Source organism: Athalia rosae, chromosome 4 (assembly GCF_917208135.1).
Source record: "Athalia rosae chromosome 4, iyAthRosa1.1, whole genome shotgun sequence".
Classification (NCBI taxonomy): domain Eukaryota; kingdom Metazoa; phylum Arthropoda; class Insecta; order Hymenoptera; family Athaliidae; genus Athalia; species Athalia rosae.
The window spans coordinates 10,413,699-10,684,554 of NC_064029.1; the positions used below are offsets into that span (position 1 = coordinate 10,413,699).

Below are 270,856 nucleotides of genomic sequence, written 5' to 3' on the forward strand. Positions count from 1 at the left end.
TGTGCATACATATACGTCTGGCTAGCTTTTTGGTAAATACATAATACGTACGTCATATATGTATAAACGCAATCCCATTATTACCTACTGAACTAATGATCGCATCGTTTCTTTGACTCATAAATCACTGTAACCGGCTCCTGTACCCAGTTCGGTGGTGATATCCAGAGCATCGGAATTTTCCAAAACGCAACGACATTCGTTGATACAAACCTACGAATATGTATATTCGTAACGCATAAATCACTTGAAAACGTAAAATTATGACATCGATAAAAATGAGAAAACTTGTTCAAATAAATGAACGATTTAATGTACCGAGCTATCGAAAAGGGTAGGTATATGATGATAACAAACGTTGAACAAAAAGAGAACCCTGAAAATATATTACCCGCGAAAGGTTGCTTCGACGACGATAATGAAAAAAAGGTAGGCGAAAAAAAGAAGGACAAAAATAACGAAGAAGATGAAGTGCCTACTTTGCGTCTATGCGCACAAAGGTGTGACAAGTACAGCCAATGTTAACACGACTAATTATGTACGGTGTGTACGTGTGCGTGGTACAAGGGTTTCGTCACTTTCGTTTCCATAGTCGCTTCCGCAAACCCCAACATCCGCCACCCCGCGAAGGGTACGAAACGATTTAACAAGGGAAAAGTACACCCTCATTTTGCCGTTTATTTTTCCGTCGGAAACAAAGAAAAGCAAAGCCTAAAAGCCGGTTTAACAAAAGTTGTACAATTAAAATCCGCCCATACTAGATCCACTTTAAAGCCAAATCCCCCGACATTACAGAAGAGTCGGTGAAAGTCAGACGTATGTATGTGTACAGCTGTATATTTTTTTAGAAATGAATTCGCCGATAAATATTCACGTATCGATCATATATTCCTATTCTCTTCTATTTTCATACGCGATGCCAATAAAAAGAGTTGGTTTACTCCAAATTTAGACAACGATGCGGTAATAATTATAATTTTCAATAGCTTCGGCGATTTTGAAATTTAAAAGCGGACAAGAGCGAATGCGTTCCATCTATAACATCCGGCCGGAACAAATATCGGAGAGAATCGATTCCTCCGTTCCGTAAAAGTTCCTCTACATATACGTATAAATCCAAGTGATTGAAATATCGGATGCAAATTCGAGACGAATTTTTCGATTCGCAACTTATTCCGAGAAGAAAAGGAAACGATTCCTCGCCAGGCCCGGCGGGGTCGACGAATATAATCCTGTGCAGGAACAGCAGTTTCTTTTATTTTATTACAGCAATTTGTATGGGCTTTCGGCTTTCACCCAAACCACGCCTTTCCATTCCCTTCTACCCCCGGAGCACCCTAAGCGAAGAACAAGGCGGAGCTGCAAACTGCATAGCTTTTGGGGTTCCGCGTCGATTCAACCCTCGGTGTCTGTAGCGTTACACAAATACTGTACTAGGGTATATCTGTACATAATACATGGATACGCGTACATCTCAACGCGGGGTATATTGGTCGATAGATCTCCCATGGCGATAACAGCTTCGTAAGGTTAAGTGTCGAGATTAGTAGGCTTTACGTCTTGATTGATAAATCGTTTATTTACTGTCCCTGCAGACGCTTGTATAAGCTATGTAAATATATCGTATGTATGCATAGGTATGCATGCGTGTATCATTACACACATGTATATATATGTATAATATATATATATACATGTATATGTATGCGCGAATGGGTGGTCCAACGACTTCCCATTTCTCACGAAGCAGCACGGAATGTCGCCATGGGGTTCCGTCAAAACATATTGCGCGCAGACAGGCTAGATAGATAGGTAGGTAGCTAACTACGGCTGCTGAAAGTAATTAAAAAGAAGAAGAAGGAGAAGAGGGAAAAGAAGAGTAAGGAAAAGGTCTTCGGGATTGTTTCTGCAGGAACAGTTATAAAGAACGGAAAACGAGGACTCGGAAGAGGAGTTTTCACCGTGGAGTCAGGAAAGGCGTATAACGCATCTGTTATTCCCCGTTCTCCCCTTACGTATATTTCCATCTTCATTCTCTCTTTTTTCTTTTAATCGTTCTCTCTTTTCATTTCAAGCTGTACAGGTCAAGTTACGGCCCTCCAATATGACTTATTTTCTACTAAAAGATAATGAATTGTTATTATAGTTAAAGTTAATTCAATATCGTGGAAAAAGACCACGGATATTACGTATACAAATAATTCCTTTTTCTCGCTCGAAGTGGTATGAAAAATAGTAAAAGAGTAACGAACAAAGGGGAAAGTTTGAAACTCAAGGAAACATAAAACAGAACGCGAAAAACTGTGCTTTAGCTCCGGTATACAGAATGCGTACAACTTAAGGATAGTTAATTCTTTATACTCCAAGTATAGAGGGCGCCGATACAAATTTTTTTTTCTTTCTGTCTTACAACATCTCTACTCCTAATCATTACCGCGATAAACCGTGATGGAATGCGATGTGACAAAAAACTTTACGAGGTGGTCCGACGAAAATATCCTAATTAACAAAAAATACCTCATTACGACACTTTCGGATGCTCAAATTGGGAAAAAAGAAGGAAAAAAAGAATCAACACAGAGAGGTAGTAACAGAGAATACATAACACAAAATAGACGCCCGTATACATTCGGTGTGAACATCAAAACAGTGGGCAGCCCACTGGCGGTATATGAGCCACGTATGGTGTGACCAAACGATAAATCTTCGTCTCTGGGATAATCCGTGGAAAAAGCGTGCGGATGAAAAAAAAAAAAACAAGCAGAGAAAAAAGAACAAAGAAAAGTAAAAAGGAGTGTATCATCCCCTTGTCTCACCGGTCGGTCCCTTAAAAACTAATGAAATCATAAGAATAATGAGCTATCCGTCGAGTCTGGAGACACTTATTTTGTGTCGAGCTTTTTTGCCACCACCCTCTATAACTCGCGAGACAGATGTAAAAGGAAAAAAAAGAAAGAATAACCTGTAAAGAGGAATGGAAGGAATGTCCATATGTATGTACATCGATTCCATAACTCTGATTCAATCGGCAATTTTTTCCCCCGTGATTAATTCATCTACAGCTATCTCTCAACTACTTTTTTCAAACCGTTTGGGAGCTGCGAATATTTTTTGAATTCGTTGCCGGATCACTTCAAAAAAAAGTTCAACGATCCTGGAATTGTTAAAAAGAGATTTAACCCTCACACCACCCGCAACAACCCCCGTGTATTTTGAAAAACGGGATCATGATCATTTTGAACCAATGTTCGTCTTGGCTTTTTCATTGAAAAATTGCAATTCAAGGTCGCTGTAGGATATGCTGTAGTTGAATTACCATTAGCCCATGGAACACCATTCCCACACGGATAATACCTTATCTTACGCATGTTTCGTAGAGGAATTGTTATAAATTCATATAATAATATTTGGTGTAAAAGTTTAGTCGGATTCTGAATCTCTTTCGGGGTAGGAACATCGGCCATATCTATATGCGGGTGAGCCGTTTCCTGCCTACATTATCGTAATTTAATACACACTAAATAGTGCCTATATCAGCGAGTGTTGTGAATTATAATTTCCTACCCCTCGCGTGCCATGCATTCACTGTATAACTCCTCCTCTCCCGCAGCATAAGCGGACAGCTTCAAAGGAATTCTTTTCCCTGCCCCTCGACCCCTTTTTCACTCCGTCGCAGCAGAGTTGGGAAATGTTTGAAAACTAATAGGATAAAATTCTACAGCTTTTGAAGCGAAAGAATATCAAACGCTTTTCGAGGGATTCGGAATATGGAAAGACCATTCCGTAATCACCGATTGTTAGATGTAAAGATAATTTTCGTAACCAGGTGAAAATACGTTCGATTATTAGGCCGAGCCGGAGTGCAATTCGTATGACAGCCGAGAAGCTACGAATATCAACCGAAGGTATACGTCGACGGGTGTCATAAAACCGACAACGAGACATTCGCAGGTCACCTGCAACCCTCGTGAAAAGAAAGCACATGTAAGTTTGATGGGTACGTCGTCGCCTCACATTTCGAAGGATCCGCGGAAACCATCCACATCCATTTACCAATAGGGATGAACGGTCTGCACATTCCTACAATCCGAGACATCACCGAAGCATTTTTATAAATGTAGTAGGAAAAACTAGGCGATCCGGAGCTTCCGTCAGAGAAAAGTGCTCGACAAAATTCGCACGTTTTACATCGCCCGAATTGTTTTCGGCAGATGTCGCGGAAAAAATTTATATTCATTACACTCCGTACGTGAATTACATGAAATTGAATAAACGCATTCCCGATCAACGTGGAATAATCATTTTCCCCCATCGCATGGTACCGCGACGCGGTAAGCGAAACTTTTCTCAACGTATAGACAAATTATTCCCTCGATGACAATAATAATGACAATGTAATTATTATCAACCGGAAACGCGGGTGAACGAGCTCTACGGCGGTGAGCGTACGGTGTAAGATAGTTAATAATTTCCTAGCATGGCGGAGAAAAGTTTAAATGAACGACGGAATAGGACAACGAACCGATATAGGTATACAGTACATAATAGTACGATGCGACGTATGCGTATCACGAGAAGTGATAGATAACGCTCGTGACGATTGTTGAAGAGAATTTGCAAAACGCAATTGAAATTTCGACAGACTGACGTCGCACATACGGTCCCATGTCTACCGACATGTCTCACGTATTAATTCCGTTATAGGTATGCCATATACACACATATACGGGTATAAGTATACTTATACGGTACATGTCGATATGTGTAACAGTTATAAACGACGCAAGTTATAACAGCGGTCATGCCTTTATGATCAAAGACACCTCGTCATCAAGGAGCGTTTGATGTATCCTTTGCTCGACTAACACGCGGTCCGTGATGTTCTCTGTAATACAGTTTAGCTCGACGATATAACTGAACGTTATAGTTGGCACCCCACTTTGCCACTCAACTTCGCTGTCATCGACCTATGCATAAATTTTTTCGACAAAAAATAATCCAAATCAATTGTACAACTTTTCGTTGGCGGATCAGCCGCACGAAAAAATTGTCCAAATACATGGCGCCTGGCGGTACCGGCAAAATGAAAAATTATAACGAATTTGAAAAATTTTGCTGAAAAATAAATTCTCTCAAACTATTTTTCAAGTTCACCGAAGACCATCCGTGTTTAAGATTAGTTAGGAGCCTGAACGTCGTTTACTCGTTTCCATGAATACATTCGACTCGTACGCCACCATCGAATTTTGCATATTGTGATGGTAAACAAACATTGAAACACCGGAGCCCTCCGTGACGACACGCGGAATGACCACGGGACTCTCGCGATACGTCAGAGGCGAGGATAGCGCTGGTAGCGCCTACATCTCTGCAGTTCACCCGTTAGCGAGAAATCGAGTTTACGTTATACCGCATCTACGTCGTACCTGTACGAATAGAGCTGACAATGAGCGGCGGAAAAGTGTCCGGAGACGACGACGACAACCTTTAAAATATTCAAATATTTGATCGTGAAACGGGCTCAAGCGTGGATAACTGTTACGGGATCTCATCTCTCCGAACGTCGATTTCATTGAAATCAGGCTCAAATAAAAGCTTCGCTCCGATTCATGTAACGAAAGTGCGTCCGAATTTGCCGAAATGCCGATGATTTAGGAGGTACTCAATAATACTGTTGGCTCTACAAGGCTTTCCCTGTCTCTCGGCTCTACAGATACTCGGTGTCGTCCCGTTCTTTTTAATGCACTTGGCGCGAGACTTCATACTGAGTCTCTTGATACAGATTCGAATGAACAGCCAAAACCAAAAGCACACTCTACTCGGTTTTCCGACATAACCACTTGTCCGTACGTCTCGTTAATTCGAACTCACGATTCCTTCATTCCAAATAGGTGGAAGAAAGAAAGGTAAAGCTCTGAAGCCTTCTCACGAAATTGTTGGATGTGCAGTTTGAAGTTTTAATGATTTCTCTTTTCATTCATCTTACTGATCCTTTAGACTTTCCAATTTTTTCCCTCATCAAATGCACAAAAAAGTATTATCTCACAACGAAGTAGGCGGATAATTAGTTCTTCGAAAATTTACAAAAAGATATTATTCTGAAATGTCAGCTCTCAATATCAACATTAAGAGGTCTATCATAGCAATTCTTCATTTTTTCTACTGAGTGGGTCAAGCATGTTCTATAAAAAAGCTTTGTTCGTAAGTTATTTCATTAAGTTCACTCCTTTAAAAGTTATTCGATGCTGCTAACTCCAATAGTAAAAACTTCAACGGCGAATAACTTCTGAAGGAGTGAATTTAATGAAAAATGTTAAGAGACATTTCTTGTTGCGCATCAAATTTCATTTAGGAGTATGTATTTCATTTGTTTAAATATCGTTATTAGCGTCAGTTACGAAAATCTAAAGTCAAAAAACAAAATTGGCAAAATACTTCAATGTCCGAATTACGATTGCATAGGAACGGCTGGTTCGACGATAACTTACAAGCAGAGCTTTTTTGTAGAACGTTCCCGACCCGCTCTGTAAGAAAAATTCAAAAATTGCGACGATAGATCTCTTGATGTTGATATCAAGCGCTGAAATTTTCAGAATAATGTTCTTTCGTCACGCCAACTAATATTTTCAAAGTACCGTTGGAAAAAAAAAGGTCAATTTTTTTCGCCCAGTCTAATACCATAGATATATTGAACCGCGAGTTTACGTCGCAGCAACTCCGGATGCCCGCCAGCAAGGCGATCTCGTCGAGCTGACGGATTCGGCGACGGAGGTAAGGCAGAGAGTACGCCATCGCCAACCGAATCCGTTAGAACGTTCGAATCAACCAACGTTGACGGTCGTCTTGAAGATTCGAGGTTGCATTAGGTCAATGGTTAATGCGACACTCGCACCGGATGGATAATTCGACCATGAATACTTGCGGAACAGTGGAAGGTTTGACCTTCGGTTATCTACGATATTCTGGTTAGGTTAGGTTGGTGGAAAGTAATTAATAGCAGACTCTCAATTAATAAACAGTCGGAAGTAGTGGACGGAGACACATAATCGCCAGGTAGGTGACGAGTATTGTTTCATGTTTAAAGTAGCTTTCATCATCTTTTATGTTAATTCAGTACGAAGTAACATCGAATCACGTAATCAGCAGGTAAGTGACGAGCGTTCTTCATTCACTCATAGGATTTCGTACAATGAGCCATTAAAATTGAATCAACAATACTTGCGGCCTACCTGCCGATTACGTTTCACGGTTTTTTATTAATTAATTGTAAGTCTGCTATCGATTACTTTCCATCAACGTCAGTTAACCAAAATGTCGTGAATAACCGAATTTCAAACCTTCCACAGTTCCGCAAATATTCATGGTCGAATTATCCATTCGGTGCGAGTGTGTCATATTAACCATTGGCCTGATGCAACCCGTTTCACCAGAATTGCACGCTATGGCGAAAGCTAATTTCGCACGTGTAGTCGTGATTTTTTTTTTTCTTTTATTTTCTGAAAGCTCCAGTAATAAAAAAGGAATAACTCCAGAGCGATTTCGTGTAGTTGTGAAGTAAAAGATAGCGTGTCGTTCACCATGAAACGTAAGATACACGTGAAAAACGAGATGAAAAAAGCTCTAACAACAAACTCTAGTTTTCTCGACAGTGTAGTCGTACCGATGTGCGGGAGCATCTTCTTCCGTCAGCCTCTTCTCGAATCATTACCAAACACAGTTAAAGTAGATAACTTACTCTTTCACAATTCCCTTAGAATTCCAAACGAAAACTCTTGGCGAAACATGCCAAACAGGTAACGGCAGTGGTAACAACGTGCGCTACGGTTGCTACGTACGTACGTACGTACGTATGTATTAGAAAATAGGTACATAACAATACAAGCTCATCAAAACTCTGATAATCCACCTTGGGATACCGGCGAACGAATGGAAACCTGCGCCTGAACATTTTCCTCGCTACTATACGCGTAGGACGTCTGCAGTTCCCTCGACTGTGATGCCCCTCAGTTTTCGATAGAACAACCACTCCGTAACTTAACCCGTATGAAATTATTGTTTCTATGAATAATCCCAGATTGCATATACATAGAGTCGACCCTACGTACGTACCGCGACCACCACCGCCACCCTCGTTGAAATTTCAAACCGTGGCAAACTTCGGCGAGTTTTGTTCCGTACGAAACAGCTTCAGAAGGTTCTCCCAAGATCTCCTCGCGTTATCTTCAGATGCGTTGGGATTTTCTTCGGAGGTACAGAGAATCGTACGTGGCATCTGCACGTATTCGAGGTCGTCCTTCGGCCATTCTGGTTATGCTCATTGCTCGTGCTTCAACGGCGACTCTGCTCCTATCTGCGGATAGTTACGCGCTCAAATTTCGACCTTTCCAAGTACAACGTACGACCATACGACCGAATCCCACACCCTTTTCAAAAATCACCTCGGGATTCCCCGATTGTAATTTTGACGAAAGACTATACATGGCTGATAAGAGAACCTGCACCGTGTCGTTCAAAATTGTGTGGCGTTCACGACTTCCTATCGGCTCGTCGATACGGCGTAGAACTAGCGGATGTCCTAGTTCAAAATGTTCCATAACGTAAATGGAACACTAACGCGGTGGTAGGTGGTGGGTAGTCGATGCGAAACCAATGTGTGAATTGAATAATTGAAAAAAAATTCAACGAGTGTAACGTGACGGTAGAGGAATTTACATCGCTCGAATATCGCGAACCTTCGAAGAAAAAGGGAACAAGGAATTGATCAAAAAGTAGGCCTTTCACGGAGATTGAAATTGGGGTAAAAATATCGCTGCGGACGGGTGTTTTACCTTTATTCGAGGTACGCGACGGTCTTCACATCCGTAAAGATTGTGGATAAAATGTCGCGTGTAGTTCAGAGGACGTTGATATCTCAGCACCTGTTGCCAAAAAATAATAAACCGTGCTCCGATACACGAGGCCGTACACGTATAGATTAGGGTGTGCAGCGTACTTTCGGCTAAAAGTATCAATGTCAAAACTTGTATCCTCTTGATGGCCGTATATTATGTATGAAAAATGTTCAAGAGACGCGGTTCAACCGCGAAACAACAAGGTAGTTATACGTTACACGAGGTGCGTGGGTACGTAATGGCTAAACACACACCCCACACCCATCAATCCCCGACCTCAACAAAACCAATATTCCGAGCACCGAAAAATTCCGCGTGACTTCGTACACCGTATCCCGCAGTCTCCGGACGCGAAATGCATGCATATAATATTCATAGCCAAAATAGTCCTTGAGACGCCCCCGAGGTACACGCGTCACGTCGTCGTCGCTTCGTTCTGGCTTCTGCGAATGCACCGACTGCAGCAGCAACAGCGGCAATATCAGCGAGGCACCGAGGCGCTGAGGACATCACCTGCGCGACTAACAATAAATGAAGCGTGTACCTCGTACAGGTATACGCGGGCTTCGCTCGTGACCTTGTCAAGTCGCGTTGCCTCCTTGTATCCCGAGTACGTATACATAGGTGTACGAATATGTGGTACATATAGATACGCGCACGGTGTATGCGCGTATCCGCGATTGTGTTCTACTCCGGGTAAGTCCCGGTCGTTGCCCCTGCACGGGATAAACTCAAAGACGCTTTTTTTGGCGACGGCGAAAAGGGGGCATTGCGGAGCTCTTGAAGTCTCAAGGGAGCGAAGGCGGCGAAAATCCGTCGACAAGATACGGGGGATTGCTCGCGCGACTCGAAAAATAAAAGGCAGAATAAACTTTGGAAATTGCTAATTAAACGTGACCCTTACTCCAAACGATATCATGATTCAAATTTCGTATCTTGGTCGTGATTCGAATGCACAGAGCAGCAGACCCCGACATTTTGTCCTTGATAATGGTTACACCCACGTCGGTGTTTACGAAGAATCGAGCAGCAGCTGCCGCTACCGCTACCGCCGGTGATCCAGACGCGGTGTATCGCCGGTCTCTCGGCAGATTCCAGTTTATACGATCCTTGGTCAATGTCATACGTTTCATTAACCGGATATACCGAAGATATTGCAGACGCGTCTGCGTGGATATCCATACGTACCGTACGTACAGGTAAGTAAAACGCACTCGTGAAATCTCGACGCGCAACAAATATGACAAAAAAATCATGGAGTGGAAACAAAAGAGCGAAGGTACGTACGTACAATGTAATCGACATAACGTCAAAAATAACAATAATAACTGAACAAAAACGGGAGATAGCGTGTGAAATGTTTGTTACGTGCAAAGATTAATCTCGATGGCGATAATTGCGACGTACGATCCGTGCAGAGATCGTAATAACCTAAGCCAATCTTTGATAGGCGGGTAAATTTTTTCTCAAGTAGATGCGCGAAACCGCCTGTAATAAGGGGGAAAGTGTCGGGAAAGCTCGCCAATTTATCCCGGAAGTGGAACACTCGGACTTGAAGGAACAAAAGATATGGAGCTTAATTTATTACAACCTCTGGAGTGGTATTTTCGCTGTTTTAAAGAGTGCGGTAGAACGGTGAGGAGTCGCATGCACGACGACGCTACACCTACCGTACATTACGGTGTTGGGTCGATACTTTCAGGGGTGAAACAAACGCGAAAATCGTACGTGAACGTGCGAATAGAAATATAAGACGGATTCCCAGTTGTAGACGTATAGTCCGGCGAAAGACCTTCGATCGTTCCGAAACGATCGTTGCGTTCGTTGCGAAAAGTTTCTTCGATCCAACTACCGCGAAACCAACAAAAGTCACGAAGCCAAGCGCAGCGCGAGGCAGGGAGATAGGAACGGGGGAAGCAGCGAAACGTGGATGGGCATAATACGCCGTCGTGTGGATGCCGCGCTGTTTAACGTTCTATGTTCTCATCTGTGTATAGACGCAACGGCCGAGCCGTTCAGACGGCATGGCTAACTGACCATTTCCGGAGCTATGCTCATAGAGAGTAGCACTCCGTACACCGATCGCGACGAACGAAGGTGCCGTACTAATTTGTTAAGCGAATCGACTAATTGATTAACTAACACCTCTTTCAGCAGCTGCTTTCGTACGTACGTACCAATCAAATTACACGTATTGAATTACACCGCACAGGAAATTTCAAACAATTAAGCGTACCTGTCCACGGAGGCAATTTAGAGTTTTAAAAACATCTTGAACAACAAAAGTGTGTTCAAAAAGAAAAATCTTACGAGTCAAGGGTCCTTGCTTAACGAGGGTACGGTGAATTAATATCTCGTTAGAAGAGTCAGAGTTTGAATCGTAAAGGAGAACTTCATTTTTCTCCACATCCTTCTTCTCCTTCTATTTTTATCATTCTCCTTTTTCATACCCCCTCATTTCTGGTCTTTGACGATCCGACCGATGTCTTATAATATACTCGTGCATCGGGCGTCTTATAAACATCTTATCCTTTTTCTTACGGATTTTTGACGTCTGCAATTTTGATCGCAGGTGTTTCCGAGGCAGATCTCAACACGTACGAAAAAACTGCGAAAGACGATCGGTGTATATAAAACCGATCGCTTCAATCGCGAAATTTCATGCGCTTCGAAGTATTCCTTTGAAAACTAGCGCCAATATTGAACGTAAGCACACACACGGCGTACACGTATCTGCAGTACTTCCGTTCCGTCCAATTTCGCTGCATTATAACTGTCCTATTTATATTAGTATTTACCTGTATTATACGCCGACGAGCGACGGCCTCGTCTCTACATTGTTACGTAGATGCATGCATGTGTAGTACCTCGTGCGCTGTACGTACGCCGAACTGCATCCGTTACGTAAAACGAATCGGCAACTGGGAATTCGAATGAAGTCAAAGAAAACAAAACGTACGAAGAAAAAAAAAAAAGAACAAAAAATGTTCCATGCAACGAATAGAAATAAATGCAACACTAGGAATGTAAAAACCTACTTTCGAGGTGGAAACAAGATTGCACGCAACGTTTAAACGTTAAAACCCAAGTTCGTAACAGTACTCGACTAAACAGTCCTCGTTTTCTACTGCAATCTCGTTAAAACAATAGATTTGTTTTTTTCTTTCCTCCTTACGGTTTTTTTCTTCTCGACTCCTATTACGTCTATAACCGAGAGTAAAAACGAGGTGCTCTCCGCAGTTGGAAATGCTATGCTATGAAAGTATGTACGGTGCAACGAAGGTGTGCGTTACGGGTACATGCGTGAAATATGTATATCCGCGGTGAATTCCGAGTCTTTAGTGAGTCGAGATTCGGTAAACGAACGAGAAACGCGCCGGTTAAATATCGATGCATACACGTCGTACAAACCCTGTACCGTGGCAGCGACGGTGACGATGCAAGGGAAAATGAGGAGACCGACGAAAATCGATGACTACAAGATACGTGCAAACCTGCGGTTTATATCAAGGTACCGCACGCGCGACCTCCAGATATTCACCTCACGGTCATCAATTAGTGTATTTGCGTTCAAAACCATTGATGGAACAAAAAAAGTTCCCAAATTCTTCCCGTCTGCGTCAGGGCATTCTATGGTCAGGGTCTCTATGCCCGGTACAGAGCGAAGTTATAAATCTCGCCTCCCAATGCCATGCGTATTATGGAGATATGAGAGAGATGAGCTCGATATACGTATAATTGTACGGAGCATTACGTGGCAACTTTGTACCAGATTTCAACCGGCAGCCATTTTTTCCTTCCTGGATAAGAAGAGGAGAAGAACAAAAAAAAAAAAAAAAAAAAAAAAAAAAAAAAAAAAAAACCAACAACAACAACAGCCAAACTCGAAATGGCCGCGAGTGTTCGAAAACACATTTGAACGGAGATGTCGGGAGTGAAGAAGCGAGCAATCATCGACGTGGATTTGTAACGAGGTTAAAAATCACCTATAAATTTGGTACTATGACTAGCTACTTTTGCAGAGCGCAGACATGTTGAGATGATAAGATAGGGCGGGGGCGTACGAGGAAGTTTGAATGTGAATTTTCTGAATAATTCAAACGTGAAATCTCGAGGCTGGCTTCAGAGGGTTTATAGTCGAGTAAGCGAGAGAAGTACGGGGATGAAACTGGGCAACAAAAGTTGAAAAATATATATATGTATATATACTCGCGTACGAGCGGAGGGTGGGTAAAAAGGAGGCGGGATATAGTGGGGTAAGAAATTCCCAACGGAGTAAAGGAAATCAACGAAACAACACGCGGCGAACTAGACGTCCTCCGATCGATCACATCAAATGGGAAATATAAGCCGCCGCCGTCGCTGACTAAAACTTCCCGCCCCCTCGATCAATAAGTTCCCTTTATTGATATTTATAAATACCTTAAATATAGATTTCATAATTTGGTTAGCGGTGGGCATATCTATAAGCTAGGTCGCGCACGCGACGTCGTTTTATGGTGTTGTAAGCCTGTGCATCAGCAAACCGATATTAAATCAACGAAATGTGTGATAATGTTACGCAAAATTCGTTAATTCGCAAAAACAACCATCTCAAGAAAGTTTCAAAATTAATTCCGAGCGATCGTTAACATCGCCCGTACAGAGTATAACCTCTACGAAACATTTTTTGTTTTTGCGCTCTATATTTTTTATACACGTACAACAATTTTCACGTAACTTTTGAACCATTATATACCTGCAACATGCCTGTATAATACCAACGTAGATTTCGCTCTCGCGTTTCAACAACGGTAACAATAACATAACCAACGAACTAGCCGAGCAGCCACGGTAAATGCGGTCAGGTATTTAACATTTACCGTGAAAGACGGCGCGCCCATACCGAACCCGACCGCGTTGGAATATATTCTTATATACCTGGATATATACGTATCGCACAGTGCCAGTAATGCAATGAGCGAATAGATCAAACAAACGAACGAAGCTCTACCTACATAAGTATTCACCGAACAGTCGCCGAGTCGTGACCCTGATAACGCGCCTGATGCACACGCGACGATATCTTTGCTCCGCAGCTTCAATCCTCGTCTCACTCACAACAATATACGCGACCTGCTCATTTTCACCCTCCGTGCCACCGTAACGCACGTTCGCAGTTGAAGCCCGTCATTCCCCCCCCTTTTTTCTCTTCCGTTCTTTAGCGCGACGCTGTTTTTGATCGGGACTTACCACCGGCGCCTTATCCTTCACTCTATATTCATAATCTAACCCCATCCCCTCCTCCCTCCTCCCGCCGCCCCGTGACGTTTTTGCAAAGAGGTATTACACTTTGTAAATAGTTACACGTAGGTGCGGATGAAGAAATTCTCCCCTTTCTTCATTTCTTTTTTTTATGCACCATTTTTCGTCATTTTTCTTTTACTTATCGTGTCCAACCGTGTCGATATCCGGAATTTGTCTCCTTTTCGATCTTTCATTTAAGTTGAATACCGGCAACGACTCCAAAAAGATCACTCCACTTCGCGACAGCGGAAACACGTTTGCATCATTTTACTTCTATAGAAGATATCGTACACCTACTCCTACACACACGCAGAGGGAATTGAACTAGAACGGATAATCAACTGCAGTCGTGATTTTCGGCTGTGTGCAAAAATATTTGAAACGATGAGAATAGCGTAAAAGCGTTGAATGTATACATCTGTCATCGAACGTGTTTGGTAAAAGTTTGACTTTATACTCACCGGTAGGTTGTCCCCGTAAAAATGTTTCGTCGATGAGACGATTCAGTTGAACGACAGTCAAAAATCTCGATGATTAAACTACACACGATCACACTATGTATACGTTATATATACCTTTACAATTAACTCTGATTTATTGTCAATTTACTCGCGTTTGAATACCGTTTGAAGAATAAACACGAATCATTAAGAACAAGTGTCTTATTCGACGTTCGTTTACCTATTCAGTTGTTTGTTTATTCATCTATTCCGTCATTTTAGCGTGGACTATGCAGCGCGATATAACATAGCGACACCGATGACAACGGTGACCACAAATAATGAGACTATAATAAAAACACACCGTCAATTATTTAGGCGATAATCGTAGCAACGGTGGTAGGGTATATGTACTACGAGTTGCCGTTTGACGAACTGCCGAAATATTCAATTAATTGATCGGGAGGGAAGCGGGAGGAGGGGCTGAAAGGGTGAAAAGTCATGCGAAGAGAGGGTTGTTATTGTTTCCTTTACCGGGACGATCAATTCATAGCATCGTCGAAGCGAAGTGCAATCGTTCAAGATCACGTACGTTCCGAATGAAACTCAAATTTTTTCGCGACAGATTACGAATGCAAAGGCGCCACGCACGTAGGAAACGCGTTAAGCTAACCGTTCACCTGGTACTCAGTGTACCGCGGCTGCTGGAAGAGTACTGAGTGGTGATCGCGTGTCTCTTTGATAGCGACAAAACAACCGACCGGTAGGTACACGGCGCTGCGGCGAAACGCGAGACCGACGCGAGGACGAAGATACGAAAGCGCAAGTGCGAGGAGCTTCTGGAGATATATAAGACCGTGATAGCTACAGTCGACCACGATCCACCAAACTCAACTGTCCGTATCGGATGAAACGGGAAGCAAAAGAGCTTTTTCTGGTTCTTCGACAAGCATGCTCTGCGGGAAAAAAGAACCGAATTGATCGATCGAAGAAAAATTAAAGAAAAACAAAACAAAACAAAACAAAAAAACAACTATTTTGAGTCGTTTTGATTAGCAGTTTTTTTTGCTCGATAATAGAATGGAATGATTTCGTCGGGTCATATTTAAACGAATGAGTTTGAGTGAAATTTGAAAAATATCATATGGTTGACATCGATAAATTTCCAGTGAAAATCCCGACATAAATTCATTCAAAGTTTTCCCACGTCAGGCTCTTGTTTTCTAATTTTTTTTTTTTTCTTTCATTTGTTTAGTTTGTCATTTATCGTTCGCGGTTGTCGATTAGGAAGCGATTCAAAACCGACCCTTTATTTTCGCCGTACTGAAAATACCACCCAATTACTATGAGGTCTATGCCGATGGGGTTTGGTTAGGGTAAACATAGCTACTGATTGGAGCATTTGTTCTGACATGAAACACCGCGAGGATTTAACATCGGGACTTGGGATTAGCCGATATATGAAGCTAACGAGGAATCGCGACGTACCAACGAGAGCCACGATTTAAAGAAAAAAAACGATTCGGTTCGATTCGTTTCTCCGATCATTCGATTTTTTGCATCCAATAATTGCGGTAATAATTGACAAAGCTTACAAAAAAGTTTGAAAACAAATTTTATATTCTTCGTTACAGCTATGCGTTTCGACAAGCTACAACTCTGATCGGTTGGGAACGATTGTTTTGATTTTTGAAAGTTCATCCACCGCATGAAACGATAATTGATGTGGAACTAATAAAAGCGCTCCACGGTGTTATTTTGTCCCAGATCCAACACCCAGACATCAGACGCGACTGAAAAACAATTAAAATTACATCAAGCCCGGTTTTCACCTATGCACAAATTATATAACCTAAGAGTGGCATCTCTGTATTGGGTGATATCAGATTTTTAAATTTAACTGCACGAGCCGATGTATATGAAAATATATAATATCCAGATTTTTTCATTTCATTCGCACAACGTGGGTGGAAACAATAGTCACATTGATCGTCTTCTCTACAATCTACAAAGTGAGAGCAGAAGGGGGAGAAAAAAAAAGGTGCAGTTCGTCGTTGAGAGGATTGTATAGGAATCGTAAATATGCAAAAGGTTATCCAGTATCTGATGTCTGGATGGTGTGAGTTAAATACCGCGGGAAACAGTGATGTAGATTATAAACCTACAACTGCTTTACATTTCTTGGAAGTTTTAATTGAAATCTCAATAATTATGAGATACGAACATCAATTATGCAAAGAGATCAACGGTTGAACGAGCAACAATAGATCTTGAGAAATTTAAAGATGTTAACTGGATTTCCTACAACTCTCGTACTTTTACCGCTGAATGGATTCCACTTCAATATATTTCTCGTTATTTGAGTTGATTAATTAGCGCAGTTCAAGACGTTGCTGCATGCAGAAATTAAGAAGTATATCGTCAAACACCTGCAGTAAACTTCACATCAACAGAGTCTCGCGCCAAATATAACTTCGAACAGAACGGGTCGACGCCAAGTATCTTTACAATTAACGATAAGGCCAACTGTTCTATTGAGTATCTCTCAAATGATTAGCATTGAGTGACACTGAAATGAAGGTCTTCACAAAATTTCAGCTTAATCGGAGGTGGGGGGTTTTTGGAACTTTTTCGGAATTCTTTTTCTCAAATTCAAACAAAATTTGTCTTTGGCGGGCTGAGGAATTATCACATGAATGGCATCTGATATTTTTTTCTAAAAAGCCCACAGAGTCCCACTACCTCCAACTTTTATCATTTACTTCTTTTTCAGTTTTTTTCATCCAAAATTTCCATATTTATTCTGATTTTTCATTTTTCCAATAAGACTAGGTGTCATGCGTTTCATGTACTGGGTGCGATGATTGATTTGGATCCTTTATACTCCTGAGAATTTTATTTTCAGTTATTCTTGACGAACGCTGGTGATTTGGTGGCGATTGATTTGAAACAATTAATGTAATTAGCAATGTTTTTTTCACTTGACGTGCTTCTTTGGGTTAGTTACGCCCAATGCGATGTATTATTCGTATGTGTTACACAGGAGTCATGTAGTTTCTCATGTGCGTTGATTGGTCAATAATTTATCGTTAGGTGCTTACTGCCATTTGTTCGTGTTTTTGAGTATCGATTAATCCGTCACTGCGATTACTAACCGCAAACGGATAGTAAAAATTGCATTTTACACGGGCAGATTGAATTCAACAAAACGGAATGAGCAACTTGATTTTTATTTTTTAACTATTTCTGTATACATCGATTTCGTACGTGCATACTTAATGATCGTAACAAAGCGATCGTTAGCGATTTCCTTGTATGCATGGTCTTTTGAAAAACACTTGAATAGCAATTTTTTTCATGCGATGACGTAAAAATTTGTAGTTATTGTACTCGCCTTCCGAACGATTGTTCATCTTGTTTATCAAATCCGTTAGAATGAAGGTTACAATTTTGTCATAATTTCTCTATATAATCGAACAATCAAAATATCAGGATGTTATTTTCATCAACTCCTGATTAGCGAACTTAATGTATTAATTTTTGCCTTTTTTTTTTTAATCCCATGTCTAATCTTAGATGGTGAAAGAATTCAACCAAGTTCTTTGGCAAAGTTTCAATCATTTTTCACAAGTCAATATATTATATTTGCGCCAATTTTATCTTACCCCTACAGGGACAGAGATTTCCAAAATTATGTGTATAGCTGGGTACCTCTTAAATTTGCGCGACATTCGTAAAATTACGCAATAGGTATATCGTACATATACGGGGTGGGACATTTAAAGTAACCAGAGCAGTTTTCCCCGAAACGATATGGAAAAATGTTTCGGACAATAGTTCCACGGTTTCAAGGGGGACACAAGACGGTGTTTTTCCTATAGCTTCAACGTCAAAGTATCAAGGTACTTTGGAGGTCAACTTTGTTTTTTTAAACGGTATGGTGTATTTCTGCTCGCATAAATCGAAAGGGCACTCAATTCTGGGTTAGAAAGTACTGAGACGTCAACATGAAAGAAGTCAACGGGTGACGGGATATTTCGTGAAATCGGTTATCTACATTTTCCGGAATCGTTAGAAATTCCGCTAGAATATGGTTTGGATGATACTAATTCTAAGCTTGTTATGCTGCGTGATGTAAACACGATTGGACCGTGATTAATCTAGATTAAAATCATATCAATCCTCTCGTCATTCGTGAATCGATCCATTCTTACTTTCGATCCAATGGTAAACACAAAAATCACATTTGGCGACCGCCGAATCGACGAGCCTAACCGTAAAGAAGTCCTCGTTTGGTTTAGAATAAATAAAGCTCATTCTCATTCTGATTTATGAAATATCTCGTCACCTGTTGATTTTTTCATACTGACGTGCGAGTAATTTTTAACTCTTGCACAGTACAATTTTTAACTCAGCACCCTTGCGATTTATACCGAAAAGAAATACCATGCCGTTTGGAAAAAAAAAACGTTGACCCCCCGATGACCTTGATATTTTAAATTTGGAGAGAAATGAAAAACACTATCTCGCGCCCTCCTTGAAACCATCAAACTATTGGCTGATTGTGAAACCTATTTCCATATCTCGCATCGTTTCAGAGAAAATTGCCCCGATCACTTTCAATGCCCCACCCTCTATATAATGTATACATATGTAATATGCGTTTCACTTCGTACCGCTGTTCGTGCAATGGCTTTTGGAATATGAGATCTGTGAGTTATTTATGAAAATTGCCACAATCGCTCAACCAACAAGGGCCGCTGTTATGTCCGACCTTCGTTTTTCCAACCGCAACTATGCCATAAGTGCGAAACCTCCACGGTCAGAATCACTTTGAACCACAGCCCCGTTGATTCGGTTTATTTTTCCTATTTTTCTTTTCATCCGATATAAAATAAGATTTTAAATGCTCGACAGTTTCGAGGGACTGCGCACGTGGTGGACATTGGTGATTTCATATCTGTTAGAGACATTACAAAATATGTATAATAAACGAGTTTACCGTTAACCGCGTTGAGAACCGAGTGAAAAAAAATTCTTTCTACAATAACATTGTAAATACATGTAAATACTACCCAATCACTTGATCCCCGGAACAATCGAAAAATGAATAATAAACAAAATTTTGTTGGACAAGATAACTGCTCTTGAACTTGAAAACCTATAATGGCAATCTGTTATACTATGCATTGCAATAGTATCGGAAGAGAGATAACGGGCAACTTTCCCTCATTTATTTCCACGCTGTGTACTGACAATTAGAATTTCAAATGTCTTACACATGTTATATACGAAATGGAAAGTTGACGGCGAAATTGAAAATTGTAAGAAAGATTTTTTGGTCGATGATTGCATATATATCAATGGTAATTCTTTGACGCAATGATATGTTACTTCACCCATATTTGACGTGCCGAAACATACCATAAAAAACGACGTGATCGATTGAGCACTTAAATTTCCATTGGTAGGAATAAAAGTCTCCTGGAGTTCTATTTGAAACGTACCTATTTTAAAATCAACTCTCTTTTCAACATCAGTAAAACCAATACGCCAGTGTGTGTGCATACCAATACAAAAGTACAATACGCAGGAGTGAGTCAAGTCCGAGGCCTAAAAAAGGCCTGAGGCCGTGTTAACAAATGTTCCAATGTCAATATCGAACTATAGTCGGAGTGAAATTGCGTAATTGAGTTTCGAATGCCATTCACCCGTGTAACAGCGCATAACTATAATGTATGTATGTATATCCATATAGCACGCATGCACGGATAGATATAAATATAAAAAAAAAATATATGTAATAATGATATCGACTTCTCTGGGACCGACACACGTCGGTATTATTAGTATCTATGGTATTAATACTAAATTTCCACCCTGTTCTCTATACATTTGTATATGCACTTCGTTTCGTTACGCATGATGGTCGCGTACAACATGCAGTCACACGTCCATCACCAAGTTAACATACGAGTAGCGATGAAGCCGTACTGATTATCCATCATGCTGGCCTTGTGCATACACACGAGGTGCAGAGTACAAATCCCTGCATATCCGAACAGTTTTTTTTACTCATTTTTTTCCATCTTTCACGTATGTATGTGACCGATTTGCTTCGGCGATCGGAACGCGAACACCGATCGACCCGACTTTTAACCGCATGACCATCGATCGATCCAACGGCCGGTCGCGGATACGAGAATATCGGTCGCGTTTTCCCATCGGAAGTGATTTCGTTCATCAATTTAGGAATGAGATAAAATTAAAATTAGACGAGACAGCGATCGGCCGGTCATCGCACTTGCGTTTCATGCCAATGCGTGCGGCACGGCCATTTCTTTTGTCTGAACGATTACGTCCCATGAGCGTCATAGGTATTGCCGATTTTAATTTAACAATAAGAATTATCTTCTAAATATCACTTGAATGATTAACTAAACAGATAAGGTTTTTCTAATAAGAAAACTAATAATATTTCAATGCGAAGGAAGACCAAGGAATTCACGACAGGTATTAATTTCTCTTCAAACTTTTTTGTTCTGATTTTCAAAGTGCCAAAGCACCAAAAACAAAAAAAAACTGAACAAACATTTGTGACTGAATTTATTTGTTCGTATCAGTACTAATAGAGAATTAAAAATAAATATATGAAACTTACCATCTTGTAAATAACTGAAAAACTTACACGATGTTATTATGGTGGTTGAACTTGTAAAATAAATTTGACATATTACGAACTACATCACGTATTGGAAATTATACACGTCACGGTATAGCTCCTACGTAACAGTCGTACGTAAAGTGCTCCACGAGTTAATGTGAGATGTAGAATAGATAGGAAAAAATCAAAAAATTATCACGCTCTAATAAATGTAAGTGCATATAACTTTACATTTCAATAAATAAAAAGTAATCGTTCATTTGTCGTGGTGCGAAGCACATAAGTATGCCTATACTCGTACTCTCCTGTTACGATATTATGTGCATATGACGTTATACGATATAAACAAACATCTCGATGAACCTGTTAAGGCGACGTTGTTTTTTATCATCCGATAATAATGTAACCCGACATAGTTTTCAACCGTTCAATTTATTTTATTTATTTGTCAACGATGTGAAATACGTTGATTTCAAGGTTTTACCAACCGTATCTAACTCTCTATGAATATACAGAAAATTAGTAACTAATGAAAAAAAAAGATAACTAATTATAGTAGTTATTGCGTACAAAATCAACTGCGGGATACTACACTAAGCACAAAAATTAGCGGGCCACCCTGTTTTTGCTCCGAAAAACGTCCAATTTCGGAAACTCATAACCGCTCGAAAAATTGAGGTAGAGAGTTGTAAAAAAAAGTATTTTGAAGCGTGAAGCTTCACCTTTCAGATGCTAAACCCTCTCTGGTACGTGTATGTGCGATTTGCTCGTGGCTGTGTCTGTGTTTGTTTTTGTGTGTGTTTATGTCAGTGTATGACTAAAATCGCGTGTTACCGCCTCTTTGCCTCATTATTTCGCGGCATCTCTCGTGCATGTTGATGCAGAGGGTTTGGAGCCAAAAAATACCGTAGAATTAACGAACTATGGGGTCCTGATCTCTGGTACGCACAAAATGCATGCACACTTACACACGAGGTAAGGTACGAGGTGTAAATCCTACCGAGCAACCTCTACATAGTACACCTTGGGTAATGCTAATTCCGGAGGTAATGGTTAAATCTTCTGTTTGCGTTCGGAGTTGAATAACGCGATGGAAAAAAAAGGATAAAAAAAACGCAAGTGCGCATTTTATAGAGGACAGTTCAAGCTTGAACTTGGTATCACGGGCCACCTATCCCGCCATTTTTACGCGACCTACAAAGGGTCAAACTTCAAGCTTTCACACGGAGATGCACAGGGGTGCATACGGAAGGTAACAGAGCTTCGAAAATTCAGATAAGGAAATACTGCAATAGAGTTTCCTTCGAATTTTGGTGTCCTTCGAAATTCTTGATCTCTACTGACCCCCAACAACGAATCCTGAAGGATAGGCCCGAATTCAAAATATTTCGGGAGATATCGAATTTTCAAAATTTTCACAAAACTGCTCCGAGGCGCGCGGAGCCATCTTAATACGCATGGATCATCGGTTCCTTTAGGTCGAAAATAATTTTTCTATAGTGATTCTTGATCGTCAGAGAGTCACCTTCCAAACTATAGTGCCAAAAAAAAAATTCAAAAATTTTCGAATCCGCCATTTTGGATCCAGGCCATTTTTAAGTTTTCGACCAAAAGGGCATAACATTTTTCGATCGGAAAAATCTTAAAATTTAGGGTCTGGCATACCGAAGAATCCCTGCAAGTTTCAGGAGGGTGTTCGCCTTTGTTTTTTTTTTATTAATTCTTTTGGTCGTAAAAACATCGATTTTACGTGAAAATTCACTCATGCGGTCGAAATTACTGTTTTTCAACCAGAAGGGCATCATATTTTTGGATGAAAAAATCATGAAAAATCAGAATTGAGCATACCCAAGAACCCCTACAATTTTCATGTGGGTGTCTAACTTTGTTTTTTCTTTTTTAACATTTTTGGTCAATTTACGACAACCAATTTCGTATGAACTCGATTCAACTCAATACTCGTATGAACTCAAAAGACATAAGACACCAGATCAACAAGGCGATACAACATGAAAGAAAAACAATCAGCCCTTTTAAGGGCTACCACTCGACATGCAAACGATATGAAACGGAGCTACTCAAATAGCTTTCAAACAATTCAAAACTAAAAATTTGGTACACATACTGTTGATAATTTTACAATATTCTCTCTAGGTAAAAGCGTATTATTTATTTAATTTTAATCGAGTTCATACGAAATTGGTTGTCGTAAATTGACCAAAAATGTTATAAAAGAAAAAACAAAGTTAGACACCCACATGAAAATTGTGGGGTTTCTTGGGTATGCTCAATTCTGATTTTTCATGATTTTTTCATCCAAAAATATGATGCCCTTCTGGTTGAAAAGCAGTAATTTCGACCGCATGAGTGAATTTTCACGTAAAATCGATGTTTTTACGAACAAAAAAATTAATAAAAACAAAACAAAGCCGAACACCCTCCTGAAACTTGCAGGGATTCTTCGGTATGCCAGACCCTAAATTTTAAGATTTTTCCGATCGAAAAATTTTATGCCCTTTTGGTCGAGGACTTAAAAATGGCCTGGATCCAAAATGGCGGATTCGAAAATTTTTGAATTTTTTTTTTGGCACTACAGTTTGGAAGGTGACTCTCTGACGATCAAGAATCACTATAGAAAAATTATTTTCGACCTAAAGGAACCGATGATCCATGTGTATTAAGATGGCTCCACGCGCCTCGAAGCAGTTTTGTGAAAATTTTGAAAATTCGATATCTCCCGAAATATTTTGAATTCGGGCCTATCCTTCAGGATTCTTTGTTGGGGGTCAGTAGAGATTAAGAATTTTGAAGGACACCAAAATCGGTGACCTACGCGCAGAAAGGTGGCCCGCTTGACAGAGAATCCCCCATACACATACACACCTATGTTATACCATATTGAACTATAGTACGCAACCACGCACATAATACGCCGAGTGCAGGTAGATGTGCTCACAATTTGTACACGTATGTATGTACACCGACCGTGTTCATAAGTGAAATATGTAAACACGACGCTATCTGATTTAGGTTCTCGCAGAATATCCCTAGTCGAATTTACAGCAGCGCCACAGCAGCGATCGGGGGATCCGGCGCCGCTCGACTCGCATCGACCGGCCGCGATCTGTTATGATCTACGGCGTGCTAACCTCACAAGACTGACACAGCCATTCAACGATGATTTAACGATCAACGAGACGCGTTAGCAGTCTGAAGGAGTTAGCAGTTAGAAGTTAGCATGCAATTATCCTTAATGCGTCTCGTTCATTGTCCTTTTCTTACAACACTCATTTCGAATGCATCAATGGCAAGTGTTTACTCTGTCATCGACGGGGATCATCCTATCCTATTTAATTCACCATATCATTCTTCTGACCAAAATAACAACATCGGTCGTGGTTTCTTCAATATTATCGACAGATAATCCTAATATTTTCGGTAAACACGCCGTAGATCATAACAGATCGTGGCCGGTCGATGACATCCCCCCACCTCTGCTGTGGCGCTGCTGTAATTTCGACTAGGGATATTTTGCGAGAACCTAAATCAGATAGCGTCGTGTTTACATATTTCACTTATGATCACGGTCGGTGTACCCTGCAGTAGAGAAATACCTATGTCACGCGTGTATCTTTTGCCAGCGGTATCAACGTTTGGTAATGAATCCCCTGTCCCCCTTATCTCTTCCCCGTTTAGCTATGGAAGTCATACACATTAACATAATTTGAGGTCGCGTCTATCGTGTGAAACATTCACCGCGCGCAAAGCGTCGTGGTAGGTAAGACGTATGCGTATGATACGATTATATTCGTGTCATTTACGTACATACGTACGTACGTACGTACGCAAACACCAGTGGATTCATAAGTGGAATAAATTGGTTGGTCTACGGTAAAATGGAAAACAGTAACAAAACACGAAATATTTTATCAGGATTTGTAGCTCTGAGGTGTATTTTTTGATACGTCGATGATGAACAGATGATCTAATAAATTGCAAAATTTTGTCAAAATTGACAATAAGAAGATGAAGAAAATGTAGAGGGAAAAATATTTCAATCGGCTATCATACGGTCACATTGAATAAAAAAGTTAACTGCATTATTTGATGGATTTTCGTGGATATCTGAAAAGATGGTGGTTTCAACACTTTCTTAACTGTAACTGAAAAAATAAACCATTGTGAGAGTGTAGTCAAGTGTGTGGATATACTCACCAATATTAAAAGTATTGATACGTAAGGTAAAGTATCGATAATATGAAGTAGATAACCTTGTCCTTTAGAAGTAAGCCAGAGTCCTTGGCGGTGATCGTTATTCGCACTTTGATCGGCTTCATATACACTCCCATTTAATTTATCCACTCGGCCTTATACGAGGTGAATGTAAATCGTGATTGTTATGTTACGATGGAAATTACAAAGAAGGTAGTGGAGACGAGAATCTTTGTTATCCTAATCTAATCACCCGTATAATAATACACATAGGTCTTCTCATTTTGCTGGTGATTGGAAAGGGAGATTGTCACACCCAGGGGATACATATCTGTGTATTACCGATTCGGCGTTCAGAAATAGGATCATTGCAGTTTCGCTGCACCCACTTACAGTCTACCTACATAAGTTCGCATGCACGAGATCCGCACGGCTCTCATTGTCAGTATACGAAAACCAACGGAGGACGATAGCATGCAGAATTGCAGTCGACTCTTTACGCTGAATTTCTTGTTCTATCACCATCTCCATATCTGTCTGAATAAACATTTTCTTAGTTTTGATTGTAAAATTGACAGATTATAAAGTTGTAACGATAATTGGTTTACCGTGATGATAAGATTGAATTGTAAATTACCACTTTAAAATTTCGTTGGTTAGGATGCAAATATGTTTGCAATCCAAATTTGCTGTAATTTAGAACATACTGCAGTAATGTACACGAAGAAGAGCTTTGTCGACGAGGTTCTACGTTCTACATTTTGTTCGGTCTGTCCACTGTAAGATAAGGTCTTTCATGATAAATTCATGTATGACAAACAAATCTTTTCTCATCATTTCGCTTAGTTTTAACTATTTAGCAAAGCGTAGTACGACATGAAAATAATAAATTTTCATGTTATACAACTCTCCTCAATTTGAATAAATCAAATTCTTCTCAGACGTAGTATACAAATTTCTTGCATTACATATATGTATGTATTTCTATACGAAACGCGGGATTTCTATTTTTTGGATCCATGATGACAACCTTTCGAATTTCCGACTATACGTCGAATGCGTATATCTTATCAAAGTACCAAAGTGATCATGATACCGTTATCATAATATTGGGGTGCATAGATCCTTTATTTAATAAAACAATTAATTGATAAACCTATTTTACACATGCGCACCTACTTCCAAAACACCCTTGGTCGACCTACTCCTCATTTATTTGCTACGCATCCACCATAGTAGCGTTGAGTAACTATACTGTATAGTAACTCAATGGCAATAGTGATAAGGTAGTGACCAGTGGTAGTGAAGCGAAGTTTGAATCACACAACGCCATCTGTCAAAATTGGATCAGAGTTCTGGGGTTACGGGGTTCCCGTGGTGAGTTTATATTACAGTATTGCCATCTGCGTAATTGTTAGATAAGTTCAAAGGCGATTCGGAGGGTAAAAGGCCGGTCTAAATAGGACGTTTATTCAACTCATGCGCGCTATTCATGTTTTATCGCGCCTAAAAACCGAACCCTAAATAGCCGTTTACCGACTGGTGACAATCACTTGTCATAACTCAATGGAAATTTCTACAAGCTCGGCAACTGTGGAGTAATGAAAATAAACGTAACTATTTTCTGAGTTGTAACGAAACAGAGAGCTGTTGTTACCCATTGATGCTAAAATTGAGATGCCGAATGTTTTTGACATGGAGTTTATTTGTTTATTCAACTCATGCGCGCTATTCAGGTTTTATCGCGTTCGTTTTTTAGGCTTCGTTTTTTAGGCAAGAATGAAAAATGAATAACGCGCAATTGTTGAATAAAATTGTGGGCGCAACATGTAGGCTAAGTCATGACTTAGACTACTAGTTACGCCAATAACTATTACGTTCCCGTTCCCGCTTGCACACGTTCCCGTGTACGTAAGAAATGAGACATGGTCTACATAAACGCATACGACTTGACGTTTGACCAATGAAATCACAGTGAGTCAAATGGCGCGAGTTTGAGATCTAGTGTTTGAGAGCGCGTGCATTGAACCAACCAGACCAACAATAAAAACATTGAGTAACTATACTTCGTACTTAGTATAGTTAGTACGAAGTATAGTTACTCAATGATAAAAATGAATAAGGAAGAACTCGACCGGAATTTAATAATCTTGGTGGAGAGGAATCGACACCTCTATAATAAAGAAGTAGCAGGGCATAAGGACAAAATTCTGTATAACAATACTTGGGCCTCAATTGGGGCCAAATTAAAAATAACCTGTATGTATAAATATAAAATACCTTATTGTATGGTTTGTATTATGGAATATAATGGTGAATATTTTTAAGTGAGTCGAAACAAACTATATTCTAACTATATTTTATTGTACAGCCGACGATGCTATCCGGAGATGGAAAGCACTGCGTGATCGTTTCAGCAGATTGAAACGTTCAAAATCGGAGATACCATCAGGATCAAGCTCTGCACAATCTGAAGAGTATTCTTGGCCACTATATGATGCGCCTCAATTCCTATTGCCTCATGTCAAAAGTAGGAAGTGAGTAGTGTGGGTTTTGTAACTTGTGGTGACGTAATGCAAGCTAAATACAGCGTAACATGGAATTAAAAATTACAGTGCACTATACGTATAATAATATTTGAAACCTCATATCGTGACTGGAAGTTGCCTAAGTTTCAAGCAATAGAGTGAACACATTAATGAAAGAATGCAATGGTGTACAACCACATAATTTTTACAGATCGATTGGGAATTTTGCATCAACTTCATCACAGAGGCAGAAATTTGAAGACAGTCCAGATGAGGATGATACCAAATGTGAGGATGACTTGGAGTATGATTCGGATGGCATGGATGTGGAATGCATCGATGATTTGGCCGTGAAAGAGTTTCTCTTATCTGAACATCAAAAGAAAATGTTGGAAAGGAAACTTGAAGAAGCAACTTCTCAATCAAGAAGGCCACATCCAGTACAGCCCAGTTCCTCAAAGGGTACAATAGGCAAAAAAAAAATGCAATAAAAACAAGGCAACAGATGTTGAGGAGCATCTGATCCAAATATTGGATAGTGTGCAATATTCTCTGAAAAGAAGAAGTGACGACCGACAAAATGATGTGGAATGGAACTTTTGTGTTTCATTATATGCATCACTCAAAGAAATGAAAAAATCCAAGCGGAAATACTTCAGATTCAAAGTTGCTGAACTGCTGCATGAACTGGAATCTGATGACTCCGACTAAGGTATGCTTCGTCGCAATATGCTTTGTTGAGTTTTATAGAAGTTTCGACTTACAATATAAGGTTTATATTATGGATGAATTAATAATTGGAATTTTCATTTCAATGCTAACATAATAACCACTATCACCAAAGAAGCGTTGAATTACTTGACGAACTGTGGAGCTGTGTACTATTTGTGATAAAATGTTTTTCTTTCAAATACGATAGTTCATCAAAATAAGTATTTAAGTATTTTTATATGCCAGGTTAATTTTTATAACAAATTTTATTGAAAAATAAATATAATGTTGAGTGTATATACTGTTCTTATTTGACAATTTCATGGTTCTAATAATTAAAATTTACCTCTGTTCACGTGAGAGTACTGCCATTCCACTTCACCCTCTGTTGATACAAGATAATCTGCCAGAGTATTTCGTAAATTTACAACGGAGCTTGCAGAGCGATTTGAACCAGTGCGTCCCAGGTCATGCATCTGTGACTCGTAATTTTTTCGCCATTCGCCGGAAATTACATTGCCGTCTCGATCATATGTACCGACATAATTTTCAGGACAATAACTAGGTTGTGCGATTGAATCTTCATTTTTCAAAAAATTGTGCAAACATAGTGTTGCACAAACTATTCTCTCAATTGTACCGACTTCAGCTATTATGTTTGTACGAAAAATTCTCCACCGACTCACTAAAATACCAAATGTATTTTCTACAACTCGTCGTGCTCGGGATAGTCGATAGTTGAAGATCTGTTGCTTTTGTGTTAACTTAATTCCTGGATATGGTCGCATGATGTATCGCTTCAGTGGAAATGCCTCATCAGCTGCTACAAAATATGGAAAACTTGTATCAGTTCCAGGCAACGATTTATCACACGGGATTCTCAATTCATTGTTATCCATTGCTTGACCAAAAGCAGACTCTTTAAAAACCCCCCCATCGCTCTGAGATCCAAACGGCCCAACATCTGCGAGAGTGAATGAGTAATTTGCATCGCAAATTGCCATTAAAATAATACTAAACGTTTTTTTGTAATTGAAGTATTGAGAACCAGATTTCTTAGGACATTGTATCATTATGTGTTTGCCGTCCATTGCGCCTATACAATTAGGTAAATTCCAACGCTGGTTGAATTCCATTGCTTTATTTTCCCAAATTTCTGTGGTTGGTGGCTGCAAGTATATTTTTGACAAAACATCCCAAATGACCTGGCAGGTCTCTCGAATGATGACGCTCACAGTTGATTTCGAAACATAGAAGCTCCAAGCTGTCAGCTGCATGCTTCCTCCATGAGCAAGATAACTGAAATATAGGAAGGATTACAGAGTGTGACGGATCAAAACCATAGAATCGTAATTTGAAAATAATAACTCAGTACACGTGAAGAATAAACTTACAAGATTGTGACGACTAGGCGATGTTCCAAACTGAGTGGCCTTCGATTACTTGACTTAGTTAGCCTTGCTCTCACAAGGTTATGGAGCTTTTCAAATTGATGGACAGTCATGCGTGTGTATTTAAAGAATTGCTCATTGTCGTGTGTCATTATAAATTTGAAAAGATTGTGGAAGTGGCCGTATATCTACTACGGTCCAGCAACATTGGTCGAACCCACCAATGACGTTTTTTGGCACGTTTTTTTTTTACACGTCGCATAATCGTGATGATTGAATAGGTAATGAGACCATATAGCACCAAATTTCTATGATCATCATCCATTGTTGATGATACGATTTTTTAGAATTTGATTTGTAATTACAACTTCTGAAAATGACGTTGATTACAAATAACGCGATCTTCAAGATCGTGAGATCGTCTGCTATCACAAGCTCGTGCGCACGCACCTTCAATACGATTGGCTGAACGTATGAAAATATAAAATATTTCAATTCCTACGGTTGCGGGAACGGGTACGTAAGTGGGTGCGTTCCAATGTAGACCTAACCACGCTAATGCACACATTGAATTTCTAACGGATACGGCAACGGGAACGTAAACGTCCTATGTAGACTGGCCTTAATGGTAATGACGAAGGGTAGCGAGGTTCGCCCATATAAATTTACATTCCCCACATAGCAGCGTAGGCAACTTCATAGGTCAAACCGGCCAAACCTCATAGTTCAGACACTGATGCCAATAGAAAAAAAAGTATACTCACAGAAGAATGAAACTAATTACGTAATGACTGAATCGTTTTTCACATAAGCCAACAATAAAAAGTTTAATAAATTGTACGAATATTACACCACATCAGTACTCATTCAGCCCTTAAACTTTTCTGCTGACTCGCTATTGAGTTTATCAGGAAATATTTTAGTGCTGAGGTTTCCATATTGCCACTTTGAGAAATCAAAACACAATAGAAAATATAAGCAGTGCAAAGTGAAACGTAATTCATAAATATTTTTGACGTGGAAATAGGACGAGAGAAATGAAGTATTTTTTTGGTTTCCGAAATGGTGAGTAGCTATGTTTCTCGAAAATCGGTAGTGTAAAAAAATCATTGTGAAATATAGGTGGACAAACAGAAGTCAGAATGAGAAAATGGCGATTACAATCTGCAATCGTGCGATCTAGAAAACTGCATCAAAGGATAATTGCAAAAATTCCGAGCGAACTAAAAAAAAAATAAACAAAATAAAATGGAACTCCTCTAATTGGTTGAACATTTGCAGGATGTGAATCATCTTCGTTAGATTTCCTAATCACGCGATTCTTTCCAGGTCTAAGCAGAAAACGGAGTTAAAACTGTGGCTACCAATTATAAGATTCAACGAAAGTTAGTAAAAGTTGATATTCTCGTCTTTAACATACCAATTATCTTACGGAAGTTTAAAATTTTTCTTTCATAACTTCGTTTGATATGGCAACTTGAAATAAACTAATAAAGAGAAAAACAATTTGGGTTATAACTATCCCAGAGCAAGAAGAACCGGGCTGATGATCATATGTTAGCCCTAAATTTAGTCTCAGTAAACTAAGTATTGTTAGAATAAGGCTGTTTACCCTAACAAATTTTGAGACTCAAAAGATAAAGTGACATAAGAATCGATACAGGATGTGATCACCGCATGTGCGATAACGTAAGAAAAAGTTGCAAGTCTATACTTGTTGTTGTTTTTCTGAGCAACGAACCTGGCAGTATGTCTCAAGAGCACAAGTGGAGACCATGGATGCCATCAGGAGCCGAAGAAGCAGCTGGTGGCGAAGAATCCATTGAAATTTATATTGAAACATTGATGGGCCTTGCCTTCGAAATGACTGTTTCGCCCAATGATACTATAGGGTTCATAAAACAGAAGATTCAACGTGCCGAAGGTGAGTACAGTTGGAAACGTATGTAACACATGTCAAGAATTGCCATAGATTTTTTTCCATTCAGCCCAACAATTTTGATTGAAATTCATAATTCTGCTTATAATATCATCTCTACCAGCCTCATGTTGACAAATTTATCTGAAAACTTGGAATCATACCTAAGTCCTCCTTCATTATGGTCCCTTTTTGAATATTTCAAGGTTTTTGGAAGAAGTTTATAGCATATTATGAAAAATAAGCTAGTGCATCATTTTCCTTCCTAATGTTCTCTTTACGCCATCACAAAATGCCCAATTTGTGTTGAAAAAATGTTTACTAGCGTTGAACATCTTGCTACAATTTTCTATTTGAATAGCAAATATGATTCAATCTATCAAATATGCTGTTATTTATTTTATTTTTGTAGGTATTCCTGTATCCCAACAGAACATAGTGTACAACTTATGTGAACTATCCGATTCGAGTACGCTTCTGGAGCATAACATACGGGAAGGTGCTACCTTGAAGTTAGTTTTATCAATGAGAGGTGGACCCATCAGCACGCGTCGTCTTCCTCAAGTCGATGACTATTCTATCAGAGAACTTCGTGAATTTGTGGAAAACAATAAGTTAGTAATTTTGTCATGTCTTGCATGCGTGATGAATTTGAAGTGCCATTCACAGCAAGCTTACACATTTGCATGGCCTAGAATTGAAAATCTCCTGATATTACAGAGAAAACATGATGGAACAACTGCCACCCGGTTGTCGGGTTACCGTACTCGTATTCAGAGAAGGCGATTCTGTTAGTTTGTTCAAAGTGATCGAAAATGATGATGGGACTTACTCCCCTATTGCCGAATCATGGAGTGGATCCTCAATCAGGTAGATTTCACTCACAATAATATTTTCATCTCTATATTTGAACGACATTAATATTACAATTCAATATTGAAAAAGCCATTCAACAAATGCTGCTATGACTGCTCATTTTCTATTGAAAATACCGTTAATTTTATTTCTCCACTTGTTTGCATCTACAGAAACATTTTCTCTGATTCTGATTGCGAAGAAGTGGCTGAAAGATTGCAAGAAAATTCCACAACCATGGGAAAAATGCACGCTCTCCGACAACAAATGGAGAAGCTATCATTTCAAAAGGTACTTGTTTCAAATCGATACATACGCTTATTTTCATGTGAAGGATTTCTGAAACGGGTTGAGGACTGTGAGCTGTAACTGATTTTTGTGTTTTAGTCAAAGAAATCTAAGAAAAAAGATGAAGACGAAAAAGGGATTGTCAATTCTTTGTCAGGCACAGACAAGCTCGATATAGTACGCAGAGAAGACGAACATTTTAGAAATACTTCCCTCCTTCCACCAATTACAAGTCCGAAACTGCCTGACTCAATTTCTAATAGTTTTAATTTGAGCAGTATGCCGAAAAAATATCGAAACCGTAAGCCAAGAGAGCTCAAACCGTTACCACAAGAATACTACAACGCATTGCGAATGCCATCGAACAAGGAATATGACGATATTGTTTCTCATAAGCTTGTGCCTAATAAGTTAGAACCTATAAATCACGAGTTAGCATTGGATCACAAAAGTTTTGGCTTAAAAGGCAGTGAAATGATTTCTCAAACGAAAAATTTCGGGCATATCGGAAGCGAAATGATGGCTCGAAAGAAACGCCAACAAGAACTGGCCAATAATAAATCAAAACTTTACCCATTGGACTCGTGTAATAATATGTATCTGAACGCAAATTTCGAAAGATACGACCCAACGAATTGGCAGAGAAAAGAAAATATAGATAAGGATCTAATTTTGCCAGACCTACGAAGAAAGAGCTTTGACAGTTTTCATGATATCAATGCATACAGATCACACCGACATTCTCCTACGTTATCAAACCATGAGAATATGCCAATGGAATGTTCTGCGCCAAGTATAGCCATCGTTGAGGAAGAAAATCAGCTAGATTCAAACTTCTCACAAAATCCGATCACAGTCACATCAACAGAATCGACGACTGTTGCCATATCGCAATTACCTTCAGAAAGGCTTTCAAAATCTAAGGGCATACCTAAAAATCGATTTCGATTACGGAGGTATGGGTTAGTATTCACTGATCACGAACGTCCAAAGACGTGCCCGGATTTAAAAGTTTGTCAAAAATCGTATTGCGATTTGGTGTCCGAAAAAATGACCAGTTGTGAAGAATCGGATGCTGATTCAAAATGCGAGTACGGAGATATATTTTCTAAGCACAAAAGTTGTGAAATTACTCAGGACAATATCAGTGGCAAGCACATTATTGAAAATCCGAAGTTTGAAAATGGATTTGTCGACCACAGTATCTGTATGGAAAATGTCAATGATTTTCTGGCTCAACGTATGTCTGAGACCGCTGCGTATGATTATGAAACAGAGAAAGAGTTCTCTAACTTCAACGTATCGGATAAAACTAGGTTATTCCATCAATCCCTTTATAACAGAATAACGACAGGGCGCAACTATATCGCTCACAAGTTAGGTGAGTCGAGCTTTGAAAGTGGAGAGACTAGCTTCCCCAAATACGATAACGCTGAAGGTAGACTACATAATCCGGGGAACGACTCTAATGTACACTTCTTAGGCAGAGTAAAGAGTCCAGTACTCAACACTAAGGACATTTTTGAATCGAGTCAAGAGAATAAGGATAGTCTTTTTGGGTTAGGAAATGATAGTGGAAGAATAGCGGAAGCATCTAGTTACGACAGCAGCGAATCAAGTTACCTTCAGCTCGACACAGCTGAATTCCAGACAGTTACTGGTGCAGAACCACAATTACAGGTTCTTGGACGAGTTCGAAGTCCTATTCTTAGTACGAAGGACATTTTCCACGTAGATAATCAGGAGTCCAACGCATTTAAGCCTTCAACTTCGAGTAGATTAGAGGAACTTGGTATTGAACAAAAAATCAAGATTCTCGGAAGAGTTAAAAGCCCTGTGTTGGCCACGGATAACTACAATTTTGAAAATGACCACGCTTTGTACGACCCAAATCCCTCTGATGCTGCCTTTTTTGAAAAGCAAATCAAAATATTAGGCAGAGTCACAAGTCCAGTTCTTTCATCGGATGAGTATAGCTACGACAAAGAAGATATTTTGTACCGTCCAAATTTTCCAGTCAATGATAGCCGTTTGGATAAACATATTCAAATTTTGGGTAAAGTACCAAAAAGTCCACCCAAAGATAAAAAAAATGTACAGGCTATCATCTCTAATCCTCCTAAAAAGTCGACGGTTAAGACACGTTGTTTCCACTGCCACAAGCGCCTCAATATCACCAATATCTACAATTGTCGATGTGGCAACTTATTTTGCTCAGCCCATAGGTATTCCGAAGTCCACGGGTGCAACTATGACTACAAAACCGCAGGCAGAAAATTTCTTGAACAGAATAATCCCTTGGTTACAGCCCCAAAACTACCCAAAATATAGACTCGATATAAATCTGCCCAGTAATTATAAAATTGATCTGTATCTTCGGAACCCCAGCTGCTATTGGTATGTTGCATTGCATCTACGCATACCCATATTACGCAAAAGTTGTTGTGTTTGGTGAGACATTGTGTAGTAAGGGTGATACATGTTGGTATATTGTAACTATTAAAAGAAGAAAAAATAACGAAAAGCATTGAAAAAATATAACTAGTGTCAGGCTTTGTATTCGTCCTAATGTGCAGAATAGTTACTAAAACATTCTTTTAGTGTCATCTATATATTAGTTGATAATTTTGACAAAAAAATTCGCCGAATTGACTAGAAAATTAATTCTCCGGCTAGCATAATTTGAAAAAAAGTTTCGTTTAAAAACTAAACCTTAGGATTATTTTCTATATAAAATGCCTTGTGTAATGTAATAACACGGATCACTATCAAACAACAATCAATACATTATAGATTATAAATATTATTGAGAAATGCGACAATTTTAATGTCTAGACTATCGACGTTTGTTTTAATTCGTTTTACGAATATGACTACATGCCTCACCCAATCCATTTGTACACTGCAACATTTCTAGACCTTCACTCTGCTATCGCCAATGGCCTTTGTGTTGACTCCCGAAATTGTAAAAACGAGAAAAGAATAAAATAAAATAGATTCAAAACAAATGAATGAATAAAATTCTTATTTCAGGGTGGTTACGATGCAAAAACGCACCTTTCCAAGTAGCACGCTCATTAATGCTATATAGGTATAAATGTATAAATAATATACAAGTACACACATATATATACTTATATGTATATATTTTTATTAATTCAAGTAGTAAAATATTCAACTAACTTATATCCTTCGTACTATAACGGTTACACGATGTATGCAAGATCAAATTTTCATCTGTTATTGTTACGAAAATTTGATAACATAATACAAACGACTACGATCCCCCGGTAATTCTGACGCATTTCGTTATAATTGTCCTAAACTATCAATAGATAAATTTCATAACGACAATTGATCAGATATTTGTCTATGGCTTTGATTTTTGGTTTTATATTTAACGAATTTTATTTGATGCGAATAATACACATTACAAGTATCTAATATCTACTTGATTTATTTTTTAGATACAATCGTAAACGAAATACATAGTTATGTACTTCATTTGTATGTTTCAGTTAAATAAATGTTAAACTTGATAACATCATTCAAATAAATAAAGGTATGGATTCCCACCGAATTGCATTTTCGCATCCACATTCTCATCTCAGATATTGGAATAACAGAGTAGACAAAATATAGCCTATTACAGCATCTGGAGACAAAAAGACTTCCATTCAGACATTCTACAACATTGGATGTTATTAATTAGATGACTTGAAAAGATTTCGATAATCAAACAAAAGCCAAACATGTACATTGAAGATTCGTAAGTAGCTGGAATGAGATCTCACTGGAATCACAAATAGCAATCATTCGCAAGATTACGTATGTATGTACAACTAAATATTGAGTATCCATCATTTATTACTAACTACACAACATAGCCAGATTGTCGATTTTTCAAAAGTTGTAAAGCGAGCTCTTCATCTTCAAGTAGGGTAAGCCCGTTGTGAGAGGAAAATTTAGATCTTTTGCCGTCTTTCTTTCTATGACATTCATCAACATCTAATAACTTTCTTTTGGGTGTTCTGAAATAATTATATATATAAAAGAACATGGGGAAACCATATCTACAGGTAGATATATATATATTATATTTAAATATACATATTATACATACGTACATATGTATATGGGCCATTCCACGTGAACCGGATCAGTCACCGCTCAGATATTTTTTTAATTCGGCATGTCGATTGTCCATGGGGAGTTAGATTTTTGTGCCAAAGGATTTTTAAATTAGTGCAAATTTCGATTTATTATGAACAATCGAAAAATTGAGAGGCGGTTTCTTTAAAAAATCATAACTTCGTCAAAAATGATGTTGGATTTAATTTTTTTTTTAAATTTACGCGGATGAGGCTATAGATTTATGAAAAAAATAAATGGTGCCGAAAAAGTTTATTTATCATTTGTTTATTTGACAATGAATTTTTAAATGATTTTTCAAACACTGATGGATAGCACCGAAAAATTTTAAAAAAATGCTGACATATACTTTGAACTATACTACAGCCTGTGAATTAATTTCAGAGATGCTTTCGGCTTTGTTTTCGAGTAAAAAATCATCGAAGTTGGCGGCGCGCATGAATTCGAGCTCGTCGACGCCTATGCGCGTGAAGACGCGCGTCAAGCGACAGAGACCCTATCTACTCTCTACGGACGCTACTTGGTGTACGCTCGACCGCGGTATTCACGAGTCATTTTCGCGATGATAGACACCGTTAAAAAATCTGGAAAAAATTCCATAGCTTCCCCATAACACGGCAAAGCCATAGAGTAAGTTTCAGAGATGTGTTTTTTCTCGTTTTCGAGATATAGGGACGCATTGGGACTTTCCATGCTCGCTACTTGGTAGACACTCGGCGGCGGAATTCACGAGTCATTTTTGCGATGATCGACACCGTTTAAAAATCTGAAAAAAATTCCATAGCTTCCCCATAACACGGCAAAGCGATAGAGTAAATTCCAGAGTTGTGTTATTTCTCGTTTTTGAGATATTATTGTGGCTTAATATGTCCAAGTAGCGAGCGCGGAGTCCCAATGCGTCCCTATATCTCGAAAACGAGAAAAAACACATCTCTGAAACTTACTCTATGGCTTTGCCGTGTTATGGGGAAGCTATGGAATTTTTTCCAGATTTTTTAACGGTGTCTATCATCGCGAAAATGACTCGTGAATACCGCGGTCGAGCGTACACCAAGTAGCGTCCGTAGAGAGTAGATAGGGTCTCTGTCGCTTGACGCGCGTCTTCACGCGCATAGGCGTCGACGAGCTCGAATTCATGCGCGCCGCCAACTTCGATGATTTTTTACTCGAAAACAAAGCCGAACGCATCTCTGAAATTAATTCACAGGCTGTAGTATAGTTCAAAGTATATGTCAGCATTTTTTTTAAATTTTTCGGTGCTATCCATCAGTGTTTTAAAAATCATTTAAAAATTCATTGTCAAATAAACGAATGATAAATAAACTTTTTCGGCACCATTTATTTTTTTCATAAATCTATAGCCTCATCCGCGTAAATTCTAAAAAAAAAATTGAATCTAACATCATTTTTGACGAAGTTATGATTTTTCGAAGAAACCGCCTCTCAATTTTTCGATTGTTCATAATAAATCGAAATTTGCACTAATTCAAAAATCCTTTGGCACAAAAATCTAACTCCCCATGGACAATCGACATGCTAAATTAAAAAAATATCTGAGAGGTGACTGATCCGGTTCACGTGGAATGGCCCATATTACGGTGGTCCTTATTTTGGGTATGTTTAAATTTTTTTTGACAATAGTCCTAAATCGGTTCAGAATATATCAAAAAAATACCTGCCAAATTGCAGCCCGTGATTTTAATATTAACCCGTGCCCCACGGCAGTCAACGTTTTAAACGTAAATAACATTTGAAAATGTCATCTCGTTCTTTGCAATTTTGTAAGTCGTTAACATATACATATGTATATTTAATATTCTGAACTGAATGGTTTCTTATAAGAAATTTAACACTTTACAAACAAGGTCCGTTATGATTTTTCGCTGACTAATAGACAAAAAACAAATCATAAGAGACCTTTTTTGTAAAGTGTTAAATTTCCTATAAGAAACCATTCAGTTCAGAATATTAAATATACATATGTATATGTTAACGACTTACAAAATTGCAAAGAACGAGATGACATTTTCAAATGTTATTTACGTTTAAAACGTTGACTGCCGTGGGGCACGGGTTAATATTAAAATCACGGGCTGCAATTTGGCAGGTATTTTTTTGATATATTCTGAACCGATTTAGGACTATTGTCAAAAAAAATTTAAACATACCCAAAATAAGGACTACCCTAATACCATAGAATAAATCAATTCATGTTGAAATGAAACTCCTAAATCGAATTACCTGTCAACCTCTTCATCTGCCTGACTACTGGCATCAGATTCCGTAGCGCTACCATCGTCGAGCTTGCCATAGATTTTATCTGGATCAGGCAGCCATGACAAATCTGGCTCATCTTCGTTGCTACTTTCATCGCCACTTTCCTCGCTGCCAACTTCATCACCCATATCTTGTTCTGATTCTTCATCAATATTTTGTTTACTAGCTTTGATTTTTTGTTTCTGCTCCCTGTGTTTTGCTTTTATTTTGTCTTTAAAGCGCTGTTTATCGAAACGATCCTCCTCTCGCAAAATTGCTTTGGCCTTTTCAATATCGATTCCAGAACGCTCTTCATTTTCATATTCACGTGCTACCTCAGACATTTTAGATTTGGTAGGGTTTACAATCTCCTGGAAAAAATTCATTTGTTTTTACTCTGAGGAATTTTAACTTTATATTGTTTTACATTTCGGTTTCGGGTAGGAACTCTTATTCAGCTTGAAAGATGGGATTCTAACTTGTATATGAAACCTGCATTGAAAGCACCGGGATGTTTACAAATGCACGTCAATTATTAATATGAAGGATTGAGTGTACTGTGCATAATAGAGCATTACGATTTATTCGTACCTGGCCCTCCTCGTCAAAAGTAGTTTTTCTGTTCGGAACAATCTTTTTCTTCAGAATTTTTTTAGCAATTGCAGCCTTTGTAACAATTTTTTTCTTTGCTGTAGTGGAATTATCTGTAGTCTGAGTGACAGCTTCTGCAATGTTGTCACTTCCAAAATTATCGTCATCCTCAATTTGAATATCTCGTCGTTTTACTTTCAGAATATCCTCATCACTATCACTATCATCTGCAAGTAAAATATCAGACAGAACGTTTAATTCATGTTAAGTTTCATTAGAATCTTATTTACAACGTCTAGAAATGACCAAAAATAACGCTTGAAAGCATATGTATACAAGCATATGTATATTTACCATTGCCGAAGAACATATCGTTTTGATCTTTATGGCTAAAATTTTTAGCAGGATGCTCTTGAATGTCGTTGCTACCAGATATTTCCGCGTCAGTGTTGTTGTCAGGAACGTTCTTATCATCACTGTCTGATTCTCTCATGAACTTGTTGAGTCGTTGCGATGTTTTAGTGGCACTAATTTCTTGTTCATCATCGACAGACGCAATACCAATTTCCTTCATCGTTGACACACTTTTGGTACGTTTACTTTCAATGGCTTTGTTAATTTTTTGAAGAAATCGTATTCTAGGTGGTATCGCCAACCCTAGTGATCTGTGAAGAAAAGTATTTATAAATTCTAAACAAAGCATGTGTAAGTGCAATAATTGGCTTGTGTACAAAACTTGAAAGAACAAGAAAAAAACTTACTTGGCATAAGCATCGGTATTCAATCGATGCACATCAAATATACTTTTATCTTTCATAAGAAAAACTGATTTTATGTAAGCGACAAAAGCTCTCTGAGCTGTGTCTTTCAGAGCTACATCCCTGGCAAGCAGTGCTTCCATTTTTCGATGTGGCGACTGGAGTTTGTTCGGGTTAATTCTACATAAACCAAACAGATTGCATCATTGACACACTCTACCAAGAAGGGTAGAAGTTAATTATTTGTGAACAATATTTCGGTTACTTGATAAGGTTGATGGGAACTTTGTGTTGTTGAAGTTGATCTATCATATTGATTTCACTTGGTAATAAAACTAATAATGATTCTCCACCTCGTTGGAATCTGGCTGTTCTACCTGCCCGATGTATGTAAGCATTGGCATCTTCTGGGCAGTCCATTTGAACGACCCAATTCACAGCAGGAAAATCTATGATTGTGAAAGAAATGTCAATTATTAAGTTAAAATATACAGTGAATATTCAATTTTCTGATCAAAAAAAAAGTGACGTACCTGCAGGTAATAAGACCTAGCTAAACGATATTTGTAATGAAATTAAAAATATCGAATTTAATCAATAAGTTTTCATGTCAATCGTTATTTAAGGGCATTTTCTATAAAATATAAATAAAAAATGGTAAATTTTACCATAAACAAAACCAAACCCTTACATGTAGGCCTTATTTTACTATAGAAGGGTAACAAGGCCGTTTTCAACATTATCAAATAATTAAACTATAATTTAAATATACTTAGAATTCAAGATCAATAATCACAATATTATAGCTGCATTCACATGATTTTTGATCTAATTTTCTCTTTGTTGACGGTAAGAACGGCTATTTATTGTTTATATTTCATAGAAAATGCCCTTAAATGTGATCAACATTGAAACTTGTTGACATTTTTCATTTTATTACATATATCTCTCGACTGGGCCTTATTACCCGACGGGCCTCATTACCCGTAGGTACCTTATATGCAAAGCACCTGGTACACCATAACAATTTTAGCGATGATGCAAAATCTCATTGAAAAATTACCTAATCCTCTAGCAGCAATATCAGTTGCAAAAAGTACAGCGTGTTGCTTTTTACAGAACGCTTCATAAATTGCCATTCGTTTTAGTTGATGGAGTGTACCATACAGTGCCAATAGGCTTACCCCTGGTTTCAAACGACAAAACATTTCATTGGCATATTTCACCTGAAATTGTATAAACTGTATACATCTAACCAACAATTATAGAACAAATTGGGTAATTCGAAGATTAGTACCTGTTTGCAGCTTGAGAAAAATACAAGAATTTTCTGCCGAAGATGATTCCGAATAAAGGACCATAACATTGACATTTTGTCCTCTAAAGTACAAACAACATAACTTTGCTGTAAGCCTTCAGGTGTCTTATGCACTGCATGCTCATGGACAGATACATACATCGGATCCTGCAAGCTTAATCGAGCTAAATCCTTAACTGACCTAAGGTAGGAGAAGCAGCATTAGTGAGTGTCGATAAGTCATCATTATATGCATATCAAGTTATCATGAGTGTACGTACTTTGTTTGCGTCGCAGAGAAAAGCAAAGTTTGCCGCTTGGAAGGTAAGTTCTCAATAATACTATTCATTGTCTGTTCGAACCCCATATCTAAGCAACGATCAGCTTCATCAAGAACCAATAGCTGTAAAAATAGCGTGATATATTGAATTTAAAAAACCCAATTTCCAGAGTAACGTAGTTTTTTAACAGAGCTCAAACCCTAAAGAATCATTTTATTCATACACGCACCTGCATATTCACACAGTCAAACAACGGATTTTCATCCATATGTTGCAATAATCTTCCAGGTGTACAGATGACAATATTGCACTGATGCATCCGTTTTTTCTCAAAATGCAAGTCTTTACCACCAATGATGAGTCCTGCTGACAGGTCATGATATCGACCAACTTTTCGCAAAGTTTCATATATCTGATAAGCCAATTCCCGTGTTGGCGTAATAACAAGAGCTCCAACAGAATCTAATCTAGTCCATTGTTTACAATATAGAATTTCCAAGATCTGAAAACAACAAATCGAATGATTTCTTTGCGAGGTTCGAAATGTACTCTATGTCAATTATGGATGAAAGGGTTACCGGTATGAGGAAAGCTAGTGTTTTTCCACTTCCAGTTTTAGCAGCTCCTAGTATATCGAGCCCTCGCAGCGCTAGGGTAATGCTTTGTCGCTGGATATCAGTAGGCTCTAGGAATTCATTTTCCTTGAGACCTTTTTGTGTTTTTTGGGACAGTGGTAAATCAGAGAACTTCTTCACTTTCGATACATCAATCTGTTTTAATGTCGGTAGAAGCAAGGTAGAATATCAATATAAGTTCGATATTTTGTGAAACATAGGTTACAAATATTTATGTAAGAATCTACGCGTAAACCTACATTGTTGTAAGCAGCTTGAAGGTTTTTTATTATTTTCAATTCTGGATCATGTTTTTTCTGCGTATTGTATATCTTAAATTTTGTCTTCGTTTCTTTATTAGACATTTTAATGAATTGTTTAACAAATACTTTTTTCTCAAGCCAAACGCATGGAACCACATGGCCAAAGGTGGCACATGGCTGCTAAATTTAAATCGTTGTCTTTTACTGGTGAGTGCTGCCCTCTCTACTTTATTCGTGACGTTGAAGTCATAGTTGAAGTCGGTCAAAGTACAGATCAGACGGACGTTCACTGAACATTGGTAACGACAGTCAGTCCTGGGTAATAGTTCGAGGCCACAAAGCGGGTTTGGCGTCATATCAGACTCCTGACTTACCAGCCGAATCTGCCAGGATTCGGCAAGGCGTAGGCGAGATTCGTTGACTGACTTACAATATATCTATGCTAGTAGAATAATCCATAAACTGAAATTCAAAATTCTTACTCTAATTTTATTAATCTCTTACGATTAATTTAATCCTGTTGACTATATCGCGTTAAATAAACTACTGACTTATTAGTAAACTAATGTATAAACTGAAATTCAAGATTTAAACTCTAAATTTAACAATCGCTTACGAATAATTTAATGCTATTTACTGGCCAAGATTAAATATTAATTATAAACGTACGTACGTATGTACGTACATACATACGTACCCACAAAAGATATTCTCTGAAGTTGCTCAAAATTCACAAAATTCAGTAACAAAAATCCCGCAGCTTTTATGCATGGCTGGTCAGGAAAATAGCGATTCGGGAATTCGAACGGTTCGGGAAAATGACGGTTTGGGAAATGGCGCATTTCCGCAAAAGCATTGACCAGAGATGGGAGTGGAGCCACCTCTTTATTACACCGTGGTTTTAATGTTACTTCGGAAGATATGGTGATCGAAAAGCCCTGTAGAACATGTACGGATTTTAAGACGTGGGCCAAGATACAAAAAGAAACCTTCGATTCAGAGAAAGTAAGTTATCCTTTATTTTAATGATTATAGTACATCATAAATTTCAAACATTACATCACATTATCAGCAGTCTTCATTTGTAGCTGAGTTTGAAGTCATGGCTTTCATACCAATGTTCAGTCAACGGTTTGAATGTTCAAAATTATTATTCCTCTTATTTTCGGATGGAAAAATCATTCCATAATTATAAAATGAGTTTATCTGTTAATATTGATCCAACCCATTGTCCTATGTTCAAAATATTAACAAATATAGCTTCTCATGAAGTATTGATCGACCTAACCTATTGCACAAGTTAACAAAAAAAAGTTTTTTTAAATTGCTAATGACAAACTTTGATTCTATGTATTGAATGATGAATATTATTCTATACATAATACTAACTTTGTTTATTCATTCATTTACATTTATAATTTGTAGTTTATTATTAATTATGATTTCTCAAGTGGAGTGATTGAAATACAAAACCGAAGTTTGTTTGTTCAATATATCAATGGTTTAACCGTTAATGTTAGAGAAAACAGGTAAATTTGTCTCAAACTCTGAATCAAACATGAATTTTGATTTCTACAAAAGCAAAGTTTCATGGAATAAAACTATTTTTTCTTTCATTAGTTCGCATATTCTCATTATTTAAAATTTAATTTTTTTACTTCACAGAAAACAGATCACAAGGTGAAAGTTGACCAAGGCTCTAATTCACAAGCAGAATCTAATGCAATCGTAAATGCACGCAAAAACTGTCCTCTTGATAAAGATGAATTGGGCTCAAAAACGTGGGCCTTCCTTCATACTATGGCTGCTTATTACCCTGAACAACCCACTATTGAACAGAAGACGGATATGAAGAAGTTTTTTAATTTTCTATCCAAGTTTTACCCATGCAACACATGTGCGGAAGATTTGCAACTGCAATTAGAAAAGACACCACCGCAAACTGATTCTCAACACCAATTGACCCAATGGCTTTGTAACATACATAACGAGGTTAATTTAAAATTAGGCAAACCTTTATTTGATTGTAGCTTAGTTAATCAGAGGTGGCGAGACGGTTGGTTAGATGGTTCGTGCGATTGACCAATCGATTCTTCCTCAGGTCAGTCTGAGGTTGCGACGTGTACATTTTGCTTTATTGTAAATGCGGTTTGAAGTCTATTCGTGCTCATGCAAAACGCATAGAAACATACAGCTCACTAATTTTTAACTTAATCATTGACGATAAACATTATAAACTCTATTGATGCATCACATTTGATGTTATCAGATGTATCTAATGTAAATTAGCGCAAACTTGAATGACTAGTAATATTGTTGGATTTGTGCCACTTCAAAATTCAGTATTGGAAATTGTATTTCCAACAAAAGCCGTATGTTATTATGTATTATTGAATATTAGATTGTCCTTAAAATCAACTATTGGAAAAATTGTTATCAGCAAACTATGTTCTGCAACGTCATTGCAACAGTACAAGGAGAGAACCCTTATACTGTGTCATTGCTATATTGTACATAACATAAATATATAGATATGTTAATATTTGTATATTGCTCTCATCAAATGGTGTATAAATAATGTAAAATGGGAGCATTTTTCGTTTATGGTATGAAATAAAACCGCTCTGAATATTTGTACAATTATCCAAAAGCGTAAATTTTTCAAAATCCGTTAAATATCCAGAAAAATTCAACCCTCGCCGCAGTCGATTCAATCTTGGAATTTTTTGTCGAGAAAAAAAAATGTTATGTAAATTTTTTGTTCGAATTTCAACCTTTGATTTCACGTACATACATACGTACTGTCATAATTATCATTGAGTAACTATACTTCGTACTAAAGTATAGTTACTCAATGTAATTATGAATCTACCATGACACGCTATGGTAACACGTACTTTGGAAAACTATTTTCGCACGACTCGTCTTGTGATATTGAATTAATTTTTTCCATATTTTGTTTTACATAATATACCTATGTATACGTATGTATGTATATGAATTCGTTGATGTATATCATTCGTTGTATATCATTCGTTGCTAAAGATTAGTACAGACGGTGCAGTTAAGTCAACGCTGCAATATTCTTCGTTAACATTTAGCGGTGGAAATTCAAATCTACCGGAAGTTTGTCTGGTTTGAATAGGGCAGAACCAATCATATGCCTCAGAAGTAACACTTCAAAACCTACTGCGTTTTGCTGTGGAAGCGTGCTAGCCACTGACTGCGAGCAGAATGTTATTGGTTACGTTTTAACGCGTGTTAGAATTTTCAGTCTTTCGAAAGTAAACTTAGAAACAGAAACGCAATAATGACAGTCAATAAACAAAAAAACAACGGTTTTAAAGGTATTCTTAATATACTATACATCTTAGACGATCATCCTAACGTTTCAGGTGACTGCTATAATGTTCTGTATCTTATCAATTTACAGTAATTTGGATACGATATGAGGACCAGGGCTTAGATCGGCATCAGATATTTGTTAAGGAACACTCTCTGCGGAGACAACAAGCTGAGTATCCTAAAGGACGTACGCTGTTCATATTGAATATCCCACCTTATGTCGTAGCTGAAAGTCTCCAAAGGGCTTTTTCAACATCTTGTGGCAAAGTTCAATCAGTTAGTTTTGCGCTGCGATCTGATCAATCTCTGAATGGATTTAAAGTTTGTTATGTTGTCTTTGACCAAGAGGCTGGATTGGATAAGGCGTTGTTATTGCGTGAAAATTATGTCTTGACCTTACATTCTCCTGAAACTTCTATTAATGGTATTTCAAGTAAGTAACAATTATTCTCTTCATACTAAGACTCAAGGAGTGCAAATTGAATTTTTTTCATCCCAATGTTCAGAATGGTCCAAAGAATACAACAACTCTGTCTGCAATGAAAAAGAGACTCAGAACGAAATAGAAGAATACATGCACAAATATGATCAGGGCATAACTGACCGACTGATGCAAGAGAATACCAAAGGAGAAAATGAGGGAGATGGATGGGTGACGGTGTCTGGGCAGAAAAAAAGAGGACAGCGAGCGATTATACGAACTGAATCAGCGATTGGCAAAATCCGACAAAAACAGGCTGCCAGTAACAAAAAAAAGGAACTACTTCATTTTTACACCTTTCAGATCCGAGAGTCGAAGAAACAAAGTAAGTTCGGCCTCTAACTACCAGGAATTGTTATCTGGATAAAAATCCTGTATGCAGACAATAGACGCATCCCATATCATTGTTACAGATTTGGCAGAGCTGCGTAAAAAATTTGAGCAAGACAAGGATAAGTTACAGCTACTTAAGACTAAGCGAACATTCAAACCATTTTAACTATTAATCGAACAATCAGCAAAAATGTAAATTATCTAGAAATATATTTTATATGAATTTCATCAATACTGCTGTTTGAATTACACCCACTGTATCATGAATCTCGGTTTAAATCAAATGCTGCACAACGTAAGAAAATATTTGCTTGTATCGTACAGAACGTTTCGTTTACAAACTGTACAACAATATGATAGTATTAATTCATATTCAATCTCTGCTTGACGATTATGTTGCCTTAGCTGTATTTGTTTGCAAAGTCCATTCGATGAGAAAGTGTTGGTACGATAACGGTTGTAGTAATGCCAGTAACTCTTCTGAAATTAAAAATGCTCATGGGTAAAGCATACTCTCAGTTGATTTGTCTGGAAATTCACTCCAGTTCGAACACAGTGATGAGTAAATACAGATTAGCTCCGTACGTTTGTTTCCATAGATACAATTAGCAGACATTGCAGCACTCACAGCTTGTGCCAGTCTCTCTAGAGCTAGATCGCGTGAGGGAGTCTGTAGCTGTATCTGTGGGAAGTTTGATAGTACCCTAGTAGTAGCAGCCAAGTGTTGCGCAGAAATCGCATGCTTGTTGCTACCACTATTTTTGAGTCTCAGCACAGAGTCCATGAGTAGCTGTTGGATCTTTGAGTAAAACTTTTGTTGGCTTTCCTCTTCATCGGTACACATGGACTCATTCCGTAATGGGCTTAGCACACACCACCTAACATCACACAAACAGATTACGACATTTATAATTGTTAACAGAATTTAATGATATTGGAAAAAAAATGGTCTTACCTAAAAAGACCGGCGATAGGGGTGATTGGAGTCATTGGAATTCCCCCGGTAGGCAACGCAGGGTTATCCACGAGAGAAGTGAGTAACAGACTAGGATTTTCATTTATCCAATCACCGATTAGTTTTAACAACTCCGTTGGTGGATTCCTATCTTTGTAAACTTCTCCAACAGCGGTAAGAAGGTTTGCTGTGAAGTGAGCTGCTAGCACAGGTAATTGCTTCAATTTATCAATACTACTGGGTGTCAGGACAAAGTAATCCTGTAAAATGTGACGAGCCAATCCAACGCTCTGTGTAGAAGTAGAACCTAGCTGCTGCATCCATATACCAGTTGCGTTCAAGACTGGCTTATTTTGGGTTGCGATTGCCAATGATACCAAATATCCCAATATTGTATGTCTGGAACTCTCAGCAGGGAATAATGATAAAAATACAGCATTACGAACTGGAGGGCTACCACCAGAACTTTGGAAAAAATCGCTTAAGACTTCGACAAGTTGTAACTCCTGTATTGCTGCTGGTATCATACGTTTCTTACGCCTTTCAATTTCCCCAAAGACAAATTCTGAAATCATGTCCATTTGGAGATCCATTTGTTTACCAGGCTTTGCACACAGCATCTCTGAAGAGAAAGTAAATTGACCATCAGGATTGAATGATTCTACTTTAGCCCTGATTGATCCATTAGCCATGATTTGATTGATTCATTTTGAACTCTGAACCCCTTGAAATACCAACCGATTCTGCATAGAGCTTCTCGTGCGCAGAATGGAAAATCTAGCTTTCTTAAAGCCTGGATCAATTCAATACCAGACATTTACAATATTTATCACAAACTCTTTCGTAAAAAGCGATTGACACAAATGTTGTGTTGTTGAGGTCTTATCAATTTTACCGAAGTATACAGAACAGTGACCGTAGTAGTGGACGAAGTCGGAGCTAACTCCGAATCGAGCTTCTAACGAATAGTATTTCTAACGAATTTTCGTCGTGTATATGTGTGTATATTTGACAGAGTAGGAAAGTCAACAAATAAAAGGAAAGCACTGAAAGATTTCATCCCTTGAATGGATACAGGTTCTGCAGGCTTCTTAGTCTGTCTGTCAAATCTATCTATTCTTAACGGTTAAGTGACGTAATGCACTAGTGAGACGCCGAGAGAACAATTTAGACACTAAGGTTTACCAACTGATGATAATGGTACTGAATCTTGTATACATTGTATACATACATATAAATTTATATCAATGTATACCAAGATAAACCGTAAAATTGATTGATACAGTTTGGATGTAGGTCTGAATTCGTTGGTTTGGATATGAGTTATCGGCATAGATATATTGCTAGCAGATATAAGCCGGAGATGTGAAACTAACTTCGGCTAATGTAAATATTAACGGAGTTATTCTCAAGGATGAAAAACACATGAAATAGTTTTTAACACTTCCCGCTCATTGGCTCTGAGCCCTAAGCTCTCGAATTTGCCAGATGCGTCAAGAGCTCCTGGAATCTTCGGAGTTCGAACGTGCCACCGGTCGCTGGACGTTTCCAGAATGGGTTTCCTTTCCAAATGGCTACATCCGCATACGACACGCACCTCTAAGTACGTACGTCATACGTCGGCGTTGAGTGCGAACGCGATGATCTGTAACCAAATGCACATCGATATGCAATCTAAGCGCATTCGCAATCAGATAAAACGCTTGGCCAGTGATATACATAGTATGTATGTATAATACGTTTGGCGCTTTGGGCGATGAATCGCTTCGGGCATGCGCACTGCCGGCCGATGCAACGACGCCGGGCGTCGAATTTACCAGATGCGCCCGGAGCACCCGAAAACCCGAGAATCGTCTTTGATCGTGCGTGCGTAAACCTTCGATTATATTGCGCACCGGGTGAAAAGCGGTCTACCTATTCGCAATCGACGCCATAATGTAATTACGGGTGCATGTAGCCATCTGAAAACGAAACCCGTTCCGCAAACGTCGGGCGGCAGGTAGAAGGTTCGAGCAGGTTCGAGCTCCGAAGCACCCCGAAGATTCCGGGCGCTCCGGACGCATCTGGTAAAATCGACGCTCGACGTCGTCGCATCGGCCGGCAGTGCGCCTGCTCCGAGCGGAGCCATTGCTGGAAAGTTCGCGCGGCGTCGAGAGATCCGAGCGGGAATATAAATAGGTGCGAGCGCGCGGATCACGTCAGTATTCAAACGAAAGCCAAGCGAAACACAAGTACGAGAAGCAAAATTGAACGAGATTCGAGAGACGATCTCTAACATTGCAAAGCGAACAAACGAGTTGGAAAGTTCAAGGACAGACGTAAATCAGCGTAGAACGAGTGAAATAATAAGATCACATTGTGAAATAAGCAGCGACAGAATAATAGAAATGCCCGCAATTGGAATCGATTTGGGAACAACCTACTCCTGCGTCGGGGTCTGGCAGCAGGGAAAGGTCGAAATCATAGCCAACGACCAAGGGAACAGAACGACCCCCAGCTACGTCGCGTTCACGGACACCGAGCGACTGATCGGAGATGCTGCCAAGAACCAGGTGGCGATGAACCCCTCGAACACGGTGTTCGACGCCAAGCGACTCATCGGGCGGCGATTCGACGACCCCAAAGTCCAGGCCGACGCCAAGCACTGGCCTTTCCGGGTCGTCGACGAAGCCGGCAAACCGAAGATCCAAGTGGAATTCCGCGGCGAGACGAAACGTTTCAACCCGGAGGAGATCAGCTCCATGGTGCTGACGAAGATGAAGGAGACGGCGGAGGCCTACCTGGGACAAAAGGTCAGAGACGCGGTGGTCACGGTACCCGCCTATTTCAACGACTCGCAGAGGCAGGCGACGAAGGACGCCGGCGCCATCGCCGGGCTCAACGTCCTCAGGATCATCAACGAACCGACCGCCGCCGCCCTCGCCTACGGCCTCGACAAAAATCTCAAAGGCGAGCGCAACGTCCTGATCTTCGATCTCGGCGGCGGCACCTTCGACGTGTCGATTCTGTCGATCGACGAGGGTTCGCTCTTCGAGGTCAGGGCGACCGCCGGCGACACCCACCTCGGTGGCGAAGACTTCGACTCACGGCTCGTCGACCACTTCGCCGCGGAGTTTGAGCGCAAGTACAGGAAGAATCTCAGAAAGAATCCGCGCGCCGTTCGCCGGCTGCGCACCGCCGCGGAAAGAGCCAAGCGAACGCTTTCCTCCAGTACCGAGGCGAGCGTAGAGATCGACGCCCTCTTCGAGGGAATCGACTTTTACACAAAAGTGTCGAGAGCCCGATTCGAGGAACTTTGCGCCGACCTCTTCCGAGGAACACTCGCTCCGGTCGAGAAGGCGTTAGCCGACGCGAAGATGGACAAGGGGGCGATCCACGACATCGTCCTCGTCGGGGGTTCGACGCGTATCCCCAAGATCCAGAGCCTGCTGCAGAACTTCTTCTGCGGCAAGCAGCTCAATCTATCCATAAACCCCGACGAGGCGGTGGCCTACGGAGCCGCGGTGCAAGCGGCCATCCTGAGCGGCGAGGGCGACACCTGCTCGAAACTACAGGACGTACTGCTCGTCGACGTCGCGCCGCTCTCCCTCGGCATCGAGACCGCCGGCGGGGTAATGACCAACATAATCGAGCGCAACGCCCGCATCCCCTGCAAACAGACGCAAACGTTCACCACCTACGCCGACAATCAACCCGGCGTCTCCGTCCAGGTCTTCGAGGGCGAACGAGCGATGACCAAGGACAACAACCTCCTGGGACGATTCGAACTGAGCGGCATCGCCCCCGCGCCACGCGGCCTCCCTAAGATCGAGGTCACCTTCGACCTGGACGCCAACGGGATTCTCCACGTGACCGCCAAGGACACGGCCAGCGGACGCAGCAGCGACGTGCGCATCACCAACGACAAGGGTCGCCTCTCCCGCGAAGAGATCGACCGCATGCTGGCGGAGGCCGACCGGTACAGAGAGCAGGACCGGGAGCAACGGGAACGGGTCGCCGCGAGGAACGAACTCGAGGGCTACGTCTTCACCGTGAAACAGGCGTTGCAAGAGCACGCCGAGCGACTCCCGCAGGAGGACAGGGAGGCGGTCGCCACCATCTGCGAGGAGACCGTCCGTTGGCTGGACAACAACTCTCTCGCCGAAAAGGACGAGTACCGAGACAAATTGGAGGCGCTCCAGAAGCGGTGCTCCGCGGTGATGGCCAAACTTCACCAAGGAGCTGGCAACGCCGCACCCGGGGCTCAGGACTGCGGAGCCCAGTTCAGGCAGGCGGGAGGAAACCACTCCGGACCCACCGTCGAAGAGGTCGACTAAAGTCGAGCCGCGCTATACCCGTACCCGAAGTATTGATGATTTGTTCCTACCGATGACATCGCCGTCACCGGTGATTGTACATAAATAAATGTAAAAATAGTGCAGCGCATTTATTGTAAACAGCTTAGACCTAAGATTAATTTATTAACTGACGGATGACTGATGCCGAATGTATGCGTGTGAGACGTTTCCATGGTACGTGAATAAACGAACAAAATGTATACTTTTTATAATCGCGCGTTTTTATTCCATCAAGTCAACCTTTTTTCTCCCCCTTATTATCAGTTTGCCACGCTCAATGCGTCGTTCATTCTCTTGATGTCGTGCATCGCGCGAATGTCATCGTGGCTTTGTTCAAATACTCCCGCGAACAGAGTTGTTGTGAAATAAAATTTCATCGTCGAGATACTACCTAATCGTGCAGTCGATGACCCGGTCATAGACTCAAGTCCGTTCCATCGTCAAAAATTCAGCTCGCGACCCATTTCAAATTTACAATCCTGCGCGGAAATTCGAACACGAGAGCAGCGATACCTGGCGTTGACTGAAGATTAGTTACCAATCATCATTCAACGCTCGTGTTGTTCAGCTCTATCGTTGCTTACACCCCCATTGCCTACCCATAGTTTTTGAGTAATTTCCAAAAACTGATGTACCTGTTTTTTGGAAATTTGATTGTTTATAACTTGTAATTTTTTATGTGTGTCTCACAGTTTTGCACGTTTTTCTAGATGTCATTAAAAATCCAATGAGCTCTTGCATATATTTTAATCTGCAGTAGCAAGAATTTTCACGTCATTGGATTTGCAAACTAGACATAGCAGCGCGTGCAAGGATCTCATTTTTCGGCCATCTACATTACATCTACAGTCCCACACAGGTTGAGCTCACCCACACTGCGGAAGCTACTCGTGTGTGTGGGATCCGCGTATCCAAGCCTTCAAGATACCTAGTAGCGCGCCTTGGTGGCTGGATACGAAACCGTTTTTTCCCTGCCGTCTCAGGTTGGTCAAGCCCCTCGCCCTAGCTTCACTTCTATACCCATATCTACACTCAACGCACCTATTGCAACGAATTCGTAGCAATGAATTTCGTTGATTCGTAGATAGTGAATTCGTAGCCTATTGTTAACGTAACCTATCTACTTTATCAGTGTTTGTCGTTCTCCAGTAGTTGAAACCCGTAGGAATAAAAGCTGGTGAAGTGCCGACTCTGATGAACCACCGAATTACATCTGTATAAATATGCAGGACCCTAAATTAATTCCTATGTTGATTAGTAATTAAAGATTACTATAGCGCGTATGTGGATGATCCCTACAATAGTTTAAGTAGTAGAATTCACGTAGCTTGAGTTCAATTGGGTCAGCATGGAGCCGAGGTTAAGCGGTAAGTTTATTATGTTTGTTATTTACCAAAAGAAATCGCGCCCTAGATAAAGGATATAGTTAAATCCATAAGCAATGTTTAGTTGTCTTTTCAACGATCAACTTGTAAAATCCACTAACTTGTCATACCTAATAAGAACGCATCTGTCCGATTCAAAACTTTGTATCAAAATGATTTATATTTTATAGACTCAAGCGACAGTGAAAATGACCCTCCCCGTGTTGGCTTTGGGGGGCAATCCAAGATCAATGTTATCATTGAACCAGAGGAAAGTCTAGATGGTGATGGACAAAAATCATCTAGCTCAGATACAGAGCCAAAAACAACGATGAATGATCTCAGTCACCAATTGATAAATGAAACACATTCTAAGTTAGGACGAAAGCGGGGCCATAAAAGTACAGATTCAGAAGAAAGTTCTGCACTTCCTATCAAAAGAAGTCGTAATGAAGATGTGGCACACAGCAGCAGTACAGCTGATGTCAAAGTCCATAGAATGATGGCTAATATGGGTTATAAGTCAGGAACTGGGTTAGGTAAAAAAAGCCAAGGTCGTTTAGAACCAGTAGAAATGTCAACCCAGCGCGGTCGCAGGGGTCTGGGCCTGCATATACCAGGTTTAGATGCTGCGAGTCAGCAATGGGATCCAACTCTAGAAGAAATAAAAGTCCAAGAGGATATGGACTGGTTAAGAAATACGCACTCTTCAGCACCAACTATAGACGAATTACAGAACTGGCTGGAATTTGGGCCCAAAAAGTCTGTAATTGATGATGAGCTTTCATTCTGTAATGAAGATATTCTGCGAGGTGTTTTGAGTGCAAAGTCTGTATTCGATAGACTTGATGGACATGAGTTACGACGTGCTCGTACACGTTCAAATCCATTTGAGACAATTCGAGGAGCATTTTTCCTAAATCGAGCAGCTGTTAAGATGGCTAACATAGATAAAGCTTGTGATTTCAAGTTCACCGAACCGCAGAATTTACATCCAAATGAGTTATTATATTTTGCAGACGTTTGTGCAGGACCTGGAGGATTCAGCGAGTATGTTTTATCGAAAAAACAGTGGCATGCTAAAGGATTTGGTTTCACACTGAAGGGGGAGAATGATTTCAAATTAGATGAATTCTATGCAGGGCCGTGTGAAACTTTTCATCCATACTATGGACCAAAACAAAATGGAGATGTCTATGATCTTGAAAATCAGACAGGGTTTCGCAATTTGATAATGAAAGAAACTGGAGAAAAAGGGGTACATTTTATGATGGCTGATGGTGGTTTTTCAGTTGAAGGTCAAGAAAACATCCAAGAGATATTGTCCAAACAATTATATTTATGCCAGTGTCTAGTAGCTCTTATGATTGTGAGGGAGGGCGGCCACTTTGTAGTGAAACTATTTGATCTCTTCACCCATTTCAGTGTTGGTCTTGTTTATTTAATGTATCGCTGCTTTGATCGGATTTGTATATTCAAACCCAATTCTTCTCGCCCTGCAAATTCTGAGAGATACCTAATATGCCTGCATAAGAAACCGAATGTGTCACATGTAACAGAATATTTAGCAAAGATAAATAAGAAACTTCTTCACCCAGGGCAAAACAATGTCGATGTAGTTCAAATCGTATCTCCAAGCGAATTAGAGAGTGATAAAAATTTCAAGACTTACATAAACGAGTCGAATGACATATTGGGTAGAAAGCAAATTATAGGGCTCATTAAAATAGCTGCCTTTTGTAACAATCCTACTCTCACGGAACCAACTCAAGCAGACATGAGGAGGGCGTGCCTGGCTCATTGGGGTTTGCCGATCAAAAGTCGAACGGCGCCCAACGTTGGTAACCCTCAAGCACGCTTGCAGAGCCTATTTACAAGTTCTTCTCTGAGCTTCCTCTCGGCGTCCCACAATGAACTTTCAGAAAAAAATGTCGCCACTTTAGTTGCTTCTCCATTGGACTGGTTTTGCATGCCTAGTGCATCAGGCAGAGAATCTGATAAACAACTGGCTATGCTTTACCTGGGTCTTGGAAGATCTAATGTGTTTCGATTGGAGAAAGGCACCTGGATACGTGAAACGAACCTTACATTAGAACTTCCCGCAAATACCCTTGTGTTTGCGGAAAAAGTCAGTGAGCTGCGGGGGGAATGGCGCTCACAGCTCAAAACTTTTGCTCTTCATATTTTTGACGCTCATTTCCTTGGTGGTGTCAATGTCAGTCACATGCATTTGACCGAGAGGTAAAATAATTGGCAACACAATCCTTAAACCCCAATTTGGTGTGAACTTAATCTCTATTTCGTTACAGAATGGCAAATATAACAAAATTCTGTAATGCTCTGAGGAAACCACAAGATCCGACACATCAGCAACAGTACGCACGAGTGCGTGCTAAAAATCTGTATAGACTACAAGCAGGCTTGGAAAACGATTTATATCCACGCCTGAAAACTCGATCCATGAAGAGAGGTGGTTCTCCAGCTATGACCTATGAACCAAAACCGGACTCTAACTTAAACGATAGAAGTAGCGATGAGCCCTATTATTTCGTGATGAACAGTATCCTCTTTTTAAAAGCAACAAAATACCCGTGGTCCAGAAATCTGAGTCGTTCAACAAATCACCACTATTACTTTAATTGTAAAACGAACGAAAAAAAATATGAAGTAGACAGGCCAGCTAATGCTGTTGCTAAATTTGATGACAGTTTTACAAAACGAATCGTTTGGTTTTGGCCACCTTCTCGTGACCTGACTCGAGATGATCTTGCAAATAGGGTTAGAGCCAAGCCCTAATTCTTCTGAAATGTTGACAAAAAAACCTGCATATCAAAGGTTATTGCAAATTATTGTGATGAAGACTATCAATTAATTGACCATACCAACGTTTGATTCATAATAGTAAACTTACTTATTTTGAAGAATGAGTAGGGCCGATACTCAATGCTGATAATTAGTGCAGATAAGTACCAAAGCTCCTCATTTACCATGAAAGTATATCGTCAATTTCTGTATCTTACCAATTTCTGTCTTCTATTGTGCCATTCTTAAAAAGAATCTCATCTTCAATTTTCGTCAAATAAAGCTGCCTTGATTGAAAGACAGTTCTGTTCAAGATGTTTCCAAAGGACTTGCTACATAAATTTGAAAGATGAAAATTATCAGTACCATTATCATTTTCAATATCGTTATTATTGTTATCCAAATGTTGATCATTTTCTCTAAAATGAAAGAAAAATATTTATTTTTGTCAAAGATGTAAATTACAAAACTTTTCCGTAATCATGCCTCGTGTACTTATACAATTTCATTTAGCGTTCATAATCTGAAGAAATTGACCTATAGATTTTTAACTCAGATTTTATAAAGTAAAAATTTTTATGTACAATCTTTCTCTCTTCAAAGAAACAGTATCCACGTAACAACGTTCAATGATGATACGGCGATTAAGAAATGATCAAGTCTTTTATTGTAACATTGTAGTACCATCTTCGACTTGGCCAGAATTCAGCTGCAATTGGTATAATTTATTTTTGGTGAGTAAATAAAAATGACTATTTGATGCGACTGCTCCTAAAACAAGATTAGCTTGTGCTTCGCAGCCCAAGTCAATAATACGCTGGTGACCAATTCGAGAATTTCCAATTGGTTTTTCGTATAAGAAAATGTGCCTTGCATGTTCCACTATTGCCACGTACAAACCATCTGCAACAAGAGTAGTCTTATTCAAATATGTACATCTTTTCTATCCTCAGTCCGAATCATCATAAACAAACTGGTTATAGCAAATTTTTTCATTACTGAGCTCGCACTTACTGGGAGAAGATATGCAAAACTTTTTGTTCGTCTTGCTTGCCTCGACGTATCCAAAACCAGGAAATGTGGAGATGTGCTTCAAATTCCATTCATCACCATCATTTTCACTAGCAATCCAAAGACAACCGTCGTGATCGTGTCTCAAGCACAGAATCTGTCCAGATTTTACTTTTCGAGTAAACATTAAATGGTTGTTTGCACCTAGAATTGCAAGATGAGTGGTCTTGTGTGAACTTAGATGGATTCTTTGTAGGTGATTTTCTCTCTCTTGGATATCACATTCCTCAAGCTGCTCCGAGTTGAATCCTAAAATTGGATGGCCAGTCTCAATATCTGGCTGAGATGTACATAGATGTGCTAATCTGAAATTGAGAATAAAGATGAATTGTGGGAATATGAGAGAAATTCATTAGAATAATGTAGAAAAAACAGTATACCTGCTATGCACTTCAGATGCTAATGCCTCATTTGGCAAGCATTCGCCACCGGTATCACCCTTGATTAATTCATGCCACATTAACCCAGCATCGCTTTTAAATAGTTCAATTTTCAGTGTATCTTTTTCATGTGACCATGTTGTTAAATCCGGATCCAACCTGTGTCCGCTTTCGCCAGTTATTAATAGGAGATCTTGACATCTGATATGGATATTATTAGGCTTAACACAGACTTTAATTTGATTCTTATCGACTCCGTCAAGAATTTTCACCCAAACAGTTAGAGTGTCTTCATCCTGAGACCAGCAGTATTTTGGTATATTAATTTCTTGACTGTTATCTACTGGTAAATCATTACATATTGGATTTGAAGAATCAAAGACAAATGTGGCAGAGTCTTGGCTCATTAAGTGTAAATACATCCCATTCGACTCTAAATTAGCATATTCAACAGCTCCCTTTACTCTCAGAACTCTTTTGCTAGCAAGTTTTACATCTGATAATAGTTGATCTGAGTCTGTGGAAGAATATGAATACAAAACGATTTCCGAGTACTTTTTACCATTATCCTCAATTATGAAGCACATTGCGACATTAATTAAAGATTGATTTTTCACGCAGACCGAATTCAAAATAATACCAGGTTCAATATCGTTGAATATGGATGATCGTAATATTTGTGAACCTTGTTTTAATATTATTTCCAAATTGCAATGGCCATTTGAAGCAACAATTATGTTCTGAGAGGCAAAACTCAGAGAAGGGTTATATACTGGGCTAACAGACTCCAGTGATGCTTTTGTAAGGGCATATATAAATTCTAGAGTACCGCTCCCATCTAGGTACCATAATTCGTAATCCTTGTTAATGAAGTAACATTTTTTGTCAAATGGATTTTTAAACAAATGATTGTGGTATGCAAAAGACCTTGTTTCAAGCCAAGAATCTTGAGAAGCAGAAGGTTCGACTCGAAGCACCTCTGAAAAACCAGACAGCGTGATTCATTCTCTACTAATTACAGATAGCATGTGCTATTTATCAGCAACTACTTTTCAGATTCATATTATGTTGAATATGTAAGATTGCAATGATAATTAAGAATCATCTTGTAAGTGAAATTGGTGCATAAATGCTCAAACTGCATAGCTTATGCTGTACATTATTTGTTTACCTTTCTCCAACCTTTTCTCTAAAATAAGAACTGGGTCGTCGACGAATTGGTATTTCTCGAAATCGGGGTCCAACAGACCCTTATCAGGACGCAGTTCGATGATATGAGGCATTAAACTCATTATTTTACTGTAGAATATTCACGATGTTCGTCAATCACAGTTTGGATGACATCTCAACATCGGTTGACACCGGAGAGATGTTCAACCATGATTCAACTGTTGTTGTACGCATGACGCCTGTACTATAGAGATCCTAACCTGGAGCCAAACCTCCCACATGTTTGACGGTTTGTTATAGGTTTGTAGTTTGTAGAATCTCCATGGCACGTGCGGACAGTTGTTAAATTTTCAATCTAGGTAAATATAGCTCATGCAGAAATATCATACAGGATTACAAATATATTCATTCAGCGTGAAGTCCAAATAGATTAATATTACGGGACGAGATACATATTCAGTAAATAAAGAAGTAGAGAAGTTTGTCTAAGGTTAGGCGTATTTATAAGAATGCTCATGCTCAACCTCTCCCGGAATCTCGTCTCAATTGTGCACTGGGGTATTTCAGGTCCTTGCAGAATAGTTCTGAATTTTTGTGAAGACCGTTTTTCAGTGGACAGCCTTACACTGTGTATGCTAAATACTTTTTGATATTTAGAACAGAAAAATCATGGACAAGGTTGATGAACCGATGGCTGAAGATGAAATACGGGAGGAAGATGAAGATGATGAAGATGACGAAGAAGACATGGAAGATGAGGAAAGTGATGAAAAAGAGGAACAGGGTAAAATTTACTTACCAGGTCAACCGCTAGAGAAAGGAGAAGAATTGGTCGCAGATCGTTCAGCTTATAGACTGTTGCACCAAGCACAAACAGGAGCTCCATGTCTGAGCTTTGATATCATCAGAGATGATGCTGGAAATTCACGTGAAGCATATCCCATGTCAATGTATATTCTCGCTGGTACGCAAGCTGCAAGAACCCATATGAATAACTTACTTGTGATGAAAATGTCCAACTTACATGCCACAACTCGAAGCAGTGAAGACTCCGATGCTGAAGACTCTGATTCTGACGACGAGGATGATGAAGCTCGAGCACCTGTTATGACAGTGGCTTCAATAAAACATCAAGGCTGTGTGAATAGAGTTAGGTAAAAAGTTTTGTGGAGCAGAAAACAAATCAAATAGGGTCACAGATAAAGAACAAAATGTATCTAGGGTCAAATCATCTTATGAAAATCTGATATTATTCTGATTGTTGACAGAATCATTTCTGTATTATTGTTTCAATAGGTGTACGCATGTTGGGAACAAGGTTTTGGCTGCAAGTTGGAGCGAATTGGGACGAGTTTCTCTTTGGGATTTAAATGAACAATTAAGAGCCATCGATGACCCACTGTTACTGAGTAATTATCGCAAACGAACCGAACAAGGGGATAATGGAGCAAAGCCAATATTCACCTTCAAGGGTCATCTCCAGGAGGGATATGGTTTGGATTGGTGCCCTACCGAAGAAGGATCTCTTGCTTCAGGAGATTTTAAAGGCAATATTCACATTTGGCACTTAAGCGGTAGCAGTGGAGGACAAGACTGGTATGTGGATCAAAGGCCTTATAACTCTCATGCACCGCACAGTGTTGAAGACTTGCAATGGTCCCCAAATGAAAGACATGTCTTGGCATCCTGCTCCGTCGATAAAAGGTTTGATACACAATTTGCTGGAAATTAATTCAGTGTTCTATCTGATTTTTATCAATACAAATTTTAACATAGCACTTCTTTTAGTATTAAGATTTGGGATACTAGAGCAAGTCCTCAAGCGGCATGCATGTTAACAGCAACAGAAGCACATGGGGCTGACGTAAATGTTATCTCTTGGAATCGAAAAGAATCACGTTTTCTTGTTTCTGGTGGTGATGATGGAATTTTACATATCTGGGATCTGCGGCAATTCCGTCCTACTGGTACCAAACCAGTTGCAACGTTTAAACAGCATACATCACCAATAACCAGTGTTGAATGGAACCCTGACGAAGCGACTGTTTTTGCATCTGCTGGTGCTGATGATCAAATCGCACAGTGGGATCTTTCAGTGGAAGCTGATAACATGGAGGAAACAGACATTCAGTTGGCAGGATTACCACCTCAGTTACTGTTCATCCATCAAGGGCAGACAGATGTAAAAGAATTACATTGGCATCCGCAATGCCCAGGAATTCTTATATCTACTGCTCATTCTGGATTCAATGTATTTCGTACAATCAGCGTATGAAATGCATTTTATTGAAATAAATTACCATAAAAAACTAAATGTCTATAAACTTTATGATGTACTGGAAGGAGAAAAGAATACAGTTGCACAGAGAACCGTATTTGGTACACATTACATAGATACAGAGTATTTTGACCCATCTGAAAAGTACTCGAATTTATGGGGAACTTGAGTTATTGGGTTCAAGAATCATTTGTAAAATATCATCAAATACTAACGATCTATGATTTATTGGTCTATGCAAGTGGCAGAGTTATTCAACCCATGTGAGTCATATCTACTTTCAAAGAACAACTGCTGGTTGGTCTCTACAAATCTGAACGGATTTTGAAACCAGGTCCAGGTGGTGGGCTAGTTAAAGATGAAAGATCACCCGCTGGCTCAGCAGCGAAACGGTCTGATACCTGAGGGCCTGGTGGTGGTTTTTCTTGACCATTCTTTAGCGCATTTATTATTTTCTCTGTAGTTTCCGCAGTGAGATCTTCCTGTTGATGAATAAATTACAGAACATCTAAGTATATCCATAAAAAATGCAATTGAGATTCATGAAATTATGCAACTGATACAATTGATTGAAACTAATTTTTTTTCTTTCATATAACAGATTGCTCAACTTCGTAAGTTCAAGGGGCAAAATCACTTTAATAATAATTTTGGTAGATCTGTGAAAAAATATCGAATAACGCATTTCCATCACTGCTCTTGAGAATGTTATTAATCAAACCACATTTTTCTTTCATACATACGTAATAGTCGTCATTTATTTGAAGCATAGGGGCATTGGCACAGGCGCCTAAACATTCAACTTCGATGACAGTGAAAAGTTTATCAGCGGAAGTATGGCCAGCTTTGCAATTTGTTACTTTTTCAACAGCTTGGAGCACCTCGTCAGATCCTCGCAGCCAACAAGGTGTGCATGTACAGACCTGGACATGGTATTTTCCTATTGGTTGACGATTGAACATGGTATAGAATGTGGCAACTTCATAGACACGCATATTTGGGAGTTTGAGAATCTCTGCAACTTTATGCATTGCTGAGATGGGCAGCCAACCGTGCTGGCGTTGAGCCAAATCCAACAATGGCATCATAGCTCCACGTTTGTGACCCTCGGGATATATCGCCAGGATTGCTTCAACTCGTTTTTTATTTGCCTCATCAAACTCAAATGGAGTATTAGGATTATTTTCATTAGAGTCTCTGTGCTGTGAACGTAATAATAACCCTCCTTACAGGATTTGGTAGGAAATATCACCAGCCAGTCAAATTGCTGATTAGTAATGCTCGAAACTTACAACAAACAAGTGATCCGATAAGCGGCTTGCGGAGGATTGCACTCCTCTGACATTTTTCAAAGCCTTCAGAAAAAAAAAAAATGTCAGGAAATTCTTCGTGTATGCACAGAATTCGAGGTTATATATGAGAGTTACATAAGAAATGTTCAATAAATTAGATCACACAATGGAAGTAATAGCCTCACCATAAGGCTGCGAGCCTTCTGTAGCGTCGCCAGCATGGTTTCTAATTACGTACTACTTTTGACGTTTACGTGCTGTATAATAAAGTTTAGGACCTATCAAAATACTTGTCGAGCGAGTATGCCCACCGTGGACATTGAAACCGTACAACAGCCCAAACCTCTAGAGACGACTGATGTGACTCATGTACGGTGAGAGGTCTCACCACTCACACATACGCTCAGAAATATGTCCAGCATTTTACAAGTGAACTACCTTCTTGTTTCCACTTGCTCTCTGATTTAAGTAAGCGTCAGCTGCTCCAATCCAATTTTATTCAGTGATAAAACCGTTGAGTGAAGACTGGTATCAGTCTTCACTCAACGGGTATAACGTATGTTCAAAAGAAAAATCATCACTGCACGAGTTTCCATTTGTTAGTGAGAGTTTGTTGCTCGTCATAAGAGTCATTGTGTGTTCCTATGTCACGTTCCTGCTCAGTGTTTTTACCTCTCGCCGTTCGAAAACAGATATCATACTTTGGTGAACGCTAGTAGTATTGAAAATGGCAACCGCGAAGCGCCAGTTCGATAATAGATCGTCTAATTGTTTACGAAAATATAAGATATTTTTTGTCTTTGGCATCACTATATTATGCGTCCAAGTTTACCTAGCTTACACGTTTTTTGCATTCGAGAACGAAAGCCGTGGGGTCATGAAATCATCATCAAACGAAGTAGGTATTCCAAGAGTGTTAATTTTTCTCAATTTACCTGAATCGATTAATTTTCATTCTCACTCGAACCAAGGCTTATAATCTTAATCGTGTATTCCTTCGAAGGCTATATTGTCTGTTCCTGACAAATTGGACACCAACACAATGAAAGGAAGCCGACGCAATCGGACTACCAGAGTGAAGTTAGATGTAAAATTACTGAATTTTACACCCACTTGTGAAATAAGTGGCAGAGAAGCTGTGAGCGCAATCACACGAGCTCAAACTCAGTCATGCAAGCAGCACATTGCCAATGTAACTTGTCTCAGTCAACAGGGTACTCTGTATCCCAAGAGTTTGAAATCGTCCTGTCAACACTCGCCGGGTTTTGTTCACAAACCCAAGAATTTAGGCTGCTTTAAAGATGACAAAACCCTCAAGGTTTTGACAGGTTATTACGCCATTTACAAAAGTGAAAATTCACCCGAATACTGTGCTAGTATGTGCCTACAATCAGGCTATGTTTATTCTGGCGTAGAATACTCGTTAGTATCCAGTTTAAATTTTGATCTGCTATCATCCTCTTTATTTAGTACATTTTACTTATCAACACAATTATTGTAGACTGAACCAGAATTTTTGTATTACAGAATCGAGTGCTTTTGTGGTATGGAGGAACCACCTCAAGTGCGGCGTTTACCCGACTCAAGTTGTAACATGAAGTGTCCTGGAAATCCGAAGTCGTCTTGTGGGGGCTATTTGACCATTAATGTCTTCTGGAACGGGATACAAAGTACCGTTGGTTCTCAGTATTTCAATCGATGTCTTTTTTAGTTGCTCTATCAATTTTTAGTCTACATGGTACTCTATTGATATACGCAATTCGAATAATATTATACCTACTATGAGGTAGTCCATTTTTTGCCAATTTTTCATCAAATTTACAGAGTGCTATGAAATCATATGACATTTAATATTTTTGTATCTAATGGGCTATTTAACTGATGTGCTGTCGAGCCTCTACTTTACGATGCAACCCACGATTATTTTGGAAACTTATCCACAGTTTATGAGGCACTTTTTTCAAGATTTTGTTCTTGCCCTATAGAGCACCTAATTTCAAGAGGTTTCTATCGTTAATATGGTTTATTGGCAAACTTGATCCCAATTATTTTATAGAATTTAGGGCACAAGAAGCAAAGAATACCAGTTCGAAGGCATCTAAAGAAAAGCCTGCTCGGGTAGCATATTTATTGACTGTTAATGGGAGAGCTAGTCGTCAAGTGAAGCGTCTGATCAGTGTACTCTATCATCCATCACACTTCTTCTACATTCACGTCGATGCGGTAACTAAGAATATAATTGAGTGCTGGATACCGATGTAAACAATCGTGGGATACTTCATACCTTCCAGGCCACTTGGGCTATCTGGATCGCCGTGAGGCCAGGTCAGCATTTCAATCAAACTGTGCATCGAGAGCTTTAGATTAGTCTAGTCTAAACTATCAATTCTGCTCAAACAGTGACGTCCCTGAGCATTCCTAACAAATATTCTCAGAGTCCATAGCATAAGCCGAGAATCATGCCATGGTTTTTCACCTTTGGTATCCAGCACTTTTCTTGTACTATAAAAAACATTTCGATCCAAAAAAGTACCTAAAAAATTCAGCTAATCTTACTTTCTTTCGATTCTTTGAATTTGTTAAAAATATAAAATTGCTCAATAGTGCTTTTGGATTACATCTTATATTTACATCAATGAAATTTGTAATTATATGTGTTTTATTACAGAGACAAGATTACATATTCCGAGAAATGCTGGAAGTCGAGCGAAAATGTAAAAACAAGAACATAAGAGTAGCTAGGGGCGAGGGCCTGCGTCACGCGAGTATTTGGGGTGGCGCAAGCCTTTTAACAACCCTTTTAACTTCCGCCAACGAGATGTTGTCTCAAGATCACAACTGGGATTTTCTCGTCAATTTATCAGAGTCGGATTTCCCTGTCAAAAGCGATACGAGACTTACCGAATTTCTCTCGCTGAATAAAGGCATGAATTTCGTCAAGTCTCATGGTAGAGAAGTACAACGTTTTGTCACAAAACAAGGATTGGACAAGAGTTTCGTCGAGTGTGAAGCACGAATGTGGCGCATAGGAGACCGCAAGCTACCAACAGGTATCCTATATGATACTCACTGATATTATTATTGTTACCACCTGAATCTATATCCTTACTAATCAATCAACCAACGTATAGCGCTTGTCGGTGGGGTATTGCTGCATGGGTTCTGTACCAATAACTTTTAACAATGCTAACAGGTCAAAAGATCCCAAAGCTAAGCAGACATATATTCCTCACGACCGATCTAGCCCGTTACTGACAGAGTACGCTATATTTCTACTATTCAAAGACTAGTCTTTATTTTTCATATCACAGGTATTCAAATTGACGGAGGAAGCGATTGGGTGGCCCTGAGTCGAGATTTTGTTGAATATGCCGCTGATCCGAAACCAGATCCCCTGATTTCAGGATTGCTGAGAGTGTTCCAACATACACTCTTACCTGCAGAATCGTTTTTCCATACAGCTTTGAGAAATTCACGATTTTGTGATACTTATATCGACAACAATCTTCATGTCACAAACTGGAAACGAAAGTTGGGATGTAAATGTCAATATAGAGCTGTCGTCGATTGGTGCGGTTGTAGCCCTAATGATTTCAAATCAGAAGATTTTGGAAGAATACGTAATACCGCCGATCGTAATTTGTTCTTTGCTAGAAAATTTGAACCGACTATTGACCAGAGAATTATAGATCGTACCGAAGAATGGATATATCCCTCAAAAGTGAACGCCAGTCAGAAATTGAAGGGCTATGACACATACTGGCAGAGCTTATATCATTATGCGGATGTGAGCCCACTGGCTGATGACACACTGTTGACAATATCGAATTCCTTAGCTCGCCTTACCTATAAAAATTTAAACATTGACCCTGATATCTTTAATCATATAAAGTTGCTGGAAACTACCGCATATTTTCGATCGAATAGTTTTTTAGGGATATTGATTCGATGCAATGCAAATACCAAAGATTTAGAAAATTTAGAATCCTCAACATTTCAGAATGAATTTCCAGAGCAAGTGGAATCTCTAATATCCCTGAAACGTAATATCACAATTACCAAATCCTGGCAAAATCGAATACGTAGCCTTATCGTCAATACAGAGTATGATCAAAAGGAACAGACATTCAGAAATTTGCTTGGAGGAATCAGTCCGATATCATCACCTATCCTAGCATATGAACTAACAGTAGGTTCTATTATCATGCGAAATCTATCAGTCTTATGGGTTGATCCCCATGGGCAATTGGCAGATGTTAATCAATTACAAGTGGATGAAGTTGTCTTGGTATGTGACCTACAATTTTTGGTCTTTCTCTTATGGAACAAACTGTGGGATAGATTTTCCTAATTATTCATGTGTTTTCAGTTTGGTCACGTAAAGCCACAAATTGTGGAACCATTAGTCATTGGTACTTGGCATGTGATCATTATGGCAGAGTCAGACTTGGTGGCTAAACTTAATTTTCTTATCACACCATTGGCATATTGGAGGAATCAAAAGATCACATCGAGGAAGGCTCGAGAAATACACAACGGTCCTATGATACCTTACAAAGTAACGCACAACACCAATCACCGGTGGACCAACTATCTAAGCTCCTCTACCGCTACTAATGTCAACTCAGGTTACACAGAGCAGAGAATAGGCCCAGAACTGGACCGCTGGATCGATGCTCTGGTATCTGAATATTATGGAATTAAGAATACATGCTGGACAATGCAAATGTCAAAAATCCGTGGAAAACTTGAAAAATGTGGGGAGACTTCTTGGAGTTCGCTAAGTCCCGATTATAAATCAGATGTATGTAACTTATGTTAGGAAATCAACCGATTATGTGCCATTGCCCATTCCCATTTAAATCTTGATTAAATATTTGTATGATCATCTCGTAGATATTTTTATAATGACCGTGACTGTAAATACATCGTTGTATTTGTATTTATAAAAATATATACTATGTGCCACTTTTAACATCGTCCAACGTTTCCCTTCTATCTATCGCAGTTGGTCGTTAATGAAAAAGTTGGATAGCGACGGTGCGATATATCGAATGCGAGTTCATAGGGATCTTTGGTCGTTTCGTAGCAAATCGTTTCAAAAGCAGATTTGCCTCGCTCACTTCGGTGCGTAAAGCGGAATAGCCATCCAAACTGATGATGCTTCGACTTTCTGGGAAGTTTATCGCAAGATGTCGGGGGATGTTTTGCGCGACGAGCGAGTACTATGCTCTCGGACGAAATGACTTGCTTATCGTGGCAAAAGTTGGTGAAATTTTGGGTTGAATTTTAATCAAGTGTTAAAAAGAATTAATCAAAAAAAAAAAAAAAATCCGACGAGTGATGTATAGTGCATCGAAGAATATAAACCAGTGAATATCGTGTTTGTAAAGTCACAAAGTAATACCCAGTACACAAAGGATCTCGTGCAGTGATTGGTCTGGCAAGTTCTACGTCTCCTTGATAAACGACTATCTTTTTGCAACCATCTCTTTATAATTAATCAAATTTCTCGACTTTCTATAAATCTTGGCCATCAACTAAAATCTTCACTAAATAAAGATCTCTCGATTAAAACCGAAACATTGAAGCCGATAGAGAATGGGTGGAAAGGCAAGCACAGTCGCACAGTCTGGGAACGGGCAATCCTCGGGAGCCAACGAAATACAGGGGTTCTCAATACTCCGATCGTTGCCCGGGGTCATACAACAGGCACAATCACAAACGTCGCGTGGCGACAGTAGACAAAGAGCCAGGTCGTTGAGTTCAGTCCCGGATTTGTCTTCTGGAGAACAAGGGATGGCCTCTTCGGTCGGTGTCAGTGTTGGTCAGGCTTTGGGGCTTCCTCAGCTCGATTCTGACGACACTGACGACGACGGTGGTCGAGTTTATGCCGCACACAGTCTACCCTCTCACATTTGGTCCTTAAACGGTGAGTTAGCAAATGTAAGGAGTTTTAAGACTATTAATTTAAACGTGTTACTGACCTACGTGGAAGCCTTCCATTCTTTTCATTCAAAATATCTCGCTGCAAAAGTTACGTGACCATGCACAAATTTACCTTATTTTATTCATGATTCCCATTTTGTGTCACGCGGCCAAAGTGAGGTTATAGACGTCATCGATGGGTGGCATCCGTTAAAATATAGGAGGGTGCGATTTGTTTTGGCGCGTGTTGCGAGGTGGTTGGCCTGGTAACCGTATAATCAATGACAGCTAGTATTTTATTCTACTCTTGACGTTAATTTTTGAATTGGTATTCAACATCAGTGGCCTGGTATGAACTTTCAACGCATAAAAAAATGAACGGGTGCATTGATAAGCTCCAGTAATGGGTTAGGTTAGAATTAATATGGGAATAATAGTAAGCTCTTGTTTAAACGAGACTGAGACTGAAGCAGTGCCTGTGAACCGAGTTAGACGGGTGTTCTATGGTATATTAATTGACTTAAATCATTCATGAGACATCATTGTAACCCATAAACTTATAGATTATCTTTTTTGAAGGTTTAAAGTGTCCTGTATGCTCCAAGTTTATCCTACCCGATGACATAGAGTGCCACTTGGTCATGTGCCTAACCAAACCTCGTCTCAACTATAATGGTAAGAATTAACGAAACGTAATAGTTTTCTACAATCCACACCTTAATTTCATTTAATTTTTACTTTTGCAGAGGATGTCCTAGCAGACAAGAAAGGTGAATGCGTTATTTGCCTAGAAGAATTGCAGCCTGGAGATGTAATAGCCCGCCTGCCTTGCCTTTGCATATATCACAAAAAGTATGTAAATTTGATTTGTTTATTCTTGCAAAGATAGGTAAACACTAAGGTGGCCCAAAAATAACGAGTATTTTGTTTTTGCATCTTTTATGAAAATATATTAGTTTGATATGTTTGAAGAACCCCCTCCAAATACCAGCTCGAAAAAAAATGTTATAGGGGTTGCTCACAATTTAAAAAAATTTCCATAATCGTCAAAAGTTGATTTTTTTTTTTAATTTCAATTTTTTTATAATCGTTCAAAAATGATATGGAGATTTTGAAAATTTCATATCGATGTATTGATTTCTAAAGGTTACTCCAATTTTTTTTAACTCTCAAAGTGAAGTAGTACTTGCAATGTTTTGGAGAAAATCTAAATATTGAGGGACTTTTGATTTTTTGTCTTGAAGTTGATATAATAATGAATAGAAATAAAGCACGAGATCCATATCATTTTTGAACTAGAAAATAATAAAATGAGGAGTAAAAAAGTTCAAATTAGAAAAAGGAAAACAAAGTTTTTACGATTTTCGAAATTTAAAAAAATCTTCAGCAACCCCTATAACATTTATTTTCGAGCTGATTTTTGGAGGGGGCTGTTAAAACATGTCAAACTGATGTATTTTCATAGGAGACTCAAAAGAAAAATACTCCTTTTTGGGCCATCCTAGTATACACACATCAAATTTTAGAAAATTCTTAAAATAAAATTTGGCGTTTGATTTTCTGCATTGCAGCTGCATTGACAGATGGTTTCAAGTGAATCGCAGCTGTCCTGAACATCCTGGTGACTGATTTGCATTTGTGAGGTAGATGATATACTGAAACAAAAAAAAAATACTGGAACAATTTGTGGCCCGTGGGACACTTGCCAATAGAACGTGGAGCTAAGGAAAATGCAAATATGAAAAAAAAAACTAGTCAAGGTGACCGCTAGTCCAATGGTGGTTTGTGTGTAATGTGGTAATGGTGAATGGTGATCAGCCGACCTACTAAAAAACACAATTGAATTAAAATGAATTGAATATAGGGACAAATAAATGAATCCTTAGTTGGTTATTAAAAGGAGGACTTACAAATCGCCATAAGATTCATCAATACAATGCTATTACTTATACGTATCTATAATTAATCCATTATTACTCTATCGCTTATTATGAATTGTACCATATTTATAAATTTTACTTAGTTTTATCTCTTGAAATCTATCCGACTCTAAGTGGAACCTTTTTGGAGAAGCAACTGGGTGGGAGGATAGAAGAAAGTTGACAAGCAGATGCCTAGGGGAGGCGAAAAAATGAAAGAGGGGACCTATAGAAAAGGTGTACTCCACCTAATAAATAAGTTGACTTCTGCTCTTAAAATGATTTTTAATCATAAAACGATAATGTGTTGTTTTTGTTGTTTGTTGGGGATGTGCACTAGAAAGGATATTTTTGATACTTTCATAAAGGGAAGGACAGAATGATGTATAAAGTTTAGAAGCAGATGACTTATCGTAATGATGTTGAAATTATAGTAAAAAATCAATAAAGGTTCTAATTTAACCTTCCTTGTTGAACTTGATAAAAAATTCTGTATATATATCAACATATACATTTGTATATAATACACGCATTGAAGCAAAATAATAAAAAACGAAGGAACAAACGAAATGAAACAGGAAAAAATCTACGTTACAACCATAGCCTTGTATTTTCACTAAAGTAACGTAAGATATTGTTGATGTTATGAACAGTAATAGTTATTGCCGTAACTAGTAGTCTAAGTCATGACTTAGCCTACATGTTGCGCCCACAATTTTATTCAACAATTGCGCGTTATTCATGTTTCATTCTTGCCTAAAAAACGAAGCCTAAAAAACGAACGCGATAAAACATGAATAGCGCGCATGAGTTGAATAAACAAATAAACTCCATGTCAAAAACATTCGGCATCTCAATTTTAGCATCAATGGGTAACAACAGCTCTCTGTTTCGTTACAACTCAGAAAATAGTTACGTTTATTTTCATTACTCCACAGTTGCCGAGCTTGTAGAAATTTCCATTGAGTTATGACAAGTGATTGTCACCAGTCGGTAAACGGCTATTTAGGGTTCGGTTTTTAGGCGCGATAAAACATGAATAGCGCGCATGAGTTGAATAAAAGTATTTACATTCGCAATCAACGGAATTTATTTCATGGCCAAAATTCGCCGAAATTGGAGTAGCATCTCCAAGGTCAACCGTATTTACGCAGAGAACATCGAATTCAGAGCTCTGAATTCGTTGAAGGATTTATGCGAAATGCTATGATCGAACTGCTGATGCGCGTTTCCGATATGTAATTGATGCCACTAGCGATCGCAGGCACGTGATGATCACTCGCAGTCGGTTGCTGTCAGTATTGCCAACATATCGATGTTAGCCTGCTGAACTAACTGGGTTTCAGCCACTGAAATAGAGATATACAGCTTTCAAATATTTGAGGTTATAACGAAACTAGTGGTTCGGGGTACGTGGGTAAAATATAGAGGAACTCCAGCTTCACCGCACTTTGATAGAGAATAAGTTTATTGAACTCGAAAGTATATCGGGGGCTGGAAAACAAAGCCTGGCAATCATATTTTGTATGAAAGTGTATCTGAAGTGATTTTTATCGATAATGTTAGTTTTTAGTACAATTCCGATCCGAACAATGCGGGAGTATGGTATGGCCGATCTGGCCGTTTGACAAATATTTTTTCTCTATTCGGAATGTTGTGGTGAATAAACGGGTTAAAATGGTTAAAGAAAAACTTGATTCCATTCGTATCTACGATTCGGAGGGTTACAGGAGGCGAGCGGCTTGTATCTGTGTGAAGAATGACCTCGAGGATGAGGTAGGCCACCGAGCACCGTCTCTGCAAATTATTATTAGCCGCATCTAGTCCCCTTGGCTTAACGCGCGTTATACAAGTATTCGCCACCTCATTGTAAGCAAATATTTTACCCGACTAGAATTTAACTACGTTTCTCCGTCTTCTTTATTTCGTGGTTACCTAAACTAATAATTCATAATCAAAACTGCAAGGCAAAAAACAAAATCGTGAATTATGTAAATTATGTACAAGAAAATTCTGACAACTGCACTTCTCAAACTCTCAAAAAAATTTTCATTTCACATGGAATACGTTTTCTATGTCTCCTGTAATGGTTTTCTTGACAAGGTTATGACTTTTCGCTTAAAGAAGTATTCAATTTGAAGCAGGCCTTGCATTATCATTTTCCTGATCTACGTTTCATATTGATAAAAAGAGACCAGTATTAGCAAGGAGATTGGGTCTTGGTATTCAGGTACTATTGGTGACGTCCAGCCGAAGGCCTGATAATTGGATAGTACCAGGAGGTGGTGTAGAACCTGAAGAAGAACCAGCTGTAACAGCTCTCCGGGAAGTCAAAGAGGAAGCTGGTGTTCTGGGACACTTAGGCAGGTGCCTTGGAATTTTTGAGGTAATTTGCTTTTACATACCCAAATTCCTTTCATATTTTCTTACTTGACCTCTATTTAATTTTGAATTAGATAAGCGGAATTCTATGTAATAAGCTTTGCCAGCGTTGGTGCGAGATATATTTATTTGAAAGCATAAGATACTTCCTAATTGGCAAATACTGTTGTTGTTATTGCTATTATCACCATAACAGGTTTTGTCTTATCCATGACCATATCAAATTTATGAACCACCACCTGTCACATTTTATAAGTTTATCAAGCAAAAAATTCATTCTGGAAGAAAATTGTATGCAGAGGTCTTTTTTAATGTTGTTTATAGAACGTGGAGCACAAGCACAGGACGCAAGTATGGGTAATGCGGGTGACGGAAGAACTACCAGAGTGGGAAGATTCTCGAGCTATTGGAAGGAAGCGCAAATGGTTCCCAGTCTCAGAGGCCCTAGTCCAGCTGGCTCAGCATAAGCCTGTTCAACGCTCCTACCTGCACAGTCTTCACAATACGAATCCTCACCACAACAATACCAATTCTCCACATCATCAGCATACAGCCTCTATCCAATTGATGAATAACTCCACGATCAATCCGCATATTAACAAGCACAGCTAATACCAATCATTATACCCAATCACCACCCAAATTCCAATCAATTTCTATGCTCTTACATACTTTGTTGATTCTTTAACAGAACGATAATAACTACTACCTACTGGGTTTTATACATTAATCTATAATAATTACTTATTATTATTAATATAGATTGCTAATAAACTGTTCCGCAAGGGAATTACACAGTTCTATTGTTTTAGTTCTATTATATTTATATATATATATTTATGTTCATATATATATACATATATAAATATATGTATACATATATATCATAGATAAATATATATTCATATGTATATTTTACACGTATGCTTTATTCATTTTTACTGATCAAATGTAGCCGTTGTATGTTATCATAAATCCTGGATGCATTAATGCAGATCAGTTCATTTTTAAAACAGAATTGAAATTGGCTACCTATTTCTCAATTCTGTTTCGACTGTGTAAGCTCATTTAGTGTCCAGTTGTGCAAGCTATGCCGTGTATCCGAAATAAATCATGCTAGAAATTAGGCAGAGTAATTAGTTTTGTACGTGATGAACATTGTTGGATATTCAATTTTGGATTTTGCAGTTATCACTAGATTGCCTACAAATCATGGTCAACTTATAACTGCTGAACTTTGTGACGCGACGATTATTACAATCTTATTAATTCCAAGACTTAAGTAGAACGGTTTGATTATCTGATAATTTCCTATATCTCAGTTAAACTCTCATATCAACACATCTATGCAATATCTTGTTCTAATAACAAGAAACAAAATACACTTTTTAAACTTATTTCTTGAAGATTAAGATTTATTTTATTACAACTATTACATATCACAGTACTTGGCCAAAACTAAGCTATGAGAAATAGTCTTGACAATATTTATTTTATTTTTGCCAAACCCAAGTAATACTCGAAACGGGGGTCAAAGTCTATTGCGAACTAAAAATTGGTCTTCTATGCTACTGCTCGCGTTCATAGCTTCACCAGGTGTATATGTTAAATTCTGTAATTCTGCCTTACTACTTATTTTAATTCAATAACAGTTCGGCATTTTGACATCCACATTACAGATGCATTGGAGGAAGTATAAATTTAAAAACTGGTATCATTGTTGTTAATAGCTAAAGCAGTATAACTTCATTCGAAAATGGCAAAGCAATTTGTATGCAATTAATGTAGGTCATTACTATGGTGGACACAACAAAGATGAGTATAATAGTTGAACATTGATTTGAAACTCAATTCAGTGAAACAAATATTGATGCTGCAAAGTGAAGATTATTCATTCGATCTGTCAATTGATTAATGGTCCTTTCTCCTTCGTTATTTGTACAAGATAACCTTCGGCATGCTGGCCTAGCAGCCCCTTTACGCAACCATGCCAAGATCTCTTTGAGCCTAATTTGTGATCCCTAGCATTAATAATGTATGAACAATTTCGCAAGCTGATTATTATCAGCCACCCAAAGGCTCTTTCGTTTTCAACTCTGTGTCACCGTACGCAGTCCTTTAAAATAAAATTCAAAAATTACTGGGGGCAGGAGGGGAATAAGTTTTCAGTTAAATCAAAGCAAATTAGTATTACAAGTATCCATTGAAAAAAGAATATGGTGCTCTAGCTATAATGAAAATACATTTTTCATGTCAATAATAAAAATACGTACGTAAACTTCAGAGCTCCATTTGCATTATGTATCGAATAGCGGATCACGTTCTGTATCATTGAAACTTGGTCACAGTGACAGTGGTCACAGTGACCCATGCACGCATACACATTTGACATTTGACAGCTCTAGCTCGATAGTATTCAACATGGCCGTTCGTGCAGAGGTGAGTTGCCCATGTATCCCTATTTATTTGAGCAATTATCTATCATCGGAGCATGTGCGTAAGATAAAAGTATGGTTAAAATTTGAATTGTCACAATATGAAATTACGAACTATGATAAGTTATGAATTAAATGCGGTCGATAACGTTGAGCTACGTCCATGGATATTTGACAGTGTCATGTATATCTGTATGCGTAGATTTCGGAGAGCAGAGAATATTTGATAAAAGCTTTAGGGTCCGTATTACGTAATTACTAATTAACAGAAGATATTATATCATCACCGTGTAATAAATAAATATTAGATACTCGTATAAAAAAATCTTAAGTTCCGACAGTTTGTGATAAAAAAGTAAGGTTAAGTTGAATAGTTTCTTACAGTAATCATATTGTATGTTTAGTGAGGAGGTAAGATCATCTGTCCTGAAAAAACCGTCGAAACGATCATTATTTCATGTCTTTATTGCATGTTCTAGAAGTTAATGTAACATAACACAATTGGGGTCTGAGGAAAGTGTTATTTAAGAAATAACTAAAAAAGGAAAATTATGTTCGAGTCTCCGAGAAGTCTACAGGAGGTTTGTGTAGACTTTATTTGCGACAATGTATTGGTATTGTGCGAAGTTCATTCCGGCGAGTGTGGGTTTCCTGTTAGTACTGTGCCACCCACTGTTCCTGGTAAGTAGCTTCATTATATCTGTTATATAAAATAGTGATCACTTTTTAGATAATTTTGTCATACTTTTAAAAAAACCTCTGTTCTGCATCCATAAGTTCAGATTCTTTGCAATAATTCAACTCTAATAATTTCATGAAGTTCATTACAACCATAGTCAACTATATGCCATACCGTCAACTTTATTACATCTTTTACTTTTCCAGCTGAACGAAGTCGACATGCTAATATTCTTTTTGTTATCAGGAAATATATCATTCGTTTGAGTTATGTTATAGAATAGCATCATTTTACGTAAATAATAATATTTCAAGAAATAGTGACAAATATTTACATTTTCGATTATCAAATTAGTCATAATCTAACGTGGTACCATTGAAATCGAAGGTTAATACCCATTCCAACTGAAGATAGTTTTAAATGTTCTTAAATGGCATGCTGGTAAATTAATAGGCACTGTTTGTCATCTTTATGAACGTTACACTTGTTACAGTTTTGGTTTTGTGGAAAAGGTTGCACAAAATGATAGAGGATAACTTTTGCCGATGTTCTTTCAGATGAAGAGACAAGTATAGATGACAGTATATCAGTTTCGACTGTGTCATCAAGTAATAGTGGAGCATCTCTTAGTTTATCTACAAGTTCAACGACAACACTCAGTTTCAAAGATGCCGATGCATTTTTACCTGCTGAAATCTCGGAACAACTTTTATCGAGTCTATGCGAAAGAAAAGCATTATCAGATTTGACTATTACATTATTTGATTCAAAGACAACCAGATTAAGGTATGTCTATAAACTGGTTATGAGTTGTGACTGACCTCTGTAACAATGGCAGTTTTTTTTTTACTATGCTTGGGAAAAACATTTATTTTCAGGCATGTACGACTTAAAGATGCTTCGAGTCTTTCAATAAAGGGTTTGAAGGTTTTACGCCAACATAAAGTTGTAGATTTGGAAATAAATGGACTCAAGGTAACAGTTAATGATCTGATTGGCTGCTTAGGGGACTGGAGCTTACAAAATCTTAGATCGTTGAGTGTGGCAAAGGGTAGTTTTATGGATTGTTCCAGGTAAGTAGTTTCCTGACCATTGAACGATTTGATTCATCTCTTTAACTCTTTTCTCATGTGACAACTTCCAGGTATTGCGTTGTTATGGCATTGAGCAAACTACGAGCATTGCAGACCCTAAATGTTTCTGGAACAGAATTCAATAAGCACGGTCTTGAGATTGTTGTGGACGATCTACCCCTTTTAGAAAATTTAGATATTTCTTGCACTAGAGTCAATGATATAACACCATTGAGAAAATGTAAAGATCGACTGAAGACTCTGACAATGTATAATTTAAAACTCAGTGGCTGTGGCCATGTGATACCGGTATTATTGGAACTGAACGAATTGAGAAACCTGGATATATCAGATGAGAGAGATTCCTTCCCATTCGAAATGTTTGTTCCAGCTAGATCTAAAATAACAGATCTATTAAAAGCTAAACACTGCATGCCGTATCTAGCTAGTCTAGATATCTCAGGTAAAAGTAAATACCACCTCAATGTCTTTTATTCAAAGAATTTTTTAAGGCTTGTTTCTCTTCAATACTCCTAGAACTAGATATCGTAGAAATTTGAAAACTCATCTCCAATAAATTAGGAATGTTGTTATTTCTCTTAACTTGATTATCGAGTCAGACAAGTTCTAGATATCCATATACGTTGAGATGTATCTGACTACATTTTCATTCGGTTCATTTAGAAGATATGGTGAAAGTTGATCAACAAGCCTTGATTTCTAAGACAGATAACAACTGACTGCTGCTCTTTTTCATCCATATTCTAGGAAAAGATCAAATAGATGCGAAAGATTTAAGGGCATTTGTTAAAGCTCATCCTCATCTACGATTCTTGGGCCTTGTTCATTCAGATGCATGTTATGAAGACAGTCTTGTGAACCCATTCAATGAGTACTACAGACCTAATCTTGTGGTTAGTAATATTTCAAACAATAGTATTTGACAGGGATGAACCAGATTGAAAATTCCGTTAAATATCATCATTTATAGGTGAGTGGTACCGCGTCAGAACCACAGATCTTGGAATCCCTGAAACGGTATTGGTGCCGCCCTATTTATGTTCAAAAATGTCTGTATAATTTGTTTCGTCTGACGCCCAACTTTGGTGAGCCAAGAGTTGATGTCATAAAGCTAGTTTTGCCAGGCATGAAGGCTCATCCACAACAGTTTGGCGTACAGATGGCAGCAACAGCTTGTCTCTACAACCTTACAAAAGGAGAATTGGCAACAAAAATCCATCCATCGATATTAAAACAAATTGTTGACTTGACCCTCACTGCCATGGAGTCATTTCCTAACCATTACCAATTGCAGAAAAATACTTTACTGACACTATGCAGTGATAGAATATTGCAAGAGGTTACTTTTGATAAGTATAGGTAGGTTGAAAGTTTAGGCGTGTATCCTGTAAGCGTATGACATTCGTTGCAAATGATTCCATTGCTGTTGGTTATATGTATAAAAAATGAAAAATTTCGAATTTACTTTAGATATTGTCTACATGTCTGTTTCAAATTACGTCTTTGACGTTCAAGATATTTATGACATACAAGATATTTATCTTCACAACCTTCTGCCGACAGGTGTGCGAGGCTTGTGATGAACTGTCTATCGGCATTTGATGATGCTTCAATGAACCGAATGTCAGTGGCAATTTGCTCAATCCTGGCAGCTAAGATCTCAACAGATGAAACGTCTATGCTGGGAGCGCAACCCCAGTATATGGCCAAACTGCTAGCGATGGTCCGGTCCAAGGTGCCAACTAAATCTGTAGATATTACAATGAAATTTACATTGAGCGCACTTTGGAATCTGACGGACGAAAGTGCCACAACTTGCGCTGTATTTCTCGAAGAAGGTGGTATGGCTCTGTTTCTTGAAGTACTAGAAAGTTTTCAAGGCGAGTCAAGTGTCGAAACCAAGGTTCTGGGTTTACTGAATAATATTGCAGAGGTAATTCAGCCGCGTTTCATTTGCTGTGAATTTTTACACATTAAAACTAGTTTTACAAACTTGGATTCGGGTGATGATATCGCTACCAATTTACGGCCTACATAGGTACCCCACCTTAGACAGTGGCTGATGCAACCTCGTTTCATAACGATGCTGTCTTCACTTCTGGATTCTGAGCACATTGATGTATCATATTTCGCGGCAGGGATTGCTGCACATCTATTAAGCGATGGACCTTGTGTGTGGGCAGTGATACCTGCGCTACCACCCAGATCTGAGTTGTTGGATCAACTAGCCCAAGCTGTCGCTAACTGGCAAACACCGGGAGGTGAAATGGTTGCTTACCGAAGTTTCCAACCATTTTTTCCACTATTGCGTTGTGCAGATGCACATCCTGTGCAACTATGGGCTGTCTGGGCAATACACCATGTATGCACTAAAAATCGTAAGTTCTGTTATTTGATGGTGCCTGCTAAAATGGCTAGACTTTTGCAAAAATTTCACAAATAACGTCATTGCCCAATTATAGCTAAGCGTTACTGTGCGATGCTATCACGGGAAGGAGGTGGTGCGATCCTAGCATCTTTGGCCAAGGAAGACGGAGAGGGATGTACTCAGCATACAGTGCGTACTTTGTGCCTCTCTGTGCTCGAAGCACTCGCCACACACTGTTGACCTGAAGTACACTTTATAATTTGACTATCAAATACCATCTATTTGGTATACTAGTCAATTTCATTACTCTGTGGAAGCGAATTTCGATTCAATGATATACTTAAAAATGTCAGCGCAATTCATCTTTAAAAGAAACATTGAATTTAAAAATTCTATATACATTAGGGCGAAGTAAAAATGCTTGAGTTATCATGATTAATAGCCTTAGTCTGGACTAGTTGTGACTCGATAATTGTAAAAAAAAGTGCTTAAATTTGAGTCCATCTCAATCCTTTGACCTACTCCAAAGTCGGTTACACCTATCACTGATCATTGACGACAAATTCGTTCATATCTATACTCCTCAATACTGAATGGGTTCCTACCTGGATCTTAGAACAGTCGACTAATTTTTTCTACAATCTGTGGATTCTGTAGTGCATATAAACGTTCAACATTTTTGCAGGAGTGAATCAAAATAACTCATCAACGCTCCATTTTCAGTGATGTCAAGTCACAACTTCTCCGTACTACAGCCACCTAATCTTTGTAATTCTAATATTTTTGCTTTGTACCATATTATATACGTAGTTATTACTGTTGACGGAGGAAAAAGGCTGTGAAGGATGACGCGTGGTCTGCGCTGCGAAGGCAGCCATTTCCAGGGAGGTGAAAAAAATTTATTTAACTCGAGCACGTAGTGTTAAAAAATTTGGCAGCACAAATGATTTTAAAAATCAATGCTTAATATTTGTAATTCATCACAGAAACCACTTGACTGTGCTAATTTGTTGATATATTTTAGCGTAGGGACTGAATACTTGCAGCTGAAAGAACAAAGCCAGACCTTGTTTGGCTTCCCCTATTATAAATATTGGAAGATTCATAATCTGATATGAACAAGGAGTTTTAACCTGCATAAAATGGGTCGAGATATTTTATTGAATTTTATTATTCAATTTTCATATTATTTAAATCCACTGAAAAATTTTTAATATTGTTTACAGTGTACTAGATATTTGTTACATAAAATCCATCGTTATCAACTTTCAAGAAATATCAAAGGGGTAAACATAAAGCAATATCTCAAGTTTTTAGCTTGCTTTGTACACATCCTGATCCAAAATGCTACAATATTTGATTATATCATTGTATGTAGAGTTCAGTATCACTGCCTTAGATTATATTCTGTCAGGACGCGTTTAATTTAAGCATGCACGGTATGAGACATGTGTTTACTACACATGCTCGAAGTTCCAATAACAATTGGAACAGGCATCCAGCAAATGCTATTGGATTTCAGATAGCGGTACCAAAGTGCAGATCTGGTGAAGTTTTTATTTTTTCTTCACATCGTTTTTGAGCTACCCTATGTCAATCGCTTGGAAGTTTGCTCATTTATTCAGCCTATAGTAGATGATGAAAACTAATATTTTTCAATTGGAATAGTACGCAGCCATGAAAATATCCAGGACTAGCGGATCGCTATTATAAGTTTTACTGTGTTTACCACTATTAACTAGAGTTTGATCCTTGTTCGTAGCTGTGGTGTGCTTATGCAGATAATGCCAGAATATATTGAACTCTGTGAATAACGGTTGCATCCACGACACCAAAAGCTTGGATTCGATTTCTCCTTATTCGTCAGGATCACGTTAATAGATGTCTAAATATTTATACATAGAGTAAATGAGGATCCATTGTCTCTGTAGTGTAGAAACAGAGAAATTTGATAATTACCGAGTACGTGTATCCTTATTGAAGTAGAATGATTGTTAAAAATGGCATTAGCAATGTTAAAAATAAAAAAAAAAAAATGATACAATGCATTATAATACTACGAGCCCTATGATAACTATACATAAATATATTACACTATCTGATATAACCAAAGTGCAGCGCATAGATTGCAGACTTATTCAAAACCGATTGCTATGTTTTTTTGCATTCAGAAACTCTCACTTCATTCTGATATCATGATCGAAAAGTACCTAGCTCTTGGAATCAGCAGTGTTGAAGCTATAGGGAGTACGATGAAATATCTTACATCAGAGTTACACCGACGTAGAAGTGACTACATTAAAACGTATCTATGATAAAAAAAATTGATAACATACTTGTTTTTTGTATGTTACTGAAGTAGTAAAGCTGACTTTTACAGATGGTATTTTTAGAAAAATAGGACTATTTGCCACGAATTGTGAATAATTTTTCCAACAAAACTGCATTTACAGACAGTTTTTCAAAGTATTGATCACAGTTAAAAATTCCAAGTAATGAACTAGATGTTGAGCTTTTACTGTATTTTGTTACTATAGAGAGGTCTAAATCTGACTCACTTACTGACTGATATTCAGATCCTCAAATGAATGCAGGCGTTAAATTATGGCTAACATTAGGGCGCTATTAGCAATATTCACAATAAACGTAAATATGAATTTCCCATATTACTCAAAGCTGAAATAGAGGAAAGGCACTATTGTTCTGTTCACGTTTGCAATGTTATCGTATGAGAATTGTAGAAATCATGAATTATAATAATATGGATTGATATTTACTATTGTCATATAATTATACATACATGTGTGTATTATACATACATATGTATATTATACACAGTTAGAATTTCTTTTAGTGAAATTTTTCTATAGGGTTACCATCTCCATTTTAACAAACCCATGTTGATCACCTTAGATTATGTAGATTTAATATATCATATTTGAAACTGTTTGGAAACAATTTCAAATAAAAAAGATATTACACCACCTGTAGTACAGGAAATAACACCTTAGATCACCCTTCCACTATTGTCGCTGCTTTTATCGATACCATCTCACTATTTGTAGGAAAGAATTCTCAGTTTCTACCCTATAGATAAGATGATTTTATTCAGTACGACATTTCCGAACAAAGTGATTTTTCACTTCGAAAGGGGGCTGCATTTTACGAAATTGCCGAAAAAAAATTTCTTTTTCTCTCTTCTACAAACAAGACATTAAACATTTGATTGTTCAACTTAAGAAATATTTCGACTACTGCTTGTAAGCGTTCACAAGCAGTCATAATAGGGGTAATCATTGAAATATTAATATGTTTCAAAATAATAAAATATAGATTACTGCCTCATACGTTTCAGATATGGTACCACAGAAAATTGATCAATTCATGTTCATCAAATGCTGGAAAGGGGTAATTGAAGAAATTCTAAAATCATTGTGGTGAAAGCACGATAATGTAAATATGAATTTTTTTTGAAAATCTTAACATATTTATTTATGCTATGTAAGTATTACAAGGTGTTTTAGGGTACGCAACAGATAGTAGACTTAAGTTAACGGTCTATTCACTTTAATCATTAATAATCGCCCGCTACAATTTGTGAAAATTTCGAAAAAGTATCGCAGTTATTTTGTAATGATACGAGAAAAATCGTAATAATAAACTTGTGGAGCTAAAAAAAAACTACAAACTACGTTTAATCACAATCTGGTATTAAATGTTCATGAACTATGGGAACATGTTTGCATTTTTTTTCATCGGTATTATCAGTCACGACTAATTTACTGCAAGAATATCTCGTAGAATGACATTGAAAATGCATTCGTGATTGGTATTGTTTGATCCCGAACAATACATTGATAATGATCAGCTTGGGCGATAATTTTCACAGAAGCAAATGCAGGAGCACTTTCATTGATTTGGTAACCTTGTGAATCCTTTACAGGCAATACTTTGGTTGGTGTTGTAATATTTTTCTGAAGGAATTATTGCGTTCTATCATGGCTGCTTGTTAGTAGTATTGATCAATTTTAAACTTTACATTTCAAAAAAGCTACGCCTTCCGCGTGCGTGTCCATACATACCTATGGTATGCATACCTACATATAGAAACTCACTCGATGTATATATTTTAATTGGGTTTTCCTATACAAAAATGCAATTTTACCATCACTTGGTAAGAAAACTTAATTTTGTCATCGCCACAGAGCAATTGATTCGTAGAGACAATAAGAGATATTTATATTATCACGTTAGTCATCATGTAGTTAGGCGGTAATTTATCAAGTAAAGAAACATATTGAACATTGTGCAACGGTCTAGTCGGCGTTATCATCGATTAACGTTGAAAATTTCATTTTTTACTGCATGTACGACTAGTCTTGAAGAATTTGGATTGGCCATATTGGTTTTGAAGTTAATTTGATGCAAAGAAACTATGTTTTATCATTCACCTACTGTAATGTAGCTTATCTAGAACAATAAAATCAATCTAGTAGAAATGCCTTACAGATAGAGTGCTGTTAGCTTTCAATAATTTTCATTTCTATGGCGTTACATATTACAATGAAACTGAAACTGTCATAATTTGGCCATGTCCATATCTGTATCATGAAACAGTTTCTTGAAAATTTGTAAACATCAGATATTGCTTCGTCGGTATATACATATATATCGGTATATACATAATATTTCAATTCTCGCTACAATTGAAAAAAAATTATATATCCTGGGTCCTTCCAAATTTTCAATTTTTTTTTCTATTAATAAAGTATCGCATATCAGAATTTAGGAAACATTGTTCAACATTTTATTTCTTTTTTTTTCAAACAAGTATCTAACATTGATTTAAGTCAGTCAATATATCATCTGCATACATGTATCTACTGCAGTCTGGCATCCGAACAGAAATTCAGTTTAAAAAAGTTATTCTTTCAGAAGATCTGTTTCCTCCACACTAGCCACAAAATTGTTAGCAACGAAGCTTTGCATGCATCAAACACATGATGAGATTATCGGGATAGATGATATAGCTTTTGTCTCTAGCATTCGTTAGCTCTGTGAGGCGCAGTTTGCTGAGCGTAGGTCTTCAATCGTCGAGGTTTTGCGACAGCAAGAAGTTAGCTGCAAGGTTTTCATTTTTTTCACAAGCGAAATAGGCCTGAAGAGCAAGGTGCTCGGGAAATCCTAGTGCCTTCAGCCTTTCAATAGCTTCCCTATCTTGTGGCGTTACTTGAATGACACCTGCTCCAGTACCAGCCCCAGCGCCAGCGCCAGCACCAGCCCCAGCACCCACTCCGGCACCGACACTTCCCGTCAGCCCTCCTTGAGCTACTGCAGCGGCTGCTGTCGGCGTTCCTTGAACTGGTCCTCCGGTGGCACCAACTACACAACACAATAAACAACAATGTTTGAATTTCTCTCAAATTCTGTATCTCTTCGATACACCTCATGAAATCACTGAAGTTAGCTTATTGTTAGTATTCCCGAAGCATTTTGACTGAAAATTGAAGTTTGTGAAATTCTAGGGTAACACACATTTCAGACTCTTGCAAGATCTCCGAAAATTAAGAAAATTAAATACCAGGTTCGTTGAGCATGCTAACAAAGGCTGCCTGATTCTGTGAAATCAATTGCAACAGGGCTGGATTGGTTTGTCCAATCTGTTGGAGTACAGCATTCAATAATTGCGGATTTTGTTGAATCACTTGACGCATCTGCTGAAATTGTGGCTGGGTTCGTAGGAATGCCAAGGGATCCTGAGCTTGGTCCTGAGCTTCAGGAGGGTCTTCAGGTGGGTCCTCGAACAGCTGAGCTGGAATTCCAGTTAAGAGATACTCCACTGCTCTATCCGGATTGTTAAAACTTGCCCTCAGTGCCTGTTCTACCTGTTCCCGCTCATATCTATCTCAAACGATAAGTTAAAACACTTTGTTAGAAACCAAACAAAAGTCGGTACAGATATATAATCCGTAGAGCGAGATATGTAAATTTTACTAACCCCATATCCATAATATTATTGACCATGGTATTATATTCTTCCCCCATTAGCAAAGCACTCTCGGCTTGGGCTCCTGCAGGTGCTACTGCAGCTGGTGGATCGAGCACAGCTGGTGATGGACGAGGAACTTCCGGAGCTGCAGAAGTCACAGTGTCTGCTCCTGGACTGCAATAGCACAAGAATAGATCTGAACAACCATTTGGTCTGCAATTTTTTAACATCAATTTCATGTGAAATCTGTGGTTTCAGATGACGATAGGATACATTGGTATCATTGACGTCAATTTGGTGATGAACAGCAATGTTTTAAAGCCTTCATGCAGTTTGTACACGTGGTATGTATCATATATATTTTTGATGAAGTAGGCATAAAACTTCAGTTTTGCACCTCTGAAGGCGTAGAACAAAATTTTGCAAAAATCATAATTTTTTGCTAAAACGACTAGTTCTGAGTGTTGTTTTGCAATGACATTTTTTTTTTTACGAATAATTATACACATATTCAATAACTTTCGAGTCTATTTCCAGTTAATTAGGGGGACTCCGCCCCTCAGGGACTTTGCTCCTGCGCCCCCACCCGTGGCTCCGCCCCCAGACCCCCGTACAGCTGTGTGGTAACGGTTCAATTCCATTAATCTATACTATCTAGTGGGCATTTTCCGCCAACTGCATCAAAAAATAACGTTTGCAACTCAGGCATAGAATTTCTGCCTTTGGCACGATCGTGCCACATGCAGGCCAGCGTTACCGGCCTTTGTGTACAGCGATCGCTACTCGAGGCGTACAATCCTGTTTTACGCCCTTGTTGCAAAAAGCACTATTTTACACTACCCCCACATTGATTAATAATTCTCAAGATGACTACCTCTGTTTTAATGGGAGCAATACAAATATACCTAGCTGCTCTGTGTTCTTTGTTATTGTCACCATCTGCACGTTGTTCCTCGCTAGTACTCGGCCCAGCGCCAGCCTTAGGTTTAGTTACCATAACCACAATGAATTTTTTTTCATCAATGTTGTACGTAGTTAAGGGCTGCTCATCGGTCAATATTTTTCCTGTCAACATAGAAGTTCAGTCAAAATTCTGTTACGTCAGCGTAGTTTCATTGAGGAATAATATCTTTTAAAATAGAAGCGTAAACGCTTGGTGAGTCACGTATCAGACCTGCCAGAATATGGTGAGGTACAGTAAAATCATGATGACATTAGGAATTGAAAAAATATAGGTTATGGTACGGAAATTGGCCTACCTGCGTATATAAGTTTTTGATGGTGAGCCGGTAAACCTTTTTGAACCTCAATCTTGTCTTTCAATTCTTTAACCTGAAACAAGTATAGAGATAATAGTTACTCAACGATTTACAGAAAAGAAAGTCACAAAATTGTCGGTCACTTTTAATGCAGTTTTTACTCACCGTTTTCGAGGGATCAATCTCGACGGTGAACGTCTGTTGTTGAAGATTTTTGAGTGTTATAATCATTTTAAATCGTCAGCTTACACTATGGGTCTAATTAGTGTAAATTGAGGGCGAGTATCCTACCGATCTCACGAAATAAAACGATGTTTTGATAGAAATTTTTGCGCTGATGATTCGGCGGTCGGAGATTCTGAGCGCCATCAACGTTTTGACAACGTAATCCAAGCTGTAGCAGCAGCAGGAAACAGATTTTTTTACCATCCAATACGCCACGGTTGAGGTACGTAACCACTCGACAGACGGTCGTGGTGGAAAAAATGAATTTCTTTTTGGTTTTCAATGACAAGAGGTTTCCAAGAGGTATTGAGACGGATTGTATGTTCAGTGTCGGAGATAGTATGTCGTACGGATGTACGTATGTATGTACATACGTTTGTACACCTATGGTAGAATACACTCAAAAGTGGCAGTAAATTTTCACCGATAACAAAACCTCCATACAATAGCTGCATTGACTAGTTTCTCCAACCCGCCACTGTATCGTCAGCGAAGAAATATACTGACCTAGTGGCCAAATCAGTAAACATTTCGCAAATGGTGTAGGTGGAGTTTTCGTGTGGTGTGTCGTCAAATTTTGCAAAGAAATTGAAATTCCCTCAAGATGACGAGTATCACCGAACCCACTACATTGCCGAAAACCAAAAAACCATCTGGTGAGTGATAATTCTTGTTATATGACCGATTTCGGTTGACACGGAGAAAATGTATTCTAGAACGTATCTGACAAGTCGCGTGCAGAACTGTCATTACGTAATTCTCATGACACATTATTGATTTTAGACTCAAATATCACCACTTCTTAGCCATTTAGTAATCAACTTGATTGCGTTATGCGCCAAATTTCTTAAAGCGGCCGTGTGTAAAGGAACTATATATCAATGTCTCCTGACCGTAGATCATTCAATTTATCTATTAGTCTGTAACCTAACCTAGATCGGAGATGGGATAAGATTGATTTCTTAGATGCTTTGTAAAAAGTCGATCTTGTAACGACGTAAACGCGAAACGGATACCCGCAGTATCTGAATACATTCCTTTTGGTCTTATCCATTTTTTCAGATAGCGCTTTCAAGCAACAACGACTTCCTGCTTGGCAGCCCATCCTCACAGCTGGAACTGTGCTTCCAACTTTCTTTGTAATAGGAATAGCTTTCATACCAGTTGGCATTGGACTGTTGTATTTTTCGGATGAAGTCAAGGAACAGACTATCGATTATACGAATTGCAATTCCAACAATACAGTGGCAGGCAACAGCACCAAATGCGCAGACATTATCGCTCTGAATCCATCAGCAGACTGTTATTGTGAAATTGACTTCAAACTACCAATAGACTTTGGTGGGAAAGTCTATATGTATTATGGTCTAACAAATTTTTATCAAAATCACAGACGATATGTGAAATCTAGAGATGACAATCAACTTTTGGGCCAACTAAGTTCTTCAGTATCCAGCGACTGTGCACCGTTTGCATATAACGATTCACAAGTACCAATAGCCCCCTGTGGAGCCATAGCAAATTCGTTATTCAGCGACGAGTTGACGCTATGGTCGGAAAAGCATGGAAAATTTGTTCCCTTATTAAAAACTGGAATTGCTTGGCCTTCGGATAAATCTATAAAATTCAGAAATCCTCCTGGGCATTTGGAAACGGCTTTCCTCGGTTTTGACAAACCTAAAAATTGGGTCAAACATATTTATCAACTGGATACTGAGAACCGTGAAAACAACGGGTTCCAAAATGAAGATTTGATTGTGTGGATGAGAACAGCGGCGCTTCCCACTTTCAGAAAGTTATACAGAAGAATTGACTACTCTCAAAATGGCTTCACAGATGGTTTGCTGGCTGGAAATTACAAACTTTACGTAAAGTATTGTAAGTAATAGTCATTCAACCATATGAAGTGATGGTATCAATCTATATTTCTTCAATTTATGATCAAACAAACAATAATTGTGACGGCTTTCCAGTTCTGAAATATTTTTCTCAATTTCAGCATATCCCGTATCAGCATTTGAAGGTACCAAGCGGATGATATTGAGTACTACATCACTTTTGGGGGGTAAAAACCCATTCTTAGGTATCGCCTATATAGTAGTGGGTTGTGTCTGTCTCGTGTTGGGAATTGCATTACTAATTATCCATATCAAATGCTCTAAGAGGTGAGTAACTTTTATGAGTTCCCTTTTTCAAATATTCAAAACATTTGTTTCACTGATTATGTCCGTAGCAGTGACATGAGGGTATTGTTAAAAGAAGAGTGGTGTAACTGAAATGGTTTATGTAATTCTCGTCTTATAGTCCTCAACTACTACAAAGTACTCTGAAACATTGTCAATAATGTTTCCATAAGATTTCCGACCCCACTGCCTTTAAGGTCATCAATGTCAGAAGACGGATTAAAAACTTATGCTCACACAGTGTCATGAATATATTCTTTTAACTGAACCATGGATTTCTAGGTCTGCACTCTGCTTTTAAATTGTATCTAAATTAAAACTCAATTTGGAACTAGTATATGCTTTCTAAATTTTGGTTAAATCCTTAATTTATAAAAGGAATTTGTGTACTATACATTTGGTGATCGTTTAAAAAAATTTTCAATTGATAAAGTTTTGAGGCAGGAAATATGTACATATTTTATGAAACAGAAGTACATACAATTCATTGTTATAATATTGTACGTGTGTATGTTGCGCAGCAAACTAATGTAAGAGGGGCTCCCAGAAAATATGATTAGGGCTTCCTAGTTGTTCTTGTAAGTGTTTGTTGAATCGTCTTATGTCTCCCCAAAATTTTTCAGCAAATAAATGCAAACCAAAAACCACTGAGTTCATAGTCTGCTTTCCACACACATTTGTTAGCGCCAAAAGTTCTGATACATTTCAATTCCTTGAAGGATCATCTTCTCTTCGTTTTGTCATGTAGCTTCGGTTCGTACGTTCAAGTGAAGTTTAATTCGGTACTTGAATTCAATGACAACCACACGAACTTCTTAACTTCTATTTTTTCTATACACGTAAGATTTATCCGCAATTGCCTGATTCCATAACTACTTAGCAAATTTTTATAATCTTGTATTTTTGTAACTCAAATATTTCTATTTTCATGGATAGAAATATTGATTAAAAATTTTTTCAACCAGAACAAGGAGCTGTAGCCCTCAGTGGATTCTAAGTCCTGCCATTTTGTTTAAATTGCTTTAAAAAAGTTCAAGTGCTATGACGCATGTTACTCCTGGAATTGCTCCTGTAAGTGTATGCATTGCAGCGTATAAAATAGGATGAATATTTCCAGTTTTTAATGAATATCAAATGATTCAAACATTACAAACATCACAACAGATTGAATGAGAAAAATAAATTCCTTCAAAATGGAGATCATTGTAACTGATCACTTATTTATTCTTTTGGGTTTCACCAGTCTTTAGAATCATTCCTTATTTATATTATCGTCTGGCCAATATTGATTATTTAGCAGTCAGGAATGCCTCCTGAGTCAATAGAGTATTCCGACTTGAGATGAGTATGCAATTTGCGATTTGCTATTCGTCCATAAGAGGACCTGAGTAATTATCACAAACCCAATGCACGTATTGCAGCAGGTTGAATGAAATATGTGTGAAAATGAATGCATTTTTCGTTTTTAAGCACAATTATTGCATGGATTGTACGATAATGTGAACATTGTTATAACTAAATAACCCATGAATAGTAAAGTTGGGTTTAAAACCCGTATTAGTACTATAGTTTCAAATTTAATCATGATCCACAAGCGACTGCATGAGAATGCAGCATTAAAATTATGAAGCTTATCATTAGGCTGATATTGAGTAGGAACTTGGTACAGAAGTAGGATTTCAAGTAACAAGTTGATTAACAGAGAATGCTTGCAAAATTGACGAATTTTATTTCGTAATGTCATTTGGATATTACAAATAGGTACAACTATTTCATCTATAGATTAAAATATTAATTACCCTTCTACAGATATGGCTGTGGCTAAAACGAGAGTGTTATTTTGCAGGTACTTTATGTAATTATTGTACATAGCATAAATTTCCTATGCCTGTGAACGTTTCACCAACATTTGCTTGCTATGAAAAGTCATAACTAGACATTACTCTATTGACCGTTCAATATTTTACAGTACAAACCAGATGATCAACGTTAACTCCAATACACCGTACCAATGAGGCACTCATCACACGTTATTCGTTCACATTGAACATCTACCAATTCCAACATTCAGGTGTCGGTGAAATTTTTATCAATGTTTAGCGCTTGAGCTATGTCATAGTATTGCTAGCCAGTACAGCACAGAGGTCAGTGACACTAAAAAACCATCTCTTATTTGCCTAAGAAGAAATTTAAGTCATAAAAGCCTTTAAACTGATGTTAAATTAGCTTGGAATTCATATAATATTTATTCATTCTTGTGGTTATGTGAGGCCGAGCGAGCAATGCATTGTGAAATTTCTAAACGTTTGCGGCACGTTCGTTCTTGGCAAAACCTAACTTAATTCTGAATAATCTTTGCTGTCAATTTATGATATCTAATCGACTTATTCGGCTATAGCTGATTACTTTTTTTTCAACTTTTAATCAATGTAAAATGCTTAGTATGGCCTGTATTAATGTCGTGTATCAAACATACAATTTTTGACAATTTACTGTTGAAATCAAATAAGAACAGCAGGTATCGCTAAGGCCATACCAAGTTTGTAGATATAATGTCTAGTTATCCATAGAAATCTTGAACAAGTTTGAAATAAAAATTGATAAATTGTTTCCTGACTCACTCCAGATGGATATAACTGTAATGTTCTATCCAGAATTCTAATTCATTCATCAACTCCTAATATTCGATTAGGAGTGACTTTTATATAATCAATGTGCCTCTGCATGTGATAATTTAGGATGACTCGTTATAATTATCTATTTATATGTATATTGCAATTTTCTATGACTGTTCCCACGTTATTTATAACACATTGGCATCATTTCAGGTGCACAAATTACCAGTATTTTATTTAATAGAATCAATTTGAATATTTTACCTTCAAGTTATAAGTTAGTTGAGTAAGTAAATAGTACTGTAGTTAATTGTCAACGACGTAATAAATTGTCTGAATTGATAATCTTGAAACCTTGTTTGTTTTCATAACCTGTAAAAAAACATTCTGACCCGGATTAGCCATACATACACCGCATACTTGATACGCGTACCAAGCACCAAATGGCGAACCAAATCATTTGGTGCACACGGTATAAACAGTTGCGTATCAGGTTAGTCTTTTTTTTTTTTTTTAATTCCAGCAGGTATAACTCTAATGAGTCATGTCCCAAATAAACTGTATATTCGTTTAAACTCAACCGATTCTTCTCTCGTTTAATTCTTATTTAATTTCCTTGTTATTACTACTGTTCTTATAACTAAACACTTAAGTTATCCTTAACTTAGTTTTTATCTATTAAAAAATTAGATTCGTATAGTTAGTCCAGTTGCAACTCTTAAGTTTGATATTTATCTGTATGTAATTCTTATTATCACTAGAATTCTTTTAATTTCTAGTTTATTTGTTTTATTTATTGAAGTTTTAATTTATATTTTTATATTTTGTTTCAATACCCCTCTCCTCCCCCTCTTTCTTTCTTGTGTCTGGTCCAGCCTGCAGGAGAGTTCAGAGCGGACGTCAGAACCCGGTCCCTGTTGGGATGTTGCCGCGGCTTCCTTCCTGTCCGCCTTCTTCTTGGAGGGAGATTACAAGATAGTAACAGAGGATCGACTGAGACAACAGAAGAAGGAAAGGTTGGTTAGACCTCCATGTTATGGAAAATGATGTACCCTAGCAATCTAATTATTATATTTGGGTTATCTGAATGACATAATTTGGCCACAGAGGTGTTGACAGGAAATTGGTTTGATTCTAAAAATTGTGTTAGCTCAGGGCGGCCTCTTTGGTATCGAGGACAGAACCATATCAAATGCGCAATCGTTTGGGGACTAGTTTCGCACGAGCACATTTCGGAATTAATTATTCCCATTCTGAAGAGGTGGGCTTTGCACTTCGTGTGGCCCGACTTTATCCTGTTCACGATGCCGATTCTGCGCCGATCCAGGCCTGAATGCCGAAACCAAGGATTAAGTTCAAACGGTCCTGAGTTGGTGATAAATTCTCTGCCCTTGCCCGAGGGCCCGGAGGCATATTCACTAATGTAACTTTTCATATATTTGATTTTTTCCTTCGTATATTTACGAAATAAATCAGTAGAGTGGATGAGGTTGTAGTCTATGCCTGGTTTTTTGCTTGCCGCTACTGCAATTCTATCAACAATGTCGTTACCTATGATTCCCGAGTGGCTAGGTATCCGGATAAGTTTTATATTTTGAGCATAATCAAAGGCCTTAGCCAGTTCAGATTTAATGAAGGCGAAAGTGTTAGGCAAATTAGAGTCTAATCCTATGTGATTTAGTTTGGTAAGGCAACTGAGTGAATCGGAGCAGATGACGATTTTGTTTTCCGATTGCCTTGGAAGAACTAGTTTGATAGCCTCTGCAATGGCTAACGCTTCTGCGGACAACTTGAAATTGCGCACCCCATTTGCACATGCGCGATCGTCGGCATTTGTTTCGCAGAATGTCCAACAACCGATCCGATTTCAGATTTAGCTGTCAAATACAACGACCTAACCTGAACTTTTCGATGAGTGTATTTCTGTCGACATTTAATTAATCTCTCATTCAATTGATCAATTTTATTTGATGCTATGCCACCCTACTTATCTGTGTCTGGTTTTGTGTCGCATTATTCACTTGACACAACATACCTCAGTCATATTTAAATACGGCGATCTCAGCTGTATTGGTGATCGACAATTTGACAGCTACAGCTGAAATCTGAGGCTGTTGGTACAACACGCTAGCAGATGATAAATTCGACTGTCGTTTTAGTTCACGCTTGCGCACAAAATCTGGGTGCGCAATTTCACGTTGTCCGCTCTGTATATGGAGGTGAGATGATTCAACCGTAGCGCCTTGATTTCACCCTTCTTTTCGTGAAAGACTCCTAGACCACATTCATTTTTGGCTAGGTTCACTGAACCATCCGTGTATATAGGATCGTAGTCTTTATATTCCTGCCGAAGGATTTTTTGAAGATCTCGTTCCGGGTGAGTAGAGCTTTGAAGTAAACGACCGGCCGTGATGTTTATGTCCAGTTTCCTAAATTGCGACCTGTAGCTAATATTAAACGTATTTAATTTGTCAGACTTCTCTATAAGTTTCTCAATAGATCTTATTTGTTCCCAGCACGCAGTAATTATGGAGGATCTGTTGCCTCTCTGTCTGGGATTTTGCGAATCCAATACATGGCTTTGACAGTTTTCCGATGGTGAAATTGTTCCTAAAACTGCATTTTTTCGTCAAGAATCTTTTCGTAAGTTGTTGGATCCTGCCGCCAATGTTCGCTATGCCACTGAGGTGATGTAACGTGTTAATGGGGGTGGTTTTCAGTGCACCCAGGCACATTCTCAGCGCGCTGTTTTGAATGACATTAAGCTTATGGAATATTTTGGGATTCCCCGCTGGGAGAAGATAATTGCCCCATTCGAGGCCCGGTCTGATCAAGGCCTTGTATACGTTGAGCATGGTTTCGGGGTGAGCCCCCCATTGCATAGAGCTGATGGTTTTCAGAATGTTGACCAATTTTTCGGCTTTGCTTTTAACGACGTTAAGGTGAGTTTCCCAAGACAGCTTATAATGCCATGTTACGCCCAGATATTTGGCAGATACCCCATTAAAGATCTTCTGGTTGTCAAGAGTCACATAGCAAGAGTTGGGTGGAATATGTTTGTTGTTCCCGGAGAAAATAAGCAGTTTGGTTTTAGTTGGCGAAATTTCTAGCTTATTAAGTTTAAGATTTGTTTGCAGTTGGATTAGGTTTTTCTCCAAAGCCTTCATGACCCTATTTTTGGAGTAGCTTTTATTAAATATTCTAATATCATCTGCAAACGCAGAGAGAGATATATCTGGGTCTAATTTATCCTGTATATTACGGATATATATATTGAAAAGCGTGGGACTGAGACATGAACCCTGAGCCAGATCCTTATTGGAGGTGCCCTGGAAAATCTCCTCGTTGTGAATGTATCCATGTATTTTTCTATTTTTAGAACAGTTGAAGACGTATTGAACTAAGTGCTGTGGGATCTTGAGGTCTACCAGATGTTGAATTAGTAAATCCGAGTTGACATTATCGTAAGTGCTCTGGATATCGACAAATAGCACCCCGGAAGTCAAGCCTTGATGTTTAGCAATTAGGGTTTCTAAGTGGAGATTTATGATTGAATCATGGCACGATTTCCCCCTCCTAAACCCATTAAAGTTGGAGGGGAGGATTCCCTTATTCTCTAGCCACCAAACAAGCCTATCATTGATGATTCTCTCAAGGATCTTTTGTAAGCAAGATGACATAGCGATAGGTCTGAAGCTTGTAGAGTGGGGTTTTTGGATGAGAACATTATTAAGTTCTTGCCATTTTGTGGGAATGATTCCGTACGCCAGGGTCAAGTTAAAATACTTGGTTAACCAACCTATAGCCTTGGACGGTAACTCCTTTAATAGATCGTAGCTGATTAGATCTCTACCAGAAGAGGAACCCGATTTGGCCAGGTCTATAGCCTGACGGACTTCGATAATAGATATGGGATCATTTAGAACTGGAGAAGAGTCCCTATTGTATTGGATATTAAAATTCGTTTTTCTGACTTGAGGCAGGCAAATGTTTCTTAAGGTACGTAAGGCTTCTTCATTGTGATTGTGTAGGTTATTAGGGGTAGATGGTTGGAAACCATTGAGGTTTTTGTTTTTAAAACACTTTAGCCCGTTCCATATGTCCCCTAATTTTTGGTTAGGGTTCATTTTGATGCAAAAATCGATGTAATTCTTAGTTCTCTTAGACTTGAGGGTCTGAGACGCCTTTTTAGCGATGGCATAGTACTCATTTAGATTTTCATCATTGCTGTCAGCTAGGTATTTCTTCATGGCCTCTCTACGAAGAGATATAATACTTTTGCAATCTTTGTCCCACCAGAGAGTGTTGCAGTGGTTAGTTCTCCGGGGCTTGTGAGATCTGTCATCGGGAATGATAGTGCCAGCATTTTTTGCAGCAGAGATGATGGCATCAATGAAGAAGTTGTAGGAGTCGTTTATATTCCGGAGATTGAGATTGTCCTGGTAAGCTCGTTGCTCCATATTCTCCCTGAAGAGATCCCAGTTAATGTAACAAAGGCCTATTTTTTTTTTGGTTATTATAGCTTGTGGACTGCATTCAGAAATAGAAATGAAGATGGGAAGATGATCACTGAGGCGAGAATCCTTCAACGTGGACCATGCTACACGGGGAGCTAAAGATGAGGATGTTAACGAGATGTCTGGAACACTTTTTCTATTGTGCTCGATATGAATTCTTGTGCTCTTGCCAGAGTTAGCTATTATGAGGCTCGAGTGGGTGATTATGTCCGCCAGGAGTATGCCCCTGTGGTTGATGAGATCACTACCCCAGTTAAGATGGTGGGCGTTGAAATCTCCCGTTATGATGACGTTCTCTAGCAGACTAATGTCGTCTATGAATTTTGCAAGACTTCTCCTATCAATAGTCACATTGGGGGGAAAGTACAAGTTAATTATATTGAGGTTTTGATTGTTGAGTCTAATCGATAGGTTGATGGTTTCGACTCTGTCGGGAGTGCTTTCAATTGTGAATGTGTTGTATCTTGAGTTATTTTTGATATATATCACTAGACCGCCCCCTCGACCAGCTTCCCGGTCTTTTCTGACGTAGTTGGAACCTTTCATTCCGACCCGAAGATTGAAGTCGGCCGTGAGGAATGTTTCAGAGATAGACAGAATATCACAGAGGTTCAGTAATTGCGAAATTTCATTTCTTTTGGAGTGGAAGCCCCTGCAATTCCAATTAATAATGTTCAGCATAATTGAGGTAAAGCGTGGATTTGTCTGTATAGAAATTTAAGTGTGGATACTGTTGTTGTAAAGATATTGGGGCAAGCGTCTCTCGGTGGCCGATATCTAGGCAATATCGCCTCGAAAGGCCCCCTTTTTCCCCCTCCTTGTCCAGACTCTGGTAGGCTAGCTGGCTACTAGCAGACCTAGTCCTGGTGGGCCTGGGTTACGAGCTAAAGCGTGGAAGTATAAGTTGGAGGGCTCGTACGGAACTAAAATTAATAAGTAACCTAATCGTATTGTTAATTATGTCTGTGTCTTTTATAGTTCCGAAACTGGCTGAGGGTTGCCACCTGTAGAAGAATTAGGCTAGGTGGACTCCGTATTGAAGAGACTCTGCAGCTGGAACGGATCCTCCGAAGGATTTAACGTGCAATGAATTGTTAGAGCTTCAATAGATTTATAGGTGGAGATTAACTCGTGTTGGGGTCCCAATTTATCCGAAAGCTGGTCCAGCATACGCGTTGAGAATTTTTGAATATAGTTGAAACCCGACTTTCTTATTGCCTCTTGGAACGATAGTTCAATGAACTGGTTGGGGGAATCCGATTCCAAATTAACCTCTTGTTCAGTAGTAGAGGTCCTTATATTAATTTTCTTAGAAGTAGGAAGGAGAGAGTTATAGTAATTCGTAAGATCAGATTGTAACATTGATAATATGAATAAATAACAAAAAATTGTATATAGATAAAATTGTTTGAGAAAATGTATAAATTAAAAGTTTATTAATAAATCGTGGTAAAAAAAAATATAAAATAATGAATGAATCAACATGAATTGTATGACGTGTATAAAATAAAAATATGAAAATTAACAAAAATAATAAATATGACTGTACTCAAATAATTAAAAATTCGACGATGCCAATAGGGCGTATAAAGAGTGACATGAAAATATCAAAATAAAAGAATAAGTATACGTACGAATTTATATAACAAAACAAAGATCAATATAATCGGCCTACAAAAGAATAATAAATACATGTAAAATAACTAAAAGACAACACAAGAATGAGATGAAAGAATGAAAATGAAAATGATTAGTAAAATTTCGAAAGTGATGATATCGTGACCGTTTTAAAATGGCGTTGTCAATCCTCAGCTAGTTCGTCATCCAAGATCTTCCTCCTTTTCCAGGCCTTCAGGTATTATATAGATTTGTTCAGTCCGTGATATTAAAATGCAGGCTCCAGGTAGCAAACATGCTCGAAGTATTCAGGTTTTATTTTGAAAAAGAAATGTAAAGATGACGAATGTATGCTGTGTATGTGTGATGTATATCGAAGAATGAGGTACAGAATTATGTATATTGAGGTGATCACCGATCTCGAGGAAGTCCTTTTAAACTATGTTCTTTCTTGCCTTGTACCTCTTATTACTCCCACTCTTCGCTCTCTGATCCTCAATTCCCCTTCCGACATTCTGTCGATCATTTGATGATTCGTTACAAGATGAAGAAGCTATTAAATTTGACTCCTCGACGAGGATGTTGTATTTCACTAAGAAATTCTCCTTGACAAGGTTCTTGGCCTCCTTGAAGTCAATTCCAAGTTGGGTTTTGATGTTGATCAGCTCCAGGTTGAATGCGTGGAATATACAATCTTTATCGCTGGCTTGATGTAGATCGCCACAATTTGCGCATTTAGGAGAGTCATCACAGTCCTCATGTGTGTGCGATTGTCCGCAGTTCCCGCATCGGATCGTGTGCCTACAGGTCTGGTATATGTGTCCGAAATGTTGGCACTTGAAGCATCTCTTAACCTTAGGAATGAACTCTTTAACCTCCCTGAGGTTGAAGTAAAGGTGGACAGATTTGGGAAGATCCGTACTGCAGTAGATTTTAGAAGCTCCTGTGCTTTCCCATGTTACGCCACCCTCTGAGGAGGTGGTTCTCTTTTTAAGAACTTCCGCTTTGAGTATTATTTTAGCCGATTGCGAGTCAAGTCCTTCTAGGACATCCTGATTATTAAAGTCCTTGGGTAAATCCGTAATTATACCTACTTTAAAGATGGACTGGTCGGGGATGATTCCTACCTAGGAGGAGTCAATCTCAGGTATTAGGGTTTCCACAAACTGGTTTGCCTCTATGAAAGTATGAAACGTAACCACTATTTTTTCAATACCTGATCGAGAAATACTACAGGCCTGAACTCCTTTGTTTTTTAGGATTCTCCCAAAAGAAATTGGATGTAGGATGCCTATATTATAGTCAGGTCTGATATCTATCACAAACACCAAAAATGGGCCTACATGTTCTGCGTTATATCTGTTGTTTAATTGTTTAAGATAAGACACTTTATTGAATCCCGAATTGGTTGAAGGGTTTGCTGACCTAGGCGTGGAGTTGTTTTGTGGGATAGAATTACTAGAGTCCTCGGGAGCTTGCTTGGCCTGTTGGAGAGAGCGCTCCTTAGCAATTTTATTAGGATTGTTGATTGAGTCCTCCTTACTGCTGTTGTTGCGGTCTCTTTTCCTATTTTCCATCGGGACGGAGATGTCGTATGAGGAATTTAGCAGGGATATTGGGATTCTACTTTGGTGATACCTTAAGCTAACAAACCTTCAACGATATGAGGGATAGGCTACGAAAAGACAGGGACACAATACCTGGGTTTTGTATGATTCTTCTTCTATCCGCACGATTGATAGTAGGTGCCAGATAGTAGTTGCTTCGGGCTTCCTTGTGTTTCGGTTGGCGAGGTAGGGTTATCTCGCCACCTGCACAACGAAGGCGACGAGATGCTGAGGGAGAGGTTACTCCTTAGTAATTAATTTACTGGTTGAGTATTCCGTTTAATTGGAAGCTGATAGTACAGAAATAAACTGGGCTGATAGAGAATTTAATATACCGAAAGATTACGATACTTTAAGAATATATTATTCAATCTAAACACGTTCCGACTGGGCTGACGCCATCTTCGGAACTCCAGGTTAGTCTTCTGAACGATGGTTTATTACTACATCGTTGTCTTCTGATACCTCTCAACAACGCGTAACAACCGTTTGACAAGTTGCGGCAGTGGTTGCGGTGTAAACAAATGATGCGTACCAAACACCTCCGTGAAGTTGGCCGGAAAGTTTCGATTTTCCAAAAAGAAACTTCACAGATCGATTGTTGGTCGTTTGTAGGTGATTGTTGGATAGGTAAAATTGTTTGTTGGATTATAGTTTTCTAACCAAATCCAAAATTGTGTTTTGCATAAAGTTAGCCGGATGATTTTTTATTTTCAATTTTTTACACTTCTCAAGGGGTCCAATCGAAACGCAATCGTTTGTTGGATACGAATATAGCAATTAAAACATTTGTTGGATTACGGTTTGTTCAAAAAACTGAAAAAAAAAAATTCCGCCGTTCAGCCGGGGGTCAGCACCGTCGGTTATAATCCGGCGTGACGTTAGCCAGTTGATATATACGGTTTTGACGTTCCTCCGTATGTCTTAAAAACGCTATTATTTTCTAATCCGTTTGATCGGTTTTATCATCTGCATCTAATCGACGCTCTTCTAATCAACAACCAATCTTTTGTCGGTAGGTCAGGATTAACGCAATTGAAACGCCCATTGAAAGCGAAACGATAAACCCTGAGCCCATCAGCTGGCAGCGTCAATCTCTGAGATCTATACAGGTGAGCATTTCTTTTTTATTTACTTAGGTATAGCTATGTTGTACTTTTGATTTATAATTGACTCGTCTCTTTACGATTGAGTTAAGGCGTGGTGCATAGATCTGAAATTTGATATTCAATAGATGGCACACTTTTTTTTATCTTTATTTACTTTCCAGATAATTGCTGAGGAAGCTTCGAGGGTGCTGATTGGAGGGATACCCTACTACTATCTGCATAAAATTTCTGGATGAAGGTCACAATACTTGTGCAATTGCAGGTAAGACGAAAATCATAATATACATATGTGTGTATGAAGCTTAAGGGTGTCCCAGCGACCCCCACCACCTGTTACTTTTCCATGGTTGTGTGACGTCTGTGTGAGCGCAATCGCATATTGCAAATTTCGCCTCGGTAAAACAATGGATCGGTCCACACAGACAGCTGGCCCTGTACATGTGCGAATTCCGCCTAACGTCTTGCAACTGGATCTACACCGTTTCGTACGAAAAAATTGAACTAAACTAACGTATTGCACTCCTCACGATGCCTATTAGTAAACTCGCGAGTTCGACGAGATAAAAAGAGCTAACTAAACAACAAGAGTATACCTGAGCTGGATTCTGTATGATAGCTTTTGAAAAAAACTTAAACTGGTGACTGCGATGTCCGCGTTCGCGAATTTTGAATTTTGAGGCTGTTTGAGGCGGAAAAAATAGTCTACTACTTTGCCCAATTTTCGTGATTTATTTTCGGAACACATCAAAATAATCTATTTCCGGCTCACCACTTCCTGCGCAGAAATTCAAGTTGACCTATCACAGAGCTTCTACGCGACCCAGGCACCGCCAGCTTGGATGTGTCAGAGCACGCAGTCTTTGTACACGAACATTTGAGCATCGTGATTGGTTACCTTGAGTATTCTGTAACTCGGAAACTATCTGTTGCAGGAGTTTTTGGCAAAGGACTTTTCGTTTGGGGATTCCCCGGAAAATCTGTGCCCGAAATCTGTCGCAGTCAGCCTGAAACATCCTGTATATTCAAGCATATGAAAAATTACAACTGACGATTCAAATTCCTACCTGCACATGTAAACTGTTCTACGTAGTAACTTCCATTGAAGCTGCAGTCTATCCAATATTTTTATACGTAATGGATACGTGTATATCAATTTGATGTGTAACATTTCTGTACATATATCTAATTTTTCATAGACGTACATATCCTCTCGCTCCGAAATTCGGCAGGATAATTCTGAAAGGAGAGCTTCGTAGTACATTGTAGAATTTTTCTTAAGGTCGAAATTAGAACTCTGCTAACACCTGCACAGTAAAAAGAATTAAAAACTATCAGAATCTAGGTCGATAATTATCAATAACATTTATAGTTATAGATCCCAGATTGACACTGCCAGCTGATGGGCTCAGGGTTTATCGTTTCGCTTTCAATGGGCGTTTCAATTGCGTTAATCCTGACCTACCGACAAAAGATTGGTTGTTGATTAGAAGAGCGTCGATTAGATGCAGATGATAAAACCGATCAAACGGATTAGAAAATAATAGCGTTTTTAAGACATACGGAGGAACGTCAAAACCGTATATATCAACTGGCTAACGTCACGCCGGATTATAACCGACGGTGCTGACCCCCGGCTGAACGGCGGAATTTTTTTTTTTCAGTTTTTTGAACAAACCGTAATCCAACAAATGTTTTAATTGCTATATTCGTATCCAACAAACGATTGCGTTTCGATTGGACCCCTTGAGAAGTGTAAAAAATTGAAAATAAAAAATCATCCGGCTAACTTTATGCAAAACACAATTTTGGATTTGGTTAGAAAACTATAATCCAACAAACAATTTTACCTATCCAACAATCACCTACAAACGACCAACAATCGATCTGTGAAGTTTCTTTTTGGAAAATCGAAACTTTCCGGCCAACTTCACGGAGGTGTACCAAACTCTCGCAGATGACTTTTGGTGAGAGTACCAACGTTAGTTCGAATGATGCTCGCAAGTTAGCCGATGTAAACGGATGTGTACTATTTCTCTTGATCCGCACCAGCTTAGTACGAGTTTAAATCTATTAACGGTGTATTTATGGCCATTGTGAGATTACTGATACGCACGTGCACGGAACCAAGGGTGTATTCCGGAATATACTTGAAGGTCTTGAAGTACTGCTAATTATGAAGTCACGCAGTTTACTACCAACGACATTCGGTCTTCGGTTTTCTACTGCCGGAACGGCGCCGCCATCTTTGGACTACTTCAACTGCTTCACGTCTCGGAACGCAGTAGTCGCAGTTAACTACGTCATGAATTCCGCGACGTCACTGACTGGCTACATTAAGCTGTCACGCTGTTTCGGAACGCGGTTGCCAGCACTTGCAGTACTGCAAGTATATTTCGGAATACGCCCCAAATAGCACGGAACCTAACCTCGAACGAAACTTGGACACCAAGGAAATCATCTTTCGTAGAGTGATAAACTTAGCTGACCGTAGGGTAGTCTTTCAATGCCAAGCTCTCTTCAGTCAATGCTGATAGTTTGTAGGTCGAGCTCACGTCAAATGGGGTTGATCTTCAAAAGTCGGACTTGTTCCATTATTGAGCTTTTATAAGACACGCCTTCGAAGTGAATGCTCGCATTTCCATTGGCTTACAGCTTTCACAATCACGTGCCTACGCACGGTGCCTACGTTACTCCCACCCATCCTTGTGTGCTGAAAAGTATTTCAATTATTCTTAAACGGTTCCTAGTTTAATTATAGGCTATCGACACTTAACTCACGAGGAAAAAAGTAGTCATCCATTAAGATTTTTTTCGGCTTTCAAAGAAGATTCTCACGGAATCATCACACCGATCGAGGTGTTCGACATACCTGGATGAGTCTACGTTTATGTCGCTCTTACACTGATGATTAATGAATATGTTATGAAAGAAACGCAGTACAAGTAAATCGATCAAATGGTAGAATTGATGTTTGGAATATTCATTTATTTACAGCAAATACAGCGGCGCTTATCTGAACTAAAACGGCGATCTTAGAGCGTTTAAAGGTGGAGGGGAGAGGCGATAGGTTTTGTTTGATTGTTTATGACGTTACCGCGTTGGACCAATGAAAGTGTTTGTTTCCGTGTTTTAAGGGGGGGTGACCCCGTAGCTCGGGGCACGTTAACAAGAATCCTATGGGTGAGTGTTTACTAGAAATTATTTTAGATTTTCGTATTATTAGGCGAGTTGCCTGTACGGGGACCCGCCATGTTTCTCCCCCTACGTCCATGCTATGCACGGCTCCTAAGGGGACCTTACGAAGCTTATTAGGACTCCCTGTGTTTATAACTATTTTCGTTGTAGATGCGACGCAGTTTTTCTCGTACCGCGGCCATTTTCCGGTGTAGGTAGATCACCTCATTTCTTCATCTGTTTCTTCCACCTCGCTTTGGCCGATTGTCAGCTCTCTTTCGCTTCTCAGTTGTACAGTGGGGCGTATTCGTTTGACGCTATAGTATTTCCACGAAAAAAAGGACTTCTCATGGAGAGCGATTAGTTTTTCGTTTTTCTATTAGTGCTCCTGCTATTTGGGTTCCGCGTGTACGTTTATTTAATCCCAGTCTCGTAGCTACCCTTGCTAATTTCTGCCCCTTCCCGCTCCCCTCGGAGCAAGGCTTGCCTTTCTCATTTATTAAAATCAAATGATGCTCTTGAATCAAAATATAATTGTATCTTCTCGATGAAAAAATATTGAAAATTCGCTTAAATATTAGACCCTGATATTCAGTGATAATTCACAATATTAAAAATATTACGCCCGACGACAATATATGTCAAGATTGAATGAAAAAGAAAATTCGTTAGAATTAGGTGCATGTGCAAACGACTAAGTTGGTGTAAATTGAGTGTGAGATTTGAGCTTCCCCAGCAGATGCCCAAAATTTTTAGTTTTGTCCCTGAATAACGATACGAATGGATTGGTGTGCGAGTGAATTAGAAGTCCCTCCCTCCTCCTCTTTGCCCCATAGATTGGCGCACAGCCAACTCCCCACTCTTCGTTTTCATTTCACCCCCACGTGTTCCACGGAAGCTGGCCAATGGTGAAAATGCAATCCAAATAACGGCTCGGTTCCATTGGCTAACTGATAAGGGCGAGGGCTTGGCTTTATTTTCACGGCTTTGGCACAGGTAGGGGATCTTAAAAGATCGGCAGACCATCGGGCAGGCCTTGGAGAAGGGAAATTTGCTTTGCGACGTGCACCAGGTTTCTATCTAAAATGGATACACGAAATTTTTATCAGAACTCGAAATTTGTGTACAAGGCAAATTGGAAGATTTTCATTTACCAAGTATAGTGAGGGATATTCATAATTATGATAATCATGAACAATGGATATTCGCATCACTTCGGAGATACAGAAGAAATAAATTTTTATGAAACTATATCGAATAGACAATATAAGCATTATTAATAGTAATACCATTTTTTTTCAATAATAACCCACTGATCTGACACATAATTTGAAACATTTTTGATCGAACTAGATATAGCTCATTCGGATCAATTTCGAATATACAATTCCTTTGACACTAATTCGAAATAGTTAACAATTCCGAATAGTTAGATTAATTTAAACGATGTTTGACCAACTTAGATATATTCACCTTGCGCGCAATTCATTTGGCGTTTTGTTTCAATTTCACAAAGAGCTCTCATTTGACTCCCGCTACAACTTAATTAAATCATGGCATTTGCGGATATCTTATGACATTTATATAGCAGCTTCAATTTGAGTGAATTAGTTGAATTTCGAAATGATTTCAATTTTTGCCCGTCTGATTGTCAAGTATCCCATTGGTGGATTTTCCCGCCACGAATAACGGAACTTTGGTGATTTTCACCTGACGGGTTGGTAAGCAATAAATAGTATAAATATAACATTTGCAATTGTTAGGAGCATAATTGATCATTTACGGGAACGAATAATGCCACGTCACGATAACCTAATCGAATTTATATCATAAACTATTATTGACACGTGTATTATTAGGAATCAATTTGACAAATCGATTTAAAGAGCATTTTTAGGATTTTATCGCCTCGTTCTAATGGCAGCCTTGATAAATACATGATGGCCGTTGTTCCCATGAAGTGAAAACGCTTTTTGGCTCGTCGCGAATGCAATTCTCCTTTTATTTATTACTGATTTTTGTAAATAACCCACTGTAAACAAACCATCAATGTCCGCGAAGTGTCATGCGTGTGTTCAACGTGATGTATATGTGAAACCCGAGAGACTTTGTGTAGCAGGATCAGGATAGCGAGTGGGCAAATGCATTCGGAGGTAAATTGACAATTTTTTATGGGACGCTACCCACATTTTACCATTTAACTATTAATCCGAGTCATTTTGATACAACTCTAGTTGTTTTGGGCTATTGTTTATATCAAATATCATCTTACTTATCAAATTCTTTTGTTTACTCTTGTTACACGTCTTTTGTTTGTGTGACTCGTAGGTGTGAGCACAATATGAATGCTCTCCTCATGCCACACACTGATGTTATAACCTAAAAATGTATCTTATCGCAAATGTGAATATCGTCATTCGTTCTCACAATTATATCAACCATCTACTAATTTCACAATAATTTTTTTTTCAGTATTTTTCTTCAAATACTATTCACAGCAGTAAAATTTAGTTCTTGTGGCTGATTGGATGTTATGATTTCAGGGTTTTCACCGTCTTGCATTACAAAGATCTTTTTGATTCAGGTGCTTCAACCTTGAATCTGGGTTCTGTTATGCTTTAAGGTTATGATTCTTCGTTGATACAACCTGGTCATAACAAATCATGATCATATCAAACAATTCTGCTACCATGCTGATTGTTTTTGTGAAATGTCTTTTGCATAGGAAAATCATGTATTAAATTTAATCATAAATACATGGAACAGCGCTTTGATCTATGAGACTTCTATGGAGCACTTATGTGACTTACGTAGGTGTTCACAATGAGAAGAAACTAATCACGAAGGTTGAATTTTCATAAACAATTTTTTGTTTGTTGCAGAAAAAATAAATGGCCTAAGAACACGTCGTTTAAAAATCAAGATACCTAAATAAAATAATGAAACCAATTGCTTTGTTGTGAATAATATTTATTTAACGGATCAATCTTATTTCAACATCTGTACCCAATACTACACTCGTGGACAACTCGATGAATCACACTCGGAAGACCCTATAATAGTGCAAAGAATGCCAGCCAATTATATCTGGCTGCTGGGTTTAGGATAAAATCCAGACTCAATAAATCTAAGACTCTAAAATTTGATCTTACTTATGATCTGATGATATTAATTGTCAGGTGAAGTGGTAGGTTTAGAAACAATATCTAAATGGATGAAATCTTACAAATGTGCTTTAGACTGAAGTTCAGATACGCCCGAGACACTGTGATATTATTGTTTTTAAATGGATAATAATCATCACTTGAACATGATAAATAATCCTAAGTGAACATGTTGAAATGTAGTTATAAATGATCAACAAATGAGAATCCATATGTACTACAGAAGCATTGACATTGTAATTTTTAAATGGATAGTGGAATAACTTCATTCAAAAAAAGGTTAATAAATAATTAAAGTCCAAGTGAAAATCAAAGCTTTATGGATGACAGGATCAGGAGACGTGGGTCGTAGACGCGTTGAGTGGCGCCGTAGCGCAAATACACATACACGGAATACGCCATTGGAAGATAAATTTACCAGGTAATCTAAATTATTTGGCAAGACTGATACTGTGGGAAATTACTGTACTGTACTGTACTGTGATTATGTAGGAATATATAAACTGTTGATTATCGAAATTGCTGAAAATAGTGACAAAAAATGTGATACAACCTTTTGGTCCTTATTTTACTATAATCAATAATTCTAAATGTGTTTTGTTCCGCTTGTTTGTTTGAGCCCATTGTGTAATGTATTGTTCAATCAATGAACGAATATCACCTTTGCTGATCTGTTTGCAGGTTCGATCAGTGGCTAGAGCGGAAAAGGTAAAAAGGTGGCTGAAGGCTGCCTGGAGTTGCGAGGGGCTGCGTGGGCATGCAGCAGCCTCAGCCACGCCCTCTCCTCGGGGACTCTGTATCCTCTACACCCCCCCCAGCTGCGCGTCGTAATAATCCTGTTGCTGTGCTCACTCATCAGCAGGTAATGTTATAGAAGAATTGAATCACAACGCTTCAGAATGTCTACACTAAACGACTTTATCACACATCAAACGTCAACAAATGAATTGTTACTGTACATTTTTCACATATCCCTTTACAGTTACAACAGCTGCAGCAATTACAGGCACACAACCCTACTGGACAACCATTAACATTCGCTCTCCAACAACCCTCGAATAATGTGAGTTGGGAAATGGTGCCTCATAAGCACAATATTATTCCAAGCTGTTGAAGATGTTGATGAATAAACATTGATCACACTTTTAATTTGCAGAGCCAGGAGCAGAATAATGGGTCCACGACACATGGTAATCACATAGTATACTTAAATCAGTTAAACCAGTTGAATCAAGGGGGAATCGGTCACTCAGGGGCTGGTATGGGCCTACCCCCGGCCACCCCCACTTTTGGGGTTGGCCTTAACATGGGACTACCGTTATCGTTGTTGAATACCTCGCTAACATCGCTCACCTCGAATGCAATCACAACATCAAATCCCCTTCTAAATTTGGGGCTATCTGGCATCAATCCAAGTCTGACAAGTCTGAATCCAAATCTGAACTCATTAAATTCCAGTTTAAACTCTATCAACCAGAGTTTAAGTTCAAATTTGACATCTAATAATATAACTTCCGGATTAACGGGACTCAGCCAAGATTTAACAAATGTGAACTCTGGGCTAACATCAATCAACTCTGGACTGTCTGGTATCAACCAAGGATTAACAGGCTTGAATCCGAATGTAAATCCCAGTTTAAATACTTTAAATTCCAATTTAAGCAATGTGAACTCTAGTGTTTCAAGTTTGAACACGCTAAATCCAAGTATAAGTACAAATTTGACTACAGCAAGTATAAATCAGGGACTTGGTCAAACTTTAAATGCTTTGAATACTGGCTTGACACCAAGTAGTATAAGTTCAAGCAATTCGAATAGTTTTCCATTTCAGACCATCCAGAGTATTCAAAGTTTAGCTCCACATATCGTTAACTCGAACATAACGCATATTCCGAATTCGAATGTGTCCCACCTTACTTCTAACTCCAGTGTGTCTTCAATTGCGCATATTTCTAGCTCCGGTGTAACGCACTTACCGAGTTCAAGCGTGTTTACACAAGTTTCAAGTGTACCAACTCTGTGTAGCTCGAATATAACTCATGCCTCGAATATCACGCACCTGACAAATGCTGGAACGATGCAATCTGCGGTGTCTCATGTTCCCAATTCAGGGATACAGCATATCCCACTTTCAAACGATGCACATTCGACTATAAGCCATATTACTTCTTCAAATGCCTCTCACATAACTACCTTTCATCCGCAGAGGCAATTCTCTCAAAATTTAAACCCTGTTCTCAGTTCTGCACAAACGCTAAATAGTGTTAATGCATCAATGAATTCAATCAACAACTTAAGTGGTGTCAAAAATATGCAAAACATTCAGAGTCAGAACATTAGTTCACCCGGCAGTCCATTCTCAATACCGATGAAAAGTCCTGCATCGAACATAGCGCCACCAACACCGAGTCCAAGCCCAAATCGGCTTTTGCTCAGAAGTCCTGCATCAAATTCAATGCAGTCAAACAGAAACAGTCCGAGTCCAGTCTCCATTTCAACACCAAATGCCAACTTCGGAGCACAACTGCAAAGCCCTATGCAGAGTCCAATGAGTGTAGGGCCTATTCAAAGCCCAGCACCCAGTCCGTACCCACCTGCAAAAAGTCCGCATCACCTGGGAGGTGGCAGTGCCATGAATAACAGAAGTCCAGCCCCTGGAGGGAGTCCTGGTCCACCTGTGGTAAATAAAAAAATTCAGCTATTCACATCTAGACTGGGATCAAACATTAATTTGTTAAAAATCATTGATTGTCTTTGTAGAGAAAAAAATGAAGTGGTTTTCTTTACAAGGTCCAAGTTGTTTAATCTTATGAAATTCGATTTCTAGGTAAGGCCCAATACCCCAATTTTGCAGCAAGGGATGCAAGTATTGCAAATTATTCATGGTAACCCACAAAGTTATCAACCAACGTCTGCTCAGTTAGTGACCAGGACTCATTTGATTGGAAACCAACAAATTCAAATTTCTACTACTAAACCTACCAAACAGCCACCACAAATTTTGCCAAAACCTCCAAACCAACAAGGCGGTGGTACACAGCAAAAGCAACAGAGGAATACCAACACTGTTACAAATCAGGTAAATAGGACGAAAATATCAGCCATCAGGGCCATGAGTAAAATTACATTTGTGACGTTGCGCGCGATGTAGATACGCGTTTCAGAATCCTTGTGGCATTAAATCGTTCTATAATATGTACAACATATTCATCGTTATCTAACGCAATATTTTTTACTGAAAGGTTCCACAACAATCCCAGCCGCAGTTGGTTCTCACCGGTCCTCAGACAAACGCCACCACAGCTACGATGATTCCTACGGCACAAGGTCCCCTTTTGCTCAACCAGGTCATTATCGAATATCGCTAATAATATGTTTATGTCTTGGTTTTCATTTTATTATATCGATAACGGATTTTCCATTAGGTCGCAACTCATGAAAAGGGTTTGGATACCATAAATATCATTACATTCATGTACTAATTATAGTATCATAAACGAATTAACGCTTTCATCAAAAGTCAATTGGATACCCCCGTAAAAAATTGCGTTTCAGCTAAATTGATTGAATTCCATGATTTTCTTCATCCCTAATGATTTTTTTGCTGTTAATGCGCGTCATAAACGTTGAAGTTCATCTGGGATTTACTGACTTCAATTTTTGTTGTTAAAAGAGGTCTATTTGCTGGGTACTTGTTGATAGGTTTATTAAAAAAACATAATTTTACTTTTGTACGCTGTAATTTAATGTCTTGAGGTATTGTCCCGTACTATTTTGTACCACGAGTTGAAATATTTCTGTTGCCAACGCCATTTAAATTATAATTGTCATTAAAGTGTAACTTGTGGGTGTTGATGATATTCATTGGGTTTGGTGCATAGGTTCTACCGTCATCGGGGCCTGTTATCGTTCAGCAGCAGCCCGGTGGTGTTCAATTGATTCTACGGACACCTGCGAATGCTCAACAACAAACACATACCGCACAGGTGACGGTTTCATGCATTCATTCATTTGTTCATTCATTCGCACTTGTACATTTAAAAAAAATCGTTATTCAGAGAACATACTGACATAAATGCATTTGCGTAGTTGCCGTTGCCTTGGTTTTTACACCTCATTAAATTTTTCATCCGATCTAGAGCTCATCCATAACAAGCTCATCAATGAGGGGGAAAATTTAATTTATTCATTAGCATGCATTTTGATGTGTCCAAGTACCTAGTTATGTTAATATTTGTGGGGCAGTGTATAACACCTTTCTTATTATGGTGCAGATGTGATATTTGTTAGCATGTTCGATGTTGCTTTAAAACTTATGTTACCATCCAACTAGTTTATAAGAGTAATTTTACAACATACAACTGATTTGCTGACTTGGAACTGAAATACCAGCCCTGTGGTTCAACAGAATAATGCAATAATGTAGTTTATTAATGGTATTGTTTTTCTTTGATACACTCATTTCGAATAACAAATATTTTTATACCCGAAATTATAGCTGACCCAACAACAACTGGTTCGAGTCGTAACAGCTCAAGGAATGCAACTACAAGGTTTAGCTCCAACGTTCTTTGCAGTACCAAATGGATTTCCACCTCCTCCTCCTCCGGTATTGAGACATAATCAAAGTAGCCCAGCTCCTTGTAAGTATGAGATTGCATAAAAAATTCTCGTTACATTCACTGCAATGAGTTCAACCATTTGTTTCTTCATTATAGCGAATACGGGAGGTAATCCAATAGTTATACAGAACACAATGGTGCAAAGCCCGCAACCACAACTTACGCAAGTGACGAATGCAAATACTTCTAACAATTCTCCAAATAGTCATTCAGTGGTAGACCATCATTTATTACCCCCACCTAAAAAAAAGGCCAAGAAGAAGAAAAAAGCTAAGAGAAGAGAAGAGGAACCACCAAAGTTAGATTTAGCTAGCATCATGAAGATATCTGGAATTGGTGATGACGACGATATGTTTGATAACGATTTAGCAACGGAGACAGATACATCGAATCAAATGCAAATCGAACAGAGTATTGATCAGAACCCAGGTCAAGCATTAACACAAGCGTCCATTTGTAATACTATAAATGTTAACACTCCAGCTCAAACTACACAGAACAATCGGAACAATAGTCAGCTATTAGCTCAATTACAAACACCTGTACAAAATCCAATTTCTGGGCATCTGAGATTAGCAGTTGGTGAAGATGGTAGATTTATTTTACACCATACTCCAGAACCAAATCAGCCAGAGATAGATTCTGCTACAGCTCAGGCCTTAATTCGCTCACTAACTCAAAGTGGGGGACAAAATTCCCAAATAATTTCCCAACTTTTGGGCCAGCCTACGAGTGCTACACAAAATACCGGACAGAATCAACCAACCCTACAAATTCAAACGCACAATCGGCAAAAATTTGTAAAGTCACCTTCGTCTGCATCGAATCAAGTTTTGAACCAGCCACATGGCGTGAATAATAGCCCGACAAATTATCAGACCGTGACCCCATCGACTAGCCCTGAAGAAGAACAAATGTCTCAAAACTTGAATGTCCAAGGTAGTTTGAGTAGCACTGTGAATTTGAACACTCGAATCTCAGGAAATTCAAATACACAGAGTCATACAAATGCCACTCATAACTCGAATATGTCACTTGCAGTGAATTTAAACACACACACTTTAATGAACTCATCAAAGAATGTTCAAACATCAAACACTAATCCTCATAATCAGCAACATTCTAATCCTAATATACAAGTATCCTCTGAGACATCAGCCCCGAAAGTGTCGATGGTTTGTCCAAAATTCAAAATTCAAAATCAACGATTCCAAAGTACGAATCAATCAATTGGTTCAAACCATCAACAAAATCTGAACGTGCAAACCCAGAATGCCACGCAAAATCGAATTGCCGCCCCCCTGTTGCATTCAAGTCCGCAACAAACGGCTAAATACTCCATATCGAGTGGTTCCTGTATGCGGAAATCTGTACAAAGTGGTCAATCTGTACAGCATAACTCACAATTGGTTAACCTGCTTCCCAAAAGTACCCAATCACAACCAATCAATATTCAGCAAGACGGACAAGGTGCCCAACAACAAGCGCAAACCATTCAAGGAATACAGGCACAAAGTCTGCAGCATATCTTTCAGCAAAATTCGAATGCTCTGCAACAAAATACTAGTGGCAATCTACAACAGAATATTTTGCAACTAAGTTCCGTCAACAGTTCACAACAGAATACTGTGGCCAGTGCCCAACAAAATACGAGCAAAAATCTGCATCAAAATACCGCTGGTATTCAACAAAACGTTGAACAGAGCATGCATCGAAACATGGCTAACGATTTGCACCATAATTCAATGAATGCTATGAATCAAAACGTGTCCAACAGTCTACAGCAAAATTTATCTACTAATCCACATAATATCGGTTCCAAACAGCAAAAAACGATTTATACAAACACGAATTGCTCGGAAAATTTAGTATCAAGTAATTCTCAAAGCGGAAACAACACACAGCAACAGAAAATTTTGATTACTAATTCCAGTTGTCCATCAACCATGCAACAAACTGATCTCCAAAAAATTCAAGCGGCAAACATGAATTCAATGAATTCCGCTGCGACCAGTATATTCAATAACGCACCTAAAATCACACCAGAAATTTTGAATGCTCTGAGTAACTTGAATCCAAATGATCAATTATTGATTGCTAATGCCAATGGACAAATGCAAGTTATAAGTCAACAACTGCTACAGCAATTTTTAGCAGGACAGCTGAATGTCTCACAACATACACAAAATCAAAATCAGACTCAAAAAATCGTTATCGGAGAGCCAAATTCTAATAATCAGAATTTACAGGGTGTACAAATAAATACTCCCACCAGTCAAATAATTGTCAACAGTTCGGGAGGAGCACCTACAATACAAAATAACATTCAAAACATCGTAGTGCAAGCAGCACCATCGCAAATACCGCAACAAATACAAATACAGAATTCTGGATTTCCGAGTCAATTTATAGATAATCTTAATCAACAGCAGATCAGAAATTTAGGAAATAATCCGACAATTACTAATTCTGCACCTAAGAAACCAAAGGTCACCAAGAAAGCTAAAGCTGCTGGCACCTTAGCTCAAAACACCAGTTTTCAACCAGTGAGTCTACTTTAGTCAAATATCAAATCTGTTATATTGTAGTTATATAGCAATAAGTGTATTCCATTCGGAATGTGTCTTTTGCAAACTTAGTATTTATGTCATCGAACCTGATTATTTGTTTCTCAATAGGTTGTTAAAACTGTCGCGGTATCTCGAACTACAATGACCACGACAACAACGGCTCAAAAAACGAGCATTTGCGATAATTCTAATAAAAGCAATTCCAGCTTGATGCCACAGAGTACAAATTTGAACAAAATGGAATTGCCCTTGATTTCAACTAATGGTCCACAACCTACGTCTATGCCGAATAATCAGAATTTGATTACATCAAACGGTCAATTGGTTCAAAGGGTGCAAACCATACAACTTCCGGCACAGAAACAACAAATGTTGAAGAGTATTCAAACGCAGATACAGGCTATCCTTGCACGTAAGCCTAATAGTCAAACGGAACAGGCTTCTTTAACAAAACTATATCAGGAGCAGACTAGAATTTTAGCCAGTGGCAAAGTTATTAGCAGTACATCACATCCTGTGAGCACTGTAAGTATGGCAATGTTTCTTACGATGATTTATAGAATGGAATGGATTTTTGAGTTTTATTTAATACACACGAAATACATGATACAAATATTCATGAAATGGGTTCTTTCAGGGCACTGAATCAACTATGAGTGTAAATGTTGTATCAACTGCAGTATCTACTACTCTGGTGCCAACCATTTGTAAAAACCAAACATCTACCGCCCAAACGCAAACGCTTGGTAACTCATCTTTGGTTTCCAAGGCAAATACTCAGATTTCAAATTCCGCACCACTCAATATTCAAAGTAACGTCGAAAATGCCTTTATGGGCAGTCTTATACAGACTCAACCTGCGGTGAGTTGTTTAATACAGTAGTATTTATATGTAAATTAAATTTTTATAATGTATCTGTCACAGCGATTGACTTATATTGGGTGTTTCTGCTTGTTACAGGTCCAGCAAAATATTCAATCACAAAGTCCCCAGACTGATAATGTTAAAAATACAAATACAACCGAATGTAAGCAGCATAAATTTTATCAGAATCAAAACCAACAGATGTCGAGTAGCCTTTCTGGTACAAGTACATCGTCGTATCCTGGACTAACTAACATCTCGAGTTCGGTACAAAATAATTTACAAAATCAAGCTCTTAATCAGCAAATAACTGCGCAGCAATCGACGCAATGTCAAACCGATCCGTTGGATATTAAACCGAATATTCAGAGTGTAAGCCCTATCAAACAAGAACTGTCATCACCCATTCAAATTCAAGTCCAGATCGGATCTCCTGCTGGTCAACTGTCATCAAATTCACCTAGAATTGCTAACAAGTGCCCCCAGCAAATCCAAAGCCCAGTGAATGTAAACTCATCCCAGTGCCAGGTTAAACAATTGATTAGCCCAGGAAGTAACAGTCCTCGACAAGCCATTAAAAGGCCTGCCTCAAGTCCCATTTGTCGGCAAATCAATCGTAGCGACTTGTAAGTATTTCAATTGTTACATATTATGTATTCTCTTTATTCATATTTATGTACAAGAGATACTTATTCGATAGTTTTATAACTCCAGAGGAATAGTATAAATTATGTATAAAATATTTCGGATTTCTTCTTAGATTGGAACAACAACTGAAGATAGATCAAAATGGTGCAATAAACCCAGATGTAAACTCTCCTTTCACTAGTAAATCTGATGCATGTAAGCGTTTGATTAGATACCACTGTTTCAACGAACAAGTATTGAGTTCAAAAGATCTGGCAAAGGCAGACGAAATATTTGAGGAAACAGCTAAACACCTTTTGAGCAAATTCAACTCTATGATGAATAAATACACGTACCTGTTACTAATGGAAAGTATGGTAAGTCTTTAGCTGTATTATTTCTTTCATCACATATCTTTCAAGGGATATATTTCAGTCACGTAAATCACTTAGCAGATGTGCGTATGGAGTGATTAAAATTATGTTATTTTTATTTTACAGCGAGAAGTAAGGACTTCTGAATTGATGATGATCGATCGGACGTTCGTCGCTGAAGAACAGAGCATTCTAAGCAGGCTCCGAGAGCAGGAGGCAAAAGCAGATGGTATGTGTGAACTTACAAATAATGAAGATTTTTATTCGTATCGTTTTTCCAAAAAATCTTCTGTTATTCATTATGTTAATATGACCATAGAAGATTTCAAGAAGGAAGAAAAGCCAATGGTTCCAAAGGTCGAGCCTGGTCTGGTGGACGATGTCAAACCTCTGACAATACCTGCTAACGTTGCCGTGAAACGGGAGTTAGAGGATGACTATTCAGAGATGGATGAAGATACTAAACCTTTAATCAAACCGTTAAGTTGTACAAGTGGCGATTACGACGAATGGCTTGAAATCCAAAAAGAATTAGGCGTGTATACGACATCTGGGGATAGTTCCAAATGTAAAAACAGTGGTAATAATAGTGGTGTGATGACACGGACATCAAGAGGTGAAAGGACGCGGGCCAACGGTGAATATCGTGGCAGTGTAGTGAGTTCTGGTCTAATCCTAAAAAACTCTTGCGAGACAGGGCCAATTTCAGACCGTCGCTGGAGTGGGGCTACCGATTTGGAAAGGGATCTATTGGAAGATACAGACAGTTTAGATGGACTAGTTTTAACTTCTCAGGTCCAATGTCCACCGTCGCTGCATCTTTCAAATGACAACGACAACGATAACGATGATATAACTGCTCAGGTTCAATCCGCAATTGATAGCATCTTGAATCTCAAGCAAGGTCCGTCAAACCCCATTCCCCCGCCTACTCTCCCAGCCTCAGCGTCAACGTCTCAGACCACCGAATCTAAAGATGCTGCATTGGATCAGGCTGTAAGGAGCATTCTTGGCTCGTGACCCCCCTACAAAAAAGTTCGTTAAGTGAGTTTTTTTAAGCAAGGTCTCTAGAATAGATGGGGATGTGTGCTTCTTTTTGTTAAAAGTAATGTTTGAAAGATAATTTCAAACTAAATTATAAACATGAGGTCATACCAATCCAAAAACTGTGATCTTTTCTAGCGACCTTGCTATTGAATCAAATGCAAACAGTTATCAATGTGGTATTTATCTCAAAGATAATATTTATTACACTTTAATTATTATTTATAATCCAATCCGTTATAAAAATGGCAGCTATATATACAATGTTTGTTTACATCAGGAAGCGGCATCTTAGTCGCCAACTTCACATAGTACAATTTTGGGTAAGGCTTGATAATTATCACAAATTTGTTACAGTTGATAATGTATATTCTCAGCTTCTCTTTATTACACACTTTTTGTGTGCCATTACTATATTGTAATTTTTATTTAAATAGTAAGATCCAGTATAAATTATGAACTCCATATTTATACAACGACAATTGTTGAGGCAATGACACTGAGTCTATTTACATAGTTTTTGCATTTTTTCCTTTTTGAGATTAATTAATTACCACGTTGAACTAGATGCATTGTGAAATTTTTAATATTAGCTCTTAAATTATCAACAGTTTTTTTTCGCAAAGGCAATAATTATTAAACTAATTACATACTTTCCAATAGAATAGAAGTAATTAATTGAACTTATACTGTAATTCATAACTGTAAATGTGGCTAGGTAGTTAGGTTTGCTCAGATGTACATCTGTTGGTTCGTAATGTAATTTTGTACAAAAGAACTATTTAAAACAATATATTCCAGTTTTAGCGATCACAGTTTACAAATACTTAAAGAATCGGTGAGTTGTATATACGTTTTTAACTATATCATTATATAACATTTATGAAACATCCAATATTGTAAAAAAAAAAAATAAGGAAATGAGAAAAAACAGCATAAGGGAGAATAACTTGAACTTGTTTTATCAGAGCAGAAAAAAAAAATTTGATACATTACACGAGATAGAAACAAAGAATCAAATGAAAAACAGATATTTTGACTGTAGAATCATTGTAATATTTCAAAATCTTTTATGGTATTACATAGAAATAATAGGTGTCAAGAAACACTGAGGTTGAGAATCTGTATAATACATTCATGTCTTATGTTTATGAATAATCTATTGTCCACAACACATACAGGCAGATAAAGGACGGGATATCATATGATACCTGCTCACTTGTTAGTATCAGAATGTTAATGTATTCACAATATTTTCGAAAAAAATTTTTTGCTTTTGCCCAGTTAACTTATATTCTACGCGGACAGAATGATGCATGGTATATTTTTCAATAATGTTCATACATTTTTACACCCAAAAATTTTGCTGAAGGATGCATAATAGAAATTACATCACGGTTTTAGTTTTACTTTAATGATATTGCTGTGTTGCAATCAAGGCATGGTTTGGGAGCATTTTTTATCAAGAAATGTTAATAGCATAGTATTTCTGGGATACTTAATTCTGAACAGCTATTCATTATTGAATTATCATGTCCACCTAATCGGTAAATTATAGAGGTTCTCTCGTTGATAAAAAAAATGAAAAAACAAAAAAACTGTTTCTGGTTAAATCAATCCAAGACTGACATATTATACCGACAAACATGCAAAATGGCATTATTTAATAAATATCGAACAGATGATCCAGTTGTACATAATATTATATTCTGTACCTTGCAGCCACGGAATCTTAACTCCACTTTTACAAAGTATCTATGCTTTGACTCGGTATACACACAACAATCATTTAACTCCACTATAATTTATGTAGTAGATGTGATAAAGTGTTTGCAAAAATACAAATATTTAACATTAATGACTATGTGGATTATGTATTACATTTTTTTTTTTCAAACTTCAGCTGATTGAAACATGAATATCGACCGAACGGATTTAAAAAATAATTTGTAACTACTGTAAAATATTAGTTAATATGGATGAGATATAATGTAATATGCAGTTAAAACTCTTTGGCTCACTACTGCATAATTCGTAATAAAAATATTTACAATTATCGATTAATAATTTAAATTTTAAATAATAATGAATTAGCAATTTTTATGTTCCTATTGACATACTTGATCGTGGCTTTTCGTGCACACATCGACAGAACAATTAATTTATACATTCGATTGGAACCACATTCACCAGCAACCTTGGAAATTTATGAAACTTACATCCGACCATCGTTGTAGTTTTGAAACCCATCTTCTGTAGACTCTTGTTGAATAGAAATGGAATTGAGAATGCCAAAATTATGAGCGACATGAATACCTAAAGAGGATACTTATGTGCGCGATATTGTAACTCGGCGATTGCAGAATGTCACAGATCACTTTTACCGATTTTATTCAAGTTTAACCCCCAAATACAAATGATATGTGAGTTAATTATAAAGCTGTATTATAAGATTTTTGTGAATAATATTTAAAAATTTCATGATTCCTACGGATAATTTGCTATCGTTAACGCCTAATTCAGCTCGATCCACTATCAGTACTCGAAGTAGGTGATAGCAGTAACTTTTTTTGCTTAGACTTTTATCCAAAGCACTCTGTGTAAAGTTTACCGAGATGTAACTTGCGTATCATGCATTTTAGATGGAGTTGCCTCCAGGATTTCGTTCACGTATCTCGTTGAACCGTCCACTTTTAAAAACAATCAATCTTATTTAATAGATCATCTGCTACCTAAATTAAGGTCAGACAATGATGTTTCTGATATGGAAATGGATATACATATATAACATAATATTCGCGTACCATATGTTCGCTACAACCATACGTTATTTTACAAGGCATATTATCAAAATTCTTTACTGTAAGCAGTAGCCACTTGAAATAATTTATAGAAACATGAAACTGACAATCACGTAGGGGATTAGTATCGATGATGAACTCATTTTTCTTTTTATAGTACCGAGTGAACGATTTATCTGTCCTTCCGAATAAAACAGGATCATATTGACTTCGCTTCATTGTAAGAATTCATGTAGATCATGTAGTTGAATGTGTGCGCGAATTAGCCCGAATACAATTTGGTTGTGAGGGATATTTTTTAAGCTGTCACTGGCTTGATGGGATAGAGCTTGAAGCTCTTTAATGAAATTTCTAGGTGAAAAATAAAAAATTTTGTAAAAATCAGATTATGTTTTCTCTTTATATTAATCAGACTACTCTACGCTACTTTAGTTCTTGATAAAATCGATATATGAGGCTTGTATTTTTTGTTTTGAAATCCGTTGCCTCCAAAATCGTTAACATATTTACATAAAATGCTGACTTGGAGTAGACACAAAGGTGCAATGATAATTTTCTACAACGTGTTTAACAAATGCTATCAATAGTAATGGCATGATGGAGATCAGTGGCATGATGTAGAATGATAAATTGTTTACAATTTGAACAATTTTGACGGGCACCACCGTCGCATTCCTAGAGTGCAGCTTCGCGGATCAAGTAAAACCTGTCATCTTATTGAGACCAGAATTGTGATCCTATCGAACATCGTAAACTGTATACATCTTATCAATTCTGATCTATCGTTCCTTGGTGAAGAATCATTCATGCGATACTAATTGTACGGAATAATGTTCAACAAGTATATGGTCTACACTTATTCACAGTGTATATCGTTTTATCGCTGTATAATTATCTAAAATAGTTCATTTTATTATATTTATCCTCGTAATTGCGACCAGTGACAGAATAACATAGATATGATATAAAGGATAATTTTATTAATTTTGTATATTGTAAATAGAATAAATAATAAATTACTGCGAAATGTAAAGTGATAATGAATGCATACACAAAGGTCAACGAAGTCACAGAATTCATGGCTCCACTATTAGGCACTTTACTGTGTCTTAGCGGAGGTACTATGAAAGAAGATTGAGAAATTTAGTTGAAAAATATTTTCCAATATTCTGGAAGATGTTTTATCACTTTTTTTTCCCATACGTGCTGTACTGTATTATATCATTACAATTTAGTTCTGGATCGATATATAGAATAAGATAATTTTACAACAAATAATATTTAAGTTAAGGATACAAACTTGCTCCAATATTATTTAAAAGTTGAATAATTACTATTATTAATACGCGAGTTACTTCGTCTGTATATTAGAATAATAAATATAAGGAGAAATAATTTTATAATAAAATACGAATTTGAACCATAGTAGGGTGGCTTTCAGCACGTTTGTAATCTATCACTTCTTTCCCTCAGATTCGTGTCAAGGGGCGTTTTTTAAATTATTTGGTACATAGCACCTACCTGCAAAATATTCGTCGCAACTTCTAATCCAATCATTCTTGGTAAGCAGATTTTGAAAAAAGAATTAGGTATGAATTTTTCACGAAAAAACGACTGATCAGAAACACATAATCATTTTCAATTGCTTTCCATCGTCTACAACCTTCTGAAGTAGTGAGAAAAAAGTTTCCGTAGGCTTAATCAAGGTGCACAGTGAAAAAAAATATTCATTTTGCTAGCAATGACATGAATTTCATCAAAAATAAAAAATCATAGATTCAAGCAACATCTTCTTTAAAAAAATGAATGCACCTTACTATTTTTTGCTAATTATCAGTTACTATAGCCAACAGTTTACATTGGTATTCATAAATGCCTAAAAGTTGGTTAGTTCAGAAGATAAAAATTTGTACATTTTATTGGCAATATATTTGATCGAGTTGAATTAGACTGTACATAACTACATACGTACAAACATAGTCACTATTTCTTATTACTTGTTGGTCAAAAACTATAGTCTTTTGTGTGGACACGTAGTTATACAAAATATGTACCTTATGAAATCCTAATATTAAATATGTTTATTCCATTTCTGTACAGCATTCTTATGTATTCTGTTTTGGAGTTTTGTGTTTTTTAACTTCGTGGAGTTGAATGGAGTTGATTTTAGGCTCGTTCTTTGCCTTTTTTCTCTTTTTTTTACTATCACTATCGCTGTTCTCTTTAATCAATGTTGTAGTTGAAATATCTCTCTCATCAGTATCATCACCTGATTCAACTTTAATTGGGGTCGAACTAAAAAATAGGCTCTTCTTGGAGGTCCCATCTAATCTTTCAGTTTTTTCAACCGACCTTTTGTGGGATAATCTCAACTTAGTGGTTGATGGCTTGTGCTGCACATCGGTAATAACTTTTTCATCCAAATAGTCTGGGCGATTCGTCAATGAAGGTCTGTAGTCAAGATTTGAAATACTTGATAAATTATCAATAGTGTTTCTCCTTTTGACATTCTCATTATTATCGCGCATAACGTTTTGGAAAAAACTCCCATCAGAATCAGAATCACTATATGTAGATTTATTAGTATCAACATATTGTTTCATATCTAACTCATCTTTTGAAATAATTCTGCCGTTACTCATATCCTCTGAGCAAATGATTTTCTTCAATTTTTTAGGGGTCGTCTTTTGAGATGAAGGTGACTCCATCATTGATGGTGGGAATGTTTTTGGTACCTTTCTATTCGCTGGAATAATGTTATCTTTGTAATCCGAACCAAATAATGGGTGTCGTATTTTGAGACCCTCTGGAAATGGTACTGTCATCTTTTCAATAGCTGACAATTGTATGTGCAAAGCCTTTGGAAGTTTCTGACGAACGTGTATAGATCTCACTGGCACAAAATTCACTGATTGAAACAAAAGTAGTTGTTAATTTCCAAAATTCACAAAGATTTGGGCAAAATAAATATCAAGGAAAATATTCTATGTAAACGAACTAGAATTTAAATATATTGAGTCTATTGAATGCATAATAGCGTGTGGGAATATGAAGCATCTCACCAATTTTATATGAGCACTCCTTCTTGTCAGAGTTGAAAACACAAGATATATTGGTTGCTTCTCTTTCGCAAGTTTCATACAAGACCTCCCCAACTTGTAGTTTGTTTTTTCCTCCCAGTTTGACTGTTTGCCCTTTTAAGGCCTTAGGGTCAATCTGAAATCGGCAAAAATAACATTCGATACCGAAATTAACATGAATTTCGATTTTCCTGTTAACCAAAATTAACGAACCATTTTGGGAATTTCCAGGAAATAGATTTCATCATCATCGCATAAATCCTCCAAACCAAAACTAGCTTCGCTGGAATCATGGGACAAAATATGCTGGTGCTCAAAATCCTTAAACTGTCAGATAAATTTCCAGATTTCAAAAGAATGAAAAATGTGATACCTGTACTAAAATAATTCCAAATGGGAGGGTACTTACAGTTAATGGTCTTTTTATAGTCTTTGGCATCAGACTGATAGGTTCGACACTTTCCTGTACTTTCAATACTTGCTCATTGCTATCAGCTTCATCAGCTCCATAAAAATCCGGTTTTTTTAAAATACTTTTCTGATTCTTGGTGTCATTTGGTGTGTACTCTAATTTGAGCTGTTCATTAATTGAAACTGACTTATTACTTTTAGTTATTTTGACTATCTCTGGTTGATTTCCTATAAATGCCATCGACTTGTTCAAAGTCGTATTCAATCTGGTTAAAGAATCAGTATCATCCGAATCTGACAGAGTATGTCTTGGTTTTTTTGATGAAGCGAGAACTGCTGTACTCTTATCTGAACAGGGATGAAAATCAGTACTATCTTGATACTTCCTTTTCAAAGGAGTCTTTTTAAAAATAGGAGATGGCATTATGTCGTTTTTATCTAAACTATCATCTGAGTTTGGTTTCGTATTCGAAGATATCGCAGATGACTTGGAAGATCGCCGTTGTTTGATTGTTGCTGGTTCACTTTTCGCATTAGATGGTCTAATAGAAGTCTGATCTACATCCAAATCTAAGTTGATCTGATTTTTACTCTTTGAAGATCTTTTTTTTTTAATTGTACCATTTGATGCCATATTATTCAATCCATCTTTACTCGGGCTTACAATATTTTCATCACTTTCACTAGAACTTACAAGTTTACATTGATCGGATTTACTTTTAACAGAGGTATTTGCTCTATCAGTGGTAAATGTATAATTACTTAAAATTTGGTCATCATTTTTCTGTACCAAATTCATTTGCCTGTTGCCGGGGGCCGAAGGTGGTCTGGATTGTGTGGGTTTGGATGAATTTTTAGTTTCTTTTTTTCCTACCGTGTGTTTTTCGATCTCTTCATAGCTATTATCCGAGTCACAGATATCTGGTCTTATCTTAAACGGAGAATTGTTTAATACGTTGCTTGGATTCCGTTTAGCAGAAGTTTTCCTATTTATTTTCGACATGATCTTAATCAAATTGTCATCTTCTATGGCAGATTTTGAAATGACTTTTTGTTTGGGTGAAGCTTTGATTGTTTTAGGACTCTTTGTATCATCATTACATTCATCAGCATCGATTACAGCTTTACTAGAGTCATGAACACGATTGTTATTGCCTGATGTTCTTTCATCCTTAACAGTAACATCAATATCATTTAAAGTGAGAAACGCTTTGCAGTCTTTGCTTGCATTACTTGCACTATCTTGGAGATCTTTACCATACAGGTGTTCTTGGCTAGCCTGGCCAATCCGTCCATCAAGTCTCGTATACTTTTCACTGATGATTTCCGTTTTGGTGATTCTGGGTGGAGAGTTTCTGTAAGATTCGAATGCAACTGCAGATTGAAGACCCTTTGGATGCATTTTGTTCTTAGAATCTGATTTTTCTTTTGGTGATGGTTTATCAGCTTTCAATAATGACTTATAATTTTCCTCTCTAATCTCGTTGTGCCGTTGTAACCAATATTGTGATGGTGGTATTTCGTTATCAGAACTGTGTCTATCGTCTGCTTCTTGCCTGTTATTTTTATGCTGAGAAAAGTGGTTACTCTTACTATTTCCATCTTTTACATTCCACTCTTCAGTATTTGTATGAGTTTGTATCTTATTATCCTCATCTGGCATTGATTCCTGTTCAACAATAACTTGATATTGACTAATAGGCGTTTGACTTTTGAACATGATGGCAAGATTCTCACTGGGATTCGGTGATTCAATACTATTGTCATGCTCGTTGTTAATTGATGTCTTATCATGTCTGTCATCTAAGATACTTTTTTTTGATCCATAAGTATCAATTTTTAACTTTCTAGGTTCACCCTTGCTATCAGTATCCGTTGTATGTTGTTTCACCCTAATACGCGATCTAACAACTTCCTCATCGTCAGAGCTGGAAAGCATTTGAGGCTTCAAATCCTGTCTTACGTGTTGCACATCTTGATTTATCTTTTGAGTAAACTTCTTGCCAGCCGGTGATTTTCTGTGCGGTGATCTTTTACCAGGGCTCTTGACAATACCGTCACGTTCAATTAACTTTTGAGACTTATCTTCACCCGAAGCGTGAATAATAGACTTACTGATGGATAGGTTTTTCTTTGGTTGGAATAATTTTTTTTCACTCTCCGAACTATCGTCACTGTAGTGTGTCATAGTGTACAAAATATGAGTAAATTTTTGAGTTCATAAATGATGAATGCCATGTGTCACTAAGTTTTACATATTTGCCAATGTTTTCTAACCTAAAAATTGACGGATTTTAAATTAAGCTCCGTATATTTAGCCCCGTGGCCAGATTAAACTTTTTACTATTCCAATCGATTGTAGTTCATTTGTAGATGATGTAGTGCAAATTCGGACGTTTACTGTCAATCATTCGTGAATATAATGATCAAAACAAAATCACCTAGGGAATTTTGTGATGTTCGCCCTCTAGGCATATACAGCTTCCGGCCTCAGATGGCGCATGCGCAAAAGGTATGATTAATTTTCGAATAATTTGCGCAATTTTGTTTCGCGTATTTATAGAAAGATCTAGTCTATGGAAAGACCGATCGCTTTAACGATAGTACAATATTGTGCAAGGTACGCCTAGTGTGTGGGTCAACATCAAACACACTTGGTGTACGTACGTACGTACGTATGTAAATACAAACTAACAACAAACAATTGCATAATGATTAAATAGGATTTGGCGGCGATTTACGGCAGTGAGGGGCCAACATCACAACATTCTCTAGGCTAGGATTTTGTTTTCGTCATTATTGAAATGATTTAACTGAACTAATGTCGGAAATCGCTCTACAATCACTAATAAAGGAACTTATACAGTCGATCGGGACGTTTGGAATATCAAATCCGGCCTTATGGGGTGCTAATTACAATGCACTTTGAACGTAGTCGTACGCGAATATTTGGTTGGCTTAAATCGGATATCGAAGATTGAAACTTCTTCGGGAATGCGGCATGTTCACTCACATAATTTAAAATGACGCTTGTGTCTCAGAGAACATAACAGTCGTTTTTGCCGTTAAACCTGTGCAAGCATTTGTGAAAAAATTGAATGAATAATTTATAGTGACCCAATAGTTTTATCATGTAATACCAGGTTTTCTGTGATGTGAAATTGCTGATTATTCTCCCCCATCAATTTATTTAATTTTTTCCTGAAATAAGTCGTCAAGCTTATTTGCCAACATGAATTCTGTGGATCATATTTCCAACGACTTTGAACCACGAGCAATACCTAAGCCAGCTCCTCGCTTTGACGTGAGTATAAATTTATCTACCAACTATAGACGTTAGAAGAGAATTGTGAGATCATTACGATTAATTTCAGAATCCACCTGTGCCATCGGTTCCCGAGGTATCGTTAGTCTTTGACAAACCTCCTGATACACAAAATTCTGATTATAATGTCAAGAAATCGCAATCAATTGACAAATTTGATTCCTATGCTACTTGGAAACAAGCCGCACTCTTATCTCAAGAAACAAAACTTGGTTATACCATGGAAAAACCTAGGCATTTGGTTGGATCATCATTAGAACGATGCCATGATCAAAGCGAGGCAAATCAATTACACAAAGGTGTCATCATAAACGAGTCTTTAAAGCATAGTAAGAGTGATCAAAGCTTAACTAAAAGAACACTTGTCTACAATGGTCCTTCAAAAATGGCCCAAAATGGGTCTACTTTGTCTTCCACTAGAAATATCACAATGAAAGGAAATTCAGGTGGTCATGGTCGTTTTGAGAATAGTTTCGAAAATGTTCAAGGTGAGAGATTGTATCCCATATCAGATAAAAATAGAGGGTCATTAGATGGCAATTGGGACAAGCAGCGTAGTTTACCCTACATGCAATATGAGAGTGATAACAGACAGTGTGCTATGCCTATGAACACCAGTTTAAAACCACAGCAAGCTGATACGAATCTTGAATATTTAAATTGTGATGCAAGCATCAGGAAACCAAATATACAAAGAATGAGTATACACCACTCAGCTAGCTCACCTAACAGATTCCAGCCAGATTATTCAAATTCTGCTGGGCAGAATCTAAATTTTCACCCCAGAAGCCACAGTAATCAAAATTTTCATCCAAACATGTATCCCAGATTTCATCAATTTCCACCATTCTGTGATTCAGAGTACGGGTATCCTTACTCTCCTCCCTACCTGCCAAATGGTCGTGAACATGAAGACACTGTTAAGAATTTGTTGCAATTGATAAATAATCAAAGTGAACAAATTAAATCCTTGCAGTCTCAAGTAGAAAGGTTACTAAAAATTCAAGAAGATAGTTTGAAAGATCGGGAGAAGTGCAGTTGCAGGCGTAATGTGGGCTTGGTGAATGAAAATTATGAACATAATACGCAATTCAGCCTTCAAACTAAAAATAAGGATCCTGTTCATTCTTCTGGTAATGGTGTGAAATTATCAAGAGATGATGTGATGGTTTCACAAAGACATAGTGGTACTGTTGAAAAAAATATGATAGGATCGGCAGATATCAGAGAAATGAATAAAAATCTAACTTGTGATTATAATAACCAAAGCTATGATGGGCGTATCAACCCAGGTGTGCGTGATGATCACTTGAAAAATAAGATTTTGGAACAAAAGGTATCCATCGGTGTAATGACTAGCTTCGAATTCACTGTTCAAAATAATCCCTTTGCTCCGGAAATGGAAGATCATGGACCTTATAATGAACAAAATCCAACCGACATTGATAACTCAGGTTCTTGCAATGGTCGTGGAATAGTATCTGCGCATGAAGATGTTCCGAGAACTTGTCAAAATGTCTTTTCCAGGGTTTCAAATTTACCATTAGAGAATATAATTGAAGATTCCGAGAGTCATCTTTCCATGAGTCAGCAGCCAAGTAGTAATTTCCATTCAAGTCCTACGATAGATGAGTTCAAGTCATCGGAACTTGGTAACAGGAAAATGCTTAGAAATGCTTCTGTAGAGAAAAGCCCGGAAAGCGAACCGAAAAATTTTAATAATGAAAAATCCTTTGATACGGATTTGGATGACACAAGTCATTTCCCAAATCAAAAACGACAGTTTTTGGAGATGCAGCAACATCATGAAAAATGCCAGAGATCCCAGGGCTTTAATCATCACGAAAATATATCTACAGTATTGAACCCTCAAACAGATGATGTTCCAAACCACATGTTTTCGGGAAAAACTCCTGCATCTGTCAATCACTATCGACAACACCTGGAAGACCGCAACTTCAATAGACTGATCCAAAACAAGAATATCTATCCTTCAGTTGAGCAAGATTCGGTGAATGTATTGAAGCAGTACAACCTACAGACACCAAATGTACCCTTCTATCAAAAGGAATCAAATTCCCCATATAATCTTGAAGATCACCAAAATTCGAATATAGGAACTATTGTACAGAATGGTCCAGGTACTCGTTTTAACGCCACAAATTCTTTAACACGCATTCAAGAACCAAGATTCCAGCAATCTCCGATGGCTTACCTTGAAGGAAGAAACGGAAGATTGTCTCAAGTAGGAAGTAAAAGGGAAAATTATGTAGAGGACAGTATACTGTTACATAGTGGAGAGTTAGAAATCAATGAGCAGCCTCCACCTAGTCCAGAACCTAGTATACATGTTGAAATGCAAGAATATTCCAGCGACGAAGATAGTGATAAACACGGAGGTGAAATGGAAAAACAAACACCCAAAGTTGGTTGGACATTTTACAACAATGTCTTGGGGCAAGTCAATCAAATTTTGCAAAACTCACCAATCACTAGAAATCATACGGAAAATACAGCAGATAAGGAAAAGGTGGATGATTCAAGAAATAACGCAGCAGCTGATACAGTCAAAATTGCAACTATGGAACAACTAAAGAAACTTGGGATCAGCTTTGTAGAAAACCATAATCCTAGAGATTCCAACGATATTAGTAATAAAAAGTGAGTACAGACACCGTGTTGTTGTGCAAAGTAATAAATAATATTATTACAATTGTAGTTTGATTGTCATTCATTAATTTATCTTTTCAGAGTGACATTCGATTCATCCTATTACCCGAGGCTTGAGTATCGAGGTAACATCACTCAGGCAACGAGTACACTATCTGAGACAGATACAAGCATGCATATGAATGCATTGGCATTGAAATATCTGAGTGATGAACAGCTCGGTGAGCTAGCAATGCAGAAGCATAATGCTGAAACACTCAAACATCTTATGGTCAGCAACGTCCAAGGCACCAATATGTCATTTGCTACTATGCGTTACCTAGAGAGATATCAACTTTTACCAACAAATAATAACCCTCAAGTCGATGGTGAGCTTTCACAAAAGATGATCAAACTGAAGTATTTTCTGTGTTGATCTATAATTACACCAGTACAGCAAATTTTATATTCGTAATTTAATCTGGAGCAAATCTACCTTCACAGCATCCTATCTGAATATGATGTGTTATCTATTCTGCATCAATTTATCTCACAATTTATCGTATTTGCAGATGATCGTAGAATTTTAGAAAGACCAAAGCTCGAAGAATTAAAAAACTCACATAGAGCTCCATCCAGCAGCCAAATGCCTAGAATGAGCTGTCCTAGTAAAATTTTGGATATTTCCACATTAAAACAACAACCAAAGTTGTTGTAGCATCTGATTGAAGGACTTGAAGATGCTGACTTTGTTTTATCACACCGTCTAGTTCTTATATGTAAAAATTCAGATGCACAAAATATTTCCAATGAATTTTATATATGACAGGTCGCATTTGCAGTAGGTTTTAGAAGTTCGGTGATGTATATAGTAATATATTATTCGACAATGTTTAATTAATGAATCAACACCATGCAAATAACACTTTTCCAAAAGATTACAGTTTGTATAATATAATTCAATAGATGGGAAAGGAATGGAAAAAAGAGAATTAATCCAATACAGGTAAATATTTGAAAATTTATTACATGACAGATAAATTGGTTAGATCTGTTGGATTCCTTGAGAGCTCAATATTACATCACCAAAAATACACGATTATAACACAACAGCATTTTTAGATATATGATACAAAAGTATATCCTAACTATACAACTTGACATCATACTTAAAATAAATCAAAACATATCTACACGAAGATTATATACAAACAATAATTGCGACTAATTGCTGCACAACTATTCAAGCCTTATGCTCATTGTGCTCAACTAAGCACAATTTCGATAATTGTATAACATTCCAATTTATTTCAGAGTACACAAGAAGATGTTCTAGATGAACGACTACGTTTACATCTCCCAGATCTTTTGAAGTTCCGAATGTTAAACGAATAATTTATTGATGACCTACAATAGACTCGCATACATAGTTTTATACTCATTTAACATTATACGGAAAAACTTTCTCCACAGCCACACGTCCCTTTGATATTTGGGTTATTGAAGACAAATTCTGCACTTAGTTTCCCTTCCACATAATCCATTTCAGTCCCTAGTAAAGACAGTTGGGCTTTTCTGTCTATTATAACACGAACTCCATCTTGCTGAACCTCCTCATCAAGTTTGTCTTTATGTGTAGCATAATCGAGAGTATAGCTCAAACCATTGCAACCACGCTGTCTAACACCGACTCTGAGGCCAATCTGCAATACACCATAAGAATTTTTAATGGATTTGGAACTCTCGTCGTTCGTTGCATAAAAAAAAGCAAAGCAAGTCTGAAGAGCCATATAACTTATCAATGGAAGATACATTTTGGCATCTTTTTGATGATTATTTTATTATTAATCAACGATAAAGTCAATCTAATTTCCAGTGTCAAGGACAGTGACGACTGTATTGCTTGCATTACTTATATTTTTCAATTTTAATATGTAAAATGAATTGAATTATATGTATATCGCACTTAATAAAAAAGTTATTAATAGGTTGTTAGCACGGAATATTATTATCTATTGCTTAGGACTTACGTATTCGTCTTTGCCTTTCAGGATTTCCTTGATTTTGTTAACTGCATTGGATGACTGAAAATTTGATAGTTACTTAATATCGTTATGTGAGATTGACAATAAGGTTAGGTAATACGAATTAAATTTGTGCTAGAATGTCATGGCTGAAAAAATATTTTTTTTCAAACAAGCGCTGTTTTTATTATGTCGTAAATGTGAATCTACTCACTAAAACTAATGCTGCACGAATGGGAATATTTCTACGGCTCTTGACAGCCCGAACAGTGGCAGCCGCTGCAATTCGCGACGCCATCTTTCTCTGTCCCGTGACGTCAGTATGACTTAGGAATTTCGTGAAATTTCGTAATTAAATGTGCGATTTACGGAAGGTATAATAATTTAATTTAACCAGCCCGAACAAGTCTGGGGAAGAGTGAGAACGTGCGAATATTGAAACAATTTGATTAATTACATAATTGAATGTGGTGTTATCGAGTCGACGTATTGATTTTAATGTCATAACCTCACACTCGTATTCGACCCTGTTCGGACTGAAAAAAGTCAATACGTAATTTATTAACTCGTAGATCAGATCATTGTACAGTTGAATTATAATCGGATTTCGGATTTCGAGTTATTGGTCGTCTCATGGAGCATACTCATAATTAAGATTGTTCAATTTTGAGCCTCTTTTACGTGATTTGTAATTTTAGCTCTACCGCTCACATCCGCAAGGATCATCCATTTGTAGGTTGCGCAAGATAGGTGACGTCATGGCACCATCCCACGTATACTCTGATAAATTTTCATCTTAAATATTTAGTCCTTCGATCACATCTCATAATTACTAAATTGAATTCCGGTAAACAGTGATAAATAAAAAAATCAATCGTTCTGTGCTGCGCTAGTGATGTAACGGTGCTTAATTTCTAATAATGATCCTGTTGGAAGTTCTAAATTTGATGGCTGCGCCCGAATGCAACAGGAAAAAAGAAGTGCGCTACATAGCCATATTCGAGCCAGGGGGGGAGGGGACAACGATCGAATTTATCCCGAGTTGATGAAAGTGATTAATCTACAGCTCTTAAAGTGATAATTGATCCGTACATCTGGTTAAAATATGCCGGTAGTTTAATGACGTTATTTCCAATTAATCAGAAATCAATAATCTGGTCTTCATGTACTGGAAGTTGATTCATCATTGACCGTTATCTTTAACCAAAAGAAAAGCCGCTCATGTCCCAACAGCATGAATCTCCACCCGTAAAATGAGGTTAAATAGCGGTATTTGTAGATCAAATTTTCATCGATAATAAAACTGAAAATTATTTCTCAAAGATACTCTCATGATCTAACGGCTCGGAGTTCCCAAAACGAACGCAGCCGTCTCTGCGCCTCGCGAGTGTGATGCGTAACTTAAATCTGATTTGACGGTGGGGCGAACGAAGAACCGACGAATAATCTGAAGAAAACGCGATGTCGTCAGCTTCGGGTGTGCTCGTTCGGTGGCGGGAGGTACCGAAAATTTCCGAAACCCTGCGTGAATGGGCGAACGCGCAAAAGTTGAGGCCGATGGGTGCCGAACGGCTGTCGCAGGGGCAGTCGGATACTCGACCGGTAGAGGAGCTAGTGGGCCGAAGTGCCGGGACGATGCCAGGCGAGGAGGCACTCGGGAGGCAGGGAGGGCATGCGAGCGGAGCAGGAGCAGTTCAGTCGCCGCCATTGCTGGCCCCCCGCGCTCGAATTCGCGACACTCGTGCGTGGAGCCGATTTTCCGATAACCTAAGCTCCCTGCGAGGGCCCCAAGCGCGCCCCCCTGATGCAGAAATACTGCACCGAACTCACCGAAAGATTGTTGAAATCCCTTGACAAGGAATACAATGTAAGTAAGGGAAAAATCTACCGTCACAGCGGGTCCATCCGCTCACCAACGGCTATCGGGCCTCTGTGGCGTGTGCGAGTGTTCACACACCACCACATAGTTACTAAGTTCATCAAGAACTAGTAACATGTACGAAATCATTGGGATTGATGTAACCTTAAAATGCAGCATCACTATGAGACAATAGTATCTGAAAGACTTATATATTCGAAAAATTACCAACTCACCTTGCTGTCTGTCCAGGGTCAAAAGTTTATGGTGCCTACCTTGAACGACTTGTCATTTGACAAAAATGATACAACGTTCAGGATCTATGAAACCGATAAAGTTACTCATTTCTGAGGGTTTTCTCCCTTTGACACCAGCGTTGATCTATGTCCATTGCAAGAGAATGCACTCCGAGTCCACAAACTATATGGTCCTAATTTTTCTACAAGATGTTAGGGTCTTCGGTAACTTGGGCCTCAATTATCCTTGTAGCTATGATAGGATTTTAGGAGTCTCGGCTTATTTCAGTTTTTTGAAAAGTATATGCATTGAAATTGATTTGTGATTTTGCATTTATATCCCTTAGATCTATTAGTTCTAAATCTTTTCATTTGTGTCAATGTTCATAAAGCGTCGATCTGTTACAATAGAGTTTCCATGAAATGTTATCTTGGACTGTGGTGAAAATTTGTTTTTTGAGAATGTGTTATCTGTGATGATTATTTGGTGTATCGACAGTTCGCGATTCACATAAGTGTGATATCCAGATTTTTTTCTATCAGTGCGAAGATGACCATAGGTCTCAAAGTTTCACTAGGCCATTCACACCTTTATTTTTTTTGATTGAAAGATACGAGAATCATGCGTGAATAAATTGTATAAATATGATAGCAGCGGTGGATTTACACTAGGGGCAGTCGGGGCTAGTGCCCAGGGCGGCAAATTTTTTGGGGCGGCAAAATTTAGAAATCTTTAGAAATTTTCTGATGTTCATTGAAAATTCTGGACATAAAGCCAAAGATTTCCTAGTTGCTTTAATACATAGTAAATTGTTTGCAATAGATTAAAGACTTTGATTTTTCAAAAATAAGATGTCAAAAGTGTATAACTTTAAGTAAAATTTCAGTGATAGGGCGGTATTTTTTAAGTGCCCAAGGGCGGCAAAAATTTAAATTCGGCCCTGTATGATAGTATGAATAAAATCGAAGTATGATTATAGTTTCCGAAGAGTAAGCTTCATTTTTGTCACCTCATTTCACTATAGGAAACCAAACATGATATACGCAAAGTGTAAGCTCGAGCAAATACTTGATTTTCTTTATACTATCCTATGAACTTTTTGATTATCTTATGATCTACCCGTCACATACTATTGAGTGAAAAAGATCTTACACCTTCATAAACAGCAATTTTTGAACTGAAAACAAACGCACTGACTGTATCGTTATCAACTATGATTTTCTTTTCAGAATGGAGAATTTGAATACGAGCTGTAACTACATATAGTCTACGCATTACATTTACCTAGAATCCTAAATCCTTTCTTTCAACAGTCATTTCATTCTCCACAGTCAACCTAACGGTTGAAATAATGTTATGACGTACAATGAAAAGATTTTCTCATTGTGAATTTTGACAAAATAACTTTATTTCAAATTCATGATGTAGTTTCTCTGTAGAGTTCAAGTATCGTAAGCCATTATTTTTTAACGCCCATTGCATAATTTCTCCATTGATGAAAAAAAATAGCAATACAGTCCGAGTTATTAAATCATCAATGATAAGTCATAAGATCCATAAGAATGCACTGAGTTTTGCTCAATGTTTTTCAGGTTGTCGATATGGGAGCTGTTGTGGATGTCATCACGGCCCTGGAAAAAACGACGATTACCAAAGAGGTGCTTGAGGTAATTCACGTCAAGTGTCTACTTCAACATTATTTTGGAATAATTATAATTGCAATGAATAGTCAAGAAACGTGCGTGATTGCCTTGTTCCATGGAATAGGTATAATGTTATATGTCATAAAATTTCAATCGCCGATAAAAATATTCTGTAGTAATATACCTAGAGCAGCATCAAATCTGTCACATCGCGTTTTATATTTTCGAAATTTATTGAACAGGTGCAATGTAATAATGAACTAAACTATTATGTTCGAGAAGATATGTTGACTTTGGGGTGTCCTGAACAAATGTTGGGTGTGCACAATCAATTGTAGGATAGCAAAACCTTCCTTTTGTCAACAATGATGTTTCTTAACTTTTTAAAAACTCAAGTCTAAGCCCAAATTTCTCAGATTCATGGCGTGTTACGTGTAAGAACTTTCCTAATCAAGTATTACCGACCATTGAAAGAAGAGTGTGTTTTCTATTGAAAATGGCAACTTTGAGCATTTTCAATGCAATTCGATTTTAGTGATCGACACAATTCTACTTTTTTTCTATGGTCTAAAGTGTCACTACTATACAGAAAACTTGCTCGGAAAATAATGTCGCACAAACAAGAATTTCGGAAATTATGATGTTAAAGTTACTCGCTTTCTTTCTATCTTTTGGTCTTTAACTGAAATTGTTTAGAATATTGAGTCTTACATATTCCTTGACGAAATTATATAGCATAACAATCACATTGTTTGAATTTCTTCTGTACAAACTGAGTAATAATAATTCATTTTCACCTTGATCAACAAACTTTTATTTTTATTGTGTTTGAAACTTACCTTGTGTGCCTTTTGTGGATGGAAATGTTGGAATCGCCCATCCACAAGCAATTATCAATCAATCGTATACATAATGTATTCACAATGATAGAGTGGCATGTGCTACGAAAATAATTGCTAAAACTTGAAGCCCTTTGCTGAGTTTTCTGTTGCCCAACAAGAGAATATTTAGCGTTACAACATAACCATTTATGATTATACAAGTGAATATCAGCAAATATGAGACAAAACGAGAACATGCCAAACGATGAGAATTTCAACTAAAGTGAAATCTGTTTCAGATTTTGGTATTACTTGATTAGATTTCAATCCAACTGAGCAACTATCGCAAGATTATTCACTTTTTGTTTGATATGTTTAAATTACCTAGATGGCATTAACAGCTCTACTTCTATCTGTAGATCACAAGGCTTGGAAAGTATATCAATGAGCTTCGACGTAAAACGAGCAATGATGCTCTGGCTAAAAGGGCTAAGGATTTGGTACGTCGGTGGCGAGATATGGTTTTGCCCTCGGCCCACACCACACCGCAGCCCACACCGGCTGATACCGCACCAGTTGCTCTTAATGGTGCAAAACCGCAAAGTCCAGCTTTGAGGTGTCTAAAGCCTCAGAGTCCAGCCCTTAGGGGTCTCAAGCCACAGAGCCCTTTAATAAAGGATACTACACCATTGAGGGTTTGTTTTTATTCCCGTTTTGATGTGCGGTCGATATATCATTGCTCGAATTTCAAAAGAATCATAGCTGTCGCATAGTGGTGCCTAGAGCAATTCGAATTTAATTTAGAATTCATAATATATTTGGTTAGATTGATTGTGAAAATAATATTTCCAACATTTATAGGTGCTGAGTCCGGCTCTATCGGTGCATAGTGACCGTTCGCACTCGCCACATACAACCCCGAATAAGACGACGATTAATGCGACAACTAATCACAAACCAAACTTTGACGAATCTCCCAAATTTGGACCTGCCATACAGAATCATGTGACAGAAGCTGTCCCGCGCACTCACAGTTCAAACAAACGCCTGCGAAAAGGTGATTCAGAAAATTTACATTCATCCAGGACTCCAGGTGAACCTTTCACAAAGAGGCAGCGTTTAAATGGAGAAAATGTGAACAGTAGCTTAAATTCGCAAGTGCCTAGCCCCCTGTCAAAGGAGCGAATTCCCGAGAAGTCTGTGGAATCTATTGTGGAATTGGAAGTTCCTATTGGACCCAAAAAACGAGGTCGAAAAAAGGGAAGCAAGTCTGTAAAAAAACAACAGCTGGTCGAAGATCATGTTAAAGAAAAGTTGGCCAGCATGTCACGAAATCCAAAACTGAAAACGACCCAAGAATTATTAGCTGACCTCCAAGCAAGAGGATCTAATTCAAATTCGATCGTGACATCTAGTCAGAATAAAAAGGAACCACCTAGTACAGAGGATGTGCTGAGATCTAGCGAACATGTTGCCAAGTATTTGGAATCGCAAAGCGATATCCTGCGAGTATCAGGCGACAGTGCTTTACAAACACGGCTGAAATCCAGTGATAACGACCGTAAGGTATCAAAGTATAGAGATTTTGGTGGCGGCGATACAAATTCTAACCTTAAGTCTAGAGATAGTCCTCCGAGAACTTCAAAAGACCTAACGGTTGAAGAGATTTTAGCGAAGCTGCCTCCCTTAGATTTAAGCTCAATTGTTTGGAGTGATAATGAAGAGGAAAAAGAAGAGGATGTTGGTACAGAGTGCCGGCAGCGTAAGATAACTCCTGAAGACTTGGAAATTCTCCACACGCAGCACGTGGAAGGTCTAAATGGTAACTTTCAGCCAAAGCTATCATCCCTAACTTTAAACGTAGAAAATGATAAAAACGAAGTGTCAAATATGGATGTAACCGATATAGTCGCGAGTGACTTGTCTAACAGTAAAAAGCAAGAAACTCATAACAAAGGTACAGCCATGCAGACTAGTGATAAATATGGCAGTCAAAAGGACACAGAGTTTCGAGAGTGGCACGAATTGCTGGCCCGGTCCAGCTACGATGACCAGACCCTCCACATATTGCCTTACGTTATAATTGATTAGTGATTTTTATTGTCTATTGCCCATTAATTAATCGATTGGTTGATTAAAACTATTTCTATTAAATTTATGATCATTGGTTATTATTATTCTTATTCTTATTCTTATTCTTATTATTAATATTGTTGTTGTTGTTATTATTACTACCACTACTATTACTATTACTACTATTATTATTATCATCATCATTATTATTTCATATTAATATTAGCATTATTATTATTAATTAGATGTATTTTTTGGTTCGAGTAACGAGCTAACCAGTAATGGATACATCTACAATAGACTTCTGAAGCTCATTCCAAGAACGATAGATGTGTTGTAATCTACTATGAAAGTTTATGTCGATGTTTTTTTTTCTTCGAACTTGGTACTGTGCTCTGTTTTTTTATATGGGTATTACATAAAAATTTTCTCGTTTCCAAATAGTTCATGACACAATAAAATATCGTATTCTATCTGTGGAATACAATTACTTTTTCGCGATTTGCTATTCAAATGGATGAGCTACAAGAAGTATTCAAAATGTATGTATTATCGGCACCGAACCCTCGGATGTCGCGAACGGATTGTGAAGGAGCCCGAAGACCTCGTTAAACTTTTTAATATTAAGATTTTTTTGCATAAAACATGTAAATAGTATATCATAGCCCTGAATGATAATTTTAGCAGAAAGTATCCAATATAAATTATTAATTAAAATAACAATGGATTAATCGTAATAAAAACATAACTACGATAGGTACTTCGAACAATACATGACTTGACTCAGCAACCTTATTCAGTGGCTGTGTAATGATATTCAACTAAGATATTTTGTTTCAAGCCCCTAATATAATTTGATCATTAGAAACAAGAACCATTCATATCACATGTGTTCCTTTAAGCAGAAGACTTTAAGCAGAGGAAAATTGAAGAAAAACAACAAAATGTTAGTGGCATATTATAAAATTACTGTGACTCGTAATTTTCTCTGACCATAAGACAAACGCATAGCTGTTACTTCATAGTTACAAGTTATTTGTTGTTATTACTTGGCATTGTAAAGAATTCCCATTTCGTATTATTCTTTCCGGTCATGTATTGTTCGATATATCGATCATATTTAAAAAGGAAGATGATTTAATGCAGAAAAAATCCAAGGAGCAAAATATTTAGTAAAGTACTGCTAAATAATAAAATATGTGCCGAGATTTTGCGCGTGAGAATGATTTTAAACGAACGCTAAAGATATGCATGAATGTTGTGTTGGGTCGAATGGTATACATGTTAAGTCACAGCGAACACCGAGCAATTTAAAGGCATCAAAAGATGATGTTTCTTTGTCAACGAACTATCAGTTATCATGCTAATAGATAAAACAGAAATATTTCAATTACTGGACTCACATAAAATTATAACAGAATGAACTTTTTTTTCTATTTCAAATTAGCAACTCATGAACTACATTACATCTATCAAATTTGTATCCAAACTTTCAGTGTGTATTGCACAAGCCGGCTTGTCCAATTTTATTATGCTACCTTTCAGTGCGGTCAATTATTAAACATTCTGGAGCGCTAGTGATAATCTTTAGATTTTAACTGAAGGATTCATCGAATTGGCTGGGCCAATTTGTTGCCACCCGTCAAAAAATTCCATTTATTACCATGCTCAAGTGCGTTGTTACAAGCCCTCTTTGGCAGTTTGTCTCCACTATTCAATAATAAATGTTGCATTTTTCGATAAGCTGCTCTTAGTTCTTGGTCCTATGAGACACCACATCTAAACTGAACAGTACTGCATAATAATTCATCAACTCGTATGATTTCAGGTAATAAATAACTTGTATACCAGGTAAACAGAAATTGGCTTGGAAATCGGTTCAACGAAAAATTCAGTTACTAAATATTTTTCAATAGCAGTCGACTATACGCGATTTAGGCAATTCGATTGTGCGATTCAAACTAATTTTCTCTTATAGAAATTGTTTACAATTAGCATACAAATTATACTTACATTTTGATGTTCACGAATCATGTGTGCCAATTATTATCTTATTATTTTCACCAAAGAAAACTTCGTGTACGAATGTATGAGAAAAAAAAACAAATCACCGAAATAAAAATGTTATATCGCTGAGTGATGTTGTCAGAATAGTACAGTATTACCAGGTATGCCTTGATGAAAGCATAACTCTTGCGTTTTCTGAATGAACAATTTAAACTAACGAAGAACAATAAAGCTAATCGAAATATAGGACAAATTGTAATACCGCATTGTGTATCAACAATATCGACTTAACGACAATGCTAAACGTGAATTGCCGGAGAGAAGAGACTTCTAGTATTGTTTGACTTGCAATTTCATCATTATAGATGTACAGGGCTCCAACATCTTTGGTGAACTTTGGCTATCTTGTAGAGAAACATCGTCTTTAAAAGCCTCATGAACTATCAAAATACACTTACAGACTATCACTGAGATATATTAATTATAATTGAATAAATATTTTTCATATCTGCAAACTAAAACTTTTCGTTCTCTTTGTCATTTTATTTTTTTAAAATATCGGCTTTTTGAATGCATTTCGCTATTCGGTCTGATTTGATAATGGAAAGAAGTGACCGTAATAATTATTATCTGATGTGTTTCGCCGCAATTTCATATACTTCCTTCTGTACGGGAAAGAAAGTTATGAGCACTTTTTGTTCGAAAATGGTATATTGGTTAAACTTATCTTGCCACTCTTAACTGTACAAATATACAACAATATACGTCATAATCAATAATACTGCAATAATTGCGTGCTATAGCATTCGTCAAAGACATAATGTCTGATAAATGTCTGAAATTGAAAATTATTTACAAGGATTAATTGCCCACCTTTCATCTAATGATGAGTATATTTTGTTGCGTTGAATATTTGACGTTACTTCTTTCTATTTTTGAATTTTTAATTTCTCTTGAGCAACAGACTTCCATGCTTTTGAATGATATTGTCATTACTTTTTCGTGTTTGCTGTAATGTAGTGTATAGGTTTATAAAAACAAAAAAAAAAAAAAAAGGCATTCGATAATATTTTGTGAGGATATAATAAAATAAATCTATTGCTATTATTATCTTTTTTGTTATAGTCTTCCGACAATATCGCCAAAGTAAAGAAGTTCAAAGGTTCGTTGTCACATAATTAACACATATTCCATGCATGAAATAATGTTGGAATTGATTCAAACGTTTATCACTTCTATCAATTGATTAATGTTTTTTGTATTCCTGAATTCCATGAAAAAATGTTTTATTATGTACCCATCGATTCGATAGGTAGAATAGGTAGAAGAATTTGTTGCCTCTACGAAAACTTGTTTTTGTGTCGATACACCTGGTTTATACAGAAAGTACATAACGTCACTTCTGACCATTAGAAAAAATAAATAAAAATAAGAATAAAAAAAAAGACTGAAAATCATCTAGCAACATTATTACATAATGGTTTTTTTTCATAATGATTTCAACCACTGATAATATATTAGTGATTCTAAGATACTGAAAATGGAACTGGTTTGTTTTCATCATACATTGTCAATAAACATAAGCCATTCTGATGGAAATCAGATTACAGGTCGCTTTTGAATGAACCTTGTGGCAATTGAATATCTTTATTTGTAAGTCACAGGCAAGCTAACAAGCGTTGCAACATATGAAATCTCAAATACGTTGCACGAATTTTCTATTTTGCTTGTCGCTGAAGATAAATATTTTGCCAAAGTTTGGATAATCATTAGATTCCATACTCGGTCTGAGTCGTTTTTAGAACGATAAAAAAAAAAAACTAAGCAATATGTTGATCCTCAGAACGTAAGTCCTGTGCCTTTTGTGCCTCTGAATTATGTTGAAATGATCTGGCACCAAAGAGATATGCAATGACCAAATTTACCGTCAAGTAAAATAAAGAAATTATACAAACCTGAAAACATTTTAGATTTTTTAATTTTCAAGTTCTGTTACTGTCAACACTACACAATTAAGCAGTTTTTGCTTTAAAGTTAATGTTCATACTGCTACAAACAACAAATAAAAAAGGGAAATAAAAATTTTTCAATATTTTTTGCAGAAACAATCTTTCAAATAATTTCAAAGTGCAGGCTTCAATTTTGAATAAATCAAGTCTATTTACTCATCTGTTATGCATTTGTTTCGCATTAGGATAAGCAAGATATTTTTCTTGGGCAGCTTATTATTTTATAATTGAAGAAAAAAGAGTTTAAGGTAGGTAACATTTTTATTTTTATTTTACGAATATGAAAATATTTAAAATATGTACACGACTTTGGACAAGGCACTGAGAGTTTGATGTGAACTTAAAAGCTATGTATGTACATATTCATGTGATACATATTTGCGAATAGGGATATTCTAAGACTTAACTAGTTTTCAACTATGTTAGCACGACGTTAAGTCATGGAGAGTGAATTCCAATTTGTGACAGATTGAAACTCAGTCTCAGGACAAAAGTGTCATATGCAAATCTAAGTCTGTTCGACAATACAGAGAAACTAGTCTTATTTCTTCATCATATTACGCACTTAACTGATATTTATTTATTTTTATAACATACCGGATTAACGAAGATAATAAATATGAGGCTCTAGAGCTAGTAGACATAAGCAAAGATTTTAATAAACGCGCAAGGATTCTGAAATCTTTATGTATGAACGAAGGTTTTCACAGAACCAAAAACTAAATCTAAAACAAAAACTAGATGGGGAACAATCTATTCGTCTGTCAACAAGTTGTTCCCAAAGTGATACCGTATTTCTCACTTGTTTGAGTAATGATATAATGAGATATGTATAATCAAATGACGAAACCATTGGACTTTTACACAAAAGATTATCAGGTTTCAAGAATTGAAAGCTGTATTACTTTTCCGACGTCATTGGTATCCTTCAATTGAATGATTAATATCAATAGATGAGTTCAAAGTGTTCAAGGTATTGATGAAGTTGAATTCATAACGAATTTTACATTTCCATATTTTTTTGTGGCAACAGAAAACAATATGGAAAGTAATATGGGAATGATCATGGATCATTAGGTAAACCAAACAGAAATAAGTCATTGTATCACGATCACTAAAGATTTTCAAAAATGTATGGCTGAAAAAAATATGGTAGTATCATCTTATATACTTTTGATACTGATATATAGAATCGATGCTTTATGATGATTGGATATATTATCAAATGATGAAAGAATTCGATTAAAATTTCAAATAAAAACTTATATTTACAGCCTAAACCCCATTAGAGTCCTGCTCCGCTGATGATGATTTCACAAAAAATACTAAATACGCGGTCATCTGGGCGGCCGACAAGGCCTCTTCTTCAGTCATTGGTACTACATTCATGTCATTGTAGTGATACCACTGATTTCCACGTCTTACGTAGCTCGTGTAGTGACCACAGTCCATTGTACCACCAGCATGTGCTATTATGCATATTGGTTCGTATGTATTTGACTCGTTTAATCCATCAATCCTAGAAACATTACATTATTAGTTAATGAACAGTCGGAAAGTGTAAGATGTAGTCGGTCTGTATATTATGGTGGAATACCTAAATTAGCTAGTTATCCATACTTACAGAAGTGTCGCACCAAGATCCAAGTTCTTTGGTATCTTGATATCTGTGCTTATTTTTGCAAATATCCCCTCACTGGACATTCCATATCTTTTCACCTGCAGCGTCAGAATATTTGGTTGGCGTCTGAACGTAGTACGCATTGTATGGGCATCGTGCTTACAAGTTCCACATGTTAGATGTCTATCTTCTGGTGCAAATATATTTTCTACTGCATTTTGTAAATCGATTGGTGAGAGATTATCATCATCAAACGGGATGTCGACAAAGAGCATGAGATTGTCAACCTTCTTCTGACGATTCTTTTTACAACCCTTGCATGTGTAATGTTCCATTAAATGAAGTTGGAAGTTTTCGTCAATGGGATTTTTGTGGCAAATCGTCTCATCATTTGTTGGAGCAAGTGGTGGGGTGTGTACTTTATAAGACGGATCCGAAGGGTTTGACAATTTACGTAGCTTTGGGCTCAACAAATCTTGAATACTGTGCGTGAAAATTTGTTGTCTACTCTTTGGACTTTGGGTAGAATCTCCGAGGCTATGGCTTCGTTTAATGCCATTATTCTTCGGAGTAGAAATTTCAGCCAAAGGTAACCTTTTGTTGGGGGTTTGCGGTAACTTTACTACTTTCTGTGGTTCTTGTTGATTTTTTGGAATATTTTCCATTTCTTCAAAATTATCTTCAGCTGAAATTAGCTTTCCTAAGTCGGACTTAACGTGATTTAGAAGGATCATCAGAAATTCAGATACATCCTGTTGACGCTCTGAGGGGTATGTTTCGTCGAGTACCCCAAGTTCTTCCTTCAATAATCTGTAAATCAAATTGTAGCATAAATTGTCAACATCTTTGTACGCATTTTGAACAAAAGAAAAAAAAAAGGTCAGCGTGCGGTGCCGGTATCTCTGCAATTCGAGTGAATTAGCATTACACACGCGGGCCACGTTGCATTGTGGCGTCATTCTGAACTATCTATTTTTCAGGCAATTTTTAAGGCAAATGTTTTTGGGTATAAGCTGACGTATTTTGAGCTCAGAAATCCGAGTCTGTTAAATGAATTAATCTCAATCTATCTATTGAAATGATTGAGTTATCGCCAATTGTTTGCTTTTTGGCATCAGCCTGTTCGAATAGAGAAATGAATAGGATACTTTGAATATGATGAATGTCATCTGGGTGGCTGTGCTCAATCGAATTAAACTTTCAGAGAGAAATGAGAATTGAATTTAGACAAGTGTACATGAATACCGCAATGAATTTTTTTGCGTTGGTTTTGCATATTAACATTAGACCATAGTTTTTTGATATGCAAAATTATCCTGCATACACTTACTTTACAGTCTGATACGCCTTGTCCCTTCCAGTGACACCCTTCATCCAATGTATTTTTGTCAACACCAGATACTGTGTCAATTTTGAACAATTCCGAAGGTCGTATCGATGGAATGTGTTGAACAATGGCATAGCGAACAATGCTTGTAGAGTTGCATTAAGCCAACATCTGTTTTCCCCGGGAGGATTGGGAAAGCCACTCATGTGATATGGCTCCTGCAAATCGTTCTCTGCTATCAACATATATTCTGGTGTTTCTAGTTTGTCTATATGTTTGTCACTATCCATTAAAGATGAGACGTTTTCTTCATCTCTATTCCCATTCCATGAACTTAACATTTCCTGGGGCATATCTGACGTATCAAAGTTATGATGGATCTTACATATTTCCTGGAGATTCGGCACAGAAGGATTTGCAATTACGGCAACTTTTGGGTTGAGACTTAGACCAACATTACTAGTCAGCTTTGGTTTTGCACAAGTATTTGCGATCGAAGGAATGTTGTTAGACTTTTGTGACGAATTTTTCAGAGTATCAAGTGCAATCTGCACTTTTTTTGAAAGTGAATTTGCTGAGGATGTTGGTTTACTCGCTGTTCTGCGAAGTTGTGGTTTCATCTGAGCAGGTGATTTCTGGTAAAATGATTTACTGTTAATCACAATCGTTTCTTTTCTGTTATCAAGACGGACTGCTTTGAAAGTATCGAGTTCAGTAAATTTTGTGGATCGAAGAGCCTGATTTTTCAAAGCTACAGTTTCAGGACTTGCAGGTTGGCTTTGCTGTTGCATATTTGAGATGACACTTTCAGATGACTCTATGACTTCTTTGAGGGAATCAGGTGGGATCAATAATACTTCAAATTTTGAAACATTCCCATCGATTTCAGATTTTTTTTGAATGCTCTTTCCATCTATACGCCTTATGCTGATTTCATCGGAATTAACAAATGGTAGTAGAGAGCAAATCTTTGATCTTGCTTCGATATCTTCAACTTCTTCATTGTCAAGTATTGATTGTGAATTATTGTGTACTTGCACTGTCAAGAGAACGTCGTCTTTATCACTTTCATTATTAATGTAATTTGTTGTTTGAAGGTTGACTTTTTGTGCAGCATTAATATGCAACTGGTTGTCATCATTACTGCCAGTATTTTCCACGGTATTTATAACCTTCCTTATTGGCGTCAGGGTGATTTCAGCATTATTGAGGTTCAAATTCGAAGATATATCTTCTGAAGGACTATGTATTAATTTTTTTCTAGCGCTACATGGTCCTTGATGGGTACGTCGACGTTTTGGTGATTGAGTGACGTCTGGGCTCCATGGAATGCTAGTCCCAACTGCTGTTTGAAAAAAAAATAAGCACTGAACTATGATGTGAAACGAAAAAAAATTTCGGTGTTGCGTGAAAATGTTTCCTAATTGGGGACAATAGAAGAGTGAACTTGACAAAAGAAATCAGTTGGACTAATAATTTTACATCCAGTATAGGTTTGTGATAAGATGAAAATCCGGATGTGTGCACTGAAGTGGGCAAGCATGTGCATGAGCATGAATGGAATGACATTGTTTGCAAAAACACTTGAAGGTTTGGAAGTAGTAATGAATGCTCGAAATTGTTAGAAATTTGTCACAGCTGGAGAACAACAGGACGCAAAAATACAGTCAAAATTCAAAGTCACATGGTGTATGCAAGGTGCTGAGTAGATTGGGGTCATCGTCAATATGGCATTAATCAAATTACTCAAAGACGTGATCCTTGCAAAGAATGTGTACTATCGGACGATAATTGTTATCATGAAAAATGCTGACTGACCCACTCAAGTGATATTGAGGTTAGAAGTCTGTATACGTACAAATATTAGATGTGCTTGAAGAAGGTCCAGGAGTAGTCGGCCTCATACTCCGGTGGACCGTTGCCGCAGCTACGGTTATCATCTTTGGTGATCAGATATTGCTAAAAGTGATAAAAAACGAAATGTAGTCACGGGTTTGGATCACATTGAGACATGCTGTTCACGAACTATCGTAAAGCCTAGAATTGAAAATATCATCAACTCGAGCGTCACTAAGAGTAATCAAGCTTTGCATTACGAATCTGCTCAGTTTTACTTACAATCTCCAGTGATAATTGTTGAAAAATACTAACGCACAGGGCAGCCGGCTACAAGCAACGAGCGTGTGCCTTTTGGCGCCCGAAACTGATGCTTTTTTTTCCACAATATTGGCGGGAAATACTTTCCAACAAGAATTCTGGGATAGATGGAATCGGCCAATTGGTAACTAGAAGACCGTTGGCCATAACAAAATTGCTTATGACGTCATTTCTTGCGTCCCGCTACCGAGACCATAGAACAAACATTGCCGTTGTTCTCGCTCTCAACTTTTCAGGGCATGCGCAGGAAGCCCGAAAAATAACGCGATCTGCATTGACTTCGCGGCAACTTCATTGTTTACTGAGTTGTGTATTTTTGTTGAGGCAGTAATGTTTAATCTCCCTATCACAGAATTCAAAACACGAAAAGATAGAATAAAGCTCCGAGGGCAGAAATGAGTAGGTTGAGGGTAGCGTAGCGTGATAAAAAAGATGGTGAAGTGCGTTATTTGTGATGAACGATAGAAGAAGGGAGTCAAAGAAGTTTCGTTTCACGTGTACGTATTGTTATTGTAGACCTTCATCGTAGGCGTTTTGTCATGTTATTATATTTCCTACATGTAACATGCAGGTTCCCTAGCCGCAGCTTCCTTCCCTGTAGCTTCCTTCCCCGCCAAAATTTTGAGCTACGGCTTCTGAAACCAGATGCTTCTCCATCTGTTGACCTATGCGTCGAGAGAATGGAACGGAATGAAAAATTAAAAGTATGCAACAAGTTATAAGTGGAACGAAGTGTCTGTATAAAAACATTGTGGAAATTAATCTAATTTTGATTTGCAGAAATAATGTACCGTACTGTACTGTAACCTCTTGCTGAAGTCTAATGAACAAATGACGCGACGATCAACCTGATCAGCTGGCTATTATTGCTCAATAATAATGATTATAATAAATTCTATTTTCCTATCTCTAAACTATACATATAGGTACTCCGTGACATCCCATTTATCTGTAAATATACTTGGCGCTACCACATCCACGGACCATTCAAAGATGGTAAACAGTTGTCAATGGAAACCCTGGATTTACAAAAGAAGCCTTTGATACTATTAAAGCTAAAACAGCATCGAAAAAGGTGATGTGTAATTTTGTTTTTTATGAAACGGCAATACGTCAAAAGATTGAGTTCAATGGTAAAGATTACATAGGATTTGTTCACATGGGAAAATATTTTGAGCATGACCGTTTGCAATTCACCAAGCAAAACAGGAAGTCAACTAATATAATAACAAGTATTCATGGCAGTATTATCTAAAAGCTCACAGAAAGTTCCGCTCATCTATTTCTTTGTTGATGGCATAACCCGCGCTAAGTTACTGAAAGGTTTCGTGAAACAGGAGTAAAGATATGTTCTATAACATTTGACAGTGCAAGCACCAATAAAGCAATAATAATGGAGTGAGGTACTTGTCTAGAAATACAGAATTTGAAACCATAGATACTGTATCCTATAAAAAGTTTTTGTATTTTATGCCTCACATTGCACAATGTGGTATGCAATGCTTTTAGTCATTTGAAAACTGTGAACACATCCAAAGGAGGAATCATCAGCTGGAATTACGTACAAAAAACACAAAAGAGAGAACAGGAAGGATTACAAACTGATACAAAACTTGCAAAGAGGCACATACATTTTGAAAACGAGAAATTAACGTCAGGCTTGCATTACACTACAAGTAATAGAGTTTCTAGGAATCAACCTGACGAGATTGGTGACAAAAATTTCCAAGGGTCTGCACCTATGGCTGTGTTCTATACATATTTGAAGCTTTTGACATGATAAACTGTGGCACTAGATTTCCAAAGAATCTAAATAACCTACCACTTCAAATGAGCACAGAAGCAATTCAGCTTTTGTACAAGACTGCGATTCATATATTTCTAGCCTTTGAAATCAGATGGTGTGTTGCTTGTTGCTGGCAGACATCACACGGGATTTATGGGAATCATAATAGCTCTTACAAATGCAATTGAACTTTACAGAACTCTATATGCTCAGAGTATGATACAGTGTTTCTTGACCTTTGAAATATTCCAAGACCATGTGAAGACATTCGTTGGTGCAGTTTGAGCCTGTGGTGGTTTCAACACAATCGACTATGCCGACAATTCAAAGCTGCAGATACTAAAACTCTCATACTATATCCAAAGAGCATTGAGTTTGAATAGGTTTACTTAGGATGTCGGTGAATATTTCATTGGATTTGTAGTCAGAAAGTTGAAGAGAAAGGTCACTCGTGTTGAGTGTATCAATCAGCTCGAATATGAACAAACAACAAACTCATTTGTTTGACTGAAAACTAGGGGTGGAATGATACAGCCATCACAGGATGTGACATACATCTGCAATTGGACAGAGAGGGTAATCCGCCAATACGGCACATTCGTAATAGGATGCAAGGTATTTATCCATAATGCAGTGAAACAAATTGTTTTTTAAAATGTTTCCTTGGAGCTGCAAGAGCATGGTTTGCAATAAGAACTTTTTAACGATCACCGCAATCAGCTAATAAATTTGGTAGTTAATTCTTACATTGGTATACAATTCCATCACATTATATAAATACTGGAGTGGCTGATGAGAGAAAATGGCATAAATATAGTAGTCTTATTCAATAACGAGTAAAAGTAGTGTAATTGCAAAAGATTCTAATGTTTTTTTACTTGTAGCGAAGTCTGTTCCGAAATAAATATTTTATGCGCATGTGCCGAAAAGTTGAGACAGAAAAATTATGGAGGATGGAAGTAAGGAGGACCATCTTGTATGAGGGATCACTTGAAAAAGTGTCCACTTGTATTCAGAAAATTATTGTTCGAACACTCACCGAAATAGCGCTAGTGTAGCAAGTGGAAATGACATGAATTTAGCAGTTATAAACAAAGTGAAGTGTGCTGGGTTAAAAAATGTAATATTTCTCTTGACTTCTGTAGTTAAGAATGCAGTATTTCAAATCTCAACTATTTACGTACCCAACTATAATTTAGTAAATAATTTAGAAACTGCTGAAATAACGTACGTACATAGTGATTTGTTTTTTATGAAATTTGGTTGATACATCTTTGTTATTTTAATGCTTTTATTGTTGTTAATACAAACAGAAAAAATATGGAAGCAATGGGAAAACTTTGTTCCGTGAAAAATTGTCCAAGTGGGCGAAAATTAAAAAGCAAAGAAATTTCAATTGATACGTCTCAACCTCTATCTTTTCTTCGACCAACAGTATGTATAATCAATTTCTATTAACTGTTTAAAGATACTGAAGTCAAAATATAACAATTTTATATTTTTTATAATAATTGTCAAAAAAGTTTATGAAAAAATTATTATTCAAAACATTTATTGAAAAAAGTGCTATTGTGTAAAATTTTTTTGTCATTGTTACTGATGAATTATAAAAATTACAAAACATGTCAAATATCTACTAAATTAGGTATCTTATTATTTTCTAAATTAACAGATTATAACTTTCGTAATTACCTAGATAAATCAACCAATTAGTATTTTTTTTAATTTTAACTTACAGACGCCGTGAAAATTAAAAAAATGGAATATGGCTTTGGGCACAACAATGAAAATAACTGAGTATATTTGTCACCTACATTTTAAAGAGGAGGACATCAAGATGTACGAAACGTTCAATATTAAAGGTGACATTACGATTCTTCCTACAGGCAAACAAACATTACGAGGAGCTCTTCCAACAATTGAGCATCAGTTTATCTCTGTATCAGCACATGAACTCCAAACAAGTGTCGTCAATAAATCACAAAACGTGCATTCTAATCAAAATCAATCAGAAAACAAACGGGGCCACCTAACAGAAGAGCATCATAATTAACATGAGCACCAAGAATTGTTACTTGATCAGGGAGTTCCTAATAATTTTATTTTGTGTGATTCAACAAACTGAACACGATTTAGATATACCGTAGTTGAATCAAGAAACTCCCGATGATGTACAGAATGATAAAGAATCTGATGTAAATTCTCTATCAGCAGAGAAATTTTTGGAAAATATAAAATCTTCACCGCTGCCGCAAGGCTGGATGTATTTCGAAAAACCAAAAGGGCTAGAATTTGGGCAGATAAATCCAACAACTATGCAAATTTCAAACCGTCTACAAGTAAACAAGGATTCATCTATTACTGTAAGTATATGGAAACCTAAATGTTCTAGTCATTGTTTTTATAATAATAATTAAATGCAAAAATATTTAGGGCTATTTTTTTTACCAATGAAGAGTCGAATATAAATGACAATATTAGTTCTTTCAACAGTATCTACGATTACTTAAAGTTAGTAGAAAGATGGCCAATATGCGTTGGAACTCAAATTGACAATAACAAGTAAGATTGTTTTTTATAGTAATAAATGAGTCAACTGCTACGACAAGTAAGATTACAAGTAACTTTTTAATAATTACATTAAATTTTAGGTTTTCAAAACTTTGTAAGGGTGTACTTGTTGGTGATGATTCCTATGAAAGAAATCAAGCGAATCCAAGATGTAAATCTTGTAGAATTTTACGTCATCGTTTACAGAACTATAATTCAACTTCAACTGTTTTAGAAAGTACAATTGCTCAACAACGACGTACGTACTTCTAATCTACACAAACGATGTAAACGATGAAAAGAATGGTAAGTTATTTTAATAATTGTTCTATACTAACAATTGAGTTATCAAACTCAATAAGATGAGAAAATTATTTTTTTTTCGACGCTAATGAATTTTACGGTTTATAATTAATACGAAATCTAAAATTCGGTGATGATTGTCTATTTTTTATATTGAAAGAAGATGTACAATTAAACGATATCTTTTTCTTTCAACAGGGAAACCATACTATTTGTACTCTTCCAACGGCAATATAGTATATTAAAGCCTGATTCTATCCAAGATACGTACAATAATTAAGAATATTTTTCTCAAACAATGTTCACAAATGTTGTTCATTGATCGCCACTCATTCAGGAGTTCAGTATTATTAATATTAGTTATTTCAGTCCGCAACTAATGTATAGTGCATTACATTATATGTATAATGAAAATAACATGAAATAATATGAATTGTAATTAGGAATAATGCCATAACCATCATTTTTGAAAAAACTTTTTTGACAGTGTATTTCTATTAAACAATCATATGTCTTAATATTATATTGACTAAATAACGAGACAAATGTTTGTTAAAGGATAATTGCTTATTACCATACATATATTTTACGTTGAATTTTCAAATGAATTTGTATATTAATAGTTTCGTTAAAGTAGTTAATACCTTTGAATAAAATTTGAACATTTATCTTACTATCGAAGTATTGAAAATTTGTACAAATTTGAATTTTTAAATATTTTAATTCCTGAAAAAGCAGAATCTCATGTATAATTTGTATTTCCATTTACTAAATTTGATGCTACTTTTTTAAGACGAGCTAAGAGACCAGTCCTCCGCAGAAGTTTCGCCTCCTTCGACGAGGGACAGGGTCGAACTCTCGAATCTCGATCTGCTGTCAGCAGCTTCCGGCCTCAGGCGGCGCATGCGCTGAAGGCTTAGTTGATATATTTTTTTTCAACTATTTTTCCAATTTTGTTTTTCGTATTTACAGAAAACCGGTCACTAACAATAATCCTGAGTAGATGATTCGTAAGCTACAAACGATTGCACATAGATTACATTGGATTTGGTAAAGATTTACGGCAGGGAGGGGCCAACTTCACAAAATTCCCTAGGCGATTTTGTTTTCGTTATTATTAACGAGTGATTAACTAACCAACGTCGGAATTAGCACTACAATCAACTACAAACGAACTACAATCGATTGTGATAAGAATAAATCTAATCCGGGGAGATGAGGGGCTAATTGTAAGTATATGGAGCTCAGAAGTTTGTAGATCTTGATTTTAATTTGATCGAAGCTATGTCTTCTCGCACACCTAGAGATCCCTTGCATGCAGAAGGAAATTGTCGTAAAAAGCAAGTGAGTATAGTTATTTGATGAAACATAATAATTAAAAATTCAAACGTTGTAGGTTTGATTGATAAATTAAAACTTGAGAAAGTTGTATAACTCAACTGCCATAAAACTTTGTTCAACACAAAAACTGTCAGGTACGTACTCAATGCCAAACGATTATTTTATGTTTCTGGCTTCATCAAATAAATTTTTTTTTGTCAATTTCTTCGGTGGAGAGTATTTTTAAAAAAAATTTTGATTTTTTTTTGTTTGGTGTTGTTGAATTTGTGGTCTCTTTTGCATATAATTTATTTACTTTCTTAGCATGTAATATTGGTAATAAGTTGGTATAGAGACCAATAAATTTGTACAATTAATAGTTGATTGTCTGATTGAAAGCGTTGAAACTCATCCAAATCACACATTTTTGCAGGCAATTTTGGAATTTCTGCTATTTCTTTAAAATTGGGAAAAGCTTGAAAAGAAAATACCTGTGTCAAAAAGTACTTTGATTGGTTTGAAAAAAACTTTACGAGCTACACTTCAAATACTGGACATGCTTAAAAACGAATGTGGATATAAATATTTAATGACAGCTACGTTATCACAGGATCCTTCAAAGGTACGTAATAATACACAAATAAACATAATACAACTATTATCAACGGTATTTGTCATTATGTCTATTACACAATTATTGATTTTTCATTTCAGAGGTTTTTTTTCTGTAATGCGACATTCGTGTGAAGGGAATGATCACCCTGATTCAAAAATATTCGCTCAAGTTTATCGATTTGCATCTACGTTTTCACTCATACGTTTTCCGAAAGGTTGTAATGTTTCTAGCGACAATCTTTTGAAAAATGTAATGAAACCTGATGAAGTTTCAAGTTCTTCAAATCAAGAGCGAGAATCATGGCTTCAAAACATCGATGCCATTCTAGAAGGTACTGAACCGCAAGTGGAACGTTCTTCAATAGTTGAGGACCACGATTATAATGAGGCTGTAACCAGTGATACCGTGCAACCATATATTGCTGGTTACATAACTCGCAAAATCCATAAAATTGTAAAATGTACGGATTGCTTAACAACTATACATATGAATGCAGTAGATGGTCAACGAGTACAAAGAAATGATGTAATCCATAAAATGAATATATATGGTGGACTCATGTATCCTAGCTACAAGTTGTTCGAATTGACCAAGCAATTAGAAGAGTGTGTTTTGAGAGCTGTAAGTAAAGCTTTAACAAATGTTGAAACCATAAGTCAAATAACACACGAACTTAACGAGGAAACTCTCATTAAAGTTGGGTGCTTTTAGCATCAAAGAGAGCTAACGGTTAAGATAATTGATGTTTATATCGTGATGCGGGCTCATTTTTGAGCGAAGTCAGAGAATAAACGCTATGACGGAGCTAAGACAAAAACCAAAATGAGCCAAAAAAACGCCAAATTACATACACGAACGCTGTTTAAAAAAACTGTATCTTATATCGTTAAAAATATAAACTTTTATTCATTTATTGATATTTTAATATATTGTATTATTAATAATAAATATTTCTTGATTGCCTGTTAGACCAGTTTTGGTGACTTCTACATTCAAATAATTATGAAACCTCTATAATATTTTTTCAGCACGCGATTATTGAGTATTTGCATAAAAATGATTTTGCCCTAAAAATGTGATTAACACGTTCTTCAATAAGTAAAAGACTTGGGAAAAAAATTCAAAATTAATTTAAACGAGTAATTTTTAAATAAATAAATCAATAAAAGTGGTCCTAAATGATAAAAAAAAAAGTCACGTGATGCGAGACGGGTTGTGGTTGGTTTGACGTCATTGTGCATATATCAGCGCGCTTATTTAAATCCATATTGAGTAGTAAATGGTATTTTTCAGTGTTTAAGAAGTTTAAATTAAGTTTCTACAACTTTATTACTTTAAGTTTCATTATATTTTATATTTAATGTAAGGATTCACTTAAAGTATTAAAAAAAATTGATAATGGATTTCGCGGATAATTTTTCTTAAAAATCTGAATAATTAAATAGTTCTTGATTATTATAATAAATAACTCTACAAAACGTATTTTCTAAACAACAATCTCAACAGCTGATTACACGTGCTCAGAAAAGTATACCGCAAAAGATTGGCGCCAACTATTTCAAACAAAATATGCACTATGACGTCACATACGCGAGAGGGAGTTACTTATTCGTTTAAATTTGGACTATTTTTTATTTATTAAATAATTTAAATATTTACGGAGAAAAAAATCAAAAAATTCGGAAAAATTCTACAAACTTAAAAAATACAAAATGTTAAGAAATATAAAAATCTTGCAAATACCCATTTTTTAATTTCGGTTATTATTTGATACTATTTCATATTTGCTATTTACAAATAATTGGGGTACTTAGAAATACTGTATAATTTTATTCCATCTTCATGTTTGTCTGTATGTTCTAATAATTAAAAAAAATGCGCTGTAACAAAGCAGAAATTTTTCTTTCCTTTTTAAATTAGTATCCCACTCTAATAATTTGTTTCGCTCCTTTCAAAATTTTTCCATTTGCTACTATAGCGCCACCTTAATTTGCTCACGTTCAACGGACACTTTTTAATATACTGAGATAGTCCTCCTTACCCTTACTTCTACCCACGGACATGGGAAATATATTTTATGTGTCCGTGCTTCTACCCTCCACATGAAAAATACATCGCTCTTTCAATCCAATGGCCTGTGTGCCAAGAAGGTTGCAATCACTGATATAAAGAGACTACGTTTTAAATAGGGCTTGCAATGATCTACCAAAGATCGGTGCACCGTAGCACAGAATAAGGATTCTGTGGCCGTAGGCCGGTCGTATATTCCTGTTCATAGTCGTGGTCGGCCAGTATTTGTTCGGTCAAGTTCAGACGAATAATCAGAATTCACGTGGCTGTGCACTCACCTCTGCAGTCTGTCGTCAATCCATCACGTAGCATGGCTTGTTTGAAGTAGTCACGTGCTAATATTCGTATTTTATCTTTTTGCGTTTCATATCAGACCTGCTGATGGATTAACATCAACAATCAGGCTCCAAGTCTTGAAAAATTCAGAATAACTGAAATTTTCAGATGGATCAACTCGAGTTGAATATTGATCAGATCATTGACAGCAACATAATGTTAAAAACATCGGAGAGAACTGACAAGGAATCTGTAATGGAATCTTCCTTGAAAAAAAGGCCTTTAAATGTACAATAATCTTTTGAGAATCATCAATCAAGTCAAATTCACACACTTTCAGGAACTGAACTTGTTCTAAATTTTATATCATAACAACCAACAACTGTAGGTATTTTTGTAATTTCTTAATAATAAAAACTCGAATTTGCAGCTGCAAGATCTGGTCAGTGACATAAATCTAAGGTGTGATGATACTGAAGCCAATTTCACCTTAGGAGATATCTCTGAAAGTGAAGAAATCTGGGTATTGGATGTGCCTAAAACGGTCAGTGATGTTGCCTAACACAAAATTGAAGCATATTACTTTACACTTTTTGAGCACAGCTGCAAATACATCCACATAGGTCAATCAAAGTCGCCATCTATATCTGCTTTATATATTTTTTTTGTAACATTAGATCAACCCTAAAAACTTCAGAGGACAGACAATAAAACTTGGGGAAAAAAACAACTTCGAAATTGGGAATGATATGTACGAAACATGTTCTCTTCGAAGTCATGATGCTCAATACTTATCTCTTGTTTTTAATACTGGTACACAAAAGAGACCTTATAAAACAGGTAATTTCTGCTAACACCATTCTGCCATCAAAAAGTACCCTGTAAACCATCATGAGTTCTAATAATTTCATTGCTTTTGTAGTTAATGTGAAACCAACAGGATTCTTGCAGATTCGTCAAAAGCTCAAACGTGTTCTGAATGTTGATTTGGCATCGCAAAAGAACGCTGGCGTTCCATTTCCCAGGAATCTTAAAGTCAGACACCCTTTATTTGGTCATGACTACAGTGGAAAACTACTTCCAGCTCCAAAGAAAAATAGGGCGTAGAAATTGATTTCTCAGAATTCTCCGTTCAGTTATACATCTTATACTAAAGATGACAATTTAATACTTCTCTCATTATTTGTCTTATCTCTGCCCATACATACCGCGATCCTTTCCGCAAACTCTAACAAATACTGTTGACAAGCTGTATCTGGTTTTTCCGCAAGATCGGGCCATAATGCAAGGACCTTATCGTATTTTTCATGTACGAATATCGTTTGTAAAATTTCGAATTTTTACCGCCATTTTCCGGTCGATTGAGGGGTGGTTTCCCTCCGCGAACCTGTACTATCGATAGAAACGAAGGTAAAAACGGTGAAGTTTCTATTCAAGAGAACATGTCAATTTCGCGTGAAATAAAAAATTAATGAGTAGTATGGACTCAGGTATTGTTTGTTTAACAATCACTGCATAGTGCGTAGTATTCCTCTCGGAATACCCTGCTTGCAGGATGCAGATGATTTTTCAGGGTGGTGGTCCATTGATTCAGATGAATATAAATAAACAGGGATGCTGTGACGTGATTATCGCGTGTGAGTCGTTTATTTTTTGAGATAAAAAAACAAGCTGTAAACTCAATTGATACAAGTATGAAACTTCTTCATTGTTATTTGTAATGAATTTGAAACTATCGTTATTTTAACAGTTCATTTGAGAGTAAAGCGAAAATTGCGGATCATCATTGTCCACACCCTAGAAATTAAGTATTATAACAAAGATACTGCGACAAAAAGCTGTCATGAATCGGTGCATATTTCGATTGACTGAAAATACGGCTATATCGGTGCAAGATTTAAATATTACGTATGAATTATTTAACAATTGAGTGGCTTTAAAATCAACGAAATCCTAAACAACGAATGAATAAATTCGTGTAGATGTATGCTACGGAAATACATGATAATTACGACAAAATAACCGAATGACATATACAATATATGTATATTTTACCATGCATGGCATTAGAAAAATAATCTAGATAAATATGAAAGTTCTTTTACGAAACATTTAGCAAAATTTTACATCCACTTTAAAAATTGATCGCGGGGGCATTTAAGTGAATATAAGCGTATCGCCGAATTGTGAAAATGGACCATATAAGTGAGTTTGACATAAGACTTGAAAAAGAGGCCTACTATGCTGGGGAGACCATACACGGTCATGTCATTTTACATACGACTGAAAATTTCAAATTGAGGTGTAAGTATTTTTCACATTTTTCGAATTCCATTATTTGAATAGTAAATATAGTCTTTGAAATCCCATTTTTTACATTGAAATTAATGATTCTAGCCATCAGAGTATCGCTGCGTGGCCAAGCCCATGCGGAATGGAAAATACTCGTCAGTGGTGATAGACGAAGTGTTAAAGATGATCAATATTTTGTTGATGACAGACTGGTGATATGGGGCCAAGGTTGTATTATTCATTATTTCATATTTTTCTTTTTGGTTATATAATATGACTGTAATATCTTGTAGATTCCTCAGAAGGTTCTGTGCCAATCTTACCTCGTGGAAAACATCAGTTTCCATTCAGATTCAATTTACCTGAGAGTGCTTTACCATGTAGTTTTGAATCTCGTACTGGCTGTATTCGATACTATGTAAAGGCCACAGTGGATCGACCTTATGCGAGTCCACCGCAAGGTCTTAAATATTTCACACTAATCGGACCCCACATAGACTGTATGGATGAACAATATCTGGTACCAATAGATGTATAATTATCATGTATTTTCATATAACACTTTATAAAGTTTCTCTGTGACTTGAATACTATCATGAAACTATTTTTAAAAAGATCCTTAAAGTTGACCATAATGTTTGTTACTTTTTGTTTCGTCTAGAAACCAATGGTTGGAAATGAAATATATGCTTCCTGCTGTTTTTGCTGCACTCGTAATCCAGTTGAACTAAGTGCTCAATTAGAGAGAAGTGCTTACGTTTCTGGGGAAAGCATTAAATTACGTGCTGCAATTGACAACAAAGGTTTAGAGAAGGCTTGGTTGAAGGTTAAATTAACGCAGGTGAATCAATGTTGAATACACTTATAAACTTTAAATCTGCATTCCACAACTTATTTATCGTTTCATCAAATATGATCCATCATTTAATTTGCTTCCATATCATCTTGTATTAATGGTAAGCACAAAAATTTACAGTATGTAGAATTTTTTATCGATCGCGGAGTGCTTGGAACTAGTAGAGAACAACAAAAAATGGTCTTAGAGTACAAGGGTGATCCAGTTCATCCTGGCTCAACCATGAAATGGGATTCTGGTAAGACCATGGTGCTCCCTGTGTGTCCACCTACATTGATTGGAGTCTGCCGACTTATACAAATATACTATGTTCTGAAGGTAAGCAATACCTCCAATTCGGTTGTTTAGATAACTACACAAATCTATAGATTGTAGTCATTTGCAAAATCTGAGTTTATATCATCTATGGAAGGGATCATTAATTTGCTCCAAAATTTAATTTAATATTTTACAGGTCAGTGTAGAATTTGAAAAAGCGGGAGAAGATCTACAAATGCATTTTCCATTAACAGTTGCAACTGTGCCATTCAGAATACCGAACAGCATTCATCAACCACAAATCAAATATGGTATGCATCCAGTAATAGGACGGAATATTTCTGTATTTTTTTTAGGATCATAGGGGAAAATGAATTGAAGTTGTGAATCTGCAGTGCGAAAATATTTGATCATACATATGTATATTTATATTTGTGACTTTTTGTTATAGACGTTGCAGCTGAACAAGTTGAAGGAGGTTGTTATATAGGACCAGAATTTTTGCTAGGTCAAGTCTATGATGGATCTGATGTAACGCAACCATCTGCATTGGTCTTGTACAGGCCCGTTTACGTTTGCACTACAAATGATTGGAGAGGTCACGGACATTAATACAAATAAATGATTAATGGTCTTATGAAGTTTTCAGGGTAATATATATGAATGTCGTGCAATTAAGAACATTCAATTTTCTATTGAATCCAAAATTATGAACCGACTGAATTTTTACGTTTCTAGCGTTATTTTTCATAGTAGTAAACAGACAGATTGACGTTTGACTTAGCAGAAAAGCAAAAGCTGTAGTAAATAACGTTTGAATATGAATATTACTACGTAATTGGAAGTGAGCTAACACCCCCTGTGATTTGAAAAATGTAAAGTTTTTTCAAATTTACAGTACCAAAATATACATGTCATTATGCTACATGTCATGTATCCAGTACGTTTTTTATTAATCTTGAAAAGTTTGTTTATAACGTAATTGTCGTTGATTGAATATATTTTATATTACGTACAACGCAATGAAACGGTTGCAATAATGATAGATGTTGGGCGTACTCATGAAATGTTTATACATAGATATATCAATAGAAACAGTGATCCCATGTACTTTGAAAGAAATTGCAGATTTTTTGACTATCCCAAAAACAAATACCTCGGAATCTTAAGATATTTATAGCAGGTTATGCACTGCATTTTGTGACTGCGCTGAGAATAGATACGCCTATGTGAAAATAGAATGTTATCAGCCACCTCAGAATGACAATACAAACCATGAACCGTGTAATAGTTCTAGATAGCTGCTAGCTCCAAAGACATATTGGTCTAAAATATTTCAAATGTAAATGATAAATGGTATTTAGTTTTGGAGTATGAGTAATAGTAATAGTCCTAATGCATTTAATTTTGAAGTAGCAAAAAAATCAAGTTCAGTATTTGTATTTAAATGCCATTAAACAGTCTACAATTAGGATGTGACGTCCTCAAGATCTTCTGACAGCAATAGTTGCACACATCTTGGACTTCAGGTTCAAAAGTAAGTGCGTATGACTTATGGTATAAACAATCATGTGGTGGTTGTGATTGAAAGAGTTTAAGAACATTACTCGATTTTTTTTTACTTTAAATAAACTGTGACGCAGTTCATTGTTGCATAAAAGTAGGGAGTTTATACAAACAATGAAAAGTATTTACATTGACGGAAAGTCTCCTTAGCATTACAGCCACCTTTTTCTTTGAAATATCGTGTTTAAAGATGAGAATCCAATAGAAAATCTGTAACGTGAACATTTTAGAAACAAGAGGCTGAAATATCTTGGCCTCTAGAAAAATTTCAACAAAAAGTATTGCCTGGTTATCCGTAGTCATTATGCGTTCTGTGTTGAGAATATACAACGGTGTGCAATTATATTGAGTGTTAGGTTTAAGTCCCTGGAGTCTAGATCACTTTACATTGTACTCTACCAAAGACAAATTTATAATGAAAGACGTTATATATGAATGTATGTTCAATCATATAATATAAATTATATACTGCAAATATATATTTATTCATCAGTAAAATATAGTATCATATTTATTAAAAACAATAAGATGAATAACGAACTTGGCATTAGTAGTATTTTAAATGTTACATTTATAAAGTTTCAAATACCCTACAATAATAAACATGTATTGATTATGAGCTTGTTATTTTAAATGGAATTCGTGAAAAACAAACAAATAAGGTTACACAAATGCATTTCAGAGAATAAAAAATCATTTTTATTGTATTCACTTATGTCCAAGTAGAAAACGTAACATCACATTTGTTATCAATGTATTTACATGAATCAATGGAAAGTTCCCTCCAAAACTGAACTGATCCTTAGATTACATCCTAAACTGTACAGTCCAAAACTGAAGTGGTTCTGCAGTACATTAATGACACATGGCCTATATTAGGTAACTTATCAACAAAAAGCTTAGGAAAAACAGAAATTGCAAGATTTTACTGTTATTGGAAAATTTTGAATATCACCGATCCATTGATAATATTCTGTATCGGGATATTTACAAAAATTGAAAACAGGTACTACTTCAATCAAAGATCCAAAATAATCATTTCTCAGGTTGGTCATTTCCAATATTTTTAAACAAGGCTTCTTTGTAGTTAATGACAGACTAAAAAAGACAATTTTATTGAGTAGATAATTTTTCATACTGCATTCAGTGGTAAGAGGTTATGCGAATATGTCAAAAATAGTTAATCTTTCTTGATGTACCATTGTGACTAACAAAACAACTCACTACGTAAACAGCACTATAACTTCTCTATCAACGATTACTTGCAGCAATAGATCTGCCAATACTTGCTCACGTACTGCAATATGTTGATCAAATTTGAAACATGAAAACCCGCACTAATTAAACTCAGTAGTTGCAACTTATGTAAGAAAGACAGAAGAAAAATACCCATTGTATCTAGGAACAGAAATTTCACATCACTTCCATACTGTTCTGTGTATTTTCAGTAAAACCTAAGGTGGATGTGGGGGCATCTTGTGTTGTTTCCTCCATAGTTTGTTCTGCCATACTGTCAGACAAGTTAGTACCGGTAGAATTGACTCCATCATCCCAATTTATTTTGAATCGAGTAACTCGTGGCTTGTCTCCAAGTATATTTCTCTGTACTTTTTCAAACAAGGGTTGAGTTGGAGGATTTTCGCGCAGTTCAGTGTCTGTATATTCATTATTGATGAAATAACCCACTCGAACAAACTCATGCCCTCGATAAGAACAGGTTAATAGCACTACAGTAACTCCTAAGGCATCATTGACAGGAATTCGACTGACGTCAGGTGGGTCAGCCTGTTTGTAAAATCATAGTATCAAAATTTCATCAAAACTACATGATTAGGATGAGTTGAATAACGTTGTCAAGTCAATAATAAATTTTTACCTGAAACACGAACATGTGTCTTCCTTCAGGGATAGGACCAACATAGATTGTATCAAGAACTTGATCAAATTCTTCTGACTCCGCACTGCCGACGTAAATCATTTTCCATTCCAAATCTGTGAAAAATAATTCATGAAAGAAATTGAACTTTTTTTTTTTACGAAAAGGTATTATTAATAACACAATGAAAATGAACGCGCTATTGTTTGAAGTAAATATTATCGCTGACTGAAGTCAGCATATTTAGAATGAAGAACAACCAAATATTTCAGGGCAGAACATTAGCGAAAAGACAGGACTAATCCGAACAATGCGAAAACTGACATAACCTTCAGGGTGTTATGCATGTCCTAAAACTTAAACATAACGAATTTGGTTTTGCCAGATAAACGAAAAGGTCATACCTTCTTTGAGTTCTTCGATACATTCAAATGTGACTTCGAATTGAAAGGGATTCAGGAATGGTGAGGGATTATCCAATACAGCCACATTTGCAAGTTGTACCTTAGCCATTATTATTAGTTTTCCAGAAGCGTAGTAACTGAATCTGAGCACAATACAATTAACCAATTCGTTTGGTCAAGTCTTACTCCTTGTGTTAACGCGAATAATTAATAAAACTATAGGATTCTTGCTGAAATTATAATAGATTTAGTGAGCAAACATTTGTTTCGCGGGACTTCGAGGTTGGCTTGGCGGCAAGTGAGATGAAATACATATCCGTAATGCGACGTCGTGAAACTGAACGCAGTCAAACCTGGTCAAACTGTTATTGGCGGTCGAAACATTTCCTACCTTTTTCCGGGGGTGTTCCTAGCTATTTTCCTATAGCAATTATTTTTGGTTGTGAGGTCTCTTTCAGGAATGGCGCTCGCCGCGGTTCTCAAAATTCATTGAACTTCTATTCTTCATTTTAGACAGCTAATTCAAATGGTATGAAATTCTGAAACTTCAGATGACTTATAATTGTGGCTTACAAACATTGGAACAAACGTACAGACTGACAATTATCTGTCAAATCAGCTGTTTATTCATGGAAATTTGGCATGAATAGAGTGTAGCTCCGTTGGTTCAGTTGTGTAGATTAGAACTAACCACTAAACGCAACCGTCTGAATGAAGTAATTTCCGGCTCTCACGAGAAGACCCCGCGAAAGACAAATCAAAAAATAATGTCATCGACAAATTGACAGATCCACGAATTTCATCTAAAGGATGAAATCGCAATCGCGTACATTGATTTTGATTTATTTGTAGTTATTGTCATTACAACAACACCACCCTCAAATTATTTGCAAGTTTAAAGGGTAAATTCTATTCGAGGTCGGGTTTGGTATTTGTTTTGACGTACTCCTTTTAAGGGTGACGTCCGTTTTTGCGCACGCCTACTGCGCACACGGCTACATTTCGTCGACCATAAAAATTTCCCAGTAAAGAAAAGATTTGTAGTGGAAAAGTTGAGACGTAAGTAAACATTTGCTAAATAATGCAACATTTCTACTGTAAATTATTTTGGAAAAATTCTCACCCTCGCGCAAGTCACTGAAATTGTTGAGGGTTTCAAAATGAAATTAAAAAAATTTGCCACTAAAAAGATGAAATTAAGGTTAAAACAGTCAGCTCCCAGGGTCCCCAGAAAAGGTTTCCTGGGAAATTGTAGAAATTGGATAGTTTACATCTAAGGTTCGTGGGAGTGGCCGTCTATGACTTTTGTTCACATATCATTATAACGAAAAATTAATTTTACAAAACTCCTAGGCCAGTTTGCGCGTTCATTTGCTATACCGATTTTCAGACATCCCTTCGGTACAAGTTTCAGGGCGTTCATAACGTAACACGATGAAATAATAATATGATGACTAATTTTACCTCATTTCATTTGCGATATTCATAAGCTGTCGCGAATCTTTCCAGTTAATGTTATTCGCTCACATTACCTCGCCCCTACCTCCCTCATTTTTCCACCCAACCTCCCCCCCCTCCCTTCCTTCTTGTCTCTTCACTACTGCATAGTGTTATTCGGTTACCTTCCCCACCCGCCGCGTCATTTACGTGTCACTCCCACTCTATAATTTTCCACCGTTTTCCTATCACCCCTCCTATGCCTATAACATTTCCCATCAGTTTTAACAGCTGTTTACGTTGTCTTAATTCATCTGTGAGTCCTAGATATGTGAAAAACCGTTGATAAAGTATAAACGTTTGTAAAATATATTTGGTAATCAGTTTAGCTATCTTATTACAATAGTGGTATGTTACTAATGTTCAATTTCTCATCGGTATCCTTTGTTTGAGCAACTGACAGTTCCTGTCAATTTTATTGTTCAGCGTTCTGGACTCACCGTATACATATTTATGGTTTGTAGATACTCAAGGAATTTTCAATTGTTAGACACACATATATGTATAAATAAATTAATTAATTAATTATCATGGTGCAACGCTGCAAAAAATTGCAAAGTTTTGTTAAATACTCAATGATACAAACAAACATAAACTGAGTAACTGACTGAAGTTATTTGTTACGAATATAAAATGTCTCTATCAGTTGGTTCTTACGTTTGACTAAATTAGTGCCTTGAGCATGTGCATCTTTGGCAGATAATGATTAAAGCTTAAATCATTGTTGAACTGTTTGAATGAGGAAGTTAATACTCATCTTGCATCAAAGAACTGAAAATGCTTTTATTCTATTCTAATATTGCAATTGAATTTTGTTACTTTACGTATCGAAATACTACATCATAAAATAATTTCTTACAAGAATGACTCACTTTTTTAGTAGGCTCAACTTAATTCATAATTATTACATATTTTGTCTTAGTGTTGTAAATCTTTCGACAGCCTAGTTTTTCAATGTCATAATATGTTTTGTAAACAATATGAATTTCAAAAACTACCCGGTTTGTGCAAACTGATATACTGAACTGTATATTTATAAACAAAGTATTTTTGCTCATGTATAATTCAGCATTTGTTTAATTGGTTTTGTAGGACATGTTGCATAATGATAATATTTTGCTTACTTTCTCCATTAATATCTTGTCCTACTTGATGAAGGTGAGATTAATTCTAGATATAATGTATTTGTCAACAAGAAAAACACATAGGTGGGCTTAGACCCTAATGAATACTAAGGCAATAAGTCTGTACAAAATTGAATGATGTGTCGTGCCCACAATTACAGTATCATGAATTTTTTTTTACAGATAGTCATTGGTACTAGAACATAACCTAGGATCTTGGGCTTCACCATCGGCTTAGTGTGAAAAACATTTGCATAGGTCCTAAACGTGAGTAGATCCATAGTTATTAATCCATGAAAAGTCATGAGTATCATTACGAACTCAATCTATGTATGATTATCAATTTGAAATTCATCATCTCTGAATAATTATTGCTCATTATAGTTCAATGAATCCTGGGTTCGTCAGGCTCAGGTTATTTTGTCGAATGTGAAGTCACGTAATTAAATTCTTTTTATCCCGCTACTAAATATTGAGAATTGGTATATTATTCGGATTTATACTCATGTACAAGTGCATATGTGAACAGAAAGTTCCATAAGGTCTAAGAGGAATCATTAAATATAAATCTATGCTCTGTGGTAGGTCTGCTGTGTTTAAAATTCAAATTTCAAATAGTATGTTACGAGTTGACAATTTTGTAGTTAATTCTCTTCGGGATCGTTTTTTTGTACATACCGTTCAATGATATAGCTATTTAGTTTTACAATTATTAATTTTGTAATCATATGTATCGGAACTGTCCTTGTGGACGTTTGTGTGGGTAAATATTTCGTGAACTGTGGTTATGTGCAATAGTATAAAATCATATGAATCATCAACTTTTTCTGTGTTTGGATTTCAAACTAAGTTACTTCAATCTACATCATTACAATTAGGGATAATTCTTTATTTTACTTGTAGGAACTTTGGGCTTGAGACGAACTTCAATTGTCATCCAAAACTTGTTATCTAAAGTTGCAGTGAAGAGTATGTCTGTGTTAAATCAAAGTGGAGAAGATGCGGTGGAGTGCCCCTTGTGCATGGAACCTTTGGAGGTTGACGATCTAAACTTCTATCCCTGCACTTGTGGTTATCAAATTTGCCGCTTCTGTTGGCACAGAATTCGCACCGATGAAAATGGGCTTTGCCCTGCTTGTCGGAAAGCCTATCCTGAAAATCCTGCTGACTTCAAGCCCCTAACCAAGGAAGAAATTGCAAGGTATGTTGACTTTTGCTCAGTCTTGGACTAAAATCACTCTTAACCTATATTATTAGTTCACTATCAACACATACTTGGAGATTTTATTATCGTCATGATACTTTCAGTTTTAGCTGGTGTCATAATCATGTTTTTCTGTTTATCATTAACCAGCATAATGAGGGATCATTATGCTGGTTAATATTCTTATTCCAAGTGGGAAGGAACTGCTCTGAGGAAAGAAGATGAACATCTCTTTGATTGTCCTGTGCGTCTTCTCATATGTCAGATGTTTGTTTTAGGTTGAAAGCAGAGAAAAGACTGAAGGACCAACAGCGAAAGCAACGAGTAACTGAGAATAGAAAACATCTGGCAAACGTTCGTGTCGTACAAAAAAATCTAGTATTTGTTGTAGGCTTGCCAATGCGACTGGCAGATGCTGATGTGAGTATTAAAAGTCTCGTCAAATCTATGAGATATTAGGAACTAAATTTCATTTTTCAAATGTTTCATTCTTTCTAGGTTCTCAAGCGACATGAGTATTTTGGCAAGTTCGGGAAAATTCATAAAGTTGTCATTAATCAAAGCACCTCCTATGCAGGGTCTCAAGGTCCTAGTGCATCGGCGTATGTCACGTATCAGGTTAGTTCCAGCATGGTTGAGATCCTTTTGAAGTGATTGTTTGACTCGCAATACTCCTCTCTATTCGAATATTAAAAAATATGAAACTATGAAGAGTTTTCTTGAATTTTATCAGCTCGAGTACTTTGAAAACTGATTATGTTAAATTCGTGCGTTAACCTTCTTAGCGGCAAGAGGATGCACTGCGTGCAATAGAAGCAGTGAATAACATATTGGTTGATGGACGGACGGTTAAAACGTCGTTAGGAACCACGAAGTACTGTTCACATTTTATGCGTAATCAAGCATGTCCGAAACCCGATTGTATGTACCTCCATGACTTTGGCGATCAAGAAGCATCGTTTACAAAGGAAGAAATGCATCTAGGCAAGCACCAGGAGTATGAGCGTAAACTTGTACAGTCACTACACGCTCATGCATCTGCGTTACAACGGTAAATTACCATTATTCAACCATGTGTTTTGATATATGAATACAAACCTGTGGACATTTGTAATATTGTGTGATTTTGACCTTTCTGATCAAGTGTCCAAGAATGATGTGCTCTTCAAACAAAAGACATTTTTTCCTTTTACAGAAAACCAACGCCATCGCCACCAGTGACAGGTAGCACAGTTCGGGAAAATGGTACGGCGAATCCACAAACAAAAGAGGCATGGCCATCGTTACAACCTGGACAGACTAATAGTATGTTGAATATATAATCTTTTTTGATTGCTCTGAATAAAATTAGTCTGTCCATGACTCTCAAATAATGAGATGACTTTCACAGATTGGCTAAAACAAGCTAGAATCATGAAAAAGAGTTCGATTCAAATACAGTAGTCAGGTTATGATTCAGAAACGTTGCTTATTCGTGAATTTTAGATGTCTAGTTTCGAACTTTAATTTGACATGTTTCGAAACTTCTAATAGGTACACAAACAAATAGTAAAGAACCGTCTCCAGCAATAAATACGCTGGTGCAGCAGTCCAATGGCACAAACGGAAGTGCGAGTCTACAGAACCACACAGCTGCGACAATAAATCAACAAAATAATAACAATAAGGGTGAAGGAGGTCTGAGTCGCAGAGGCAAAAGTAATAGCGAAAGTAAGGCACAGGCCGCACGCAACAAACATAAAAACTCACAGAACAAGGAAAAACATGGAGTTCGGACAACTTCTCGATCTGAATCAAATTCAACAAATGGTCAAACTAGTTTACAGATGTCGAGTTCTTTGCAAACAGAGTCTCGGAATTCTTCAATCGATTCAGTTGATGAAAACACACAGAAACCGAATACTAGGAGTCAAATGGATCAACACAATACACAAGTTAAAGATCAAAACCCATCAGAATTCCAGAACGACGAAGCAAAAATCAATGGAGTTTTAGAGAATGGCGAAATGAGTCAATCTGAAAGCGATAGTGATCCACCAAGAGAAGGTAGTACACCAGCCAGTATAGTTTCCAGCACCGAAGAATCTACCCATCACAATACTGGGTTGGTGGATTCCGAAGAAATGGGCAATGTAGCTGTGTTAGGTGAGTTCTTTATACTCGCCGTTATTTCTGTCTGTCTCGATTGTTTTTTATTGAACTGAATTCTGTTGCTAGAGTCTCCGCGATAAACTTTACTCTGGCATACAGGGTTTTCAATAGACGGATTCAATGATAGTTCAGAATAATGCTATATCAAAGTTACTATAGTTTTTTTAATATCCGCACAACTTACACAATAACGTATATGCCTTATAACCTATATACTTACATTTTTTTTCATTTAATGAACTGGTCGCAGGACACTGGTAAACCATCTAATTTACGCGACATAGTCAATCATTGTGATTACGAAATACTATCTCGAACGATACATGTATTTTGCAGTATTGTGTATTGGTACCGCTCCAAATAGGGTTTTTTTTTTCTTTGTTATGAATTCGGTTGTTTTTTAGTTTTAAAGGGAAGTGGAAAATAATTGTGATTCTCAATTATCCATAAATCTGAAAGAAAAATTACAATGTCTCTAATAGTGATATATTTATACAGGTACACGTTTTTTATAATAGGATCTCATTATTTCTGAGTAGATCTGATGAACTTTTTTCGTTCCTATAAAATTGATAAAATTGATCTTTAAATACGCTTTTTTACTCAATATGTATGAAGTTTCTATTATTTCTTAATGAACAGTATTCCTTTTCACTGTTATCAGCTTCGTACCTATATGAAAAATCATCCTTTTACTAACATTGGGGAGGGTGAAGAACTGACGTAATATTTAGGTATACTTTGACAAACCCATTCAATATTTTGAATATAACGAAAAAATGACACTGATTTTACCAAAGCTTTTGGGTTTCTAGCAACACTCAGTATAATAAACACTTAGTATTTAAAAATGGTCTCTCGTGATAAAGTATAACAAGCACTTGATTCAAAAGAAATGAATCAAAAACACAATTTAGTATATTCCGATACTTGAAGAAATTCGCCTAAAACTAACAGTATTCAATTTTTCAAATTACAGTTTGTAATTGAATAAATTGTGTTTGTTTTTGAAAAAACATTGAGTAGTCGCTGTATGCAGCATGTTCTGGGTGGAATTTTTTTTTCCATAACACAAAGAATTGTAACTAATATGCTTTAGCTCCTTGCATCTCACGTATTGGGATGGAAATCAAAAGGCACATGATTGTTCAATTACAAACTTTTGACGATCTTTTCTTCCCACTCTGCTGATTTCTTTGATCATAAATGGAAATTTCGTATTTTTGACCAGCGTCACGCTTTCACTCTTGGCAAAAATATCAAAAATATCTGGGATCTGTTAAAAATGATGCCCAATTTAATCTTCTAAAGTTACAAGTATTATATATTATTTAATAATCATACCTATCAGTGTGCTTCAATGTAGGTCTTATGATCTAAATAGTCAAAAAACACTGCCACACCATACATAAATGTGTGTTTTAAGAGTAATACTTATGCCAAGTGCCTATCGAATAGTGTAGAATGATACGTACTATAAAAATATAATATGCCAAAATAAAGAGAGTTAATCAGAAAATTGATCGTGTTATGTCTTCGTGTGTGCTTATTTTTATCCTACACAGAGAATAGGCTAGTTAGATAACGCGGACCTTTGCCCAGAAAATCGTAAAATTTGTGAGATTTTAGTGAGTAAATTTCTTTTTTTTTAATAAGTTTGTCAGGTAAGTATTGAAAGTAGATAGAAATTCTTTTGGTATTTCTAAGAATCTCTATCAACTTCCATATACGGCCAACAATATTTGCTATCTATCATTGAAATCGCCATCTATATTATTACTAATCTCCTTTTTAATTCTGGTAATAACGAAAGAATTTAAAAAATTGAGTACTGAAAATTTGAAATTTAATTCTAGATAGTGAGCGTAAGAACAGCAAATTGTTTTTTAATACATTGACAATGAAATAAAAATGTGTCACACACACAGACACGCACAGTGAAATACTTAGAACTTATTATTATAATCATCTTAAAAATTAGATGCAGAATTTTGCCATAATAATTATATTCTACAAAATGTTTCTGCAATGGTGACATCTAGTAGTTGTTCTTATCAAATCCATTGTTTTTTAAAATAACAAATTTCACCTTTTACACATTTCCAAACATTTGACAATTATTAGAATGTTGAAAGTGTTTCATAGCACTCATATCTGGAATTCACAGCAGTACTAAAATCTCAACAAAACAAAGGTTCTCAGTCTTCTTTCATTCAACAATTGTTCTATTGTTTTATATAACGGTAGTTCTCTGGGCAAAGATCCCTTCAATAGCTGTAAAGCATCTAAAATATCCGAGCATGTTAACAAAGTCCTGGAAAATGACAGGAAAAAGTATTTTGGTATCATTTTTTTGGAGCTGTTTATTCTGGCATTCTGGAGGAACCTTAAAACAAGTAGATCGCATCTCGTAGTGTAGCGGTTGTACGTGTCGTGTCTAGGTACTTCTCCAGCAAGCACTACTTCATCCCAAGGCCTCTCGCAACAACTACCACCTGGTCTACATGTGCATAATGGTGCATCCCAAATACAACTGAATCATCGGTCCATCTTCCAAACGGACAACAACAGCTTTTTTAGTTCGAATACCTTTCAGAAAGTATCATCAACCGTTTCCACACCACCCACGTCACAAACTGGTATGCATAACGATAATTCTTAATTCATACTCATAAGCTATTAGTTCTAATTATGAAAATACTATTAAGTTAGTAATGCCAGGCAGTCTAGTATGCTCACTTTATTGAGCAATCATCAAAAATGGTTCCTGGTGTCAATTATGATGAAATAATTCTAATTGTTGAATTGATGCATGAATTCTAATGTTCTGCTCATCACTTTCTGTCCACTTATGTATATTTAATTTTTGAAATTGCCAATAGACCTTACCGAGATTTTTTTTTTTCTTTATTTCATCAACAGGCAGCACAAGTTTGGATTGGATGAGTACAGGATTGGTATCTATACCTGACTCCTTACCTACGGTACACTCTAGCGAAGATTGGCAAGCTGCTTTTGGATTCCAACCTGAAGCTTCTCAAGCAAATTCCGCAACCCATAAGCCAAGTCCATCGACTTCACCAAGTATCTCATTCAATCCTGAGGAATATATGGATGGGGAGATCTACGCTAACTCAAGATGTGCTGCTCTGGCAGAAAATGCCACTTCGTTTGCATCCAGTTTTCTGACGGACTCACCAGCATCTAAATTTATGGCTGATTTTCAACAAAATTCGCTGCGTCAAAGGCTTGTGATGCAGGTAATTATCTTAAATATGAATTGAAAAAAAAAGTTATAAGTAAATTCCTCTCATTCAACTAGGCTCAACAAAATCAGGAGAATTGTGATTATATTAAACAAAATGGTCAAGCCACGTTGGACGAGCTACACAAACATCACAGTGAAGTTAGTACAGAGATAAAGGCTGATGATGACTTAGGCTTTGATCCTTTTCACGAAACTCAGAAAGCATTAGCTGAATTAATGGAAAATGAGATGCAGCTGCAACAACAGAGACTCTTTCAGCAACAACAACAACAGCAAAGGGATCGGGAAAAACAAAGCAGAGTACAACAACAAGGTCTTACAGGTTTAGGACCCCAACATTTTCCACAGGTCAGAACGTTTATTAGTACCTAGATTTCACTCTGCCCGTTATGATCTAATCATACAAATTTACAAAATATTAAGATTAGTAATCAATTCTTTAATTTAGTCATTGCTATTTTATTGTTGACGCATGTCATTTTTATATCGATAATTTGTTTGCATATTGATATATGATTCTCTTGAATATCTGGTATAGGTGGCACACATTGCTCATTTGCATCAACAGGCACAACACATCCAGAATCTTCAGGCATTACAATCACATTCCCTGTTATCGCGACTCCCATCAAATTTGATACCTCCTAGTGGTAGTCAGAGCCCTGTGCCGACGACAGCAACACCGACCAATCTCGGACAACGTAGTCGTCTACCACCTCCAGGCTTTCCAGGTTCGGCTCCAAATCACATGAACTCCTTTGGTTTGGGTATTCCGCGACCAGCATCGACAAACAATGCTCTTTCCGGTAAATAAACATTAATTGTTAAAGTGTGTGCAATATGATATTTACAGTCAAGTTACATGGGACAATATCCAGTTACTTTAAGCTACATTGAGCATAATAGTTTCAATACCAGCGCAAGGGTGTCATAGAATATGAAAATAATTTATCTCTGAATAATGTTGACTACTGGAAAGCGTACTAAATGTTAGTCTGATGGTTTTTTCCCCACTTCAATCTTTGATGCATCGGAGTAGCTGATATTCACTCAAGCCCTGAATTCCAGTGACAATGAATTTATAGGATGTTTTGAAAATTGTAATGTTACCGCTGTGGAATATCTGGTTTTCTTTCATTGGGCAAACATGAACAGTGGTTAGGACTCATGTTTGTGTTACAGAGTTGCTTATGTCTGCAGGTAGTAAGATACTGCCTTTTATGAGTCACTCATCCGGGGTGCTGTACAATGGAGCCCAACCTCCACCACAGAACACTTTTTTACCAAATGGTGCCCCACTCCTCCGTTCACAAGGTATGAAAAATATTTTTCACTTCAAATCAAATTTCAGCAAATAATTTTTCATTGAATTCATAATCAGTAATGATGAGTTTTACAAGTTATATTTGACATTCAATATTCAGGTGTTGGTAAGTGCGCTGGCGATGCTGTATATAGTTTGAAAGATTGGTGTGAAATCGGCAGTTCGCAGCAGCAATATCACCAACAGGCTTTACATCAAAAAGGAGGTTGGAATAATATCGGACCAATTGCTGACTGGACTTCAATAGACCCAGCAATCGTCAGTTCATCTAGACCAGTTCCCTTCCAGGCTACAGCTACCTGGCAGTTCCCTCATGTTCACTCTCCACATGCAGCCTCTCATGCAACACAACAGGTCTTTACATTATTTCTTACACATCCATTCACATCGATCTCATCGAACCTAAATTAATAATTTTTTATGGCAAATGTCTAACCAGATGAATATTTAATGCCCGTATTCAACTTGTATTGATTTATTAGGAGCCGAATCCTCCTCAACACTGGGCAATGCAACCTCCACCTGGTTTTACTGCACCATCATCTAGTACGCAGCATAATAACCAACAGCCAAGTTCAGCCACACAGTCGCACTCCAAGCTCATCTCTGCTGGATCTGAGGTCGAAAGTAAGTTACTTCACTACTACTATAATGAATGATGCTTATAGTGTTATTACAGAGTATTCTGAAATTGAAATATAATAGGTTCGTTTCATTTTACGATATCAAGTAACGTTTGCTTGGCTATTTCCGTTCAATATTTATAAGTAGGAAAGGGATGAAGAGGCTAAAAGTGTTTGGAAATGGATTGATCAAACTCGAATGACGAATCCATTACGTTTAAATTTGATGATGCAGCAGATAATGAATGGACGTGAAATGAAGTTGTGAAATTATCGCTTGTTGCAGACTTGTAAACATCTTGTGAACTGGCCGACAAACCAAAACCCTACGATATCCAGCAAAAAACATCAGAGTGTAAAGTAGCAGCCTGCATTGGTGATGTACATTTTCTAACTTACGTCTATATCTCTTTCCCAAGAACATTTGATTTGCTTTCATGCTATAAAAAGGGTTTGATGAATTGAAGTGCGTTCCCAGCGAGTCTTCTGGTTTATAATACATACGTTGGTAGTATTCTGCTGATACAAGTAAAACACATTAGAAGTCAATTTTACGCCCAAGTTCTTCTGTATTCTATAGTGTATTTATAATAAAATTTTAACATGGGAATGTCGTTGATTATAAAATAAGTGCTATATTCAAATGATGACTGCACTAAACACTATAAGCAAAATTATCGTTTTAATACGACACTCCCGCACGAGATAAAGACAAGAGAATTCCTTTGAGTACGAACTTACATCCATAGGTGAATGAAGATTGTAATGAGAAGTGAAACATTAAGCTCAATCATTGTTTTTTTAATTAAAATATCAATTCACTGCACGCTTGATTTGAACCAACAAATAGCTAAATTAGCGACCATAGGAATTCAGATCATTGTTCAATTTTTCTCTGTATAATGTATGAACCTCCTACGAGAAACGTCACAAAAGTATTGGCGACAATGTTATCAGCTCATCTTATAACGTTGAACATAGAATAACTTCCTTTTTTATGGATTTTTGAAGCAATATCCTTAGGCTTCCAACGTGACTACTTGTTATCTGTTAGATTTCAGTTGGAAAACGCAATGTTCATATTATAGATTCAGATATTTTTTTTCACCCTGACATTTAAGGCAACCAATTAATATTGCAGTGCTTTTGTAATTTGCATGACCAACAAGGTTACATTTTTGACTGTTATTTTCCGTAGTTGCATACCAAATGGAGCATCGAAATCAACAATTAGTAGCATTAAAAGTAAATTTTAATATTAAGTACAGCTACATATCAGATGCTGTTTCAGCAGGGAAAAGATATAGACGGCTGTATATGGGTTTTGTCAGGTATGGGGATAGTATGTATTTATACAGCATATGTATATGGACATACCTATATGTATACTGTATATTCATGTACAGAATATCTAGAATTTAAATTACAATATTAAGACATTGTAAATTGAGTAACACAGGGCAGTAGCGAATGATTACAAGAAAAAAGTATTTACTCTATATTACTTGGTGCCATAGATATAGAATCGACAGTGGCTCAAACTCACACATTGCTTGGAAGTTACAATACGATTTTGAATAATTTAAACATTACTTTTAGAAAAATTTTAGCCCCCGATGAAGGGGCAGGATTAATGATCACATCACAATCAGAATTCTGGTACCATTCGGATTAAACTTTCTTCCCTGTGTTAAACTCTTAGACAAAGCGTACTGTGCATGAGATGAGGGGTCGGATTGCAAGCAAGTTGGATATTCTGAACGTTAAGGGCAGAAAAACACAATTTGTATTCACGAAGTGCAATTTTCATTTTGATTTGCGCTATTTGAAATTTGCAGGCTGGACGTTAAGGACAGTTGTGCAGTATTGAAAGTTAGCGAACTAAACATGAAGACTTCTTGGAAGCATGGTATTAAACCGACCTAGAAAGAAAATGCGTGCTTTGACATGTAAAGATTGGACAAGCTGCCAACACTTTTTTTTTTAATTAAAAGAAGGTACGGCACAGTCACCAATTTGTATAAAATGATTGAAATAAAATAATAAAAGGCGGTGTCTAATTATTAATAATATTATATAAACTGAAACTACAAAAATATTAAATGAGCGCTCGAGCGATTCTGACGGTTAACGTCAGGTCGCTGAAAAATAGACACGCAATTGTGAATGAATGAAAAAGGATTAAAATATGATTATAACGAATTTATTGATTGATTTGAGGTAATCGAAAAATATACGATATGCGAGAGCAAAAAATAAATCGATTAATCGCAATTTTCCTTTGATGTACCTGCTTTGCTTCACAGTGTGAGGACGATTAACTCAAATGTAGTGTTAGTTTCCATAGTCCACTTCTAAAAACTCTAGCATTTATGAAGAACCATTCAAAAATAGGGTGATTAATCTTTGGAATCAATCTACGGTAAACATGTTCTTCGTGTAATGGGGCCTTATTTCATTACTAGCTGAGCCGGCCACGCGTTGCTGTGGCTCAGTTTATGATACATTATTACAATTCTCAAAGGGATCTCTAATTTTTCGCAAAATATATTACAGCCTATGTTACTCACTAACAGAAAAGCTTTCTTTTGGTGAAAATTTTTTCAAATCGATTCAGTAGTTTTTGAGACGAACAACTTTTCTCTCTTTATGATATTGGTATAGACACATAGATATAAATGAGCCAAGTATTCAAACGTCATTCAAAGAGGGCCAGAAATTTAGTCTGAAGGGGTTCAACGGCATGAGGATTTGTGTAAAATTTTCAATTTGTGGTTGATTTGTTTCAGATATAGCTGTGTAGACGCTTCAAATTTGGAGTATAACTTTCTAAATTTCATTTCAGGTATGTGAAAATTATTAGTATGGTACACACAAGCCTTTTTTGGCTTATAAGCTCTTTTTTCCAATCTTATCATTTTTTATACTCGCATCTCAGACTCGAAAGCAACGTACTGTAGGTATTACCGAAATAGCTCTACAAAATTATCTCAGTCTATCAAGATGAAATTTATCATTTTATCAAACTGAATCAACATTCGAATATTTTATAAACAAAATATTCATTTCGGGAAATCGCATCCTGCTTTATAAACTTGGATCCTAAATAAATAGAGCAATTTCAATTTGGAAAATACTAGTTTGAGAAACTACAAACTATTTATTAACACATATATATCTCATAAGTATCTTTTTGGACAGAGACTGTCATTATTTGATTCACATGCGTCATATGAAAGTATTGTTGTGTTTTTAGTAAACAGGCTCACACCACACCGAATATTGATCATCGTAAGTGCCACGTTGATCAAGTTCATCTTCATAATGATGAGGAAGCACGGCATCACAAGTAATCAAGTCAACATAAGTATCAACTTGGCAGTTATTAACGTATATTTCAAAAATTGTTTCATGTGATATTTCTTAAATGTTGGTTACATACAGTTAGGAAGTTTCATCGTCCGAGTCACTAAACTCCGAAGCAAGTCTACACTTACAAACTTCTTTTGACCGCAGACTTTTTCGTGTTAGGCCCCAAAATGCCTGAGGCCTTAGATCACTGTGAACCGCTGTGAATTTCCACCCCATGTGTCCATGACATCCTTTGCACAATGCGATTGTCCAAGCATATCTGCCAATAGTGTCACATCAATCGATCGTTAAATTACTTGATATGTTCTTGTTGGAACATATGATACTTTTCTCAGTCAATTTGGTATAGTTATGTTAGGGGTCAAATTCATAACATGTATCGATGTTCAACATACCCTGGAAACCAACTGTACTCTGTTTGTGGAACTTCATCATTGAGTATCAAACCTTGGGCTTTATAAAGGGTGACTGTTTCATGAATTATTCCAGCTGGATTACAATAAGCACTTTGTGGCCCTTCTTTATTCATAGGAAATACGTCAGATTGTTTCCCAATGAAATCATCACAACTACTACATGTAAGAAGACGATCCTACAAATTATAACACAAACATGGTGTAAAAAAGGGGAGGATCAAAAGAATTATTTGCAATGATTGATCAATCAGTTAGCAGCATACCTTGACAAGGTATTCCAGCTCCCACCGTAACCTGGGAATGGCACAATCATAGGTCAGTAAAACGATTCTTTCCTTATCATCCAGCAGTAAATTTTGAGCAACCCAAAATGATAATTCTGTTGGATCTTCTGGGATATTGCTGCCCTCTGAACCGAAATAACTTCATCAATAACTTTACTCGATAATAAATATTTGTATAAAGTCAGAATTGATTTGTGATACTGGAAATAATTAACGACAAATCCGCAACCCATATTGATGAAAAGGAACTAACGCATTTCAATATATTGTAAATGGTGCCTGATTCTAATGGAGAGCCGTTTAGAATCATACTGTCGATAAACCCACGATGGCCAGTGGCTTAAAATTGCATCGTGCCTCTCTATGTTCTGTTGCCTCATAGCCTCTTGTTTATTACTTGGTGTGATTCTAAGTCGGTCTAGGCTTAATAACCGCTCGTCAAATAATGGTGGCCGAAGCGATATTTCTGGGAGTATTTTGACATTAGCAGATATTTTATCATAGCCCTGTAGAAAGAAAAAAGAGGGAACAAAATGAAATATGGAGAAGGAAATGATGGAAGAAAAAAATACTACGCAGAAGCAAACCTGAATGACATGCAATATTTTAAACCGCTGTCTTCCTTTTGCCTTTACTCGAAACCCCGGTGATTGTTCGTCATGTTTGTATTGGAAAATTTCAGCAGTTGTTCCTATAGGAAGCATTCCTTCATTGCCCAAACAAACAACGCCAAATGTTCGGTTTTTTTCTATACACTTTTGGAGCATGTCTATAGTTTGTGTTGCACGTACGGTCATTGGCAAAGTTTGACCAGGAAACAATACCACAGATTGTTTAACCAGCAATGGTAGATTCATATATATCCCATCATCCAAAATGGTCCGTCCCCTCACATCTTCCAAGTTATTTCCCAAATACTGCAGGGCCATCAAAATTCATACTTTTATTTGAAACTTATCAATAAAATTGTGTCGGGTTGACTAGATCTTACCGAATGCGTTGCAGGTAACGTTAGATCAAATGTACTATTCGTAGGAGGAAGTGTTGAATCATCTTCCATACTCTGATCTAAATTGGTTTCTTGTATGAAGTTTTGCACATCTGAGAAATAAGTTGTATAAGTGTATCATCTACCCCTGTCAATACCATATTCGAGGGAAGAGCTAACACATTTCAAAACATGAATCTCTGGTCGTGCTGCTTCATTGTATTTCACATTCGCTGTTGTAATGTAAATACAAGTCTGGCAAATGTGAAAAAGCAACAAAATCAAGGGATCTTAGAATAGTAAGAATTTTCCCGATGCTTAGAATGGTGCTTTTAATCGTCTCAGGCTTATTGTTTTGCAAAATTGCAACAGGTAGCAAGAACTGTCAAATCCATTCCAAGCAGGTAATTGTTAAGTTTTTCGTGTTATTTTTACTCTACCTGAATCATTTTCGTCAGAACTGCTGGAATCATCGGAATAGACGGCATTCATTATTGCGTATTATTCTGAAATCGAATTTACCAATATCTTTTGTTATAAATTTGAATAATAAACTACAGTGTGAATCAATAAATTTATTTGCTTTCGCCGATGAAATTGCTTTTGCGGCGTAGGTATTTATATTTTGTAGAGTGCGACGTCTAAGTAACACGCCAACCTATAGCTACTATCTATGGATTGGCTACACTGTTCTTTCTACCGGTCAATCGGGACACATGCATTGGTCGGAAATTATTTACTCTAGAATGGGTCCTATCTACACTATCTTCACTCAACGTCTACACTCAACGGTATGCTTATACAAAGCGGATACGAATCTCTGGCGGATATTTCAAAGCGTGTTTCAAAGTGAATGTTCGGATATCTTGATGGCAGTATTAGCTGTAATATTATATAACTATCTTATTATACTCATGCATAAATATGACGGAACTGCCGTTGCAAAGTAAACCATCAAACAGTGGTGCGAAAAGAGGGCTATCGCATACCGGATTTATTCTAGTCGGAATTACTGGTGAGAGGTTATCCTTAATTTTGAATTCTATATCATTCTAGATCCAGGCTAAAACATACTCTTGATCAGATCCATCCAAAAGGCTTTATATTTTGTCCGTCCTCTGTCTACCGCTTTTCAAGAATTATTGATCGTAGGAGGTGCTGCTGTAGCCATCAGTGCAATCTGTCTTCCATTCGTTAGTCCAGCCCTACGTAGGATTTGTCTACCATATGTACCAGCGACTACTCAACAAGTAGATAATGTGCTGCAAGCTTTGAAAGGCCGCTCCGGTACCTTGGTCGATCTAGGCAGTGGAGATGGACGTATAGTAGGTCCTGCCAGTCTCTTCTACTGATGGAGCTGATAATGATTATTGGTCGTTAACGTGATTTATTTTTTATGAAGTATCCAGTATGGATATTATGCCGGAAACGATTATAGGTTTAATATAAAAGCATAGAACTATTAGAGAAATTCTATATGTATGTTAGGAAAAAAGATCAGCTACTATTTGACTTTATTCGCTTGATCAAATGAATCATATCTAAAGATAGGCTCTCGTATTTGGTTGCTTACTACTTTTCAGGTTTTTGCTGCAGCTAGAAAGGGATTCACAGCTGATGGTGTCGAATTGAACCCATGGCTTGTTGTATATTCAAGATTCATTGCATTAACGCAAAGATTGTCCGCAAAAGTAACATTTTTCAGAAAAGATCTTTGGAAATTTAACTTGGAAAAGTATGACAATGTCGTTGTATTCGGAGTAGAGCAAATGGTGAGCCAAGTTATAGTGATACGATTGTAGTTTTGGGGTTTCTCACAATTACCAGTTGGTTTGGCAAATTATTGATACTGAAATTTGGGCTAATTTTGCAGATGGATAAGGTTGAACAGAAATTCATAGCAGAACTGAGGAGTGAGAGTGTGATAGTTGCCTGTCGTTTTCCGTTACCCAACTTGGAGCCTATTGCAATACTTGGTCATGGTGTTGATACTGTTTGGGTCTACAAAAATGCAGCGATAACACAGTGAGTTCACTTCAGATACAGTTCATTAAACGAGTGTAGTTATTTCAAGTTGGAATTATTTGATATCTTGAAGATTTGGTTCTTGATTGTGATTCCTTTTAGGTAAAACATAGGTGATATATTTGTGAAAAAAATTGACCAATTTGTCTATGATGATGTTTAAAAACTCAATGAATGATTCAAATCACATTGAGTTATCAAATTTATTCTCCAATTTATTTATGGTCAGATCCTGTACATGATGATCATTTATTATCAATAAAAGTCCATTTCAAGTAATAGTAATAACTGCAAATGTATTTTTGATAGCATGACTTCATCAATTTAAACGAACCTATTCCACTGAAACAAGACTTGTAACTAACTTAGTGTTAGACGGGCTCATGGAATACCCTAAATATAAATGTCATTTCCATCGCAAAATGAAATCTATAAATTTGGAATGGGTTTGTTGCCCGTCATCAACCATCGCTGATGAAAAATTGTGCTGCCAGATTAGAGCCACCAATTACTGGAATACTCAGATGCAATATTATAGACAAAAGTGTTAATTTGCCTCGTCTTTGCATAGATACTAAATGCAGTAAACTAGGCAATGTGAAAACATAGATGAAGCCGCTCATTGCACCTGTGTATCTGATTATTGTGCCTACCCGTGGCATAAATATTGCAAACAGTACACATATAGTTATTACTATAAAATTCACGGCGAGTACATAAACTCTGTTGTAATTAGGGGTTGTAAAAATCGCAGATAATATTTGAATTCGCAGCATGTATGCTATTAGTGGATATACTGTTAGTAACTGAAACAGCAAAACAACTCGAGCACCCACGGTCAGAGCATCCCATTTTTGGAAATTATTCAATAGGTTCTGAAAATAAATGGTATCTCATCACTTTTGATTCAAGGCCTTATATTTACACTAATCAATTATTTTCAAAATAGTTCAATAGCAATCCAAAATTGGATACTTACATCTTCGATGCAGGATTTAGCAAGTGGAAAGCATACATAGAATATACTTCCAATGACAATGTAAGTTATCGTGACTAAAACGTAAGCTATTGTCAGATCTCTACCCTGAAAGAAATTACAATTTATTCCTTTACTACTCTTTACAACTGCAAGTGCTAAACAGATGCAGCTCATTTGATTTTGATCTGGAAATAGTGGTGGTCCATGACCACTAGTTGATATTGTCAGATTAAATTCATGTCCAGAAAAAAAAAGGTTTACTTACATTATTTTGTTGGTTGTGATTGTTCTGCATTATGGTGATAATAATGTTATGTATAAAAAAAGACAGTGCCAGCATACCAGACAATGCAGGAAAACTCGGTTGTAATTCCCAACTGCTCTTCCATTCCTCATTATTCATATTAATTCCCCATGTGGTTGATTTAACCAATACGAACCCAATCAAGTAAACAACGGAAATCGTGCCTAAAAATAGAATCAATTGGTAAAATAGAATTTTGCTGAATACATCTCTTAACCCATTATATGTAAGAAAGTCGTTCACATCCGAAGTTAGACTCACCGAGAGAATTGAATTTCATGAAAAATGTTGCACTATTGAAGTTGAGCAGGGGGAATATAAGAATTGCCAAAAATATTGGAACTGTTTTGTATAGATCCCAATACGGCCCCAAGTTATCGTACGAATACTCGTGGACATACTGAATATTGGTCTCGTTAACTAGTACTTGTCCAGGGCACAAAACTATGACACAAAAAATAGTCGATTAGGTTTATAAGAGGTAGGTGAGCTTACTGCAATTATGAAAAAAGCACCTTCGATTGGACGAGATTCATTTGTAAAAGGGGGATGAAGCGGTAGGCCTGCAATGTTATCTGTAAAATTTGCATAAACTCTTGATTAAAATATCGTGATGCATATCTTTGCATGTTCAAATACCCCTACAATTAATTCAATATCAGTTCCATTCATTACAGCCAATGTAACTTACCGTAGAAAAAATTTATTGAATAGTACAAAAAGTTTGACATCAAAATCCAGTATGCTATATTTGCCCCCAGCATAACTGTGATGCTGAAAATTTTAGCTATATATTCTGCCCAAGGGCCCAGTAAGGCACGGCTGAGTCCAGTAACTTCTCCTCTGTCTGCTCCTATAAGGATATGAAATTAATCACAACTCATTCTTTGCACGATTTACTATTATTGTTCCAATTATGTCCCTCAAATTTTACCATGGTATTTGTGAACTTGCAACAATCTATAAGCGGTGTAGAGACAAAGAGCTCCCATAGCCAACATAAGTCCTATCCCAGGGATAAGTCCTGCCATTGCCACACCCCATGGCATGGTTAACAATGAGGATCCCAATATTGTGTTCCATATTGAAAATCTAAAAAATGTGATAATCTCATAATCCTGTTTACTATTCATTATTGATCAATGAAACATCTTACATATTTAAACATTTTTTCAGCGACCCATCCCATACCTTTTTGCATTTTGGCTTTTGAAGTGAAATAGGAATAGAATTTGTATATACAACAATAATATTCAAAATTTCAATAATCCATGAAAAAGTCTACTGCGTGATAACAGCTAATATGTAGAAGCCACATTTCAAACTCATCAATACACGGATTTGCTGGGTGTGTATTGAGCAGAGAAGGGTGGTTACCCTTGGTAGGGACATTGAACTCAATAGCCCGTTACCCGGGCAACAGACAGAGCATTACCCCCTTACCATTCTATAGTCCTACCTAGTCCTATACTATAATGTGAGTTTGTTCCATACACCATATTCGTTTCTGACTTTAGGAGATTTGGCAGGGGTTTATTCATACTCCAGTAACCAAACCAGGCAGTGCATTGCACTCCCCTGTTGGGGCTGCAAGCATTTGCTAAACAAGGGGTTGTTACCCACAGCTTTATTCGGATTTATAAAATATTCTAATTGTTGATAAAATTATAAACATGAATAATATAGATAATAATTCTTTCGCGTGCGAGAAAAAATTCTTTTTGATAATCATTTGGACAGAAAATTTAAGTAATCTGTGTTCAAATATGAACTTAACCTTCCTTTATGTTGTGTTGAATCAGTTCTGCTACAAATTTTGGAAAAGTTGAATGTGCAGTTGTAGCTTTATAATTCTTACAAAGAAAGCTCCTTTATATCTTCGCAACATTGTTTCACCTGCTTATCTGTTTTCCTCAGATAGTGGACTAGGTGTTAATTTTCTTAATCGATTGACCAGCCACATTTTTAGATGAAGGTAATCATATCTCTTTGTACACTCCTCAAAACTTCTGGAACACCCATTTTTTAACCAAAAAATTGCTCAACTTCAAACGCTCGAATCTCAGTGAAAAATCCTCGTAGAATATTGAAAGAAAGAGCATTTTGAAGCTTAGAGTCTTGACTTTAAGATGCTCATCGAAAAATTGGTCTCAGCCACTCGTGGCCGAGTTGATGACTCTGTGAATTCGGAGAAGCAGAATCACCCTAACGATTCGTTGAGTTTACAGCATCGCATGGGACGGGGGATTTTTTTTTATTCAAATGTCAGACGTGTCAACTGAAGGTCAGTCTTTTACCTTCAAAACGATTTTTTGAAAACGATCATACGATTTTTTCCCCCCGAGCTATTGGCGTTTTGAGCAGAAATGGACTCGAAAAGTTTGGCTGAACGTGGCAGATGCCTGGATCATCGCAAAAGAACTTTTGAAAATAGAAATTGAAGCTCCATTCCTCTACTTTCCAACGCTCGTATCAAATTTTAAATCCCTCCGGTCAAGCGATCGTGATTTGCTTTGAAAATTGATACTGGAAATACGATTATTCAAACTCGTACTTTGATCTATCGTAGATCTGTGAAAAGATCTAGACAAGATGGCCCCCCTTCTAGGATTCTGATGCTTGAAACCCACTCTTCAAAATGCCGTTCAGTTCATGAGGCTCCGATTTTTCATTTCTGCTTAAAACGCCAATAGCTCGGGGGGAAAAAATCGTATGATCGTTTTCAAAAAATCGTTTTGAAGGTAAAAGACTGACCTTCAGTTGACACGTCTGACATTTGAATAAAAAAAAATCCCCCGTCCCATGCGATGCTGTAAACTCAACGAATCGTTAGGGTGATTCTGCTTCTCCGAATTCACAGAGTCATCAACTCGGCCACGAGTGGCTGAGACCAATTTTTCGATGAGCATCTTAAAGTCAAGACTCTAAGCTTCAAAATGCTCTTTCTTTCAATATTCTACGAGGATTTTTCACTGAGATTCGAGCGTTTGAAGTTGAGCAATTTTTTGGTCAAAAAATAAGTGTACCTTGAGAAGTTTTGAGGAATGTATTTGCTCTAGCTTTGGTTTCTTTTTTAAGAGAAGATATGTAATGCCTATCAAGTCAAGGCCATTGAACGCAGTTGTAATGATAGATCATTTCAACTCAGGGCGTTGAAATAGTTTTTTATGGTAGCAACTCGAATTTATGGAGATTCCACAATTTTATTGTTGGCTGAAGCTGAATATATTATTGCGTGGTTTTTTCTTATCCTATAGGACAAAATATCAATGATGAATTTGTGTTTTTCCATGGATTGCTTATAAATTTCTGCTACTAAATAGATGTTGCGCAGTATATTTCTGCGAATGGATCTGATGAAACCTTTGTTGATTTATACATCAGCTCACGTAACGATAAAGGATAATGGAATAATGAACAAAACATCAATACTCTTGTCATTCGGGCTCATATGAAACGAATTGATATCAACAGTTATGATGATCATATCAGTGTAAAAAGAATATTTGCAATAAAATTTTGTGGTCCTTGGTTTTTTTCCATATCAGTAATCGGTAACGTCTGTCGAGTAATTATTATTTGAGGTCTTCAAGTTCGAAGCTTATCAAAATTTTTCAACAAGATTATCCATTACAAGTTACATTCCTCATAGATGGTATCTACAGGTTGTAACAAATTCGCATGCTTAGCATACAGCATTTAAATGATTGTGTAATTTACCATTTTTGACCAGATAACCTTTTGCCATATCTAGAGAGGTGTGTCTATAAAAGTAGCAGTTTACAGAAACTAGAGTATGATTGAAAGTAATTGGCTAATGTGCATGCTTTAGTAGAAATTCAAATGAGGGAAATTGTTGGCATGATAGAAATTAGTTGAGACCTACATGAGTATTATATGGACCTTTTATGTAGCATGGCTTACACGGTTATTAAGGAGCTCTGTGTGCGTCGGTTATCCTTTGAAGATATTGGCTGTGGTTCCTGTATCAGAGGTAGAGGACCTGGCAAAAATCCTCTGGCCACTTCTGTTACTGTTGTTTGCGGAGTGCTCTTTTTATAGCTCGTATCCTCTGATAACTATGAAAAATCACACATCAATTATAGAACTTATTTTCATTTATGAATTTCTCAGTTCTACAGAGAAAATATTTTCACCACCACAAATGTAAAAAGCCAAAATGAGGCTGGGTATCTTACCAAATCGGATAAAGAATTATGGATTTGGTAGTATCCCTCTTGTAAATATAAAGGTGGTGATGGCATGTTCATTGTGTTGGATGTGAGCAATGGACTACTCTGTGCTAGAATAGGCAATTTTCTTGATAAATTTGTCACAGAGGTTTGACTTGACGTTCCTGCACTGCCATATCTAGAAAATTCAAGAATATGAATTCTACAATGGCAGATCGGTGATTGACACATAAATATTTGTAACGATCCGGCTGACTAAAACATAAGGATCAGTTCTCGAGTAAGGAGAGTAAATTTGTCAAGCCCTCAACTAAAGACAAAGGTCAAGGAATGGAATCAATTAATATATAAGATGTTACCTGGGTGAACCTGCAGTAGGACTCGAGTCTAAATCACTGGTTTCTGAATCATGAAAAATCATAGGCCATATACTTGTATAAGACCCAGAATTTAGTAAAGGAGCACTCTCAGATCCACTATCTTGCGATGGAGAACCTCGACCCACACTGCGGGCGCGTCTTGGTTTTCGTTCGTACATATCTTGTTTTGTTTTATGCACTGTTAAAATGATATCGGTCAATTCCTGTGGATAGTTTGCATTCGATCTGCTCAAACAGTCTAATGAAATAGTTTAAGTCTCACTAAACTAGTAATAAAATTTTTTTCGATGGATTGACTAAGTTGGTTCCATTACCTTGTAATTGGTCAGAGGTATCATCCTTCACAGAAAGTATGCTCTGCTTTAACGAATATTCATGACCTTCTCTCAGTCCTTGTGGTTTACTTTTTGGTTTCATTTGTGTTTCAATAGGATTCCTGCAGGATTTTGAAATATTGTACATTTGTGATTTACTTTTGGCACTTTTAAGTCATAGTTAAGTTAATTTGAAATCGTGAGCACTTTGTTTCAATATGTAAACTTTTTTAACACTTTACTGCATTTCAATTGCATTAGACTTATATATCCATTATATTTAAAATCTGAGACTGTAAATGGAAAAATAATTCAGATCACTGGAACTTGATACATACATACCACTATTGAAATTAGTAGTATTATGCCTTGACACCACTAATTGACACTACTAATGATAGACAGATGCGGTATTCGGTTGCAATTCATAAAATCCTCTCTTTTATTCAGTAAAGATGGAAAGTAGGTGTGCTTAAAGAATGGAATTAGGTAAATTTCAATGCATTACAGACCATGCATTCATTTTCCAGAATATTTGGCGTTTATATTGATGCACCTTACTAGCAAGTTAGCTGATATGCTTGCTTCCAATAAGAGACGTTGATTATTGATATGAGTGTGTGATGTATTGAATGAATTGTTATACTTTTGAGCTGCTGTGACTGGCCTCCTGTTCGGGAGTTGGATGAAAAATTTGTAAAGTTCTCTGTGAACTGTTATTTTTTATTCACAACTGCGTAAGAACATTTACATGAGATCATCATATGATTTTTCATCAAAAGATTTCTTGCTTCAAAGGTCTTATTCCCTTTTAACAGTGCGTATGCAAACATGTTTGATTTAATTCCGCTGTTAAGTTCACGTTATCACTGTCTCAAGGCAATTAATGTTTATAATTCTTATCTTTCCGGTTGAGGAAATTTGAAATTAACGTCTCTGAACTAATTATACACCACACTTTCTGACTAAAGGTTTGATTCAAACTGACAAACTTGGAGACATCCCGCTCTATGCTTTCTATCCTATACTGTTATACTTGTTTCACAGTGACGTAATATCCATCATCCCCTCTGTTCGTCGTTATCTTTTTTCTTTTTTGTTTTAGGCAATGATGGGTGATCGAGGAAAAAAAGTTAAATTGCCTCAATGCCCCAAAGATTATGACGTCTTATTTTGCTCCTTTACACATACAGGGTGAGCAAAGACATTTGTTGACTAGGAATAGTGAACATTTTATAAATAATTTTCTTTTCTAACGAAGTGACCATCAGCAAAAACATGTTGTTAGTAAGTCGAGTGCTGCATTTGATATGGAATTTCAAAATATATGAAAAAAAAATCTATTTTAGGTTTTGATGTCACCATTATTCTAGATACTTTCTTAACGTTCTACAATCCTAGGAGTTAGTTCTATCACAATGAAACAGACCAAAGGTGGACAGTTATTTATATCATCCCGAACATGATGCTTATAAATTCTATAATATTAGATTGACCCATAGTAAACTGTGTAAAAGTTATGGTAATAATTTTTGTATTTAGCTAACCGACACATGCAGTGTTCTCCTTTTATTGACCTTGAAGATGTAGCCACAAATATCAAACATTGATAATTCAGAGGTCGAGATGAAAACTTTCAAACTGTTTTTTTTTTTTTTTTTGGTGATAAGAAGTCCGCATAATTTAATATCAGTTTAACTTGTCCTCATTTCGAAAATTGGGTCATATCCTCAAATAGAAATTTGCAATAAACTACACGTGTCGTTCTCATTGTGTCACTTGACATTGAATGGTAGTTGGAAAAATTATGGCCAGGAAACATACGATCAAACATTGATTTGTGATAAGCTTTGGTTAATTTACTTCATTATATTGTCTTGTTAATACCATATCTGCATGTATGATGATAATTATAATGTTGGAATTTTGAGCTACACTGGGGCACTTTGTAAATACATTTTGCATCAAGGATAAATATAGATAGTATTGTTTATCGGGGGATCAAATTTTTAGAATACAATATCAACTACTTGAGTATAACAATATGGTAGTAATTGCATCTAGTAATAACGCTAATGCATATTATTAAAATTACAAAGTGGGACAGTGTCATCAAGGCATTAGCAGAGTTCCAAAATGATTTTTGTGACCCTTATCTACTTTTATTGTATCGCGAGATGATGACTGCTACTGATTTGCCATCAACAGGAGGCATCTAGAGGTACAGGTAAACAATGAAAATTGGAGTGGATTCTCAAGTAATGAATCAATTTGAACTACTTAATTTTTTCTGAATTGTAACGAGGAAAAATTCGGTTTCTGAAGATGAATGTTCAGCAACATCACTAACATCTCTCTCTCTCATATTAATAAACATTCAACTCGAACGCTAATCAATTATTCGATAGATATGGTTTGGCTTTGCTCTCAAAAATTACATATTTCAATTACAATATTCGCTCTTGTTTTTCAGTTTGTGAATCGATTGCCCACGGCTACGATGCCTTTTTCCAAATCAAAAGGACCAGGTCAGGAACCTCCGTGATGTCATCGGCCCCGGTTCCGTCTCTGTACCGTACTCCATATTCTTACGATGACAAAAATATGAACCGCATCGAATTTGTACGTACGTACGTGATGATTGTGATAATTTCACGGCCTCTCGGTGCGAAAAGTTTGAATGCATCGACGGAGAGACGAGAGTCAATGTTTTTCGCTTCTGTAGTAGATTGCATAGGAGATCCATGCCCTTGTGTGTCATTGGCAGATAAAATTTAGTCTGCTAGCAACCGCGGAGAGCGGATAGGGCTTCTGGTCAATTTTGTTGGAAAATTTTGATTCTGCAAACTATTAAACTTTATTATTATTGTATGCCATTAAGCCACATTATTACGCTTTTATATACGTATTGTCAGAGGTAGAATACCATGTTCAACAATATTTCGAGCGTGATTGTTCCAACTACAGTTTACGAGGGTCAAAAGCCGGGTACCTCGGGACTTCGAAAAGCTGTAAAAGTTTTCACACAGGAGCATTATACCGAAAATTTCATTCAATCAATCTTGGGAGCTCTTGGTGATCGTTTGACGGGATCCACATTAGTTGTTGGAGGAGATGGTCGTTACTATTGCAAAGAGGCAATCGCCAAGATCATACGAATTACTGCAGCTAACGGGGTACGTCAAATTCGTTGATATGTCATTAGCAATGGCTTCACAACATCCAATGGAGCTTAAATTTGTGCGTTTCAACATACACATGAGAAGCAGGTCATTAACCGACTCCGGTGCTTTGCCAAGTTCTTCAAATATTTTACTTCATGGATCACTGTGGTATAGTATTCGCTAGCTTTACAGAAAACTCCAAACTCATACGCAGGAAATCTTTGTGTTGTAATTATATTTGTAGAGTTGTGAGATATTCGTGTGTATTATGTTTTTACTATCATTATCATTCTGTGATAGCAATATCATATGATCATACCAATTAAGATCAATAATTATAGCCAGGTGTCAGTTAACATTTTTCATTGGTGGAGAATCATGATCTTACTGTGACCATTGATTGATCGTTACGTAAGACAAGACTCATCTGTTAAATTATGTATAGTTCTAGTCATTGATTATAAAAAAATATCTCAGAATGAAGTTCCATATAATTGACGGAGTTAATTTTAAACTACTGGTAAGGACTTTATCATCTACAAATAATCTTGGATCGTAAATTTATAAACATGTTTGAGTCTTGTCATTCTGTTAAAGTTCTAATGACCCGTTTTAAGAGTTGACATCAATAAAAACGCAGCAAACTATGAGATATAAATTAATTTTTTAACAGATAGCAAAGTTGATCGTGGGTCAAGATGGGATTTTTTCAACCCCAGCTGTTTCTGCTATTATCCGCAAGTATGGAACAATCGGTGGAATTCTTCTAACGGCTTCTCATAATCCTGGTGGACCTGATGCTGATTTTGGTATAAAATTCAATTGCGAGAATGGTGGGCCTGCTCCCGATGATGTTACTAATAAAATTTATGAGATCACCAAAGTTTTGGAAAGCTACAAAATTGCCCCAGGGATTGACATCGACGTCTCTAAAATTCAGAGTACTACCATACAAGTTGATGGGAAGAATTTCACTGTCAACGTCATTGATTCCGTTAATGACTATGTCGAACTTATGAAGGAGATATTTGATTTTTCAAGTTTAAAAAAATTGATTCATGGAACTCCTGAACGAGCTGCTTTTCAAGTTCTGATTAACTCCATGAATGGAGGTGAGATTTTCGCCTATTCTATACTAGGTAGACTATCTCAACGGTTATGATAAGAACTCCTCATACTCCTGTTGGATTGTGATTTCAGTTACTGGACCATATGTGAAGCGTATATTCATAACTGAATTAGGTGCTTCTGCTGCCAATACCGTCAATATTGTTCCACTAGAAGATTTTGGTGGTCTCCACCCTGATCCCAATTTAACTTATGCATCAGACCTTGTGGATTCTGTAAAAAATGGTCCATATGATCTTGGTGCAGCTTTTGATGGCGATGGTGACAGAAACATGGTGGATTTTTCATTCTAGTTGCATTAACTAAATTGTGGTTGAAAGAATACTCAAAGAGTAGGCTTGATTAAGTATTAGTCCAAGTATATGACCTGTGTAGTTGATTTTTTTTTCCAGATTTTGGGGAAAAATGCTTTCTTTGTCAATCCCTCTGATTCTGTGGCAGTTATAGCAGCTAATTTCACCTCGATTCCATACTTCAGAGAAAACGGAATTATGGGATATGCTCGATCCATGCCTACTAGTTGTGCTCTTGATAAAGTAGCTGCTGCAGCTAATGCTTGTTGCTTCGAGGTGCCAACTGGATGGAAGTATTTTGGTGGGTATAAATATGATTTCAAAATTTTAAACGGGTGCGCGAATTTTATGACTTAATTTAAAATTATTTATGCTGACTTTTCTCAGGTAATCTGATGGATGCGGGACTGTTGTCTTTGTGTGGAGAAGAAAGTTTTGGCACTGGGTCTGATCACATTCGTGAAAAGGATGGTGTTTGGGCATGCCTTGCCTGGCTCAGTATTGTAGCGTATTCAGGTAAATCAGTTGAAGAAATTCTGCAAGGACATTGGACCAAATATGGCAGGAACTTTTTTACAAGGTACATATTGAAATTAATCTGAAGAAGCTCTGCATGAACATTGGTTGAGTGAGGTATTGATAAATGTCTCGTCCAAGTAATAAACGTTACCATAATAGAAGAAAAAGGGATAAAAGACTATACATACTTGAATAAGCAAAAGTTCTCGTGTGACAGGTAATCTTTATGCAAAGCTCATTCACTTCTAGGTATGATTATGAAAATTGCGCATCTGAGTCTGCAAATCAAATGATGGTTGAACTCGAAGAACATATTACCAGTGCTAGTTTCAAAGGAACAAAGCTCACAAATGGCGATAAATCATATGTTGTTAAAAATGCTGATAATTATTCATACAAAGATCTAATCGACGGCAATGTCGCTAACAAACAGGTTGGTATAAATCAAACGCCAATTCAGAAGTACTTCAAAGAACCAGCCTCATAATATGGTTGTCATTTATATATATCCTATCAATACGTGTCTACAGGGCTTACGAATATTATTTGAAGATGGATCTCGCATAATCTTTCGCTTATCAGGAACGGGCAGTTCTGGGGCAACGATTCGACTCTATGTCGAGAGTTATGAATCTGACCCATCGACTTACAACAAAGATCCTCAAGAAGTGTTAGCACCACTTTTAAATATCGCTCTACAATTGAGTAAACTCAAAGAGCATACCGGTCGTGATACACCAACTGTCATCACATGAGCTTCGTTGGCTAGTCTACTTTCATCCTCCATCTCGAACACTTCTTGCACAGGTATCATTATTAGATTATGTACGGTACTTTCAATATGTTGATAGATTTAAGTCACACACTTATGCTACGTATCTGAAGAGTTCGTTTCAAAATTGATTCAAGGCAAAGCATAACTTAGGAAACCAAGTGCATTTTGCATTTTGCTGCAGACGTCATATTAAGTCTCAAAATTCTTTTTTGAGTTACAGAAAGTTACTTCTGTGATATTTAGAACGCCAAATAAAGGTCTTCAATTTGTATCATACCGAATTATACACAGTTACGACAAAAAGATTATTATTAACTCAATTAAAGTAAGCTATCTATAATAAACACAATAGCAATCCAATAGAACATTGCCTTACAGTAACATAGCAGCAGCATTACGTCACCTTTTTCGTTCTCAACTGTTGAACACTGGAAAAAGCAATAATATAGTAATAGTGTAGCGGATTTTGGATAGAGGAAATAGATTTGATATATCAGAAGTACAATGAAGAAATTTTTTTTACAAAATGCGTAGCTAATTAAATTTTACCACATTTAATAGAATTTGCAGGAATAAAGACAAGATTTCGCCGTGAAATAAAACAAACGGTACGACTAACAATAAGTTAACTGCTGTAAAACCTATATTTCTCAATTTTTTTAATTCTTTAAATTTGTATCTTTGAGTATAAATCATCAAGATTCCTCCAGGAAAATCGTCGATATTGCGGGTAATTCAGAAGAGTGATTATATCGTGCAGCTATCAATTATTGCAAAACTTATCCCATTATGCGTTAACTGCATCGAAAACATTCATAATTTATGTAAACTTGAAAATTAAAAATTTCTCCGTTGTCTAAGTAATGAAACGGAGATATTGAATTCCTATAGTTGAAAAAGTCATTGTAAAAGTAAATCGAATAGTGCTGTCTAAAGTTATTAGTTCTCGTGGTCGTTCATTTATTTCAAATAAACGAAACGACGTAATTATTATGGCTAGGTAGGGATCGCCAGTGATCATATCAATAAGAATTAAATTTAGCTCTCGAAAATTGCACATTGTATGGCACTTTGATGCTTTGGTGAATTTAGGGACTTACAAGTTCGCTCATTAGGATATGAGAAGTACATACCATTTTCCATCACACATCTCGGAACACTTGATAATTCACATGACATGATAACATATTGTATTGGTAATATTGGTATTGTAATGATAATGTATTGGTTGCACGAATAGTGATTAGTTGATGAACATGGTGTACATTCGCATCAAGTATCATATCTGATTTCAATGTGATTCGCAGTTCTGGTATTCTATCATGGAATGTTATGGCAAATCATCTTTGGCGTAAGTAGAATGAGGTTTTATTTTGTCGTATGATGTCATAGAAATACAACGTACAGCATTTGGCCACTGTCAGACCATTATGCAGTTTGTTCCCCCACTGAATCTTGCTTGTGTTTTACTCATTCAGTGCATTGATTCAGTGCATGGTTGCGCAGTGTAATTAGAGTGATTCTTGAAAAATCGAAGAAAAATTACAATAAAATTGAGTACTCGGATTTTTCGCGAGGTTTGAGAGAATTACTCCACGGTTTGTTAACGTTGAACATAGTTCTCAATGTAAGAGATACATGCCAGTTTATAGGTAAGTACCGTGGCGTTACTATCAAACCAAAGGTATGGCAAGCTAGAATTCTCTTGTATCTCTTTCGTGCAGAACTATACGTAGAAGTAAGTTGAACTAATGGAACTAATTATTAAAATTACCTAAGAGTATTGGTATCTACATGATGCCAATACAAAAAATGGCAATAATATTGGCGTGTCAATTCAAGTCATATACCTATCGGCCAGAAAATGTACACATCTATCAGCTACCTACATAGGTATGAACAGGGAGTGTCAAATACATTGATAAGTAATCATAAAGGAAAAACAATATAATGGTAAATAAAGAGGTATATTCTTAAACTTTAATCAAGTTACAAATTGCTAGTAGAAATATTTCATGTCTTGCTTTGAAACATGGTACATCTTAAAACATAAAAATACCATATGTCACATCAATGGGAAAATTCAGTTTGTCTGTGTAAATGTGAAGTTAATGTGTTTAGTTTTTAGGAATCTTCATCAATCAACCTCATTTTAGTATCAATGATTCATTAGAAAAAAGCCTCTATTCGCAATATATAGTATATTAGTAGCTCGTGTATTTGTGAGCATCCTATCATTTCATTGATTAAAAATTCGATTTGTAAAGGATTGTAGGTTTCGATAACAGATCAAGAATCGTAGCTTAAGACGTCGTTTCAACTACACATTCAACTGTGTAAAAGATTATTCAACTTTTTACTTCCATTATGGAAAAGAAGAATAGCGTAGAATATTGCGGCTCGTAAATTTTGGAGTTCTTCACTTTTTGTTTGTTGTAACCGATGTTCTTGAGGTGGATCTGAAATTTTTTGAGATTATGTATTTGGAAGATTCCAATGGAATTTTGTAAATAATCGATGATAAGTGGGAGGATACTTGGGGACCTGAGCCGACAAGAGCTCCCGTCAGACTTAAGCAACCACGTTACAATCGGAACAGTATAACTTGTGCTTAAAGCCATATCGATGTCAAGAAATTCATAGTTATATGAATGAAAGTTACTTCAATAATGATGAACTGGGAGAAGAGGGTTTAAAGTCAACTAGGATTTAGAGTCAGATAAAAAAAAAGTTCGAATCGCGACTAAAATCGTTCTCAATTTTTCAAAAGTCATTCAAAATTGTTCAAAAATCGTTTAAAAGTTTTTCTTAGTCTTGTGGTGTGGTCTTGGGTCCTGATGTGGTAGCTCTGTCACAAGAGACCAGCAATGACTGCCGATTGTACTATAAAACATAAACATATAACATTTGTACTATAGTAATTATTGTGTAAGAGTTTGCTAGTGAATGCCTGAAGCTTATAGTATATCTCGTTACATCTAACAAGAAGATTTTTATTTTGAAAGCATAGAGTAATGAATCATTTCTCTACAGACTTCTCGAGGAAATGTGGAATGCATTCTCATTATTGTTACAGATATTGATTTTATGTGAATATTACCATTGTATATTAGTTATTCTCACCATAATGTTTTATGATTTTAAGCAAGCCAAAGATGAATTGGTATATCATTTGAGCATTATCACATCAAATCAGCAATCACATCAGAATAAGGTATCAATCAATTATTCAAACAACGAAAATCTGATACAGGTATACATTTATCAATATACAACATAAACCAACATATTGTTGAATAATGATTACGACCGTATATACTCTTGGGATCTGTCTGATGAATCCAAGTATTGATAGAGAATATCTGGAAGCAAACGGATACTAAATGTGTAAATAAGTATAGGAAATGGTATTGAAGAATCAAGATCACACGAGTGGTAGCAATCAAGGTGAAATCAATAGCATAGTTATAAAAAAAGCTCACCATTTAATCGATCACTACAATCTTCCGCAATTTTGTCTGTTAAATACTTCGTTGTTATTAATGCTATATTTAAATGCCGTTGTATGTATAGAATAAAGAGATCACACACACATGCCAAATATACATGCTCTGTCAACTGACAATTGTGAGCTCAATGTAACTTTCTGAAGTACTGAGGTACATATTCCATTTATTCCGCAATGCACACTAGATTCCAAGATTGCTTGAAGTCTTTGGAGTAATGGATATTTCATTTCTGTTCTTTAAGTTACCACTGTGAAGATATACATACAACTTGTTCGTATTTATAGTTAATACATGTTTTGTTCCATCAAGTAATTACCCAGTGTTCTTGTTATACTTGAAAGTTCGAGTATCTTTCCAGAATATTGTGTATGGTCAAATTCAGTACTGGAATGTAAGCATGTTGAGTCGGAATAAACTAAACCTGGATGCCAAACTTCATCTAAGTATGTTAATGTTCACACAACCACGATTAAAGAATAACTGGTGATTATCTTACAATTAGAGTGAGAAAATCGACCATCAATCAACGTGTTTCGTGAGAATATGCGAGTTAGACTTTCCCGCCTTTATATTTGCGGTAAAAGTAGTGTATGAAATGATCTACAGGTAGCAGCAGATACCTTTTTGTGCTGTGCTATGGCTGGTGGTGTATGGTTGTATGCTGGCTGGTGTTGTGTGTGTATTGCACGTCAGCTGATTCAGTAGGTTGAATTGATGGAAAAATTAGCAAGTGAAGACCTAGCGAAAACGACGTGACGTTAGAGACGTTGGGTAAAGTATTTCTTCAAGAAAAACGACGTAATACGTGAAGTGGATTTTATCGAACGACAAGTATCCGCATAAGAACTCTAACTCCAGAAAATAGTGATATCTCAGGTAAGAAACTGTGAAGTCGATGAGTTTGCAATTAAGATATCAAACTTTCCCATATTGTCTGACGTGTTTCACCACGGAACCTACTGACCTCACAAACTTATCGATCCTGATCAAATTGTTAATATTTTTTGATGATAAGAGAGATTTTGAAGGTTCCTGTGTAAATGTCAGTAAATGGCGAATATTAACAATTTATTGATTTCAATGAATTTTGACTTGAGTTGGTTAACACTTTCGTCTTTCTTATAAAATTTCCTTTACAACTCGTTTTTATAACTTTTTAGGTAATCATTCAAATGGAGAGTGTCTGATAGATTTTTTATCATCAACTATATGTATATTATTAAATTTGGTGTTTACATGAATGTGATATGAGATTATATAGACAAGGCAATTTGGTTTGTATGTAACATGCTTTACAAAATTCATGAACTCCAATACCATACACTAATACTAATAAGTGTCAAAAGTTTGTCATACTTACAATTTCTTTATAATACATGCGCTTGTACTCGCTGACAAATCTTTACCTAAATAAATACAGCGATAATATCTAGTTAAAAGAAAAACCCCAGCTATTTTTGTGAATGATTAACACAGATCTCCTTCAACTTATATGCTGATTATTTTCTTTTTCAAGATTACGGTATCAGCAATTTTTCAACATGGCTACTGTACCATTAATGTTTGCGGAAGAGGATATTGAGGGAGGAGGCAAGGAGGATTCTTCACATGGAATACAGAATGATTTCGCTTATCATAATAATGTCCAAAATGCAAATATCAAGATCCGAATGGCCTTTTTGCGTAAGGTCTATGGTCTGTTGAGCGTTCAGCTACTTATGACAATTGTTGTCGCAGCTGTATGCATGTTGAGCACACCTGTGAAGTTGTTCATTCATCAGAAGTAAGATTTCCAGAAAAAAAAACTTTGTTTTTTAATAGCTAGTTGCTCAATTAGTTCCGCTTCACTGACATATCTGGCTTATATAGAATTGGAATATTGATATTGGAGATAGAAACAGTCAAAAAAATGTTGATAGATTGCCAAAGTGTATTTGAAATAGCTTTACATGTTGAAAAATTTTTTTTTGGTTTTCATTAGTTCAAACCATACTAAAATGCCCATAAAGTGTTCATTTATCTATAATTGTTTCTACATAATTTTTAGCGAATGGATGATCGGACTGTCATTTTTCATGACACTTGGAATTTTGATGGCCTTAGTTTTCAAACGAAGAGAGCATCCCATGAATTTGATTTTGTTGGGTGGATTTGTAAGTTGTTATTTTAGAATGTATTTTAAACAGCATATTTTCTTATCATCATCCTATGTGACGAATATTGCAATAATTTTTTATTCGTTTTTCTATAATATACAGACTATTGTTCAATCATATACTGTTGGTGTTATCGTTACAATGTACGATCAAGCAGTGGTTCTTGAAGCATTATTCATTACAATGACAGTGGTTGCTGGTTTGACGGCTTACACATTCCAAACTAAGAAAGACTTTTCATTTTTAGGCTTTGGGTAGGTAAATTTTCCTCTAGTCAAACATTGATGAACTCGTATTACTGTAATTCAACTCCCATCTTACGTTACCGAGTAAATATTCGAAATCAACGGCATTAATCTTCACCAGGTTATTAATAGAAGTTAATTTCCAGATTATTTGCTGGTCTTTGTGCACTATTAGTTGGTGGCATGATACAACTCTTTGTGCAGAGTACGGCACTTGAATTGCTGATCAGCATCGGAGGTGCTTTATTATTTTCGATGTTCATAATATTTGATACGCAGCTTTTGATGCGCACACTGTCACCTGAGGAGTACATTCTCGCAACCATCAACCTCTACATGGATATAATTAATCTATTCTTGCACATTCTGCGGGCTCTGGCTGCCTCCAGGCAATAGATAAATTTCTACCACTGAGCAATTCTTGAGAATAAGTACAAATGTTTATTTGTCTGAAAATTGAAAATTCAACATTGTACACTAGATTGGAAAGTCGATTCTTTGGGGAGTACCGTTAAACTTATTTCGTATTTAATTAACGAACAATTGCTCTGAGCCAGCTGTAATACTTTGTCCGTATGCTCATTAGTATACCATAAACATACAAGGTAAAAGTCATATGGTGTATTAATCCGGGACAGAAACTCGATGGATTTTTCAATCTTAGTGTAGATTATGAAAGATAGAAAGTATGGTCACATCGAAGTTACCATCTTATTTTACTGAAGTAATATACAAGTTACTGCGACATTCGGCTTGTTGATTCATGAATTGTTAGGCTTTCTTGCTCACTGTCAATGGTCAGACTTTATGCATCTACTCCAGAAAGTATTCAAGGGGCACATTTCTGACAAACCTTCTTAGTGTCCACGTTTTCACTTGTCTAGAGAATATTTGACACTTTATGCGTGTTAAATGATTTTCATCATTTATAAAGTTAAACGAATATTTCGACCAAAAAATAGCCCGAAAATTTCGGCTGAAAATAAAATTTTCTTGCAAGATATATTATAGCATTTCCAATGATCCTTTTTCACATTATTAACCTCACAGGATTTCTACAAATCGTGTAATTCTACTCGGTAGTCCTAGGAATCGATTTTCTGCAATGGCCACTTCAAAACACGATGGGTTTTTTTTTTCGTTAGTAGTGGCGTGAATAATTGGTGTTCCACTATGCTTGTACTTTAAATTCGTCCAAAAACTTTCTCGAGGATGTAAAATCTCAAAACAGCACCTCTAGTAAAAAAAACATTGCCAAGTACATTAATTTATCCAAATCAATCGCCATCCAAAAGTCATTCCTCAAGAATAACCGTGAAATGAAAATCTTCGGAGAAGGAAGGATTCAAATCAATTATTGTGCAAAGTACGATACCTGTATGTTACTTCACGTCATGCACAAAAGTATTAGAGAGGACTGGAATTATCAAATACATGAATATAAAATCTGAAAAAGAATGGAATCAAAATATGTTAATCAAATTTGAAGACAAAATTCAAAATCAAAAAATAAATTAGATTAAATTTGAAAAAAAATAAAATACAAAATTGAGGGTAGTGGTCCTCTGCAAGCTAGTGTAATCATTGAGAATAGATAGGATTATCTAGTCTCAATGGTGTAATATTAGTATACAAGTATTCTGGATTTTTTTACTAAAAAGCTCCAGAGTAAAGTCTCATTATCTCCAATTTTGTTTTCCTTTTTTTTTTTAAATTTGATCTAGTTTGTTTTTTTTCTTTTGAATTTAGTCTTCGACTTTAATTAATTTATTTTTTTTTCCATTTTTTTTTTCAGATTTTACATTCATTCATTTAATTCCAGTCTTCTATATAGTACTTTTATGCTTAATGCAAAGTAACAAACTAATTATAGTATAATTAATGTTACAACTAATTACAAGCGACATTTCAGCACTGACGAGCCCGCCACTTTCATGGTGCATCCACTATGTTAGATTTTGCAACAGACGACACGCAGTCAGCGCGGCAGAAGAGTGTCACTATTTTGAGACTCAATGAAAAAAGCCGCTTTCCGGTGGTAAACTCTGACGTGTACCATATAAACGATAGATAAATGGCGTGAGCCGTAACAGTAACCATACCGGAGCCTTCCGTCAATAGCATTTACGTGGAATGGTTTTATTTGGAAAGTTCGTATCACATACAGCTAGCGTATGTACGTACACCAAGTGTGTTTGATGTTGACCCTCCTAGCGGCCACGTGCATTGGGCTGACTCTGAGCATTTCGGTCGCTAGCAACGAGCGCCAATGAAGGCTCGTCGTGATCGTCAAAGGCGAGCGCTCATTGGCGGCAATCGAGGCGGCCGGCGGCAGTAGAAGGTTGTCCGATTTAACTCGACGCGCTTGGCCGCTAGGAGGGTCAAGATCAAACACACTAGGCGTACGTATGTATGTACATACCACGATGACGACCACCGCGGTGCTTAATCGTGATCGTGAAACGAGCCCATCGGTGATCAGAGATCATCATATCTCATTGTCAGCTCTCCGATGACCGATTTTATTGAAATTAGGGTTGAATGAAAGCTTGTCGCCGATTTATATAGCGAAAGTGATCTTGAAATCAGAGTTTTCAAAAGAAAAACAAGTGCATACTTGGGTGCTTACAGGTTTGAGTCGTCTGAATACCAGAACTTAATCAGCAGCAACAAATTTATAATATAGTTAAGATTCATCGCATAAACTGTCATATGATAAAAATAATCAGAAGCCATTTATTGTTAGCGACTACCTCAAAGGTTCACGACACAGCTTGATATTACTTCATCGTTAGCTTGGGAGTGGTTCGTTTGGACAGAAATCGTTTGGACAGGATTCGTTTCTACAGAGAAAATTTGCCCATGGTTCGTTTGGACAGAGGAAATTTCGACTTAGGTTCGTTTGGACAGAAACTCATTTCTACAGCGAAAACGGATTCTGTCCAAACGAACCGACTTAGGTACGTTTGGACAGAATATGATTTGGGCAGCGAAAACGAATTCTGCCCAAATACACTGACATGGGTTAAGTTAGTTTATTTTCTGCCGATCGAATTAGGTTCGTTTTGACAGAATCTGATTTTTCTATACAAATGCAACGAAAACGGATTCTGCCCAAATTCGCTGACATGGGTTAGATTAGTTTATTTTTTACCGATCGAATTAGGTTCGTTTGAACAGAATCCGTTTTCGCTGCATTTGTACAGAAAGATCATATTCTGACCAAACGTACCTAAGTCGGTTCGTTTGGACAGAATCCGTTTATACTGCAGAAATCAGTTTCTGTCCAAACGTACCTAAGTCGGTTCGTTTGGACAGAATCCGTTTTCGCTGCTCAAATCACATTCTGTCCAAACGAACCCACTTAGGTTCGTTTGGACAGAATCCATTTTCGCTGTAGAAATGAGTTTCTGTCCAAACGAACCTAAGTCGAAATTTTCTCTGTCCAAACGAACCATGGGCAAATTTTCTCTGTAGAAACGAATTCTGTCCAAACGATTTCTGTCCAAACGTACCTCACTCGTTAGCTTGATATTCGGTTCAACTTATCCAAATCCACAATTTTTGGAAAATATTAAAATGAGGATTCATTCCACTAGAAGTTCTTCTTTGTTTCGATCAAAATAACTATCGACAAAATAGTAATAAAATACCGTTCGTTTATCATATTCACAGATCTGCTTCAAATAAAACGTTTCCGTATGATCCTAAAACCATATAAAATGAACCGAATATCGAAAGGCGTTTCAGCAAGTTTATACCCGAAAGAAATCTAGACGATAAGCCCCGAAAGAATTTGAAGAAACATTATAATATTATAAATATTACAAAAATATTAGTCGTTACATACTTGAGTGCAGTAGGCAAAAAAATAAATTATGACTGAATAGGATCTGACTGATCCAGGTATTATTCCTCATATCCTGAAAAAATAAATAAATCGTATTGAGCATCGTTTGTAGTTTGTCTGGAGATAATTGTATGATTGCACTACAATTAGAATTATTTGATAGTGAACCAATTTTTTTAAACTAGTTAATGAAGAACTTGCCCATGTATAGCCGACAATTATATAAAATTTGATATTTTTAATAAATTGCGTGGCGCGTTGAAAGAGAATCGTTTGTGAGGCAATAATTTATTATTGCGATTGATAGTTAACCCCTTGCAGAATCGTGGTTATGATGTCGACTGTATCCGTAGTTGGAAAGCGCCACGTCACTTTCGTAGGTAATATCACAGTAAAGTGATGCTCTGTGATGCACTAACCGAACCCTGTACTATCGATAGTTGGCTAGTGGTTTTATTTGTATGGGTTATTCGCATAGCATTTACTTATACCAGCGTATACATATGGTTACGCGTGCCGTGACCATTGTTTGATCCAGGAAGGTATCTTTGATTTGGTCATCTAATCGCCTCGTCATTGAATGAAACCGACGATAAAAATCGAACAATAATAATCAGATATTTCGCGAGTAACCAGGATGTCAGGCCCGATGGTTTTGTGCCAGCTTTGGATGGGAGGCGTGAGTGAAATATTCCAATAATCCAGAGAACGCAAACTGTTTTATAACCTATAACATTTGTAAAGTCCTATAAAATAGGCAAACACTTTTCACCATTTATTTTTTCAATGTTAAAGCCAACGTGCATATCAACATTCGGTGTGACATCAGCTTGTCAACAATGACATTAATGATTGATTATCACGTGTATTTTTAGTTGGAGCCATACATGACTGAGAGTTTCATAATGAATGCATTCCACAAAATGAACGAGCAACCACAAACAGTCAAAGTAATGCGAAACCGTTATACTGGTGAACCAGCTGGTTATTGCTTTGTTCACTTTCCTACCGATGAAATGGCACTCGATGCTATGCACAAATTGAATGGAAAACCTATACCAGGCTCCAATCCTGTGAGTTGAAATTTGTGAATCATTTTCAATTTTGGACTCCTTTTCAGATGTTTTTGTAATGAGTTACTTATGCTTTAGACAGTGCGCTTTCGTCTAAACCATGCCAGTACGACAGGAAAACCTGCAACAGACAGAGAATTTAGTATTTGGGTTGGTGACTTGTCAACAGATGTTGATGATTATTCATTATATAGAGCATTCGCAGCAAAATATAATTCAATTAGAACAGCAAAAGTAATTTTGGATAGCTCTGGATTTAGTAAGGGCTATGGATTTGTTAGATTTGCTAACGAGGAAGAGCAGAAAAATAGTTTGGTGACTATGAACGGACACAGAGGACTAGGTACAAAATCTTTGAAAATTTGCAACGCTGTCCCTCGACCATGGAATAAAATCGCTGGGTAAAAATGTGCTTTTATAACGTTGATGACAGAATATTTTGTTTTCTCAAGTTTCTTTGTTGGTAAGGAGCATGAAAAATGCAGGTTAGTGCTGAGTTTCATTTTTTCTTTCAGTTCGACACCTCCGCAATCATCGTCTGATTACTCTATGTCGAACATGAATGCAGAACCATACAACTATTACGATACGTCTTCCTACTGGAACAGTTATAGTGCCTGGCAACAGGGTTACTATGAAAGTGAACCAACATCCGACAACTACAATAGTTATATTTCAGATCAGAAGCCGGAGGAAGATGAATTAGAATTAATAGGTGACCAAACCATTTACTCACTTGGGACCCTCGCACGAAACTATTTAATCTCTATGGGAGGGAGACCTATTTACAATCGGTTCCAATATTTCATTCGTTACTGTCCAATTTCATTTCAGAGCATTCCGTTCCAGTGGACGTTGATAAGGCCAACCGAGATACAATTGAGCAGGATTACAACATGTGGGATGCTTTGGAAAGTTCGAAATGGATACCCTGTGATACACTTGAATTATGTTATTGATGCGGATAATTTAGAGATGCATCGGTAATTTTGCTGACTCGCCACATACTGTATGGCATGACTGTTACAGATATCATGTAATCCATGCTCAAATGTGAACAAAGCCTTTTGTCTTAAATAATTTAATGTTTTAATGTACAAAAATCACATTAACTTAACTTTTGAATAATAAATAAATACCTTTCAAACGAGTCCATTGTTTCAAAACTCAAATCAATCGCGTGAAAGAGCGATCGTGTACCGGAGAAAAATAAAGATACATAAGTGAAAGATCATCAACATTAATAATTGTGCAAAGCACCTAATACAGAGTTGGCAGTCAACAGACAACACTTTTACCCTCCTCGAACAAGGCGCGAATGTTTCTCATTTGATGATATTGCTGAATTGGAAATCAACCGAATAAAATTAGGAATCGGGTGTTTCACTTTGTGATATTTTGGTAGTAACTGTCGCCAATAGTTCTGAAGGCAAATCAACGGGAGCCATGCTCTGTTTAACACCGACATCCGTCGGATCCAAATTAGGGCTGACCATGTAAACTTGTAGCATCGTTCTACCTGGTTCACCAGGTGCTTCGCTGGATAAGATGACCAATGAACCAGGCTCTACTTTAGTAATGTCTGGTATCGTTCTTTGCCGAACTTTGGGAGGGTCGACGATTGATTGACTCTCTTTGCTAGAGTCGATTGAATTAGTCGGCTGATCCTCAGTACCTGATCTGATACTCACATTCTCGTGATTCTCTTTGTTTTTTGTAGAATCGTCCACATACGTTTTATCAAATTTATTCATATTGAACTCTTGAAATTTCCTCGACCTTGGACATCGGCCGGAACGCGTTGGTTTTACCTCGTATATTTCAGTATCACTTTCTAAATCGCTGAAGATTCCTGCACCTTGCATCAAATCGTCAAGCGCTTCGTCCATTGACATGTCATTCTTGCATTTTCCACCTGTTTTTATTTTTTTGATACTTGAGTTATTGCTTTTTTCGCATTTCATTGCATCTGCCAAATCTGAATCGCTAATTTGCTCGCCTTCCTCATCTCCTGTCTCATCCCCTTGCTCGATACTTGAAGTAACAAATGCTGAAAAATATTGAAAGTCATAACAAGGCGACCGTTATTGTAGACTATGGATTCTTACAACTCCGTTTCAGATGAAAAATAAAATACACTCACCACATTTTCTTTTTTTTTTAGTTTTGGACCTCTTCTTTTCCTTGGACTTACTTTCTTTTGCTTTTTTTTTCTCCTCTCGTTCTAATTTTTCTCGTTCTTCAAATGTCGCTAAAACCGTGCAAACAATCCAATTAGTATTCACATGGAATCGCAAAGCGCCGCGACAAGGGATGTTATTCTTTCTGACTTAGAATGCTCTGGAAAGCCAAGTCCTTTTACATAAACCGAACCATTGATATTTTTATCAAATGCTGAATCACAATACTGTGCAAAAAGAAAAGACGATTATATAAATATTTACCAAGTTCTTGCTCCAATGCATCCATGTCAAATTCTTGATGATATTTCAATGCCTTCTCGACCAACGTTCTGTTAGTTTTTTCTTCCTTTTTGAATTTCAATTTGATTTCTTGCCTAGATCGGTCAGGGAACAAGCTTTGCATCAGAAGAAAATCCGTACCAATAGTATTCAAAGCGGTGTAAAATCTCAGTGTTTCCCATTTTGGCCAATCCTTAGTTTTTCGAGGACGTTTGTAAAATCCATTACCTGAACGTCCTTCGTCCACGACTACCTCAGTTTTTGCTAATGCTTCTCGACCCTTCTTAGTACCAGTTTGCTCGATAACAAGACTTTGTTCATCTATGATTAACTGACCATCTGGTCCAACCTTGACTTGAGGCACTGGCATTTCATACGGTTCATCGACATTTTCTTCATCTTGAGCAATACAATCATTTACTCTGAAATTATCATTAGTCATAAAACAATTATTATCAAAGAGGATATTTTTTACTTGGTTTTTTCCAATGGATACCCTACACAATCACAGGTATACTTACGAACGAAAAGAATCTTCCCTTGATTTTTCCACACCCTTGTCCTGAGCTTTCATTGGATTGGTTACAGGGTTATAGTAGATTAAATCGTACATAGTAAGTTTATTTCTATCTGGGGCCTTGTTTCCATGCTTGTGTAGAAACTCTCGTCTCGCCTCTGCCAATTTCCGTGCAGACTCCGAAATGACCATTCGTCTTTTTGGTGCTGGCCTGGTTTCCGAAATGTTATTGAGCCCAATGCTAGCAGTGGGTTCTTTGTTACTTTGTATCGAACCACAGGAATCATTTCTCATGCGGCAGGGAAGAACATAATTTAATCTCTTGTTATCATCTTCAGACTCGCTTGCACTAGCACCGCTTCCCTGTATACTACTTCGTCGTATTCGTCCACTACCATCCAGCCGTGGTACTGGTTTAACAAACCTTGATCGATTTTGCATAAGTTTTGCAGGCGAGGCTGGTGATTTTGAAGATATAGGATCAGATATAGAAGGGAGTGATCCAAGGACTGCCAAAGTATTGTCATGTGAACGAGAAATTGTAACCTGTGTAGGTCCGCTGATCTCTTTATTCTGAATTTGATCAGTCTGATGAGCACCCATGATCTGGGAATTTGGTATTTTTATTGCCTTTTTACTGTCGTCTGTTCCATGATTTACTTTTTCTGGAATGGTGCCAATAGTTGCTGTTTGAATGGTAGTTTCCCGGACAAGATTCTTGCTGGTTTCAGGTGGGTTGGATGATTGGGATGGCAATAAGACAGGGAGTTCTTGTGCAGTTTTTCGTCGCGTCTGGACATTTGCTACAGCTTTTATTCGAGCACGACGCATGATACTGGTTCCAGAGACTTCTCAGCACTACACAACAGAATAAAAGACATAAAAGGATTACAAATTGAAGTTACCAGCCACTCAAAAGATTTGGACAGACGGCGGATAAAAAAAATGAATCATGATTGGAATGAATGAATTCTCTTGTACATTCCTATATTCATCATCATATTCAAGGTCTTTTATCTTTATCGGCAAAGTATTAGGAATGTACTTTCTCCACAATAAAAGCAATCCTTCGTTGATATCTAGCAAACTGTTTTACAAGCCATCTGGATTTCATTTGCAAATAAACATTGTAAGTGAAAATTCAAATATATCAAATTGCCTTGCCCTGTCTTGTTGTCTAATTATTATTTTTACTGGTATTCTTGTGAATCACTCAATAAAAAGATTTTCCCAGTAAATCAAGGAACCCTATCACATGATGAGTACATAATTTGAACGTGCAGCTTGCTCTTGAGCAAACTCCAAAACGCTGGCAAGTTGGGGTACAAAATTATTTTCGGATTATATTGAGATTCCACAGCCGATCGTTCACTGATTACGGTTCCTCACCTCAGGAGTCTAAATAACATAGATCAACTAAAAATATTGCGTGCCAAAATATCACTCTCTTGCCAATCCGGGTATTCCTAATGGACCTATCTTTTGTATCTCTGAATACGTTGCCGTACGTATGAAATAAAACTTAGGTTAAAGTTGTGTAATGTTGTCAAATCATAGAGCACGCAATGACACACTTACGTCGAAGAAAATTTTTAAGTTCTCACATTTCATTACAAATGCGGGCGTTTAGATTATACTGCATTTGTTCCGACTCTATTGGTCATACGCATGCCTCTTCGCAACCCCCGCAAATGGATCGTGGCATCAGAACACGAAATGGGAGACAGGACCCGAACAAGGCAACAGCACGAATTCATGTTTTATAGGTATAGGTCTGAACTCATCGCCACAGTCAATACAGGTTCTTGTATGAGTCTGTTTTCTAAGAATCAGGAACGATGTGAATCAAGGTAAACTCAAACCGACCAGTATAAAAACTTGTATACACGAAAACACTATGCCTCCACCCACCTGTTCATTTGAAGATTCCTGCACGTCCGAAGAAATTATCTTAAGCCACATTTGAAAACGGATAAGTGCGAATCTCCCCTCTCACCTTTTCAATTACATTACACAGGACAACGATATAGTAGAAGGACCATTGCTACATAGTACATCGTTCACAGGACTTTAGAGCCACAGGCTGCACTTTCTGGACGTGACACTGTGAACCAACTGTGTATAGTATTGTATACATATGTTATTGGGAATTACATGCGTATGTTACATGTCATATACCCATACTGGAGAGCCCATACATGCCAGTTGATCATTAGCTATTACCGCTATTACGATATACGTCATACTTGAATTTTAACCTATGAGTTGTGCGTGAACCTATTCTTTATGGCGGTAAATTGAACGTCCACGGTCCAGGTAGAAATCATTTCGAACAGCCGCTATACTATTCTGATGGCTTTCTATGTGTAAAGCATGTAATATCTGTAGTTTAAAGCATAAAATCTGATATGACCGAGGTACTAGAATCGTTGGAACATTTGACCATGAAGAGCTATGACGACGCTGCTACGAACGGTTCACATAACCAAAAGTCAATCCCCAATAGAGTTGGTCAGCAAGATAACGAGAGCAAATTTAATTTCATTCTTGCTGCAGAAGAGGCGGTATCTCTTGAGAAGAACTATATCCTTAGCATATGCGCCACCAGGTAGGCATATGACCGTTTCATTCATTTTACGGCAAGAAAACTTAAAATTCCAACACATGTGCTCTCCTCTGCCCCTAGTGGTACTACAATGTGCATTCTATTTCTTGAAGTGATCCAGAATTCAGGATAGCAGCTGCATTCTCCGACTATTCTTGTAACATTTATACAGTTGGCGAAACGTTAAGCAGAGTTGCCACATTTGATCAGAATCAGTCTGCGATCATTGGGATTAAATTCAGTACCACCCATCAGAGCCTGTTATACACTGCCTTTAGCGATGGCTATATCATGTTGTATGACTTACGTTCGAATGGAAGGGCAGTGACGCAATATCAAGGCAAGTTTCAAAGACCTGCGATGCTAATGCATAGGTTTCTAATCATTAATACTTCAATAATATTTTCCTGCTAATGATTTCAGCTGACGATTCAGAAGATACTGTCAGACAGATGAAAAATCTTGCCAGCTTTGCAATTGCACCGGACGAACGAATAATGGCAGGTGGAACAGAGTACAGAGATGGAGACTCGTTTATACTATTCTGGGACACTAGATACCCTACGAGTAAAGCTCATGGCAAGAGAACCACAATGGGAGGATATTGGGAATCGCACACCGACGATGTAACCACGCTCAGATTTCATCCTATCAGGAGAGACATACTAGCTTCTGGGAGTACCGATGGTCTTATCAACATATTTGATCTGGCACAACCTAACGAGGACTCTGCTCTTATGCATTCCCTTAATACAGAATCGTCAGTGGTGAGTTTCATCCCAATAATGTGGGTGTGTGGAAATAACTATAATTGGTCCAAGAAAACATCGAACTTCTCTTTTAATTTTTCATAAATTCTGAATCCAGGACAGGCTTGGCTGGCTTGGTGAGGGAAGATTGTGGTGTGGAACTCATACCAATGCACTGCAGTTGTGGGATTGTGAAGGTGCTGCACCATATGCCAAATTTGAGCGAAGCGCTCTCACAAATTCTCAGGTATAAGTCAAGGCACCGTATACTTTGTGTTCCTATTATCTTTGAGTACGTACATGATGTATTATGCGGTTTTCAGAATGAAGAGCCTGAGAATTGCTACTTGGTTAAAATGCACAGTGATCCAGCTATGACCAGAAATTTTCTCCTATCAGGTTGCAGTACCAATAAACGGTGGGTGCCATAATAGTATAAACCGTGGTTGATCACATTCAAACCACTAGTACTTAGATCTGTGAATTTTTATGTCTATTTCATATTCAGTGAAAGCTTGAGATGTATGACGGTGAGGGATGGAGAACTGGAAGTCTGTTGTTTAATGACTGAAAACAAGCAAATTGTTCGGGACAGTTGGTATCAAGAGAAGGTGAACTTTAAACACATCATACATATGCTTGAACATTAATAAAATTTTGGTATCAAGAGATCCAAGCTTGGTAAAAATTGCTGATAGAATAAAGCTTGTCGATTTCATGTTATACTTTTTGGTTCGTCGATTTTGCGATTTTGGTAACTTTTTTGTTTTGTTTTCCGACAGAACAATTGTTTGGTGACCGGTGGTGAAGGTGGAATTGTGAGCATCTGGAAGTACGAAGAACCCGAATTATTACAATCTAATTGCAATCACAAATTACACTCCAAGATACATAAGGCAAAAGGCCGGGATAGGCTGCACAAAGTGAAACCGTATTAAAATATGACCGAAGTTTCGTATTCATGATATCCTGTGCAAACGTTGAGGAAAAAATTTTTTCTTCGATCTTTCAAGATTCTAATATTATTTCTTTGAAAAAGAAAATGAGCGTCGCATGCCAGTCGGTCGAACGAGCCGTCAGATCAATGGTATATGTCATCCTTAATGTATAAACCCACTGTAAATCAAACAAGTATTAATTGCATTCTTTTATGTTCCTTCATGCCATCCGTACATCCAAGCCTATATCACTACCCTATATCCATGGTATTTTGTTTATATGTTGATATGTTGGTTCGACAAGAATCTGTAGCCCATCGAACTTCCAACCCATTGCAAGTTTTGTTTCTTCTCTTGATTAGTTACAATGATCATTTTTTTTTAGTTAACAAAACGAGTGATCTGTTCAAGCTGCAGCATTAGTCATTTCGAGCTTCCGATGACTGAAGCAATTTTTAAATCCAAAATCATTTTAATAGATTTTAATATCTTAGTTCTTGCAAAGAAAGTCTCAGCCAGGCCAAAAAACGTGATTAGGGTTTGATAAAAAAAAACAATTTTTCTTGTAATGGTTTTTTGTCTCTCGCAATTCGTGACATCTATTTTTGTTGAGTATGTCGCTCACAAGAAAACGATAGAAATATTCGACCAGTTAAAGTCATCAAAAGGGAAACAAAGTTCAGAAGATGTTCGTTTACAAGACGGTATAGTTTCAACATTGTTAGTATTTATTATCCTCACGTCTTTTTTATTAATATTATCAATATAACAATTGTATTTACAATTACAATAAATATAGGTATGATCTCCTCAGTTGGCTGTTCATTCGATGATGGATGATTCGATAGCGTAGCATGGTAAGTCGCGCAATAATTACGGTCAAAAGTGTAAATGACGTTATGTATTAGAAACAACAAGGGAACTTTGCCAACCAATTATCAGTTCGTCTAGTTATACACATCACTAGTGGTGTGAGCATGGAAGTTAGAGCAAGATTTTACAATAAGTAGCCCACAATCAAACTTCCAAGTAGCGGTTGTTAAAATCGAATTATGTATAACCGACATCTTACTTGCCAAATACAGGAATGTTTCATAGTCATTTTTCTTATTAATTAAATTTGTTAGCAGTATGGTAGTTCGCACTGTGCCCGAAGTTATACTGTATACCTTTTGGTGTCGTCGATACGAAAGTGCCGTACCAGTCAATATTCAACTCTATGATTCAACTTATTATTTGTTCCATAATTCAATGAGAATGAAGTTTTAATAATGTTTAGTAATAATAGGTATTAGTGTACACCTGATTAAAAGTGGAAATTCGGTGCAAAAATCCTGTCTGTCGACTGCCTTGCGAGTTAACATTAACATATCGCGCATACAGTTGTCTGTTGAAATTTAGTAATGTTGAAGTTATGTTTAGCAATAGTAACAATAGTATTAGCAATGGTAATAGTAGGGCGATGATTATGCTCAACGGTTTTTCTTAGAATTAGCGCGACAGCCCAACAAAAGTTCTTAGCTTACAATTTCTACAAGTGTATGTGGATACGACTGGATGATGGTATAATACAAAAAATCGTGGGTATGTATAGTGATATATGAATGAAGGCATGTATGTACGTACATAAGTATGTATGCTTACATACATGTCGTCTATCTAAATAACATAATAAAATAGGGTTATCAGTCAATAATATGGTACCGATTACTAAAGCCCATACCTCAATAATAATTGTAAATACTTAGATGCAGATTCCGACTAAACTAGTTAAGAATAAACGTATAAAAATACCTTTTCCCAACAAGGTGGGATGAGGAATCTAAATTGTAACGAGTAATTGATGAAACCAGTGCTGTGCCAAATGAGTAAACCAATTGGAAAATGAACATGATTTCATCATAACAGAATCTACTGTTTATACGACCAAGACATTATTTGGTAGATTCAACCTCCCAAGGCAGCGATGATATCTCAGTAAAGGTAGATATTGTACTGTACATACGATGAGCAAAAGTCTTAGACCATTTGAGAAAATGGCGAATTTTCTGTGGAACAAACAGGCTTATCACTGAGTGTTATATTCGAAAAAGTAGTGCAACAATAACAAGGGAATTGAATAGTAATGTATTCATTTCTGATACAAGCATTGTAAGCATTATCAGACACTATTGACGATCTCAGAAAATCGTACAAGTCCAGTCATTATACAAACATACATTTGAGATTGCAAATGAACGGAGATGGCTGATTTTTGAAGATGATGTGGGTGGAGGGGCCTTAGGAAGGCTTATCGCTAACTTCAAATTGTCGACCACGATTTCCTATGTGCTTTCGCCGGTATTTCGAAAAAGGGGTAAATTTTGTTCTTTCGCGATAATTCGGCTCTCCGTCATGATACGAAAATTGCAATTACCTATATACTTTTTATTACTCTTTTTACGCTTGACAATTTAGGTCCCGTTAATTTTTCGCCTACTGTTAATCGTTCTTAAGATATTGAACGAGAATGTTAAAAATTAAGCGGACGAAACTGGTTTTTTTCCTTCGTTCGTTTACAATTTGCTTTTTTTCGAATATACTGCATCATTATCACTATTGCATATAACAGTGTCGGATATAATGACTGGACTATATGTATGTATAGCTATGAGATACTAACTACATTGCAAGAAGATGAATCACAATATTGGTACTGGGCACAGTTCAACTTTAGTTAGGTATTTGGAGGAAAATAGGAATTTATCACGTGTAAGTGATCAAATCGGTTGAAATTTTGGATACTTATTTACGTCACGAGAGTGATTATGTCGTACGCTAAACAATAGCGAGCAATTGTAATCCTGGGTAAATGTCTATTTATACTGAATAAATGAATTGTACGTTGTGTACATTTCGTAAATGTACAAACACGGGTTTGAATTGAAAGGAAAAGGAGATATTGGGTATTGCCTTGTTGAATAGTTTTTGAATTGAAGACATGTTGTCAATGTTCTGATCTACCAGGGTAAAAATCCAACATTCTATATAGGTATTAGACTGTGTAAAATGAATTAGAAATATCCATAATGGTTATGATTCATTTCGGACATAGGTATACTGGCCCAGTCCACGTGAACCGGATCCTCTCAGATTTTTTTTCAATTTTTCGGTATTATCCGTCAGTGTTTTAAAAATTAATTGTTAAATAAACAAATGATAAATGCACTTTTTTGGACCCTTTTAGTTTTTTTCCTAAATCTGTGGCACTATCTGCGTAAATGCTAAAAAAAAATTCAATCCAACATTACTTTTGACGAAGTTATGATTTTTTAAAGAAAACGCTGCTCAATTTTTCGATTGTTGACAATAAATCGAAATTTGCACTAATTCAAAAATCCTCTGGCACAAAATTCTAACTTCCCCCTGGACAATCGACATGCAAAATTAAAAAAATTTCTGAGAGGTGACTGATCCGGCGCACGTGGAATGGCTCATATGTATCTCGAGAACGAGAAATAACACATCTCTGGAACTTGCTCTATGGCTTTGCCGTGTTATGGGGAAGCTATGGAATTTTTTCCAGATTTTTTAACGGTGTCGATCATCGCGAAAATGACTCGTGAATGCCGCCGCGGAGCGTCCACCAAGTAGCGACCATGGAGAGTAGACAGGGTATTCCCTGTCGCTCGACGCGCGTCATTACGAGCATAGGCGTCGACGAGCTCGAATTTACGCGCGCCGCCAACTTTGATGATTTTTTACTCGAAAATGAAGCCGAACGCATCTTGGAAATTAATTCACAGGCTATAGTATAGTTCAAAGTATATGTCAGCATTTTTTTCAACTTTTTCGGTGCTATCCGTCAGTGTTTTAAAAATCATTTAAAAATTCATTGTCAAATAAACAAATGATAAATAAACTTTTTCGGCACCATTTATTTTTTTTCCAAATCTATGGCCTTATCCGCGTAAATTCTGAAAAAAAAAAATTGAATCCAACATCATTTTTGACGAAGTTATGATTTTTCGAAGAAACCGCCTCTCAATTTTTCGATTGTTCATAATAAATCGAAATTTGCACTAATTCAAAAATCCTTTGGCACAAAAATCTAACTTTCCATGGACAATCGACATGCCAAATCAAAAAAATATCTGAGAGGTGACTGATCCGGTTCACGTGGAATGGCCCGTATACGTTCTCGCGATACCTATGAACATGATGGTTAACTTGATATTTAGTCACTACGATTAAACAAATAAATATAATCTGATAGAGAAACGGGCAAAATGATTGAGATACAAATGTGTCTCCTTAGATAAAACGATACACCCAGAACCATCAATTTGTGAAGAACCTTCCTTCAACAAATAAACTGAACGAAGTTTTAAATTATGTTATGCCTCACAGTACACCTACTTTTTTTGGACGTTCACCATATCAGAGATTTTCACCACATTAGCATGCTACTACACACCCTAGATTATTTGCCTTGTTAATACGCGATGTAAAATTCTGGATAACAGGCATGTAACCTAGCACACGTACACATGCAGGTATATTACACAATGGAAGCTCAATACAATAATTCTGAACTTCAGTATGAATCTATTATCTAACATTTTTTGTTTATGTCAATAATTTCCATGTATCAACGTGATCAAAAATACGCAAAGTCGATTTATTCTTACGATTCAATCATACCTGTGAAGTCTGTTCTCACCATGATTGATTGAGAATAGTTAATTGGTGACATTGTTAAAGTTTTTTTTCTTATCCTATTAATTATCATTCTTAATTAACTCGGTGTCACGCACCCAATAATCAGCAGTTTATCGTCACTGTCAAACATTGTGGTTGCTGCTGCTAACTCAAGAATTTCATAATCAGGCTGTTGTCATCAAATGTATTTCAGGCTAATAGTTGACGCATTTTTTGCCAGCAACGTATATCAAGAACAGAAACATTTCAAGATTTTCGACTATGGACGTCGAGATTCTTTCATAGAATCGTTGCATGCTCACCGTGCATGACCTGACGAATTTGCTAACAGATCTGTCTGAAATGAATAATTCAAATTGTAACACTTTTATGTCTAAGCGAAGAAACTTGCTTGTCGGCAGATGGGCTTCAGAACAATAAATGAACAGCATCAGAACCATTTTTTTCAAATCTGGCGGCAATATTATTTAATTGTCATAATATTTGAAAATCATTACCGACGGAATGACCAAGGTTTTCAAAGAAATTAGTGCAATGAGAAGAATACAAGATAGGAAAAAAGATCATGACTTCTAGCTAATGGAAAGATTGGAATGTGTATGTCTGTACATTAATGATGAATAGTTACATTGAAAACTAACCGCAACATTTGCACGCAGTGTATGTTAATACTTGTGATTAATCCAGCAAGAAGACCTAATGGAGCTGACATCATTTAACAATCTCCATAGATATAACTCTCAATACTATAAATTAGCATGCTACGATTAATTGGCACTGGCAAGTTGCCAAACAACGTTGACCGGTACAAGGTTCAACAAATCTGCTTTTGTAAACTTTACGCTACAGAATACCTGAAGTAGGAATTCATATGTAACGTATACAACATATACGTATGTATATAGTATACATACTTACTACCTATACGCGTATATGCGTAAAAGATGGTTATTGGGGACCTTCACGTTTTGCGAGCTTAGATATGATTCTGGCCCAACTTATTTTAACCCTGTGAGCGACTAAGGCTGACATCAGTGACCCGGCGTGCGCTGTGCAGCAAGTTAACAAAAATTATCCTATGAGTAGTAGACCAGAAAGTTGTAAATTTTTAATCAAACTTAACCCGGGCTCCCAGGATAGTACCAAGAGCTATTGTCTTCAAGTATTAAAATATAAACGGTTTCAAACTATAACCTTCTAACCATGGAGCCTAAGCATGCCTAAGCCATGGCTGACCAACAGCCTAGCCTGTTTAGTCGTATCTACTAGTCTCAAAGTATAAGTAGCAAATGGATGTATAAATATATACATTACATACATTATATAAATGCATAATGGTAATATGTTTAATCTTTAGCTAATACTAGCAAACGACAACGGGTATTCGCTTGAACGATTTGTATACCCTTATCTAGAATCGGCAGTCTACATATAATAATATATAACGAACAAAGAGTCAACAACATTGGCCAATTAATGTACAATAACTCGCTCTATAATACTTTTTCTTGGAATAATATACAACTATCGGTGGCTACTCCGATAAAAAGTTGCTGTCATCGTTAATTCAAGGTCCTTCATAAACTTTGAACTTCCAACAGTGCAAAAAAAAGTTTTTCTGCTCAAATATATAACTTCACTTTGAACGTCAACAGATTTTTCAACAAACAAAACTGATCCAGTATCACCCAAACTTTGGAATAGGACTCTGTCGAGTCAATGACATGTTTTTTCACAGAGATATTCTTCTTCCTATAAACCTAGGACCGACGGCGGTCAGAGTTTAATTCCTGTGATCACATGTTCAATCATCAATGTAATTTATTGCCAGATAAGCAATTTGTATAACACATACGCAGACCTACGTATGAAACCCACAGCCAAGTATTAATATTCACGTTTAGAACCTGAAAATTTCATAGATATATTAGGACACCCATCAATTATGGGCTGACTTTGACAGAAATTCAGGAAGGTACGAAGAAAGGGTGTCTCAGCTTAAGAGTCAAAAGGACTTGACTCTACTTCGGGGAGGGTGAGTCTGTCTTTGTTGACTGCGTGATGGTGTGGGAGTACTTGCCGGAGTTGTAGGAATAATAGTAGGGGGTGAGGCTGGGGTGCGTGGTGGCCGATGATGTTTACGCCCAAATCTGAAGAGCCGTCAGAAGAATATGACTTCTTCTTCTAGAGGTTGCTCTGTTCTTTGCTGTTGCTGTTGGTGTATTTGATCGGGAGGTGAACGAGCTGTTCGTAATCGGATCTGCGTGTTACTATTGATGTTGCCTAAAGTGTTGCTCATACTTAGGTCAGGTGAAGAAAATGATGAGCTGGTCACAATTGCTGGACTGCTGCCAGTTCTTGAGTGGCGATCTGGAGTATTGCTACCAATGATACTCAAACCCCTGTTTTGAAATAATGTACTCATGTTGAAAGGTGAAATGGTGACTTGAATCATATGTGTGCCTGGCAAGGTTAACTGTGACTCCCTTGACCGTACAAAAACGAAAGGGCGAAAAGGGACTTACTAAACCTCACCAGGCGTAGATGTATAAACAAAGGGAGATCTCCTAGTTTGAATCTGTTTCAAACTAATGTTAACTATTAAGTTACCTTGAATTATTATTGTTGCTGCCGCTAGCGAGTTTTAGAGGTAGCTGCTGCTTAACTGGTGGAAGGCTACTCTGGACTTTCTGTTGATTTGTGGCACTGATCAAATTCAGTGGTATTCGTTTGCTGTCCTGACTTTTCCGTAGTGGCAGCGTGTCGATGCCCTGACTCATATGAACAGGAGCCGACCCTGTTGCAGCTGGTGTCACCAAAGAGACACCTTGTCTTTCGAGAGCCTCCAACCGACGGTACAGTTGATCACGTTGCTGTTCAACATCACGTTGGTCGGCAGTGAGCTGATCCCGTAGTCTTGAGAGTTGTGCACGTTGCTCATCCAGTTCCAGTCGTTCCTGTTGTGTTGATACACGCCATGCTGCTTTTTCGCGACTAAGTTGATCCTGTAAATTGCGCAGCTCTTCAAGCTGTCGATTTGGGTTGGGTCGGTTGTTTGTTGTCTTACAACCCGCTTCCCTTGAAACAGCCAGCTGTGCTTGCAAGCTATTGATTGTTGTCATTTGAATAGCCACGATACAGAATAATCTGTAAACGTAGTGAGACAACTGAACAGCAGCCAACTGCTGATCACGATTACCGTCCGGTTCAGCATCCACGTTATCATCCTCATTACCCTCTCCTAAGTCGCTTAATAAATTGCCAATTCTAGTCGGGGTGATTAAATTGTTCAGGGTTGTATTGTCCCGCCACAGCGACCGGTCCTGGGAATAACATCCAGAAGATAAAATAGAGTCAACCATCATTGAAACCTTCAAATAATACCTAAATACAATCAACTTATGGTAATTGTTCCACTTACCTTATTATGGTCAAAGCCAGCAAAAGTTTCGGCACGTCTTGGTACACAAAGCGCAGGGGGAACGTAGGCTTCGCTGTGCCGTTCACCAGCTGAACTCAAACTACGAGAAAGTGTGGCACTGCCTGTACTAAAAGAGAGCGAACTAGCTAATCGCATTGCTCTCTGAACCGCAACCACAGCCTGCAATGATCACTACTCCGTTTAGTATATCCTTCAATTAGTATGCCACATGAAAAGTAGCAAAAGTGCATCAAATTCAAATGTGATATTGACTTACCTCACTCCAAACTACACCTATATCAGCGTGCACCAATCGCCTATAATCGGGTACTAATTTTCTGTAGTCAGGGAGCTGCCTGTCTTCTTGACTTTCTCGCTCAATATCGCTTCCACTTATGTTCCATACACCAGTAGCAGATCTCAGTCTCAGCTGTAGTCCCATCTTCTCTTCGAGCAATGCTGCTTGCTCAACATCTTTTTTTCGCAGTTCTTCTACACACGAAAATAGAATAATTTAGATTAATCATACATATGATTTTTTTTGTACAGCCAATTTTCGAAATCACAAAGTTTGTACCAACGATATCGCGAATGTGCGACTGTTTAGCATCGACGATACGTTGTCTTTCTTCGGCAGATATAGTCGATGTTGACGATAATCGATTATCCCGTTGTTCGTTTTCCCCATAATTACCCAGAAGGTCGCCTTCGGTTTCCAAATCCTGTGGGCATGTCTCTACAGCAGCTCTTATAGCCTGTATCCACAGCTGCTTGTCCTTAGGCTTTTGCACTTTCAATTCGAACATTTCCGGGTCCGAAGGATTACTACTTATTAAATAGATGCCTGGAAACAGTTACGCGAGATGGAATAATTCATTTATGAAATGCAAGATACAAAGCTTCTATGCAAATGATAATCAGCGATTAAACGAGAATACAATTGTATTTGGAAATACCTCTGGACTCCTGTCCGGCTTTTTCTCTAACGAGCAGCTTTTGGAGTGATACTACACCAGCCTTGTTGTCTGGTGCAAAAAATGCATATTTTTGATCTCTTGTTTCAGTTAGAAAAAACAGCACATCTGACAGAACAACAACAACCACAGGTGCCATCTTACTGCGGCCTTGCATCAAGAATGCTGTGCCTTCGAATTTAAGAGCACGGTTGCTTCCCAATACATCAGATTTTTTGAACTTCAAACCACGGTGCGTTGCAAATGACTTAGCCTCGATCCTATTGAACCCAATAATTTGTATCTCCTCAAAAGATGTTGTGACAGCAACAGATTTTTTTAGTAAACAACCACAATTATATTCTTCTCGTGACTACGAATGATATGTCTACTAATTGAATCATGATTTAAAATAGTAGAATGCTAGATAATTTACCTGTGATAAATATCTAGTTTACGATCTGCTCGCTCCTTGTCTGCTACTTGAGCATCTACATCTCCCAGAATCTGCTTGACAAGGAGCAACGCGTGACGTAGATCCTCTACCTCGTGAGAAGCCACCCCTGTTTTGATTAGCGGTTCAACAAGTAACGGGTATTTGGTCAGGCGTTGAGTGACAAAAAGAATGCACTCTGGGATACCTTTTTTTTTCAACAAAGGATTTGCCTGTAGATGAACAATTTTATCATCAAGTTCAGGGGAGACAGTGGTCGGAAAAGTGATTTTCTAGCATGCGCTGGTTCATTGGCATGAAGCTTATCGTTAGTCAATTTTACACACCTGGCAATGCCTCACGAAACGAACGAATCGGGGCTCGCTGCGGTAATAGTACTTGTAAGCATTGACAGCTTCACGATGACGACTACAGAAATCACCGTAAGCACTTTTCATGGATGTTGCATTACCTCCTGAAAATTGCTCTATCAAAATATCCGAGATAGTAGGCACTACAGAGTTAGATCGCTGGCGCCTTCTTAACTTCAACAGAAATCTGAGGTGAATATCTGTGAGGTCTCGTAAACGTGGGAACATTCTTTCAAGATCAGTAGACGGTAGGCCAAAGTGGCGTCTGAGTCCGTCAGCGAATATACGCTCCATTGCTAGTAGTACGAGGCAATGATGTTTTTCCGTCAGGACGAACTCATAGATATGCTCCTGTCGCTTGACTTCACGCTCGCAGTTGTTGACGAGTGCACGAGCCACGTTTCGTCCAACAGCGGCTGTCCAGGAATCTGGCTCATCTTTTCCCAGGCATAGTTCAGGGTCAAGGCCTTCTAGGTCCCCAATGTTGAACTGATGGCTTTCCTCGCCAAACTCATGCTCTTCCCAGTTGCTACTAATAACATATCTGAAATTGTTATCGTTGCAGCTTATGGGTTGCAAAAATGAATGATACCTTTTACACTATAACAAAGGGCCTGTGTTAGATGAGAATCGTAGTATGTTGTAATTCTAGACAGGAGTTTTTTTACCACTGACGAGGAGGTGGCCATCTGGATTGTTTGTATGAATAATAAATATTCAGACTAGAACTTGTGGAAAATGTATGTCATCAACATAGGTTCAAGAGATACAAAAAAGCATCAAAGCTTACAGAAGATAACTTTATCAACAGCATGGAAAATTGATGTAGGCATCATCCATAAAAAATCTGATAGCAGGTAGATACAAGAATGGACGATATAGAAAGAGCAAGAATGGCCAGACCAAATAGAAGAAACACTCGGATACTCTCATAGACCGTTTTAACGTTACACAGTAACTTGGCATGCCCTGAAATATAAAGATGGGGAACATAAAACAAAAGGAGTGTATGTATGTATGAAGTATGTATCATAAAAGATTAGTAACTTCATGCATATCTCTCAATTGTGTAGTAGATTTTCCAGATGAAAAAGACAAATATGGCAATAAGCAAAGCACAACAGAGTTGTTGCATATTCTCAAGCCCTAAAGATGATGTCAATGGAAATATTCTCGAGAATTTTACTTACCTCGGTGCTTCGCGATGATGCCCACCGCCATCCCCATCTCTTTCTTCATTGATCGTTTGGCTGAAATAAAAAGAGTAAACTTTTCATGTACCTGGTCCAAGAGAAAAATCATTACTCTGAATAAATTTCTTACGTGTTTATTGTATGATTAGACGAGGATTGATATTGATCTACGTAAACGTCAAAATGATTGATAATTTTATCGACGTGCACATCTTCACTTTGCTACTACATTAATGCTAGTAGATTATTAAAATTTCAGTTGCTACTAACAGAACGAAAATAACTTTAGCGAGTTTCATCTCTTGATATACATCACCCTCTGTGATTACCATATGGTGTGTATGTATATGACTCTTGTTGAATTTTGTCATTTAAGTGAAATATATTACCTGCTACCCTGCAATAAAACGACACCGCGGACAACGACGAATACAAAGTCAACTTTCTAATATATCCGACATATGTGCCGGAATGGGAAAGATACATCCCGTGTTTACATGGTACATGAGCGTTGCCGAATTCAATGCGTATAGATGATTAAACAACAAGGTAGATATAATCACAGCGGAAAGTAACTCATTGATGTCAGTTTTTTATCAGCAAAATATCGAAAAGAGCTAAGAGAGAGAGAAAGAACAGCATGCTGAGCAGTCAACCAAGTTATACGATTAGGTTCAATTACCAACTGCATTTTTAAGAAGATAACAACACTACTGACTACAGTAGGCAGATTTCGTATGTACATGAATAATCTAGTGAACGAAGCACACAAAAATGAAAATGATAGAAGTGTGCGATGTAGAACCATGTGGTACACGGAACATATTTCTCAAACAATTTCGACCATATTGAAGGGAGAATCAACAGAAGCATCGTAACATTCGTAGTCACGCAAAAAAATATATGCAAGAATATTGGCATTTGTCTTTGGCAACTTCAACGGAGCACTAATCTTCATTTGAATTTATGGTAAGAAGGATTGTATCGGTTGAATGTCGAAAGCATCAAGTGTTTATGAGCGATGAAAGAATATCAATCATGCAACAAATTCTAGGCAACGAGTCATTTGAGGATGGAAAGGATTTTTGAAGAGAATGATCATACATAAAACTATATTGACTGTACGACAATGTCAAACAAATAAATCGATATTTTAAAGTATAAATGTGGAGAAACGGGAACAAAGTTTTAGCGATAACTTTGGTAGACTCTATGAGTAAATGGTAGGGAATTCGGGATCAGGAACGATATCACATTTCCGAAACTTACTTGACTCCTAGCTTGGTAGCGACTCGCCGCCAGGGACTATACCCCGTTGTAGTTTTCTTGTTGCTAAACTCCCTTTTATCGTCGATCAATCGGTACGATTAATTTCCGTTTGTATTGTGGCGGTTGCACGGAAAGGAATGCACGGGGAAAGGAAAAAGCACACACTACATTAGCACCATTTAAATTGACGCTGTTGCTCCTCTTCTCCATTTTGTTTACCATCCGCATTTAAGGATAATAACTAAAATCTGTTTTTCTCCATCCTTTCGCTCTTCCATAGCTATCTTCTTAAATAGACGTTGCATTTTTTTGTACTTATAGTTGACTCCAATATGAATGAGAGTTAAAGAACTGCGGTATACGGACCAAATTCAACTACGAGAATGATCGGTAGATGCTTTGATGTTCATAAGACCAAGGGCTCACACAATTACTTATTCATTGAATAATTTTAAGGTATCACCCGTCGATAAGTGTACATTGAAAGACGCTCTTGCCTTATACATGCACACGATCAGCTATGTATGGAGTCTGTACGCGTTGTATTCAATGTCCATAAACTGAAGCTAGGTCAATTAATGATACATGCTTTATGTAAATTTGGCGCAGCTAATAAATCAACAATGGTATATATATGAATAAACAGTAACGATAGTCATCAAAACTGACCCTAGATTTTGAGCTTTAGCATGCCAGATACTTGCCTTCATCTCAATTATTTGAGGTGCTGGACTTAATTGAGATTTTATTTTGTTATAGTAGCATTCCTGAATTGTGAGCATCACTGCCAACTATCATCTACTATTGCTTAGAAAATGGGCGCTAATGCAGAGTATACAAAAAGCTGTGTTTGAATTCGAATAAGCGAATAGACTGACTGAATACAAAGGCAAGGCCTTCGATTTTGAGTTCTGAGTGTCAGAGTAAGAATTTAGTGAGAATTTCTATTATTTGCACTGATCTCTACTATTATTTGTATATGAATCATAGTACTTTCGGAACTCAATAGTTTTAATGAAATTGGCCCTCTGTTGGCACAGTATCAACTGCATGGCATTCTTTTCAGAGACTGAAGTCTGCCTCGAACTGAATATGTCATATGACCCCCTCAGACCATATGCACAATATCTTGGAATTCATGCCCATGAAATGATAAAAGCCAGGAAACGAATTGACGTGCTGCCTAATCTGGAGCTGTAGAACCAGAACCAGTGAAGTAGCTAATGACGAGTTATGAAAATGGAAAAAAAGTTTATAGTTAGACGTACCTTCCGCCAATAGTTGATAAGGGTGGAGGCAACGAGGATGTGGAACCTCTCTTCGTGGGGACTGTAGGTGCTGTGACGACTGGAAGAGGCTTGGCAGCCACTTTTGAAGACTGTTGTTTGTGCTTAACACATTCTACCGTCAGTTGATCCTTGCATCCTTGGCTTTGATGTATCGTAGCTCCGCAATCTGATATTCATATAATTTTTCGGATCATTTAGATTTCAAGATTACATGGGCTTATCAGTTTTTGATTAAAGAATATCTTCGAAATTAGTATGAAGATGAAATGGCTCATTGTAATCATTGGCTCATTGTAATTGAAAAAGAACGAGTTTAAAAGGTCAAAAGCGTCTGGACTGCTCAGCATTTTTTTATGAGTAAGATTTTCTGGTAAACTGACTTTCACAATGTAGTGCTGGTTTGTTGGCCAATTGCTTAGTGCAAAAATCGCAAATTACACCAGCCTGATGATTGGCTGTGACCATTGACATCCATTGATGCTGCTGAATTTGGCTGGATTTCTTTGAGCCTTTATCCTGCAACAAAATCAATGATACAACAAAGCCAGTCGAAGTGCTATTGTCACTGTGGTACAGTTTTCCAAGTGCTGCTTAAGTTTCCCTGCCTAAGTAAGTCAGTGTGCAGACGAAGTGTGAACTTACTTTTTTTTTGCGAAAGAACAAAGAACCCCGTTTTCGGCGTGTCTTCTCTGAATGACTATCGTCATATACGGCACCGCTATAATAAAAAATAAGCAAGTTGTTAACGAATTAGGTAATTAGAAAAATGGGAAAAGAATTTCGTGTGGAAATGTTTTCCGTACGACTATCCCAATTCCAATACAGCCATTTTTTGTAACTCAAGTGATATTTTTTTCAAAACGAATCATAGAAATGGAAAGCAACATTAGATTTTTGTACTTACATGATGCAAACACAAAGGAGGATACTTGGATTAAGAAATTCTTGAATCCAAACTGACCACACATAACAACATACCAAACTATATAGATGGTAAATCCACAGTGATAGCAAATGATGAATCGGTGCCCAATTCCGGGACACGGATAAATTACTTACTCAGCAAGTAGTTCATCAAGAGAGACCTGAGCGTTTGGTATTCGATCTCTAGCCAAATCTCCGTGGAAACCATGCACTCGGGGGGGAATTAGGTCCTCAGTTTCACTCTCGCTTCCACTTCCTCTTTCATGAGTCCCAATCCTACGTAGCATACTGTATTCGCGATTTAATTCCCAAACAAATAACATAGGTGACAAGACTAAAAAGTTCAAGCTCAGACCATGCCCAAGTTTGGCAGATTGTTGCACGAATTCAACAAGTAAATTTAGAAATACCTTTGCCTCTGTGCCTCCGTCACAGAGGTGATCTACCATTTGTACATCCCTGCATCTGACTGACCATGTCATAATAGTGTGATTGTGACAACGATCTGGCACATACTAGTTGTAAGATGCGTTGCAATGATGCGTTACCATGCTTTTGAATCAAATATACATATACGTGCGATATTGAACGAGCTGTGTGCCATGAAATTGACAAGCATCAGACAACACAAACGAATAAGGGATTTCGATAAGGCCCTCTTTTCGCCCCCCTGAATTTTTTTTGATTTCAAGATTGTTTTGATTGGATTACGTCTGGAATTTACAAATACATAGCATCAACCAATTTATGTGTTCGAGGTTTGATTCATAGTTGATGAGAATAAAGTGACAAAATGTACTAATTGATATCATAATTATCTGTTTTATTGCTATAAAATGAATGATTCAACTTATTATTATGACGATAATGATGATGATGATTATTATTATTATACATATTATACAAATAATTATACATTATTAAACATTATCAAAGATTCAATTAATTATTTTTTTCCCGTGAGCGCAGTGTAGTAACACGACGATTTTTATGTATCCAGTAGCTTATGTGTTTGTGTATCGTACATGGAAAAATCGTTTTGGTAATCGGTTGCGCTCCACACGAAATAACTACTCACAGATTGTAAGAACTACAAAAATGACGTATACTATTTGTAAACCAAGTCAATTTTAGTGTTTTTTTTCATGAAGGTCCTATAAAGTAACACAAGAAGTATGTACACGAACCGTGATCATAAGTGGAGCATGTAAACATTGCCCGATTTGATTTAGGTTCGTGCAAAATATCCCTAGTCGAATTTACAGCAGCGCCACAGAAGAGGTAGGGGGATCGCATCGACCGGCCACGATCTGTTATGATCCACGGTACTGGATACATAAAAATCGTCGTGTTACTACACTGCGCTCACGGGAAAAAAATAATTAATTGAATCTTTGATAATGTTTAATAATGTATAATTATTTGTATAATATGTATAATAATAATAATCATCATCATCATTATCGTCATAATAATATGTTGTATCATTCATTTTATAGCAATAAAACAGATAATTATGATATCAATTAGTACATTTTGTCACTTTATTCTCATCAACTATGAATTAAACATTTACCTCCAACACATAAATTGGTTGATGCTATGTATTTGTGAATTCCAGACGTAATCCAATCAAAACAATATTGAAATCAAAAAAATTCAGGGGGGCCGATAAAGGGTCTTATCGAAACCCCTCGTTTAAAATGTATTCCATGATTGCAATGGTAAAGAAAATCTAGGGTGTTTTATTTTCTGGATCAAATGTAGATTTCTACTGAACTTAAATCTGTTCCGAAGCGAAAATCAAGAATGATGTCAAATTTAGTGTAGCTAACATCAAAACGACGTTTAAGTGATCCGACGATGCAAGCGAACGCATTCCTCAACATAAATGTAAATCCCAAGATATCTATGTCCCAATAAGGTACGATATTTCTCGATTCAACTTTGCATTATTGCTGGAACATACATAGATTACTTACGCGGCAAGCAATGGGGCAGTACGGGTCCCTGAATCTGCAAGGTGGACATGTGCAGCGGGTGTTATGATAGAGGGAGTCGAAATAGATTTCTGCAGGGGCAGACGGGAGCCAGTGACTCCGGGCATCAAACTCCCAGTCTCTCCCAACCTTTCTCTCTTTGAGACTATTTTCTGAAAATCCCCCTGGAAATCCAATGGATGAGTAAATGAAGTTACTTACAGAAAGGACCACTAATGTAACGTATCCAAAAAATGACAACCTGAATAAGATCAGCTTCGTTAAGCGAATGAGTACTTGCTTGAGCTCTAGATGTTCTACCCCCGACTCCTGTACCTGCGTTATGAGGTTTGTTATCCAATTCTAAATCTAGTTCACTATCCAAGCTGCTGAGACTGATGCTGCGCTGACGCTAAAATGAGTTGAAACATGTTTGTCGATTACATTCACACGTACTATCAAAAACGGCAAGCCAACAATGACACTTTGGCAATTCTACTGCATACTCGACTAACCATTGAACGCGCTTGAAGGTGAAGATTATTGTCCTGTCCAGATCGCCGTGCACCTCGCCTAGTGTCTTCAAGATCCGTCCAACTTCGTCTTCGGTCAACCCCTTGGATACCACGAGGTAAATGATGATTCGAGGTAGGGAAATGTGTCGGTGAGCTGTTTGCCGAACAACCAAGGAGTAAGTCAGGGTCAGAGCCCGCATTTGCGTGTTCGTGGCTACCAAAAGAGAGCACATTCAGGGGGCAGAGCGACGGACAGGACGAGCTGAGCCTTTGAGTGTGATGACGATTCAGTCGGAGGCGAATGCTGTGACCCGGAGTGGTGATGGTCAATTCTCGCATTCGTTGAATACTCTCATGTATCTCATGTAGTTGTCTCAGATTATCATCTGAAAGATTTCGGCGGTGAGTTTTAGCTGCCACTTTCAGGCAAAACATGCGAGAAAAATTCGAAACAACGTTTCCGAAATTTATCGATTCTGCGGCAAGTCTCACCCAGAATAGAATAGTGCTTGGCAAATCCTGGGGAGTGTGGAGTTACACTGATGATTGGTACTAGCGGTCCAGCAGAACGCAAGACCGTGCCGGGTCCTGCAGGCTGCTGCTTGATCTGTTCAAGTACCCTGTCGGACATGACTATTACGGCAGTTCCGTCCTTTGAGTAATCAGACTCAGAAGCTGCATCAAGTGTGAGGCAGTCCAACTCTTCGTCCGTTGCTCGTGAAACACGAGTACAATCGGGATGCCCCGGGCTCAAATAATCCGTTATTACATCCTCGTCGCTATCCTCCCCGCTGTTCGGGCATTCGTCTGTGAAAATCGACAGTGCACATAAGTGAGTGAATACGCGTATACTTATGCGGCGTGAGTCAGAAGGTGGTTTCGATGAATTCATCTGGTTTTCCATACCCACATTGCTCACGTTTCCATTATTATTGAAAATGTGATCGGGGAGCTCCGTCACAAAAGGAGTAACTGAATGCAAGAAGAGTAGTGGAACTTTGGATATTATTGTCGAGTTGAATGGATGAAATTGCGTAGGTGTGCATGTAGGGTACGAACTGCGTATTTCCTGCGTACGTATACTATGTATGTACATACATGTATCTCTCATTGTTAGAGTTAAGAGGTGAATGAAATATGTGAAGTCTCATCTTGTGAAATATTTTTACCGATAGATTGCAAGATGTAAGTTTAGTTTGATCAGAAGTGGCGTAGTTAGACACTACGCGATATGATTTGGGTTGGTGCAAAATAACCCCAGTGGAAATTTACGTACGATCGATGCGGGTCGAGCCACTCGCGATCACCACCTCTGCTGTGCACTGTTGTGAATTCAAGCCAAGCTTACCTTTGAATAGTGTGAATACAAGTATTCCACTACTCGATGCGAAGTAGTATGAAAATATCAAAAGATGCTACAAATCCATATGCTGTAACGACGCTACCAGAGATTCAAGCTACTGTTGGAGTGTGGCTATGTTTACTCCCCTAAAACATGGCGGCTACCGGTCATACGCACTGAACGCTATACCATGGACGTATAAAATATAGGGACGGAGCACAAGGTCCCACCTTGGACAAGAGGGTGAACTTATTGTTAGTAGATCGGGAGAGGAAAAGTATCCCCACTCACTAGGTGGATGGCTCCGGATTGGCGTAGCACTGCGGATGTACGCTCACATCTTGTATTCACACTATCCAAAGGTAAGCTTGGCTTGAATTCACAACAGTGCACAGCAGAGGTGGTGATCGCGAGTGGCTCGACCCGCATCGATCGTACGTAAATTTCCACTGGGGTTATTTTGCACCAACCCAAATCATATCGCGTAGTGTCTAACTACGCCACTTCTGATCAAACCAAGCTTACATCTTGCAATCTATCGGTAAAAATATTTCACGAGATGAGACTTCACATATTTCATTCACCTCTAAACTCTAACAATGAGAGACACATGTACACAAACCGTGATCATAAGTGGCGCATGTAAACATTATGCGATTTGATTTCGGTTGGCGCAAAATATCACTAGTGGAATTTACAGCAGCGCCACAGCAGAGGTGGGGGAATTCGGCGCCGCTCGACTCGCATCGACAGGCCGCGATCTGTCATGATCCACGGCGTTGTCACCTCACAAAACTGACACAGCCATTCAACGATGATTTAACGATAAACGAGACGCGTTAGCAGTCTGAAGCAATTAGCAGTTAAAAGTTAGCATGCAATTATCCTTAATGCGTCTCGTTTATTATCCTTTTCTTACAACACTCATTTCGAATGCATCAATGGCAAGTGTTTACTCTGTCATCGACGGAGATCATCCTATCCTATTTAATTCACCATATCATTCTTCTGACCAAAATAACAACATCGGTCGTGGTTTCTACGATATTATCGACAGATAATCCTAATATTTTCGGTAAACACGCCGTGGATCATAACAGATCGTGGCCGGTCGATGCGATCCCCCCACCTCTGCTGTTGCGCTGCTGTAAATTCGACTAGGGATATTTTGCACGAACCTAAATCAAATCGCGCAACGTTTTCATGCTCCACTTATGATCACGGTTTGTGTACATTGTACGTACAATGTATACAGTATTAAAATTTGTTTTTATTATATAGTTCTCCTAGTGTAGGGCTGTAACTGACAATGAGTCTGTCAATAAGATAGAAATCTGTAGTTGTATCGGAATAATGTGATAGTAAGTTTTGTCAATGAAACCGAAATTGTCGATATTTATGTGTAGCCTTTATTTGTAGGAAGCGCCAAAAATCCTTTAGTATAAGTTGATTTCACGTGAAAATGAAGCTCTATGCGAAGTTAAAACAAAATCGGCGAAGGGACGTTTTCGGAAGTTTATCCGCATTCTCGTACCACTTTCTTAGTAATTTTGGCAATCAATTTTTTTTAAATCAACTCTAGAGTTCAGTGTTTACATGAGTGTTAAACGCCATTTTCTGCTCTGACAGTCGATGTTTTCATGCGAGATAGTCCCTATACATTAGACGAGTGCGTCCGACTCCAACTACAACTATCTCTCTCTCACCGTAGGTCGCTACACGAAACATGGGCTCGCGCACGTTCCAGTATACATATAGGTATAGAGTTCAGTGGCCATACGCGAGAGGAGGGAGCATGTCGTTCGGAAAACTGTAACACAGAGGCTACCTGTTAAACAAGTAGTGTAGATACCAAAAGTACCTATGTAAGTTAGCCCCCCAACATTGAAAAACAAATTTGGGAAAATTGTGAGCGATTGTCCTTTGATTGCCTATGATTGCCATTTTTGAAATTTTGTTTGCCCCCTTACCGTTTTCGAGATATTCATTGTTCAAATTCGGGGGGGCTGGCACCGTGAAGCTGGCCCCCCCGACCTGAAAATATCGGATTTTTGTTCGAGCAAGATTTAACGCAAATCGTTTGCCTATGTTTGCCATATGATTACTTTTTTCCTGAAATGCTCGATTTTCCCGAAATCATCCCCCGAAAACACGGACGAGGACTGAAAAAACAAACATATCACAATCAAACGGTACCAGCATTCCTCCAAATTGCGGGCAAACGCCAAAACTCCGTAAATGTGTTCAGAATTCATCCCCGAACATGATATGTGAGTCGCATCGTTTACCGCCCCCCATAAAAAATACTACGAGGGTGAGAACCCGGAAAAATTTCGAGATACGCGAGTATTCCGTCAGTTTTCGCCCGCTGGATTCTCTCCTGGCTGAAGGCAAACGACGAAACTTCGTGAATGTGTTTAGAATTCATTCCCGAACATGATATGTGAGTCGCATCGTTTGCCATTTCATTTCTTCGGATTTCGGATTTTAAATATAAGTTTTCTTCGCGGAACTGCCGACCCCTATTGATTTTGGGACCAATCTGATCTCACATGGCAAAGATAAAAATCCTTGAAATATCGATATTAACCGCATAGAGCACCAGGCGCATAGAACACACTCCTAAGATGGCCGCTACCTGATACTTCATTCGAGACACGCGACTGATTGTATTGTAAAAGTGGTTTGTGCTGCCTGTCACTTTATCGGACTCCGAGACGCGCAGTACGTTGACGACGAATAAATATCGGTGTAGTCGAAGTACTGAAGCAACCATCAAGTGCGATCGTGTTTAGCGCGTGAAGTGACGCTTTAATGAAAAGATTATTGTCAGGGGAAATGGTGGAAATGGCGATGGGGTGTAAAAAACACTCAAATACATCGCAACCATATGTATATTCTTCTCTTGTTCCGCGGGACCTCAAAGTGTAAGCATTGAGTAACTATACTTCGCTAGTACGAAGTATAGTTACTCAATGGTGTAAGTAGGATACAAAGAAAAACAATCCATCACTTATCCTAAACCGACTCACCCAACTATGAAATTTCTGTGCATATATCAATATTAATTGGATCAATTGTAGTGTATAATATTCCTATCTTTTTCAATAGTTTCGTCTGTTACATACAAACATTCTAATTAGTTATCGTTTGCTGGCGTGAAACCGTGGGAGCGAAATTTTGGATTGACATTGACAACTTTGAAGTAGGGTTAATTTGGAGATGACATTCTCAGACTATAAATGAAAAATAGTATATCCAGTTTAAAGTCAGCAGCAAACACAGGTACATACAAACGAATTGCAAAGAATTCTCACATGATTATTTTTTTATGAGTTGTTCTTCCAATCGATATGAAATAGCAGTAACGTTTTCTCTAGTTCAATTATTTCACAATCAGATGTTTTACTCTCGTGAAATTATAATAGTGATAATCTCTAGTGTTTTTTTCGCATATTTTGATGCACTCTATATTGATTGCATGTAAACACATGAGAAGGGCCGTTAAAAATGCGCCCGCCAAGTATGCAGCCGTTGAAATGATTTTTCGCTATCCAGTACACGAAACAGCGAGATCCAACTCAACGACATATGCTTGCCGGAAACTCGGAGTGCTTGGCAATTTTTTTGTTTTTTTGATTTCATTACAAATACTGGCGGAAGGATTTCAAATTTGGTACTTGGCGGCGTATTCTTACATTTACAACGTTTTCGTCATTATATGATGATCCCTGATCATCGATGGGCTCATTTCACGAACACGATTAAGCACCGCCGTGGTTTTTGTAGATTTAGCTACAGTCATGTGTCTCAGATAAGTTATGTGTATTTCAATAGTTGTCATTTACAATCAGATCAATACGTGAGACTTCGCTCCATCTGCAAGTGGTGGAATCTGTTACCGAGAAAGAAGGATTATTGACGGGCAGAAATACTATAAGTGCCAGCCAAACATGAACCCGAGGTATACCTTTATCAGGTCATTTTGTAACGAATCTATTGTAACTATTTAATAAAATTACATTACGATTTTACCCAAAACGACAGAGACCATTCTTATACAATAAAGTAAAAATAAATTACATTGAGTCATTGCGTGTTCCGATATATTTCATAATATTCACTCTTATGCATTCCCATTATTAGTCTTACATACAAAAAGCGCTGGAATTAAAAAAAAAAGCACATCAGGTGCAAAAAACATCGCCAAGTATATTAATTTGTTCAAATCTATCGCTACCAAAAAGTCGTTTCTCAAGAATACCCGTAAAACTAAATTGTTTGGTGAAAAAAGGCACGACGTCGAGCCGTACCGAAAAAATTATAAATTATAATGAATTTGGAAAATTACGATAAAAAAAATCGAAACCGATACATGTGTTACGTCCCACGGGACTCCTAAATTCAAAAATTTTAATATCCCCTAGGTTTTAACTAAACAAAGGTCCCAGAGATGACCATTCGAACCTGAGATCTTGCAGATGTGGAATCTGGAGAGTCGGTCGTAAAACCCTAGAATAGTCTAAACAAATCCCTGGTCCGCACGCACATTTTCAGGCCAAGACCCTTTTCTTCATATTGTAAACCACTCCGAGTTCGAAATATTCCATTAGCTTCATATATTGCTTCAATTATTAAGAACCAATTTTTAACATTTACTAATGAACAATTTTAAACCGTCTCCGCGTTAATAAAACATTATCAGACACTCATTACCCTTGTTAAATTGAAAGAATTCAGTCAAATTTCAATCTTATAATATAAAATCCGTAAAAAACATGATAGAAGGTTCGTTCAAAAACACAAATAAATGATTCAAATTTACTAAGAATTTTCCATTCCGGAGTTGGTAAAAATCCAGTTTGTTCATTAAATAATAGTAAACTTTCAAAAACCGAACAATTTCCCGAGGATAGTAATAAAACTCAAGTGTTTGTACCCCAGAAAACTACCCCAGCATAACCAGGCCCAAGTGGGAGAAAAACTCAACCAATGGGATATTTTACACATTTCGAACAAAATAGATAAACACACACGATTGGAAGAACCCCCAAAAGAAAATTCCAACCAATTGTAGGAATTTACAAAACACCGCCCTCAAAATCTTGGTATAAAAACTGGAACTCAACTAAAAAATCTCAGAATAGACAATTCAGACAGCTCAGTTCATAGAATAGACAGCACAATTCAGCCCAGAACAGTTCAGTTATAGTCACACAGTTCCAGTCTCAGTACCAGTCTCAGTTCCAGTCTCAGTAATACAGTTGCAGTCACAGACTAAAAAGTATCAGACAAAAACTCACTCACTTAACTCATCCACCAAAAACTTAACTTCAGTCCAGTTTTCTAAAAAGTTGAATCGGAAGTCCACCAGTGCAGTTCGCACCATCTTCTCCAATTCCAAATCAATTCGAGCAAGGTGTTATTCTCATACACTCTCCACTGTTTCCAAAATTCTTACTTCCCCAATTCATTCCACTCCCGATTCTAACTTGAGTTTTTTCCTTTGATCAACTGTTAGTTAGTATTTTTATATTATAAATTTTGTATTTTATATTTTATTCTGGAAATATAACCACGTATTCATTCAAAATTCACCCTTGTTTCCAATAATTAATTCTTCAATTTTACCAATTTCAAATTTATTCAAAAGGAAAAGTCTGTGTCAAAACGAACTCGCTTTAACCGGCTGATGTTCGTTTTCCTCTAGATTTTCCTTATGAATCAGGCGGCTATTGAGAAACTCGCTTAACCCGGCTGTAGTTATCTCAAGAACCAAGTGATTCTTACGAGTAAATTCGATTTTTATATAAAATTCCAGTAGAGTTTAAACCTAATTCTCCCGATTATAAGCAAATCAATAAATCAGATCCGAGGAGACAAGCATATAAAACCAAATCCCTCTTCGAGTAAAACATCATCCTCAAATTTCCCGTGTTATTATTAACCACCGCTATTTCCAACTTTGCACTGGTCTCGAGTCCCAGGTGAAAAGTGCTAGCACTTGGACCCAAAAAAAATCGAGACACACACTCTCCTGTTCACGTAAGATCCATCCCAAACAAAACTAAACCGATCGGACGTAACACATGTATGTTACGAACGAAGTTTTTACCGTCGTTACTTTTAGGTTCGATTCTCGTTTTACGCAACTGAATGCAACTGTGGGGAAGGATTCTTGTTATGAAGGTGGTTTAGAGTTCGTTGACGAATATTGTGTAATATTATTTATTTGCCAAGCTCGGGGAGGCTTATAGGCGTAATCGGACGAAGAGGAGTTCGTGACTTTTGGAAGGTAATTATTAATGACCAGGCTCGGGGAGGCTTTCAGGTGTGGTTTGGAATGAATGTAGGATGACTGTTTCAGGATTCGATGTGTGACTGAAGAAGTGTGTCCTGGATGACGGTGAAAGTACCGTGCCCGAATGAATGAACGAGTCGACTTGGTAGTGCAAGTGCTTAGAGGCTCGGTTACGAATGCGGAAGTATTGGCTTAAATGGTACTAACAATAAGTTCAGAAAAGTGATTTTGATATCATCGTTAAGAATAATGTAAACTCGGGTTGTTGAAGAAATTAAGGGGTAGGTGAAATGGGATTCCACGTGTAACTGACAAGGTGAAATTTGGGAGGGCATTGCACTTGTATGTCATGCTGATGCAAGGTCGGGCAGTGACCGATGGCAGTTGAAATAGGAAGACAGGAAGAAAGATATCGGGTTGCGTATGGGTAGATTATTAGTTATAACTGATAGGAATTGGAATTAGTAGGAATGGTTGGGCGAGACGTTTGTATGTACCGTTGGACCGAGATCCGGACGTAACATGCATCAGTGTAATTTTTTTTCAGTCCCCACCTGAAATTTTGCTCAATAAGTCGAAATAGAAATTCCCTGAAAATTTCAGCCCTTAATATTAATTCCAAGTATTATTCTCAGAGGGTGAAAAGATTTTCCATTCAAAATACACGTAAATTTAGAGTTTTTTTTTTCAAACTTCTATAACTCTGCGACATAATTTATGCAAGGTTGAACGATGTTCAAAAGTGTCCATCGCGGCATAAGTGCAACTTACAACGGTAACGGGTCATTCAAGTTGATTTTTACCCAAATTCTCGTTTTCTCGCTATCTCCAAAATGGTCAATTTTGCCGAAAAAATGTGAAATTTGATTTCCTACAAAAATGGTCCCTTAGACCCAAATACTGTGATTAATATTTCTTGATTCAACTTCAACTTACTTGTTATATAACAAGCATAAAAATTTTATATCACAAGTAAGTTAAAGTTGAATCAAGAAATATTAATCAGAGTATTTAGGTTTGAAGAACTTTTTTTGTAGGAAATTGAATTTAGAACAAAATGTTCCTTCACATTTTTCCGGTAAAGTTGACCATTTCGGAGATAACAGCGAAAAAACGAGAATTTTGGGTAAACATTAATTTTAATGACCAGTTCAATATTATATATGTTATATCTATGTCCGTACCATCTCACCAGTGTAAGTTGCACCTATTGCCGTGATGACACTTTGAACATCGTTCAATTCTGCATAAATTTCGATCGAAACGAATATGATATCATAAGATGCCGCAGGGTTATAGAATCTGAAAAAAAATTCTTAATTTACGTGTATTTTAAATGGAAAATTTTTCCACCTTTTCGGAGAGTATACTTAAAATTAATATTAAGAGCTGAAATTTTCAGTGAATTTCTTTTTCAAAACATCGAACAAAATTTTAGGTGGGGACTGAAAAAAAATATTCGAAAAAAACCACCCTAATACATATTGTTTTTGATTTATTTTTAAATCCAAATTTTGAAATTCATTATGATTTTCTTCGGTACGGCTAGGATCCTTTTTTCACCAGAGAATTTAATTTTACGTTTAGATATGGTTACACTTGAGGAACGACTTCTTGGTAGCGATTGATTTGAAAATATTGATACTATACTTAGTAATGTTTTTGCACTTGAGGTTACATGTCTTCGAAAACTATCCATGTTCATATAATAATTGAAAGCACGAACTTCTTTTCGTAGCTATGCACGACTCATATTCCATCATCGAGTTTTGCGTATTGCGATCGTAAATAACATTCAAATCGTAGCTCAAACACCGTAACGCTCCACGAAAACTTGCGGGATGATGACAGTAGAGTCCCTATTATGCTACACCGACATGACAGTAGCGGTGGTCACGTCTCATGTGTGTAATCTGCACTTTAACGAGAAATCGAGTTCATCTCCTACTTGTATCTCACAACTGACTTGCGAAAGTACAGTCAACGGTTCAAACAGGAATTACTCGGGAACGAAAAATCGCACAGTGATGAAAAAAAAATCATTTTAAAGGGGAAGTTTCAAATTACAAAACTCATATGACGCGATCCCGTTGCGATTCTTTTGACACACGGTACACGTGGTAAGAAAAAAAAGAAAAACGCCGAATTTCCGCATTCATATATTCAAAGCTGGAAACTTCGGAAAGACTGTGCAAAAATCAAATTCAGGATGACAGTTTTGAAGTCGAAGCTTCGAGCTTGGAACCTCCATTTTTTTCATCAAAATCCGTTCATCTGAAATGTGTCTTTTTTAGGACAAAATTGTAGTGATCCCGAGAATGATCCCTTAATTGTTGTGCGCAGTGTATAATCGTAAACCATTGATGTGAGTATATACACTAAGCACAACAATTAGCGGGCCACCCTGTTTTTGCTCCGAAAAACGTCCGATTTCGGAAACTCATAACCGCTCGAAAAATTGAGGTAGAGAGTTGTAAAAAATAGTATTTTGAAGCGTGAAGCTTCACCTTTCAGATGCTACAAGTCGATTTGAATTGCGTTTTTGCGTTCACTAGTTGTACTCTCCTGATTCAATTCATGTCGAAAACGTCAAGTGAACTTTTGACTTTGAGAAGGTGCACCGAGTGTCTCAGTCGGTAGATTTCAATTTTTTTGATGTCATTTTGAAGGTTGAAGTGTTCCCTTGAAAACACGTCTCTTAAATTTTTCGTACGATTTTTTTTGCATGAGTTATGCGACTCTAAAGCAGTTATTGTCCATAAATCTTTGATCGAATACCCTGACCGACACAGTTATCGTATCGAAGTTTTTCAAAAACGAATTTGCAGCTCAAAACTTTGACTTTACGAAACTCTATCGCAGTATTTCCTTATCTGAATTTTCGAAGCTCTGTCACCTTCCGTATGCACCCCTGCGCATCTCCGTGTGAAAGCTTGAAGTTTGACCCCTTGTAGGTTGCGCAAAAATAGCGGGATGGGTGGCCCGTGATACCGAGTTCAAGCTTGAACTGTCCCCTATAAAATGCGCACTTTCGTTTTTTTTTATCTTTTTTTTCCATCGCGTTATTCAACTCAGAACGCAAACAGAAGATTTAACCATTACCTCCGGCATTAGCATTACCCAAGGTGTACCGTGTAGAGGTTGCTCGGTAGGATTTACACCTCGTACCTTACCTCGTATACCGTAAGAATCTCAGGAAAGTGAACAACATAGGGAACTCATGAGCGCGAGAGAGAGCTTATGGAAGTTCCGTGAGTGCGAGACAGACAGACTGCCTGCCCCTCCGTTGCCTTCGAGTCCCCACTCCGCCAAATTGTAAACAGACCATCGCTAGAGCTGTCATCTAAGTAAGCGCGTTCGGGTTGAGAGTGTTTTTCTCTCACAATTGATAAAACAAAAACCATTAGCATCAATATGATTGACTTTGTTCCTTTGAATATTAAAAAATTTTCAAAAAAGTTCCCAATTCAAAATGAAGGTTTTCTCATGAAAATATAATTTTTTTTTTGTTAATGTAAATGTATTTAAATCTTTAATGATTCTAATTACAATTATTAATACTTATTATTCTTGATATCACAGACTTTTTTTTATTGATTTTCTTTAAACAGGCTATCACAGCTCTAGCGATAGTCTGTTTACAATTTGGCGGAGTGGGGACTCAAAGGCAACGGAGGGGCAGGCAGTCTGTCTGTCTCGCACTCACGGAACTTCCATAAGCTCTCTCTCGCGCTCATGAGTTCCCTATGTTGTTCACTTTCCTGAGATTCTTACGGTATACGAGGTAAGGTACGAGGTGTAAATCCTACCGAGCAACCTCTACACGGTACACCTTGGGTAATGCTAATGCCGGAGGTAATGGTTAAATCTTCTGTTTGCGTTCTGAGTTGAATAACGCGATGGAAAAAAAAGATAAAAAAAAACGAAAGTGCGCATTTTATAGGGGACAGTTCAAGCTTGAACTCGGTATCACGGGCCACCCATCCCGCTATTTTTGCGCAACCTACAAGGGGTCAAACTTCAAGCTTTCACACGGAGATGCGCAGGGGTGCATACGGAAGGTGACAGAGCTTCGAAAATTCAGATAAGGAAATACTGCGATAGAGTTTCGTAAAGTCAAAGTTTTGAGCTGCAAATTCGTTTTTGAAAAACTTCGATACGATAACTGTGTCGGTCAGGGTATTCGATCAAAGATTTATGGACAATAACTGCTTTAGAGTCGCATAACTCATGCAAAAAAAATCGTACGAAAAATTTAAGAGACGTGTTTTCAAGGGAACACTTCAACCTTCAAAATGACATCAAAAAAATTGAAATCTACCGACTGAGACACTCGGTGCACCTTCTCAAAGTCAAAAGTTCACTTGACGTTTTCGACATGAATTGAATCAGGAGAGTACAACTAGTGAACGCAAAAACGCAATTCAAATCGACTTGTAGCATCTGAAAGGTGAAGCTTCACGCTTCAAAATACTATTTTTTACAACTCTCTACCTCAATTTTTCGAGCGGTTATGAGTTTCCGAAATCGGACGTTTTTCGGAGCAAAAACAGGGTGGCCCGCTAATTGTTGTGCTTAGTGTATGTATATCATTGTCGTAGACCGAGCAAATTCGTGAAAATGCGTGATGAGAGATCATCAGATCTCATGTCAGCTTCCCGACCAGTGATTTCATCGAAATGGAGCTCAAACGAGAGCTCGACCCCGAATCAAGAAGCGACAGCGATTCCAGATTCGCTGTAATATTAATTTGGCAGCTATTTGATGTGTAAAGCGCGACTCCCCACTCCGCCTTCGAGTGTACTTTGCGCGAGACTCCACCGAGTCTCTTGATAGAAACAATGTACGTACGTACGTCATCACATAACCCATACTCCGGTCTTCATTTCCAGCAGCTCCCTGATCGTTGGGGCGCATCGCCTTACCCAGACCTCATATGAGCGTTATACACTTGTTTCATAAAGCCCGGCCCATACCTGGGCAAATTAGTGCGCATACCTATCTACGTTTCCTTCGCACCGAACTATAAAGGAGGAAATGGCAGGGCTACGGGTTTACACGCAAATTTATCAGGTCTGTACGGGACTTGAGGGAGAAACTCTGTCAATAAGCGATCCTGTGTGCCACGAGCTGGAGTGATTGATATTCTGGAACTGCAGGTGATAGATAGCGAGCACTACGTGAGTTGTATACGGCTAAAGAATGTAGCCTATGATAAGGATAAGTGACAGGTGGTAATGCCGCGAATTGATGAGGGGCCGTGCCGACTTATGTCATACGTGATCCTGACGTTGGAGCACATACCGGCGTTGCCATTCCTGCGACTCACGGTAGATAAAATCGCGGCGTACTCGTCTAGTCGGTTGTCAGGCAATGCAAAGAATAATGGCTGAAGAAGAAGTACGATGATCCGTTCGCTCAGTCCGCGGCGTGTTCTCGGATAAAATTCCGTAATGTAGGTCGGCAAAGACTGCGTTTTACGGGGGTAGTATACAGCGTACACCGGCGTATGTTATACGCGGCAACTGGTTTCTGATTGCGGGGGACGAACAACAGGGGCGAACCGACCATCGCCGATCACTACCGACAACTACCGACCGAATTACTGACTGTTGCTTTTCCCGTAACCTGCCACTGCTCACCACCAGGAATTGATCCGCTACCTTGAGCGACGGCGAGCCCTGAGCGACCGACAAACCGACCGTCTACCTCCAACCCCAAATGCCTATGACTTCCTCTCACCCTTCTACCTCTGCTACCACTCGTACGCCTACCCATCAGAAACCTCCCCATCTCTACCTACACGTAGTGAATAGACGAATCTACGACCCACCGTGTATCGAATTATCTATTTCAATCACATCGTCTTACTATATTCGTCCGTCAGTCGGATTCGGGGGAAGACGAAAGCCAAGGGGGTAATGTCGTTTAACGGAACAGAAGCTGAGAATAATACAACAGCGATAATTTCATGATAACCACGAATCCAGGCACGAGATATGTTTATTGCGTGACAGGGATGAACCCGACTCCTTCATTATGCTTTTGACGTAAATTTAAACTAGTTCTAGAAATCAGGATAAATTGAGAATACGACATTTCAATTAACTTTTCAATCAGATCTGCGTAGATTACACAAATTTGATAAGCCTGATTCAAAGAATATAGCCACAGTTATTTTCCAAGCCCTCCCTGGCACTTTCTCTATACTGTAAGTCAACTATCAAGTTTGCACCTCTCCGAGAAAAACATTGAGCAAATCCAACTTGCTATAAGCTTCTAGAGGTGAAGGTTGTTTCACCGGCAAAATATCACAGTGCTGCCATAGAGCTGTTATAAAACGGATACAGAGATACATTCCAAAGACATACCTTACAGTTCAAATGTGAGATAATGTCTATTTACATTCGAGATCATATGATCTACACGGTAGTTCTATGAAATCTGAAGGGTGCGATTAATCTGCAACGGAAGAAGATAACTTACCGGAAGAGAAAGGAGCGATACATTCAGGCTGCTTATCCATCTCTGTGCTCTGCGTTTCGGTGTCGGGTGGAGTACTGATTTGGTGCTCTGGAACAAAATATATCTCAGCATAGATCGTATATCGCTTCTGAATGATTTTATGAATATAAATGATTCTGACTTTTGCCAGAAACTTCACAGTGTTCCGTTGGAAAACAATCTCTGGTGCTGGAACATGGAATTCAAATATTTCCGACAAACGGTCATCCTTGTCCACCTGAATTATCGAGAAGAGCTAGGGGCAGAATTACTTCTAGACCCTCGCCTAGAACTTTTGGTTTAGGCCAGCGATCCGCAGCAAAAAGAAAAACAATCGCAGCAAGAGAAGGGCATTGACGATTATGAAAATATTCACGTGGTGAATTTGGACGAGAATCCAGCGAAGGGCGAGAAGGGACCAATAACACACGAGTCAAAATTGTGCGCGGACTGTGTTGCCAGGGAGTCGGATTGACAGGTTTCGTCACTTCCTCACTTCGTTGAAAACGTCTCGTTAAGAATTACGCATCGATTTCTTTATAACCGTAACATATGCTAGACTCTGGTTTCACTTCGGATACACATTTGACTGGTATAAATGGTGGCGTTTAGAGTGAACGAACACAAACTTGACAGCGACTTCTGACAACAGCAATCACGGCGACACCCCGGCCATTTTGAAAATATTTTCTACGACAGCCAATAGTCTCCGCGGAGGCCATTGCTCCGGGGGGAAAATCTAGAGGGAGAGGGACGGAGATTGGAGAAAGTTCAGTATTTTTTTTTAAAGCGATTGCGAGAGGTAAAATTGGGAGAATTATCTATAAAAGTCTGAATGCAAAAATGTAAAATTAATAATATCTTCTCCGGACTAGCTTTTGTATCGCTATACTTGTAATCGTAATCATACTCCGGACCACATATTCTATTTGGATTTTCTACACGACGCATTTAACACTGTTCTTCACGGAGCCTTGAATATTGAGCTGTAGAATATCGTGCTTTGTCGGAAACAGCAGGGTTGGAGAATTTTAAGTCAGTGAAAAGTGTAAAAAAAAACATCCTTTAATCTAGCACAGCAGGAGAGGCATCTTTAGCAAAACACGTTCTCTGCGTAACGAGTCAGTAATAACCTGATTCATTTCTCGTTACCAAGTAGCGTGAGCATCCTTAAAGGTCAATATTCTATGCGTTATCAGCATTGCTTCAAGACATCAGTGCATTTGCGCCTACATATTTACTGATTGTGATAGTTTCAGATGAACCTACAGAGGTTATGTCTCTTGCGTTCGCTGCTTGCGGTGCGGTCGATTCAGAGCTCTGCGTTGAAATATTCAGTATCAGAAGTAGTAGTAGTCGCAGATGATGGTACTATTGTATGCTGTCATCCTGAACAGCAAGTGCCGTACGAATGTACAAAACTTATACCAGCTCAAAAACCAGTAGATAGCTCATTACTTAGTAGCAAAGCAAAGGAAGCTATGGCCATTTTCCGACAACAACATCCAGAGGCAACTAGAGAAGAGCTGGCAAAAATCACATTTACCACTAAACATAGGTGGTACCCAAGAAGTAGGGATAAAAGAGCAAAAAAAACAGTCTCTGATAGAGAATATTTGTAAAAGAAATTCAAATAAATAGTTGTTCTTTAAGAGATACTCACACGCCTAACTTACTTGAATTACATAAGATGAGCCAACTCTCGTTGGCTAAAAATTTGTTACCTGCAGTGAAACTTCTATTTTTATTTGCCGCATTCTTTATTGATTGAGGAATTTGGGTCATCAATCAAACATTTAATTTTAATTGCAAAATAGAAATCACAGGAATAACAATTTTCAAACATAGATACAAACTTGATAGATACAATAAACATTATGCGGCTTGGCTACATACTTGGATTTATTAATTTTTAATCACGCTCTTACACACCACTGGAATAATAATCAGTCAAATTGATGTTTGACGTTGTACATCTGATGTATTGTGGTTACTTAATTCACGTTAAAAGTAAGTAAATCTTTGAGAATTATTCTCTATTTATCACAAATATTTTTTGTACTTTATTTTAACCAGGCCTTGGCAGGGATTGCAAGGTTCCCATATGACTGATCGTTGAAAACAATTCGAAAAAGTATATGACATAGTATTCTATAGACCCTAGAAATGCCAAGGAGTTATAGGTAATTCTGTGGATCTACTCAGGGGCACTACTCTTTGTGCAACAATATTCACTACAAAATAATAGTCCACGTGTCACAAAGAGTCAAAAAGTTGATCACCGGTCTAGATTTGGGTAATTTTAAATTAAAAAAATTCATAGATCTGAATCTAGGTTGAAATTAAAATGACAGTTATCACTTATTAATATGGACATATGGGTAGGTTTACCCTTGTCTTAAACACTATTACAGTACCTGATACTTCATATAACTATAATGCACAGTTTTGTCACAATCATAATACACCCTTGAAGTTACCTCTCGATATTCTCAGGACTCAGTTGTCTTTCTCCTTCTTGCATCAAGATATTCATGGCTTTGTATAGAAGATAGACGCCGAGCATACGTTTCTGGTGGCGACTCCAAGTCGCGGCAACGCCGTAATAATCTCCTGATTTGGAATTCTTCAGTCTATCCAATCCCAAGGCATCTATCATCGCAGCTTCCCGCGTATAAGCTTCGACGGGAATTGCGTTTTGGAATAAGTGAAGACATACTACGCCGCAATCACTTTGCCATATGCCCAAGATGTAACTGATTTTTTCATCGTTCGTTGAACGCTTGCCTTTCTTCCATTCTTCGAAAGCAGAATAGAGATGCGAATAGGGACGTGAGCGCTTACCTTTGCCAATATAAAATATCGCTGATAAAAATATTCGCCAACGTTCCGTGAAAGACAGATCACTCCCTCGACGCGGTAGATTCTTCGTGATTCGAGGATCCATTAGGAGGTAGTTGAACGAGGACTTGTTAATTCCCTCCCTCCATCGTCGCGTCGGATCAGGATTTGAAAATTCCCCAAACACTTGTAACTCTAACGCTTCATGCTGCGACAAATCACTTATCCAGTTTTCGGACCGCAAAGTTCGTTCAATCTCAGCGCTGAATTCTGCAACACGAGAAAAACTGTCGCTGTTAACGCAGCGTATCTCTACAACTAGACTTGCATGTTAAACCCAACAATACCAATTCATGATCTTAACACTGACTGAGTATTGAAAAAATGAAAGTAACAATAAGAAATTATTTACTCGGTGGTACGGCTATGGTAACGGTCAACGGTGGATTTGGACCGCACTTCTGAAGTTTCTGCAGCCGTCTCAAGTACACATGGCGAGTAGTGGCAGTTATTGGTCCTGGGGGACAGCGATCTAATCTGGTCAATTCTCTTCGTAGCGTCTCACTGTCCATGACTACCAAGGAATGTGGCAGGCTCGACAGACGCGATTCCAGAGACGCATCTACCTCCCAGCCCGTCGCATAAACAATAGCAGAGACAAATTATGATTGAATGGTTCCGGAGGGAGGCAGACGTTGAAATACAAAAAAAATATGCGAGATACTGCGTCAGAGATGAATGAAGCAAGCAACAAACTCACCTTCAATACGTCCACCACTATTTCCGGACACCTCGTTCTCAGTTTTTATCAGGGGCATGCTAAAACATCGTTTACTGCCATTACTAGTGAGAACAATTGAACAATTTTACGTAGTAGCGATATTCCGTCACTTGTTTACCTTACAGGTGTTGTCAATAGTCGACGTTCTAACAGGATCACACCTTCTTCGACGTCTTCATATTTGTATTCTTCCTCGATACTTACAGAAGACTGATGGTTTAAGCTATTATCATGGATAGATCCGCTAACGAATAATTTGTTCAATTCTATCGATAAGGCATCATTAGCTCTGTCCCAAGTATGTTTGTCAGTGGAACAATCACTGGGTTTACGGGACTCTAAAGAGTCATTGATGTCCCGTAATTTTGGCCTATTCAAACAGGTATCGCTTTTAGTGCACCTGTCGAGCTCTGAATCTGCAGAGTTCACCAGATTTGACATCATTGAATTGCTGGTCAGTAACCCTGCATGAGATCTGGGCGATCGATATCTAATCAAGTAACTTGCAATCTCTGTTTTTTTCGATTTGACACAATCACAGTACTCGCCACATTGCAGAAAGCCACTAATTATATTTGAAAAACGTCCAATACTATTTGTGTCATAGGTCATCTTTGACGATCCAGCAGTTTGGTTCACTTTAGATATGTGTCTGAATTTAGCATTCATTTCTGCATAGTTACCACAAGCATTCTCAAAATATGCATCGGTTTGGCTAGATATTCTCAGATCAGGAGCAGTTGGAGAATTCATAGTCTTGACAGGAATGTTAACTTCATCTTTGACATGGGCTACGTCATCTGGAATACATTGAATATCAGTTATACGACTGTCCCGACGATTGTCACACATACATTCCTCCGAGTTGACTGCTATTATTTTTGATAGACCCCTACAGTTGATGAGAAATTTTCCAATCTTGTCACCTGGTGAGAGCTCGAATGAACTATCTACAGCCAAGTTGGAGACGTCCTCGTTGTACGTTTTGTCCAGCGCATGGGTGGGGAAGATTCTTGGACAACGTGAAGACGTCAACATGGGCTGTGTTTGGTTGATTGTTACCTTGCGGTTTTGCTTTATCAAATGTGTCAAGTTCCTATTGGGTATAGATGTGTTCACTTTGATCGGCATATCATGAAATCTCTTCGAACTGGTCGGGAGATTTGTTTTTAGATTCGAAACCTCGGGTGCTAACTGTTTCTTTTTGCAAACGTATTTCACACTAATTCCATTGTTTCCAAAATTTCTGGCGAGTAGTGGCGTTCTATAGCTATCAGTATTCTTGCGGTTGATGCCTTTCCCCAGTGATATACCATTGGTGGATGTTGTTCTAATCTCCTGTAGTTTGTTATCAATAACTGGATTTGTAGACTTCTTCGGTGATTGAGGTCTCATCAAAATTTTCGGAGTTAGGATAAAATTTGGCGATTTGCTTCTAATGGAACAGTCAGCTGAATATGGCTCTTGCTTGGTAACACATTGTCTTGTGGTATGTACACGACTAAGGAGTTTATCATGATTTGAAGACATCTGTCTGTTGTGTGGCATCGTCCACCCTTGTAGGTTGAAAGTTTTTGTTCTTCTGCGCAACAATGCCTGCCTTGTGCAATACCGTCGTGATATCTTATGAATAACTTTAGCCTTATTGAGGTGCTTTTCCGGGACCTGTGATGTGATTCCGGATGATTCAACAATTTGGCGCTTCGTTAATCGACTTCCGTGTCTTTGCAAGTTTAGTTTCATTACTGTTTTTGGTAAACTGACATTTGGCATACTGTCATTGACTTTGTGTGACTCTATGAGAAGCAAGTCCTCAATTGTGTAATAGTTACGATCAGAGAAGAAAAGGGAATCATCCACAATTTCAGGTGAAATCTTTTTCATCTCTGAACTAAGCTTTACAATTTTGAGATCTTTGTGCAATTCTTCACCATCATGCATGAGGTTCCCACATAACAACAATTTACGATTCGGATCAAAGCTCACCTTGGTACTTGTTGTGTCGATTAGATTGGCGTTTTTTGGACAACCACACCTTGGTTCTAAGGTATTGTTCTCGACTGTTCTTTCTGGAGCAAATGATTGGTTTTGATTTTCCAGGAAGTTACTGTTGTTATTGAGCATATTTTTTGTGTTAAACGCAGAGACATCATGTGTGGCTGTTGCATCACAAGTACCCTCCGAGACCGCATATTCAGCAACAACGTCACCTTCGGTCACTAGTATTTTTTCTGTACAATTTGTTGCGATAGAAAATTTTCACATTAGATGTAACCGAACTTCAGTGTGTGGTGGTCAGGAGTATCAGGTCAAAGAAGTGACAAGGATGAAATTCCCGCAACATTTTGGGAGAGGATGAAGAATTTTGCGTGGAATTTAACTAACATAACCTACCTAAGGCAAGGTTGTATTTAGGACCAGAATATTCGTCAAATGATTTGCCACAATATTTGCCAAGAATGGCAACAGCTTCATAGTGAGCTTCATCGAACGCATAATGAAAAGGGCACTTTCCATCATCATCGACTAAGAGTGGATCAGCACCGTTAGACAATAGGAGTTCTAGAACACCAAGACGACCCCAGGCAGCAGCAACATGCAGAGGTGTCAATCCGTCTGTTGATCTATTGTTTAATGAATTTATGTTTAAATATGTTTTTATAGGGAGTATGTGAACGTAATAGACTATACTCACTTAACATTAGGATTTCCGCCATGGCGCAAAAAGAGTTTTGTGACTTCTTCCGCAAATGTTTCGGAATCATTTCCTATAACGAGATGAAAGGGAGTAATCCCTTGTGACGGTATCAAAATATTGGGATTTGCCTCTTTGTTTAGTAGGAGCGTTGTTATTTGTCTATAAGAAAGAAAACAAATATCACTATCATAAATACATGGCCGTTTGACCTTTCTATACCTATATGCACCCATTCGTTTAACATCTGTCAGGTACTGTAGCAATCATGGAGGTTCTATACCTCCATGGTGGCAATATAGAAAACAAAATAAACAAGAACCCAAGATGAAACGATTATCAATCGATTAAGGTTCTGTTTTAAATGCCAGTAAATAAGTGTCGAGGCTATCACACCGACCGCATTCCTGGAACTTTGAATAAAGTTGACCGGAAAAAAGAAAAAAAAAACAGTTTGTGAAAGATTTCCTCAATTTGCAAAACGAAGAAAAGATATAAGTCGGCCCAGAGAATACTATAACACATATCTCTACGAAAATTTCGGTGATCGGGGATGTTAATGAGAGTTTAACTTACATGATATTGTTATCTTCTAAACCATCGTGAAGAGATGACGCCAAGAACAGTCCTGTTTTTGCTTTCGGGGTTGATAGCATAATGCAACTCAAGCGCAATTGTGCCTTGTGACAAAGTTCAAATCGTTGAAGGAGTTACTACACACAACACAAGACTCCAAACGCCATAAGCATAATGAAGAACCATCAACTTATACATATAGCGCGCGATGTTTGAACATAAAATTTGTTGTACTATTATTTGATGAATGAGTTCATCTTTCCTTTCTTTTAACTTTTTGCTCCGCCGTCGTCTTCATTACACTTGTAGTGCTATTATTATATACAACCCATTCAGATTTCGATAGCCGTCGATGACTTATTTCGACTACGATGTAAGCATATTACTACATCCTTTGACTATACGCGTTGACTGATACATACTACCCCGATGATACGTACGTACGTACAATGTATGTACATACGTACATACATACGTACAAAGCGTTGGTGTATAAACTCCGCTGCGTGTAATATAGAACTATCGTAACGATTCCAAAATTCCCTGATTACGAGTAACCTGGTTAAGTCGAAATAAGTTTATCGATGTTTATCGATATTCGAATGATATCTCTTAAATAATAGCTAGCAATGAAGAAGAAGGCCGAGCAAAAAATTAAAAGAAACGTTTTAATGCATCTTAAAACCGCATCACTTTCGACTTTTTACTGGTCACTGAGCTCAATTCGAAAGAAATTCACTAGCCCTATGAGGGATGAACTCATTTATCAAATGATAGCAAAACAGATGATATTATGTACGCATGTACCTCACCTAACCTAAATCATATCGCGTCCAGTTATGAATGAGTTTCGTCTACATATGTATGTACATACGTATGTACGTATATGACCGAATTGGCATCCGACCGACTCGGCGTTTTGCCGAATCGCTATTTGACCGAACCGCCTGCAACGAACTGTTGGCGAACAGTTGGGGGACGTTTGAGGTTTCGGCATATTACCGCTCCGTGAACGCAACAATTCGTTGGATTGGCGGTTCGGTCGAATAGCGATTCGATGAAACGTCGAGTCGGTCGAATCGTATCAGGTAAATGGTCGAATGCAGTTCGGTAATCTGATAGCGTCCCCACCCTCTGTGTAGCGATAAGTTAATGGCTACCGGCCATTGGGCAAGCATAGCACCAAGCACACGATCAACGAATGTATCCTGAATCGTTGATACGATAGCTACAAGGAGGTTGCTGATCTCATGGCTGATCTACATTATACTCTTCACAATAGCAGTTAAGTGAAGACCAGTGGACTCATTGTCAGTGGGCATAAAGCACAGATATGGGAATCTGGAGATGCAATCAACTGGCACAGCAACAGTGAACTTGCGGTGAACAAGCGAACAGATTCTCGACTTGAATACCCACTCTTCAACATTCCACGTGACACTGATGGCTGTACATACGCGAAAATACTTGAGCATGAAGCGAGCATTCCCTGTATGTGAAACTCCACGCATACGATTCCATGCAGGCTGCTGATACCACCCATACATACAACGTCGGACGCGTGTGAAATCAAGTTGGCGGACCGCGGCTATGAGTGTTATCGTATCGTCGTGTCGTCTTGTGACTGGCGTAATTTCCTTGATATTGTTTGTTATCAAAGTATAGTATGTATGAAGCACTTTGATTACATCCTAGATTAATCAGCTGTGCCGTTCATAACAGCTTGATCGAACTCCGTACTGTCGTGCTTCAAGTGACAAACAAATTTGTGAAAAACAAAATAAAAGTAAACGTCGTCTAGCCGAGTACGATTGAGATTGTCGTGGTGGATGAATAATTAGGGGAACGCAGCGTCCGGATTCGAGGTGATAAAAAATTGACGTGTCGTTAGGATGGAACGAGTGGTTCGGCTAATCGTGAAGGCCCCGAATCAACAGATCGAGGATCAAATTATTAAGTGTGACTCAGGGTGGACTGTCGGGTTACTGAAAAATCACCTCGCGGAAATTTATCCAAGCAAACCAGTAAGCCCACTTGCATTTTGATTCAAGATTTGCGCTCAATTATTAGTTAGAAAGTTACGAACTTTCGCATCACAGTCGTTTATCGATTGACTGCTGTGCGTACTCATAATGTTCATAGTGTGACAACGGTACCAATTACCATTGGTTTACTTTTTACAAAAGTTATTCACCCGTCATCTTCAATTGCAATAAACGTCTCAAAGTTTTTCCTCTCATTTCCTGCGTATCACAACTTTCTGTGGTCCATAGGCTCTTTATCAGACCTAACCGTGTCTGTTGTGATTGACTATGAAATCGGCACTATAGCAAATTAAAATCTTAAATCTTACGCATATCAGGTTCTCGGTATGTGGAAACAAGTCTGGTGCTCACATGCTTACACTTTTTAACAAATTTTAACAAATTGTTTTTCAATAAATAATTGGAAAACAATTAGATTTGGCTAGCCATACTACTTTCCCTAACCCCCCGCAGAGTTAACTTTTTTCTGTGTTATTGATGTTTTAATTTTCCAACAGAAGTTTTCCGAGCAAAAGTTGATCTACTCTGGTCAACTACTCAATGATTCCGTTCTTCTGAAAGATGTCCTGCATCATTACGGAAGTGAAGATCTTGCTACTGATCAATCTTACACAGTACATCTAGTCTGCACACCAATCAAATCTACATATATGGAGAAGCTGCTCGGATCACCCGGGGGCAATCAAGGGCTTGATGTAGGGGCGGCACAGTCCACCGCCACTCCTGAACCAGTGCCGATAGTCAGATTACAGAGTTCTAGTCATGAGAATGAAGACGTTGATAATCTTGGTTCACATACTACTCAGTCAAATATCACTCAGAGGTACTACAATCAGCTCAATAGTCAGCAAATGGCATGGATGCAACAGGCTTATACGCATTATATTACCCAGTACATGCAGCTGTGAGTAACAATTAAATCTAGACGCTAGCACTATCCAGCTAGACTGTTAGATTACAAATGACTGTTCTATAACACTACTATCTGATATTCAACAGCATGGCTGCTCAAGGAGTTCAACTGCAGAGCAGTATTCCATACATACAGCCATTGAATATGAATGCGAACATACCAAACAACAATAACGACGACAATGGTCAGCGAGCACCAGGACTTGGTTTAGGGCCAGCAATCGATCCCATAGAGGCAAATAATCTCAACAACAATGCGGTGGTTGCTGAAGAAAGGGGAGATGGCGGAATCGGACTAAACCGTGATTGGCTAGACTTTTTTTATATGCTGTCGCGAGTCATCGTTTTGTTCAGCATTGTTTACTTTTACTCCTCGCCTCTGAGGTTCCTTATTGTTACCTTTCTGGGGTTTGCCGTCTACTTGTAAGTCCTGTCACTATAGCTATTAGACGTACCATTGACAATGTTATCCTAACACTTGGATATGTGTAACTAACTATTTTTTAGATACCAGGGTGGATTCTTTCGAGTGCAGCCGAACTTATTGGTCGATAACAACAATGTTCGTGTAGATAACAATAATCAAATTCTACAAAACGAGGCGGTTGGAGCTCAGGCCTTACCCCCACGGCAGCCACCTCCAGCTCCCCAAACAGACACACGCGTTCATCCAGATCAAGAAAATGACGGCCAGAGGCCTGGAGTACTGGCATTTGCTTGGACATTCTTTAGTTCATTCTTTGCATCTTTAATACCTGATCAACCTAATGTCGTCTGATTTAATACAATTCTTTTTTCTACTATTGACTCTCGTAAATTAATACAAATCCGTTCTTCAAATAAGATTTGAAACAATGCATTGGCGCGAGAAGAAAATTGTCACACATCGTTGATATCGCGTTGTTTGTTTGAAACCCATATTTCCGATATTCAATGCATTCAGGTCAAACGTTGACACCTCCTACAAATCTCATTGCTTGAGCATGAATTTGAATCGAATATTTGGATTTCAATTACACACCTTACACGTCGACGAGGTCTATCATGTATGTAAAAGCGTACAACTCGGTGTACGCTCAACGGGTTAACTTACGAATGTACAAATCGATTTTTAGAATAAGTCGAGAGTCATAGCAGATGTATTATTTTTTAATTTGTTCGGAATAATACACAGGTAGGGTCGCAGAAATTGTACATAACTATACGAATACACATACCTAATGCATATAGTATACACAAATGTCACATATGATATGTATCATAGTTGTAACAACGCTTTAAAATAAATGTTGAAAGCTTATTGTATGTATATGAATTCGTAACATTTCCATTACCTGATTATTTGCTGATTGTTGAGTGATGAATGAAAAAAGTGTCGTTACCTAATAATAAGAATGTAAGTAACAGTTGTGGAGCAGACTGTTGTAGCGGGGCAGACTGTAACAATACCCAGGTTGCTTCTAAACATGCATGTAGATTTGTGAGAACTATAAGTAGTATAATCAGCGGAATCACCTGATTACTTAATATATTTCTACACCACCTGTCCATAGTAACTCGATACAGTGGGCTTGTTGCTGATTGGGTAAACACAAAGGATTTCACAAATCCTTGGGGTAACCCACGTAATCGTAGCAGCCCTCCTTATTTCTAACACCATACCTATAACCACAGATATATTGAACCTATAACCGTTTATGGATTATAAAACTACATCTATAATAGGGTGGTCCTTATTTTGAGTATGTTTGAAGTTTTTTAGACGATAGTCCTAAATCGGTTCAAAATATATAAAAAAAAATGCCTGCCGAATTCCATCCCTTGATTTTATTATTAATCCGTGCCCCACCGCAGTCAAAGTTTTAAATGTAAATAACATGTGAAAATGTCATCTCGTTCTCTGCAATTTTGTATGTCGTTAACATATATACCTAAAATTCTAGGCTCTATGGTTTTTTGTAGAAAATTTAACGCTCTACAAAAAAGGTCTCTTATGATTCTTCGCTAACTTTATCGGTTCAATAGATATTCAAAGTCAACTATGAAAAGATCAAATTTGTTGAATTTTTTTTCGCAAACTCCATTTCAAGACGAAGGAAATGACCTCCATAACTTTGAGATTATAATGAATGGATCAGCAGTCATGAATTTCTCAAAGTAACCATACCATTATTTTTTTGAAATTTTAAAAAATATATCTCAAGAAGTTTTGGAGATCAAGGGCTATAAAGTTACAGGTGAGCATCTTTTGATACATACAAAAAGAGGTACAAAATTCGGCTGAATAACAAAATATGCCTTCTGAAATTTGGCGATTCCGTATGGAATGACCCCTATTTATCTACCATGGCCGATTGTTGTTCGGAACAAAGCCGGATATCTTATAAATAATCAATTTAGTAAGCTAGAATTTACTTACGTGTGAAAACTGATGCCCGGAAATTGGCCACTTTCGATTTTGCAAATGCAAAAAGAGAGCACCATAATATTTCGGCTGTTAATTAAACGATAGGAAAAAAAATTGGAATAGTTTGCACTACAATGCTAAAAGTCTGAGGCGTCGCGGCGCGTCGCTTTTAAAAACAAAAGAGTACCACGTGATACAATGGGCGTATTCGAAGCCACCACTTCTGAATTGTTAGACAGAGACAGAATTAGAACAGAAAGAGACAGCGCTACTTTGAAGTAGCTCTGTCTCTCTCAATGTTGGCTTTAATGCATTTACTACAGCGCTCGGTCTATTGGTTTTAAGTCTATGGTTGGACCAAGCAGATCGTTTGTTGGATCCATGGACAAGAAAAACATAGCTCCATATACTTAGCCCCTCATCTGCCCGGATTAGATTTATTCTTATCACAATCGATTGTAGTTCGTTCGTAGCTGATTGTAGTTCTAATTTCGACGTCTGTTAGTTAATCATTCGTTAATAATAACAAAAACAAACTCGCCTAGGGAATTTTGTGAAGTTGGCCCCTCCCTGGCGTAAATCTTTACCCAATCCAATTTAATCTATGTGCAATCGTTTGTAGTTCGTTTGTAGCTCACGAATCATCTACTCGGGATTATTGTTAGCGACCGGTTTTCTGTAAATACGCAAACATTCGAAAAAAAATATATCAACAAAGCCTTCTGCGCATGCGCCGCTTGAGGCCGGAAGCTGCTGACAGCACATCTAGATTCGAAGATTTGACCCTGTCCCTCGTCGAAGGAGGCGAAATTTCTGCGGAGGACTGGTCTCTTTGCTCAGACAATATCATTGGGAAATCCAATATGTCTTCTATCTTTTCGCTCGAAAATTTTTATAGGTTCCGTTTACGTTGTTATGAGCTTGTGGTAATTTATAAGTCTGAACTAGTTTGACAGTTGGTTTCAGAGAATATGAGATAACCTCTAAGCCTTAGGTGGAGTAAACATAAGCTAGCATGGAGTAAACAAACGGATTCACAACCGTTGAGTGTAGATAGGAATAGAGGTGCGGAAGTTAGGTGTTTACTCCACCTAAGGCTTAGAGGTTATCTCATATTCTCTGAAACCAACTGTCAAACTAGTTCAGACTTATGAATTACCACAAGCTTGTGTGGATATTTTCTTTGACTCTGGGGTCTGCGTCGATTAGGTAAAAATTATTATACGGACAGAACACCAACCACGTGACATCAATAAGGACTCAATAAATATATTTAACAACACAATTTTTTATTTAACAGTCTACTAGGGTCGACTCGTATCGTAGATTAAAAGATTGTTCATTAATGTGGATCACTCGTGTACGCTTGTTATTTCTCTTTATAATTATTAACTGTTGTTTACGTCGGTATATTAAAATTTGAGTGATCGATTTCTGAGCGAGCTCGACCCCCTTACGTCTTAACACCTTATGTCTTTCTCACCATTAGCTTATTGTCCAATGTCCAAAATCCACCTTCCTTCCCCACCATTCTTCTTATTCTTTCTCTCTCTTCTTTCTTTCTATTACACCCGTTACATTATCCCCCTTTTATTTTATGAACATTGAAAATGTTTATGAAATAAACTTAAATTGTGTGTTTTATACTCTCGACCTTTTGTTTTTGTTTTTGTTTTCATTTTCATGCGTCTTAATTCTATTACAACCATACATCTTATACTATTTTCATCTCGTCATATCATTTGTTATTCAGATTACTAACAATATCTACGTCAAGTAATTTAGTTATTTACGTATACAAGTTTTAACAATTCAAACTTAAGTCGCTTTTTTTTTTTTTTTTTTTTTTTTTTTTTTTTTAAGTCATTTCGTCTCATCATTTGATATCCATGACAGGTTGATTATATTTACGTAGACTTATTCTATTATATGTTCCTGTTATTTTAGTGGAATCGTTTGGGTCTACTAATACAAAAGCATTTTCGTTAATCTGTTTCAATATACGATACGGACCGTGGAATAAATGAAAAAAATTTTTAGTAACTTTTTTAAACGCGTCTGATTGTTGGGGTACTTTAAGTAAAACCAAATCTCCTACACCTAAATTTACTTTTGAAATACTTTTTTGATTGTTTTTTCGTCTATTAAACTGATTTAATGATCTTTCTCTAGCTAATAAAATTTTAACCTGGTGATCTATATTTACTGTTTCTGGGAATTTAATTATTTTCCTAATTTTTTCGGTTGGTAGTTTATTGTAATGTAGCTCATATGGTATTAGGCCAGTTGAATGATGAGTTGTTATATTTAAAATTGCTTCGATTTCTTTTACAAATTTTGCCCATTTCGTATGACTCTCAGCGCATAAAGTTCTAAATAGCCGGCCTAGTTCTCTCATACATCTTTCTGTGGGATTGGATTGTGGATGGCGTATGGAAGAGTACGAAACTCGAATATTTAGTTTTTCCAGTGAATTTTTCCAATTTGGTGACGTAAACTGCGTACCATTATCTGATAGTATACACTTTGGTTTACCTACATTTGGAATAAAATCATTTATAATTTTATGTAAGGAAATTGAAGTGTTTGCTTTTTTAATCGGATATAATTTGACAAGTTTCGAAAAGGAGTCTATTACTACAAATATATATTGCACACCTGAAACTGATTTTGGCAGTGGACCATAATAATCAACTGTTACCAAGTCTAGTGGATTGTTAGATTTTATCATTTGGTATTGACCTTCCATTGACAGAGATAAATGTTTTACTCGTTGACACAAGTCACACGAAATCACAAATTTTTTAATATCCCGGTTCATTCCTTTCCAATAAAAATAAATTTTTAGATAGTGAGTTGTTTTATACACTCCTACGTGTCCTAATTTGGAATGTGCCTTATCTATTACTGCACATGTTAGACTATCAGGTAAAACGAGTCTGGCATTTGTTTCTTCTTTATCTTGATAAAATAACACTCCGTGATGAATTTTATATTTTTCGTATTTATTAAGTTCATTATTTTCGAAATAATCTTGTAAAAGCGTATCATTCTTTTGAAGATGACTTATGTTTTTAAATTGTTTGATTAATTCAGAGTCCAAAATAGTATATTCTTTAATTAAATTCAATATTGAATATGTTGTAACAGATGAACAAAGAATATCTTTGAGAATTTTTGAAATAATCACTTGTTTGACATTATCTTCTTGGTGAAATCTACTATCAGGATTTCTACTCAGAAAATCAGCAATAACGTTGTCTTTTCCTTGACAATGTTTTACTTGAAAATCAAATTGTTGTAGCCAGAGAGACCATCTTAGAAGTCTTGAATTTTGAAAAGAAGTATTATTCATAAATATCAAAGCCTTGTGATCTGTTATGATTTCGAATTTTTGGCCAAATAAATATATTTTAAATTTAGTCAATGAATACACAATTGCGAGGAGTTCTTTTTCAGTAGTTGTATAGTTTTTTTCATGTATTGATAGGCATCTACTAACGATTGATATTATATAGCAATTATCTTCGAAGATTTGATATATAATTCCACTGATTCCTTTATCGCTAGCATCTGTTTGTATTTTGTATGGCTTGCCTGGTATAATGTGACTTAATGTTACACTGTTTACGAAATTATTTTTCAAATTTTGAAATGCTTTAGAGTGATTATCAGTCCACAACCACGGTTTCTTATTACTTAATAAATTTCGAAAAGGATGAATAAAATTAGAATGTTTAATACTAAATTGACGGTAGTAATTGCATACACCTATAAATTGCTGCAACTGTTTTAAATTTTTAGGGTTTTCAAAATTTTGAATAATTTGCAATTTGTCCGGGTTAGGTCGGATACCCTGTGTAGATAATATGAATCCCAGAAATGGTACTTCTGATTTGAAAAAGAGTGATTTTGATAATTTCAATGTAACGTTGTTCTTTTGCAACTTGTCAAATAATAGTTCGATGTGTTTCATATGTTCTTCAAAATTAGTTGATGTGATTAGGAGATCATCAATATAATATGTTAAGAAAGATTCAAATTCTTTACCCAATATCAAATTTAATGCTCTTACAAATCCACTCCCAGCAGTCTTAAGTCCAAAGGAAATGCGGCAAAATTGGTACAAGTTTGATCCATGCAAAAAGGCTGTAAATGGACGTGATTTTTGTTCTAATTCAATTTGCCAATAACCATTCGCTAAATCTGTTAACGACATATATTTAACATTATGATATTTTTGTAATATTTCTGAAATTAACGGTGGAGCTTCATTATCTGATTCCACAACTTGGTTCAAATATCTAGCATCTAAACAAATTCTTACACGGTTATCTTTTTTTTTTACGATTCTTAATGGGCTACAATACGGGCTTACAGATCTTTCAATAATACCAGCGTTTAACATTTCTTGAATTTCATTGTCAACCGCTTTTCTCAACGAGATGGGGATTGGATACGGTTTTCTGAAAATAGGCTTATTTGATAATAACTTGATTTCATGTTTATATTGTCCCGCAGGTTCATTTTTGGGTGGAAATAAGTTTTCAAATTTAGATAATGTCTCAATGAATATTTTCTGCTGATCAAAACTCAACGTCATTAGATTACTCGCGATCGTTCGAACTTGGGTGAAAAAATTATTTTCTTTTTGTTCGTTCTCTAAGATTTTATCACATTTTTGATTATTGTCATTATCGTTACTTGGTAACTCGTCACTCATTTCAATATTTGTTACATAATCATTTCGTATATCAATTTCATCATCATCTATAATAGTACTGTTATTATTATTTTTAATAGTATCATTATTATTCACATCATAGTGGTCATTATTATTTTCATCATTTTCAAGAGTCACAACTCTGTCAGTTCATCTATGTTATCGATAGTGGTTACTGTATGTATGTGATTTTTATTTTTATTTATATGAGAATTGTGATTACTTCTTTTCATTATATATAAACATGTAGCTTCTTTGTTATTTGATAATATTCTTTCCAACCAGGCTCGACCGAATGACACCGAATCCCGGTCGACAGTCATATTCTTAATCTTAATACTCTCGTTGTTATAATCTAATTTTACTTTATTTTTTACTAACCAATCGTGACCAAATATGATATCAGTTGATAAGTTAGGAATTACAAGAAATGCATGATATTCTATGTGATGATTAATATAAATTTGTAATAATACTTGTTCTTTTACTTTGACGCTTTTGTTTTTTACTGCAGTCGAAATATGGATATTATTTACTGGCAGTGTATTAAGTATACGATTTTTAGATAATTTGTTAAAAAAAATTTGCGAGATACACGATACTTGACTCCCGGAATCGACTATCGCAGAAACATTTTTTTCTAATATTTTAATTTTCAATTGTACGGTTACTGTCTGCATTGAATCTGGTTCTTTCGACACATGATTATTATCGTAGTTAACATCTTTATTAAGGTCCGAAATGAAATCATGAAAATCCCAACGCGATGACGGACCTATTTTTATCGCGTTGCTTCCTAGTTTAAAGAACTAGCCGATGATGATGGCATTTCGTTATTATAGTTTCGAAAAGGTATTGGAGGTGGTGGTATGCTTGTGTCAATGTATACATCGTTACTGATTTGACCTACCCTATTTGAATGTCTTTGTTGTTGATTCGGATATGAGCTATTATTGTATTGTCTTCTATTATTACTTCTATAATAGGTACTTGAATTTCGAACGGGGAGATACGAATTATTATTTTGCTTTTCAATTTTATCCCTATTTTGCTTATTTATATCTAAGTTAATTAATACTTGAAGTATTTTATCTATATTTTCTAATTCTACAGTTGCTAATAAATCTCGAACGTACATGGGCAGTTGTTGTATAATATCGTAGTGAATTTCGATTGTACTTCTTGTTTCATCTATGTAATAGGATTTATGTATTTGATCCAAAAAATATGCTTCAAGTGTGCATTCTTTAAAATCATATTTTCGAGTTGACCATTTATTTCTTGCTTGAGCCTTAGCATTAATTGAATTGAACTTCTCCAGAAATTTTGTTTTAAAAATTTCAAATCTATTATTAAATGTTTGTCTATAAGTTTTAAACCATATTTTAGCATATCCTTTTAAAGAATTTTCTACAATTATAAGACAAATATCTGTACATATATTTTTAACTTTAAAGTACCTTTCCAAATTTTCAATATATTCTAACGGATTAGCTTTACCATTCGATTCAAACTCAGGCAAGGACAGATCAATATTTACATTTTGTAACCTGTCAACTAATCTGCTCATCAATTGACCTTCTACATCCCCCTGTACTTGACTAGGCTGATTTTGCGATTCTTTCAAATTTCGAATTTCAGCGAACATTCTTTCTTGATCATTCTTCTGTTTTCTAATTATATCCCACATTTCTTCCTTTTCTCTTCTTAATGCTTCTAATTCTTTTTCCATTTTAGATTTTTTACTATCCTGTTTAGGTGTACCGCTTTGCATAGACTGTGTAGATCTGGTTTTTACAGGTGTTCTGTTCACTTTAGACATAAATTATTTAGAATGTACATACACTGAATTTAAGCATGAACATATATATATGTTACTTTTTTTTTTAAGTTCGGGCGCCAAATGTGTGGATATTTTCTTTGACTCTGGGGTCTGCGTCGATTAGGTAAAAATTATTATACGGACAGAACACCAACCACGTGACATCAATAAGGACTCAATAAATATATTTAACAACACAATTTTTTATTTAACAGTCTACTAGGGTCGACTCGTATCGTAGATTAAAAGATTGTTCATTAATGTGGATCACTCGTGTACGCTTGTTATTTCTCTTTATAATTATTAACTGTTGTTTACGTCGGTATATTAAAATTTGAGTGATCGATTTCTGAGCGAGCTCGACCCCCTTACGTCTTAACACCTTATGTCTTTCTCACCATTAGCTTATTGTCCAATGTCCAAAATCCACCTTCCTTCCCCACCATTCTTCTTATTCTTTCTCTCTCTTCTTTCTTTCTATTACACCCGTTACAAGCTCATAACAACGTAAACGGAACCTATAAAAATTTTCCAGCGAAAAGATAAAAGCACGTGGCCACTAGAAGGGTCAACATCATACACACTTGGCGTACACAGATAGTGATCATAAGTGGCGCATGTAAACATTATGCGATTTGATTTGGGTTGGCGCAAAATATCACTAGTGGGATTTACAGCAGCGCCACAGCAGAGGTGGGGGAATTCGGCGCCGCTCGACTCGCATCGACAGGCCGCGATCTGTCATGATCCACGGCGTTGTCACCTCACAAAACTGACACAGCCATTCAACGATGATTTAACGATAAACGAGACGCGTTAGCAGTCTGAAGCAATTAGCAGTTAAAAGTTAGCATGCAATTATCCTTAATGCGTCTCGTTTATTATCCTTTTCTTACAACACTCATTTCGAATGCATCAATGGCAAGTGTTTACTCTGTCATCGACGGAGATCATCCTATCCTATTTAATTCACCATATCATTCTTCTGACCAAAATAACAACATCGGTCGTGGTTTCTACGATATTATCGACAGATAATCCTAATATTTTCGGTAAACACGCCGTGGATCATAACAGATCGTGGCCGGTCGATGCGATCCCCCCACCTCTGCTGTTGCGCTGCTGTAAATTCGACTAGGGATATTTTGCACGAACCTAAATCAAATCGCGCAACGTTTTCATGCTCCACTTATGATCACGGTTTGTGTACACTGACCGGCATAAATGGCTTCACAATGTTTACGTCGCGCGGCGATGTGTGGGTCACAGGTAGGCGGAGTTTCTATCTACGGGGGCCCATAAGCGCGATCGAGAGAGCATCATAGTGCGACAGAGTTAGCAACATATCGCTCGTTGCATCCCTTTTGCACAGCACTGGTGCGAGCGAGTCGGCAGAGTCAGGTAGACCAGCTTGGTGGGGCAGATATTCTTCTCCTTGCGCGGAAGGCATTTCTGGCCACCGATACTAATTCGTTTCTTGTCTTACTAACGCTGTGCGACGACGATGGGTGATCGAAAACACCATTCCTCTCGAACTCACGAAACTCGCCGTAGCGTCTTCTCACTCCCAACTCATGCGCTGTGGCTGTCTCTCACAATCAGGATACCCAACGTGCGGTAGAAAGTGAGAAGGCGCCAATGGGATGTATAACGGTGCCGAAAGATAGATTCTGATGACTTTTTTGACATTTTCCCAAAATTAAAAAAGTTTTTTTAGGAACTACGTTTTTGAAGTCGATAACCAATGTAATCCAACGTCTACTCGATGGAATCAAATGAAATATCCACAGCTTGTTGAAAGCATAAAAAAGTAGAGGCTGATCGTAGTATTTTTTTTTTTATTAAAATTTACATTTTTTACAAACAATAATAAACTAGTGCTTTTTCAATCGAAAAACCGCCAGTAAACTATCAGAGACCGCCATTCTGTTTATTTGAGAAAAAGAACTTCGACCACCCCTAACCCGTAAGGCCCTGGTAATCTTAATGGGAAAACTGAATCTGTCTATAAGTTCAATCAAGTATCGAATTTTTCCGTTTACTTCAATTAACGGCATGAATATTGCCCGTACTTCATAGTTGAATTGTTGCAAACTGAAATGAAAATAATTTCATAACATCGCGACTTACTCAGCCTGTCCCCGTATACGTTCTCAATGAGTTCGGGAACGAGCGGAAATCGGTAAAAAACATCTACAAATGGGGAAATCGATCGGAAATTACATTTATAATTTTTTTTTTAATTTTGGGAAAATGTCAAAAAAGTCATCAGAATCTATCTTTCGGCACCCTTATACATCCCATTGGCGCCTTCTCACTTTCTACCGCACGTTGGGTATCCTGATTGTGAGAGACAGCCACAGCGCATGAGTTGGGAGTGAGAAGACGCTACGGCGAGTTTCGTGAGTTCGAGAGGAATGGTGTTTTCGATCACCCATCGTCGTCGCACAGCGTTAGTAAGACAAGAAACGAATTAGTATCGGTGGCCAGAAATGCCTTCCGCCCAAGGAGAAGAATATCTCCCCCACCAAGCTGGTCTACCTGACTCTGCCGACTCGCTCGCACCAGTGCTGTGCGAAAGGGATGCAACGAGCGATATGTTGCTAACTCTGTCGCACTATGATGCTCTCTCGATCGCGCTTATGGGCCCCCGTAGATAGAAACTCCGCCTACCTGTGACCCACACATCGCCGCGCGACGTAAACATTGTGAAGCCATTTATGCCGGTCATTGTACGTACATGGTCGTGAAAGAATGGTGCTGACAATATTCATTTTCTCTCTCGTCCAAGATACCTCGATCATGCCACGCATGCTTGTGAATTCCCTAAAAGATCAGTAGTGGGGGAAGAATGAGGGGAATAATATAGTGTTTAGGATTGTGTTTGCTAATCTTAATATATATATTTCTTGTGTGCGTGTGTATGTGACTAAACTCCTCCTAAACGACTGGACCAATTTTGATGAAATTTTTTGTGTGTGTTCGTGGAGATTCGAGAATGGTTTAGATTTACAGTTTGGTCTACTGGAAAATGTTTTTTCAATTAATTTCTTATTTATAAGGAGTTGTTGATTTTGGAATGTTTTACATTAGATTCGGCGGACGGCGCTATCATCGCATTCAATATTATTCTATTTCAATTTTAGTTTGTCCTGACAGATGGTGCTACGATTAAAATCCTGATAGTCAATTCTCCGCAGAAATATACAATGAGGCTTTAATTATGATTGAGGATATTTGTATTCTTATTTCAAACATGCCACTCATCCATTTTGGCATGCCGGCGCCGAACCGCCCAGCAGTAGATATCATCAACAGTGATGTTCAACGTGAACACCAGTTTGATAAGACTTCGTTGGCTACTTTTGTTGCTAATAATGAACAATTGCTTACAGCTGAACAACGAAATGTATATGATCAAATTAACGTATCAATTGCAGCACAACAAGGTGGATTCTTTTTTTTGGATGCACCAGGTGGCACTGGTAAAACCTTTCTCATCTCACTGATACTTGCGCGCATTCGATCACAAAATCATATTGCATTGGCCATTGCTTCATCAGGCATTGCAGCGACGTTACTTGATGGTGGACGGACTGCGCATTCAGCACTTAAGTTACCTTTGAATGTTCATACAAATCCCGAAGCAATGTGTAACATAAAGAAGCATTCCGGCATGGCTGAAGTTTTGAGAAAATGCAAAATTATTATTTGGGATGAATGTACAATGGCCCACAAGCATTCGCTTGAAGCTCTCGACAGGTCCCTGAAGGATATCAAAGATAATACTAGGCTTTTCGGTGGTGCTCTACTGCTACTGTCTGGTGATTTCAGGCAAACATTGCCAGTAATTCCACGTGCGACATATGCAGACGAAGTAAACGCATGTTTGAAGGAATCTTATCTATGGCGGAGTGTCAGTAAATTGAGCCTTACTATCAATATGCGCGTTCAACTACAAAATGATCCATTAGCGTCAGGATTCTCTGAACAATTGTTAGACATTGGCAACGGTAAAATTCAACTGTATGAAGATACCCAATTTATTAAATTTCCAGAGAACTTTTGCAACATGGTGGCTACCAAAGATGAATTAATAAATAGTATCTTTCCAGATTTAAGATATAACTATACTAATCATGAATGGCTACGAGAGCGAGCTATTTTAGCTGCAAAAAATTTAGATGTAGACGCCATCAATTTTAAAATACAACAGTCATTGCCTGGTAATGAAATTACATTTAAATCAATTGACACCGTTGTTGATCCTGACGAAGTGGTCAACTATCCAGTAGAATTTTTGAATTCTTTAGATTTACCTGGAATGCCACCACATAATTTGCGACTGAAGATTGGCTCACCTATAATTTTGCTTCGTAATTTAAATGCCCCGAGATTGTGTAGTGGCACGCGATTAGTTATAAAAAAAATCATGGGCAACATTATTGAAGCGAAATATTTATCTAATTATTTTATCTGGAAAATTCCAAGGTGAAATTGTACTTTTACCGCGGATCCCAATGATTCCTTCAGATTCACCTATACCATTTAAACGCTTACAATTTCCGATCCGTTTGGCATATGCTATGACTATTAATAAGTCACAAGGTCAAACGATGACATTTTGTGGATTAGATTTAGAAAATCCGTGTTTTTCTCACGGCCAATTGTACGTTGCGTGTTCCAGAGTTGGAAAACCATCGAGTTTGTTTGTTTATACTCCTCATGGACTAACTAAAAATATTGTACATCCAATGGCATTACGCTAAATTAAGTTTTTGTAAATTAAAAATGAATAAATATATATGTTATAAAATGTTTTGAGTGCAAGCTTTTTCACCTTTCATTAAAATGAGTTGAAGTTTTCATTTACGATGCTGTTATTTATTTAACAAAGTAATAACTTTTCAATAATAATTTTCATCAAAGCGGTCCAGATTGTTTCAGCTCATTAAAAAAAGTATGAAATTAAAGACGTGTGTACAGGACAACGTCTGTCGGGTCCGCTAGTGTATTTATAATTATAAATCAGAAAAGCAATTCTGTTTTATTAGGTATTCTCCTAAACCATTAGCTTTCTGGCAAATTTGGATACACTTTCGCGATATAATTTTGAGTGAAACTTTCATTTGAGCCTGATTTCAACCGAATTGGTGGTCGGAGAGTTGAGATCTGATAATCTTCGATCACCGGCAGACTCATTTCATCAGATTCACCATCGTCATCAATCCGCTTATATTTCTGCGAATGAAAAACCATTTCACATAAATGTGATACATAAGGGAAACTGCAAAGTAGTAACTGTCGCGAGTGAGAAAGGTTCTACTTTCTGCCGTTTGGCAGGTAGTGTCAGCGCACCGAGATTGCAATCACACAGCGAATCCTATTCGTTAACCCCCAGAAAGACAGCGTTTTGATTGGACACCGATCACCGTGCTGGCTGCGTAGGGATATACAGAACTAGCGGAAGTGAAATGTCATCTGTCGTCTGTTGGCAAGGCTATCATGGCGGCCGCAACGTGCCAGTGATAGATTTGCGATCGCTGGAAGGTAGGACGTATGTCCGGAAGCCCGGTGGGGACATTCAAGTGTATCACTCACTGTGTTCATAAACGTATCCTAAGTCGATTGAACGACCACAGCCGACCGACTCAGTCACTCGCAGTCATTCGATTTCCGGCAATCGCACGTGAATTGACGGAGGTAGATGCTGTTCACGGATAATAATATTCGGTTTAAACTATTGAAGGTAGGTCGTATTTTTTTCACGCAGGAGGAGACTCAAATCAATTTCAACTAGATTTTTAATATTATATTTTTTACCCTCTGGAAGCATGGTCAACGGGCATGGAGCCGAAACACGTGCTACCGACGCCATCAACGCATTTGCAGTCATTTGTGACCACGCCAGAATGGCATCTTCTGCAACTTTTTTGTTTCCTGAAGATATTTAAGGTATTTATACCCCCATGTGATAAATTTTAACATCAATATGTATAAAAAATTCATGAATCATTTAATCAGGAGAAAGCAAAGTGCAATGCTCGCACCCGAACGCGTAATTTATGAATGATTCCCTTCCATCCTAATAAATTTTACTTTTCAACATAGCAAAGGTCAACGCGCATTATTCCGAAATCAAGGTATTGAAAGGTTTTTAAAAGTGGAGCAATGTATTTTATTCATACTTCTGATTTTTCTAATCTGTAGTCAACAAGCATTTGGAATTATGAGATTACTTTTTATTACCCTTTTCCTTTCTATTTTATTATTATTATTATTATTATTATTATTAATTAATTTATTTATTTATTTATTTATTTATTTATTTATTTATTTATTTATTTATTTATTTTTGCAGATGGCTAACATCACGGTATTTGATGAGTTCAAAGAAATTGTTTTTACTCTTAATAGTCGCGGTAACTTGACCTTCATTTCCTTGCGACAATATTTTCTAAATGCTCAAGGTTTATGTTATTACGATGATGCTCATAACATGCATGGCTTAACAGTTTCATCTGGGGAAATTATAATAAACCCTGAAGTAGATAAATATGACGTCTTTATTACCAAAGGTATGAGTGTTTTCATTTTAACACTTTTACAGTTGAAGGTATGTATCAATAGGTCAAACTTGTTTCATGATTCAATATTACATTACAAACGATATTTCAACAATCAAATCCTCGGAACGTAAGAGACGCCGAGTTGATGAGATATTGCGTGAACTATGTAGCAGTAGAGGTAAAAGTTCCGGTAAAGAAAATCAACATGAAAGTGAAGAGAAGAAGATTAAAATGGTGAGTTTGAGGGCACAAAATATTGTAGATTGTCTTTATTACTTCCATTTACCTTTTCTCTTACCTTTTCTACTGTGAAAAACAGTCCGTGTAGTTGGTGACCACTTCAGAACAAAGTAAACTACGTATTCTATGATTTTACTCTATCTTATTTCTCTTTCTGAAATACCCCTTCTCTAACTTTCTTACTCCATCTTACCTACCAGTATCCGTGTCATCTTGGCTGATTCTGCTTTTGCTTCCACTTTTCTTTTACTCCAACTTCACCCCTTTGCTTCTGCGCTCATCGTAACGTACTCAACGTTCTGTGAGAACGTTATTTATTGTTCTTTTGTTACAGAATCATTCCACAAAGGTAACTCGCCATTTATCAAAACATCGAAGCATCCATGTAGGATGGCTGCATAAATTGGGACCTGATGGTAAATACCTCCAGATGAAGAAGCCTGTAGGTGGCATCAAGGAAATCACATTGCGCACTTCACAGAATTACTTAGTTGAAGATATAAAGGATTTGGCCATTCAGGCTTTTACAGTAAACAACAATTGCCCCAATCTTAAAAAGCTTCAGGTAAAACTTGGATTTTTCGATGGTACTGTGATCACAAAATTTCAAAAGCACGATGGTGAAGCTTGTGATTTATGGACCTATTGTAAAGTTAACGATCGAAAATATCATTTCTATCTTTTAACCATTGAAACTGAAATTGTCCAAGCTCTTGCTCAAAATGAAGATAAATTTGGCCGTGCAATTTTATTTAATAATGATAGTTCAACTAAGGATGATACAAACTTTGACACAGATTATTCATATGATCAAAGCAAAGAGAACAATGAATTATCAAATACCCATGATATTGAAGCACAGAAAACCACTTACGTCAATGATATCCAAATTTATTATCATTATATTCGACAGTCGAAATATTCAGGATCAGCATCAATCATGGAGGTCGATAAGAAAGATCTTTTTAATAGATACCAAAATAATTCTCACCATCAAGATCTTCTGTTTGGCGATTTTGACCCTACAGACTATGGCTTTCAAATAAGCAAGATAGTTAAAGATGATCGAGTTCTACTAGATATTCAGATAGGAGATGATTTAAAAAGAATATACTCGTTTCCTTCAGCCGCTCCTGAAGCTAATGAACATGGTATTTTACATAACATTGATGAAATCCAAGGGAAATATTACGGCAAGTTTGGTTTTGGCATTATTCCAAAATGCACTGATGAATGTAACCCTACTTTTACATGGTATAAGGACGGGAAGGTATTTAAATCAGGGAAATTTTTGTACTGGATCAATCATGATTTAAATATATTGGACAATGTGTTTAACAGTAAGTGGAGTTGTACTATAAGCTGTGAAAAATTGTCTTCAATGAAGTCAGATTCAGTTGATAATAATGAACATGCGAAAACTTCTATCATAAGTGCTTACCAAAATGTTTCAATGCCTATCATAAAACGGGATCAAATACAGTTAACTAGGACTATAATAGGAGCTGGTGCGCAAGGGACCGTTCGTAAAGGAATATGGCTTGCTACGAATGTTGCCATCAAAACGATAAAACTTTGTACATTAAATACTAAGAATTTGTTGAGAGAAATTGAGTTGTTGGACCGCATACGTCATCCAAACATCATACAAGTTTTGGGAATTTGTTTAGAAGCCAACCAATTTCACATTGTGATGGAATGTTTGGATAGTTTCTCATTGTCCGATATTATTTTTGAACAGTCCACTAAGGAAGAGTTTATTTCAACTACTGAAAAGAAAAATCAAATTGGAATTCAGATATGCCAGGCAATAACATATTTGCATAGTCAAGAAA

The 270,856-nt window shown here is 37.3% G+C and overlaps 46 protein-coding genes and 3 long non-coding RNA genes across 149 annotated transcripts in view; 29 read left to right on the forward strand and 20 right to left on the reverse strand.

Moving 5' to 3' along the window:
• Positions 1-24,815: 24,815 nt before the first annotated feature.
• On the forward strand, positions 24,816-28,832 carry LOC110117393 (transcription factor Adf-1-like). Of its 2 annotated transcripts, XM_048653827.1 has the most exons (4): positions 24,816-25,522; positions 25,767-27,752; positions 27,865-28,030; positions 28,233-28,832. In XM_048653827.1, exons 2-4 carry the CDS (start codon positions 27,599-27,601, stop codon positions 28,510-28,512), a joined length of 600 nt encoding a protein of 199 aa, XP_048509784.1. In that variant the 5' UTR covers positions 24,816-25,522; positions 25,767-27,598; the 3' UTR covers positions 28,513-28,832. The 2 variants fall into 2 exon arrangements, with proteins under 2 accessions (XP_048509784.1, XP_048509783.1); XM_048653826.1 differs by having other exon boundaries at positions 24,816-27,752.
• A 147-nt stretch (positions 28,833-28,979) lies between these two features.
• Positions 28,980-30,795, reverse strand: LOC105693015 (protein ALP1-like). The gene is made up of 3 exons (XM_048653815.1): positions 30,574-30,795; positions 30,127-30,493; positions 28,980-30,031 (listed from the first exon to the last, which is right to left on the reverse strand). The coding sequence occupies exons 2-3, from the start codon at positions 30,273-30,275 to the stop codon at positions 29,068-29,070; spliced, it is 1,113 nt and encodes a 370-aa protein (XP_048509772.1). The 5' UTR covers positions 30,276-30,493; positions 30,574-30,795; the 3' UTR covers positions 28,980-29,067.
• A 250-nt stretch (positions 30,796-31,045) lies between these two features.
• LOC105693013 lies at positions 31,046-36,192 on the forward strand. Of its 2 annotated transcripts, none has more exons than XM_012412641.3 (6): positions 31,046-31,188; positions 31,453-32,047; positions 32,454-32,655; positions 32,762-32,911; positions 33,070-33,187; positions 33,284-36,192. In XM_012412641.3, exons 2-6 carry the CDS (start codon positions 31,801-31,803, stop codon positions 35,513-35,515), a joined length of 2,949 nt encoding a protein of 982 aa, XP_012268064.2. In that variant the 5' UTR covers positions 31,046-31,188; positions 31,453-31,800; the 3' UTR covers positions 35,516-36,192. The 2 variants fall into 2 exon arrangements, with proteins under 2 accessions (XP_012268064.2, XP_048509752.1); XM_048653795.1 differs by having other exon boundaries at positions 31,059-31,188; positions 31,246-32,047.
• Positions 36,193-36,311: 119 nt separating this feature from the next.
• LOC105693014 (probable ATP-dependent RNA helicase DDX10) lies at positions 36,312-43,583 on the reverse strand. Its single transcript, XM_012412642.4, has 12 exons — positions 43,394-43,583; positions 43,098-43,289; positions 42,749-43,021; positions 42,520-42,641; positions 42,239-42,440; positions 42,005-42,167; positions 41,207-41,390; positions 40,945-41,121; positions 40,538-40,848; positions 40,184-40,410; positions 39,578-39,963; positions 36,312-37,215 (listed from the first exon to the last, which is right to left on the reverse strand). Exons 1-12 carry the CDS (start codon positions 43,496-43,498, stop codon positions 37,059-37,061), a joined length of 2,499 nt encoding a protein of 832 aa, XP_012268065.2. The 5' UTR covers positions 43,499-43,583; the 3' UTR covers positions 36,312-37,058.
• A 589-nt stretch (positions 43,584-44,172) lies between these two features.
• LOC105693016 (FAD-linked sulfhydryl oxidase ALR) lies at positions 44,173-46,039 on the forward strand. Its single transcript, XM_012412645.3, has 2 exons — positions 44,173-44,401; positions 45,062-46,039. The coding sequence occupies exons 1-2, from the start codon at positions 44,318-44,320 to the stop codon at positions 45,476-45,478; spliced, it is 501 nt and encodes a 166-aa protein (XP_012268068.2). The 5' UTR covers positions 44,173-44,317; the 3' UTR covers positions 45,479-46,039.
• Positions 46,040-46,570: 531 nt separating this feature from the next.
• Positions 46,571-47,787, forward strand: LOC105692715 (ribosomal RNA-processing protein 7 homolog A). Its single transcript, XM_012412107.3, has 4 exons — positions 46,571-46,743; positions 46,830-47,174; positions 47,248-47,547; positions 47,636-47,787. The coding sequence occupies exons 1-4, from the start codon at positions 46,707-46,709 to the stop codon at positions 47,719-47,721; spliced, it is 768 nt and encodes a 255-aa protein (XP_012267530.2). The 5' UTR covers positions 46,571-46,706; the 3' UTR covers positions 47,722-47,787.
• LOC105692613 (integrator complex subunit 15) lies at positions 47,749-49,942 on the reverse strand. 2 transcript variants are annotated; one of them, XM_012411929.3, is made up of 4 exons: positions 49,249-49,942; positions 48,511-49,132; positions 48,184-48,433; positions 47,749-48,035 (listed from the first exon to the last, which is right to left on the reverse strand). In XM_012411929.3, exons 1-4 carry the CDS (start codon positions 49,325-49,327, stop codon positions 47,835-47,837), a joined length of 1,152 nt encoding a protein of 383 aa, XP_012267352.2. In that variant the 5' UTR covers positions 49,328-49,942; the 3' UTR covers positions 47,749-47,834. The 2 variants fall into 2 exon arrangements, with proteins under 2 accessions (XP_012267352.2, XP_012267361.1); XM_012411938.3 differs by having other exon boundaries at positions 48,141-48,433.
• A 713-nt stretch (positions 49,943-50,655) lies between these two features.
• LOC105692540 (heat shock protein 70 A1-like) lies at positions 50,656-53,059 on the forward strand. Its single transcript, XM_020856379.3, has one exon. It carries the CDS (start codon positions 50,898-50,900, stop codon positions 52,824-52,826), a length of 1,929 nt encoding a protein of 642 aa, XP_020712038.2. The 5' UTR covers positions 50,656-50,897; the 3' UTR covers positions 52,827-53,059.
• Positions 53,060-53,408: 349 nt separating this feature from the next.
• Positions 53,409-57,496, forward strand: LOC105693021 (cap-specific mRNA (nucleoside-2'-O-)-methyltransferase 1). The gene is made up of 4 exons (XM_048653797.1): positions 53,409-53,830; positions 53,997-54,214; positions 54,403-56,452; positions 56,521-57,496. Exons 2-4 carry the CDS (start codon positions 54,196-54,198, stop codon positions 57,005-57,007), a joined length of 2,556 nt encoding a protein of 851 aa, XP_048509754.1. The 5' UTR covers positions 53,409-53,830; positions 53,997-54,195; the 3' UTR covers positions 57,008-57,496.
• LOC105693022 (nudC domain-containing protein 1) lies at positions 57,432-59,912 on the reverse strand. The gene is made up of 4 exons (XM_012412662.3): positions 59,636-59,912; positions 58,465-59,443; positions 58,028-58,389; positions 57,432-57,916 (listed from the first exon to the last, which is right to left on the reverse strand). Exons 1-4 carry the CDS (start codon positions 59,754-59,756, stop codon positions 57,678-57,680), a joined length of 1,701 nt encoding a protein of 566 aa, XP_012268085.2. The 5' UTR covers positions 59,757-59,912; the 3' UTR covers positions 57,432-57,677.
• On the forward strand, positions 59,861-61,948 carry LOC105693023 (glutamate-rich WD repeat-containing protein 1). 2 transcript variants are annotated; one of them, XM_012412665.3, is made up of 4 exons: positions 59,861-59,993; positions 60,292-60,788; positions 60,931-61,338; positions 61,423-61,948. In XM_012412665.3, exons 2-4 carry the CDS (start codon positions 60,304-60,306, stop codon positions 61,907-61,909), a joined length of 1,380 nt encoding a protein of 459 aa, XP_012268088.2. In that variant the 5' UTR covers positions 59,861-59,993; positions 60,292-60,303; the 3' UTR covers positions 61,910-61,948. The 2 variants fall into 2 exon arrangements, with proteins under 2 accessions (XP_012268088.2, XP_048509763.1); XM_048653806.1 differs by lacking the exon at positions 59,861-59,993 and having other exon boundaries at positions 60,274-60,788.
• A 172-nt stretch (positions 61,949-62,120) lies between these two features.
• On the reverse strand, positions 62,121-63,568 carry LOC105693024 (NADH dehydrogenase [ubiquinone] flavoprotein 2, mitochondrial). The gene is made up of 4 exons (XM_012412667.3): positions 63,390-63,568; positions 63,205-63,267; positions 62,656-63,114; positions 62,121-62,394 (listed from the first exon to the last, which is right to left on the reverse strand). Exons 1-4 carry the CDS (start codon positions 63,423-63,425, stop codon positions 62,218-62,220), a joined length of 735 nt encoding a protein of 244 aa, XP_012268090.2. The 5' UTR covers positions 63,426-63,568; the 3' UTR covers positions 62,121-62,217.
• A 96-nt stretch (positions 63,569-63,664) lies between these two features.
• On the forward strand, positions 63,665-68,179 carry LOC105693052 (xylosyltransferase oxt). 2 transcript variants are annotated; one of them, XM_048653796.1, is made up of 8 exons: positions 63,665-63,802; positions 63,897-64,102; positions 64,208-64,626; positions 64,732-64,874; positions 65,261-65,427; positions 65,873-66,254; positions 66,516-67,492; positions 67,574-68,179. In XM_048653796.1, the coding sequence occupies exons 2-8, from the start codon at positions 63,932-63,934 to the stop codon at positions 68,024-68,026; spliced, it is 2,712 nt and encodes a 903-aa protein (XP_048509753.1). In that variant the 5' UTR covers positions 63,665-63,802; positions 63,897-63,931; the 3' UTR covers positions 68,027-68,179. The 2 variants fall into 2 exon arrangements, with proteins under 2 accessions (XP_048509753.1, XP_012268134.2); XM_012412711.3 differs by having other exon boundaries at positions 63,679-64,102.
• Positions 68,180-68,340: 161 nt separating this feature from the next.
• On the forward strand, positions 68,341-71,518 carry LOC105692602 (E3 ubiquitin-protein ligase ZNRF2). Its single transcript, XM_012411902.3, has 4 exons — positions 68,341-69,136; positions 69,712-69,807; positions 69,879-69,984; positions 70,704-71,518. Exons 1-4 carry the CDS (start codon positions 68,806-68,808, stop codon positions 70,759-70,761), a joined length of 591 nt encoding a protein of 196 aa, XP_012267325.1. The 5' UTR covers positions 68,341-68,805; the 3' UTR covers positions 70,762-71,518.
• An 828-nt stretch (positions 71,519-72,346) lies between these two features.
• LOC105692661 (diphosphoinositol polyphosphate phosphohydrolase 1) lies at positions 72,347-74,234 on the forward strand. 3 transcript variants are annotated; one of them, XM_020856397.2, is made up of 3 exons: positions 72,347-72,827; positions 73,243-73,437; positions 73,758-74,234. In XM_020856397.2, the coding sequence occupies exons 1-3, from the start codon at positions 72,654-72,656 to the stop codon at positions 74,043-74,045; spliced, it is 657 nt and encodes a 218-aa protein (XP_020712056.2). In that variant the 5' UTR covers positions 72,347-72,653; the 3' UTR covers positions 74,046-74,234. The 3 variants fall into 3 exon arrangements, with proteins under 3 accessions (XP_020712056.2, XP_012267415.2, XP_048509777.1); XM_012411992.3 differs by having other exon boundaries at positions 72,359-72,827; positions 73,282-73,437; XM_048653820.1 differs by lacking the exon at positions 72,347-72,827 and adding an exon at positions 72,945-73,154.
• Positions 74,235-74,830: 596 nt separating this feature from the next.
• Positions 74,831-75,844, reverse strand: LOC125500595. The gene is made up of 2 exons (XR_007277979.1): positions 75,707-75,844; positions 74,831-75,549 (listed from the first exon to the last, which is right to left on the reverse strand). It is a non-coding gene; the product is annotated as an uncharacterized LOC125500595 (long non-coding RNA).
• LOC105692978 (protein zyg-11 homolog B-like) lies at positions 75,546-82,048 on the forward strand. Of its 5 annotated transcripts, none has more exons than XM_012412574.3 (10): positions 75,546-76,279; positions 76,348-76,549; positions 77,105-77,333; positions 77,426-77,620; positions 77,692-78,089; positions 78,389-78,534; positions 78,612-79,000; positions 79,205-79,574; positions 79,680-80,019; positions 80,104-82,048. In XM_012412574.3, the coding sequence occupies exons 2-10, from the start codon at positions 76,420-76,422 to the stop codon at positions 80,247-80,249; spliced, it is 2,343 nt and encodes a 780-aa protein (XP_012267997.2). In that variant the 5' UTR covers positions 75,546-76,279; positions 76,348-76,419; the 3' UTR covers positions 80,250-82,048. The 5 variants fall into 5 exon arrangements, with proteins under 5 accessions (XP_012267997.2, XP_012268007.2, XP_020712053.2 ...); XM_012412584.3 differs by having other exon boundaries at positions 75,546-75,872; XM_012412602.3 differs by having other exon boundaries at positions 75,856-75,941.
• Positions 82,049-84,793: 2,745 nt separating this feature from the next.
• LOC105693003 (UV excision repair protein RAD23 homolog B) lies at positions 84,794-87,632 on the reverse strand. The gene is made up of 6 exons (XM_012412621.3): positions 87,423-87,632; positions 87,258-87,330; positions 86,904-87,063; positions 86,008-86,172; positions 85,591-85,910; positions 84,794-85,391 (listed from the first exon to the last, which is right to left on the reverse strand). The coding sequence occupies exons 1-6, from the start codon at positions 87,486-87,488 to the stop codon at positions 85,096-85,098; spliced, it is 1,080 nt and encodes a 359-aa protein (XP_012268044.2). The 5' UTR covers positions 87,489-87,632; the 3' UTR covers positions 84,794-85,095.
• A 311-nt stretch (positions 87,633-87,943) lies between these two features.
• On the forward strand, positions 87,944-92,633 carry LOC105693004 (cell cycle control protein 50A). Of its 11 annotated transcripts, XR_007277960.1 has the most exons (6): positions 87,944-88,138; positions 88,545-89,360; positions 89,482-89,647; positions 90,187-90,243; positions 91,475-91,511; positions 91,635-92,633. XR_007277960.1 is itself a non-coding variant. In XM_020856396.2 (5 exons), the coding sequence occupies exons 1-4, from the start codon at positions 88,087-88,089 to the stop codon at positions 90,197-90,199; spliced, it is 1,047 nt and encodes a 348-aa protein (XP_020712055.2). In that variant the 5' UTR covers positions 87,944-88,086; the 3' UTR covers positions 90,200-90,243; positions 91,475-92,633. The 11 variants fall into 11 exon arrangements, 8 of the variants coding, with proteins under 8 accessions (XP_020712055.2, XP_012268047.2, XP_012268046.2 ...); XR_007277958.1 differs by having other exon boundaries at positions 89,716-91,511; XR_007277959.1 differs by lacking the exon at positions 91,475-91,511 and having other exon boundaries at positions 89,716-90,243.
• Positions 91,372-94,196, reverse strand: LOC125500596. Its single transcript, XR_007277980.1, has 2 exons — positions 93,832-94,196; positions 91,372-93,273 (listed from the first exon to the last, which is right to left on the reverse strand). It is a non-coding gene; the product is annotated as an uncharacterized LOC125500596 (long non-coding RNA).
• A 7,643-nt stretch (positions 94,197-101,839) lies between these two features.
• LOC105692590 lies at positions 101,840-103,542 on the reverse strand. 3 transcript variants are annotated; one of them, XM_048653831.1, is made up of 3 exons: positions 103,244-103,542; positions 102,195-102,434; positions 101,840-102,144 (listed from the first exon to the last, which is right to left on the reverse strand). In XM_048653831.1, exons 2-3 carry the CDS (start codon positions 102,389-102,391, stop codon positions 101,931-101,933), a joined length of 411 nt encoding a protein of 136 aa, XP_048509788.1. In that variant the 5' UTR covers positions 102,392-102,434; positions 103,244-103,542; the 3' UTR covers positions 101,840-101,930. The 3 variants fall into 3 exon arrangements, with proteins under 3 accessions (XP_048509788.1, XP_048509789.1, XP_048509787.1); XM_048653832.1 differs by lacking the exon at positions 103,244-103,542 and adding an exon at positions 102,978-103,237; XM_048653830.1 differs by lacking the exon at positions 103,244-103,542 and adding an exon at positions 102,593-102,971.
• A 650-nt stretch (positions 103,543-104,192) lies between these two features.
• LOC105692806 (serine-rich adhesin for platelets) lies at positions 104,193-119,255 on the forward strand. 4 transcript variants are annotated; one of them, XM_048653775.1, is made up of 17 exons: positions 105,863-106,457; positions 106,848-107,114; positions 107,187-107,889; positions 108,150-108,330; positions 108,451-108,531; positions 108,625-110,148; positions 110,296-110,547; positions 110,711-110,815; positions 111,350-111,454; positions 111,967-112,111; positions 112,187-114,636; positions 114,769-115,185; positions 115,298-115,522; positions 115,622-116,151; positions 116,286-116,529; positions 116,653-116,755; positions 116,846-119,255. In XM_048653775.1, the coding sequence occupies exons 4-17, from the start codon at positions 108,226-108,228 to the stop codon at positions 117,544-117,546; spliced, it is 6,987 nt and encodes a 2,328-aa protein (XP_048509732.1). In that variant the 5' UTR covers positions 105,863-106,457; positions 106,848-107,114; positions 107,187-107,889; positions 108,150-108,225; the 3' UTR covers positions 117,547-119,255. The 4 variants fall into 4 exon arrangements, with proteins under 4 accessions (XP_012267702.2, XP_048509732.1, XP_012267686.2 ...); XM_012412279.3 differs by lacking the exons at positions 105,863-106,457; positions 106,848-107,114 and adding an exon at positions 104,193-104,310; XM_012412263.4 differs by lacking the exon at positions 106,848-107,114.
• LOC125500593 lies at positions 105,106-105,864 on the reverse strand. Its single transcript, XM_048653829.1, has 2 exons — positions 105,459-105,864; positions 105,106-105,384 (listed from the first exon to the last, which is right to left on the reverse strand). Exons 1-2 carry the CDS (start codon positions 105,594-105,596, stop codon positions 105,106-105,108), a joined length of 417 nt encoding a protein of 138 aa, XP_048509786.1. The 5' UTR covers positions 105,597-105,864.
• A 3,026-nt stretch (positions 119,256-122,281) lies between the features above and the next one.
• On the reverse strand, positions 122,282-126,285 carry LOC105692825 (protein IWS1 homolog). The gene is made up of 4 exons (XM_048653791.1): positions 123,861-126,285; positions 123,665-123,778; positions 123,434-123,587; positions 122,282-123,279 (listed from the first exon to the last, which is right to left on the reverse strand). Exons 1-4 carry the CDS (start codon positions 126,048-126,050, stop codon positions 122,477-122,479), a joined length of 3,261 nt encoding a protein of 1,086 aa, XP_048509748.1. The 5' UTR covers positions 126,051-126,285; the 3' UTR covers positions 122,282-122,476.
• Positions 126,286-126,457: 172 nt separating this feature from the next.
• LOC105692831 lies at positions 126,458-131,285 on the forward strand. The gene is made up of 4 exons (XM_012412315.4): positions 126,458-127,166; positions 127,237-129,848; positions 129,939-130,225; positions 130,409-131,285. Exons 1-4 carry the CDS (start codon positions 127,095-127,097, stop codon positions 130,552-130,554), a joined length of 3,117 nt encoding a protein of 1,038 aa, XP_012267738.2. The 5' UTR covers positions 126,458-127,094; the 3' UTR covers positions 130,555-131,285.
• LOC105692847 (iron-sulfur cluster assembly 1 homolog, mitochondrial) lies at positions 130,838-132,297 on the reverse strand. Its single transcript, XM_012412339.4, has 3 exons — positions 132,075-132,297; positions 131,867-131,920; positions 130,838-131,539 (listed from the first exon to the last, which is right to left on the reverse strand). The coding sequence occupies exons 1-3, from the start codon at positions 132,156-132,158 to the stop codon at positions 131,285-131,287; spliced, it is 393 nt and encodes a 130-aa protein (XP_012267762.1). The 5' UTR covers positions 132,159-132,297; the 3' UTR covers positions 130,838-131,284.
• A 961-nt stretch (positions 132,298-133,258) lies between these two features.
• LOC105692839 (mediator of RNA polymerase II transcription subunit 26) lies at positions 133,259-142,461 on the forward strand. The gene is made up of 4 exons (XM_012412326.4): positions 133,259-133,727; positions 135,548-135,622; positions 136,839-137,114; positions 137,281-142,461. The coding sequence occupies exons 1-4, from the start codon at positions 133,665-133,667 to the stop codon at positions 138,508-138,510; spliced, it is 1,644 nt and encodes a 547-aa protein (XP_012267749.2). The 5' UTR covers positions 133,259-133,664; the 3' UTR covers positions 138,511-142,461.
• Positions 142,462-142,750: 289 nt separating this feature from the next.
• On the reverse strand, positions 142,751-147,717 carry LOC105693037. Its single transcript, XM_012412686.3, has 5 exons — positions 147,575-147,717; positions 147,315-147,415; positions 145,460-146,801; positions 144,133-144,939; positions 142,751-144,027 (listed from the first exon to the last, which is right to left on the reverse strand). Exons 2-5 carry the CDS (start codon positions 147,394-147,396, stop codon positions 143,784-143,786), a joined length of 2,475 nt encoding a protein of 824 aa, XP_012268109.2. The 5' UTR covers positions 147,397-147,415; positions 147,575-147,717; the 3' UTR covers positions 142,751-143,783.
• LOC105693038 lies at positions 143,916-155,156 on the forward strand. Of its 24 annotated transcripts, none has more exons than XR_007277973.1 (13): positions 143,916-143,992; positions 146,143-146,297; positions 146,554-146,617; positions 146,721-148,317; positions 148,394-150,626; positions 150,713-150,833; positions 151,138-151,261; positions 151,611-151,762; positions 151,833-151,961; positions 152,051-152,255; positions 152,451-153,727; positions 154,006-154,194; positions 154,287-155,156. XR_007277973.1 is itself a non-coding variant. In XM_012412036.4 (3 exons), the coding sequence occupies exon 3, from the start codon at positions 154,303-154,305 to the stop codon at positions 154,897-154,899; it is 597 nt and encodes a 198-aa protein (XP_012267459.2). In that variant the 5' UTR covers positions 153,649-153,727; positions 154,006-154,194; positions 154,287-154,302; the 3' UTR covers positions 154,900-155,156. The 24 variants fall into 24 exon arrangements, 1 of the variants encoding a protein (XP_012267459.2); XR_007277977.1 differs by having other exon boundaries at positions 143,918-143,992; positions 151,138-151,762; positions 152,451-153,481; positions 153,535-153,596; XR_007277976.1 differs by having other exon boundaries at positions 143,918-143,992; positions 151,138-151,762; positions 152,451-153,481; positions 153,557-153,596.
• A 1,040-nt stretch (positions 155,157-156,196) lies between these two features.
• LOC105693050 lies at positions 156,197-157,714 on the forward strand. 5 transcript variants are annotated; one of them, XM_020856383.3, is made up of 5 exons: positions 156,197-156,338; positions 156,703-156,822; positions 156,965-157,078; positions 157,212-157,374; positions 157,457-157,714. In XM_020856383.3, the coding sequence occupies exons 1-5, from the start codon at positions 156,291-156,293 to the stop codon at positions 157,639-157,641; spliced, it is 630 nt and encodes a 209-aa protein (XP_020712042.2). In that variant the 5' UTR covers positions 156,197-156,290; the 3' UTR covers positions 157,642-157,714. The 5 variants fall into 5 exon arrangements, with proteins under 5 accessions (XP_020712042.2, XP_048509778.1, XP_048509780.1 ...); XM_048653821.1 differs by having other exon boundaries at positions 157,475-157,714; XM_048653823.1 differs by having other exon boundaries at positions 157,486-157,714.
• Positions 157,715-157,866: 152 nt separating this feature from the next.
• On the forward strand, positions 157,867-162,004 carry LOC105693049 (arrestin domain-containing protein 3-like). Of its 3 annotated transcripts, none has more exons than XM_048653813.1 (7): positions 157,867-158,838; positions 158,932-159,054; positions 159,120-159,358; positions 159,488-159,667; positions 159,803-160,000; positions 160,137-160,251; positions 160,392-162,004. In XM_048653813.1, exons 1-7 carry the CDS (start codon positions 158,727-158,729, stop codon positions 160,550-160,552), a joined length of 1,128 nt encoding a protein of 375 aa, XP_048509770.1. In that variant the 5' UTR covers positions 157,867-158,726; the 3' UTR covers positions 160,553-162,004. The 3 variants fall into 3 exon arrangements, with proteins under 3 accessions (XP_048509770.1, XP_012268129.1, XP_048509771.1); XM_012412706.3 differs by having other exon boundaries at positions 159,120-159,346; XM_048653814.1 differs by having other exon boundaries at positions 159,129-159,358.
• A 178-nt stretch (positions 162,005-162,182) lies between these two features.
• LOC105692796 (histone chaperone asf1) lies at positions 162,183-164,151 on the reverse strand. Its single transcript, XM_048653828.1, has 3 exons — positions 163,787-164,151; positions 163,383-163,498; positions 162,183-163,291 (listed from the first exon to the last, which is right to left on the reverse strand). Exons 1-3 carry the CDS (start codon positions 163,893-163,895, stop codon positions 162,920-162,922), a joined length of 597 nt encoding a protein of 198 aa, XP_048509785.1. The 5' UTR covers positions 163,896-164,151; the 3' UTR covers positions 162,183-162,919.
• A 563-nt stretch (positions 164,152-164,714) lies between these two features.
• LOC105692727 (TPR-containing protein DDB_G0280363) lies at positions 164,715-177,241 on the forward strand. Of its 7 annotated transcripts, none has more exons than XM_048653792.1 (16): positions 164,718-164,845; positions 166,591-166,674; positions 167,311-167,608; positions 167,890-168,031; positions 168,110-168,229; positions 168,397-168,662; positions 168,807-168,916; positions 169,145-169,756; positions 172,204-172,401; positions 172,685-173,022; positions 173,085-173,378; positions 173,599-173,836; positions 174,213-174,344; positions 174,455-174,708; positions 174,837-174,981; positions 175,264-177,241. In XM_048653792.1, exons 3-16 carry the CDS (start codon positions 167,379-167,381, stop codon positions 175,269-175,271), a joined length of 3,087 nt encoding a protein of 1,028 aa, XP_048509749.1. In that variant the 5' UTR covers positions 164,718-164,845; positions 166,591-166,674; positions 167,311-167,378; the 3' UTR covers positions 175,272-177,241. The 7 variants fall into 7 exon arrangements, 6 of the variants coding, with proteins under 6 accessions (XP_048509749.1, XP_048509750.1, XP_048509751.1 ...); XM_048653793.1 differs by having other exon boundaries at positions 164,719-164,845; positions 173,569-173,761; XM_048653794.1 differs by having other exon boundaries at positions 164,719-164,845; positions 173,569-173,761; positions 174,231-174,344.
• Positions 177,242-178,352: 1,111 nt separating this feature from the next.
• On the reverse strand, positions 178,353-180,671 carry LOC105692768 (protein cereblon). Its single transcript, XM_012412210.4, has 7 exons — positions 180,478-180,671; positions 180,041-180,150; positions 179,637-179,966; positions 179,303-179,555; positions 179,029-179,174; positions 178,745-178,941; positions 178,353-178,608 (listed from the first exon to the last, which is right to left on the reverse strand). The coding sequence occupies exons 1-7, from the start codon at positions 180,527-180,529 to the stop codon at positions 178,422-178,424; spliced, it is 1,275 nt and encodes a 424-aa protein (XP_012267633.2). The 5' UTR covers positions 180,530-180,671; the 3' UTR covers positions 178,353-178,421.
• A 141-nt stretch (positions 180,672-180,812) lies between these two features.
• Positions 180,813-190,829, forward strand: LOC105692779 (ATP synthase subunit C lysine N-methyltransferase). 4 transcript variants are annotated; one of them, XM_012412230.3, is made up of 5 exons: positions 180,813-181,052; positions 181,190-181,362; positions 181,621-181,809; positions 181,911-182,062; positions 190,706-190,829. In XM_012412230.3, exons 1-5 carry the CDS (start codon positions 180,962-180,964, stop codon positions 190,710-190,712), a joined length of 612 nt encoding a protein of 203 aa, XP_012267653.2. In that variant the 5' UTR covers positions 180,813-180,961; the 3' UTR covers positions 190,713-190,829. The 4 variants fall into 4 exon arrangements, with proteins under 4 accessions (XP_012267653.2, XP_048509782.1, XP_048509781.1 ...); XM_048653825.1 differs by lacking the exon at positions 190,706-190,829 and adding an exon at positions 189,338-189,390; XM_048653824.1 differs by lacking the exon at positions 190,706-190,829 and adding an exon at positions 182,136-182,347.
• Positions 181,925-198,053, forward strand: LOC105692766 (phosphoglucomutase). Its single transcript, XM_012412205.4, has 10 exons — positions 181,925-182,062; positions 189,338-189,426; positions 190,706-190,858; positions 191,200-191,408; positions 192,070-192,508; positions 192,597-192,799; positions 192,917-193,118; positions 193,205-193,397; positions 193,586-193,769; positions 193,867-198,053. Exons 2-10 carry the CDS (start codon positions 189,393-189,395, stop codon positions 194,089-194,091), a joined length of 1,842 nt encoding a protein of 613 aa, XP_012267628.2. The 5' UTR covers positions 181,925-182,062; positions 189,338-189,392; the 3' UTR covers positions 194,092-198,053.
• LOC105692741 (sodium-coupled neutral amino acid transporter 9-like) lies at positions 182,211-190,698 on the reverse strand. 8 transcript variants are annotated; one of them, XM_048653805.1, is made up of 12 exons: positions 190,684-190,698; positions 188,233-188,354; positions 187,898-188,096; positions 187,545-187,716; positions 187,270-187,424; positions 184,280-184,437; positions 184,037-184,198; positions 183,861-183,920; positions 183,607-183,789; positions 183,307-183,509; positions 183,042-183,146; positions 182,211-182,937 (listed from the first exon to the last, which is right to left on the reverse strand). In XM_048653805.1, the coding sequence occupies exons 2-12, from the start codon at positions 188,333-188,335 to the stop codon at positions 182,524-182,526; spliced, it is 1,914 nt and encodes a 637-aa protein (XP_048509762.1). In that variant the 5' UTR covers positions 188,336-188,354; positions 190,684-190,698; the 3' UTR covers positions 182,211-182,523. The 8 variants fall into 8 exon arrangements, with proteins under 8 accessions (XP_048509762.1, XP_012267605.2, XP_012267614.2 ...); XM_012412182.4 differs by lacking the exon at positions 190,684-190,698 and adding an exon at positions 188,575-188,703; XM_012412191.4 differs by lacking the exon at positions 190,684-190,698 and adding an exon at positions 188,575-188,703 and having other exon boundaries at positions 187,898-188,121.
• Positions 198,054-198,278: 225 nt separating the features above from the next.
• Positions 198,279-201,024, forward strand: LOC105692562 (protein lifeguard 4-like). Of its 2 annotated transcripts, XM_012411863.4 has the most exons (6): positions 198,279-198,496; positions 198,781-198,898; positions 199,137-199,403; positions 199,668-199,773; positions 199,879-200,030; positions 200,168-201,024. In XM_012411863.4, the coding sequence occupies exons 3-6, from the start codon at positions 199,162-199,164 to the stop codon at positions 200,415-200,417; spliced, it is 750 nt and encodes a 249-aa protein (XP_012267286.1). In that variant the 5' UTR covers positions 198,279-198,496; positions 198,781-198,898; positions 199,137-199,161; the 3' UTR covers positions 200,418-201,024. The 2 variants fall into 2 exon arrangements, with proteins under 2 accessions (XP_012267286.1, XP_012267279.1); XM_012411856.4 differs by lacking the exon at positions 198,781-198,898 and having other exon boundaries at positions 198,281-198,496.
• Positions 201,025-204,277: 3,253 nt separating this feature from the next.
• On the forward strand, positions 204,278-206,094 carry LOC105693020 (tRNA selenocysteine 1-associated protein 1). The gene is made up of 5 exons (XM_012412660.4): positions 204,278-204,550; positions 204,747-204,944; positions 205,023-205,345; positions 205,460-205,659; positions 205,779-206,094. The coding sequence occupies exons 1-5, from the start codon at positions 204,509-204,511 to the stop codon at positions 205,901-205,903; spliced, it is 888 nt and encodes a 295-aa protein (XP_012268083.1). The 5' UTR covers positions 204,278-204,508; the 3' UTR covers positions 205,904-206,094.
• LOC105693018 (transcription factor TFIIIB component B'' homolog) lies at positions 205,685-210,039 on the reverse strand. 4 transcript variants are annotated; one of them, XM_012412652.4, is made up of 5 exons: positions 209,835-210,039; positions 207,928-208,781; positions 207,389-207,828; positions 207,088-207,195; positions 205,685-206,994 (listed from the first exon to the last, which is right to left on the reverse strand). In XM_012412652.4, the coding sequence occupies exons 2-5, from the start codon at positions 208,752-208,754 to the stop codon at positions 206,312-206,314; spliced, it is 2,058 nt and encodes a 685-aa protein (XP_012268075.2). In that variant the 5' UTR covers positions 208,755-208,781; positions 209,835-210,039; the 3' UTR covers positions 205,685-206,311. The 4 variants fall into 4 exon arrangements, with proteins under 4 accessions (XP_012268075.2, XP_012268076.2, XP_048509757.1 ...); XM_012412653.4 differs by lacking the exon at positions 209,835-210,039 and adding an exon at positions 209,528-209,659; XM_048653800.1 differs by lacking the exon at positions 209,835-210,039 and adding an exon at positions 209,502-209,639.
• LOC125500594 lies at positions 209,592-210,173 on the forward strand. Its single transcript, XM_048653833.1, has 2 exons — positions 209,592-209,773; positions 209,990-210,173. The coding sequence occupies exons 1-2, from the start codon at positions 209,592-209,594 to the stop codon at positions 210,171-210,173; spliced, it is 366 nt and encodes a 121-aa protein (XP_048509790.1).
• On the forward strand, positions 210,087-214,203 carry LOC105693019 (WD repeat-containing protein 89). Of its 9 annotated transcripts, none has more exons than XM_048653810.1 (8): positions 210,087-210,239; positions 210,348-210,531; positions 210,701-210,868; positions 210,952-211,295; positions 211,396-211,524; positions 211,601-211,695; positions 211,786-211,888; positions 212,060-214,203. In XM_048653810.1, exons 2-8 carry the CDS (start codon positions 210,378-210,380, stop codon positions 212,213-212,215), a joined length of 1,149 nt encoding a protein of 382 aa, XP_048509767.1. In that variant the 5' UTR covers positions 210,087-210,239; positions 210,348-210,377; the 3' UTR covers positions 212,216-214,203. The 9 variants fall into 9 exon arrangements, 8 of the variants coding, with proteins under 8 accessions (XP_048509767.1, XP_012268082.2, XP_012268081.2 ...); XM_012412659.4 differs by having other exon boundaries at positions 210,089-210,239; positions 210,642-210,868; XM_012412658.4 differs by having other exon boundaries at positions 210,090-210,239; positions 210,341-210,531; positions 210,642-210,868.
• A 2,656-nt stretch (positions 214,204-216,859) lies between these two features.
• LOC105692858 (rho guanine nucleotide exchange factor 28) lies at positions 216,860-244,096 on the reverse strand. 7 transcript variants are annotated; one of them, XR_007277955.1, is made up of 20 exons: positions 243,553-244,096; positions 243,393-243,479; positions 229,756-230,070; positions 229,264-229,649; positions 229,011-229,160; positions 228,752-228,933; positions 226,905-227,057; positions 226,488-226,563; positions 226,226-226,361; positions 225,825-226,011; positions 223,285-223,344; positions 222,071-222,638; positions 221,727-221,956; positions 221,294-221,571; positions 220,915-221,181; positions 220,615-220,829; positions 220,338-220,517; positions 219,527-220,239; positions 218,997-219,318; positions 216,860-218,823 (listed from the first exon to the last, which is right to left on the reverse strand). XR_007277955.1 is itself a non-coding variant. In XM_048653778.1 (19 exons), exons 2-19 carry the CDS (start codon positions 243,430-243,432, stop codon positions 219,078-219,080), a joined length of 4,362 nt encoding a protein of 1,453 aa, XP_048509735.1. In that variant the 5' UTR covers positions 243,433-243,479; positions 243,553-244,095; the 3' UTR covers positions 216,860-219,077. The 7 variants fall into 7 exon arrangements, 6 of the variants coding, with proteins under 6 accessions (XP_048509735.1, XP_048509734.1, XP_048509733.1 ...); XM_048653778.1 differs by having other exon boundaries at positions 216,860-219,318; positions 222,071-222,623; positions 243,553-244,095; XM_048653777.1 differs by having other exon boundaries at positions 216,860-219,318; positions 222,071-222,626; positions 243,553-244,095.
• Positions 244,097-244,155: 59 nt separating this feature from the next.
• On the forward strand, positions 244,156-245,068 carry LOC105692969 (39S ribosomal protein L42, mitochondrial). 2 transcript variants are annotated; one of them, XM_012412565.4, is made up of 2 exons: positions 244,156-244,586; positions 244,664-245,068. In XM_012412565.4, exon 2 carries the CDS (start codon positions 244,670-244,672, stop codon positions 245,030-245,032), a length of 363 nt encoding a protein of 120 aa, XP_012267988.2. In that variant the 5' UTR covers positions 244,156-244,586; positions 244,664-244,669; the 3' UTR covers positions 245,033-245,068. The 2 variants fall into 2 exon arrangements, with proteins under 2 accessions (XP_012267988.2, XP_012267992.2); XM_012412569.4 differs by having other exon boundaries at positions 244,670-245,068.
• Positions 245,069-245,191: 123 nt separating this feature from the next.
• Positions 245,192-251,253, reverse strand: LOC105692894. Of its 11 annotated transcripts, none has more exons than XM_048653784.1 (8): positions 251,116-251,253; positions 250,304-250,407; positions 249,728-249,889; positions 249,427-249,656; positions 247,151-249,263; positions 247,012-247,085; positions 246,664-246,873; positions 245,192-246,521 (listed from the first exon to the last, which is right to left on the reverse strand). In XM_048653784.1, the coding sequence occupies exons 2-8, from the start codon at positions 250,381-250,383 to the stop codon at positions 245,887-245,889; spliced, it is 3,504 nt and encodes a 1,167-aa protein (XP_048509741.1). In that variant the 5' UTR covers positions 250,384-250,407; positions 251,116-251,253; the 3' UTR covers positions 245,192-245,886. The 11 variants fall into 11 exon arrangements, with proteins under 11 accessions (XP_048509741.1, XP_048509740.1, XP_048509738.1 ...); XM_048653783.1 differs by having other exon boundaries at positions 250,304-250,440; positions 251,121-251,251; XM_048653781.1 differs by having other exon boundaries at positions 250,304-250,440; positions 251,116-251,248.
• A 238-nt stretch (positions 251,254-251,491) lies between these two features.
• Positions 251,492-254,569, forward strand: LOC105692956 (homocysteine-responsive endoplasmic reticulum-resident ubiquitin-like domain member 2 protein). The gene is made up of 4 exons (XM_012412542.4): positions 251,492-252,327; positions 252,846-253,252; positions 253,348-253,683; positions 253,768-254,569. The coding sequence occupies exons 1-4, from the start codon at positions 252,196-252,198 to the stop codon at positions 254,036-254,038; spliced, it is 1,146 nt and encodes a 381-aa protein (XP_012267965.1). The 5' UTR covers positions 251,492-252,195; the 3' UTR covers positions 254,039-254,569.
• Positions 254,570-254,578: 9 nt separating this feature from the next.
• On the reverse strand, positions 254,579-256,159 carry LOC125500597. The gene is made up of 3 exons (XR_007277981.1): positions 255,680-256,159; positions 254,804-254,922; positions 254,579-254,720 (listed from the first exon to the last, which is right to left on the reverse strand). It is a non-coding gene; the product is annotated as an uncharacterized LOC125500597 (long non-coding RNA).
• Positions 256,160-265,468: 9,309 nt separating this feature from the next.
• Positions 265,469-266,981, forward strand: LOC105692975 (ATP-dependent DNA helicase pfh1-like). The gene is made up of 2 exons (XM_048653770.1): positions 265,469-266,588; positions 266,746-266,981. Exons 1-2 carry the CDS (start codon positions 265,469-265,471, stop codon positions 266,979-266,981), a joined length of 1,356 nt encoding a protein of 451 aa, XP_048509727.1.
• Positions 266,982-267,698: 717 nt separating this feature from the next.
• Positions 267,699-270,856, forward strand: part of LOC125500555 — a 4,033-nt gene continuing 875 nt past the window's right edge. Inside the window, exons 1-4 of the mRNA XM_048653542.1 lie at positions 267,699-267,961; positions 268,046-268,167; positions 268,574-269,015; positions 269,356-270,856. The exon at positions 269,356-270,856 is cut by the window's right edge and continues 875 nt beyond it. Of these exons, the coding sequence (XP_048509499.1) occupies positions 268,857-269,015; positions 269,356-270,856 (1,660 nt within the window). The 5' untranslated portion in view covers positions 267,699-267,961; positions 268,046-268,167; positions 268,574-268,856. The remainder of the gene's footprint in view (positions 267,962-268,045; positions 268,168-268,573; positions 269,016-269,355) is intronic.

Excerpts from the sequence above, each read along its gene's own strand:
- LOC110117393 (XM_048653826.1), top strand. The coding sequence starts at position 27,599 with ATGATAAAAATGAATAAGGAAGAACTCGACCGGAATTTAATAATCTTG. Across the intron at positions 27,753-27,864 it reads GGCCAAATTAAAAATAACCT|CCGACGATGCTATCCGGAGA; the intron begins GTATGTATAAAT and ends TTTATTGTACAG. Across the intron at positions 28,031-28,232 it reads CCTCATGTCAAAAGTAGGAA|ATCGATTGGGAATTTTGCAT; the intron begins GTGAGTAGTGTG and ends TAATTTTTACAG.
- LOC105693015 (XM_048653815.1), bottom strand. The coding sequence starts at position 30,275 with ATGACACACGACAATGAGCAATTCTTTAAATACACACGCATGACTGTC. Across the intron at positions 30,032-30,126 it reads CGCCTAGTCGTCACAATCTT|TTATCTTGCTCATGGAGGAA; the intron begins GTAAGTTTATTC and ends CCTATATTTCAG.
- LOC105693013 (XM_012412641.3), top strand. The coding sequence starts at position 31,801 with ATGTGCGATAACGTAAGAAAAAGTTGCAAGTCTATACTTGTTGTTGTT. Across the intron at positions 32,048-32,453 it reads GAAGATTCAACGTGCCGAAG|GTATTCCTGTATCCCAACAG; the intron begins GTGAGTACAGTT and ends TTATTTTTGTAG. Across the intron at positions 32,656-32,761 it reads GAATTTGTGGAAAACAATAA|AGAAAACATGATGGAACAAC; the intron begins GTTAGTAATTTT and ends CTGATATTACAG.
- LOC105693014 (XM_012412642.4), bottom strand. The coding sequence starts at position 43,498 with ATGTCTAATAAAGAAACGAAGACAAAATTTAAGATATACAATACGCAG. Across the intron at positions 42,642-42,748 it reads TTGACTGTGTGAATATGCAG|CTATTGGTTCTTGATGAAGC; the intron begins GTGCGTGTATGA and ends CTATTTTTACAG. Across the intron at positions 41,391-42,004 it reads TATTGCTGCTAGAGGATTAG|ATTTTCCTGCTGTGAATTGG; the intron begins GTAATTTTTCAA and ends TCACAATCATAG.
- LOC105693016 (XM_012412645.3), top strand. The coding sequence starts at position 44,318 with ATGGTGATCGAAAAGCCCTGTAGAACATGTACGGATTTTAAGACGTGG. Across the intron at positions 44,402-45,061 it reads AAACCTTCGATTCAGAGAAA|AAAACAGATCACAAGGTGAA; the intron begins GTAAGTTATCCT and ends TTTACTTCACAG.
- LOC105692715 (XM_012412107.3), top strand. The coding sequence starts at position 46,707 with ATGACAGTCAATAAACAAAAAAACAACGGTTTTAAAG. Across the intron at positions 47,175-47,247 it reads TTCTATTAATGGTATTTCAA|AATGGTCCAAAGAATACAAC; the intron begins GTAAGTAACAAT and ends CCCAATGTTCAG. Across the intron at positions 47,548-47,635 it reads CCGAGAGTCGAAGAAACAAA|ATTTGGCAGAGCTGCGTAAA; the intron begins GTAAGTTCGGCC and ends TCATTGTTACAG.
- LOC105692613 (XM_012411929.3), bottom strand. The coding sequence starts at position 49,327 with ATGTCTGGTATTGAATTGATCCAGGCTTTAAGAAAGCTAGATTTTCCA. Across the intron at positions 48,434-48,510 it reads CCTATCGCCGGTCTTTTTAG|GTGGTGTGTGCTAAGCCCAT; the intron begins GTAAGACCATTT and ends GTGTGATGTTAG. Across the intron at positions 48,036-48,183 it reads TAGAGAGACTGGCACAAGCT|AAGAGTTACTGGCATTACTA; the intron begins GTGAGTGCTGCA and ends TTTTAATTTCAG.
- LOC105692540 (XM_020856379.3), top strand. The coding sequence starts at position 50,898 with ATGCCCGCAATTGGAATCGATTTGGGAACAACCTACTCCTGCGTCGGG.
- LOC105693021 (XM_048653797.1), top strand. Across the intron at positions 56,453-56,520 it reads CACATGCATTTGACCGAGAG|AATGGCAAATATAACAAAAT; the intron begins GTAAAATAATTG and ends ATTTCGTTACAG.
- LOC105693022 (XM_012412662.3), bottom strand. The coding sequence starts at position 59,756 with ATGAGTTTAATGCCTCATATCATCGAACTGCGTCCTGATAAGGGTCTG. Across the intron at positions 59,444-59,635 it reads AGAGAAAAGGTTGGAGAAAG|AGGTGCTTCGAGTCGAACCT; the intron begins GTAAACAAATAA and ends CTGGTTTTTCAG. Across the intron at positions 58,390-58,464 it reads GCATCTGAAGTGCATAGCAG|ATTAGCACATCTATGTACAT; the intron begins GTATACTGTTTT and ends TCTCAATTTCAG.
- LOC105693023 (XM_012412665.3), top strand. The coding sequence starts at position 60,304 with ATGGACAAGGTTGATGAACCGATGGCTGAAGATGAAATACGGGAGGAA. Across the intron at positions 60,789-60,930 it reads GGCTGTGTGAATAGAGTTAG|GTGTACGCATGTTGGGAACA; the intron begins GTAAAAAGTTTT and ends TTGTTTCAATAG. Across the intron at positions 61,339-61,422 it reads TCCTGCTCCGTCGATAAAAG|TATTAAGATTTGGGATACTA; the intron begins GTTTGATACACA and ends CACTTCTTTTAG.
- LOC105693024 (XM_012412667.3), bottom strand. The coding sequence starts at position 63,425 with ATGCTGGCGACGCTACAGAAGGCTCGCAGCCTTATG. Across the intron at positions 63,268-63,389 it reads AGAAGGCTCGCAGCCTTATG|GCTTTGAAAAATGTCAGAGG; the intron begins GTGAGGCTATTA and ends TTTTTTCTGAAG. Across the intron at positions 62,395-62,655 it reads AAATAAATGACGACTATTAC|GAAGATCTCACTGCGGAAAC; the intron begins GTATGTATGAAA and ends ATTCATCAACAG.
- LOC105693052 (XM_048653796.1), top strand. The coding sequence starts at position 63,932 with ATGGCAACCGCGAAGCGCCAGTTCGATAATAGATCGTCTAATTGTTTA. Across the intron at positions 64,103-64,207 it reads TGAAATCATCATCAAACGAA|GCTATATTGTCTGTTCCTGA; the intron begins GTAGGTATTCCA and ends ATTCCTTCGAAG. Across the intron at positions 65,428-65,872 it reads TCTACATTCACGTCGATGCG|AGACAAGATTACATATTCCG; the intron begins GTAACTAAGAAT and ends GTTTTATTACAG.
- LOC105692602 (XM_012411902.3), top strand. The coding sequence starts at position 68,806 with ATGGGTGGAAAGGCAAGCACAGTCGCACAGTCTGGGAACGGGCAATCC. Across the intron at positions 69,137-69,711 it reads TCACATTTGGTCCTTAAACG|GTTTAAAGTGTCCTGTATGC; the intron begins GTGAGTTAGCAA and ends TCTTTTTTGAAG. Across the intron at positions 69,808-69,878 it reads ACCTCGTCTCAACTATAATG|AGGATGTCCTAGCAGACAAG; the intron begins GTAAGAATTAAC and ends TTACTTTTGCAG.
- LOC105692661 (XM_020856397.2), top strand. The coding sequence starts at position 72,654 with ATGGTATGGCCGATCTGGCCGTTTGACAAATATTTTTTCTCTATTCGG. Across the intron at positions 72,828-73,242 it reads AGAATGACCTCGAGGATGAG|AGACCAGTATTAGCAAGGAG; the intron begins GTAGGCCACCGA and ends ATTGATAAAAAG. Across the intron at positions 73,438-73,757 it reads GGTGCCTTGGAATTTTTGAG|AACGTGGAGCACAAGCACAG; the intron begins GTAATTTGCTTT and ends TGTTGTTTATAG.
- LOC105692978 (XM_020856394.2), top strand. The coding sequence starts at position 76,420 with ATGTTCGAGTCTCCGAGAAGTCTACAGGAGGTTTGTGTAGACTTTATT. Across the intron at positions 77,334-77,425 it reads TCAAAGACAACCAGATTAAG|GCATGTACGACTTAAAGATG; the intron begins GTATGTCTATAA and ends ATTTATTTTCAG. Across the intron at positions 78,090-78,388 it reads TCTAGATATCTCAGGTAAAA|GAAAAGATCAAATAGATGCG; the intron begins GTAAATACCACC and ends TCCATATTCTAG.
- LOC105693003 (XM_012412621.3), bottom strand. The coding sequence starts at position 87,488 with ATGATTATAACACTCAAAAATCTTCAACAACAGACGTTCACCGTCGAG. Across the intron at positions 87,331-87,422 it reads AGATTGATCCCTCGAAAACG|GTTAAAGAATTGAAAGACAA; the intron begins GTGAGTAAAAAC and ends TACTTGTTTCAG. Across the intron at positions 85,392-85,590 it reads TAGCATGCTCAACGAACCTG|TTGGTGCCACCGGAGGACCA; the intron begins GTATTTAATTTT and ends TGTGTTGTGTAG.
- LOC105693004 (XM_012412622.3), top strand. The coding sequence starts at position 88,087 with ATGACGAGTATCACCGAACCCACTACATTGCCGAAAACCAAAAAACCA. Across the intron at positions 88,139-88,544 it reads GAAAACCAAAAAACCATCTG|ATAGCGCTTTCAAGCAACAA; the intron begins GTGAGTGATAAT and ends CCATTTTTTCAG. Across the intron at positions 89,648-91,634 it reads CATATCAAATGCTCTAAGAG|TACAAACCAGATGATCAACG; the intron begins GTGAGTAACTTT and ends AATATTTTACAG.
- LOC105692590 (XM_048653831.1), bottom strand. The coding sequence starts at position 102,391 with ATGTACTACGAAGCTCTCCTTTCAGAATTATCCTGCCGAATTTCGGAG. Across the intron at positions 102,145-102,194 it reads AGAACAGTTTACATGTGCAG|GATGTTTCAGGCTGACTGCG; the intron begins GTAGGAATTTGA and ends TTGAATATACAG.
- LOC125500593 (XM_048653829.1), bottom strand. The coding sequence starts at position 105,596 with ATGGTATTACTATTAATAATGCTTATATTGTCTATTCGATATAGTTTC. Across the intron at positions 105,385-105,458 it reads AATATCCCTCACTATACTTG|ATAGAAACCTGGTGCACGTC; the intron begins GTAAATGAAAAT and ends TATCCATTTTAG.
- LOC105692806 (XM_012412279.3), top strand. The coding sequence starts at position 108,226 with ATGCAGCAGCCTCAGCCACGCCCTCTCCTCGGGGACTCTGTATCCTCT. Across the intron at positions 112,112-112,186 it reads TCAAAGTAGCCCAGCTCCTT|CGAATACGGGAGGTAATCCA; the intron begins GTAAGTATGAGA and ends TCTTCATTATAG. Across the intron at positions 115,186-115,297 it reads CATCACATCCTGTGAGCACT|GGCACTGAATCAACTATGAG; the intron begins GTAAGTATGGCA and ends GGGTTCTTTCAG.
- LOC105692825 (XM_048653791.1), bottom strand. The coding sequence starts at position 126,050 with ATGACACACTACAGTGACGATAGTTCGGAGAGTGAAAAAAAATTATTC. Across the intron at positions 123,779-123,860 it reads CTATAAAAAGACCATTAACT|TTTAAGGATTTTGAGCACCA; the intron begins GTAAGTACCCTC and ends TTTATCTGACAG. Across the intron at positions 123,280-123,433 it reads GGAGTGCTCATATAAAATTG|TGAATTTTGTGCCAGTGAGA; the intron begins GTGAGATGCTTC and ends TGTTTCAATCAG.
- LOC105692831 (XM_012412315.4), top strand. The coding sequence starts at position 127,095 with ATGAATTCTGTGGATCATATTTCCAACGACTTTGAACCACGAGCAATA. Across the intron at positions 127,167-127,236 it reads AGCCAGCTCCTCGCTTTGAC|AATCCACCTGTGCCATCGGT; the intron begins GTGAGTATAAAT and ends GATTAATTTCAG. Across the intron at positions 129,849-129,938 it reads AACGATATTAGTAATAAAAA|AGTGACATTCGATTCATCCT; the intron begins GTGAGTACAGAC and ends TTATCTTTTCAG.
- LOC105692847 (XM_012412339.4), bottom strand. The coding sequence starts at position 132,158 with ATGGCGTCGCGAATTGCAGCGGCTGCCACTGTTCGGGCTGTCAAGAGC. Across the intron at positions 131,921-132,074 it reads TTCGTGCAGCATTAGTTTTA|TCATCCAATGCAGTTAACAA; the intron begins GTGAGTAGATTC and ends TCAAATTTTCAG. Across the intron at positions 131,540-131,866 it reads TGAAAGGCAAAGACGAATAC|ATTGGCCTCAGAGTCGGTGT; the intron begins GTAAGTCCTAAG and ends GGTGTATTGCAG.
- LOC105692839 (XM_012412326.4), top strand. The coding sequence starts at position 133,665 with ATGCAGAAATACTGCACCGAACTCACCGAAAGATTGTTGAAATCCCTT. Across the intron at positions 133,728-135,547 it reads CCCTTGACAAGGAATACAAT|GTTGTCGATATGGGAGCTGT; the intron begins GTAAGTAAGGGA and ends AATGTTTTTCAG. Across the intron at positions 135,623-136,838 it reads TTACCAAAGAGGTGCTTGAG|ATCACAAGGCTTGGAAAGTA; the intron begins GTAATTCACGTC and ends TTCTATCTGTAG.
- LOC105693037 (XM_012412686.3), bottom strand. The coding sequence starts at position 147,396 with ATGATAACCGTAGCTGCGGCAACGGTCCACCGGAGTATGAGGCCGACT. Across the intron at positions 146,802-147,314 it reads TTCAAGCACATCTAATATTT|CAGTTGGGACTAGCATTCCA; the intron begins GTACGTATACAG and ends TTTTTCAAACAG. Across the intron at positions 144,028-144,132 it reads GATCTTGGTGCGACACTTCT|GATTGATGGATTAAACGAGT; the intron begins GTAAGTATGGAT and ends TAATGTTTCTAG.
- LOC105693038 (XM_012412036.4), top strand. The coding sequence starts at position 154,303 with ATGCGACATTCGTGTGAAGGGAATGATCACCCTGATTCAAAAATATTC.
- LOC105693050 (XM_020856383.3), top strand. The coding sequence starts at position 156,291 with ATGAAAAATACATCGCTCTTTCAATCCAATGGCCTGTGTGCCAAGAAG. Across the intron at positions 157,079-157,211 it reads TATTGGATGTGCCTAAAACG|ATCAACCCTAAAAACTTCAG; the intron begins GTCAGTGATGTT and ends TTGTAACATTAG. Across the intron at positions 157,375-157,456 it reads AAAGAGACCTTATAAAACAG|TTAATGTGAAACCAACAGGA; the intron begins GTAATTTCTGCT and ends TTGCTTTTGTAG.
- LOC105693049 (XM_048653813.1), top strand. The coding sequence starts at position 158,727 with ATGGACCATATAAGTGAGTTTGACATAAGACTTGAAAAAGAGGCCTAC. Across the intron at positions 158,839-158,931 it reads TGAAAATTTCAAATTGAGGT|CCATCAGAGTATCGCTGCGT; the intron begins GTAAGTATTTTT and ends TAATGATTCTAG. Across the intron at positions 159,055-159,119 it reads ACTGGTGATATGGGGCCAAG|ATTCCTCAGAAGGTTCTGTG; the intron begins GTTGTATTATTC and ends AATATCTTGTAG.
- LOC105692796 (XM_048653828.1), bottom strand. The coding sequence starts at position 163,895 with ATGGCTAAGGTACAACTTGCAAATGTGGCTGTATTGGATAATCCCTCA. Across the intron at positions 163,499-163,786 it reads TATCGAAGAACTCAAAGAAG|ATTTGGAATGGAAAATGATT; the intron begins GTATGACCTTTT and ends TATTTTTCACAG. Across the intron at positions 163,292-163,382 it reads GACACATGTTCGTGTTTCAG|GCTGACCCACCTGACGTCAG; the intron begins GTAAAAATTTAT and ends TTTTACAAACAG.
- LOC105692727 (XM_012412134.4), top strand. The coding sequence starts at position 167,379 with ATGTCTGTGTTAAATCAAAGTGGAGAAGATGCGGTGGAGTGCCCCTTG. Across the intron at positions 172,402-172,684 it reads ACCACCCACGTCACAAACTG|GCAGCACAAGTTTGGATTGG; the intron begins GTATGCATAACG and ends TTTCATCAACAG. Across the intron at positions 173,379-173,568 it reads GACCCCAACATTTTCCACAG|GTGGCACACATTGCTCATTT; the intron begins GTCAGAACGTTT and ends TATCTGGTATAG.
- LOC105692768 (XM_012412210.4), bottom strand. The coding sequence starts at position 180,529 with ATGAATGCCGTCTATTCCGATGATTCCAGCAGTTCTGACGAAAATGAT. Across the intron at positions 179,556-179,636 it reads AAATATTGCATGTCATTCAG|GGCTATGATAAAATATCTGC; the intron begins GTTTGCTTCTGC and ends TTCTTTCTACAG. Across the intron at positions 178,942-179,028 it reads AGCTGGAATACCTTGTCAAG|GATCGTCTTCTTACATGTAG; the intron begins GTATGCTGCTAA and ends TATAATTTGTAG.
- LOC105692779 (XM_048653824.1), top strand. The coding sequence starts at position 180,962 with ATGACGGAACTGCCGTTGCAAAGTAAACCATCAAACAGTGGTGCGAAA. Across the intron at positions 181,053-181,189 it reads TATTCTAGTCGGAATTACTG|GAGGTGCTGCTGTAGCCATC; the intron begins GTGAGAGGTTAT and ends TATTGATCGTAG. Across the intron at positions 181,363-181,620 it reads GCAGTGGAGATGGACGTATA|GTTTTTGCTGCAGCTAGAAA; the intron begins GTAGGTCCTGCC and ends ACTACTTTTCAG.
- LOC105692741 (XM_048653802.1), bottom strand. The coding sequence starts at position 188,380 with ATGTACAATATTTCAAAATCCTGCAGGAATCCTATTGAAACACAAATG. Across the intron at positions 184,199-184,279 it reads GCAAGTTCACAAATACCATG|GAGCAGACAGAGGAGAAGTT; the intron begins GTAAAATTTGAG and ends ATATCCTTATAG. Across the intron at positions 183,510-183,606 it reads CATGAAATTCAATTCTCTCG|GCACGATTTCCGTTGTTTAC; the intron begins GTGAGTCTAACT and ends TTCTATTTTTAG.
- LOC105692766 (XM_012412205.4), top strand. The coding sequence starts at position 189,393 with ATGACGTCTTATTTTGCTCCTTTACACATACAGG. Across the intron at positions 191,409-192,069 it reads GAATTACTGCAGCTAACGGG|ATAGCAAAGTTGATCGTGGG; the intron begins GTACGTCAAATT and ends ATTTTTTAACAG. Across the intron at positions 193,398-193,585 it reads GGCAGGAACTTTTTTACAAG|GTATGATTATGAAAATTGCG; the intron begins GTACATATTGAA and ends ATTCACTTCTAG.
- LOC105692562 (XM_012411863.4), top strand. The coding sequence starts at position 199,162 with ATGGCTACTGTACCATTAATGTTTGCGGAAGAGGATATTGAGGGAGGA. Across the intron at positions 199,404-199,667 it reads AAGTTGTTCATTCATCAGAA|CGAATGGATGATCGGACTGT; the intron begins GTAAGATTTCCA and ends CATAATTTTTAG. Across the intron at positions 199,774-199,878 it reads TGATTTTGTTGGGTGGATTT|ACTATTGTTCAATCATATAC; the intron begins GTAAGTTGTTAT and ends TATAATATACAG.
- LOC105693020 (XM_012412660.4), top strand. The coding sequence starts at position 204,509 with ATGTCAGGCCCGATGGTTTTGTGCCAGCTTTGGATGGGAGGC. Across the intron at positions 204,551-204,746 it reads GCCAGCTTTGGATGGGAGGC|TTGGAGCCATACATGACTGA; the intron begins GTGAGTGAAATA and ends GTGTATTTTTAG. Across the intron at positions 205,346-205,459 it reads CCATGGAATAAAATCGCTGG|TTCGACACCTCCGCAATCAT; the intron begins GTAAAAATGTGC and ends TTTTTCTTTCAG.
- LOC105693018 (XM_012412652.4), bottom strand. The coding sequence starts at position 208,754 with ATGCGTCGTGCTCGAATAAAAGCTGTAGCAAATGTCCAGACGCGACGA. Across the intron at positions 207,196-207,388 it reads TGCATTGGAGCAAGAACTTG|CGACATTTGAAGAACGAGAA; the intron begins GTAAATATTTAT and ends GCACGGTTTTAG. Across the intron at positions 206,995-207,087 it reads TAAAAAAAAAAGAAAATGTG|CATTTGTTACTTCAAGTATC; the intron begins GTGAGTGTATTT and ends AATATTTTTCAG.
- LOC125500594 (XM_048653833.1), top strand. The coding sequence starts at position 209,592 with ATGCCTCTTCGCAACCCCCGCAAATGGATCGTGGCATCAGAACACGAA. Across the intron at positions 209,774-209,989 it reads CAGGAACGATGTGAATCAAG|GACTTTAGAGCCACAGGCTG; the intron begins GTAAACTCAAAC and ends CATCGTTCACAG.
- LOC105693019 (XM_012412657.4), top strand. The coding sequence starts at position 210,332 with ATGACCGAGGTACTAGAATCGTTGGAACATTTGACCATGAAGAGCTAT. Across the intron at positions 211,296-211,395 it reads TTAATACAGAATCGTCAGTG|GACAGGCTTGGCTGGCTTGG; the intron begins GTGAGTTTCATC and ends TTCTGAATCCAG. Across the intron at positions 211,696-211,785 it reads GGTTGCAGTACCAATAAACG|TGAAAGCTTGAGATGTATGA; the intron begins GTGGGTGCCATA and ends TTTCATATTCAG.
- LOC105692858 (XM_048653776.1), bottom strand. The coding sequence starts at position 243,432 with ATGGATAAGCAGCCTGAATGTATCGCTCCTTTCTCTTCCG. Across the intron at positions 226,012-226,225 it reads ACCAGCACTACATTGTGAAA|ATTGCGGAGCTACGATACAT; the intron begins GTCAGTTTACCA and ends TATGAATATCAG. Across the intron at positions 220,240-220,337 it reads CTGGCTTTGACCATAATAAG|GACCGGTCGCTGTGGCGGGA; the intron begins GTAAGTGGAACA and ends TGTTATTCCCAG.
- LOC105692969 (XM_012412565.4), top strand. The coding sequence starts at position 244,670 with ATGAACCTACAGAGGTTATGTCTCTTGCGTTCGCTGCTTGCGGTGCGG.
- LOC105692894 (XM_048653784.1), bottom strand. The coding sequence starts at position 250,383 with ATGCTATCAACCCCGAAAGCAAAAACAGGACTGTTCTTGGCGTCATCT. Across the intron at positions 247,086-247,150 it reads CTATTGACAACACCTGTAAG|TAAACGATGTTTTAGCATGC; the intron begins GTAAACAAGTGA and ends TAGTAATGGCAG. Across the intron at positions 246,522-246,663 it reads TACCATAGCCGTACCACCGA|AATTCAGCGCTGAGATTGAA; the intron begins GTAAATAATTTC and ends CTCGTGTTGCAG.
- LOC105692956 (XM_012412542.4), top strand. The coding sequence starts at position 252,196 with ATGGAACGAGTGGTTCGGCTAATCGTGAAGGCCCCGAATCAACAGATC. Across the intron at positions 252,328-252,845 it reads AAATTTATCCAAGCAAACCA|AAGTTTTCCGAGCAAAAGTT; the intron begins GTAAGCCCACTT and ends ATTTTCCAACAG. Across the intron at positions 253,684-253,767 it reads CTGGGGTTTGCCGTCTACTT|ATACCAGGGTGGATTCTTTC; the intron begins GTAAGTCCTGTC and ends ACTATTTTTTAG.
- LOC105692975 (XM_048653770.1), top strand. The coding sequence starts at position 265,469 with ATGCCACTCATCCATTTTGGCATGCCGGCGCCGAACCGCCCAGCAGTA. Across the intron at positions 266,589-266,745 it reads CTCACCTATAATTTTGCTTC|ATTCACCTATACCATTTAAA; the intron begins GTAATTTAAATG and ends TGATTCCTTCAG.